Source organism: Microcaecilia unicolor, chromosome 5 (genome assembly GCF_901765095.1).
Source record: "Microcaecilia unicolor chromosome 5, aMicUni1.1, whole genome shotgun sequence".
NCBI classification, from domain to species: Eukaryota; Metazoa; Chordata; class Amphibia; order Gymnophiona; family Siphonopidae; genus Microcaecilia; species Microcaecilia unicolor.
The window spans coordinates 16,756,636-17,000,428 of record NC_044035.1 but is presented as its reverse complement, the minus strand read 5'-3'; the positions used below and the strand labels follow the sequence as shown (position 1 = coordinate 17,000,428).

The 243,793-nt window shown below is 47.2% G+C and overlaps 1 protein-coding gene across 17 annotated transcripts; it reads right to left on the bottom strand.

Annotated features, from left to right (window-relative positions):
* Positions 1 to 606: 606 nt before the first annotated feature.
* Positions 607 to 239,226, bottom strand: LOC115469908 (actin-binding LIM protein 1-like). Of its 17 annotated transcripts, XM_030202674.1 has the most exons (23): positions 239,047 to 239,226; positions 236,250 to 236,362; positions 207,779 to 207,905; positions 202,847 to 202,940; positions 114,816 to 114,903; positions 108,177 to 108,235; positions 95,749 to 95,811; positions 92,828 to 92,872; positions 82,650 to 82,727; positions 76,558 to 76,713; positions 73,279 to 73,323; positions 53,204 to 53,239; positions 52,682 to 52,811; positions 39,327 to 39,374; positions 33,079 to 33,225; positions 25,538 to 25,629; positions 20,440 to 20,548; positions 16,741 to 16,805; positions 12,473 to 12,533; positions 10,339 to 10,346; positions 9,481 to 9,555; positions 5,864 to 5,944; positions 607 to 1,184 (listed from the first exon to the last, which is right to left on the bottom strand). In XM_030202674.1, the coding sequence occupies exons 1-23, from the start codon at positions 239,151 to 239,153 to the stop codon at positions 1,071 to 1,073; spliced, it is 1,941 nt and encodes a 646-aa protein (XP_030058534.1). In that variant the 5' UTR covers positions 239,154 to 239,226; the 3' UTR covers positions 607 to 1,070. The 17 variants fall into 17 exon arrangements, with proteins under 17 accessions (XP_030058534.1, XP_030058540.1, XP_030058539.1 ...); XM_030202680.1 differs by lacking the exon at positions 73,279 to 73,323; XM_030202679.1 differs by lacking the exon at positions 73,279 to 73,323 and having other exon boundaries at positions 33,079 to 33,219.
* Positions 239,227 to 243,793: the final 4,567 nt, after the last annotated feature.

Here is a 243,793-nt window from a genome sequence, read left to right as displayed (position 1 = left end):
GAATCATTGGTGCACCCCAATCCAGCAGGTGACAGTGCCTCTTATGTCATAAGATGTACGGAGTGTGTCAGCTAATCTGGCAGCGAAGTGGAAAGAAATATGGAACTATTTCAATTTCCCAAGGTTGATGGTTAGCGCTACTGGGAGGCAGCAGCGGACAGCGGTTCTATCACAAAACGCTGGGGAAACCAGATGTCTTTCTTCACTTAAATATGTCCTACTTATACTCAAAGTTGGATTATGGTGAGCAGGGCCTCTATAACCATGTAAATTATCTTCTGTGGCAAAATCCCCACTGACAGCATTCGAGAATTAATATTCTGATAATTCAAAGGGCCCGAGAGGCTGCTGGATGTGCTGTAGCTCCTCGATCATGTCCGTTGGGCAAAGGGATATCTCAGTAGTTACAGTCAGTGACATCGCCCTGCATGTTCTCAGCCAGGAAAGAATGTTAAAAAAAATAAATAAATATCGAACAGGGAGTTGTAAGGTGCACAGTTTTCGCTCTCATTCCTAACACTTAAAAACCCCAAACCTTTGTTTAAAAATCTTCTGCAAATTAAGAAACTGATGTGCAAAAGGTTAATAAGGAATATGTTGTGTGTATTTATTTTTTTTAACTACATGATAATATCTATATATATATATATCTATATATATATCTATATGCATATATATACTGTACTTTTAATGTTCTTGGAGTGGTAGTTTCTTGGTTCTTCTAGGCATCCTAAGGGCACTTCCAGGCTCAACTAATTTCATCCAGCGTTATCAGGATCGAAAGTACCAGAGAGAAGGAACAGCAAAGACGGACGGGTACCTGGACATGTCCAAAAAAACCTGCCAGCACAAGTTTTGGAGACAGGAATGTTTGCCCATGTTTGCCCAATTGCTACGAGACCCCCCTCCCACCCATTCACCCCCCCCCCTTCCCTGGGTGTCTTCTTCTGTCGCTGTGTCTTCAGAGACAGTCGTCGGTTTCAGAAATTCTCCAAAAATGAACAAAAGCTAAAACAATCTTCCAGTACAATTTCCTGTGATCCCAGTGGTTTTAAGTTTCAGACGGAGTCTTAGAAGAGCCGGAATTTTTTCTTCATTTCGTTACGTTTCCAGAGAGGTAATTTGTCGAACTCCTGGATGGGCATGCCAAAGATCTCCTGGAACACTTCGGGGGCGAGGTGGCACTATTAAAGAGGAAAGAGACCGGTGTCAGACGCAAGGGAAATACGCTCCACTTCTGCGTAGGATTCAGTGAATATTAGATTTTCAGACTGAACTTCTTGAAGTGAGTATTCCAAAACAGTCAGCAAAGTTAGACATTCAGCCACTGAATATATACCAGCCGATGGTCAGTGTGAGTTAACTAGCCGGGAATGGCCGCCAACTGGTTAACTCATGTCTTGGTAGATAACTGGTCATTTTCAGAGGCATTTAACCAGTTAACGCCACTGAAAATACCTGGTTAACGCCAAAAATAAAGCCGGCAATTTTGGGAGTGTTCCAGGGGTGTGACCGGTTTAAAGTCACGATATTTGGAACTTAACTGGCCAGGCTTAATGGGCAAATAAGACTGAATAAATAGCAGTTCCTATCTTTACCGTTAAGCTATGGCCGGTTAAGTCTCAAAACTGACTTAAAAACCCCCCAGAAGAACAATAGTCCTCGTAATCGCAAAGACGTATCCAACACAGCGAAGGTGACAAAAAGGATGATCTCCAACATAAAGGAGTTTATTTAAAGCATCCAAAGACTCGATACGAGTCGATTTCGGCCACGCTGGCCTGCCTTAGGAATCTTCGGTTGGGTGTCCTTATCCTGTTAGAACGCATTGTTCCGAGCTAGCGATTTTACTTTAAACAAGGTGCAATAATTGGCGTTTACTTGAAGACTCCTGAGGCAGGCCAGCGTGGCCAAAACACGACTCATGTCGAGCCTTTGGATGCTTTAAATAAACTCCTTTATGTTGGACATCATCTACTAGGAAGGCAGGACAAATAGCTTGTTCTTTTGGCCGCTGTTGGTGACAGGGTGCTGGGCTTGATGGACCCTTGGTCTGTCCCAGCATGGCGATGCTTATGTACTTGTTCCTTTTTGTCACCTTCGCTGTGTTGGATACGTCAATATTGACTCAACCAGTCATGCACTGGCTGGCGTTGCAAGAACCAGGTATTTAATGCTGGTTGCTGGAAACAGCCTGGCATTGAATATCCGGCAGAGCCCCAATTCCTGTGCGCACTTTAGAAAATACGTGCAAAGACACGTGGAGGGTGTGTCTGCACCCCTAGCACGTCCTGTTTTGTCCTCCTCCTGAGATGCTTTTGCTATTGTAAACCGGACAGAAACCAGACTGGGCCCTTGCGGTATATCAGGAATATGTAAATAAATTAAAAAAGGAAAATTTTATAACTTGGCACCCACATGTATGCACAACCTGAGCACGTAAGTGTACGAATACTGTCACTTTCGTGGCTAAGTGTAAGTGCATGGGGGAGGGGCTGCCACAAGCAGCTTACAGAATACAGTAGGTTTAGGCTACTCGCCTTTGCTGTTCTTAGGTGCCCATAGGCACACCCGGTCTATGGCTGGTGGAACTGTGGGTTCATAAATAGAAAGTGTGCTCTCTTGAGCAGGGACTGTCCTTCCCCTTGTTTAAAATTGTACAGCGCTGCGTAACCCTAGCAGCGCTATAGAAATGCTAAGTAGTAGTAGTAGTAGTAGTAGTAATACTGGGTTAAGCAGGAGTAGCCTATTGGTTAGTGCAGTGGACTTTGATCCTGGGGAATTGGGTTCAATTCCCACTGCAGCTCCTTGTGACTCTGACAAGTTACTTAACCCTCCGTTGCCCCAGGTACAAATAAGTACCTGAATATATGTAAACCGCTTTGAATGTAGTTGCAAAAACCACAGAAAGGCAGTTTATCAAGTCCCATTTCCCTTTCCCTATTTGAGATTCTACACGGAATGTTGCTGTTGCTACTATTTGAAATTCTGGAATGTTGCTACTATTTGAGATTCTACATGGAATGTTAATGTTGCTATTCCACTAGCAACATTCCATGTAGAAGCCTGCCCTTGCAGATCAGCAACGTGGCCATGTGCAGGACGTCAGACTCACAGAAACAGAAGCCTGCGCGGCAAGGGCAGGCTTCTACATGGAATGTTGCTAGTGGAGGAGTAGCCTAGTGATTAGTGTAGTGGACTTTGGTCCTGGGGAACTGAGGAACTGAGTTTGATTCCCACTTCAGGCACAGGCAGCTCCTTGTGACTCTGGGCAAGTCACTTAACCCTCCATTGCCCCATGTAAGCCGCATTGAGCCTGCCATGAGTGGGAAAAGCACAGGGTACAAATGTAACAAAAATAAAATAGATACTATTGGAGATTCCACATGGAATGTTGCTATTCCACTAGCAACATTCCATGTAGAAGCCTGCGCGGCCACATTGGTGATCTACAAGGGCCGACTTCTACATGGAATGTTGCTAGTGGGACTCTGGGCAAGTCACTTAACCCTCCATTGCCCCATGTAAGCCGCATTGAGCCTGCCATGAGTGGGAAAAGCACAGGGTGCAAATGTAACAAAAAATAAAATAAAAAAATATTCTGGTTATCGTAAAAAAAAACCAGAACTGCGCTGTCACTCCGACAAACTGCTGGGATGCCCAGTTACCCAGTTGCAGGCTGGAGACCTCTTGGTTGGTCCTGGTTTTGAATTTACACCCCAAAGCACTATGGGATTTGTAGTGCCTGATCCTGCCCACTGACATCAGAGGGTCTTTTACTAAGGCAAGCTTACGTTTTTAGCACACGCTAAAAATAGGTGCACACTAAACGTTAGAGACGCCAATGCATTTCTATGGGCGTCTCTAAAGTTTAGCGCGTGCCCAATTTTAGCACGCACTAAAAACGTGAGCACACCTTAGTAAAAGTCGCCCTCAGTGCTGTAAGGTCCATAATGCACTAGGATGGAGTGGCTAGAAATCCAGGTCTGTCCCAAAATCTCCAGGCTGGAACTGGGTAACTTAGAGGGGCATAACCGAACGGGGCTAGCCATCTATATGGGTGGCCATCTCCGGGGGCGGGTCCATAAAGGGGCGGAACCAACCGTATTACTGAAAATTTCTTTTGATAATATGGTCGGGGCCGGTCAAATGTTGAGATCACCGGATTTAGATACCACCGGATTTAGAGATGGCCGGCTTTGGTTTTTGGCCATAATGGAAACCGGGCCCGGCCATCTCAAACCCAGCCAAACGCAAGCCCTTTGGTCGTGGGAGAAGCCAGCATTTGTAGTGAACTGGCCCCCCTGACATGCCAGAGCACCAACCGGGCACCCTAGGGAGCACTGCAGTGGACTTCAAAAATTGCTCCCAGGTGTATACCTCCCTAACCTTGTGTGCTGAGCCCCCCCCAAACCCACTTCCCACAACTCTACACCACTACCATAGCCCTTAGGGATGAAGGGGGGAACCTCCATGTGGGTACAGTGGGCTTTGGAGGGCTCCCATTTACTACCACAAGTGTAACAGGTAGGGGGGGATGGGCATGGGTCCACCTGCCTGAAGTGCACTGCACCCACTAAAAACTGCTCCAGGGACCTGCATACTGCTGTCATGGAGCTGGGTATGACATTTCAGGCTGGCATAGGGTGCGAGGGGGTTGGTGACCACTGGGGAAGTAAGGGGAGGTGATCCCCGACTCCCTCCGGTGGTCATCTGGTCAGGTGGGGCACCTTTTTGAGGCTTGGTCCTGAAAAAATAGGGACCAAGTGAAGTCAGTCAAATGCTCATCAAGGCCGGCTTCGTTTTTTCCATTATTGGGCGAAGCCGGCCATCTGGTAACCACGCCCCCGTCCCGCCTTCAGCACACTGCCGACACGCCCCCCTTGAACTTTGGCCGGCTCTGCAATGGAAAGCTGTTGGAGCCGGCCAAAATCGGCTTTCGATTATACCGATTTGGCCGGGTTTAGGAGATGGCTGGCCATCTCTCGATTTGTGTGGAAGATGGCCGACGATCTCCTTCGAAAATAAGCAGGTTAGTAACACTGAAACTGGAGCTGCCCCTCCCCCCCTTCTGAAGGAAACAAATATATCTTCCCTATATAAACGTTTGTCAGTCAGATCCTTGGGACAGATATTTCCATTGTAAACATCACTTAGTCTCTCCGGGTTTCTCGGCAGTACTTACTCTGGCCTTGCCTGAGCCTGCCCGTTTCATTTTAAGCTGCCCACTTCCATTTGCTCTTTTCACTTCTTCAGTACTGGATCTTCTGCCTGCTCTCCTCATGTCCGCGTGGTCTGCTCACTTTTACTGCCCTGAAGCACCGTTCTCCCTCCAGCACCGGCGATTCCCATAGCCAGCCTTCTGCCAGCGTGCGTCATCGGGGCCTCTCCTTAGGTGCGACCCACCTACTCTGCAACTTCCTGTTTTCCGCAAAGATGGGACGCGTGCCTGAGGAGAGGCCTCGATGACGCACGCTGGCAGAAGGCTGGCTATGGGAATCGCCAGTGCTGGAGGGAGAACGGTGCTTCAGGGCAGTAAAAGTGAGCAGACCACGCGGACGGGGAGAGCGGGCAGAAGACAGGGAGAAATGCAAAACTCGGGAGGGGATGGAGAAGGGAGAAAGCGCTGCCCAAGACCAGAGTGGAAGTGAAGCTATCTAGTCCACTGTAAGCAAGCCAATTTGTAATCTGTTTTCACTTTCCACCCTCCTCCTCCCCAGCGCAGCCGTCATTTCAGTTCACTCAAAACAAAGCACAGAAAATTTTGTGCCCACCTACTTTGGGCTCAGGCCCATCCAAAACTGGCTGTCTGGCTACGCCACTGACCAGCAAGTATTAAAACTGGGATTGTGCCCCGTCTTACCTCCAGTCTGGTCCTGTCTACATCCTTTAGCACTTTATTGCGCCCTCTACTGGTCACCATGAGTGCTTCATAGGGATAAATCTGCAGCAAAAGCAAAACTCCATGTAAGTCCCAGACCTGGAAGTTCTGGTTGAAGCCTTTGAAATAAGCATACAGTAGATTATGGGGAAAGTGCCATCGATGCAGGGAGTCACTGAGTGCATGGAAGAAGTGAACTGGAACATGACAACACAATTAGATAAGGTGAACCAAAGCAAAATGGACTCCTTATGATACTGAGAAAGGCAGGATTCAGCTCCTGACTTTGAGAGTTATGCTCCTAAATTGGCCTTTTTAGAAATTTAATAGACCTGGTTGCCGCATCTCAAAAAAGATACAGTAAAAATTGAAAAGGTACAGAGAAGGGTGACGAAAATGATAAAGGGGATGGGACGACTTCCCTATGAGGAAAGGCTAAAGCGGCTAGGGCTCTTCAGCTTGGAGAAAAGATGGCTGAGGGGAGATATGACAGAGGTCTATAAAATAATGATTAGAGTGGAACGGGTAGATGTGAATCGATTATTTACTCTTCCAAAAATACTAGGAATAGGGGGGACACAATGAAGCTACGAAGTAGTAAATTTAAAACGAATCGGAGAAACTTTTTCTTTAGTCAGCGAGTAATTAAACTCTGGAATTCGTTGCCAAAAAATGTGGTAAAGGCAATTAGCTTAGCGGGGTTTTAAAAAAGGTTTGGATGGCTTCCTAAAGGAAAAGTCCATAGACCATTATTAAAATGGACTTGGGGAAAATCCACTGCTTATTTCTGGGATAAGCAGCATAAAATGTATTGAGCTTTTTGGGGATCTTGCCAGATATTTGTGACCTGGATTGGTCACTGTTGGAAACACGATGCCGGGCTTGATGGACCTTTGGTCTGTCCCAGTGTGGCAATATTTGTGTACCCAAAATTTAGGAGCATAAAAAGCAGGTGCAACAGGAGCAGATTTAGGGCGGACAAAAAACATAGCAGTGGTTTTCAGCACTAGGCTCATAAATTTAGAAAGATGAATTTCAGGCTCTTGTCGGGTCCTTCATTGTTTTAATAAAGAACCATTTTAATCCTTTGAATGTAGACCACATTGTTTTTATTTTCACCCTTTGGTGTTTCTTATTCCCGCCCTGCTGTGGTGGTCAATGCTATCTAGTTAAAAGCTACTGAATATTAACGGCTGGGATGGTCTGCGTGATTGAACCAGGAGCCTCTCTTGCCTCATTGTTTTGAGTATAAATCCCATGATTTAAGAGCACCTAAAAAAAGATTAATTTTCAGCTGCTATATTTGGCTGAAAATACTGCACAAATTTAGGAGCATAAGCTCAGCTCTTTTTGACCATATGGAGGCATATTTTCAAAGCACTTTGGGAGGCTAAGTTCCATAGGTTTCTAAGGAACTTTGGGAGGCTAAGTGCTTTGAAAATATGCCTCCATCTGTCTCTTCATTTCTTGTTTGGTTTGACTAAACCCAACATGTATCAATCCAGCCATTTTCTTTCTATCTTTAATCTGGCAATTAAGGCTGTATGAAGGGATGGAAACACGGGCAGATGTTTGGGGGGGGGGGGGGGGTTTGTGTATATTTCATAAAATATTTCAGGAAAGAACTGACCTTTGAAAACGTTTTTGGAATCAGTAATGTTGAAAGGGCTGCTGTTTTTTTTTGGTTGGGTTATCAAGGCCCCACCATGGTGCCTGTGACCTCTTTGTTCTTAAAATATTGCAAACCTTGGTCATTGTTTCTCGTGGCACACGGCTCCTGGTCCTCCCTCATTTAGGGGTCCTTTAACAAAGCAGCGGTAAAAAGTGGCCTGCGGTAGTGTTACATCTTTTAGGCACGCACTGGGCCATTATTTTTACCATGGCTGGGAAAAAGGCGGGAAATAGGCCTGCACCAATATTAAAATTAGCGCACACCTATTTACAGCCTGAACCCTTACCGTCACTCATTGACCTGGCGGTAAGGGCTCACACTCTACCCACACGGTAACCATGCAGCAAATGCCAATGTGGCACGCTGCCAGTTACCTCCAGGAGCGCGGGATTTGGTGTGTGCCAAACTACCCCGGCGGTAGTGCTGATTGGGCATGCACTACCAACGCATTAGCCCTCCTGCGCCTTTGTAAAAGGGACCCTTAGGCAGGGCCGCTGAGAGACTAGGCCGGGCCCGGGGCAAGGACGCCCCGCCTCCGCTGCCGCCCCCCCCGTCACTCTCCCCGCTGCTGCAATCCACGGTCTCACCTGCCTGCCTCCACGGCTCCGGGCCCCCTTCATTCAAAGTGGCAGTCGCAGATCGCGTCTCTTCATTTCCGGTGTCCCACCCTCGTCTGATGTAACTTCCGGTTTCCGCAAGGGCGGGACACAGGGAGGGAAGGCCAGAAGAGACGCGATCTGCGACTGCCGCTTTGAACGAAGGGGCCCCGGAGCCGTGGAGGCAGGCAGGTGAGATCGGGGACTGCAGCGCCGGCGGCCTGACCCCGGCGCCGGGTCCCCCTTGGAGGCCCAGGCCCGGGGAATATTGCCCCCCTGCCCCCCCTCTTGGCGGCCCTGCCCTTAGGTAAGAGCTAGGCCAGACTCTGCCAGGCTCTCCAAGATCTAGAAGGTTCCAGGTGTTACTGGAGCTCTTTAAAGGACACCAAAAAGAAGGATTGTACACTGAGCAGAAGTTTGATTGTGACCTTCTCATGACATTCCTACTTTTATTTCAATCAGCAAATGGAGAAACTGGGTAAGTGGAAATGGAATGCCAAACCAGGGGACACAAGATGAAGCTAGAATATTGTAGATTTAAAACAAATAGGAGAACGTTTTTCTTTACTCAGCGTGTAGTTGGACTCTGGAACTCGTTGCCGGAAAATGTAGTGACAGCAGCTGGCCTTAGGGAATTTTTTTTATGTTTCAACGTTTTTATTGATGATGAAATAAATATGGTATAACAGATACCATAAAATATAAAACTTCAACAGTACAGTGGAACTTCACATATAAGTATTGAACAGACCATCATCAAGTTTTTTGTATACTTCCTCCCTCCCTTCCCCCCTCCCCTCTATTCCCCCTCCCTCCCCCCTTACTTCTGTGTGTCAAACAATATTGGGGATAATGGATTTAAACATTCAGACCATGTGTACTGCCAAGGTAACTCACAATAGATTGAGGAGCAAACTTCGCCCCTGTGGACTAAGTCCTTGTATATATCGGCCCCATATTGACATCAACTGTTTTTTTTCCTTTTCGGGGTTCCCTTCGCCTCTCTGGCTTCCCAGGTGGCCAGCTCATGTAGGCCTTAGGGAATTTAAAGGGGGTTTGGACAGATTCCTGAGGGAAAAGTCCATTGAACATTATTTTTTTTTTTTTGGGGGGGGGGGGGGGGGTTGCCGGCTTCTTGAAGCCTGGATTGGCCGCTGTCGGAGACAGGATGCTGGGCTTGATGGATCCTTGGTCTTTTCCCAGTATGGCGGTGTTTATGTATTATGTACTTATTGCCAAAATTGAAATTTACAAAATGTTAAGAAGGTTGTAAACTGGTTCTTCCCTCTTTCGCTATGTACTCCTGGGGTTTATTTATTTCTAACACTTACCCTAGGCTCTAACATGTTAGGCATCGACACACCTCGGTCCATTCTCGGTGCTGGTACGTGGCCATCGGGGAGGGACTGTGTGAAATAAACAGAAGGAAACATTCTTTTACACACAACAACAGCGGCAAGAGGTATTTCTGAGAGACCCTAGGTACCAACGTAACTCGCCGTAGCATCTCAGCATCTATACTGAGCTCTCTACTGCTTGAGTGACTGACTGGGATTGTAGCTCAGACTGAAGCAGAAGGTTCCAGAAGCCTAAAGCATCTCTGGGTTTTATTTTTGCTTTTTCTCACTATCTGTTTTGGAGCCAGTAGTTTCTTTCTGCTCTTTGAGGCTTACGGTTGCCTTCATTTGCACCTACCATGGGTTTTTGCTCCCTGTTTGCTATCCCTTTGTGCTTCTACCTGTCAATAGCAGGAATGTGATTTTCATTCATAATCACCCAGGGATCCCCCTACCCCCTTTTTATATTCCCAACCCCCAAGATACCTAATGTGGTCCAAGCAGCAATGGCCCTGGGTCAGGGGCCATTGATTAGGGCTCCCTCCAGCACCCTAAAACCACAGTCCCTGAATGTGACCACCAGGTGTCACCCTTAAACGATGGCCATGTCGCCCTTCCCACCATGTCAGCCATTGTAAGTGCTATCTTCATAGCATTCCCAGGCCAACTGGGAAGTGGAAGACCTGCCTTGAGGATCGAACCAGATTGTTTTTTAAAAAGTTATAACGGTTGATAAACCATATATAAAAAGCCCAGTATGAAATTGTCTGCAGACAGCATGTAACTCTGAATGGGAGACTGAAAGACTTCCACTCTCTAGTCTATGGGAAAACAAAATGAAATGAACCTTACCTGGAAATCTGGAAAAGTAAAAAGAAAAGAAAAGCAGGGCGTAAATATATGATAAATAGTAAATACTGCAGACAGCAAACAGCTACAATGGAGTAGATCAGGCAATCAAATTCTGCCATAAATCGAATCCCCTTTATTTAAAAAATACATTTATTTTTAATTTCCTTTCCATATTCTTCAGGGTTTTGTTACCTTGTTTTAGTTTATTTAAAAATAAAACACCTGCAAGACTACAACTCCCAGAATGCTAATTACCATCAGGTGTCCGTCCCAGTGGTGTAGCCATAGGTGGGCCTGGGTGGGCCAGGGCCCACCCACTTAGGGTTCAGGCCCACCCAACAATAGCATACGTTTAGTGGTAGCTGGTGGAGATCCCAAGCTCTATCAGCTGAAGACTTCCTTTGATGGTAAGCCAAGGGGGAAAGAAGCGTTTTCTCGCCAGCTGAAGAACACTTGGTGCCCACCCACTTCTTGCCTAGGCCCACCCAGAATCTGTTGTCTGGCTACGCCCCTGGTCCGTCCTGGTTTTACATCTCTGTCTGCGCCACTGCCTGCTACAAGAAAATGCAGACACGCTCCCAGTAAAGACAAGGCAGAAAGAGTGGGATCGCTCGGGCAAAACTGGTCTGTCCGTGTCAGCTTTTTTTTTTCTAGTGAATTTAGTGCACATGGATAGCACTAGAATTATTCACAGATCACATACATGTCCAGGCAAAAATGCAGCACCTTCCTCCAATGAGAAGGACCAGTGTGATTATAACGGACTGGCTGACAGTCACTACCCCTTTCATTGAGGCTTCAGTGGAGCTTTTTCAAGGCGTAGTGACCAGGGGCGTAGCCAGACTTCGGCGGGAGGGGGGGCCCAGAGCCTGAGGTGAGGGGACACATTTTAGGCCCCCCCCCCGGTTACCGCTGGGTTAGCGTGGGGGCCCTTACTGCCACAATGGGTGGCAGTAAATGCTCCCCCCCCCCCATATGGTCAAGCGGTAAGAGCAATCTTTATACCTGCTGTGGTAAAAAGGGCCTCAGCGCATGGAAAAAATGGCCCCCACCACTACAGCAGGGCCCTCTTTACCGCAGCCTAGTATAAGGGTCCCTTAGCACCAATGTTGTATTGAACAGATCAGGGTTCTTAACCAGACAAGGTCAAATGGGGTGCGGAGAAGGATCTTGAAAAATCTGAGGCAATTGATCGAAACTTTCTACACAGAGTGAAGGTCGGAATTAGGACACTTTTCAAAGGAATTTGCCAGGTAACTTAATCATTCGCTGGGTAAATTCCTTGGGCTGAAAACCACTTACTGTTCAAACAGGTACATTATGTACAATTTATGTAGCAAAGTAGCTCGTGTGTGATTTCTGTAGCAGTATAACTATGCAATAACGTTGTTAGTGGGTAACAGTGAGATATGTAGCTGTCACTAGTGGACATGTGGTTCAGGAAGGGGGTGTGAGGGTTTCACCATCAGTAAAAGGGGTGCAGGAACCCCCAGGGCCGCCGAGAGACTGGGCCAGGCCCGGGACAAGGCTGCCCCCGGGGTCCCCCCCACCCGAGGTCACCGGGCCCCTCTGCACTGACCTTAAGCGCCTCACCTTCGAAAGCGCAGCAAGCAGCGGCAGACCACTCCTTCCTTCAGTGTCCCGCCCTCGCGGAAGTTACGCCAGGCGAGAGCGGGACACGGAAGGAAGGAGTGGTCTGCCACTGCTTGCTGCGCTTTCGAAGGTGAGGCGCTTATGTTCAATGCCAGGGAGCAACGGAGGGCGGCGGCAGTGCAGGGCCCCCCCCCCCCCCCCCGGAGGCCGGGGAAATTTTGTCCTCCCTGTCCCCCCCTCTCGGCGGCCCTGGGAACCCCTGGAATACATGCTGTCTGATTGATTGGTTGGTGAAACAGCAATGCAAGGCCTATGTTCTAATAGTAGTAAGGATTGACTGATTGAGCGTTTCCTGTGGGCTAATGGCTTGCTGGGGTCACTTAGCTGGTCATTAACTACAGGAAATGCCTGATCTCTTGATTATTGTGGTTTAATCATAGCATTGAGGGACATAAAAGACTCCCTCTCTCTGCCTTTTATTGAGAAGGAGAAAGAAGCTGTGTGTGTGCTCAGAAAGCCGCAGACCCTGCGACATTCTTACCTTGAACCTCAGCGCTGACGTCCCCATAACTGTTATACTGAGCAAAATCTGTTGACACAGGCTGTATTGGGAGAAGGAGAAAACAGTGCACGGCTGTAATCAGAGTGACATCCGAGTAAACTTCTTCACTAAACAGAAATTTCACTTTTCTTCTCAACCCTACTGGGCTTTTAGTTGAACTGGAACTATTCCCTGTTGGGGCTAAGGCATCATAAACTTTCATTTGGGGGGGTTCCTGGCATTTGTGACCTCCCCCCCCCCCCCCCCCCCTCTCTTCTGGAGTAACTTATCCTTGATCTGTGCCCTTAGACTGCAAGTCCCTGCAAACTTTCTGTGCCTTCTGAAGCTGGTCACTAGGTGTCACTGTTTAGCTAAGCTGACTTCTGCCCCTCCCCCAATGATCCTTCCCAATTCCTCCCCACAAGCCGTGAATATTGTCCCTGTGGCACCCCTATGAGAATCAGGTGTATGCCACAGACACATGTGTGCGAAGGCACAACACATGACAATAATGTGCCCAAACCTCAGCAGATAATTCCTAAGTGTGCTGAAAGCGATTAGTGGGAACAGAATCAGGCTCTTGAAAAACAGATGGAAATAACGGGAAGGGAAAAACTTATTGAAATGAAGATGAGAAAGATCAAAGCTACTGCACAATGTTAGATTCCCGTCTGGAAAACCATAAATGATATTATACAAAAACTATTGAATAATCTCATTCCCCCTTATACTTATAAATTTATGTATAAAGATGTGCTCATACGTTTTCTTAGCACAATCACAGATGTCCAGACATTTAATCACAGAACATCTCTATTAATATAAAGTGATGCCTCCAAGTCTCACCCTTTATAGTGTTGCTTCTGCACAAAAAGGTCATACATATTGCTTTCACTTAGCTTTTGCAGTTGAGAAACGAGTCTGGACATGGGCCGTTTCGAGACCCTTGTCTCAACTACATAGTAACATAGTAGATGCCGGCAGAAAAAGACCTGCACGGTCCATCCAGTCTGCCCAACAAGACAACTCATGTGTGCTACTTTTGTGTATACCCTACTTTGATTTGTACCTGTGCTCTTCAGGGCACAGACCGTATAAGTCTGCCCAGCACTATCCCCGCCTTCCACCACCGGCTCTAGCACAGACCGTATAAGTCTGCCCAGCGCTATCCCTGCCTCCCAACCTCCAGTCCCGCCTCCCACCACTGGCTGTGGCTGCAAAAGCTAAGACGCTCAAAATGGATTACAACAGTGGCGGTCCTAGGTCGGCTGCTACCCGTGGTGGATCGCCGCTGCGCACCCCCCCCCCCCCCCAGGGTGCAGCACGACCCCCCCCCCCCCCCCCCGGGTGCATTCTTAGCTGCTGGAGGGTGCAGAGAGCAGCTCCCTGTTCCGGGGCAGAGGGAGCTGGGAACCAGCGGAGCCGACAGGCGCGTGGCTGCTCTCTGCACCCTCCAGCAGCGGACCGCCCCCACCGCCCCGCCCTTGCTACGCCACTGATTACAAATTTTAATGGAGGATGACTCAACAGGGTACCATGTGGTGTTCAGAAGCAATACTATTCGTAACACCTTTCAACGGTCTTCGGGAAGACCACAAAGACATAACAATTGAGATTGTCAGACACGTGCACCAAGACTCCTGGAGAAGGCGCTTTCGGTGCAGAAACATGGTACTGTGTTCACTCATCCTCTATTAAAATTTGTAATCCATTTTGAGCATCTTGATTCTGCTCCCACTCCTCGCGGGACATCGGTGTTCTTTCCACTTTGGTGGGGTTTTTTCTATGCTGAACCTCAAGCAGCAACATGCAGTAAATAGACACCCAGAGCAAAATGTCCCTTCATGATTTTTCTCTCCTTTCATTAACTTAAGGTTGAACAATCAACTTTAGTTCAGCAGCATAAGGCTTCTGCATCTCTTATTTGACATGGATGTTCCTCCATGATTACATTCTAATGGTCTTTTATGAGCCTTAATCTTAAATTCAGACCTCCTTTATAACACCTCCTTTTGTAATTCCCCCTCCCCTCCATTGTCCCTATTTGCATTGTAACGTTACCGTTTTCAGGTGGTGGAAATGAAAACGGTAACGGAATTCAAACATGCGTGGGATAAGCATAAAGTAATCCTGTGCAGAAGGAATGGATCCAAAGGAGCTTAGTCGAGATCGGGAGGCAGGGCTGGTGGTTGGGAGGCGGGGATAGTGCTGGGCAGACTTACACGGTCTGTGCCAGAGCCGGTGGTGGGAGGCGGGGATAGTGCTGGGCAGACTTATACGGTCTGTGCCAGAGCCGGTGGTTGGGAGGCGGGGCTGGTGGTTGGGAGGCGGGGATAGTGCTGGGCAGACTTATACGGTCTGTGCCAGAGCCGGTGGTTGGGAGGCGGGGCTGGTGGTTGGGAGGTGGGGATAGTGCTGGGCAGACTTATACGGTCTGTGCCCTGAAGAACACAGGTACAAAACAAAGTAGGGTATACACAAAAAGTAGCACATGAGTTATCTTGTTGGGCAGACTGGATGGACCGTGCAGGTCTTTTTCTGCCATCATCTACTATGTTACTATGTTACTTTCCTGTTATCTTTTCATGTCCCTGTTTGTTCTTGTTTTTATTTTAATATTATGTTGTCTTACTTGTTCATCCACCCTCTTATTTTCACTTTGTAAACCGCTTAGACTATCTGTGCTTTATATTTGCAGTATATCAAACAGTGACATAACTATGGGGGACCAAGGGGGCCTGGGCCCCCCCAAATTGGCTCTGGGGCCCCTGGCTGATCGGGGTCCCCAACCCCCGCCAGCTAAGGTACCTGTGCAGTGGCAGTGGAGGCGGAAGCGCGGCAGGAGGGCAGCGGCGGAGAGGTGGTAGCGGCTGCAGTGGAGGGCGTCGGTGGGGAGGCGGGCCAAAATGTGCCCCCCTCAGCTTGGGCTGTGCCCCCTCCCTCCCGTTGAGGTCTGCCTAATGCCCCTGAACAAACGTGAAGCATTTTCCCTACACTGACTTTCTACTCAGAACTGATCAGAGCACAGAGGAGGGGAGAGAGGACTGTCCTTCCACAGCACTGACAAGTGCTTTTCCTAAGGAGTTTGTGCTACTGTCTACAACACGGGATTAATCTGCCACAGCACCACCGAGTGTGTCTCTCACAGACAACTGTTTCATTATGGAACCTTCTGGAACTGGTCTGGCAAGGTCCATGCAGACTAGCTGTATATCAGAGAGACTCTGCCCTCTTGTGAATGGATAGTGAAAGCCCAGACAACGTTGTCCGAGTCCTGTGGTTAGTTCCCTGGGATTTTTCCAGTGAGGAAACAAGCTTATCCACCTCTGAAAGTGCGGCCAGCTGGTTGTTTACGATAGCGTAAGTTAACTGATTTACTCGTTTTGACGTTTTAACTGTTGTTATAATCTCTATAGTATATTACTGCATACCGCTGTAAACCACCTTTTGGGAGAAGTGGTTAGACAGAGAGATAAAGATAAATACATAGAGAGCTAGACGTAGAGAGAGAGAGATAAAGACAGAGAGAGAGAGAGAGAGCGTGAGCTACAGATAGACAGAGATAAAATTAGAGAAAACAGAGAGAGATAGAGGTATTGAAAGAGAGCTAGAGTTAACGATAGATAGAGGGATATAAAAATCAAACAAATAAATGGCGAGTGACCGTACTCACTCGCAAATGCGCAGTAGAGATTTCCCTCTCTGTTCCGCCCCCGCGTCAATACGTGATGACGGGGTCGGGACAGAGAGGGAAACTGCGCGAAGCCGCCGACGTCGCTACCGCTCCCCCCCCCCGAGGTCGCCGCCGCCGCCCCCCCGTCCCGAGCCCTCTCTTCGGTACTGAACTTACATCGGCGAAACGCAGCACGCAGAACAGCTGAGCTCCCGTCGCCCTTTCTTCCCTGCCTGTGTCCCGCCCTCGCCGACGTTACGTCACACGAAGGCGGGACACAGGCAGAGAAGGAAGGCCGACGGGAGCTCAGCTGATCTGCGTGCTGCCTGCGTTTCGCCGATGTAAGTTCAATACCGAAGAGAGGGCCGGGGTGGTGGCGGTGACTCCGGGGGGGGGGCAGCGGCGAGGGGAAGGGCCTTGCCAAAACCCCATACTAGCCCGTTTTAACGGGCTCAACGGCTAGTAGAGAAATGAAAAGAGAGAGAGAGAGATAAAGATAGCTAGAGAGACAGAGATCAAGAGATATAGATAGAAAAACAGAGGGGGGGGGGGGGGGTGAAAGGAAATCGCCAGGCAGCCCCAGCTGACATCTTACCCTGTGGAGTCCATTCCGTCCATAACCAGGCAGGGAGGAGGTTTTGGAAGAAGACGTGTGCCGAGCTGGAGAAGAAAAGCCCGCAGTTAAAAGCAATTCTATAATAAGTCGCTCACAAGTACACGCTGAGCTCCTATATGTATAGAAAACGGACATTTAGGAACCTAAGGGGTCCTTTTTACTAAGCAGAGGTAAGACTAACACATGCTTATCGCACGCTAAAAAGGCATTTCAGCAGACGCGCTAAGGCATCCCACGATAGATCTGGGATCGTCATGCACCAATCCTGTGCTAAGAAAGATAAAGGCAACACCTACAGAAGGTGACCTCTCCACAAGAGAAACGAAAGCCAAACAAAATGAACAGTGGATCCAAACAAATTCCTCTCTCAGATGGTGTTTCTTGATTTATTCAAATCTGTAAAAATCGACCCGACACAGCTGCTTCGTTCTTGCCCGGAGTGCGAGCTATCAGATACCTCACATAGTTTGACAAACGACTGAGAGACAATCGTTTTGTCAGATTGTTATTGTATCAAAAATCAATAGACCCCTGACGCAGGCCTTTAAGGCCGAAACACGACTCATGTCGGGTCGATTTTTTACAGATTTGAATAAAGGCTTTGTTCAAGAAACACCATCTGAGAGAGGAATTTTTTGGAAAAAAATATAAAGGAACATGAAATATTTCTTCGCGCGGGGGGGGGTGGGGGCAGGGAGTAGGCTTACCCTGTGCTACTCGTCAAACTGCCACACACCACCCATTAGCACGGGGTGAGCACATGAGCCCTTACAACTTACAAGAAAGGTGGTTATGGCTCACGCGGTAATGGACGCACTCTAATTGGGACATTAGTGCGTGGCCATTAATGGAGAAATTGTGGCCATTTTAATGCTGCACTATAAGTGGCCTCAGCACGTGGGACCACTTTTTAGACTGATTTAATAAACGGGCCCCAAAGTGCATAATTACCTGTGTCATTTCTACAAATAAGAACAGAACACATCAAAAAATACCCTCCATACATAAGTATTGCCATACTGGGACAGGCCAAAGGTCCATCAAGCCCAGAATCTTGTTTCCAACAGTGGCCAATCCAGGTCACAAGTACGTGGCAAGATCCCAAAAGAGTACAATACATTTTATGTTGCTTATCCTAGAAATAGGCGGTGTATTTTCCCCAAGTCCATTTTAATAATGGTTTATAGACTTTTCTTTTAGAAAGCTAGCCAATCCTTTTTTAAACCCCGCTAAGCTAACTGCTTTTACTACGTTCTCTGGCAATGAATTCCAGAGTTTAATTACACGTTGAGCGAAGAAAAGTTTTCTCTGATTCATATTAAATTTACTACTTTATAGCTTCATCGCATGCCCCCTAGTCCTAGTATTTTTGGAAAGAGTAAACAAATGATTCAAGTAGACCCGTTCCACTCCACTCATTATTTTATAGACCTCTATCATATCTCCCTTCAGCCTTCTTTTCTCCAAGCTAAACAGCCCTAGACGCTTCAGCCTTTCCTCATAGGGAAGTCATCCCATCCCCTTATCATGCTCATCGCCCTTCTCTGTACCTTTTCTAATTCCACTATATCTTTTTTTTGAGATGCGGTGACCAGAATTGCACACAATATTCGAGGTGCGGTCGCACCATGGGGGTGATACAAAGGCTCCATGGTGTAACTGCAAAACAAAATACTAGCAGCCATTTGTGTTACTATCATAGAAAACCACTCACTTGTTATGCACTGAATATCTGGGTTTAACGCTGGCAGTGGACAGTCAAAATGTCCAACCCGGACATTCAACAGAAATGGCTGCTAGTATTTTGCTTAACGGAGGGTATTTTTTGATGTGTTCTGTTCTTATTTTCATGGGTAAGTGGGGTGTGGGAGGCGGGAACAGAGCCTTAACCCTAATGCCAGCTCTGAAGTGGCGTAGGGTTAAGGCACTATTCCGCCCTTAAGATCAGAGCGCCGGACACCCTTTGATCATGGGTGCTGTATAAATTTATTTATTTGTTACATTTGTATCCCACATTTTCCCACCTATTTGTAGGCTCAGTGTGGCTTACATAGTACCGGAGAGGCCTTTGCAGGCTCCGGTGTGAACAAATACAGGGCGATGTTGTGCTAAGATCAAGTTCATGTGGCACAGCCACATTAGGGAATCGGAGAGCGGAAGAGTTGTGTTATGTCCATTACGTGCTTTAATTTGATTGTGTTGCAGAGATTAGGCATTTAAGTTGGATCGTTAGGGTATGCCTTTTTAAACAGGTTAGGTTTTAGTGTTTTCCGGAAGTTGAGGTGGTTGTAAGTCGTGTTCAATGCGGGTGCTAGTATCTGGTGGGCTGTGGCGGGAAGCCCTCTCTGTTATTACACTTCAAGAAACACAGCTACAGGACGGCTCTGTCCTTCACCTTCGTCTGGATGCCACACTGCTTGGTGTAGGCTTGGAAATGAGTCTAGACATGCTGGAGGCAGAGAATGAGGGTTCTGATGAGAGCCATGTATAAGGGGCAATTCTGTATTCAGGTGTCCCCTTATAGGCGGCCCCAATTCCACGTGGTGAGACTGTATCCTATAATGGCATCCAGGCCCTTATCCATTACAGAATACTAACATAAACTGGCATGGTCACGCCTGCATTTAGGCATCAAGACTTACGCCAAGTCTATGGCTATTGTAAACAGGTGTGCCTAGATGTAATACGTCCACGTATTATTACAATGTTCTGTAAACTATAGACCAGACATTCAGACCACGGCAGGCAGCACGCCTAACTGCTGTGATTGGCGCTGACCTCGGATATCCATTTTTTTGGGGGGTGGCTCATACTTAACCAGCTAAGTGAATATTCAATACTGGCCAGTTTAGTTTATACCGATCAAAGAAAGGACTGCTATTTAGGTGGTCCGATTTGGCCTTAAGCTTAGCCAGCCAGCACTTGAATATTTGCGGAAAGCCGGCAATATAGCACAATCTAACCAGTTAGCTGCTATGCGCTAACCGCGAATATGCAGCGGAGATAACCCATTACCTCCCACTGAATATTTGCGGCTAGCAGGCTAAGTGCTATTTAACCAGCTAGGAGCCATTCCTGGACAGTTAAATAGCGCTGAATACCAGCTGGCATGTGTGTAAATGTCAACCCCGCCCATGCTGCTCCCCTGTGAACGCCTCCTCGCATGTACGCGCTTGTATTATAGGACAGCACTTAGCACTGGTGGCATTTGCCCACTTACGTGTGCCCTTTATGCCTGGGATGAAACTACAGTGTAGTAAATTTAAAACAAATCGGAGAAAATATTTCTTCACCCAACACATAATAAAACTCTGGAATTCGTTGCCGGAGAACGTGGTGAAGGCGGTTAGCTTGGCAGAGTTTAAAAAGGGGTTAGACGGTTTCCTAAAGGACAAGTCCATAAACCACTACTAAATGGACTTGGGAAAAATCCACAATTCCAGGAATAACATGTATAGAATGTTTGTACGTTTGGGAAGCTCGCCAGGTGCCCTTGGCCTGGATTGGCCGCTGTCCAGGACAGGATGCTGGGCTCGATGGACCCTTGGTCTTTTCCCAGTGTGGCATTACTTATGTACTTATGCGAATGGCGCTTACATTTAGGCAACCAGTCATAGAACGAGAGGGATAGAGGACCAAGAGATTGATCTAAATCGGTAAATATCTTACTGCCCTTACATGAAGTCAGTGGAGAGCTGTATCGAGAGGTTGACAGCGTTGCTGCCCGGTCCCGCGTCTCCCTTTCCATTTCTTCTCTCAGTATCAACTGCCCCAGGCCCGAGTTGAGCTAAGGTTTCAAGAGAAAAAGGAAGATAGGTGAAGTAAAACTCTACAACTTTTAAAGCCAGGCAGCCTAACTGATTAAAAGCTTAATCATGGTCCATTCCACTGTTCCCTGTAAGCTGAGTGGGAGTCCTCCACCAACAGTCCTGCTGTTTCACTAGCACAATTTCATAGTGAGGGACAGGCAAATTCTGCAGGACTCCAGGGAACCTGCCTGTCCACAGTGACTGAAAACACACCGCCATCTACTGGTAGCAATGCAGTTGGCAGGCACCTGTTCAGCTTAAAGGGAATATTGGTCCATGCCCCACGGCAACTGTTCTAGAGGTGCACTGTTGTATATCGCATACTCCTTACAGCATGCACTTAATTTATTTTTTACTTGGATTATTTATTTATTTATTTATAGCATAATAACCACAGAGTGTCTTCAGAAACCAGTCTGCTACAGTTACCATGTCAAGGATAGTATAACTTACATAGTAACATAGTAGATGACGGCAGGAAAAGACCTGCACGGTCCATCCAGTCTGCCCAACAAGACAACTCATGTGTGCTACTCTTTGTGTATACCCTACTTTGATTTGTACCTATGCTCTTCAGGGCATAGACCATATAAGTCTGCCCAGCACTATCCCCGCCTCCCAACCACCGGCTCTGGCACAGACCGTATAAGTCTGCCCAGCACTATCCCCGCCTCCCAACCACCAGCCCCACCTCCCACCACTGGCTCTGGCACAGACCGTATAAGTCTGCCCAGCACCATCCCCGCCTCCCAACCACCGGCTCTGACACAGACCGTATAAGTCTGCCCAGCACTATCCCCGCCTCCCAACCACCGGCTCTGACACAGACCGTATAAGTCTGCCCAGCACTATCCCCGCCTCCCACCACCGGCTCTGGCACTGACCGTATAAGTCTGCCCAGCACTATCCCCTCCTCCCAACCTCCAGCCCCGCTTCCCACCACCGGCTCTGGCACAGACCGTATAAGTCTGCCCAGCACTATCCCCGCCTCCCAACCACCAGCCCCACCTCCCACCACTGGCTCTGGCACAGACCGTATAAGTCTGCCCAGCACCATCCCCGCCTCCCAACCACCGGCTCTGACACAGACCGTATAAGTCTGCCCAGCACTATCCCCGCCTCCCAACCACCGGCTCTGACACAGACCGTATAAGTCTGCCCAGCACTATCCCCGCCTCCCAACCACCGGCTCTGACACAGACCGTATAAGTCTGCCCAGCACTATCCCCGCCTCCCACCACCGGCTCTGGCACTGACCGTATAAGTCTGCCCAGCACTATCCCCTCCTCCCAACCTCCAGCCCCGCTTCCCACCACCGACTCTGGCACAGACTGTATAAGTCTGCCCAGCACTATCCCCGCCTCCCAACCACCAGCCCCACCTCCCACCACTGGCTCTGGCACAGACCGTATAAGTCTGCCCAGCACCATCCCCGCCTCCCAACCACCGGCTCTGACACAGACCGTATAAGTCTGCCCAGCACTATCCCCGCCTCCCAACCACCGGCTCTGACACAGACCGTATAAGTCTGCCCAGCACTATCCCCGCCTCCCACCACCAGCTCTGGCACTGACCGTATAAGTCTGCCCAGCACTATCCCCTCCTCCCAACCTCCAGCCCCGCTTCCCACCACCGGCTCTGGCACAGACCGTATAAGTTTGCCCAGCACTATCCCCGCCTCCCACCACCAGCTCTGGCACAGACCGTATAAGTCTGCCCAGCACTATCCCCGCCTCCCAACCACCGGCTCTGACACAGACCGTATAAGTCTGCCCAGCACTATCCCCGCCTCCCACCACCGGCTCTGGCACTGACCGTATAAGTCTGCCCAGCACTATCCCCTCCTCCCAACCTCCAGCCCCGCTTCCCACCACCGGCTCTGGCACAGACTGTATAAGTCTGCCCAGCACTATCCCCGCCTCCCAACCACCAGCCCCACCTCCCACCACTGGCTCTGGCACAGACCGTATAAGTCTGCCCAGCACCATCCCCGCCTCCCAACCACCGGCTCTGACACAGACCGTATAAGTCTGCCCAGAACTATCCCCGCCTCCCACCACCGGCTCTGGCACTGACCGTATAAGTCTGCCCAGCACTATCCCCTCCTCCCAACCTCCAGCCCCGCTTCCCACCACCGGCTCTGGCACAGACTGTATAAGTCTGCCCAGCACTATCCCCGCCTCCCAACCACCAGCCCCACCTCCCACCACTGGCTCTGGCACAGACCGTATAAGTCTGCCCAGCACCATCCCCGCCTCCCAACCACCGGCTCTGACACAGACCGTATAAGTCTGCCCAGCACCATCCCCGCCTCCCAACCACCGGCTCTGACAGAGACCGTATAAGTCTGCCCAGCACTATCCCCGCCTCCCACCACCAGCTCTGGCACTGACCGTATAAGTCTGCCCAGCACTATCCCCTCCTCCCAACCTCCAGCCCCGCTTCCCACCACCGGCTCTGGCACAGACCGTATAAGTTTGCCCAGCACTATCCCTGCCTCCCAACCTCCAGCCCCGCCTCTCACCACCGGCTCTGCTATCCAATCTTGGTTAAGCTCCTGAGCAGATCAAAGTGACATCCAAAGGATTTTATTAGAGATATCATATATAAGAAAGTTGCCCGACACAGGCCGTGTTTCGCCCACAGAGGGCTTTTAAAACATAGACATAGATTATCCACAATAAAAATTTCTTGTGAAATATTAATAAATATAATAATAAGCACAACAAACAACACAGAAAAATATAAAATATATTAATATAATGTACAAATAAATCATCACGTCTCTAGTACCACTGATAGACTAAAACAGAATATATACATATATATAATATCAGCAAAGCAGGGCACTGATGCAACCAAAATATAAAAAATATATATATACTTAAGCATAACAAGAGGTCAAATAATAATAAAGGGACACGTACCTAAAATGTATCCTCTTGAAAAGAACAACTAAAATGTTTTAAAAGCAATAGCAATATCTTATGTTTTTAAATTTTGTATATTATATAGTTTTTATGAGTTTGATATTTATAATTTGATTTGTTTGTTTGTTGTAACCCCTGACGCAGCCCTCTGTGGGCGAAACACGGCCAACTTTCTTATATACGATATCTCTAATAAAATCCTTTGGATGTCACTTTGATCTGCTCGGTTATTTTCCACGTTGGATCTTGCAGATCGCTTGCCTTGTTGTTTTTAAGGATAGTATAACTGTCATCAACCCTGCTGGTCTTGGTGCATGGTAATTCCACTCTGAGCTTCTGAACGTTTACTTGTATTCTCTCACATGATGCCAAGGGTAGGCAACAATTTGTTGATACTGACAGAACGTTTCAGCACCTGATCCAGGAATGGTTTTTTTTTTTTTACAACTGTGAACAGTAATTCCACCTAAGGTGGCCATTTATAACACGTCTGTGGTTGCATGTAAGGCGTTCTCAAACCCCAGACATAACTTAAAACAGGTTCCCAGTGGGTAAAAAAAAAAGTAATATTTACTGGTAAAACAGTGCTGTTATACGGAGGAACCATATGTCCTGCAGCACTGGTGAAAGTGTAACCACAAGACGTAACAGCAACGCCCCAAGTATAAAACCGTTGGCTGTACATCTGCTTATGCCCTGATCGATTCCACAAAAGATAAACGTAACTGCTCTGCTGAGGAAAGGCAGAACTGCAGCTTCCTGGGAGCAAGGGAGCGGCCATCTTGTCTCCCAGCCATACTCTGCTGACAAAGCTATCCAGACATCTTTGGGAATCTCCGTCTCACATAAAATAAAAGGATATCACCAAAGGCATTTCAGGTTTCCTGATAAATCTCTGGGCCTGACTACAGTAACAGAACATGAGTTTTCAAGATTATATACTGTAGTTCCCTTCTTATGTGGTATAGTCCATATTCAGTGATCTACCTGCATACCTAACTGGACAAAGACCAGTGCTTGCATAACTTCTGGGGCCGCCCCCACCCCGGACAATGCCGTGGCGGTCAAAGGGAACATTCAGCAGCACCGTCTGGTTAGCACCACTGAATATCCCCTCCTGACCGGCCCAGTGCGATTTAACAGGATTGAAGCCTCTGCTGCCCAGTTAAATCATTGTAAAGATCGGGCCCCCAGTTTTCACCTGGCTCAGTACAGCTGCTAGAAGTCTCTGTTCTATGGGCACTGCAGTTTGGGCTACAGCGGAAGCAGGGGCGTAGCTACGGGGTGCCACGGGGGCCTGGGCCCCTGCAAATTTCATCCGGGCCCCAGGTTTGGCTGGCGGGGGTCCCCAACCCCCACCAGCTGAAGCCTTCTTCAGCGCCGGTCTTTGGTGCAGCGACGTTCTCTGCCTGCCCCCTGCTCTTCTTTCTTCTTGCTCCTCCTGTGCAAGCTGACGCTCAGACCGGCGCTGAAGAAGGCTTTGGCTAGCAGGGCTTGGGGACCCCCGCCAGGAAAGGTATTTGTTTGTGAGGGAGTGAGGCGAGCGGTGGGTGGGCGAGGAGGCGAGATAAGGTGAGGCGGTGGGTGGGCAAGGAGGTGAGGCAGTGGGGAGGCGAGGGGGGTGGCGGGGCAGCACTCAAAATGTGCCCCTCAACCTCGGGCTCTGGTCCCCTCCCACCGTGAGGTCTGGCTTCGCCCCTGAGCGGAAGGTCTAGGAGATGCCCACATATGTACAGGAATGGCCATCTCTATGTTTTAGCTGCTCTACGTCACTGAAAGCACCTCAGAACAGTTACCAGGTTTTTCTGCACCATTGTCACTGCCCCAGAATTAGAGAATTTGGGGTACCGAACTGCTCTTAGTATTCTCTACCTTACTACAAACTCACCGTAGAAGACAATTTAAAATTCACAGAAGTGGAAAAAAGTTCAGTGTTAGTCCCTGTGTTCGGACTGGTTAACGATACGCATGCTACAATTTGTTCTGCGGGCAAACTCTTAGGCCTTGGATTGGCTCTCAAAAATCTCTGTTACCCACCTTCATCAGCTGCTCCTCTTGCAACTGGCGACGTTTCAGCAACTCTTCGTCTTCTTCCTCCTTGCCGCTGGATCTCCTCCTCATGTCTGCCCCTGTTTCCGGAAAACTACAGTGAGGCGAGCCCTTCAGATTAGCCCCCCCAAGAGAAAAGTCGTTGCTAAAGATCAGGTATCCTGCCCCCTTTCTTGGAACAAAGAATGGAAAGTCTTCGGATAACATCCTTGCGGTCTACAACACAACGTCAACGGGAAAAGATCTACTGGGCCATTCGCCAATAAACCAGCACACACACTGTTTCAGCAGCATTTCCCAGTCTTTTCGCATGAGAATGCATACTCAGTGCCTCTAAGGATACCTTCTACCATCTGAATATGTTGTCAGTTCTACTTGATTGTGAGTCACACTGAACCTCAACTTGCTTGGGATAATGTGGGTACAAATGTCATAAATAAACAGATTGTTATTTTTGTTCGTTTGTTTTGCTTATGTGCTCTCTGAACCCAGACTCCCCCCCCCCCCCCCCCCCCCCACACACACACATCCCCTTTCCTCCCAAGGGTCCAGTGGAGAAACTGCACTGTGACTAGTCCTGGAGGTGACAGAAAAGTGGAGAACCTCTACCCTGTACCATGATTTGCATTCTTATTTCTGAAGTAATCAGAAAATGGTAATATATCCCAGCTTCATCAAACCTTTCTCCTGCTACAATGGCCCACAGCTTTCCATTTAAGCCAAACTGAAAACTAGCCATGACCTGGAGCAGTGTTAGGTTTCTTGTCTTCTGTCCTGCATGGACAGCTCTTCGATTGATTGATTGTTTAATGTGTCCAGCGTCAGTTCTGAGCTAGACACGTTGAAGGTAATTTCAGAACAGGCAGCCTAGGTTACAAGGCAATGGAGGTGACTACTTCTGGGCTATTCTAGAAAGACAACAAAAACACCTACGTATCTTTATAAAATACCCCCAAAACATCTGCAGAACCTGTGGATAAACTGCAGCTGAACAGATTCGTACTCATTCAGGGGTAGGTATAAAGGTGTCCATGGGAAGTACATACATAAGTGTCTATTTTATAAGCTACGGGCCCAATATTCAGCTGCTGGAAATTGTATTTTGCTGACCGCCACCAGCGTTATCCCTGGAAATTGAATGTTGGGCTATGTCCAGGCTCCAGCATTGAATTTCCAGGTTTCCAGAGTTGGCGAACACACAGCCGATTAAGTGCGATATGCAGCGCTTGACTGGCTGTGGCGAACTGCACAAAGACAGGACTTTTATGTGGTCCTATTTAGACAGTTACGTTAGCTGGTTAGATGCCGAATATCGGCACTTAACATGCCCCCAAAATAGCCGATTTCACATTGGGCGCTAACGGGACATTTTCAGCGGCACAATCCAATGAAGTCCTGTTGAAAAGCGATTTAACCAGCCAGGAGCCATTTCTGGTGGTTATTTTGCTTTGAATATCGCCCCCTACATGTATACTTCAGGAGCAATTCCATAAAAGACGTGCTAATCTTTATGCGCATTGCCTGCGTACATGTTCACCATATACGTGTGAATGTGCACACTTACAGGCGTATAAGCCGGCTAAGCGCAGTTCTTCAAATACCCGCTTAACTTACATAGCACATATCTGTAAGGGGCATACGCAAGGGAGGGGCATGGGTGGGACATAGCTGGGCTCCCACTCATGCGCTTACTTTACAAAATACTGTAAGGTTTGGGGATAGAAGCTGCACCTAGTTGCCCACACTAACTCTAGCTCTATGGCTGGGATCAGTGCCGACACCTAATCTGTAAATCCAAATTTACATTAAGGAAGTTCTGGCTTGGCGACCGTCCCCGAGGCAGTCACGAAACATGTTAATCAGTCTGTTAATGTTAAATAAGTTGAAGTGTAATAAAAGAGAGGAAAAGAGGAAATGTTGCAAGCGCTGGGATTTTTGTTTGGAGGCACTTAATCTGTAAGCATGTACATACCTGGCTAAGCTACTTTTCTATAAAGGAAAGTAAGCACCCTGTTATACAGCTGCCCTTCGTGACCAGCCAAATTACACCCCCGAACAGTGCTGTTCATAGGTCGGCTGCCACCCAGGGTGGTTCGCTGCTGCGCCCCTCCCCCCCGGCGCATTACCCTCTCCCCACGAATCACAACACCCCCCCCCCCCAAGCGCATAGCTCTTACCTCCTGCCGGGTGCAGGAAGCAGCCGCTCGGCTGTCAGCTCCGCCGGTTCTCTGCCCAGGAATAGGAAGTAAAGTCAGAGGAAGCAAGGAACCGGCAGAGCCGATAGCCGCGTGGCTGCTCCCTGCACCCCCTTGCAGCATGCACCCGGGGCGGACCGTCCCGCCCTTGGTACGCCACTGCCCCTGAACACGCCTACACACAGGTCCTATAAGTGATTTCCCTACAGAAAATTTCCCTTTATAAAATTACTCCTTGAATGGAGCAGTAACCTTGTCGCTACAATAGCAGGGAAGTCAGGGCTCAAATCCTGCTTCTCCCACCAATGCTCCATGTGATCTTGGCAAGTTACTTCATCACCCTCTGTTGCCTCGGATACAATTTACAAGGGTTAAATGAAAAGTAATGCCTTCAGCTCCATAGTTCATCAACAGATGGCAGCACTGATGCGCTACATGCGTTCACTTTCTCCTCGAAATCTCTTCCTTCACGTCAGTTGGCGAGAAGCGTCTGTGTGAAGAGGCTGTTTTTGCTATCGCTTGTGAAATGGAAGAACGCATCGAGCATTCGTCAGTGTGATGTACGCGATGTGCAGCGATAGAATTTCTGACTGCTGAAGGAGTCTCTCCAACTGAAATTCACCACTGCATGTAGGTTGTTCATGGCGATGACAGTGTTGATGTGAGTTCTGTGTACTGCTGGTCCAAAAAAGTGTAAAGCTTGTGGGCTGGGAAGGTCTGATTTATGTGATCAAAAATAATGTGGATGACCCATGACAGCAACAGACGAGTCTCACATGAGAAACATTGATGAACTCAAAAAGGGCAATCGGAGATTCGCTCAAAGGAAAACTGCTGTCATTTCACAAGCAATAGCAAAACAGCCTTTTCAAAGCTACTTCTCACCAACTGAGGTGAAGGAAGAGATTTCGGAGAACAATGAACACAAGTACTGCTATCTGTTGATAAATTATAGAGATGGAAGCATCAATTTTCATTAATCCTGGTAGACCGAATAACCACTTGGACAGGGAAATAACTGCTTGTAACTCACTTTGAGTTCAGATTTGGAACCGACAAGTAAATAAATCCAAAATCCACATAATTTTAGCAAAACGCTAATGAGCTGTGGATTTGCTTATCGGCAGGATAAACACCTGGAAGAGGAAGTGATTTGCACCCAAGTCACCAGAGAGCGTTACTAGCAGAGGGGGAATCTTCAATTAATGTCCCAGATTCCTCCTGGTTCATGGGTCAATGTTCCTCCGTCCAGTTGGCAAAGGAACATGTAGGTTCAGAGACTTCTAACAAGTAGGTCTCTTTAAAGCTCTGTCTTCAAGTGGTGTAAACTTCTTTCAATCACAGGAAAATGTGCTTCAGGCTCGCAGAGTTTTATGTCTGGCTTATCCTGGAATGAAGCACTTTGAATTGTGGCTTTACAGTTGTTTTACTCTGATTAATGTACAGTAGCTTTTGCACTTCTGAAAACTGACATAAGCTAAATTGTCCTGAGGATCTCTGCCAACTTCTGCTCAGCTCCTGAAAACCCCTTAAGGAGGTAGTCAAGCATGCTAAAACATTCTGTGCACTGCCCAGAGCGGTCGCAGCGGATGCTTCTTGTTCAGTTCCCATTTCTGTATTTTAAAGATTCCACGAACAGGGCTGAACTGGCATTCCTGGAAAACCCAAGTTCTCGATTTCTTTTTCCTGCAGACTGGTTTTACTCCCTTTCATGCTGCCCTCTACACCCCATTCTGGGCGCACAAATGTGGGGATTCTATAACGTCACACCTAATTTCTGGGAATGCCCCAACCACCCATGCCCCTCCCATGGCCACGCCCCCCTTTGGAGTTGCATGCTATGTAATTTAGGATAGGCAGGCATAACTCCTAATTACTGCCCATTAAATGCTTGCTCATGTCAAGGATTGATTGCTAGCGCTTAATTGACTAATTAGTTTATCTGCAGATCTAAGAGCCCAAATTTGAGCAATCTGTACAGAATCCGGCTCCTCCGCTCTGCGGGTGCTCTCAATGTTTCAGCACCCCCAATACCGAGCAAACAAGAAACATTCACTTGTGTTTTTTTTTTTTTTTTTGTTACATTTGTACCCCGCGCTTTCCCACTCATGGCAGGCTGAATGCGGCTTACATGGGGCAATGGAGGGTTAAGTGACTTGCCCAGAGTCACAAGGAGCTGCCTGTGCCTGAAGTGGGAATTGAACTCAGTTCTCAGGACCAAAGTCCACCACCCTAACCACTAGGCCCCTCCTCCACAGTTTAGCACCCCCAATCATTTTGAAAAGCTGGCTTGTATGGCTCAGCATGCACCAGGGGCGTAGCTACATGGGCCCCCATAGATTTGGCCCTGGCCCCCCCGTTGCCAACCCCTTCGACTCCCCCCCCGCCAACCCTCCTCCGCCGCTGTACGTGCAGGACGTCAGACTCACAGAAACAGTCAGAAGCCTTGCAGATCAGCAACGCGGCCGCGCCGGAGGACTTTGGCTGGTGGGAGTTAGGGACCCCCGCCAGCAAAGGTAACCGATGGCGGCGGGGGAGGGTTGGTTGCGGAAAAGGGGGGGTCGAAAGGGCTGGCGCCGGGGGGGGGTCAAAGGTGGTGGTGGTGGTCAAAAATGACAGGGGGGGTGGTCAAAAATGGCAGGGGGGGTCGGCGGCGCCAGGGGAGGCTAAAATGTGCCCTCTCACCTTGGGCTCTGGACTCCCCTCCCGCCAAAGTCTGGCTACACCCCTGGCATGCACCAATGCAGGGCTGGCTCAAGGCAAGATGCCGCCTGAGGCGGAGCTTCAATGCCACCCCCCCCCCCCCCCTGGCATTTTACCTGGTCACGGTGACTTTCCAAACCCGGCAGCGATTCCCATACGCTGCCCTGCTGATGCCGGCACCTGCCTCTTCCCTTTACTGCAGCTGCCTGAGCGAAACAGGAAGTTACTTCAGGCAGTCGCAGTAAAGGGAAGAAGCGGGTGCCGGCAGTAGAAGGGCAGCGTATGGGAATCACTGCCGCTGCTGGGCTTCAAAAGTCACCTGACCAGGTAAAACGCTGCAAAGCTGCCCCCCCCCCCCCCCCCACCGAGATGCTGCCACCTCTGCACCAATGGGACACCAAATTTGGCACACAACTTTAGAGAATTACTCCCTATCCCCCGGATTCTATATAGCACGACTTAAGTTGCTCGTGCAAATCCGGTCGTGTTCTGGATTTACGTGTGCAACTTAATTGGTTAACAAGCCAATCAGCGCCAGTAATTGTCAATTAACAAGCAATTATTGACACTAATTAGCATTTAGAATTTACACGCGCAACTAAGCGTATCCTGTAACGTGATGCGCGTAAATTCTAAGTTAAAAAGTCAAAAAGGAGGCGTGGCCATGGGCGCAGAATGGGCAGGTTGTGAGCGTTTGTAAAATCTATGTGCATTGTTATAGAATACACCCGGTCAGTGTAACTGCCCGTGACTAAATTTAGTCGTGAGAAAAGGCGCTCAGCATATTCTATAAACTGCATGGAAATTTAAGCATCTACTATAATAATTTGCACCTCCAACGTTCTGAAGCTGATCACCAGGAAGTTGAAGCCCGGTTCATAATGTCTGAAGCCTTCTGGTGACGTTACCGTGTTGCCTGGGAAACTGCAACGCGACTCAAGCACGGGCGCTACGAGTTCACACCACCATCTTCATCCCCTCCCAGTTCAGCAGTCCAGCCCCCCCCTGTATGTCACCCCCCTCCCTCTGTCTCTGTGGCCTCCGAGTGCAAGGAGGACGCATGCGAGCGCCCCAGCCCTTCGTATGTGGCAGCTGCTGTTTAAAAGTTACTCGGCTGGCAACACTCAAGTCCACCAAGTACAGACGCCGCTTCAGACAGGCTGTGGTTCGCTGTTCCTCTGGTCCCGCCCTCATTTCCTGTTTGCGGAAGGGCGGAACCAGAGGAACAGCGAACCACAGCCTGTCTGAAGCGACGTCTGTACTTGGTGGACTTGAGTGTTGCCGGCCGAGCAGGAGGTAAAACATTTTAAACAACAGCTGCCACGTATGAAGGGCTGGGGCACTCGCATGCGTCCTCCTTGCACTCGGAGGCCACAGAGACAGAAGGAGGGAGGGACTGGGTGGCGGAAATCGGAGAGGGGGTCCTGAGACGAGGGGGGGGGGGGGGTCCTGAGACTAGAGAGGGGGGGAGGGAGGTCCTGAGACGAGAGGGGGGAGGGGGCTCCTCAGATGAGAAGGGGAGGGGGTGGGAGGGGGGTCCTGAGACGAGAGAGGGTGGGGGGTCGGATGAGGAGGGGGTGGGGGGAGGGAGAGGGGGGAGGGGGGAGGAGGAGGGGGAGGGGGCCCTGGAACCTTGTTAGCGCCCATTTCCTTTCTGTTGGAAACGGGCCTCTTTTACTAGTATTCTATAAAGTGCACCTACATTTACGAGTACTTTACAGAATATGCCTAGGCGTATTTTTTTCAGCGCCAATTTTTTAGGCATGATATGTAGAATCTAGTCCTATGTGTTTACAGCAGAAGGTTCTTAATAAAATTGGAGTCTCTGAGGCTGATACTCAGTCCATGAAAGGCAGCCCACGTTAAGTGCCATGATTTGCATTGGTCCGGATAGACAATGCCGGGCTGTTTCCGGCAACCGGCACTGAATATCCGAGTTTATTTTGACTGTTAAAAGGTTAACTGACTACGCCGGTATTCAATGCTAAACAGCGAATCTTTTAGTGGCCTATTTTGATCACTCAACATAGCTGGTTTGGCGTTGAATATCTGCGCCTAACCGGCTGTGTCGAGAAATCTAGGGGATATTCAGAAACCGTGGTTAGGAGCTTAAACGCTATTTAACCAACCAGGAGTTGTTCAGGGGGTCTGTTTACAAGCTCTAAGACCCTGGAGTTACTAAGCACAGTTTCCCAGGGGTTTCCGAGCAATTCTTTCCCAACATGGATGTTATCTAATCACCAGAAAGGGCCAATAGCCAATCACAACTGCCGTCAAACTTTCCCCATGTGTAAATCTCCTCTGTGGGGGAGAGGCAAAAGATGGAAATGGGGCCCAATGGATAAGGCCCTCACAGGTGAAGTAATTCTTTGATCTAATAAGAAAAATAGTCTTTATTTGATGACATGACACTTTGTGGAGACAAAATACCAAACCAAAACAAGAATGAAAAGCACAAGACTGGATTTCCATGGCATGAAAAACACAATGTTGGAGGTCTGGAAATCCTCCCAGGTCCTGATTGGTTATCAACTGCAGCTCGATCCCTGAGACAGGGACAGCACGCATTTCTGTCACGATGACCTCTTCACGTGTGCAATTTCATGACCATCGGGACAAGAGTTAGCATACCTATGGAAGCCGGCGAGGGAGGGCCTGGCCAGTAGTCCGTCTCAATCTTTGGGATGGTGTTGGGTTCTGGAGCTTGGGCTGCCGGGAACTTGGAGAACTTGATGATATCTTCGGAGGACTTGCTCATTGCTGCCGTGGCAGCTGCATCTAGATGGCAAGCAGGGTAGGGGGATGGCAGCTTAGTTCTCTGTTCCAGTTGGAACGTCATGCCTTCAGTGTTAGTGCTCAACCCCTTCTTCCTTCATTCCAGTGCCCACCTCAAGTCCATGCCAGGCTGTGTAAGTGCACTTAGCTCTGATTCTTCTGTGTTTTGTGCGTATAAGATACAGCCGCTAGGTGGATCACATGGAATCATGTACACCAGAGTTTTCTGAGGCAGGTTTAAAGCGGGGGGGGGGGGGGGGGGGGGGGGGGAGGGGGGAGAGGGAGGAGACAATGAATTACCTTGGCTGGAGGGCTGTAAAACTGGCCCAACACAACCTTACCATTGTGAGTCAAAACTCTAGCACAAATTTCTTGCACTGACTTCACGTAGGGAAGCGCAATGACCTAATTCCTGGCTTTTCTGCAGCCAATTGTGCACTGATTTTGGTGATGCTGATAAATGTCCATTAAAGGATAGACTACGATCAATCGAATTTCATGAGCTGGGACCAGGGCTTGGACTGGAACCCAGTAATTCAAAGATGATATTAAGACAGTACTCTAGTTCATGACTCCATTTGTGCAAAAATCATTGCTGAAATACGTTTACGAGGTGAAAGGGGTCTGGTGTACATCAAACCACGTCACCCTGACCAAGATGCCTCCCGCTCGTTACGTTCTCAGAAGCACCCCCATGCACCTCTGCACCCTGAGCTCTTAAGTGTTAGAAAGGTTAGTGAGGGTAAGAAGAGCGGAAGCAGACATCTCATGCTAGTCACTCTACAGTATGTGTCAGCTGCTGCTGAACTGCTTCATTCTTCTCGTAGTTGGTCTCAATGCTTATGCTGCTCTACCCTTGAACTTTTCCATCCATTAGTTAGACAGGAACCCTAGAAAGTACCAGCGCTCTGGGTTGCAAGTCCATGAGTGCCTTTGGATTGGGTGAAACTGGGATGCCAGCATTCTGCATTACAGGGAGAAATGTTGGTCTTAGGGCTGTTGGGGACATTTGGAGACCCATTATGAGCTTAATTTTGATGACCTATAAGCAAGTTGCGTATTTTAGATTGCAATTTCATTTTTCGTAAGGACATAAGAATTGCCAAACTGAGTCAGACCGAAGGTCCGTCTAGCTCAGTGGCTGATCCAGGTCACAAGACCTGGCAGAATCCCAAAGAGTAGCAAGCTTCTATGCTACTTGCCCCCAGGTATAAGAAGGCTTTCCCCGGGTCTGTCTTTAATGGCTTACGGGCTTTGACGCCACAAAATTGTCCAAACTTTTTTTAAACCCAGCTAGGCTAACAACAGCTTTTAACACGTCCTCTGGCAACGAGTTCCAGAGTTGAACTATAAGCTGAGTGAGAAAATGTTTTCTCCTATTTGTTTTAAATGTGCTACTATCTAACTTCATGGGGTGTTGTCCCCTAGTCTTTGTACTTTTTAAAAGAGTAAACATTTGATTTGTGTCTACCCTTCCCACTCAGGATTTTACAGAGCTCTGTTATGGCTCCCCTCAGCCGTCTCTCCAAATTAAAAAAACAAACAAACTCTCTAGCCTTCTTCATATGAGAATTGTTCCATCCCCTTCATCGTTTTTGTCGCCCTTCTCTGTACCTTTTCTAATTCCACTATATCATTTTTGAGATGCAGTGGCCTGAATTGCACACAATACTCATGGTGCAGTTCTGGTCGTTACGTGAAACTGAAATGAAAATGTCTTAATGCCGCATCACTAATGTAAATATTTTGCGTTGGACAATTTTAGAATCTTCTAAAATGTAGGGCTCTTGGCTCTCACCCAAGGCTGCCGCCATAGGGAGATCTATCTCTGGACACGGTTGCAGCAAGAGGTCACATGAGAACGTAAGTCTCCACTTACAGCTCATCTTTGTTTCAAGGTAACCCCCTCATTTTAAGGCCTTTACCCATCTCCCATGTTTCTCTCTGTGAAGGCTTTCACCAGCCTCTCACCCTTTGGCCGTTAGTTGCCACTTCAGGGATCTCCCAGTCCTGGACAGATTTAAGAAGAAGCCCCTACTGGCAAACTTAACAGCATAAACACATACCCAGCCAGAGAGTGAGCTTACCAGCCCAGGGACGCTGAGAGGGGGGCAGGAGGGGCAAGATTTCACCAGGCCCGGCTTCCATGGGGGCCCCAGGGCCCTGGCCATAACCCAGCATTAAATTCTCCCCCTTCCGCCACACGGTTCAGTATCTCTTTCGCCTTTCCCTCCTCCTCGGCAGTGTTCCTGCAGGCTACCCTGTACCCTCCCGCTGGCTTCGGACATATTCCCTCTGATTCGTCCCGCCTCCTCTGACACAACTTCCTGTGTTCGCATAGGCGGGACACACAGCAGAGGAAACACTTCGGAGGTCAGCCAAAAGTAAGCTGCTCCTTGTTTTAATGCTGCCGGCAGCCCGCAGGAACGCTGCCAAGGAGGGAAAGACTAGAGAGATATTGTACCGGGTGAGGGGGCGGCGCCATGGTGGCAGCAGAAGCAAGCGGGAAGAGGGCGGCAGCAGCAGGCAGGCGGGGGGGGGGGGGGGGGGGGCATTATTTGCCCCAGGCCCAGCTTTATCTCTCGGTGGCCCTGTATCAGCACTTTTACATTTTTATATATATCCTTCACTTATCTTATTGGCAGGGCCAGCATCTGAGCTCCCATGCTCCAGTGGGCTCCCAAGTCTACCTGAAGCTGAAGGAAGACACTCATTCGACCAAGTCTTATTGATCTTTATAATTTGTAATCACACCTCCAAATAACTCATTTTGGAATGTCCAATATAAAGTCACCCCCTGGCCCTGAAGGAACAAGATGTCTGCTCAGACTTTTCGGTAGAAAGCTTAGCGGTTTCCAGTGATTGTTAAGGAAAGGGAGTGAGACCGATTGGTTTTAGGATCCGGAATTGCAACTTCTCCTAGCGGAGAGGGAAGGAAGGGAAGAAACGGCGTGGGATTTGACACAGGCAGAGACTGAGGAAGCTGTGCTGCAGAATCAGACAAGCAGGGTTTCAGCCGGTACTTACAGGTTAGAAGTGACGCAGTCACAGCAGTTAGACATTCACAGGTTAATGGGAGAGGAGAAAAAAACACAGTGAAGCCATAAAAAACAAACAATGAAGAACGTAGTCAAAATGGAAAATTAAAATGAGCATAAATAAAAAGCTGAATTAGAAGCAATTGGCAAAAACCTAAATTGGTCCTTCTAGGAAGAAGAGGTCATTTGGGAAGATCTCCACTAGGCATGGAGCTCATTAAAGACATCAATGATAAGTGAAAGTAGGGTTACCATATTTTGTCCCTCTAAAAGGAGGACACATGCCCCGCCCCCCACCACACCCACCCTGCCCCCGTCACATTTTCCCCTCCCCTCGTCACATACCCCGCACCCCCCCCCCCCTGTCACCCCCCCCTCCCCTTACCTTACTACTGCCCTGGTGGTCTAGTGACCTCTTCTGGGCAGGAAAGAGCCCCCTCTTGTCCAGATTTCTGGACAAATAGGCAGGCTGATAGCCCGCCTGCCCGCCAGCCTGCCCGTTTGTCCAGAAATCCGAAGAAATGGGCAGATTGGCAAAACCCGCCCGGTTGCCCGGACATGCCCTCCAAAAGAGTACATGTCCGGGTAAATTCGGACATATGGTAACCCTAAGTGAAAGACACCCCCCTCCCCCATACAGCTTCTGCAGTAAAAGATAAGCTGACAACATACTAAAATTTCAAAAGGAAAAAAAAAGAATTTTGCATTTGAGGGGTTCTGATGAAGGTTCTTGGTTTATTCAGTGCACTTGTAAATGGCCCTAGCGTACAACCTGCTGGAATGGTTGCTTTAATTGAAAAAGTATCCTGTGTGCATTTAGAATTTAAATAAATATATGCCACTTGTCCCCAGTTCTGTTTATTTGGCTTTTTAGGATATGGTTCAGTCCTTCAACGTGTGAATTCCGGCCCATATCTTTGTGGTTGTAAATGGACCCTGAAGCCCAGGATGTATCCTTTCATGGGACAATATGATCAGAAAGTAGCTTAGCACCTGCCTGATAAGGCATGAACACATTCTAGTCTTGGCAATCCACTGCTACTCTGCAGGAATGAACAATATAAAAAGCGTCAGACTCAGAACGAAGCCTTGCGCCGGAAGAAGAGGACCTCGGCTGGCGGGGGTTGAGGTCCCCCGCCAGCAAAGGTAGGCAACGGCGGTGGGAGGGGGGGTCAAGAGGGTCATCGGCAGGGGGGTCCAGGGCCAAATCTACAGGGGCCCAGGCCCCCGTGGTCCCACATAGCTACGCCACTGCTTTCAGCTAATTAAAAGGGCTGCTGTTTCTTGTCTTGTTTTTTCACATAATTTTTCTTTTAATTGAAGTTTAAACAAAATTGAAATCAGCATATTCTTTCATTTTAATTTTAAGAATCTAAAAAATGCATTCCAGCTCAAGAGGCAGATGCTTATTTCAGAATGTAGCTTGAGGCTGTAAGAGATCTCATAGCCAATTTATTATATTGATGATGCCTGAACGCTGAATGTGTCATGACGTAATTTAGACAATATACTAGCTGTTGAGCCCGTTAAAACGGGCTGGTATTGGGGGTTTCCGGAGGTCGCCGCTGCCCCCCCCCCCCCCCGTGAGGTCGCCGCTACCGTTCCCCCCCCATCCCACCGGAGTCGCCGCCACCAGCCCTCCACCCGTCCCAGGCCCTCTCTCCGCTACTGAACTTACATCCATTCGCCGGAACGCAGCACGCATATCAGCTGAGCTGCTGTCGGCCTTCCTTCTCTGCCTGTGTCCTGCCCTCGTGTGACGTAATGTCAGCGAGGGCGGGACACAGGCAGGGAAGGAAGGCGGATGGCAGCTCAGCTGATGTGCGTGCTGCGTTCCGGTGAATGGATGTAAGTTCAAGGAGAGAGGGCCTGGACCGGGTGGCGGGAGCGGTAGCAGCGACCTCGGGCGGGGGGGGGGTGTGTGTGGAGCGGTAGCGACCTCGGCGGCCTTGCGCAGTTTCCCTCTCTGTCCCGCCCCCGTCATCACGTATTGACGCGGGGGCGGGACAGAGAGGGAAGTCTCTACTGCGCATCTGCGAGTGAGTCGGTCACTCGCCATTTATATGTTTGATGTTCTCTACCGTTGATGCTTATCTAACACACTTCTCTTCTTTTTTCTATGCTTGAATCCCAAATAGTAGCAAAATTGCCCACAATGAAAGTGGAAACTCCAGGCCAATCAGACCCATGAGGATACAAGAAAAGTATTCTGTACGATTTCAGCTTCATACTGGCTTTTTGGCTTGGGACAGCTGTGCACACAGCCAGCACCAGACCACAATTCTGTAATCTCACTGCAGACCTGGAAAGAGGACGGACATGAAAAGAGCCAGGACCTCATACCAAGCAGCAAGGACTTCCTCTTTAACATCAGCAAAATTCGCCCTTTCCTCTCTGAACACACCACCCGAACTCTCGTCCACGCTCTCATTACCTCCCAACTTGACTACTGCAACTTACTCCTCACCGGCCTCCCACTTAGCCACCTATCCCCCCTTCAATCTGTTCAGAACTCTGCGGCACGTCTCATATTCCGCCAGAACCGATATACTCATATCACCCCTCTCCTCAGGTCACTTCACTGGCTTCCGATCAGATACCGCATTCAGTTCAAGCTTCTCCTTCTTACCTACAAATGCACTCAGTCTGCAGCCCCTCGCTACCTCTCTACCCTCATCTCCCCTTACGTTCCCGCCCGGAACCTCCGTTCACAGGATAAATCCCTCCTCTCAGTACCCTTCTCCACCACCGCCAACTCCAGGCTCCGCTCATTCTGCCTCGCCTCACCCTATGCTTGGAACAAACTTCCTGAGCCCTTACGCCAAGCCCCCTCCCTGCCCATCTTCAAGTCTTTGCTTAAAGCCCACCTCTTCAATGCTGCGTTCGGCACCTAACTCTTTCAGGAAATCCAGACTGCCCCAATTTGACTGCCCCTATCAGACTGACTGTTCACGTGTCCTTTAGATTGTAAGCTCCTTGAGCAGGGACTGTCCTTCTATGTTAAATTGTACAGCGCTGTGTAACCCTAGTAGCCCTTTAGAAATGTTAAGTAGTAGTAGTAATTACCGTGCTGTTTGTAGATAGGTGGCTTCCTGTAAATATTGGTGCCTTGATCTGTGAATGGAAATGGAAAAAAGACAGGTCAGTTTAAAGACCAAACTCAGCTACCAGTGCCTCCAAAGGTAGCTGGACAACACATGATTAATAGATAAACACACACAACATGAGGAACAAATGAAGCAGAGAGAAATCAGGGAAGACTGGGTAGAATGGCACAGACAAGGTGAGGATGAATCCTTTAGCAAACACTGTGGAACATGGTAACGGGAAGGAGAGAGAGAATGATTGCTGTGACTTAATAATAATGGCACCCCAGCGGAACTGGAGAGGAGTCGCCATTGTGGAGAGAGGGTGGACACAGATCCCAGAGTCATTTGGGATGCACAGAGAAGTCCAAATGACCTCTGGTAGTGAAAGAGAGCTTGAGAGACAGGATCAAGTTCCTTTTCAGCCAACGAGCAGAATGAAAAGGGAGGAAAGCAGAGCAATGGGATGAACGTGCAGTCAGTGCTAAAGGCCTGAGACCGCTGCCTGACCTGACAGAGGGAGAAACGCAAGTGTGGTCAGCAGAAAAGCCCCCCCCCCCAGGTCCATCCAGTCAGATCCCTACCCAATTACTGATCCCCTTCCTTTCCTTGTTCTGGGGTCTGTCTCATAGACGCTTGTATTCTGTTACAGTTCTGGTTCTTCCCACTTCTACTGGACATCTGTTCCACCCGCCACCCCTCCCCCCCCCCCACCCCCACCCCCATACAGCCTTTCCTTAAGCTTTCTATTCTGTGGAAAATGCTTCCTGCTGGTTCTCTGCTAGATATTTCAAGATTGTATCATGTCTTCCCTTTCCCTTCTTTTTACTATATAGGACATCTTGAGCTCCTGAAATCTCTCTTTGGAATCCTAACATTACATAAATAGTGACTGTGTACTATCATGATGATCCTTCATTGAACTGCCCCACCTTATTAATGTCCTTATATAGATGTGGTCTCCAGAACCAGCCACAATATATCTTGTCACCTCCCCCCACCCCCGACACATTTACTCTGTTGCATATTTTCTAACCATCTGCAGACACATTGACCATTCTAACTAATTAAACTGTCCTTGAGTCACCACTTGACCATTAAAGAGACGCAAACCAAGCAATGCGTGGTCTGGACAGCCACCCACTGAAAACTGGGGCCTTTCAAGTTACCCCGCCAGGGTTGCAATGAACCAAGAGGCTTTCTCATTGTGAGCTAAAACATTATTCACAATAGACAAGTGTATTACCAGCAAAACTGATTTTGCAGGGTCTTTGCCTTAGTAGGACACTTAGTAAGGAGAACACCACAGTATCACATAAGTACATAACTACATAAGTGTTGTCATACTGGGACAGACCGAAGGTCCACCAAGCCCAGTATCCTGTTTCCAACAGTGGCCAATCCAGGTCACAAGTACCTGGCAGAAACCTAAATAGTAGCAACATTCTATGTAGAACCTCAAAGAGTAGCAAGATTCTAGAATTCTAAAGAATAACAAGATTTCATGCAAAATTTCAAAGTGTATAGCAACATTCCATTTAGAACCCTAAAGAGTAGCAAGATTCCATTCAGAATCCTAAGTACATAAGTGTTGCCATTCTGGGACAGACCGAAGGTCCACCAAGCCCACTATCCTGTTTCCAACAGTGGCCAAACCTGGTGACAAGTACCTGGCAAGATCCCCAAAAAGTACAATACATTTTATGCTGCTTATCCCACAAATAAGCAGTGGATTTTCCCAAGTCCAGTCTTAAAAAGGCACCGAGAAATTTCCAAATTACAACTCCACAGGCAAATAGATTTTGTCAATATTTAGCAATGGTTACGAAACTATTGGTGGCCTCAAGCAGATGTTAACGTTTCTATCAATAATACACGTCATAGGTACAACAGGAGCCACCACTCCACTTATGCTGGTCAGAGAACAGGTCCTAGAAATAAGGTGGCCTCCTGCCTCTGGGTTATACGGAACAGCCAAGCATATCATATTACGGTGGGAAAATGTGGGATACAAATGCAATAAGTAAATAAATACCCAGCCCTTCCACTACACAAGCCATTGCTATCAAATGCCAATGGAAAAAAATTGCGTTCCGTTATTGGAAGGTTGGCGTTTAAACCAGGCAATACCGATTTCTCCCAGGGGACATTGCTGCCTAGATGTTCTGTCGTCATCTTAAACTCAACGCGGCCACAACAGAACTTTGCATTTCCTCTTCCCCCAAATCCTCTTTTCTTGATCACAATGAATAACGTAACTATCTTCCTGTTCCCCTCAGCTGACAACCTTCAATCCCTTTCAACTTCCTCCATTCTTTCTCTACATATGTGAACATGGCCAAAAGCTGCTGCTCCTTCCTTTCCAAAATCCGCTCCCCTGCCCCTCTAAACATAGTACCAGCATCATTGTTCACTTCCTCATCACCTCCGGCTTAGACTACTGCAACATGCTTCTCATGGGTCTGTCACTGAATGATCTCTTTCCATTGAGGTCTGCTCAGAACTAGGCAGCATAACTCATCTTCCTCCGACATCACCAAAATCATGTAATCTCTCTTCTTAAATCGCTCCGACAGCTCCCCATCTGATTCCACATAAAATTCAAACCGCCTGTCCTTGCCTAAAATGCATTCGCTTTACGGAGCCTCCTCTCACGTGCTCAGCGAGCAGGCTGCTGTTATCCCTCCCTTCTCCTCTACTGATAAATCTCAACTCTGTGCTCTTCTTACTTGGCGCTCTAGAGTGGCAATAAGCCCAACGTGGGCTTACTGCTCGCTTTTCCGGGACTACCGCCGGCCCAACGCTCTCTGCCGCATGGCCACGCAGTAAGCTAACTCACCACGTGGCCATTTTTGGGGGAGGGGAGTGGGCTTTTACTGGCTGCAGAAAAAAATGGCCCTGGCACGCAGGAAAAATGGCCCCCACCTCTAGCTCAGGGCCCTTTTTGCCCGTAGCTCGGTAAAAAAGCCCCTCAGCCTCTAGAAGCGCCTCCCTCGACACACGAACTGAGCCCCCTCTCTTGCCACTGCCATATTCAAATCCAGTCCGTAAACGCAGCTCTATGAGGCTGCTTTTAACCTACTTGTCCTACACAGGGCCTCTTTACCTTGCCCAAGGCTTGTCTCTTAAATGAATTCTCATTCAGCCTCACTCCTTTCAGTTGATCCCACTACCTTGGCTTAAAAGCCAGATGGGTCTATGATCATCAGTCTGTCTTATTAAGACTGCAAACTTCAAGAAGCCACAACTGTCCATTATAGGTATTTGTAAAGTACCCCTGCCAGCAACTACATAAATAATAATAATCCTAAAAAATGTATTTATAGCCGAGGGCTGTAAAAATCAGCTGCTTTTAAAGGTCAAAATTTTCTGTACCTTCTGAGAATTTCTCAATACCAGAGCCCATTTTAACTAAGCTATCCTCATCGGCACTACGGACCTCTGTATAAGATCTGGTCTCTGCATCGCTACCGTCCTCTCCCGTTTCAACGTTATTTATACATCATTCTTTTGTGCTTATGAAACAAGAATCAAGATTTGAAAGTGCAGAATGGGTGCTCTTTTGTACTCAAAATATGCAATATGAAAAGCACAGCAATTCATCCCAGAGACAGATTAAAACTTATCTACCACAGTTCAGTATCTGTATGGAGAGTTCTACCGTAACTTTTGTATAAACCACACTGTAGCCCTCTGATCGTCACTGGAGTACACTAAGAGCACATGTGACCCCTCTAGCATAACTGGGGAATAGCGTGATGAAACACTTGCTTGTAAGTCACTCCGAGATGCTTTACTGTAACGCAGAAATAATTGCAAAACAGTAGCGATATTTTTCTGTTTTTAATACAAATCCAGAACTTGCATCCCTACTGGAAGAGCGTGATATAATGGAGACAAGACAGAGATCACAGTAAAGCTACATTCTACATCGTGACAGGAGATGGAGACAGACACGGCATCAGCTCCTACCTGGAATATGGAAATGTTTAGGGGCCTGAGCGTAAGTTGGAGTTAGAGGGCGGCTGTCGGGCCGGTAAGTGTGGGGGGAGTTCCGACCGCTGGACGGCTCATTGCCTCCAATGAGAAGAATGGAAGGGAGGGGAAATGAGACAGGGAAAGCAGCGTAAAAGCAAGCAGAAAGAAAACAACAAAAAGATAAATTCCAAATTATAAAAAGGGAAAAAAAGAGAAGTCAGCAGAAAATATTAAAGAACTTTGCTAGCACTGGATGAACTGTTTCACTGTATTAGGACGGAGCAGTCTGTACACCGTTTAGTTGACAGGCACGGATCTATGAAGCAATACAATCAGGGCTGTAGGGGTGAGTGTGGGGTAAGCAGTACAAGGTCTTCATGCCACAGAGCGCCCTAAGCCTAAGTTCTGCCCTGGGACCCAGCATGCTTAACAGCGGCCCTGGGTACAGTTACATATACATTATAAAATGGACTGAAAGTATCTTGCAACTGCTTCCACTATGCCCATTGTTTGCAGTAGCCAATCAGAAGGTAGATTAAACAATGCTTGATGACATCACAAAGCAGCTGAGGAACTTAGAGAAAGTGGAAGTCTGGGATCCTTTCCTAGCTCTGCCCTTCACAGGTACAAATTCTGGGCTTTGTGCTTTTTTATTCATCCATTTTATAATTGCTAGGGTGCGTTTCACAGCCACCAGTTAAATGTGCAGTTAAAGCAAAGGTGGGCCACAGTGAGAGATTGCTTTCTACTGTTGTTGCTACCCCTGGACCATGCCCAGCCTGCTCTCTAGGTAAAAAATGATGTTTTCTATGCAAAGTCAAAACGAGTCATGTACAGCAGCAAACAGGCAAAGCAGATGCCAGGAATTCCTTAGTCTGTGGAGGGTGGGGGGTGTTTTCTGGGGTGCTGAAGGGATCTAATTTTGGGGGTTGTCAGTTTCTGCTAGCAGAGAGGTCGAAATCTGTTTAGCAGCAGAAATTTTTTTTTTTAAAATCCTAAATGCATCAGATCTCACAGATTCCTGCTTTATTGGTGAGTCATGCAGGCTGTGTTCACACAAATATGTGACAGGATACCATACCTATATAAAATGAACCTGAAAAGATCAAAAGAAAAAGGTAAACCCAACAGTAAAAGAAAAAGGCTGAGAATATCAAGACGCTGAAGGAAGAGAGTCTCGAGGTGCATGCGTTTGTGTGCGTTTGTCTGTCGCATGCCATGCTAACAGGCCTCCATACTTGCTATGTAGATGCGCATACACACAGCACACAACACAAGCATCCTTCCCCAGGACACGCCAAAGCACGCTGAAGAACACACGCTGTCTGGCTCACAGCTACAGCACAGATGGCCCTGCTGGTACCAATGAAAGGGTCACTCAGGCACTTGAATCATCTCACAGCAAGCCTGTAAATACTGGCGACATGGAGGGACATCCCACAGCGGGCTGGCAGTGGCCCTCTGCTCTCTGCAAAGGATTTTCAAAGAGCTTAATGGCTCAAACCGCAGTGCAACGGGAGTTGTACCTAGTTATACGGCTTTCCTTTACATGAAAAGTACCTTATTGTTCTGTGAGTGGTGGGTGATAATAGAGTTTCTACATGTCCAATAGTTAAGCATTTGAGACCCAACGAGATTAGGCTCCATTCTGTTATTGCAAGCCATATTTTGGCAGGAATAGCTGAGAACTTTCCTCTCTAGCCGTGGTAAATAATCTGAGGTTCATCTGAATTTCAGAGGTACACTTCAGGCTGGTTTGAGCCCAATGGGAAAAACTGGATCCAGGGTATAGGAGCCGACTCTATGGGTGTTGTGGGTACTTGAGCACCTCCAATACTGAGAAAATTCCTTGGATGTGTCCAGGGAGGGGTTATTTCCACTGGGCTTAGCACCCCCAATAATTTTGAAAAGTTGGCTCCTATGATCTAGGGAAAATCCAAGAAGCAGTAAAAAAAAGATTTGCAAAGCAGATTTTCTACTGGTTCTGGAATTTTCCACAGACCAAAGCAAATTCCCTCAAACTCACCAGCTAGTAAAAAATCCATTCACACTTGCCTAGCTGGTTCACTGCTTCCTTTTACCAAACACATAGCCTGACCATACCTGCTGGCAGATCCTTCTTCCAATATCATTCCCTCTAGCCTCCCACCTCGCTTTCCCTCTTCAAATCCTGCATCTCCTGCATGCAGAGGTGGACTGACAGGGATGTAGGCCCCTGGGCAATAAAAGGATCAGGCCCCCCTGCCCCTGGGTCCCACATCTCTCCCTCCCCCTCCCCAAATCCAACATCTTTCGCCCCCTCTCCCCAGATGCAACATCTTTCCGTTATACTTTCTCCCTCCCCTCGAAGAACCATCTCTGCCGCCCTCCGAAGCTCCATCTCTGTCCCCTCCCTTCCTTCTCCAGGTCCAACATCCCTCCCAAGGCCAACAACTCCACCTCTCTCCTCTCTGCCCCTTTATCTGTCTCTCTCTCTCTCTCTTCACGTTTACCTCAAAAGCCCCTTTCTCCATACAGGACCCTAGCTGTCTGCTGCTGACCGGAACCTCCCTGCCACGGCCCACCTTTGCAGAAGCAGGAAGTTACATCAGAAAGGTTCCAGTCAGTAGCAAACAGCCGGGACCCTGTATGGAGAAAGGGGCTTTTGAGGTATGGGAGGCAGCGGGATGAGAGAGGGGGAGTGCCAGACCCAGGGGACAGAGGGGAGAGAGATGTCAGACTTGTTGGGAACAGGTACTGGGCCCCACAACTTCACTGGGCCCTCGTTTACTGCCCCTGCCTGTGCTGACAAAACCTAATCCTTCTCCCATCCTAGAAACACTTCTAGATCTGAATTTCACTCTGCAACTCTTAGGTAAACACAGTGTGGAGATAATTCTATAAGGAGTCGCCTAGTTCTGGGGGGTCAAGTCTTGGTAAATGTAGGATTTTCTAGTCATTTACATTTGCATGTGAATACATAAGCACCTAAATGAGCGACACACTATTCTGTATGTGCCATTATTTGACGGTGTGTATTTTGCAGGAGGACGTTTATATGGGTGGAATTTGTGTAGACTGTGAAATATTATAATCTACTCAGCCCACATTCAAAGCAATTTAAGCAGGCAGGAGCCTCTCCTGCCCAGCTAAATTGCTTACCGCCACCTAAGTGGTAATATTCAGCCACAGTTAACCGGACAGTGCCGCTGAATATCACCACAGACAGCCCAACCAAAAAGGAGGAGCCGGGAGTTAGGCGGGTGCTGGCAATATTCAGTGCCGGGACCCACATAGCTAAGTGGGTTAATTTAGGAGAGCTTGAAAGCTGTCCTAAATTTATCCGTTTACGCTATGCAGGTCCAGCACTGAATGCTGGCCAGGACCTGCACAAAAAAAGGTACCATTTCCCTTCAATTCCCCTCTCCCCCCCAAGGAGGTCCACAGGCCCGCTCCCAACCTCACCAATGTTGCACATAACACCCCTCACAACACCCCCAACAGGTCAACATCCTCCCTCCCATCCGCATCCCTCCACTTCCCAGTCAGGATAGGTTCCCCCCCCTTGCTTCTGCCCCTAGTGGAAGCTTCCAGAAAATGGCTGCCACGACTTCTCACAGCAGCTTCATGGTACTACAGGAAGCTGCCACTAGAGGCAGGAGCGAGTGGAGTTCGCTTCTGCCCCCATCGCGCCACTGGACCACCAGGAAGGTCAGGTAGGCCTGGGGAGGACCTATCCTGACTGGGAGGCGGGAGGAAGGTGTTGAGCAGATGGGGGCTATGCACGACATCGGGGAGAAGTAGGGAGGGAGGTCTATGGGCCTCCTTGGGGTGGGTGGGGGATTGGAGGAAAATGTTACATTTTTTTAAATGTAGGTCACAACCAATATTCAGCCAGGGCCCACCAGATTTAGCCCTCAGTTTTCAGTACCAGTGCCCGGACATGGGCCATCACTAAATATCTGGGGCTAATCTAGCTGACGACAGGATTTTTAAAAACGCTGACCACCAGCAGCTGAATGTTGGCCAGTATATGTATAATTTCACAACTAGGCAAAGTTTTTACAGCAGCTCGATGGCTTGTGTAAGTGCTCACAGCTAAAATACAGACATAAATTTGGCCTGCTATGACAGTATTCTGTAAAGAAAAGTAGGTACTTACTTTTCCTTATAGAACAGGCTTTAAATATGCACCTCCCTAGCGCCTCTCTGTGGGGAACTCTCTTATACTTTCCCCTCCAAGTGACTGCAAACCATTTCACTATGAACGGAGCTCTATAAAAGAAAATATTACCGTATTATCGAAGCTGAAAAAAGCATGACCTGAAGTGTCTTAATGCTTTGGCGTGACGGGAAGGATCTGCTGGTTTCGTTGCTGTTATTACCCACAAGGCAGAGCTTTACTTATCGCCACATGAAGATGACATCACAAATGAAGCCCTATCAGCCAGTCACATTACACAGCTGGACATCCGCTGTCCAGAAAGGCCAAGCTATACAACATTACAGTTCTCCCTGACTTCAGCTTTGGCCATCAGAACCAACATAGATCCTCTGGAGAAAGAGGACATGTCCATTCTGGAGGATCGTCCGTGGCATGCTGACAGCTACGAAGCCGGTCGCTACCTTCTAAAGACATCTTATTAGCCTTTCGAACGGCTAACAAGTCTACTCTGCTCTCCTTACCTTTTATGTGGGGGATGAAGTGGTGTCGGAATGGGGAGTTAGGACGCGAGTCACTGGGGTTGGTGATGAAGCTGCTAGCGCGTGGCTGTGGTGCGTGCTGCCCACCAGGAGACAGCAGCTCTGCAGCAGCAAGGAATCATGGGAGAACAAGGCAAGAAATGAAACAAAAAAAAAAAAGAGGAAGAGAAACCAAATAAGAGAAGAAACAGCATCAAACGAAACATAAGAGCAATCATAATTAGGAGGCTGAAAAGAAGGAGTGGAAAAAAAAAAAGTTAAGAAATCTGAGGGTACATATGATCAGAGGTAAAGATGGAAGACATTTAGAAAGGGCTGGACTTGACACACCTCCAGAGCACAGGGTAGTATATGGCCTTATCTTACAGGTAAATTGTATCATTCCGCTGTTTTTTTTTCCAGAACAGGGCTCAGCACATACATTTTATAGCTGGTTACAGAAGTGCAAACGGCTCTAACACAGCGCTTCTTAATCCAGTCCTCGGGACACACCTAGAAAGTTGGGTTTTCAGCATCGCCACAATGAATACGAATACATTGTATCCAAATCCGTCCTATGCGCATTCATTGTGAACATCCTGAAAACCTGACTGGCTAGGGGTGCCCCCAGGACTGGGTTGAGAAGCCCTGCCATACAAGGGCCCATCAGCAGCACTTTGAGATACTTAGGGGCCAACTCTATAAAGTGAGCCCTAACAGGAATGATGAGAATAACAGAACATACCTGCAGAAACGCCAAAATTCCACCTAGGAGCTATTCAGTAAACACACACGGATTTGACAGACGGCCTACACGTAGGTGGAATCTGGGCGCATCGAGGGTGGGATAGAACACTATCAGGCTGATTTTCGAAAGAGATGGACGTCCAAAAAGTGACATAAATCGGCCTTGGACGTCCATCTCTCAGAGACGTTCAAAACGGTATAATTGAAACCCGATTTTGGACGTCTTTATCTGAAGTCCGTCGGTGAGAATTTGTGCCCACTCATTGGATAAATCAAAAAACTTCTTTAATCTATATTTCTCTGCTCCTCGGAAAATAGCCTGTCGTCTATTTGAAAAGCGTGTCGGGTTGTTTTTAGAAACCCAATAAAAGTTTTTTGGCATCCTCCTTGATTTCTCCTCACTTTTTTTTGTTTCACTTCTCACGGCAGCCGTGAGGTTTTTACCTCCTTTTTTTTGTGGTATTTGCTAAAAAAAACATGAACTAACGTCTACATGCGCAGTTACACCAGCTTTGGAGAAGTAAAGACTGAGGGGTCCTTTTACTAAGCCACAGAAAAAAGTGGCCTGCGGTAGCGTGGGTGCGTGTTTTTGGTACGCGCTGGGCCATTTTTTTACCGCAGCTGCGGAAAAAGGCATTTCTTGATAGGGCAGCAAACGGCCGTGCACTAAAATTAAAAATAGCGCATGGCTATTTACTGCCTGAGCCCTCAGCGTCACTCATTGACCTAGTGGTAAGGACTCGTACGCTATTCATATGCTAATCAAGCAGCGTGCGCCAATGTGACTGCACTGCCGATTACCGCTGGGAACAACGTGGTAGGAAATAGAAAATTATTTCCTACCGCAGGAAACAGCGTGCGCCAACTTTGAAACTACCACAGGGCACCCGGGAAAAAATGCACGCCGAGCGCTATTCTATAAACAGCACTCCAAGTTCGGCACCGTTTATAGAATAGCCTGAGTTAGGCGTGATCTCGCGAATTCTATGATTGCGCTAAAAGATTTGTGCGTGCATATTTATAGTGCGCAGCAAGATGTGCGCTCAAATTCAAATAGCTGCCAATTAATGTCAATAATTGACTGTTGGTGCCTGGTTATTGCCACCAATTGGTTCATTACTCAATTAAATTTGGACGCACAATTTGGGTGCCCTATGTAGAATCCGGGGGTAAATGTGTGTGCCGGTATATGTGTACTTCAGGTGCCCATCTGCACTTCTGTCGACTGTATAAAACAGCTGCCTTTTTTCACAATTCCCACCTAGGTACCCGTTACAAAAATCGGGTCCATAACGGTTATTTCAGCCCAACACTGTCCCGGACGACACCAGGACTAGAGCCACGAGAAAGAGGAGAGAGAGGAAGAGTAGAGAATGATAGAGAGAAGAGAGAGGAGGAGGAAGAACAGAGAGAGAAAAAATGGAGACAAACAAGTAGAGAAAACTTCAATATGTGTGTGTGAAAACAAGGAGGGTAAAAGTCAATGAAACTTCATGAAAGAGAGGAGAGGAAGAGAGAGGTTACAGTGTGCAGTCAGCTCTACAGTTCCAAGGATTTATCTCAGACAGCGGCAGAACGGTAGAAGCATGAACAATGCCCAACAGCCCTTGGAGACTATACACAACATTGTAACACCTTCCAAATAAACCTCTAATTCCTGTACGTGAATCGACACACACATTATACATCACCCTGCTAAAAAGATCGGCAAATCAAACTGCTATCGCTTTAGCTTATTAAAGGGGAATGGGACTTGATATCCCGCCTTTCTGTGGTTGTTGCAACTGCATTCAAAGCGGTTTACATAGTATATACAGGTACTTATTTGTACCTGGGGCAAAATACTCTAACAAGTGAAGGACAGTCTAATGGGTACAGCCAGAGCTTCGATTTTGGTGAGGTCTTGGGATACGAGTACACAATTGTCCTCTGCCACAGACTCTCCGTGACCTGAGTTCTAGATCCTTGTGCTTAATTTCTAATCGGCAACTTTGCTACAGGCACGCTGTGTAACCCTCAGAAGTTGTATTGATAATTAATGTTGCTTTTGAAAACTAATTGTTTTGTATTTATTAATATTTGATTAAACCACCATTCAGAATACAACTTATAAGTACATAAGTATTGCCATACTGAGACAGACCAAAGGTCGATCAAGCCCAGCATCCTGTTTCCAACAGTGGCCAATCCAGGTCACAAATACCTGGCAAGATCCCCAAAAAGTACAAAACATTTTATACTGCTTATCCTAGAAATAGTGGATTTTCCCCAAGTCCATTTAATAATGGTCTATGGACTTTTCCTTTAGAAAGCCTATCAAACCTTTTTTAAACTCTGCTAAGCTAACCGCCTTTACCACATTTCCTAGCAACGAATTCCAGAGTTGAATTACACGTTGAGTGAAGAAACGTTTTCTCTGATTTGTTTTAAATGTACTACATTGTAGCTTCATCGCAGGCCCCCTAGTCCTAGTATTTTTGGAAAGCATAAACAGACGCTTCACATCTACCCGTTCCACTCCACTCATTATTTTATAGACCTCTATCTCCCCTCAGCCATCTTTTCTCCCTATGATGTGGCTGGCAGGGATCCCCAAGCCCCACTAGTCAAACTCCCAACAATTGTCTCTCCTGCATACCTTGTAAACAGCAGATCTTCACCTGCAGCGGCCCCACAGACTTCCCTGTGATGTATTTCTGCCTATGCAGAAACAGGAAGTTGCACCAGAGGGAAGGATGTGGGGTCAACATGAGCAGTGTGTATTAGCTGCTGCTCCCTGCTGGTGAAAATCTGCTATTTAAAAGGTATGCAGAGTAGGGGGGATGTTTGAGAGATCATATGGCATGCAGGCGAGACAGGAAGAGACCAAATCACTTGTGGGACAAGGCAGAGTTCTGCCCACCCATCTTGGGCCCAGGCTCACCCAAAATTGGGTGTCTGGCTTCACCCCTGCATCAATAGGTTGTTTCGATCCAACAATAAGTTTTACAGCCAAATGGAAGTTTGCAAAAGCAACATTATTTGCCCACACAGCTTCTGAGGTTTTTTCCTCCTTATGATAAAGATATATATATATAAAAAAAAAGTGTTTAAAAACTCTACTAGGTTCACATTTTGAAAAATGTCTTCTGTAGAATCTTAAGCTGGTAGGGCAATTCTATAAGTAGACACACATGGTAATGCGTCCTTTTGTGCATTAAAATCAGTGAGATGTATCACGTACACATGTAATTGCCCTCTGTGTACAGCAAGCAACTGCATGGGTGTGGGACGTGGGCGGGCCTCCCAGATACGTGTATGGTTACACACACCCTTACAGCATTAGGGCACTGGCACGTCCACCGGATCTACGGCTGATGTAACTGAACAAATGCCCGGTTTCGCTAGTATTTCTATGACGGAATCTGAGCGTCCATTTGCCATTATAGGATAGGCTTTCACCACACGGCCTATAAGGCGAACGCCCAGGTACAGAATCGCCACCTTAGAGCATGGCTAGTGGACACCAGGACCATTGGACACTGCATGCTTAAACCATCCCAAAGCTTCAACTGCAGAGAGAGCGCAAACTCAGACCACTCACCATGTCCGCTGCAGGGATAGCGCTCATTTAAATCATGCATGCTCGCAGCATGTTGCAACATTAGTTCTGGACTTTACTGATAGATACCCAAAGGTAGCAACATCTGCACAGAGCACTGCTGGATTTCTGTACAGGGGACGGCTGTAACCTCTCCACAACCATGCAGCAGCATACCAGCCTGGGTTTCCCCAGCACTTCTATTCAAAATCAAAAGAAAATGTTCTTTCACCTGCTTAAGAAAACCTAGAAATGTTTTCTAAACTATTCGGGCACTAAATTCTTATTTCTACTTGCTATCGTACTCATTGACCAGAGATGGTACCGATAACCTGGAAGGCAGAAATGCTGGCTACGGAAACTCTTACCGGGTCTGTGGAAGTGCTGGGGGGAGCGAGACAAGGTAGGCGTGTAGTTATGGCGGCTGTAGACGGGAGATCCGATAGAACCCTGACTGGTCGATCGGTGAATGGCACGGTCACGGCCATCCTGATAGCCCTAGAACAAAAACAAAGAGAAGGATGAGCAGAAGTTAGGTCGGCACCCAGAGTTGAGTCGCACAGAACAACACAGGCTTATTCAGAAGCTGAGCTCTGCATGGGCTCAGAACGGCAGGCCCTGAAGGCAGCCAGCAATAAGGTCGGTAAACCAACGCACTGCTCATCTCTAAAGGAGACAGTAACAAGGACACTTGACTGTTTACATTGCACTGGTGGCTTCTAAACAAGTGAAATGCAATCAAGTAATTGAAACGTCAGACTGAATTCCTATATATCTACATTTGTCAGAGTCCTCTTGCGTCCGCACCTCTGAAGTAGGTGCTGAAATTTTGAGACCCTACGTCTTTCCAACTAGATCAAATAATACCTCCCAGGATCCTTCACACTTACTTCTGCAGATGGTGTGGGAGACAGCGTCCTTGGAGACTGCAAAGACATTAAAAGAAAGAGACATGTTTTGAGTGGATGCGATTGTGGCTCAAGGGCTGATTTATACTCACCTCTACCAGTGAATCGGGATCAGGCTGAGCTCTTCCTGAAACAAAGCCCTTGCAGAGGGGGCTGAAGGCATTTGCTGACCCTACCTTAGTGTGAATGGTACAATCTTACCCTAGCCTGAAGGTTACAAACACCGGGATGCAATGCAAGCCTAACGTTTCTACATGGCAGAAGAGAGCACCTGGACCCCCCCCCCCCCCCCTACCGCTGCCTGTATTATTGTAAACAAACAGCGAGAAATGTAAATGTAATCAATCCTGGACATGGTGGCATGCGCCCAGGACAAGTGAGTATATGATGGCAGAAAAAGACCTGCACGGTCCATCCAGTCTGCCCAACAAGATAACTCATATGTGCCACATTTTGTGTATACCTTACCTTGATTTGTACCTGTCTTTTTCAGGGCACAGACCGTAGAAGTCTGCCCAGCACTATCCCCGCCCCCCAACCACCAGCCCTGCCTCCCACCGCTGGCTAAGGTTCTATAGGGTGCAAGGTGTGCCAAACATCCACCAAATCCAGGATTTCACTCAGCATTGGAATACCCCAGGAGTCGTGGTAGGATCCACTCACTGTCCCATGAGATCTATCTAGCCTCTGATCCTCCACTTCATTAAAGTCCCCTCCTACTAAAAAAGGAATCCCATCAAAGCTTTGAAGATGGTAAAGAATCTGCTTGTAGAAGGCTTTACTACATAGTAGATGACGGCAGATAAAGAGCTGTACGGTCCATCCAGTCTGCCCAACAAGATAAACTCGTAGGTGCTACGATTATTTCATCATCCTCAATTTAATATTCCCTTATCTCTTGTTTGTCCTGTTTGTCTGTCCTAATTAGACTGTAAGCTCTGTCGAGCAGGGACTGTCTCTTCATGTTCAAGTGTACAGCGCTGCGTACGTCTAGTAGCGCTATAGAAATGATAAGTAGTTGTAGTAGTCTTTGGGATTCCACACAGAATGTTGCTACAGTGGGATTCCAGAATCTTGCTACCTTTGGGATTCTGCACAGAATCTTGCTACTCTTTGGGATTCTGCACGGAATCTTGCTACTCTTTGGGATTCCGCCCGGAATCTTGCTACTCTTTGGGATTCCGGAATCTTGCTACTCTTTGTCCTTATCCCTTATTTGTCCTGTTTGTCTGTCCTAATTAGACTGTAAGCTCTGTTGAGCAGGGACTGTCTCTTCATGTTCAAGTGTACAGTGCTGCGTATGTCTAGTAGCGCTAGAGAAATGTTAAGTAGTAGTAGTAGTGTTTGGGATTCCAGAATCTTGCTACTGTTGGGATTCTGCGCAGAATCTTGCTACTCTTTGGGATTCCGAAATCTTGCTACTGTTGGGATTCTGCACAGAATCTTGCTACTCTTTGTCCTTATCCTTTATTTGTCTGTCTTGATTAGATTGTAAGCTCTGTCGAGCAGGGACTGTCTCTTCATATTCAAGTGTACAGCGCTGCGTACGTCTAGTAGCACTATAGAAATGATAAGTAGTAGTAGTAGCACCAGGAGGAGCAAGAAATACTAGATGGGAAGCGTGTAAGTAAATTAAAATCATTTCTCAACTATAAAAAGGTAACTTTGCAATCTGGGCTGCTTACACCGCCTCCTTCCTCTCGGTTTTCTCAGTAAAACAGTGCCACTAAATCCCTCCCCTCGTCTGCCAACATGGTGGAAAAATGCTTCCTTCTTCTGCTGTTTGTGTAAGTAAAGTCTCCCCGTGTCTTTCTGCCCAGGCCACAGTGAGTTCCGCCCTGTCCAGTTGCTGATAAATCTCTGAGGTAAGTGACTAGAACATACCCCCTTCCCTCTCCGAGCCCCTGAGACCATTCAAATCAGTACAGCTGCTACTGGGGCACCTTCCCTCCTTAGAAATACTTTTTCATGCACCAACCAAGAAAAACAAAAGCAGTTTTCTCACTTTACCCACACAGCTCCTGTGAAAGATAAAAAAATACCAGAGGAAGGATTTCAGAGTTAGCACTCCTCACTGTCCCTTCCGTAAATTTCATTATACGAAGTTAGAGGAAGGAAGGTTCAGAGAAATTGCGAGAAAATACTTCTTTACCGAGAAGGTGATGTACCTGAATGTAACTCGCCTTGAGCTACTACTGATTAAGGTGTGAGCAAAATAAATAAATAAATATATTAACATCGGAGACAAGGTTGCCAATTGGGCGGTTTTCCGCAACCTGCGGCGGGAAATTTTTGCCCGCTGCGGGTCGCAGTTTTTTGGGCTGGTTTTTGTTTTTTTTTTTCGGTGGTTTTGTGCGGTTTTTCGGGCCACTGGGTGCGGGGCTAGTGCGTTTTGGGCGGGGCCGATGACGGCGGGGGTGGGGTTGATGACGGCGGGGGTGGTGTGTGAACCTTTTGGGCGGGTTTCGGGGCCGAGTACCTGGCAACACTGATCGGAGATAGTGGGAAGCCAAAAATATGTTTGAGACAGACACAGAGCACAGTGGTCAAGGCAGGTATGGGGTAACAGGGAGAAGAAATGAGGTATGGAGCTCGAACAGTTGTTCAATCAGGGGGAGAACAATTTTCCCAGCTAAGGAGGTTGTTTACTAAAGCTTAGCTCCAGCTTTATCTGCAGCAGGGCCTATAGGAATAAAATGGGCCCTGCTACAGATAACTCGATATAACCAGTTATCCACCGATTTTTGGTGCCAGTCAAGTGGCCAAATGTGGCCACGTGAATAGCTGGTACATCTTTGGCTGGTTTTAACTTAGCTGGCCAGCTCTGAATATTGACTTGGCTGGTTACGTTGAAACCAGCCTAAAAATAAACTGGATATTCAATGCCGGTCACCGGAATTGACCTGGCATTGGATATCTGGCATCACCGTGGACTGGGCCCTTTATCTGCCATCGCCTCAGGTTCCTGTTAGACTGTAAGCTCTTTGAGGCAGGACCTGAACACTTAATTAGTACTGCATATGTCCAGTAATGCTATAAAAAGATAAGCATTATTATTGTGAGTTCCTGCACCAACCCAGGTTTCTCTCTTCCTACTGAGAAACACCCAACACTGGCAACCTCTTATCTGATCCACGCAAGGAGAGGGCCACAGCTTTAGCCTCTTCAGGTCTGTAAACCAACGCGTCTTTCTTCAGGCCTGACTGAGGCATAATCAGTATCGGGACGGGAAAGCTCCTCAGTACCTCTCCACTCTCATCTCTCCCTACATTCCTCCCCGGGAACTCCGTTCACTGGGTAAATCTCTCTTATCTGCACCCTTCTCCTCCACTGCTAACTCCAGACTCCGTTCCATATGCCTGGAATAGACTTCCTGAGCCGGTACGTCAAGCTCCATCTCTGGCCGTCTTCAAATCTAAGCTAAAAGCCCACCTTTTTGATGCTGCTTTTAACTCCTAACCCTTATTCACTTGTTCAGAACCCTTATTTTATCATCCTCACTTTAATATTCCCTTATCTCTTGTTTGTCCTGTTTGTCTGTCCTAATTAGATTGTAAGCTCTGTCGAGCAGGGACTGTCTCTTCATGTTCAAGTGTACAGCATTGCGTTTGTCTAGAAGCGCTAGAGAAATTATAAGTAGTGGTAGTAGTGTTTGGGATTCTGGAATCTTGCTACTCTTTGGGATTCCGGAATCTTGCTATTCTTTGGGATTCTGCACAGAATCTTGCTACTCTTTGTCCTTATCCCTCATTTGTCCTGTTTGTCTGTCCTAATTAGATTGTAAGCTTTGTCGAGCAGGGATTGTCTCTTCATGTTCAAGTGTACAGCGCTGCGTACGTCTACTAGCGCTATAGAAATGATAAGTAGTAGTGGTAAAAGCCAAGCACACAGCCCATTAGCACAGAGAGCAAAATACCAGATTTAGTACAAGAGAAAACCAGCGGCCTCGACTCAGCCTATGTTTAGGTTTCTGTGTATCAAATCCGTGAGCTGTACTGTAAGAGGACTGTGGTTACTGCAAGAGCAATTTGGATTTGGGAATGGGAACTGGATGGTGCTGAAATTCACAGCGGGTTAGTACCGCATAGCTGGTGACTGTCACTACTCGATGGCAGCAGAAACGGGGTATATGGAGCGAAAGGAGCTAACAGAAAAATGATGGGTGAGAATAAAACCTTGACTTAATGGACCAAAGAAGTTTTTGATTTAACACCAAATTCTCATCGGTGTATATTACACTGCAACATTTGAGATTGATCAAGACCCCTGAGGCAGGCCTTTGGGCCGAAACACGGCCGTGTCGGGTCGTTTTTTTAAATACCCAATAAAGTTTTTTGGTATCCTCCTTGGTTTCTCCTCACTTTTTTTGTTTCACTTCTCACGGCACCGTGAGGTTTTTTACCTCCTTTTTTTTGCTTATCAAATTTGATACAACACGTTTAGGCAGGACCAACTACCGTATTTTTCGGACTATAAGACGCACCGGACCATAAGACGCACCTAGGTTTTAGAGGAGGGAAATAGGAAAAAAAAAATTCGGACTATAAGACGCACTTTTTCCCTCCTCTAAAACCTAGGTGCTCCGGTGTGTCTTGTCCGAATCCCTCCCTCCGAGTTCGGGTTCGCCCTCCCTAGGGTTACCTCCCCTCCCCCCGGCCCTGTCACGACCTCTCCCCTCACGTGATCTTCCCTGGTGGTCTAGTGACGTCGGGGCAGGAAAGAGCCCCCTCTTTCCTGCCCAGCGTGCTGCTCTGCATCCTCCTGTATGCTGCCTTTGACGGTCTCGGCGAGATTCAAAATGGCCGCTGAGAATTGAAGTGGCCTCACGAGACTTCAATTCTTGGTGGCAGCATACAGGAGGATGCAGAGCAGCGCGCTGGGCAGGAAAGAGGGGGCTCTTTCCTGCCCCGACGTCACTAGACCACCAGGGAAGATTGCGTGAGTAAGGGGAGAGATCGTGACAGGGCCGGGGGGAGGGGAGGTAACCCTAGGGAGGGCGATCCCGAACTCGGAGGGAGGGCGGTCGGCCTGCTAAATCTCTACCTTCGGACTATAAGACGCACCCCCCATTTTCCTCCCAAATTTGGGGGGAAAAAGTGCGTCTTATAGTCCGAAAAATACGGTAAGTGGTTTACAAGCAACATATGCTAGGAAAAGGAAAGGAACTCCAACACAAAGAACAGTAAAGAGGAAAAAGAAAAAGCGAGAAGGGAAACGTTACAGGCAAAACAGAACTAGCCGAATCAACTAAGATCATGACACGTCCAGATCATCTCCAAATGCTCTTTGAAAGAAAAAGGTCTTAAGGCTGATTTAAATTTTGGAATGGAGGCCTCCACACGCAAGGATAGAGAAAGAATGCTCTAGGAGATGGGAAGCATAGAAGAAAGCAACACGACGTGTTGATTCAAAAGATAAGGCAAACAGTGAGCAGGACCCACACAGCAACTGCTGGAATGAGAACCAGTAAAATATGAAGTAGAAATAGCTGTCACAGCATGAAAAAGGAAAAGCTCCAGACTACCCAAAACACGGCAGCCAGACTTATTTTCGGCAGGTCAAGATTCGATAGCGCAACACCTCTTCGAGAGAAGCTTCATTGGCTCCCCATCAGAGAAAGAATTAATTTTAAAGTTCACACAATGATTTACAAGATACTACACGGAGAAGCCCCTACCTACATGAATAACCTTATCGACCTCCCAACCAGAAACAGTTTGACGTCTTCCCGTACTTACCTTAATCTACACCTTCCCAACTGCAAAGGTATTAAGTACAAATCCTTTTACGCATCCAATTTTTCCTTTTTGGGTAGCCAGCTTTGGAACGCTCTACCAAGATCCATCCGTACAATTAAAGGCCTTTTGCCCTTCAGAAAAGCATTGAAGACCCATCTCTTCAAGAAAGCCTACCCTAACGACTCAACTAAAGCCTGTCCACATGATTCTTACCGACAATTGTTATACATTGACCATGTTTCCCATTATCCTTATTGCTATCCCATATCTATTCCTCTCCATCTTCGTACGCCTACTTCCTAACGCTCTTTTCCTTCTGCACCTAATTCCTCCTTTGTTCAATTTACTTATCCATTAACCCCATTAATATTACGTTTACCACAAATTGTATATTCTTCTTATGACTTGTAATTTTTTTTATATTGTTACTATGTAAGCCGCATTGAGCCTGCCATGTGTGGGAAAGCGTGGGGTACAAATGTAATAAATAAATAAAAGGAAGAGGAGACTCTACTGATGTTTCACTCTGCTCGCAGGCAGGCCCACAAACACCACTTCCATTACATGCATTTGACCTGGGGGCAACTCTATAAACATGGTACCTCATGTTAGATGCCCCAGTGCCATGCGCTGAGCACCAGTTCAAGAGACAGCTGAGGGGTGATATGATTGAGGCCTACAAAATCCTGAGTGGTGCAGAACAGGTAAATGTAAATCAATTTTTTACTCTTTCAAAAAAGTACAAAGACTAGGGGATACTCAAAGAAGTTATGTGGAAATTTTTTAAAAATTAACAGGAGGAAATATTTTTCACTCAAAGAGTACTTAAGCTCTGGAACTCGTTGCCAGTGGGCATGGTAATAGGGCTAGCATATAGCCTCTGGGTTTAAAAAAGATTTGGAGGAATAGTCTAATGAGATAGATATAGGGGAAGCCACTGCTGTCCTTGGGATCAGTAGCAAGAATCTTGCCACTCTTTGGGATTCTGGAATCTTGCTGCTATTTGAGATTCCGGAATCTTGCCACTCTTTGGGATTCCAGAATCTTGCTGATATTTGAGAATCCGGAATCTTGCCGCTCTTTGGGATTCCTGAATCTTGCTGCTATTTGAGATTCTGGAATCATGCTGCTATTTGAGATTCCGGTATCTTGCCACTCTTTTGGGTTCTGTCAGGTACTTGTGACCTGGAGTGGTCACTGTTGGGCGGAGAATACTAGGTTAGATGGACCATCAGTCTGATCAGTATGGCAACTCTTGTTGTTATAGAATACCAGCCTCGGCATTGGTGCCTAATGTAGGGGCCAACAGTTTTGCCATGTCTATGACAGATGTAACTGTTGGTGCCTAGCGTAATTTACAGTATTCTGTAAATTACACTTGTAGCACAGGGTTCTACCCATGCTCCACCCACATGTATGCCCACCTTGCATATACACACCTAGCAATTATGTGCACGTGTGTGCATTATTCCCCTAAGTCTATAAAGGGTGCTTTGAGATGCATGCGTAAATTTGGGTGCACACACAAACAGAATGCGCATCTTAATAATCAGCCAATTAGCGCCAGTAATTGGCATTTTAACAAGTTATTATTGTGCTAATTGGAATCAATGAAGATGTACGCATCTAAATTTAGGCCCGTGATCCAGTTTAAATTTTACATGTATCCAGAAAAAAGGGGTGTGGAAATGGGAGGGCCATGGGCAGTTCGGGGCGGATTGTGAGAGTGGTTTTTCATTATGCTCGCAATTATAGAATAAGGGAGCTTTGTGCCTAAATTTAAGTGTGACATAGTAACATAGTAGATGACGGCAGAAAAAGACCAGCATGGTCCATCCAGTCTGCCCAACAAGATAAACTCATATGTGCTACTTCTTTGGTATACCTTACCTTGATTTGTATCTGCCATTTTACATAAGTACATAAGTAGTGCCATACTGGGAAAGACCAAAGGTCCATCTAGCCCAGCATCCTGTCACCGACAGTGGCCAATCCAGGTCAAGGGCACCTGGCACGCTCCCCAAACGTAAAAACATTCCAGACAAGTTATACCTAAAAATGCGGAATTTTTCCAAGTCCATTTAATAGCGGTCTATGGACTTGTCCTTTAGGAATCTATCTAACCCCTTTTTAAACTCCGTCAAGCTAACCGCCCGTACCACGTTCTCCGGCAACGAATTCCAGAGTCTAATTACACGTTGGGTGAAGAAAAATTTTCTCCGATTCGTTTTAAATTTACCACACTGTAGCTTCAACTCATGCCCTCTAGTCCTAGTATTTTTGGATAGCGTGAACAGTCGCTTCACATCCACCCGATCCATTCCACTCATTATTTTATACACTTCTATCATATCTCCCCTCAGCCGTCTCTTCTCCAAGCTGAAAAGCCCTAGCCTTCTCAGCCTCTCTTCATAGGAAAGTCGTCCCATCCCCACTATCATTTTCGTCGCCCTTCGCTGTACCTTTTCCAATTCTACTATATCTTTTTTGAGATACGGAGACCAGTACTGAACACAATACTCCAGGTGCGGTCGCACCATGGAGCGATACAACGGCATTATAACATCCGCACACCTGGACTCCATACCCTTCCTAATAACACCCAACATTCTATTCGCTTTCCTAGCCGCAGCAGCACACTGAGCAGAAGGTTTCAGCGTATCATCGACGACGACACCCAGATCCCTTTCTTGATCCGTAACTCCTAACGTGGAACCTTGCAAGACGTAGCTATAATTCGGGTTCCTCTTACCCACATGCATCACTTTGCACTTGTCAACATTGAACTTCATCTGCCACTTGCACGCCCATTCTCCCAGTCTCGCAAGGTCCTCCTGTAATCGTTCACATTCCTCCTGCGACTTGACGACCCTGAATAATTTTGTGTCATCGGCGAATTTAATTACCTCACTAGTTATTCCCATCTCTAGGTCATTTTCAGGACACAAACCGTAGAAGTCTTGCCCAGAACTAGCCCCACCACCCAGCCCCGCCTCCCAATCTCAGCTAAGCTTCTGAGGATCCATTCCTTCTGAACAGGATTCCTTTATGTTTATCCCACGCATGCTTGAATTCCGCTACCATTTTCATCTCCACCACCTCCCGTGGGAGGGCATTCCAAGTATCTACCACTCTCTCCGTGAAAAAATACTTCCTGACATTTTTCTTGAGTCTGCCCCCTTCACTCTCATATCATGTCCTCTCGTTCTACCGCCCTCCCATCTCCGGAAAAGGTTCGTTTGCGGATTAATACCTTTCAAATATTTGAACGTGACCCCTGGGACTTAAGCACTGTTCTACAAACTGTGCCTAACTTTAGGTACAGCTTACAGAATACCGTTCAGCATTTTTTTTACACCAATTTTTTTTCAGCACCATCTATTGAATATGACTGAATGCAGGTTACAGAATGATATGGACTGTTTATAGATACAAAGACTGCTTTCTATGAAGAAGCAGAAATGCAACAAGCTGGATGAGGCCTTTATCTATAGCTGCCACCTCACCTCAGCACACAGGCTGCTCAGCTCTTGCGTATGCTCCTAGCCTGCATGGAGTTGTAAAAATGTAGGTTTGCCTTGGGCTGAAAAAGGTTGGGAAACCCTGTCAGACACAGATCTATCCAATATACCAAGCAAGTTTAATCTATTAACACTAGGTGACGCCACAATCCAAGAAATCGTTCCCAGCAAAGTTTTTTTTTTGGTCACCTTTTAACACATAGGAAGAGATTTTTCCATGAGTGCCGTCATGTTTCATGAGCCGGAATTGCGCAGATATAGTGATGCAAAACCCAGTTACAGGCAATGAATGGTATAATTCTACAGGCTGACTTAACTCAAAGCTTAACTTTCAAGTCCCAAATAGACTGTTATTCATTTTGCATTCCATCGTATTCATGCCGTCCATCCTTTCCTTCCCGCTAAGCTTCTTCACCATCACCCACTCATCCTGGCCCTCGTCATATCTCACCTAGACTACTGCAACTCTCTTTACGCTGATTTTCCTCTTTCTTCCTTCAAGCGCTTACAATTGATCCAAACTAATGCAGTCAAATTACTTCACAATGCCTATCGGTTTGACCATGTCGCCCTTCTCCTTCTCTTAGAGCACTGGTTTCCTGTGAGTTCATGGGTCAAATACAAAATTCTTCGGTTTTATAAGTCTCGCCAGCCTGCAGTCCTGTCTTATCTCCACAATCTCCTTATCCCTTACACTCCCCTTCCAATCAGCTGACCAGAACCTTTTAGACTATTCCTCCGCCTTTCTCTCTACATCTCAATATCTCAGGAAACTTCGCTTTTAGATACCTGGGCCCCAAATTATAGAATGACCTTCTCTCCTCTGTATTAGAAATCAGACTACAGTTGCAGCCTTTAAAAAACTTCTTAAGACCCACCTTTTCTCTGAATTCTTGCTCACCCGTGACTAAATGAAACCATTTTGCTTTATTATTTTGATTCTTCTTTCTCCTCCTGATTTTAGCTAGATGCCTATGTGTAGGCTTTACAGGTATATTAAGTGGAATAAGTAAATAATGTGAGAAAGCGATGTGTCAGTGGACAAGTTCATCGCTGCAGGTAGTCCCATGTGACTGGTCCCATGTGAACGGTGCAGGAGGCACCCGCACTGAATGGCAAGATGAAAGTACATAAGTACATAAGTATTGCCATACTGGGAAAGACCAAAGGTCCATCGAGCCCAGCATCCTGTTTCCAACAGTGGCCAATCCAAGTCACAAATACCTGGAAAGATCCCAAAAAAATACAAAACATTTTATACTGCTTATCCCAGAAATAGTGGATTTTCCCCAAGTCCATTTAATAACAGTCTATGGACTTTTCCTTAGGAAGCCGTCCAAACCATTTTAAAACTCCGCTAAGCTAACCGCCTTTACCACATTCTCTAGCAACGAATTCCAGAGATTAATTACACGTTGAGTGAAGAAAACTTTTCTCCGATTCGTTTTAAAGGGGCATTTTGTTACAGCCGTAACGTTTGCTGGTGAAAAGGTTTTCTAACCCTGGGCCCGGAAACAGCCTTCCTCTTTCTTACACTGGTTCTGTATTCAAATCTCACCCCCACTTCACTGAACCTCCCCATTTCCCTTCTTTAAATAATCAACCTAGTTACATGGATTATTCAACATTATCCTAATTAAAAACCTTGGTGCAGATTGGTATTCCGGCTGTTCCACCCCCCCCCCCCCCCGACCTCTCTCCTGATCCTACCATCTAACATTTCCTGTACTGTTTACAGCAGTTCTGTTCCCCACAGTCACTGAAAAATCTGGGGCTCCACTTATACGAAAAGTGCAAGGTAACTGGCCTGCTTCTAAAAGGTTCATGTTAAGACAAGACTTAAATCCTTGTTTTCACAGCATGCAGCCTCGGTATTTCTGTTTTCGTTCTGTGAAAGGCCGATCACTCCCTGCATGATGTAATGCTGGGCAGAGCAGAGCTTCCACTTCTAGGGAAAAAGTTACGGCCTCTCCCCTCTGCTTTTCCTGGAGGATTTTGATGTCTCTTCACTTTCTGTCTTTTCTCAGGCGACCTCACCCCATTCTTGCACTCCTATGGTGCCGTTTCGAGTTGCCTCATTTATTTATATTATTAAAAGCGAACTGACTCCTCCCCTTTTGTAAAGATTGGGGAAGATGACACAGTGCTTGTCGGTAAGATCCTAAACTCCAGTTGGAGCCATGCTAAAGTGCATGGCCAGTAACATAGTAAATGACGGCAGATAAAGACCTGAACGGTCCTTTCAGTCTGCCCCACAAGATAAACTCATTACATGGTATGTGATACTTTATACCCGAGTTTGATTTGTCCCTGCCTTTCTCAGGGCACAGACCGTAGAAGTCTGCTCAGCACTTTCTTGTACTAAGTTCTGGTGCTAACGTCGAAGCCCCTTAAAATTTATACTCCAGTCCATCCCTATCTATTCAGTCACGATCAGGGCATAGACCGTAGAAGTCTGCCCAGCACTGTTCTTGTACTAAAAGTTCTGAAGATTCTGGAATCCTAAAGAGTTACAAGATTCCGGAATCCCAATTAGTAGCAACATTCCATGTAGAACCCCAAAGAGTAACATAGTAACACAGTAAGAGGCATATTTTCAAAGCACTTAGCCTTCCAAAGTTCCATAGGTTTCTATGGAACTTTGGAAGGCTAAGTGCTTTGAAAATATGCCTCTAAATGACATCAGATAAAGACCTGTACGGTCCATCCAGTCTGCCCAACAAGATAAACTCATTTTACATGGTATGTGATACTTTATATGTATACCCGAGTTTGATTTGTCCCTGCCTTTCTCAGGGCACGGACTGTAAAAGTCTGCCCAGTACTGTTCCTGTACTAAAAGTTCTGAAGATTCTGAAAGAGTTACAAGATTCCGGAATCCCAATTAGTAGCAACATTCCATGTAGAGCCCCAAAAAGTAACATAGTAACATAGTAAATGACGACAGATAAAGACCTGAACGGTCCATCCAGTCTGCCCAACAAGATACTTTATATGTATAACCGAGTTTGATTTGTCGCTGCCTTTCTCAGGGCACAGACCGTAGAAACAAGGGTATTGGGCACCAGATTTGCACCTCCTTCAATTAAAATTTCAGGCACCTAACTTGTCTACCTTCACACAAGATTTTGATAATTAAACATAATGATCACCATAATCCTATAAAAACACACAATTAAATGTCATACTTTGCTGCTCTTTGCTGCCCCTCCAAGGAATTGCCGCTCCAAATGATCACCTAATTTTCCCTAATGGTTAAGCCAGCCCATAATAAATCTGCAGACACCACCCTCCGTTCTCATCCATACACCAGTTACATGAAGTGCACTCACAAACCCCTGGGATTCTAGAACCTTCCATCAAAGGGCTGTAAGGACACTGGAACTGATGGGCTGCTGCCAGGGCTGGCTGGATAGAGAAGGTGAGAATCACCAAAAGATTGATCTCTTCCTTCCGGGTTTCTCAATTGCCACTGATTCAGTCATGAGTTTGTGTTTCTTTTACATGTTTTTGCCATGTTTCATTGAAAATGATATTATAATCTCGTCAGCCTCTATAAAATGGGAATCAGATTCCTGCTGGCGGAACAGTGTTGACAAAGGTATCAATGGCAATGTCTGATAATCCAGATTCTTTGGAGAGAACTTGTAGCATTATGGGTGTCTATTTTCAAAAGGATTTATACAAATACCAGTGACCCACATAAATCCATTTGCAACCCCTATATGGGATAACCCCCTCCCCCAAGACGCCTGCATTGATATGCCCTGTGTGCATGCAAATTTACAGAATACTGTATGAGGATAACTGCTTGCAGGGTGCCTGAGCATTAATCTGTAAGGGCACCCATAAGAGAGACGCAGGGATATTGGATTGGGGGAGAGGGGGAAGGGAGAGGTATAGGACAATGTGAGCAAGGGAAGAGAGACAGAGATTTTAGACAGACAGGAAACAGGCAGGGAGAGATATCGGACCCAGAAGCAAAGGAGAGGAAGAGAAGGAAGAAAGGGAGATATGTTGGATGTGAGGGCGGAGAGGAGGGTGGGAAGAGAGAAGGAGAAGTGTTGGACACGGGGTGAAGGGGAAGGAAGGAGAGATTTTGGACATGGAAGTGGAGGGGAGGAAAGGAGAGATGTTGGGTTTGGGGTGGAAGGGATGGAGGAAAAGATGCTGGATGACGGGAGGAAGGGAAGAGAGAAGGAGTGCCATGGCAGTTGTCAAGGAGATAAATCAGGAGGATAGTGAGTACAGAGGGTAGAAATGTGATAACCAAGAGCAGATGATAGAAGGGAACAGGAGGCTGGCAAAAGTAAGACTGGAAATAAGAGAGCATGGATGTGAGAAGAGGAGATGGAATTTTGATAGGTAGGTGAAAGTAAAAAGGAAATAGAGGACTGTAGACTGATAAGGATGGTAAAATTCGATTGGAGAGAAGTATGAAAGAAAGGGAGGAAAGAGCTAAAAGGGAAATATCAATATGTTAGAAAACAGATGTAGTGAGGAAAAGGAACACGTCAGCAGGAGCGTGGAGGAATGACAAATGGACAGCAGCCCCTGGAAAGAGAGAGTTAGCAGAAGACAGATTGGAAAAGGGAAACTAGCACTAGTATGGCGGGAAAAGGTAGAAAAAGGTGCTTTAATTTGAATGTATTAAATGGAATATTTTATTGTGCTGAGTACAAGAGGAAACTCCTCGATATCCTGTCCTCACTTGGATTCCAGGGCTCTGTCCTTTCCTGGTTCTCTTCCTACCTCTCCCTCTGCACCTTCAGTGTTCACTCTGGTGGATCATCTTCTACTTCTATCCCTCTGCCTGTCGGCGTACCTCAGGGTTCTGTTCTTGGTCCCCTCCTCTTTTCTATCTACACTTCTTCCCTTGGTTCATTAATCTCATCCCATGGCTTTTCCTACCATGCTGATGACTACCAAATCTACCTTTCTACCCCTGATATCTCACCTTGCATCCAAACCAAAGTTTCAGCGTGCTTGTCTGACATTGCTGTCTGGATGTCTCAACGCCACCTGAAATTAAATATGACCAAAACCGAGCTTCTCATTTTCCCCCCCAAACCCACCTCCCCGCTCCCCCCGTTTTCTATTTCTGTTGATGGCTCTCTCATTCTCCCTGTCTCCTCAGCTCGAAACCTTGGGGTCATCTTTGACTCTTCTCTCTCCTTCTCTGCTCATATCCAGCAGACCGCCAAGACCTGTCGTTTCTTTCTTTACAACATCCGTAAAATCCGTCCCTTTCTTTCTGAGCACTCTACCAAAACCCTCATCCACACCCTTGTCACCTCTCGTTTAGACTACTGCAATCTGCTTCTTGCTGGCCTCCCACTTAGTCACCTCTCCCCTCTCCAATCGGTTCAAAACTCTGCTGCCCGTCTCGTCTTCCGCCAGGGTCACTTTACTCAAACTACCCCTCTCCTCAAGTCGCTTCACTGGCTCCCTATCTGTTTTCGCATCCTGTTCAAACTTCTTCTACTAACCTATAAATGTACTCACTCTGCCGCTCCCCAGTACCTCTCCACACTCATCCTTCCCTACACCCCTTCCCGTGCACTCCGCTCCATGGATAAATCCTTCTTATCTGTTCCCTTCTCCACTACTGCCAACTCCAGACTTCGCGCCTTCTGTCTCGCTGCACCCTATGCCTGGAATAAATTTCCTGAGCCCCTACGTCTTGCCCCATCCTTGGCCACCTTTAAATCTAGACTGAAAGCCCATCTCTTTAACATTGCTTTTGACTCGTAACCACTTGTAACCACTCGCCTCCACCTACCCTCCTCTCCTCCTTCCTGTACACATTAATTGATTTGATTTGCTTACTTTATTTTTGTCTATTAGATTGTAAGCTCTTTGAGCAGGGACTGTCTTTCTTCTATGTTTGTACAGCGCTGCGTATGCCTTGTAGCGCTATAGAAATGCTAAATAGTAGTAGTAGTAGTAGAAACGTATTTCTGTTTTCATTTCTCCAGTGCTGCAGTACATACCGAGTTTAAGTTCTTGGGGTTCCCAGTTCAATTATTGTCTTCATATTTCTATTCGTAATTTGTGATCCCTTGTTCTGCATTTGGTAAAAGTCTGTCTGTGTTTTGCATGTCACTGAGGTGCGATATTCTGTTTGCATGTAGTTTCTGTGTAAAGATCTATAGCCATCCCATTTGTTCTGTTTTACCTGTGGTAGGGATATTGGTGTTGTAGGGTCCCGTGCAATATTTGCAGTGGTGCCTATTCATAGGTAGGGTTCTTTTCAATGTCCCTGGAAGTGGAAAGATTTATGCTGCTATTGCTCAGAAGACAAGAGAATCAGAATATATTTTTGTATGGCGACTTCCATGGAGAAATGTCTTAGTTCTGATCTGCACCTGTTGCGGGCAGAGGCTGGATTTTTGGGGATGCATGGAATGTTTACATTTCACCCATAAGAACCCCCTTATTCCCTGATTGTAGTTATGAGTAAGAGCTAGTCCCCTCCCCCTCCTAGTACTTTGGGGGTAGGTCCAGGGGGGGCATCTGGGTGGAGCATAGGGTAGAGCACAAGGGGCGTGGCACAGAGTGGGGCACTAAGAGGCGGGGCACTGGGCGCCACCATCTCATCCCTGGCCTGAAGCAGCAGATTGCCTTGAGCCATCCCTGTTTCTCAAACCTAGCAAGACCCCTGATACTATAATCTCCTCCTTCAGTGCCAAAAACTGTGTTCCCAACTGGATCACTGGACAACCTGTAACAATTCTAGGTCTGTGCAACTCCAGGAGATTCCTCTCTGTGCTCCAGGGGTCGAGAACACCTCCATACTACTACTACTATTATTATTAAACATTTCTATAGCGCTACTAGACTTACGCAGCGCTGTACAAATCAACATGAAAAGACAGTCCCTGCTCAACAGAGCTTACAATCTAAATTGGACAGACGAACAGGGGTGGAGAAATTGCAGTGCTAGGGGTGGTAAGTGAGGGCGTTGAGTAAGAGAGTCATGGTTAGGAGTCGAAAGCAGTAGCAAAGAGGTGGGCTTTAAGCCTAGACTTGAAGACAGCCAGAGACTGAGCCTGACGTACTGGCTCAGGGAGTCTATTCCAGGCATAGGGAGCAGCGAGATAGAAGGAACTGAGCTGGGAGTTAGCAGTGGGGGAGAAGGGGGACGACAGGAGACATTTACCCAGCGAACGGAGTTCACGGGGAGGAGTGTAGGGAGAGATGAGAGCGGAAAGGTACTGAGGAGCTGCGGTGATTTAACCAGAGCTGACATTGTGATGTCATAATGCCTCAGTCCACCAATGCCGAAGAGCCAACCTCATCAGTGATGTCACAATGGCTTGACTGTCCTATACATGGCTCATACTACTACTACTACTATTAAACATTTCTATAGCGCTACTAGACTTACGCAGCGCTGTACAAATCAACATGAAAAAGACAGTCCCTGCTCAACAGAGCTTACAATCTAAATTGGACAGACAAACAGACAGCTAGGGGTGGGGAAATTGCAGTGGTAGGGGTGATAAGTGAGGGCGTTGAGTAAGAGAGTCATGGTTAGGAGTCGAAAGCAGTAGCAAAGAGGTGGGCTTTAAGCCTAGACTTGAAGACAGCCAGAGACTGAGCCTGACGTACTGGCTCAGGGAGTCTATTCCAGGCATAGAGGGAGCAGCGAGATAGAAGGAACGGAGCCGGGAGTTAGCAGTGGGGGAGAAGAGGGACGACAGGAGACATTTACCCAGCGAACGGAGTTCACGGGGAGGAGTGTAGGGAGAGATGAGAGCGGAAAGGTACTGAGGAACTGCGGTGATTTAACCAGAGCTGACATTGTGATGTCATAATGCCTCAGTCCACCAATGCCTAAGAGCCAACCTCATCAGTGATGTCACAATGGCTTGACTGTTCTGTACTTGGCTCATACTACTACTATTAAACATTTCTATAGCGCTACTAGACTTACGCAGCGCTGTACAAATGAACATGAAAAGACAGTCCCTGCTCAACAGAGCTTACAATCTAAATTGGACAGACGGACAGACAGTTAGGGGTGGGGAAATTGCAGTGGTAGGGGTGATAAGTGAGGGTGTTGAGTAAGAGAGTCATGGTTAGGAGTCGAAAGCAGTAGCAAAGAGGTGGGCTTTAAGCCTAGACTTGAAGACAGCCAGAGACTGAGCCTGACGTACTGGCTCAGGGAGTCTACTCCAGGCATAGGGAGCAGCGAGATAGAAGGAACGGAGCCGGGAGTTAGCAGTGGGGGAGAAGGGGGACGACAGGAGACATTTACCCGGCGAACGGCATTCACGGGGAGGAGTGTATGGAGAGATGAGAGCGGAAAGGTACTGAGGAGCTGCGGAGTGGATGCACTTGTAGGTCAAAAGGAGAAGTTTGAACCGTATGCGGAAGCGGATAGGGAGCCAGTGAAGCGACTTGAGGAGAGGGCTAACGTGAGTATAGCGACTCTGGCGGAATATAAGACGCGCAGCAGAGTTTTGGACAGATTGAAGGGGAGATAGATGGCTGAGCGGGAGACCAGCGAGAAGCAAATTGCAGTAGTCTAGGCGAGAGGTGATAAGGGTGTGGGTAAGGGTTTTGGTAGCGTCCTCGGAGAAGAAAGGGCGAATTTTGTTAATATTATAGAGAAAGAAACGACAGGTTTTGGCAATCTGCTGAATATGAGCAGAGAAGGAGAGCGCGGAGTCAAAGATGACTCCAAGGTTGCGCGCAGACCGGACAGGGAGGATGAGAGTGTTATCTACCGAAATAGAGAACGGGGGGAGAGGAGAGGCAGGTTTAGGGGGAAAGAGGAGAAGCTTGGTTTTGGTCATGTTTAGTTTCAGGTGGCGGCGAGACATCCAGGCATCTTCTCTCCAGTCCTCTATGTAATGTCCTCAGCACCTCGCAAAACAAGGGAGCACTTTTGTTGGATCTAATAATCACCTCTTTTAAGAATGTTATAGCGTTCCCACTGCCTACTCCAAAGCTTTTTCCAAGCAAGCCCCTCTATCACCAGCAAGTCCTTCTAGAACTCTTTCACTTTCTTGATCCAAATATTCCAACAACTGGGCTATAGTCAGATCTCAATAGGATTCCCTGTAATTTGCCACAGTAGACCTGTAGCATCAAAGAAAAACAACAAAACAAAAAAAACCGATCTGACCAACTAACCGGTGTCACCGATGACATCAATACCTGAGACTGCACCGATTCCTCTGCTTTGAGAAAGCTAAATCTGAAACATTTGTGGGAACCTCTACTAATTATTTGAATGCATTTCCGCCAACATTCGTCTAAGTAAGCCACATTGAGCCTGCAAATAGGTGGGAAAATGCGGGATACAAATGCAACAAATAAATAAATAAATAACTGCTTATCTGTAACCACACGCCTATCTTACACAGTTCGTGGTCTGCAAGTGGGCACACAGAGAGGCGATGTCTGGGCACAGAGTGGGCAGGGCTCACAATTATGCACGTAACATACAGAATACTTAAGTTATGCACATATCATCGGGACTGAGGCATCTGGTCTGAATGCTCACGTCTAAATCATAGGGTGTATTTTTGCTGTTACGCTAGTGTTCTATAAAGGAAAATAGGTGACCACATTCCAGTACAGAACAGGCCTCTATCAGGTGCTTAGTTATAGGCGAACAGTTATAGAACTGCCTCATTTATATCAAGTAACAGTCATGCAAATTTGACTTACCAGTCTGATAAGCAAAATTACAAGCAAAGGTTTCTGTAGGGTAGAGTCTACATATAATCAGAAGTAGGGACCAGGCCATTTCCAGGCCTCCAAGAGCTGTACCTTAAAATCACACTGACTAGCCTCCTCCCCCCGTTCTAGCATCATTCCTACCCTTGCCTATAGCTGTTGCTCAGAGTTTGCCCATGGAGCTATCTTCTTGGTTTTTTTTTTTTAATAATCAGCACACCTTGCAACTGTTGGTTTCACCAGAACTGAACTATGAGCTGAGATTATGGTGGTCACAAAAGAGTCTGTTGATGATACACATTGGCCAAAGTACCATAAAAATAAACGAGACCAACAGAAAATCGAGCTCAGACTGGGTTCATTGTATACCTCCTCTCCCTTCTTCCAGTGTCATCATGTAACCTCCACTCTCAAGACAAATCCCTCCTTTCAGTACCCTTCTCCACCACCGCCAACTCCAGGCTCCGCCCTTTCTGCCTCGCCTCACCGCATGCGTGGAACAAACTCCCTGAGCCCATACGCCAGGCCCCCTCCCTGCCCATCTTCAAATCATTGCTCAAAACACACCTCTTCAATGCCGCCATCGGCATCTAACCACTATTCAGGAAATCTAGACTGCCCCAACTTGACATTTCGTCCTTTAGATTGTAAGCTCTTCCGAGCAGGGACCGTCCTTCCTTGTTAATTTGTACAGCGCTGCGTAACCTTAGTAGCGCTCTAGAAATGTTAAGCAGTAGTAGTAGTTTTAGCACTGTCCTAGCAGAGCTGCTTGGGACTAAAGGCATTCTGGGTAATTGCATGCCAACGAGCAGAGGATACGCCCCACTTAGCCTCCCAGACACGTGCTGAGTCTTCTAAGGAAGTATTTGAGGCTAGAGACAGACAGAAGATGAGTTGCTCTAACTGAGGGCTAATTAGGCAGCCAGTGTAGGGTTGAAAGGATTAGTCTTTGGAACACACACAAGGAAAAATTCCAAAGAGAAGGAAGCACCATCAGCCACTTGGAGGTATAGTTTTAGTGAGGAAAGGATGGACGAACAGACAGTGTGTCCCGGACATGGATTAGTTACCATATTTTTGCGTGAAACAAGCACGCTCAACTTACTCTGTCAATAGGAGTCAATGATCTGTCGCTTCTGGGACTGGCGGCCTGCCAAGAAAAGTTATGGTGACCATCAGACATGCAGACGTGGAGAGGTCTTTGGCCATTAAGGGGGTTTTCCCCACTCTTTCAGATAGGAGACCTAGCACAGTCATCACAGAGAACTTGACTTCCATTGGACGGTGTCAGCAAAATGCTGTTGCTAGCCAGTGGCGTAGCTACGTGGGGCTAGGGGGGCCTGTGCCCCTGTAGATTTGGCCATGGACCCCCCTGCCGATGAACCTCTCGACCCCCCTCCTGCCATCACCGTCGCCTGCCTTTGCTGGCGGGGGACCCCAATCCCCGCCAGCCGAGGTCCTCTTCTTCCCGCAAAAGGCTTCCTTCTGTTTCTGACGTCAACGTGCAGGACGTCAGACTCACAAAACAAAGCCTTGCAGATCAGCCAGCAACGGATGTCAGACTCACAGAAACAGGACAAAGCGTTCCTGGCTGATCAGCAAGGCTTCGTTCTGTTTCTGTGAGTCTGACATCCTGCACATACAACGTGCAGGACGTCAGAAACAGAAGGAAGCCTTGCACGGGAAGAAGAGGACCTCGGCTGGCGGGGGTTGGGGTCCCCCACCAGCAAAGGTAGGCGATGGTGGGTTGGCGGTGGAAGGGGGGGTCGAGAGGGTCTCAGCAGGGGGGGAGGCAAAGTTGGTGGTGGCGGCGGCAGCGGGGTCGGCGGCGCCGGGGGGGGGGGGCTAAAATGTGCCCCCTCTCCTCGGGCTCTGGACCCCCCTCCCGCCAAAGTCCCCAATCCCCGCCAGCCGAACAGTCTTCTTCAGCACCGGTTGACTCTGGTGCCTTCATTGTGGGATCATCTGTTTCTGACGCCTTACGTCCTACACGGGGCTACATGCACGGTGCAGGACGTAAGGCGTCAGAAACAGATGATCCCACAACGAAGGCACCGGAGTCGACCGGCGCTGAAGAAAACTCTTCGGCTGCCGGGGTTTGGGGACCCCCGCCAGCAAACAAGGTACCTGATGCGGCGGCGGGGCGGACAGCGGGTCAAATGTAGAGGGGGCCAGGGCGTAATCTGTGGGGGCCCATGCCCCTGTGGCCCCACGTAGCTATGCCTCTGGCTCCCGATATTCAGAGCTAAGTGGCCATGTTTACTGCATATGCAGGACTGTGTAAATAGCTGTCCAATCTTTATGCGTTAGCTTGTGGCTGCTTAAGTCTGAATACAGACTTAACCGGGAATTAGCTAGCCGGCTTTAAAAAAAACAGAAATTCAATGCCAAAGCCAGCACTGAATTTACGGTTTTAGCACTGCCGGCAGACAAAAAAAAACGCTAACTGCCCAGTAGCATAGCTAAGGGGAGGCCTTAGCCCACCCAAATTAGATCCGAGGCCCCTGGTTTGGCTGGCGGGGGCAAATTAGCCTTTCTCCAGTGCTGTTCTCTGCACATCGCCTGCTCTGCTTCCGCTCACGTCGCGTGCATGCTCGGTGTTAGTGAAACTGAGCATGTGTGACTTTGCGCATGTGAGGGGAAGCAGGGCAGGCAATGCGCAGAGAACAGCGCTAGAGAAAGGCTTCAGCTGGCGGGGGTTGGGGACCCCCACCAGCCAAGGTATGTGGGGTTGCAGCAGGTAGGCGGGTCAATATTCCTCCCCAGTTTGGGCTCCGACCCCCCAAACGCTGAGGTCTGGCTACGCCCCTGTATCTGCCACAGGCTGAAAATCAGTCGGATTGTTCCTTAATATTTTACACCCAGAAAGCACACTGCCTGCTTAACGGTGAGCCAGGCACACATGGCTCACTTTAAGAGAAAGCAGAATGAGTGCAGCAGTGGCTTAGTCACGTGGGGCCACGGGGGCCTGGGCCCCTGTAGATTTGGCCCTGGATCCCCCTCCCAACGACCCTCTCGACCCCCCCCCCCCTGCCGTGGGCTACCTTTGCTGTCGGGTACCCCAATCCCCGCCAGCCGAAGTCCTCTTCTTCCCGCGAAGGCTTCATTCTGTTTCTGACGTCCTGCACATTGTACGTGCAGGACGTCAGAAACAGAACGAAGCCTTCGCGGGAAGAAGAGGACCTCGGCTGGCGGGGATTGGGGTCCCCCGCCAGCAAAGTTCGCCCACGGCGAGGGAGCAGGAGTCGAGAGGGTCGTCGTCAGGAGGGGGGGTCAAGAGGGTCATTGGCAAGGGCGTCAAAGTTGGTGGTGGTGGCGGTTGGCAATGGTGGGGGGGGGGTCGGTGGCGCGGGAGGGGAGGGGCTAAAATGTGCCCCCTCACCTCGGGCTGTGGACCCCCCTCCCGCCGAAGTCTGGCTATGTCCCTGGAGTGCAGTAGACAACCTCCCCCACAAATTCTATAAAAGTCGCTCAAATTTGGGCATGCAGGGAAGACGTGCACACAAATTAATTAGTTAACAAGCCAATTAACACCAATTATTGGCATTGACATTAATTTGGGCTTACACACTAATCTATAACACTGCGCGCCTAAAGTGTCTCATGCGCAACCCATAAGGGGGTGTGGCCATGGGCCGGTCAGGGATGTTCCACAAATTTAGGTGCAGAGTTATAGAATTATGGGGTTGCACGCCCATCTTGTGTGCCAGACTTTACACCAGGTGCCAGTCTTTGCACCCAAAGTTGGGCGTGGGAATTGGTGCTGGGTGCAGAGCTCCCTTTATAGAACACGAGTTTCACACAGATCTTTCCAGCACCATTTACTGAATCCAGCCCACTGTCTGCTTTAACCGTGAGTCTGATGAATGCTGTAGGATATTGACTTTGGCAATAAACAGTAGTTTAAACAATGAATAAAGGGAATGGGAAGGAAAATGGGACTTGATATACCGCCTTTTTGAGGTTTTTGCGACTACATTCAAAGTGGTTTACATATATTCAGGTACTTATTTTTGTACCACGGGCAATGGAGGGTTAAGTGATTTACCCAGAGTCACAAGGAGCTGCAGTGGGAATTGAACCCAGTTCCCCAGAATCAGAGTCCGCTCGCTGCACTAACCACTAGGCTACTCCTCCACTAGCAACATTCCATGTAGAAGCCTGCCCTTGCAGATCAGCAATGCGACTGCGCAGGTTTCTGTTTCTGTGAGTCTGACGTCCTAGAAATGCTAAGTAGTAGTAGTAGTAGTAGTAGTAATCTGGGAACATCTGGGCTCTCTGTCTCTTAGAGAGTGTTGCCGGATCACCATTAGACAGTCATTCCCTGAATGGAAATGAATGACGCCCAACAATGTAGTAAGAAAACAGGTATCAATATCCTTACCTCCCCCAGGCTCTGCCGCTCCTGACGGTCTTCATGGGCAGAAGTGTAAAAGGACTCATAAGTGATGAGGTCAGGCCGCTCGATGTCATAAATAGCTTTGACCTTAGGGATGGCGGCTAGGTCTTTGTAATCGAGAATTTCATTGTCTACTTTTGCCTAAGAGACAGAGAAAGAAGAGCAAGTTACAACAGTCCTCTGTATTGCAAGACACTGATCCACAGTTTGTCTGCCCTCAACTGGAGATGGCATTTATTTATTTATTTGTTACATTTGTACCCCGCACTTTCCCACTTACAGCAGGTTCAATGCGGCTTACATAGTAGTAGGATTACATAGTACAGTGTAGAGAAAGCAGGCTAAGTTTAGCAGAGTAATGGGGATGTGTAGATAGGTAATATTATAAGGGAGAGGGGGTAAAGGAGAAAGGAGGAGGTGCTAGTTTTAGGCTAGCTTGAGATAATCAGGGGATAGGGTCAGGGTAAGCATAGGGAAAAGTTAGAGGAGGCGTGGTCTGAGTTATTGCCGTTTTCGGAGGATCAGGTGATGAATAGGTGGTTCGTAGAGTTAGGTCATGGTATTTGGATAAGCTTCCTTGAATAGATGGGTTTTCAGCGATTTTCTGAAGGGTAGGTAGTCTTTAATAGAACGAATGGATCTGGATAAGGAATTCCAGAGTTGACTGCCTTTAAAGGAGAAGTTGGAATCAAACGAGGATTTATACTTGAGTCCTTTGCAGTTAGGGTAGTGCAGGTTAAGGTAATTACAAAAGGATTTCGAAGAGTTTCTGGTGGGTAGGTCGATCAAGTTGGTCATGTAGCTCGGAGATTCTCCATGGATGATCTTGTGAATCAGATCTATCCCTCAGCTGAAGGAGTTCCACCTCCAAGACACTAGAGGAGTTCTCATGCCTGAGAGAGAGAGACATGGAGAACCCAGACTAACAGGTACACCAGGAGAGCAGGAACAGACACAGCAGTGAGTGAGGGGAAGGAAATACCCAAATGACTGCTTCTTCCACCTCAGATAGAAAGTGTGAAGGAGGAGTGGACAAGAAGGGGCCACTATGGTGACACGGGTGTGGTTCCTCATTACTGCTCTGTGGAGCTATGTGGGTGGGGGTAGGGGAGTGCAGAAAGTACAGAGGGGATGAGAGGTAGAGGAGGAACCTCAAAGATGATAGTAAAGTGGAGGTGGTGGCCCACCTCTAGGACAATGTCAGGGAAGGATTCACCACCCTACACTGGTCCTGCAGCTCTGACCCCTGACACAGAGAGGGAAGTTTCTCACCACCCCTGGAGGTAAAATAGTGGGGACAGATGGACCGGAGAGGTTCCCATGAACTAAAATGCAGTGTACACAAACATTGCGCATGCCAGTATGCGAATATATGCCCCCCTCTTTATTCAAATTTATGCAAATTGGTGGGATATAAATGCTACAAATAAATACATAAAATATATGCCCTCCTTCACACATATATTTCTGTACATTTCAGATGGGGAGGGGGACCAGGCTATTTGAAAAATTCCTAATCCCGCCCCAGCTGCTCAAGGCAGGATGTTAAGGGATCTCCAGCTGGTCTCTTCAGACACTGTGATCGGGATGGTGAGTATCTGAAAATGTCACCTACACAGCAACAGGGTTAGAACTACGTATTTCAGCCAGAACTCAAGTTCTATTATTGGGTCCCCTATAGTGAGGGAGGGAGGAAGAAGGAGGACTCCCCTCCCTCATCTTCCTCACTTTCTCCTTCTCAGTCCTTACGCTTATAGGAGGCAGAACACACTACCACTGTACTTAGCTTTTACCACTGTTCCCGCGCCGCCTCCCAACACAGTTCCTTAATGAAATACCTCATTCCTGCCTGGCAGGCAGAGAAGTGCTTAAGTGCTGCGTCTTCTGCTGTCGTGCCTTAACGAGTCTTAAACCTGGGAACCAGGGGCATAGCCAGACTTCAGCGGGGGGGGGGGGGGGGGGGGGGGATCCAGAGCCCGAGGTGAGGGGGCACATTTTAGCCCCCCCCCCGGCGCTGCCGATCCCCCCCGCCATTGCCGACACCCACCCCCCGCCCGCCATTGCCAACTTTGACCCCCCCCCCGCCGCTGACCCTCTCGACCCCCCTTCCCGCCGTCAACCTGCCATCGCCTACCTTTGCTGGCGGGGGACCCCAACCCCCGCCAGCCGAGGTCCACTTCGTCACGCAAAAGGCTTCCGTTTCTGACGTCCTGCACGTCAGAAACAGAAGCAAGCCTTTTGCGAGAAGAAGAGGACCTTGGCTGGCAGGGGTTGGGGTCCTTCGCCAGCAAAGGCAGGCGATGGCAACGGCGGGTTGGCGGCGGGAGAGGGGGGGTCGGGCGGGTCGTCGACAGGGGGGTCCAGGGCCAAATCTACGGGAGGCCAAGCCCCCCCTGGCCCCATGTAGCTACGCCACTGCTGGGAACAGATGCTTAAGCGTCTCTTGCTGTACCATCTACCAACACAATTCTTAATCAAATACCTCATTCCTGTTTGGCAGACAGAGAAGTGCTTAAGTGCCGCATCTCATCCCAGATCCAAGGGCCAGATGCACTAAACTTAATGAACCAGCAACGTGGTTTTTAAACTGGTTCTAGCCAGTTTAGCGCACAAGTAGTAAACCGGGACACGCACAAAAGGGTTCTCCGAGCCATTTTCCTGTCACGGTAGCAGCTAATGAAAACGGAATGCAAATGAGCTAATTACTATTATAATGTGAATGTGATGTGATGCACTATCGTTTCCAACCCCATGCACCGTGGAAAACCTAACGGGAGGTCTGCACCTCTCGTTGGGGCTGCTGTGAGCGGGACCCATGCAGAGGAGGATGCCCATCGCAAAAATCGGAAGAAAAAAAAAGTCCAAGTGCTCGTCAGGGACGTCCTTTCAAGTGCTAACTCTTGGACGTCCTTCACTCAAAAAAAAAAAAAAAGGACGTCCCTGACGAACACTTGAACTTTTTTTTTCTTCAGATTTTGTGATGGCCGTCCTTTTTGGCCGTGTTTTTCTTACGTGCCCAGAATGACCATCGCCGGAGAGAATCGGGGATCGGGACGTGCGAGGACTTCTAAATCAAAACTATTTGGACGTCCCTTTCGATTATGCCCCTCCAGGTCTCTCTCAGCCAATCACAGTGCGTTTAGTTTTGGACGCCCTCGCATGTCCCGATCCCCGATTCTCTCCGGCGGTGGTCATTTTGGCTACGTAAGAAAAACACATCTAAAAAGGACGCCCATCATATAATCTGAAGAAAAAAACGTCCAAGTGCTCGTCAGGGACGTCCTTTTTTTTCTTTTTGAGAGTGACGTGTATGAAGCCGTCTTTGGCATGCGCAAAACAGCCAGAATAACGATTGGCTGCTCTGCGCATGCTCGGCTGGCCGACTAGCTTCCCCTCCTTAGGAAGGAAATCACGTGCAAATGAGCTAACAGCGAGCAGCTCATTTGCATGCGATTTCCTTCATGCATGCCCATTTTTTACCAATTCGCTAAGGGATCGGTAAGGGAAGGGCTCTTTCCGTGGAGTTAGTTCATCTGGCTGCAAGTCTCTCATTAAGACACGACAGCAGGAGATGCTGCACTTCAGCACGTCTCTGTCTGCCAAGCAGAAGTGAGGTATTGATTAAGAGCTGTGTTATGAGACAGCGCAGTAGCACTGTTAAAAGCTAAATACAGTGTTCTCATATTCTCTCTCTGTCCGTGCAGTGCAGCGTTTACTGGGCTCCACAGCAAGGGCTGCTTGGGCAAAATTTATGTCACTGATTTTGGCACCTGGGCCAAGCAGCATGAAATGCATCCTCAAGCACAGCTGTGGCGATAGGCAGCGGGGGGGAAAACACCATTTCCTCCCCACCCTTCTCCTTTTCCTGTGCCTCTAGAATATGAAACCCATGGCAAAGTCCGTTCTCACTATGTAGCAGCCGTGTATAAGCAGGTGATACTTCTTCCATGCTTCCTTAAAAGGACTACTCAATTCCTAAGAAGGTCTCGGGATTAACTCTTCCTCAGGCCACTCTGGTACGGCATGCCATGAGCGCAGCTTGACTAATTGTAGCCACCCACTTAGAGTTCAGGCCCACCCAGTAGTAGCACACCTATGATGTGGCTGGCAGGGATTCCCAAGCCCCACCAACTGAAAACTCCCAACAATTGTCCCTCCTGTATATATCTTGTAAATAGCATACTGCTTTGCTTCGGTCCCACAGCCTTCCCTCTGATGTATTCCCACCTATGCGGAAACAGGAAGTTGCATCAGTGGGAAGGTTGTGGGGGGGGGGGGGCAACATGAGCAGTGCTGACAGTGAAAATCTGCTATTTAAAAGGTATGCGGGGGGGGGGGGGGGGGGGGATGGGATGTTTGAGAGACCATATGGCATGCAGGTGAGAGAAGGAGAGACCACATCACCTGTGGGATGGGGCAGGATTCTTCTGGCCACCCATTTTGATCCCAGGCCCACCCAAAATCAGGTGTCTGGCTATGCCCCTGGTAGCAGCAATCTGTACCTTCACTGAGGAAGTGGATTAACAAGATGTGCTATGTCTGTGAAATGGAGCACCAATTATTTTTATTTACTTGGATTTCGCTCACACCTTTTTCAGTAGTAGCTCAAGGTGAGTTACATTCAGGTACTCTGGATATTTCTCTGTCCCAGAAGAGCTCACAATCTAAGTTTGTACCTGAAGCAATGGAGGGTTAAGTGACTTGCCCAAGATCACAAGGGGCAGCAGTGGGATTTGAACCAGCCACCTCTGGATTGCAAGACCGGTGCTCTAACCACTAGGCTACTCCTCCACCAGCAACATTCCATGTAAATGCCTGCCCTTGCAGATCAGCAACGCGGCCACGCAGGCTTCTGTTTCTGTCAGTCTGACATCAGCCTCACAGAAACAGAAGCCTGCGCGGCTGCGTTGGAAGGGCAGGCTTCTACATGGAATGTTACTAGTGGAATAGCAACATTCCATGTAGAATCTCCAATGGTAGCAACATTCCATACATTTATTTAGAGTTTGCTCACACCTTTTTCAGTAGTAGCTCAAGGTGAGTTACATTCAGGTACACTGGATGTTTCTCTGTCCCAGGAGGGCTGACAATCTAAGTTTGTACCTGAGGCAATGGAGGATTAAGTGACTTGCCCAAGATCACAAGGAGCAGCAGCAGGATTTGAACTGGCCACCTCGGGATTGCAAGACCAGTACTCTAACTACTAGGCCACTCCTCCACTCTACTAGGCCACTCCTCCACTAGCAACATACCATCTAGAATCTCAAATAGTTGCAACATTCCAGAATCTCAAAAAGTGGCAACATTCCATGTAGAATCTTCAATAGTAGCAACATTCCATGTATTTATTTATATTTTGCTCACACCTTTTTCAGTAGTAGCTCAAGGTGAATTACATTCAGGTACTCTGGATATTTCTCTGTCCCAGGAGGGCTCACAATCTAAGTTTGTACTTGAGGCAATGGAGGGTTAAGTGACTTGCCCAACATCACAAGGAGCAGCAGTGGGATTTGAACTGCCCACCTCTGGATTGCAAGACTGTTGCTCTAACCACTAGGCCACTCCTCCACTCTTTCACAATTAGCAGAGCGTAGATACCAGAGGCACAAATGGGAAATCATTTTATTTCGCCTTGTTCTGTTTGAATAGTGTTTGATGGGACTGTGATGGATCCTATTTGGGCTGGAGTTTTGCTATACCTCCTTGCTCAGTTGACAGAAGGGGTGGGGATTGGGAGGGGGAAAGGGGGGGTCAACTTTTCTGTATTACAAAATGTTCTTTAAAGTTTTGAAGTTTCATTTAGCCAGATTTCCCAAGTTTGGGCTGGAAGGAAGGAACATTGTTCCGTATGTTTCCTCTTTTTCATTATTATACAATTGCACCGATGTCAGAGGCAAATCGTATCTTTCCTTCTGTGCTTGAACTGTTAATAAGACTTCTTACAAATCAAAAAAAAAAAAAAAAAAAGACACGAGGACTACAAGACCCATAACACATTGCGACTCGAGTTAAAATTAGGACTGGATCCAAAGTTCAGCTGGGATTTGGATTCGTTGCTAGCAGAAGCAGGTACTTACACAGATGGCATGTGCCGGAGACCCGGGTATGCTGGAGCCATGTCGGGAATAAATGCTATCAGATGAGGTTCTTGTGGGCTGGAATAAAAACAAAACAAAAAACACATGGAATAGTGAGACAGTGAATTTCAGCCGGGATTCCGAGAGCACCTAAGAAGGAAATTCTATAAATGGCATACAAAATTCAGCGCTGAATGGCACAGTAGCTTTGGGCATGAGGAGTTACGCCAACTGAAACCAGGTGTAAATCCCAGTACACAAGTTTGGCGCAGATCCCCTGAGTTCTATAACAGTGCGTGCATTTTAAGGGAACGCCCTCGACCCGCCTATGCCCCTCCCGTGACTACGCCCCCTTTTTCAGATCCGTGCCAAAACACTGAGGTGCTATTCTTTAAATGGATGTAATGAACATATCACCAAGAAGCTCCAAACAGCCAGACTCATATTTGGAAAAACGAAATACGAAAGTGCCAAACCCCTAAGAGAAAAACTACACTGGCTCCCACTAAAAGAACGGATTACATTCAAAATCTGCACTCTGGTTCATAAAATCACCTATGGAGAGGCCCCAGTCTATACATCCGACCTAACAGACTTACCACCCAGGAACGCTAAAAGATCAGCACTCACATTCCTGAATCTCCACTATCCTAGCTGCAAAGGGCTAAAATATAAATTAACACATGCATCCAGCTTCCCCTACATCAGCACGCAGCTATGGAATGCACTACCATATGCCGTGAGAAAAATCCGCGACCTAACCAACTTTCGGAGATCACTGAAGACCTACCTGTTCGAAAAGGCATACCACAACGATACAGCCCAACTACCAGACAACGAATCTCAAGCATGAACTAGGTAAAACCCAACTCTCTATACTTGACTACCAAAGTCTACTCTACCACGAATGAACTTTAAAGCAATACCACTCCATACCATCTCTAATTCCGAATATGAACTCTTTATACTTGACTGTTTAATCTACTATGCCAATCAAGTTCTTTAATGTAATACCACTTGTATCTCTCACTCCGGAAATGGCAATCGCCATAACGGAACAATGTAAGCTACATTGAGCATGCAAATAGGTGGGAAAATGTGGGATACAAATGTAACAAATAAATAAATAAGTGTGTGTGTTTTCGCGAGGATCTGCCGTTTCTGCCCTGAATCCTTTAGAACGCCTTTCCAAACTGAAAATTCAGAGCGAACGTAGTGGCTAACATTTGGCACCATATATAGCAATTTCCCCCTAAATGTTCTGCTGCCTTCCAGCCCCCCGGCAGCGCTCTGCTCCTTTCAGCCACGTGGCGGCTGAACTCCTGCACTGATGTCCTGGCCTCCAGATCTTACGGGACCAGAGTGTGAATTCAGGCACTGCAGGGCTGAAGCTCAGGGAGAGCAGTGCAGTGGCCCAATGTAACAGCTGTGGTTTTGTATTTCTTCCTTTTTGCCTGTTCCCCACCCCCAGACTTCCCCCAACCAAAACAACTGATTCATGATGTTGCCTGATACACATATACTCAAGGCCCCAGTCCAGATAGGAAATCCTCTGCAGTTAGCTGGCAGGAAGGTTAATAAAAGAGGTCCTCTGGCTTTTAGAACCTTTTGATCTGTTTATCTTAACATAGGCAGCCGAGACCCCTCGGGCATGCCGGTTTGAGATTACAACAATAACACAATAATAACATGACACATGGTATTTTCTTAAGATGGCACACTTGGCCGCAGCTTTATTTAGAATACAAACATCATACCCTGGGTATACCCAAGCCAATCACATTTCCGTCTTAGTAGCCAACCCAGTCCGCCATCTTTAGCGAGACTGACCAATCGTTAACAGAGCTCCCCGCCATCCAGCAAGGGCGCTCAACCGTAAGCGCAGCTATCCCAGCTGCCTATGCTTACGCCGCCCATCGTAAACCGAGCTCCCCGCCGTCCAGCAAGGGCGCTCAACCGTAAGCGCAGCTATCCCAGCTGTCTATGCTTACGCCGCCAATCGTAAACCGAGCTCCCCGCCGTACAGCAAGGGCGCTCAACCGTAAGCGCAGCTATCCCAGCTGCCTATGCTTACGCCGCCCATCGTAAACCGAGCTCCCCGCCGTCCAGCAAGGGCGCTCAACCGTAAGCGCAGCTATCCCAGCTGCCTATGCTTATGCCGCCCATCGTAAACCGAGCTCCCCGCCGTCCAGCAAGGGCGCTCACCGTAAGTGCAGCTATCCCAGCTGCCTATGCTTACGCCGCCCATCGTAAACCGAGCTCCCCGCCGTCCAGCAAGGGCGCTCAACCGTAAGCACAGCTATCCCAGCTGCCTATGCTTACGCCGCCCATCGTAAACCGAGCTCCCCGCCATCCAGCAAGGGCGCTCAACCGTAAGCGCAGCTATCCCAGCTGCCTATGCTTACGCCGCCAATCATAAACCGAGCTCCCCGCCGTCCAGCAAGGGCGCTCAACCCTAAGCGCAGCTGTCCCAGCTGCCTATGCTTACGCCGCCCATCGTAAACCGAGCTCCCCGCCGTCCAGCAAGGGCGCTCAACCGTAAGCGCAGCTATCCCAGCTGCCTATGCTTACGCCGCCAATCATAAACCGAGCTCCCCGCCGTCCAGCAAGGGCGCTCAACCCTAAGCGCTGCTGTCCCAGCTGCCTATGCTTACGCCGCCCATCGTAAACCGAGCTCCCCGCCGTCCAGCAAGGGCGCTCAACCGTAAGCGCAGCTATCCCAGCTGCCTATGCTTAGGCCGCCCATCGTAAACCGAGCTCCCCGCCGTCCAGCAAGGGCGCTCAACCGTAAGCGCAGCTATCCCAGCTGCCTATGCTTACGCCGCCCATCGTAAACCAAGCTCCCCGCCGTCCAGCAAGGGCGCTCAACCGTAAGCGCAGCTATCCCAGCTGCCTATGCTTACGCCGCCCATCGTAAACCGAGCTCCCCGCCGTCCAGCAAGGGCGCTCAACCCTAAGCGCAGCTGTCCCAGATGCCTATGCTTACGCCGCCCATCGTAAACCGAGCTCCCCGCCGTCCAGCAAGGGCGCTCAACCGTAAGCGCAGCTATCCCAGCTGCCTATGCTTACGCCGCCCATCGTAAACCGAGCTCCCCGCCGTCCAGCAAGGGCGCTCAACCGTAAGCGCAGCTATCCCAGCTGCCTATGCTTACGCCGCCCATCGTAAACCGAGCTCCCCGCCGTCCAGCAAGGGCGCTCAACCGTAAGCACAGCTATCCCAGCTGCCTATGCTTACGCCGCCCATCGTAAACCGAGCTCCCCGCCATCCAGCAAGGGCGCTCAACCGTAAGCGCAGCTATCCCAGCTGCCTATGCTTACGCCGCCAATCATAAACCGAGCTCCCCGCCGTCCAGCAAGGGCGCTCAACCCTAAGCGCAGCTGTCCCAGCTGCCTATGCTTACGCCGCCCATCGTAAAACCGAGCTCCCCGCCGTACAGCAAGGGCGCTCAAACCGTAAGCGCAGCTATCCCAGCTGCCTATGCTTACGCCGCCAATCATAAACCGAGCTCCCCGCCGTCCAGCAGGGGCGCTCAACCGTAAGCGCAGCTATCCCCAGCTGCCTATGCCTTACGCCGCCATCATAAACCGAGCTCCCCGCGTCCAGCCAGGGCGCTCAACCCTAAGCGCAGCTGTCCCAGCTGCCTATGCTTACGCCGCCCATCGTAAACCGAGCTCCCCGCCGTCCAGCAAGGGCGCTCAACCGTAAGCGCAGCTATCCCAGCTGCCTATGCTTACGCCGCCCATCGTAAACCGAGCTCCCCGCCGTCCAGCAAGGGCGCTCAACCGTAAGCGCAGCTATCCAGCTGCCTATGCTTACGCCGCCCATCGTAAACCTGAGCTCCCCGCCGTCCAGCAAGGGCGCTCAACCGTAAGATGCCTATGCTTACGCCGCCCATCGTACACTGAGCTCCCCGCCGTCCAGCAAGGGCGCTCAACCCTAAGCGCAGCTGTCCCAGATGCCTATGCTTACGCCGCCCATCGTAAACCGAGCTCCCCGCCGTCCAGCAAGGGCGCTCAACCGTAAGCGCAGCTATCCCAGCTGCCTATGCTTACGCCGCCCATCGTAAACCGAGCTCCCCGCCGTCCAGCAAGGGCGCTCAACCGTAAGCGCAGCTATCCCAGCTGCCTATGCTTACGCCGCCCATCGGAAACCGAGCTCCCCGCCGTCCAGCAAGGGCGCTCAACCGTAAGCGCAGCTATCCCAGCTGCCTATGCTTACGCCGCCCATCGTAAACCGAGCTCCCCGCCAGTCCAGCAAGGGCGCTCAACCGTAAGCGCAGCTATCCCAGCTGCCTATGCTTACGCCGCCCATCGTAAAACCGAGCTCCCCGCCGTCCAGCAAGGGCGCTCAACCGTAAGCGCAGCTATCCCAGCTGCCTATGCTTACGCCGCCCATCGTAAACCGAGCTCCCCGCCGTCCAGCAAGGGCGCTCAACCCTAAGCGCAGCTATCCCAGCTGCCTATGCTTACGCCGCCCATCGTAAACCGAGCTCCCCGCCGTCCAGCAAGGGCGCTCAACCGTAAGCGCAGCTATCCCAGCTGCCTATGCTTACGCCGCCCATCGTAAACCGAGCTCCCCGCCGTCCAGCAAGGGCGCTCAACCCTAAGCGCAGCTATCCCAGCTGCCTATGCTTACGCCGCCCATCGTAAACCGAGCTCCCCGCCGTCTAGCAAGGGCGCTCAACCGTAAGCGCAGCTATCCCAGCTGCCTATGCTTACACCGCCCATCGTAAACCGAGCTCCCCGCCGTCCAGCAAGGGCGCTCAACCCTAAGCGCAGCTATCCCAGCTGCCTATGCTTACGCCGCCCATCGTAAACCGAGCTCCCCGCCGTCCAGCAAGGGCGCTCAACCGTAAGCGCAGCTATCCCAGCTGCCTATGCTTACGCCGCCCATCGTAAACCGAGCTCCCCGCCGTCCAGCAAGGGCGCTCAACCGTAAGCGCAGCTATCCCAGCTGCCTATGCTTACGCCGCCCATCGTAAACCGAGCTCCCCGCCGTCCAGCAAGGGCGCTCAACCGTAAGCGCAGCTATCCCAGCTGCCTATGCTTACACCGCCCATCGTAAACCGAGCTCCCCGCCGTCCAGCAAGGGCGCTCAACCGTAAGCGCAGCTATCCCAGCTGCCTAGCTTACACCATCAGGCTTGGGTACCCCGCCAAAGCTGCGACAGAATATATACATGAACATATCCACATTAAATCGGGCGGGTGGGGCTGGGTGCATGCTGATGCCTGAACGCCAGAAGAGGACGTCCGGGCTCCGCTCTGGGGGTTTTAAGCCCCAAGGTAGACCCTCCTTTTCCAGCGGGGTGCTACTGAGGGGCGGGAACGTGCCCTCCGTGCCTCGCCCACACCTCGCTGGCATCGGCACGCAGGCCCATCGGGGCACAGCGCCATGTTATTGTCGGCTCCGTGCACCCGATGGGGCACTGCGCCTTGTCTTTACTGCCTCCATAAAACACTTGTTTTAATGAGATTCACCAGACCAGCCTGCAAAACTCTTTGCTGAAGGACTCCACTGTTCTCCCAGAACTAATAAAGACCCTGTCCAGTACCATGACCAAAGATACCAACTCCGCTGTTTTCCCGCACAATGGGGCTGCTTTAATATTTATCTTTATTTATTTTGTAGCATTTGCACCCCACATTTTCCCACCAATTTGCAGCCTCAATGTGGCTTACATTTGCCGTAATGGCGATTGCCATTTCCGGGTAACAGAGTTACAAATGGTATAGCGTTAAGGTGCATACATACATGATGACATTCACGGAACAGATCATGGTATGTTTACATACCATGTGCATAATAAGTTGTCTGTGGGTGCTTTTTGAACAGTCGTGAGTTGCATCTTTTTGGGCTGTTTCCGTCCCCATCTCCTATTGGTCAAATTTGGTGTTGGAATGAGGCTTGGTGCATCTCAAGCCTCATTCTGGCTCCACGTTTGACCAATAGGAGGGTGAGGTGGGTGATGAGGTCATCAGCTGATGACTCATCATCAGCCCTGTGAGAGGCGGCAGCACCGGAGAGCCGAGCGGTGGCCACGTGGGATTGGAGCAAGAGAAGAGCAGAGGCCGGGTTCATGAACACCCTTCCCATAAGCTGTTTTAATGTTCTACTTCACTGAGCATTAAAAACCCAGGAAACCAGAGGTTACCTATTACTTCACCTGCCCAACTGCAAAAATGTACTATACAAGCCCACCTACACAGCGGGATTTAGCTGCCTGGGCTCAAAATGGTGGAGCTAAATTCCCATAGTCATACGAAGCATCACGAACTATGTCCAGTTCGGAAAAGACCTAAAGACCTACCACTTCAGGAAATTCTATGAGTAAAATATGCACTAATCATTCTGGAACAACAATACACAACACAACCTCTAACTGTAACACATAAAATGAACTAATTTATTTGTTACATTTGTATCCCACATTTTCCCACCTATTTGTAGGCTCAATGTGGCTTACATAGTACCGGAGAGGCCTTTGCAGGCTCCGGTGTGAACAAATACAGGGCGATGTTGTGGTAAGATCAAGTTCATGTGGCACAGCCACATTAGGGAATCGGAGAGCGGAAGAGTTGTGTTATGTCCATTACGTGCTTTAGTTTGGTTGTGTTGCAGAGATCAGGCATTTAAGTTGGATGGGTAGGGTATGCCTTTTTAAACAGGTTGGTTTTTAGTGATTTCCGGAAGTTTAGGTGGTCGTACGTCGTTTTCAAGGCTTTTGGTAATGCGTTCCACAGTTGTGTGCTTATGTAGGAAAAACTAGATGCGTAAGTTGTTTTGTATTTTAGTCCTTCGCAGCTTGGGTAGTGCAGATTTAGATAAGATCGTCTTGATTCGGATGTATTTCTAATTGGTAAGTCGATTGGTAAGTAAGAGAAATCTTCTCAAGAAACCCAGGGGCCCTTTTACAGAGCGGCAGTAAGCCCAATGCAGGCTTACCGTTCTCTCTTCCGGGACTACTGCCGGACCAACGGGTGATGGTAAGGGCTCCCCATTGCATGGCCACACTGTAAGAGTGCATGCTTGGGATCTTTTTAACTACTGCAGTAAAAAGGGCTGTTAGCACAGGGCCCTTTTTCCCGCGGCTTGGTAAAAGTACCCCCCAATGACTATTCCATAAGCACTAATCGTTATCTTGCTAACCACCGATAAAGCATAGCATCATAACAACCTTGCAAATGTAATTGAATCGATGTAATCTCTAACAACTGTTAAATGGAAGCCACACTGGACCGAAACTCGTTTTGGGATAATTGTGGGATACAAGTATGAATACATAATTAAAAGAAATCATTTTAAGTAATCCAAAATAGGATGAACCCTCTACCTCCCCTTCCCCCCACCACAAAAAAGTCATACAATTGATGCTTCTCCCTAAATATCCATCTGTGACCACGATGAGCATGCGTAACTCTCCACATGCCGCGAACCCTGGACTTCTGAGCCAGTGTAGAGGTTATGGACACAGACAGCCCTGCTGAGGTTCAATTTAGGAGAGGTTTTGGTGGGGAATGTACACAGGGATATTTAACCGCAATACTTCTCTGAGCTGGTGCAGAACTGGTAGAAGTGAATCAATTTTTCACTCAGACTAGTCAACAAATGGGTACTGAATTCATGTAAAGTATTGGGGGAATAGAAGATCCAGGTGGGTAAGAGTAATTCAGGGACCCTAGCAGATCTTCTGCAATCCTACCTTGAATAAGAGTGTTCTTGAAAGGTTGGGTGCATCTATTTTGTAGCAGAAGACTTTGTCTTTGATGTAGGGAGATGTGCTAAGATCACAACCCTCCATTGCCCGCAGCATTGAGCCTGCCATGAGTGGGAGAGCACGAGGTACAAATGTAACAAAACAAACCCGAAAGGGATGGCCTTAGGGAAGTACAACCATGGCAATCACCTGAGGCCTATATGCTGGTGGGGGGGGGGGGGGGGAACGCAAGCCTCCCAAAGCTGAAGGAGGTACAGTCTGCTTACAGGCTTTGGGACCCCCCCCCCCCAATCTCTGCTTTGGCCCCAAGCATGTCTAACAGCTGCCCTGCGCTGTGACTCTGCTGAAAGGAGAAACAGATTCCCTACAGCATCGGAGACTTAACATTCAAGGCAAGACGGCTGGAGATCCATGTGGGCCTACAACCAGACGTACAGGAGATTCGTCTCCCTCCTGCTACATGAACACTGCTGCAAATGATCAAAGCCATGTGCTAAAAATGAAGACTATGAGAGCAGCACCCTGAGGTGGGAAATAGACACGACTGCAGAGCAGATGAGAAATAAGACCTAAGACCGTCAGCAGTTTCCAGTGCCAAACGGCAAAGCTCAGTTTGGTCCCTAAATCAGGTTTCCAGTTGTTTGCCCTGGCAGCAGACAGGCTAATTACTCTATCTGTATGTTCCATCTTTGCTTACATCCTTATGCTGTCTATTAAAATGTTTGATTGTGTGTTGCGTTGACATTGTAAGTAGTATACTATCCACCTTATAATTGAAAGAGAAAAACGCCTAGATTTCGACCCAAATCGGGAGATAGACGTTTATCTCACAAAAACGAATAAATCGGTATAATGGAAAGCCGATTTTGGACGTTTTCAACTGCACTCCACCGCGGAAGCTTACAAAGTTGACGGGGGCGTGTCGGAGGCGTGGCGAAGGTGGAACTGGGGCGTGGTTATCGGCCAAGGAGAGATGGACGCCTTTCGCCGATAATGGAAAAAAAGTATGCGTTTGTAGCTAGAGTTTAGGGCACTTTTCCTGGACCCTGTTTTTTCACGAATAAGGCCCCAAAAAGTGCCCTAAATGACCAGATTACCCCCAGAGGGAATCGGGGATGACCTCCCCTGACTCCCCCAGTGGTCACTAACCCCCTTCCACCACAAAACATGATGTTTCACAACTTTTTATTTTCACCCTCAAATGTCATACCCACCTCCCTGGCAGCAGTATGCAGGTCCCTGGAGCAGTTGTTAGGGGGTGCAGTGGACTTCAGGCAGGTGGACCCAGGCCCATCCTCCCCCTACCTGTTACAATTGTGCTGCTTAATGCTTAGTCGTCCAACCCCCCCCCCCCAAACCCACTGTACCCACATGTAGGTGCCCCCCTTCACCCCTTAGGGCTATAGTAATGGTGTAGACTTGTGGGCAGTGGGTTTTGAGGGGGATTTGGGGGGCTCAACACACAAGGGAAGGGTGCTATGCACCTGGGAGCTCTTTTACCTTTTTTTTGGTTTTTGTAAAAGTGCCCCCTAGGGTGCCCGATTGGTGTCCTGGCATGTGAGGGGGACCAGTGCACTACAAATCCTGGCCCCTCCCACGAACAAATGCCTTGGATTTATTCGTTTTTGAGCTGGGCGCTTTCATTTTCCATTATCACTGAAAAACAAAAACGCCCAGCTCACAAATTGTCGAATAAAACATGGACGTCTATTTTTTTCCGAAAATACGGTTCGGTCCGCCCCTTCACGGACCCGTTCTCGGAGATAAACGCCCATGGAGATAGACGTTTTCGTTCAATTATGCCCCTCCACGCCATACTTTGTATTGTTGTTTGAATATTTCTACTGCTGTAATTATCTTACGTTAGACTTATTCTTGCTGCACATCGCCGCGAGGTAATTCCTTCAAAAAGGCTGTAAATAAATCCTAACAAATAAGTGCAAAATTCCAGTTTCTGTAGGGACGGCTGGGCGAAAAACTTTTCTGACAGTTGTAATGGGACTTACAAGCATCTGGTACTGGGTAATTTATTGAATACATGTAGGAGAATACAAACAACATGAGCAGGGCCACATACAATGAATTTTCTCAATATTGGGGGTGCTCAAGCACCCACAGCACCCACAGAGTCGGCTCCTATGAGGGCCAGTGTTAGGTGGGTGCAAACAGGCGATCGCCCTGTGCCTCTGGGGGGGGGGGGGGGGGAGCAGGAGTCTGCCTGAAGCTGAAGGAGATACAGCTTGCTGTCGGGCTTTGGAGACCCCTCCGAAATTTCTGCCCGGGCCCAAGCAAGTTTTAGTTTAAATCTTCTCCTTTACAGCTAAGTTCAAACTGTAATCACAAACCCAAACTAGGTCCCTGCAAACCATGATTCCATGCTAATACGGTTAAAGAGCTTTTACAGGACATGAACGTCAAGAGAGGGGAGTTACTGTACTTTCATACGAACACATAACCGTACCTGTCTTTGCTTTGGGCAGCAGATCACCAGAGAAGGTGGTAACAGCTACGGAAAAAGGAAGAGCAGTTCAGTCAACAGACAGAAGAGGTACCACAGCAGTGCTGCTTAGTGAACTCTAACCACGCGTGACAGGTGAGGCACACAGCACATGCTACAGGTTACGGCTAAGCTGCAAAACATTAGTTACCTGTGATGGACGCACAGGAACTTAAGCAAGCTGAGACAGTCAAACCGTAATAATCAACTTCGCCAGTGGATTCATAAAATACAGTTGTTTGGCCTGAAGGGGAAAATTAAAGGATGTTCACCTGTCCTCGGTCCACACCCATGCCCCGAGGGGCAGAATCTAGGCACACCCCCTGCTTTACCAATCCAGAACGAAGAGGTTTCTCCGGCAAACGCTCACCTGGGCATAGACACCAGTCCCACTTGTCGGTCAGGTTCTGCTAGGAATACGTTTCTCACCCTAGCCTTGGCTCAATGCCTTGGCACCTGCAGTCACCAGCCTACAAACCCACTAGAATTAATATTTCCACACTAACATCTCACATCTCTCAAGTAAAGCATCCAAATAAGACAGCGAATGTAAATTCTCAAATTGGACATATTCCAAACACTAAAATGAAAATGAAATGATTTTTTTTCTACCTTTGTTGTCTGGTGACTTCGTTTTTCTGATCATGTTGGTCCCAGTCTCCAATTCTGCTGCTCTCTATCTGTTCCCTTAACTCCATTTCCAGGGCTTCCATTCTATTTATTTCTTTTCTTTCCTCCTTTCTTCATTTCTTGCTGTACATCCATAGGTAAAAGCTGGGTCCTCTGCAGACTTGACTGGAGGAGGTACAGAGTGAATCCAGTTTTTGCCTATTTTCTCCATCCATGTGCAGTTTTTCTCCTCTTTTCCCTTTCCCTCATCTCCGTCAGTATGCATCTCCTTCCTATTCTTCCCTCTCCTCCATCCATATGCATCTCCTGTCCTTCCTCTCTCTTCCCTCTTATCCATCCATGTCCAGCATTTCTCCTCTCTCCTCTCCTCCATTCATGTTCATCTCACTTCCTTTCTCTTCCCTCCCTTCCATCCATGTCCAAAATTTCTCCAGAATTTCTCATCTCCCCTAAATCCATGTGCATCTCCTACTCTGTCTTCCCACCCCTCCATCCATGTACAGCATTTCTCCTCTCCCCCTCTCCTCCATCCATGTTCATCTCACTTCCTCTCTCTTCCATCCCCTCCATCCATGTCCAGCATTTCAACTCTCCCCCCTCCCCACCATCCATGTGCATCTCCTTCCTCTGTCTTCCACTCTCCTCCATCCAAGTCCAGCATTTCTCCTCCCTCCCTTCCCATCCATCCGTGTGCATCTCCTTCCTCTGTCTGTCCTTCTCTCCAACATTTCTCTTCCCTGCCCTCCACTCCATCCATTTCCAGCATTACTCCTCGCTCCCCTCCCATCCATCCATGTGCATCTCCTTCCTGTCTTCCCTCTCCTCCATCCATGTCCAGCATTTCTCCTGCCCTCCCCTCCATCCATCCCTGTCCAGCAATTCTCCTCTCTCCCCTGCCCCTCCCCTCCCACCCATGTCCAGCAATTCTCCTTTGCACCTATTCTTCCCTCCTATCCATGTCCAGCGATTCTCCACTCTCCCCTGCCCACCCCTCCCATCCATGTCCAGCGATTCTCCTCTCCTCTCCCCTGCCCTCCCATCTCATCCATGTCCAGCATCTCTCCTCTCTTCCCTCCATCCATGTGCATCTCCTTCCTGTCTTCCCTCTCCTCCATCCATGTCCAAACATTTCTCCTGCCCTCCCCTCCATCCATCCATGCCCAGCAACTTTCTTCTCTCCCCTGCCCTTCCATCCCATCCCATGTCCAGGATTCTCCTCTGCCCTCCCCTCCCATCCATGTTCAGCGATTATCCTCTCTCCCCTGCCCTCCCCTCCATGTCTAGTGATTCTCCTTTGCCCCCATCCTTCCCTCCCATCCATGTTCACTGATTCTCTGCCCTCCCCTCCATGTCCAGCGATTCTCCTTTCCCCCTATCCTCCCCCTCCCTTCCATGTCCAGTGACTTGCCCCAGCCTCCACCTGCCCTCCCCCCCGAGATCATTCCAACCCAATCCCCACCTGCCCGCCCTCAGCTCACCAACTTTCCATTCTGCCCCCTGCAAATCTAATATTTACCAAAGTCACAGCGTGAACTGGCGGTAGTGAAACCAGCAAGCAGGCAGGCTCGCCTCCTCATCACTTCCCTGCCCTCTCTCAGCACAGCGTCCCTCCTTCGTCGCTTTCCTGCCCTCTCTCAGCACAGCGCCGCGCCTTCGTCGCTTCCCTGCCCTATCAGCACAGCGTCCCGCCTTCCTCTGATGTAATTTCCTTTCCATGAGGGCTTGAAGGAAGAAGAAATATGAGGAACTAGAGAGAGACCAGGATGCCCTGATGTCTGAGTGTCCGTGGATAGAGATGTGATCTGAGAACTGTGATTCTGATAAACAGAGTAATTCTTTGAACCTGTTTTTCCAGATCTCGAGAGTTCAGAATATCTTCCTGATGGATTTCTTTTTGGAAGAGGAGTGTGCAACTAGAGTTCTGAAGCCTGCCAGCTAGAGGCAGTCTTGGGGCTGTGCCTCCCCTCCCCCATCCATCAGGATCCCCTTTATTTTATATAGTAACTCTGCGGACTGGTTCAAGCACCCCACCCCCTGGACAGCCACAGGTTGATCAAATGCGCATCAGTGCCTTGAGATGTGAAATCACATGGAATTAAAAGTGAAGGTGTGCATCATTGTGCAGAAGTGTGATCCTCAGGTGCTTGTGAAAGTCAGCTGTGCAGGACAAGGAGGAGCAGTAATGGCCATTACACAGGGACGGGATCAGCGCTCACAAGCAGCACATTCCACATGGCCCAAACTCAATGGCAAACCTCTGGAGAACGCGGTGGGCGCAGAATCAGGCTTTTGGGGTACCGGAAACAAGGTGAAGGACGCTGTGACCAGAAAACAGATAAAGTGATGGCACCAGATACTGTATTTCCACTCCATACAGTCAGAGGAACATCCCTGAAAGTCCATAATGCAGAAGCCCTCCACATAAGCTGTCAGTCCTCAAGTAAACAGAAAAAAAAGAAAGCAAAGAAAAGAAGATAACTTTTTTATTGGACTAAATACATTTTTTGATTAGCTTTCAAAGGGACACCAGATATTACCTTCAAAAGCTAATCAAAAAAATGCATTAAATTAGTCCAATAAAAAAAAGTTATCTTATTTCCTTTACTTTGTTTTATTTCTATTTATTACCTTTAAAAGTGGACTAACACAGCTACCACACCACCCTGTTTACATATGTATGTATGTATTTAAAACTTTGGTATATGCTGTATCGCCCCAGGCACTCAGGGAATAGTACAGCATAATTCATAACAAGAGAACACAAACGTCACATAACATGTTTAAAAACAAAATCACAGACAATAATAAAATCAGCAAATATAGTAAAATAATACTAATATAAAATCTTCCAGGCTAGACGTGCTGACGCTTGCCTTGTAGCGAGCACAGGGAGTCCAGGAGGGTGAAAGTAAACCGGGTTGTCCTCATGGGAATTGTTCCATCCTCCCTGTGCTAGCAGGGAAATCGTCTGCGGCCCTCACCCTGAGATGATGATAAATAATCTCTACAAAAGATCGGTCCTGAAACCCAGACACAAACCCTGAAATGCATTTTCCTGTGGCAACAGCGATGACAGGCTTGCCAACTTGTGAAAGTGTTTCTAACTGACAGTCTGCCAGATTTTTACTGACAGCCCAACTTTTCTACAGACACACATTTTACGGTGTACATTTTCCGCACAGCTGGACTTACTTTGCTGAGATTACCCCTTTGTGCACAGTGATATAGATTCCAGCTTGGCACTGGAGACATGGGCCCCCACCGCCGTGATGATTTTACTGGCTTGAAACAAATTTTACAAATCTGTCTATTTTTTACTGTCAGTAAATTTACTGAGACAGCTGGCAAAAAAAAAAAAAAATCAAACTGCTGCCAAAACCTGGAAAATCCTCATGGATTTCTCTCTTTTATTTTGCAATTGTATGCCAGGTAAGCTTCACACGGAGACTTGGCAAAAGATGACCACCAGAATGTTCTGGCAGGACTTCACTCAGCATTTACTGCGAATCCGAAATCACGTTCTTAATCTTGATTTCTGGGGCTAGTAACAGGTGCCTCTCTTGCTGGTTAGAGATGGTGATTTACAGCCAGCCTGGTCATCAGCTCCCTGGACTGGTCAAGGCTGGGGATGCTTCATTCATAGCCACAGTGGAGAAGAGATGGAGAGGGAGGGAGGCAGCCTCAGGCCTCAGCCATCTTTAAATAATAACTCCAGGGCCGAGCAGTCATCATGGGGAAAAAGTCTGTATTATCTGTTTGGCTGTTAGCAGACCAGCCTACGCTGCAGATGTGGCGGCGCAATAGAACGGAAAGATGTGGTAGACCTGGTCTCGCAGAGAGGAGACCGCTTGTTTCAATGTTGGTCCCCCTTCTGGGATACCCTAACGCCGACAGCCCGCAGCTGGATTCTGAATGGGTAGCGTTCACAAGGGAGGGTTGGGGAAGGGAGGGTATGGGGCAGGGAGGGTTAAGAGTAGTAGGTTGAAGGATTAGGGGATGTTATAACAAAAGAAAATGTTGGAAACTGTTACAAGTGATCATTGTTCATTGTAATTCTCTCTTGTATAAATAAAGATTTAAAAAAAAAATACTAACTCCAGATATTAGGGTCCACATAAGCCAGCCCCTATGGAGAGGAGGGGAAGGGGAGAGTAGTATCAAGCCTCATTCATCATTACATAGTAACATAGTAGATGACGGCAGAAAAGACCTGCACGGTCCATCCAGTCTGCCCAACAAGACAAGTCATATGTGCTACTTTTTGTGTATACCCTACTTTGATTTGTACCTATGCTCTTCAGGGCACAGACCGTTACTACAGTAACGCAACAGGTGATAGCAGATAAAACCCCGTCTGCCCTACAAGATAAACTCATAGCATATGGTATGCGTGCATACCTGATCTTGATCTGTCCTTGCCATTTTCAGGGCACAAACAGTAGAAGTCTGCCCAGCACTGGCCTTATCCCTCAACTACTAGAGTTGCCATCAAAACCCCATAACTACTCATCCAGATCTGTCTAGCCATCATCGGGGCATTAAATTGTGACTCTTAGTATTAGGGTCCTTGTAAGTCAGGTTCTGGAGGGAGCAATGGTTCGTGGCCTCTGGCTTCAAGACTGCCACTAGTATAGGTAGACTTGGCTGAGAGGAGATATAAAATTAGGAAAGTCCCCACCTCAGGTAGCTGTGAATAAAGACTTACGCCGCTGTAGCCCAGCCTGGACCAGGTCCGATTCATATTTAGGACTCAATGTTCCAGGCAGGAGAGGAGAAGCAAACCCAGATATTCAGTAGCACTTAAATGGATACTGCCTCGGCACCATCCAGGTGGTTTACGAGCTTGTCTTCATCAAGGACGCTCTTTTTCAGTAGGGGGTACAACACAGTCCTTTTTAGTGTCAATGGCAGCTGCCCTTCGACAAGAGAGGAGTTAACTTCTGTGGCCCATTCAATGAGGCCTCAAGCTATACTGTCTTTGCTGGGCAGGGATCAAGAGGACAGGACGTTGGTTATAGGCCTTTCAAGAATTTTTTCAAGAGCCCCCTCTGTTTCATGATTGAATGAGTTCCAGATGGCTGTGGGGGGGGGGGGGGGGGGGTGAGTGTTGTCATTAGCTGGTGGGATGCTCAGTAGAACTACCTGTAGGTCATGATGGAGACCTTTAATTTTGTTAGCAATGTATGCAGTGGCATACCCACAGGTGGGCCGGGGCCCACCCACATAGGGCTCAGGCCCACCCAACAGTAGTATACATTTAGCGGTAGCTGGTGGGGATCCCAATCTCTACCAGCTGAAGACTTCCCCCTGATGGTAACAAACATGCTGCTCTCCATGATACTGGCACCTACGCATGCTCAGTTTTCAGCGCATGTCTGCTGCAGACTGCCAAGGTGGAGAGAAGCATTTTTCCACCAGCTGAGACATTTTTTTGGTGCGGTGGAGAACACTTGGTGCCCACCCACTTCTTGCCTAGGCCCACCCAAAATCTGCTGTCTGGCTACGCCCCTGAATGTATGTGGTAAAATCATTGCTGGTTGGTTGTGACTGGGAAAGCTGGTTCTGTTGTCGGGGTTGCAGTAGATGGTTTACTATTCTGAGTAGCTGACTGGTTGAGCCATGCGTTTCCTACAGTTGAGCCTGTCTTCGTCTAGGTGAAACTCCCCATCATTTTCTTTCAGATTTACATCTTTGATGCTTAAGGACCCTAGTCCTGGGGAGAACCACAGGGACTATTTGTGTCTGGTGCCTGAGACCCTTTTTGTGGGGGTGTTTTTCTAAGGCCATCACTCATAGTAACATAGTAGATGACGGCAGAAAAAGACCTGCACGGTCCATCTAGTCTGCCCACGATAAACTCATATGTGTATACCTTACCTTGATTTGTACCTGTCTTTTTCAGGGCACAGACCGTATAAGTCTGTCCAGCAGTATTTCCCGCCTCCCAACCACCAGTCCCGCCTCCCATCACCGGCTCTGGCACAGACCCCGTATAAGTCTGCCCTCCCCTATCCTAGCCTCTCAACCACCAACCCCTCTTCCCCCCGCCACCCAATTTCAGCTAAGCTTCTGTGGATCCATTCCTTCATGAGTGCATCCCAAATGTCAACATGTTCTGACACTGTAGTCGTCTTTTCATCCACATAGGAGTGCTTTTACTCAAGTTTTGAAGCGGTTCACACCGGCCTCGAGGAGCCCAGTGTAGGCCATCTTTATGCATTGAATACCTTGTTCCAAGGTGTATTACTAGTTCCTAATATAAGAATTGATCATGACCCTGATGCAGGCAGTCCAGCTGCCGAAACACGTTGGCGATGACTGAAACATCCGTTTGGTAGGACAGTACATAATACACCTTGTTTCTAAAGATTGCTTCTTCATTTTCCTTGTTTGTTTGCCACTACTTGGCTCTTCTGGTTGCTTTCTTCCTAACATTTGGACTTCTGCTGCGGCTTTTTTGTGCCTCTTTGTATTTCTGTGCCTCTATTCAAAATTTTATTGGAAAATGATCTGTCCATGATAGGGGTATTATCTTGACACCACCAGCCTTGTGTTCAAAGATGTTGACCCCTTTGTAAAACACCCTGTCTAGCACTGGGCCTTTCTCGTGGGTTGGAAATTTGATCAACTGTATCCTAGAGCTGCCATCTTATTAAGGAAAGCAGCGTAGCTGCCGAGAGGGGGGGGGCAGCACCGCAGTCCCACCTGCCCTCCGTCATCAACCGTCTGCCCCTGCATTGAAATCGCAGTCTCACCTCCGTGAAAGCAGCGCTGCAGGGACCAGAACGCCTCCCTTCGGCCCTCCTTCCCTCCCTGTGTTCCGCCCTCGTCTGACGGAACTTCCGCGAGGGCGGGGCACAAGGAGGGAAGGAGGGCCGAAGGGAGGCGTTCTGCTCCCTGCAGCGCTGCTTTCACGGAGGTGAGACTGCGATTTCAATGCAGGTGGCCCGGCCCGGTGGCGGATGGTCGGGGGGAGTGGCGGTGACCTCGGGGTGGGGTGGAGGGGGTAGCAGTGGCGGCAACCTCGGGGGGGGGGGAGAGGGGGAGCAGTGGTTGCGGCGATCTCAGGAGGGAGCAGTGGCAACCTGGGGGGGTGGAAGGGGGAGCAGCAGCAGCGACCTCAGGGGGCGGGGCAGCGAGGGCGGCAGGGGCGGGGCCCCGGGGGCGGCCTTGCCCCGGGCCCGGCCCAGTCTCTCAGCGGCCCTGGTCACCAGACTGAGGAGTTCTTGCACATTAGATGTGTTATTGCAAGGTGCTCTATAGATAGGGTTACCATATGTCCGGATTTACCCAGACATGTCCTCTTTTTGAGGACATGCTCGGGCGTCCAGACGGGTTTTGCCAGTCCGCCCATTTGTCCGGATTTCTGGACAAACGGGCGGCGGGCCTATCCTAGCCTCCCCTTACTTACTATGTACTGCCCTTGCCCTGCATTCTGTTGCTATGACAATCTCGGGATTCAAAATGGCCGCCGAGAGTTGAAGCGGCCTCGCGAGACTTCAACTCTCGGCGGCCGTTTTGAATCCCGAGACCATCACAGCAACAGGATGCAGGGCAAGAACAGAGCTCCGGGCAGGAAAGAGGGGGCTCTTTCCTGCCCCGAAGAGGTCACTAGACCACCAGGGCAGTAGATAGTAAGTAAGAGGAGGGGAGGTGACCCGGGGGAGGGGAGGTGATGGGGGGGGGGCAGGGGAGGGGAATATGTGACAGGGGGTGGGGCAAGGATGAGAAAGGGGCAGGGCAGGGGGCGGGACATATGTCCTCTTTTTGAGAGGACAAAATATGGTAACCCTATCTATAGACCATGAGTAGCCATAATGGTTCTTTATCTCCCAGCTGGATTAAGAGGCATTCTGAGAGAGGATCCTCCTGATCTGATTTCCAGTGGAGGGGAGCGTGTCTCTGCTCCGATGGTGTAAATCTTTCGCTCTGGGTCTTTCTCTTATGGACAGAGAGAGAACTCTAATCTGAGTTCCAGTGGAGTGGAGATGTCTCTGCTCTCAGAGTGTAAATCTCTCACAATGGGCCTGTTTCTTAGGGGACAGAGGATCTTAGTCAGGAGAGAACAGAGTGCTATGCAGGGATATGGAGAAGTTTGTGTCAGGTGCCTTTCCAGAGGCACCCAGCTGTGAGGAAGGTGGTAGGCAAAAAGGTAAAAACTACAGTGGGGGAAATAAGTATTTGATCCCTTGCTGATTTTGTAAGTTTGCCCACTGACAAAGACATGAGCAGCCCATAATTGAAGGGTAGGTTATTGGTAACAGTGAGAGATAGCACATCACAAATTAAATCCGGAAAATCACATTGTGGAAAGTATATGAATTTATTTGCATTCTGCAGAGGGAAATAAGTATTTGATCCCCCACCAACCAGTAAGAGATCTGGCCCCTACAGACCAGGTAGATGCTCCAAATCAACTCGTTACCTGCATGACAGACAGCTGTCGGCAATGGTCACCTGTATGAAAGACACCTGTCCACAGACTCAGTGAATCAGTCAGACTCTAACCTCTACAAAATGGCCAAGAGCAAGGAGCTGTCTAAGGATGTCAGGGACAAGATCATACACCTGCACAAGGCTGGAATGGGCTACAAAACCATCAGTAAGACGCTGGGCGAGAAGGAGACAACTGTTGGTGCCATAGTAAGAAAATGGAAGAAGTACAAAATGACTGTCAATCGACAAAGATCTGGGGCTCCACGCAAAATCTCACCTCGTGGGGTATCCTTGATCATGAGGAAGGTTAGAAATCAGCCTACAACTACAAGGGGGGAACTTGTCAATGATCTCAAGGCAGCTGGGACCACTGTCACCACGAAAACCATTGGTAACACATTACGACATAACGGATTGCAATCCTGCAGTGCCCGCAAGGTCCCCCTGCTCCGGAAGGCACATGTGACGGCCCGTCTGAAGTTTGCCAGTGAACACCTGGATGATGCCGAGAGTGATTGGGAGAAGGTGCTGTGGTCAGATGAGACAAAAATTGAGCTCTTTGGCATGAACTCAACTCGCCGTGTTTGGAGGAAGGAGAAATGCTGCCTATGACCCAAAGAACACCGTCCCCACTGTCAAGCATGGAAGTGGAAATGTTATGTTTTGGGGGTGTTTCTCTGCTAAGGGCACAGGACTACTTCACCGCATCAATGGGAGAATGGATGGGGCCATGTACCGTACAATTCTGAGTGACAACCTCCTTCCCTCCGCCAGGGCCTTAAAAATGGGTCGTGGCTGGGTCTTCCAGCACGACAATGACCCAAAACATACAGCCAAGGCAACAAAAGAGTGGCTCAGGAAGAAGCACATTAGGGTCATGGAGTGGCCTAGCCAGTCACCAGACCTTAATCCCATTGAAAACTTATGGAGGGAGCTGAAGCTGCGAGTTGCCAAGCGACAGCCCAGAACTCTTAATGATTTAGAGATGATCTGCAAAGAGGAGTGGGACCAAAATTCCTCCTGACATGTGTGCAAACCTCATCATCAACTACAGAAGACGTCTGACCGCTGTGCTTGCCAACAAGGGTTTTGCCACCAAGTATTAGGTCTTGTTTGCCAGAGGGATTAAATACTTATTTCCCTCTGCAGAATGCAAATAAATTCATATACTTTCCACAATGTGATTTTCCGGATTTAATTTGTGATGTGCTATCTCTCACTGTTACCAATAACCTACCCTTCAATTATGGGCTGCTCATGTCTTTGTCAGTGGGCAAACTTACAAAATCAGCAAGGGATCAAATACTTATTTCCCCCACTGTACCTAACCGGTGCTTTAGGAGTCCAGGGTAAAGAGGTGAAAGGAGCAAAGCTGAGCAGCAGGTACCATAAGGGTCCCTTTGGGAGTCAGGGAACCCAAGTGTGGACGCCCTAATCTGCTTTATTACCTGTTAGCTGTGACTACCACTGAACTCTTCTGCTTAGAACAAACTTACTTACTTGTCTCAGTAAAGACTTTATTTTGGATCATTGTAAAACTGTGCCTGAAGGGTCTCCTTGAACTAGTTACTCATAGATCTTGGGTGAAGAAGTGGAGAATCCCTTCCCCCCATCAGAAAACCCCATGCCAGAGTTTGCAGGTGAAACTGAATGAGCTCCCTCTCTACAGGGGGTACCAGAGACTGGGGCTACACATTTCACAGAAAATGAATTCAGTACAGGATGTTTCATTACACTGATACATGTAGAGTATAAATACAGCACAGCAGTGCTGTTCCTAGGTCAGTTTCCACCGGGGGGGGGGGGGGGGCAGATCACCACTGTGCCCCCCGGTGAATCACCCCCCCCCCCTGCCCGCGAATTACGACACCCTCCCCGGTGCATCACCCCCACCCCCCCAAGCGCATCGCTTTTACCTCCTGGGGGTGCAGGGAGCAGTCGTGCGGCTGTTGGCTCCCCCGCTTCCCTGCCCCAGAACAGGAAGTAACGTCAGAGGGAGCGGGGAACCGGCGGAGCCAACAGCCGCATGACTGCTCCCTACACCCCCTTGCAGCCCCCACTGCCCCGCCCTTGGTACACCACTGCACAGGCAACTGAAGACTGTATGGTCAGAGCATTTTGCTAATACGCATAAAGCATGAACACAGCACGAACAACTGAAGAGCAGGTGACAAACAGCCCCACTGCACCCCCCCCCCCCCAAAATATTAAACTAACAGAAAGGAAATGTGTTAGAGTGTAAAGCAAAAACCTAGAATAGCGGCAGGAGGCAAGGAAACAATAAAATAATCATGTGAATAAACTGTTCTTTTTATACTAATGTTTTTTTCTCTCAAATGCAGCCCACGATACAGACACCAGGTAGCAATTAGTGCTGTGTTCAGCTGCTTCCCAACACTGTTCCAATGACATCTTCAATGCCCAGCTATTAGTTTGCCAAAGAGTAGTTATCCCCTCCTCAGTAGCCGTCACTACCTCTAAAGGCCTTTACAGAGTCAAGCAATTCTTGCAAGTACACTGGGAAATACATTCCATATAAAGTCGCCACAGCTAAACCTTTATTAAAACAAGGTGCTCCCCTGGATTTCCTCCCTGCTTAAGAAGGCAGTGGGCAGTGCCTCCCCCTCAATCTGCTGGAACCAGGCAGGGTCTTTGAATAAAGGCCATGTGCCTGCCCACTAGATCAGGGGTAGTGCTATGTGGAAGGACCTGGGTTCAGTTCCTACACTGGCCTTCTCTGTTCAGTGTTTATAAGACTCCCATCCCAGGAACTATGGTGATTGTACAATAGTGATATCTGAGGACCATATTTAAGCCCAAAATTAACCAGGTTCTGCTGCTAAGTAGTAAGTTTAAAAGAAATCAGAGAAAATATTTCCTCACTCAACATGTAATTAAACTCTGGAATTTATTGCCAAAGAATGTGATAAAGGCAGTTAGCTTAGCAGGGTTTAAAAAAGGTGTAGGCAGGTTCCTGAAAGAAAAGTCTATAAATCAATTATTAAGATGGAAAAATCCACTGCTTATTTCTAGGATAAGCAGCATAACATCTGTTTTGCGGTTCTGGGATTTTGCCAGGTACTTGTGACTTGATGGGCCTTCAGCCTGTCCCAGTATGGCGATTCTGCAGCCACTGGTGGCTTGTAACCCTCAGATGAGGACTCTCAGTGTGATGCCTGTGTTGACTGCAGGTGAGAAATATAAAAGAGAGGGAAAACCCCAAGTGGTTATGAGTGAAGGATCCTGGCACTAGATGCCAGCCCTGTTTCTGAGTGAGCTGGAAAAATAAAGTGTGAGGAGACTACCAGCTACAATGTTTCCAAAAGCCACAGCATTTGGTGGGGGTGAAGAGAGCATTATACTGCAGTTCTGGAGACCGCACCTACGGAAAGATAGAAACAGGATGGAGTCGGTCCAGAGGGCGGCTACGAAATGAGTAAGTGGTCTTGAATGCAAAAATGATAGGGACAGGCTTATGAGCCTCAACATGTATACGCTGGAAGAGAGTAGGGAGAGAGGAGTCATGATAGAAACGTTTAAATATCTCAAGGGCATTTATATACAGGAAGAGAGCCTTTTTCAAATGAAGGAGAGCTCTGGAATGAGGGGGCATATGACAAAGATAAGAGGGAATAGGCTTAGGAGTAACCTAAGGAAGTATTATTTCACAGAAAGGGTGGTGGAGGCGTGGAATGGCCTCCCGGTGGAGGCGATAAGAGTCGAGGACTGTTTCAGAATTTTAAAAGGCACGGGATAAGCATGTGGGATCGCTTAGGAACAGGTAGAATTAGGGGTTACAGAGGATGGGCAGACTGGATGGGTCATTTGGCCTTTATCTGCAGTCATGTTTCTATTCCACCAATGCCTAAGAGCCAACCTCATCAGTGATGTCACAATGGCTCAATTGTCCTATTATTGCCTTACTTTCCCCCCTTAGTGTGTTTCAGTCTCTGGTAACCAGAGCTGAGATTGTGATGTCATAATGCCTCATTCCACCAATGCCTAAGAGCCAACCTCATCAGTGATGTCACAATGGCTCAATTGTCCTATTATTGCCTTACTTTCCCCCCTTAGTGTGTTTCAGTCTCTGGTAACCAGAGCTGAGATTGTGATGTCATAATGCCTCATTCCACCAATGCCTAAGAGCCAACCTCATCAGTGATGTCACAATGGCTCAATTGTCCTATTCTTGGCTTACTTTCCCCCCTTAGTGTGAAGAGTTTCAGTCTCTGGTAACCAGAGCTCATATTGTGATGTCATAATGGGAATAGGCTTAGGAGTAATCTAAGGAAGTATTATTTCACAGAAAGGGTGGTGGAGGCGTGGAATGGCCTGCCGGTGGAGGTGGTGGAGTCGAGGACTGTGTCATGGGATAAGCATGTGGGATCGCTTAGGAGCAGGTAGAATTGGGGGTTACAGAGGATGGGCAGACTGGATGGGTCATATGGCCTTTATCTGCCGTCATGTTTCCATGTGCCGGTGTGTGAAACATTGTTTGTGACATCACAGCCAGTGTGAGCCAATCAGATTCTGCATGGTAATTTTATTGATAACAGGACTCCTGCAGAAAGGCTCAGAGAAATTCAGTGGAAGAGGCATATTTTCAAGTAATAGAGAGGGAATATTACTATATATGGCCTTTATCTGCTGTCATGTATCTATGTTTCTAAGTTCTATGGTAAGAGCATACATGCAATAGCAGCATAGAGCTATCACAAATGAACATTCAAACGGGCCTTGATTTTGTGCAGCTAGAAATACCAATACAGTTTCAGACAGTTAAATATCTATTCACCCAGATATGACTGCCTTAGAGAGGTCATCTCTTAACCCCATCTGTTTAACAGGCAGCCAAGACACCGAGACACTCCCTCACTACTTCTCTGAAACCACGTATTAGGGACAGGCAGCTGGAAAATCATCTTTTCATGTCGTTTCCAGGAATTTTCATTTTCTTCGGGTTTTCTTGGCCATTTTTTCTTGTGGAAGTGACGTTTATGATTATTATTATGGGTTTTTAACTTATATTACGGCTATTATGTTATCTTAATCTCCACTATCCTAACTGCAGGAATCTCAGATACAAATTGCTTTGTGAGCCCTGGTTTCTGGAATGCTCTACCATCATCATTAAAAGAGACTGCCGACCACACTCTGTTCAAGAAATTCCTCAAGACTTATCTCTCTGTGACAGAGCCTACTCCACTGTTACTTAACTGCCTGTCCTCCCTCATTTGTTTCCCCTGTTGTTCCCCCCCCCCCCCCCCCCCCACCATGTTGATCCCTATTCTCTGTTCCGCCCTGAATTAGTATGTTGCTATTTCTTTAACTGCTGTTAGCCACATAGAGCCTGCTGTGTTGGGAATATGTGATATATAAATGTTCTAAAGAAATAAATAAATATTCTGTATAAATTTAATGTCATGAAGACTGCACAATTATTGCCAAAATTGTGTGCTGTTATTGTCAAACGAGAAAACACAAAATATTGATAATTTTGTTTCTGCTCATTTCATTTGGTAACGACGTGCAGTAATGTGAGCTATGTCATTGACTGTTCCCCATGCAAACAAACTAGTCTTTCACATATCAGCAATGCCCGAGGCTCTGCACACATTAAGATTTATAAGAATGACACTCAGCAGTGGCGTTCCTAGGGTGGCTGACACCCGGGCCGGATAGCCGATGTGCCCCCCCCGGGTGCAGCGCGACCCCCCCCCCACCCCCGGTGAAAGGACACACCTTCCCCCCCAGGTGCATTTTTACCTGCTGGGGGGGGGGGGGGGGGGGTGCCGCGCGCCTGTCGGCTTCACTCGTTCCATGCTCCCTCTGCCCGGGAACAGGAACCTGTTCCGGGGCAGAGGGAGCACGGAACGAGCGGAGTCGATAGGCGCGCGGCACCCCCCCCCCCCCCCCCGCGGCGTGCACCCGGGGCAGACCGCCCCAACCGCCTTGGTACGCCACTGATGCCCAGGGTTCTGCATGTGCTGTTCTCACTGTTCCCTTTAAGTCCTCCAACTGCACTGCTACCAGTAGGGGGTGCTGCTTCAATGTTGTGTTTTCAGTCTCTAGGGACAAGCAGGTTCCCTGGAGTCTGCAGAACTTGTCTGTCCATCACTACGGAAAACATGATAGCGCCACCCACTGGCAGGGCTATAGATGGAGGACTCCCGCTCAGCTTAGAGGGAACAGCGGTTGTTGTCTCAGGCAATTCATACTCATTATTCAGGAACATTAAGCTACATACCCGCAGCTTCTCCTCAGCCTTGGCGGTCTGCTTACAGTCGGGATGCCAGACGGTGGACCCTAGAAAGAGACAATCCCTCTCTCAGTAATACAGCAGGACAGAGATTGAAGTGTATAAATCAGGGTTGGGCAACCACGATCCTGGAGGGCCACAACCCGGTTGGGTTTTCAGGACTTGCACGATGACTTTGCATGAGATCTGTTCGCATACAATGGAAGCAGTCCATGCAAATCAATCTCACACCTATTCACCGTGGAAATCTTGAAATCCTAACTGGTTTATGGCCCTGAAGGACTATAGTTGCCCACCCCGGTATAAACAGTAGTCAGTCACCTCTGTGCAGCACTGCCCTAATGATAACTCAGATGTGTGTGGCTGAGTTTGTAAGCCAGCAGTTCTACAGTGTTATCAGTGCTGTATGCACTCAAGAACAGGTCCTTTTGCAAGAAGGCTTACAATCTAACAGGCCATGTTAAAACCCCTCCTGTCAGGAGTGGAGGAGTGGCCTAGTGGTTAGGGTGGTGGACTTTGGTCCTGGGGAACTGAGTTCGATTCCCACTTCAGGCACAGGCAGCTCCTTGTGACTCTGGGCAAGTCACGTAACCCTCCATTGCCCCATGTAAGCCGCATTGAGCCTGCCATGAGTGGGAAAGCGCAGGGTACAAATGTAACAAAAATAAAAGAGATACTATTGGAGATTCTACATGGAATGTTGCTATTCCACTAGCAACATTCCATGCAGAAGGCTGCGCAGGCTTCTGTTTCTGTGAGTCTGACGTCCTGCACGTCAGACTCACAGAAGCAGAAGCCTGCGCGGCCACATTGGTGATCTGCAAGGGCCAACTTCTACATGGAATGTTGCTAGTGGAATAGCAACATTCCATGTAGAATCTCAAATAGTAGCAACAGTGGAGGAGTGGCCTAGTGGTTAGGGTGGTGGACTTTGGTCCTGGGGAACTGAGTCAGATTCCCACTTCAGGCACAGGCAGCTCCTTGTGACTCTGGGCAAGTCACTTAACCCTCCATTGCCCGCCGCATTGAGCCTGCCATGAGTGGGAAAGTGCGGGATATAAAATTATTATTATTATTATATGTGGGTTTATTGTCTGGCTTTTGTCTGCTCTCCATTATGAAAACCCTCGATTTTTCAGCTTCGGAAACACCTTGGGAGACTTTTCAGCTGTAAAACTGCTGACGGGAAAATATCTGAATAGGGCTGGAAGTGACGAGGCCTGACTGTGCAAAAAAGCTTTTAACTGGGGTCTCGGGTCGAACACATTCCTGCACCACTTAAATTCCTTTGAATGCTCGGAAAAACAAGTTGGAGCAATGACAGCTCTTAATCCCTGGTAACGAAAGGAGAGCAGGCCACAGAGTACAGGAAATCCTGTCCAACATAAGCAAAGGAGGGGAAGGTGAACGCAGTGGTCAGCTGTAAGTCAGCGCACCGGAGGACATCCTCACTGTGTGCACCCCCATCTGGCAGGCAGTGAAAGCAAGGGACAACACGAGAACCACTGCCAGCCAGCATAAACAGGATTGCAGCCAAGGCTGGACGAAGGTTCCCACGTGGTCCTCCGTCATCATGCATAAAGCCCCTCAGCTGAAGAAAGGGAAATGGGACTTGATATACCACCGTTCTGTGGTTTTTGCAACTACATTCAAAGCAGTTTACATAGTATATGCAGGTACTTACTTGTACCTGGGGCAATGGAGGGTTAAGTGACTTGTTCAGAATCACAAGGAATCAAGCTCAGTTCTCCAGGATCAAAGTCCACTGCACTAACCACTAGGCTACTCCTCCACTAGCAACATTCCATGTAGAAGCCTGCCCTTGCAGATCAGCAATGTGGCCGCGCAGGCTTCTGTTTCTCTGAGTCTGACGTCCTGCACGTACAGAAGCCTGCGCGGCCGCGTTGCTAATCTGCAAGGGCAGGCTTCTACATGGAATGTTGCTAGTAGAATAGCAACATTAACATTCTATGTTGAATTTCAAATAGCAGCAACATTCCAGAATCTCAAATAGTAGCAACAGCAACATTCTATGTAGAATTTAGAATCTCAAATAGGGAAAGGGAAATGGGACTTGATATACCACGGTTCTGTGGTTTTTGCAACTACATTCAAAGCGTCTGAGGACGTCAGACTCACAGAAACAGAAGCCTGCGCGGCCACATTGCTGATCTGCAAGGGCAGGCTTCTACATGGAATGTTGCTAGTGGAATAGCAACATTAACATTCCATGTAGAATCTCAAATAGTAACACTCCATCTAGAATCTCAAATAGTAGCAACATACCAGAATCTCAAATAGTAGCAACAGCAACATTCCATGTAGAATCTCAAATAGGGAAACGGAAATTTGACTTGATATACCACCTTTCTGTGGTTTTTGCAACTACATTCAAAGCGGTTTACATATATTCAGGTACTTATTTTGTACCAGGGGCAATGGAGGGTTAAGTGACTGGCCCAGAGTCACAGGGAGCTGCAGTGGGAATTGAACCCAGCTCCCCAGGATCAAAGTCCACTGCACTAACCACTAGGCTACTCCTCCACTAGCAGCATTCCATGTAGAAGCCTGCCCTTGCAGATCAGCAATGCGGCCACGCAGGCTTCTGTTTCTGTGAGTCTGACGTCCTGCACGTATGTGCAGGACATCAGACTCACAGAAACAGAAGCCTGCGCGGCCGCGTTGCTAATCTGCAAGGGCAGGCTTCTACATGGAATGTTGCTAGTAGAATAGCAACATTAACATTCCATGTAGAATTTCAAATAGCAGCAACATTCCAGAATCTCAAATAGTAGCAACAGCAACATTCTATGTAGGGAATCTCAAATAGGGAAAGGGAAATGGGACTTGATATACTGCCTTTCTGAGGTTTTTGCAAACTACATTCAAAGCAGTGTACATATATTCAGGTACTTATTTTGTACCAGGGGCAATGGAGGGTTAAGTGACTGGTCCAGAGTCACAAGGAGCTACAGTGGGAATCAAAACCAGTTTCCCTGGATCAAAGTCCTGTGCACTAACCACTGAGTAGGATATAAACATGGAATATTATATAATGTAAAGGCTGGTTCATCAACAGGCAGAGGCAGATCGACTGTGATCTGGGTCCCTGAGCTCATGGGCCCCTAACTGTATTTCAAAATTGATTAAACTAGATGCAGGCTAGGAGAGAGTGAGCCTCTTACTGTTGTGGGCTCTTGAGCATTGCCCTACTGTCCCAACAGGAAACGTTATGGCCAAAGTGCCGAAAAAGATGTTGAAACTGCACTGCCCAAGCAAGAATTCTTTCCCTTTTGGGTTAGGCTCAGTGATGGCCTGTGAACAACTGGCTTCTTTTCCCCACCCTCTCAGACAGTGGCAGGGCACCATGGGATTAAGGTAAAACCAGTGGCGATCCTAGCCGGCATGACACCCGGGGCGGAGCGCCCCCCCCCTGGGCGAAATGACCCCCCCCCCCCGGGTGCACGCCGCTGGGGGGGGGGGGGTGCCGCGGTGCGCGCCTGTCAGCTGACCTGTTCCGGGGCAGAGGGAGCTGCAGCGAAGTCAGCGAACTCAGCTGACAGGCGCGCGCCGCGGCACCCCCCCCAGCGGCGTGCACCCGGGGCGGACCGCCCCCACCGCCCCCCCCCCCTTGGTACGCCACTGGGTAAAACAAGCAACTCACACCACAGGGTGTTCCCCAACTGCTTCCACAACCTATTACCAGATCTGCCCCAGTTATGCTTCTTTATTTACTGACATTTTAAGCGTCTTAAGGTATGTTTGGAAGTGATTTTTATTACTGTGGAAGGTGCCAGACTGAAGACTCTGCAGCCTGTGAGGTCTGCAGAGAATAAATGGCAGGGGAAGCCAGAAGTTCTCCGGGCTGTCTCTGCTGTTGTAAATCACTCTGAGTCTTGTTTGAGCGGGATACAAACATGAAATATTATCTAACAAGCCGTTGAGTCCATTAAAACGGGCAAGAAAGCGGTCGGAGCAATGCCGGGTGCAGCCGAGCCCCTGCCCAGGAAAGCCGCCCCAGGGGATGGTGGCAGAGGAAAGCGCCCGGGTCACAGCAGCGGCGGCAGCAGCTCATCATACCTGTCGGAGACGGAGCATGCCTCGGAGCTGCTGTCGGATCCCCGCCCACCCGGTGCTCGCCGGTCAACGTGACGTGCGCGGCACGTCGGTCACTCTTCATTTATGTAGTAAGATGTAATGACACTACTTAGAGGGACAAAATCGAACGGGTGCCCAAGTTTTCCTGAGGGCGTCCTTGCAGGACGTCCTCGCGAGGGGGCGGGGAAACCAGTATTATTGAAACAAGATGAGCGTCCATCTTTCGTTTCGATAATAATGTCAGGGACGCCCAAATCGCAACATTTAGGTCGACCTTAGAGATGGTCGACCCTAGAGATGGTCGTCCCCGATTTTCTGCGATAATGGAAACCAAGGACACCCATCTCAGAAACAACCAAATCCAAGCCATTTGGTCGTGGGAGGAGCCATTATTCATAGTGCACTGGTTCCCCTGACATGCCAGGACACCAACCGGGCACCCTAGGCGGCACTGCAGTGGATTTCAGAAATTGCTCCCAGGTGCATAGCTTCCTTACCTTGTGTGCTGAGCCCCCCCTCCCCAAATCCACTCCCCACAACTGTACACCACTACCATAGCTCTTAGGGATGAAGGGGGGCATCTACATATGGGTACAGTGGGTTTGTGGTGGGTTTTGAAGGGCTCACATTTACCACCACAAGTGTAACAGGTGAGGGGGGGGGTGTGGGCCTGGGTCCATCTGCCTGAAGTGCACTGCACCCACTAAAACTGCTCCAGGGACCTGCATACTGCTGTCAGGGAGCTGAGTATGAGGGGTGGGAGGGGGTTAGTGACCACTGGGGGAGTAAGAGGATGTCATCCCCGATTCCCTCCGGTGGTCATCTGGTCAGTTCGGGCACCTTTTTGAGGCTTGGTCGCAAAAAAAAAATGGACCAAGTAAAGTCGGCCAAGTGCTCGTCAGGGCCGCCCTTCTTTTTTCCATTATCGGCCGAGGACGCCCATGTGTTAAGCACGCCCCAGTCCCACCTTCGCTATGCTTCTGACACGCCCCCGGGAACTTTGGTCATCCCCGTGACGGAAAGCAGTTGAGGACGCCCAAAATTGGCTTTCGATTATGCCGATTTGGGCAACCCTGGGAGGACGCCCATCTTCCGATTTGTGTCGAAAGATGGGCGCCCTTCTCTTTCGAAAATAAGCCTGATAGTGGAGCAAAACCAGAATATTCCAGAGCTGTTACAGTGCCTGAGTTTTGGAGAGCCTGTAGGTCCTTTTCTCAGGGTCTCAGGAGCTGATGTACAACCACTGCTGGTTTATTGAGAAGGAATTGCAGCCTGCACAGAATTCATATTTCTAAATGCCCAACACACTTTCAGAATCTCCATTCCAGTGGCGTAACCAGACGGTCAATCTTAGGTAGGCCTGAGCCCAAAGTGGGTGGGCATGAAATTTCTCTCCATTCCCCCCCTACCCCCGGACAAGCCAGCATCTCCCACAATCTCTTAACCCATCGTCCCCTCTCCCACTAGTGTACCTTTGAAAACCTCTTTTTATTTCTGAAGGTCACCAGTAGTGATCCAAACACCCTGCTCGTGACCAGCCCCAGAGACTTCCCCCTGATGCAATCTCACCTCTACAGAAAGGAGAATGACACGGGAAGGGAGACCCGCGGTAACCACGGGGGATGGGGTCAGGGATAGAGTCCGAGGAGACAGATCCCACGGGAACAGGGACAAACCTTGTCCCCGTGTCACTTTCTACTTTGAAGCCTCTTAATGAACTGGACTGTTATTTATGTTTGATTGATGCAGACAATAGTTTATTTTTTGAAAAAACAAGCAAACATGCTGGCCATAGCTAGCAAAATTTGCATTAGGGATCCTGTACATCCTGCTACCAGCACATCTTCTAAGAAGACATCTTCTATTGTAGGAGGGACTGTGGAAGACAGGAGAACTAGACTGAATCCTGAGATTGTTGACGACTTCTTATTCATCCACAGATTAAAAAATCATTACAGAACCCAAAGGGGCAGGGGCAAATTTTACCCCTGTGTCATTCTCTAGTTCTGGGTCCATCCATAAGTCCATTCACTGCCAGCAACATACAGCAGTTAAAGTTTAAAAGGTACACTGGGGTAGGGGTGGGGGAGGACTCAGACTGAGAGAGACGGATCATTGGCAAGGGTCGGGAGGAAAGAGATGCCAAACCATGGGCGGGGAAGAGTGAAAGAGAAACAGACAGATGTCGGACTAGGGTTGGGAGTTAGCTGGGTGGTGTGCCCCCTAAAAAGCCCTGCAGAGAACACCGTCTCCAGCTGGCAGGGGCTCAGAGAACCCCACCGGCCACAGCAAGGGTGTACTGCTACTGGATGGATGTGAGCCAAAAGTAGATGGTTCCCGGCCCAACCATGGCTATACCAATGCCTCACTCTACTGTATACCGGAGGGCCGCAAATGCTGGGGGATTCTCCTATTTCACGGTTACAAAAGAAGGAATAGGAAGGGTAAAAGAGGGGCGTCTCTATTCTCTCCACGCTGCTGCTGCTGCACAATGTCAGCATTTGGGGGTCTCTTCTCCAGGGGGCTTACCTTGCAGGTACATTTCTTCGCCTTCCGTGAACATCTGGTTGCACCTGCTGCATTGTGCACAGCTGGGATGGTAATGTTTGTCTCCAGCCTAGGGGAAAGGAGAAGGTGGGGAGAGACAGTAAGCCACCTTTCTTTCATATCAACTACTTCCCCCAGCAGAAAAATGACTCCACAGAAACCAGGCATAATCAATTGACAAATAAAAAAACAAAATGCCTATCTCCACCCCTCCCCCCAATACATACACTTCCATACAAAAACATAAACACACACAGGTACACTCACAAAAAACAGAAACACATGCATAAACTCACATACACACACAAACACATACACACTTCCACCCACAAACAAACAAACAAACAAACACATAAACACACACACACTCACAAAAATAACACAAACACTTCCCCACCTACAAACACACACTCTCAAAAACAAAAATACACTCAAACACACACACATACTCACAAACACATACACACCTCTACCCACCCACCCACACACACTCACAAAAAACAAAAACACATACACATATATATATAAACTCACATACACACACAAACACATGCACACCTCTACCAACAAACACATATACACACACACATACACTCACAAAAATAGCACAAACACACCTCCATCCTCAAATATAAACACACACACAAACACAAAATGAAAGCAGAGAACAGACTTTCATTAAATACAACATTTATGCAGAGAATAACACAAGGACATCACCTCTGCAAAAAAGAGAGGAATGCACTCCTGTTAGCAAGTGCTGCAAGGAACATTCTCTTAGGGGACGATGCTCAAAGCCTAACGCCAGTGTTAAATGCAATTAGCGCCAGATTTGCACGTATGTTAACACGTGCAGGATGTTCAGAGGGCTCTAGCATGGGTATGACCGTGCACCAAAGTGACCGCAAATTGTACTGAAATGCATTTAAATGGATGCAAATGAGGTCGGGTAGTATTCCTTCCCAATGCTCAAATGGAAGTGCTGTAATGCGCAGAAGTAGGGTTACCATATGTCCGGATTTACCCGGACATGTCCTCTTTTTGAGGATATGTCCGGGCAACTGGGCGGGTTTTGTCAATCTGCCCATTTGTCCGGATTTCTGGACAAACGGGCAGGCTGGTGGGCGGGGCCGTCCTATAGAAATCCGGACAAACGGGCAGATTGCTAGCCTCCCCTCACCTTACTTACTACTGCCCTGGTGGTCTAGTGACCTCTTCCGCCTTTGGGGCAGGAAAGAGCTCCCTTTTTCCTGCCCGAAGCGCTGCCCTGCATGCATCCTTCCTGTTCGTGATCTCTGTGCCGATTCAAAATGGCTGCCGAGAGTTGAAGTGACCTCGCGAGACTTCAACTCTCGGTGGCCATTTTGAATCGGCGCCGAGATCACCAACAGGAAGGATGCATGCAGGGCAGCACTCCGAGTAGGAAATGCCCCAAAGAGGTCACTAGACCACCAGGGCAGTAGTAAGGTAAGGGGAGGGGGGTGACGGGGAGGGGGAGTGACGAGGTGTGTGACAGGGGGGAGGGGAAATGTGACAGTGGGCGGATCAAGGGCGTGAAAGGGGGCGTGGCAGGGTTAGGGCATGTATCCTCCTTTTGGGGGGGACAAAATTTGGTAACCCTACGCAGAAGCAAATGCTGAAAACTTAATGCCAGCTCAGAGGTGGCATTGAAGGTTTTCAGGAGAAGATTTCTTGTCAGTCTCTGGCACATTAAACTCGGGTTTGTCCTGTTTTGCAAAGGGAAAGAAGCCCCTGCAAATTTTAAGACCTGTAGTGAGGAACAAACGTGTGTGAGTCCAAGCAAAAACGAAAAGTGAAAGTACATCTCAGCGCCTGTTGTCCTGCGCTTAAATAGGAGCCTTTCAAAAATTTAAGAACAGTTTTGAAAGGCTCATATTTACTGGCGCAGAAGAACAGCACCGCTGTGTGCTTGCATTTCCGGGGTTTTTTTGCCTGACATGCCACAAGAGCCACGCTTACCACAAACCCTTTGTGCATACGTGTCAGGAATGTTCCTCCCCCGACCTTTGGTTTACTAGTGTAAATTAAGCATACAATTTCTTCCGAGCATTGCTTTGCTGGGTTTCTGCGTTCATACTGTGTTATGGGCTTTTGCGCCGGATTTTGAGCAGCTGCCTCTTAGAGCACAAGAGAAGTTATCCCACGCTGGTGGGGGAGATGGTACAGTGATCTGTGAAAAAAGGCTTGTTACAGTATAAGAATTTCTCACATCAGCTGCTATAACAGAGCACTGATCAGTCTCGTGATCAGGGCTGAAACAGCTCTCAGGGTACAGAGAGGCACAGCACTGATCCCTGGAGGAATGGAACCTAGCATGTAGTGGGTACAAAGAGACTTGGGTCAGACATTGACGGTCTCACTAACTATATCTTCCTGTGTACTGCTTTCCCCTGCCGCCTGTCTCTGAGGTATGCATTTTCCTTGCAGCTTCTTTCCTCTATGGTATGCCATTTCCTTCCTTTCCAGGCTGCTCCCTTCTTCTGTTGTACTGGTACATCCTTTCTGTTCTACCCTCTGCCTGTGTGGTACACCCTCTCCTTACTACTAGTACTAATTTCTATAGCACTACTAGATGTATGCAGCACTGTACACATTATATGCAGGTACTTTCTCTGTCCCTAGAAGGCTCACAATCTAAGTTTTGGTATATGGGACAATGGAGGGTTAAGTGACTTGCCCAGAGTCACAAGGAGCTGCAGCGGGAATTGAACCCAGTTCCACCAGGATCAAAGTCCACTGCACTAACCACTAGGCTACTCCTCCACTAACAACATTCCATGGAGAATCTCAAATAGTAGCAACATTCCAGAATCTCAAATAGTAGCAATAGCAACATTCCATGTAGAATCTCAAATAGTAGCAACATTCCAGAATCTCAAATAGTAGCAACAGCAACATTCCATGTAGAATCTTAAATAGTAGCAACAGAACCTCAAATAGTAGCAACATTCAATGTAGAATCTCAAATAGGAAAAGGGAAATTCAACTTGATATACTGGCTTTCTGTGGTTTTTGCAACTGCATTCAGTGGTTTACATAGTATATATAGGTACTTATTTGTACCTGGGGCAATGGAGGGTTAAGTGACTTGCCCAGAGTCACAGGTAGCTGCAGTGGGAACTGAACCCAGTTCCCCAGGACCAAGGTCCGCTGCACTAACCACTAGGCTTACTCCTTACAGCTGCTTTCTTCTGTAGTAAATCCTACCCCCTCCCTCTGTGGCACAGCCTTTGCTTGCAGACCCTCCCCTCCCCCCCCCCCCCCACACACACACACTGTACACCCTTTCCTTGTGGCCACCATCTCTGTGTTATGGTCTTTCCCTGCCACCCTTCCAACTACGGTATGTCCTTGTCCCGTCATTGCTCTCATTGTTACATCCTTGTCTTGCTGCCACCTCCCTCTATGGTACATCCTTTTCTGATGCCAAGATAAAAAGCTTTTCATACAGTGAGAGCCACCTCCAATTGCAGCCGAGCATAAAGGAAGCGTGAAACGGCAGTGGGAATGAAAAAGCATCCAGAAACTTCAGTGTACACTGCACCGTTCATGATAATTCACCTGGTTACAAAATGCCCCCTCCACAAAGAGCTTACAGTTGTAAGGCAGGCCTGAGAGGGCAGAACAACACTGCTAAGGATCTTAACCCCTGACTGCCTGGATTGCTCAAGGTTTTTCACTTCTCAGTTGTGGGTTCAAATCCCGTTCTTATTGACAGGGACTTTAAAAGGAGGCCTATGAAATGGCCTACAGAGTTTGAGCGGTAGGATGTAACCCACACGCGTCCGTCCGTATTGGTCAGGTTCTCAGTTTTAGCCAAAAGTCCAAGAAAGTACCATCCTCAGCTCATGGCTCAGACCCTGAGCTTAGCTCCCAGCCAGAGAGTTACTACCGTTGGCTTGATCTGAACAGAAGTCGAGCAGAACCGTTCACATCACTGCTCCTGTCTTATGCTGACAAATAGGACAGGAGCGGTGATAACTGCATGAGCCGTACTGGAAGTATCTAGATGGATCATGGCTGCTATGTATCCGTCAATTACATGCTCTGCAGCAGCTCCCGTGTTTAAAACTGCTATGGTGTTTCATAATTTGATGAACATGAAACCTAATCATCTGACAAGGAAAGCTAATTGGTACATGGCTAACCAATGGTCCCTCCCAGATCCACTGAAATTGCTTCATCCCCTTCCCCAACGCCGGCTGGGATTAAGACACGCTGCTGTGGCTGGCATCGGAGCCTTCTCTCTGCTTGTCCCGCCTTGGCACTTTCCGGTCGCGGTAACTTCCTGTTTCCGCACGGGCAGGACCAAGGCAGGACCGGCAGAGGGAAGGCCCCAATGCCAGCCACAGTAACATGTGGAGTGGAGGAATAGCTTAGTGGTTAGCGCAGCGGACTTTGATCCTGAGGAACTGGGTTCGATTCCCACTGCAGCTCCTTGTGACTGTGGGCAAGTCATTTAACCCTCCATTGCCCCAGGTACAAAATAAGCACCTGTATATATGTAAACCGCTTTGAATGTAGTTGCAAAATACCACAGAAAGGTGGTATATCAAGTCCCATTTCTCTTAATTGCAGCCGCCAGCGTCGGAGAAGGGAATGAAGCAACTTTAGCGGATCTGGGAGTGAAAGAGAGAAGCTGGATTTCAGGCGGGACAAAAAAAAAGAGGGACATGCATGGGGCCCAAGGGAGCACAAGGCCTTGTGCGATCGCCTCTGCCTAAGACCAACCCTGACAATACTGAACCCTGCTACAGGTATCATGACCATTTCCTGCTCCTCCTCCACCAGCATTACTGCATCTTGTCCAATGTCATTTCTCAGGTCCAACTCCAACCTTCTACATCAAGATGCTAGGTGTTAGGTGGCATACAGCCAGCCATTCTGATTGTTGAAGGGCACAGTAATGAGAGGTAACAGTGTTGGATCCGCTGAGCAACAGTGATCATAACATAATCAAGTTTGAGGTAATATCTGGAGTGAAGCCACAAAGAAAATCTACTGTAGCAGCATTTAACTTTCAAAAAGGCTACTATGATAAAATGAGGAAAATGGTTAAAAAGAAGTTAAAAGGATAGGCTGCAAAGGTTTGGACTTTATATCAGGCATGGATGTTGTTTAAAAAAAAAAACATCTTGGAAGCCCAGATCAGATGCATTCCAGGTATTTACAAAGGTGTGAAGAAGAAAAAAATGGAAGCCAGCAAGCCTAAAAGGTGAAGTGAAAGAGACTATTAGAGCCAAAAGAATGTTCTTGAAAGAATGGAAAAAGGACCTAAATGAAGAAAATAAAAAGCAACATAAGCATTGGCAAGTTAGATGCAAAGCATTGATAAAGAAACCTAACAGAGAATATGAAGAGAAACTTGCCGCAGAGGCAAAAAAATCACAGTAACAACTTTTTAAGGTACATCAGGAGCAGAAAGCCTGTGAGGGAATTCACAGGACCGTTAGATCATGAAGGAGCAAAAGAGGCACTCAGGAAGGACAAGGCTATAGCGGAGAGGCTGAACGCATTTTTTGCTTTGGTCTTTAAGGAAGAAGATATAAAAGATCTACCTGTACCAGAAATGGTTTTCAAGGATGATGATGCGAAGGAACTGAAAGAAATCTCGATGAACCTGGAAGATGTACTGAGTCAAATCGAAAAATTAAAGAGTAGTAAGTCAACTGGACCAGATGTGAAAGAACTCAAAACATGAAATTGCTGATCTGCTCTTAGTGACCTGTAACCCATCGTTAAAATCGTCCATAGTACCTGAAGACTAGAGGGTGGACAATGTAACGCCAATTTTTAAAAAAGGTTCCAGGGGTGATCCGGGAAATTACAGACTGGTAAGCCTGATGTCAGTGCCAGGTAAAATAGTGGAAACTATTACAAAGAATAACATTACAGAAAACATAAGTAAACATGGTTTAATGGGACAAAGTCAGCATGGTTTCAGCCAAGGGGAAGTCTTGTCTCACCAATTTGATTCATTTCTTTGAAGACATGAATAAACATGTGGATAAAGGTGAGCCGGTTGATGTAATGTATCTAGATTTTCAGAAAGCTTTTGACAAGAGTTCCTCATGAGAAACTCCTGAGAAAATTAAAGCGTCATGGGAAAGGAGGCAATGTTCTGCTGTGGTTTAGGAATTGGTTATTGGACAGAAAGCAGAAGGAAGGGTTAAGTGGCCATTTCTCTCAGTGGAGGAGAGTAAATAGTGGAGTGCCACAAGGATCTGTACTGGGACCAGTGGCGTACTAAGGGGAGGGGGGCGGTGGGGGCAGTCCGTCCCGGGTGCACGCCGCTGGGGGGTGCCGCGGTGCGCGCCTGTCGGCTCCGAGTTCGCTAACCTCTGCCCCGGAACAGGGAGCTGCAGCGAACGAGCGAAGTTAGCGAACTCGGAGCTGACAGGCGCACGCCGCAGCACCCCCCCCCCAGCAGCGTGCACCCGGGGGGGGTGTCATTTCGCCGGGGGGGGGGGGGGGGCGCATCGACGATCTGACTGGGACCGGTGCTATTTAACATATTTATAAATGATCTGCAAATTGGAATGACGAGGGAGGTGATTAAATTTGCAGATGACACAAAACTATTCAAGGTTGTTAAAACACATGTGGACTGTGAAAAAATACAGGAAGACCTTAGGAAGCTGCAAGACTGGGCATCCAAATGGCAGACGAAATTTAATGTGGACAAATGCAAAGAAATGCACACTGGGAAGAATCTGAATTATAGGTAGCTGATGCTAGGGTCCACCTTGGTAGGGGGGGAGGGTCAGCACCCAACACAAAGATTGAGGTGTTGTTGTAGACAATACGCTTAAACCTTCTGCCCAGTGTGCGGTGGCCAAAAAAGCAAACAGGATACTAGGAATTATTAGGAAAGGGATGGTAAATAAGACCAAGAATACTATAATGCCTCTGTATCACTCCGTGGTGCAACCTCGCCTTGAGTATTGTGTTAATTCTGGTTAACCTATCTCAAAAAAGATATAGTGGAATTAGAAAAGGTTCAAAGAAGCGTGAGCAAAACGATAAAGGGAATGGAATTAGGTTAGGGCTCTTCAGCTTGGAAAAGAGATGGCTGAGGTCTACAAAACACTGTGTAGTAGAACAAGTAGAAGTGAATCGATTTTTTACTCTTCGAAAAAGTGCAAAGACTAGTGGACACTGAATGAAGTTACATGGAAATACTTTTATAACAAATAGGAGGAAGGATTTTTTTCACTCAATGAATAGTTAAGCTCTGGAACTCTGCCAAACGATGTAGTAATAGCAGTTAGCATATCTGGGTTTAGAAAAAGATTTGGACAAGTTCCTGGAGAAAAAGTCCATAGTCTGCTATTGAGACAGACAAGGGGAAGCCACTGCTTTCCCTGGGATTTGTAGCATGGAATGTTGCTACTATTTGTGTTTCCGCCAGGTACTTGAGACCTGGATTGGCCACTGTTTGAAACAGGATACTGGGCTAGATGGACCAATGGTCTGCCCCAGTGTGGCTATTCTTATGTTCTAATGTAATATTTCCTCCCCATTTTTTTTTTAAGTATTTCCATGTAACTTCACTGAGTGTCCCCTAGGTCTTTGTATTTTTTAGTTTTAGTGTTTGCATCATGAATCGCTTTTTACAAGTGCTTCCTAATTTCACCACTCTGGGGCCCCGATGCTCAAAAATCTCACGGTAAGCCAACAGCGCAGAAACCATGCTGCGGGAACAGCACGGAAGCCTAGCTTGCCAATACTTAAAGGAAAAGATATCCAAATTATATGCACACTATAAAAGTGAAAGCAAGGAGAGGGACGGTGCTTGGTACAGCGCAGAATAGTTTCGCGGAAAGCTCAGCTCCTGTGCACGTGCCCCTGGCAAACCCAAACGTGCCTTTAAATATAAGCGTTTCAATTTTTTTTAAAAACTTGGAACACTTATATTTAAACGCAGGAAACAGATGCCAATGTGTGTCCTTTACTTTAGGGTTTGTTCTGACTCGCACACATTTATCTCTCACTACCAGCACTTAGGGGCTTGCACGGGCTTCCTTTTGCTTCCAAATTATATAAAAACGGGCAGATTTTAAAGAAAAAAACCATGAGAAATCCTCTCTTCAAACACCCTAATGCCTGCTCTGAGCTGGCATTAGTTTTTTCAGCGGTAAGGTGGCTTTGTTTTGTGCGCTGTTCTCTGAGCATTGGGAGGGAACAGGAAATAACCTCATTAACATCTGTTTGACTCAGTGGCGTAGCTACGTGGGGGCCACGGGAGCCTGGGCCCCCGTAGATTTGGCCCTGGATCCCCCTGGCGACGACCCTCTCGACCCCCCTCCCGCCACCAACCCTCCCCTGCCGTCGCCGTGGGCTACCTTTGCTGGCGGAGGACCCCAATCCCCGCCAGCCGAGGTCCTCTTCTTCCGGCGCAAGGCTTCGTTCTGTTTCTGTGAGTCTGACGTCCATTGCTGGCTGATCTGCAAGGCTTCGTTCTGTTTTGAGTGATGTCCTGCACATACAACGTGCAGTACATCAGAAACAGAACGAAGCCTTGCGCGGAAAAAGAAGAGGACCTCGGCTGGCGGGGATTGGGGTCCCCCGCCAGCAAAGGTAGCCGATGGCGGGGGAGGGTTGGCGGCAGGAGGGGGGTCAAGAGGGTCGTCGGCAGGGGGGGGTCAAAGTTGTTGTTGGTGGTGGCGGCGGTCGGCAATGGCAGGGGGGGTCGGCGGCGCCAGGGGGGGGGCTAAAACGTCTCCCCTCACCTCAGGCTCTGGACCCCCCTCCCGCCGAAGTCTGGCTACGCCCCTGGTTTGACTGCATTAGCATGCTATTTGCACTAATCTTTGGGATGTTGTCTCCTGTGCTACAGCCTCTGAGCATTCTGTGTTACTAATGCGGGCACCAATTCGTCCCTAATCAGCTCTAGCACCTGCGTTTGGTTCTGAGCATCGGGGCCTGAGTAAAGAATTTTTTCCTCAAATGGGGCTGAAGTCCCTTTCCTTTGATGCTTCCTCCTTTTTTAGTCTTGGGATAAAAAAGCATCCCGTATATTCTTTACACAAACAATTGATATGTCTCTACAGGTTCATTAAATCCCCTCTTAAGGCCCTTTCTTCTCAGGAAAATGACGCTAGGCAAGTTGATTTTTCTGCATATCTCAGCACTTCCCTAGCTAAGTGGCTGTTTTTTTGTTTTGTTTTTAAGTCCTGTTAGAAGTGGAAATTTTTTTTTTGTTAGGATGGGAGCTTAAAATTAAAACTCATATTCCAAATGTGACTTCACTTTGCATAGAAAGCGCCATTCCCCGCCCTCGGTCCACTTTCTGCAGCTGTTTTATCTTACGGCACTCTTGAGTCCAGCTACGTTCGTTCACGGTGCTTTTAACAGATTCAGGGACTACAGCTAAGGTCTTTCAACAGCAGTAGCTGAAAAAGTAAGGGAAAAGAGGTCAGCCAACATAAACGACAAGAGATCACGGAAAGAGGAAGACAGGCACCAATATCTGGAAAAGCTAAGAGCAGGGGGGGGGGGGCATAGCCAGACTTCGGCGGGAGGGAGGTCCAGAGCCTGAGGTGAGGGGGCACATTTTAGCCCCCCCCCGCCATTGCCGAACCCCGCCACCACTAATTTTGACCCCCCCCCCGCCAATAACCCTCCCCCGCCGCCGCCTACCTTTGCTGGCGGGTGACCCCAACCCCCGCCAGCTGAGGTCCTCTTCTTCCGGCGCAAGGCTTAGTTCTAATTCTGGGTTGGTGTTCCCCGCCAGCAAAAGGTAGGCGACGGTGGGTTGGCAGCGGGGGAGGGGTGTCAAGAGGGTCGTCGGCAGGGGGGGTCCAGGGCCAAATCTACAGGGGCCCAGGCCCCCGTGGCCCCACGCAGCTACGCCACTGGCTAAGAGAAGCTGCCAAAGTGGTTGGAGAGCAAAGACGCAAACGGAAGAAAAAATAGCCAATCCAGTAAAATGGGGGATTAGGTATGTTAGTGCAAAACTGGCATCATGAGGCCTACGGGTGAAGGGGAGCAATTTGTAGAAGCTAAGAAGGAAAACGTGGAATTGCTGAACAAATATTTCTGTTCTGTGTTCACAGATGAAGGGCTGGGAGTCGGACTCCAGAAAACCAATGCTAATAGGAATGGAGGGGTGGTAGACCTTGCCCAGTTTTCAGAAGATTATATTAAGGAGCTAGCTCAACTAAAGGTGGTCAATGCAGTGGGGCCGGATGGAATACATTTCAGGGTGCTGAAGGGCGTTCTGGTGGCTCTACTGTCCAACCTTTTCAATGCTTCTTTAGAGTCTGGAGTGGCCCCAGAGGGTTGGAGAAGGGCGGATGTGGGTCCTCTCCACAAGAGCGGAAGAAAAAGGTTGGGAACCATAAGCCAGTTAGTCTCACCTCTGTAGTGACTAAATGAATGCAAACATTTCTAAAACAGAGGATAGTGAGATTTCTGGAATCCAATGGATTGCAGGACCCAAGGCAACTCGGTTTTACTAGAGATAGGTCTTGTCAGACAAATCTAATTCATTTCTTCACCAAGCTGACGAAACAGTTGCACCAAGATCTATCCCCCCTTCAGTCCATTCAGAACTCTGCTGCACGTCTCATATTCCGCCAGAACCGATATACTCATATCACCCCTCTCCTCAAATCACTTCACTGGCTTCCGATCAGATACCGCATCCAATTCAAGCTTCTCCTCCTTACTTACAAATGCACTCAGTCTGCTGCTCCACCCTACCTCTCTACCCTCATCTCCCCCTACGTTCCTGCCCGTAACCTCCGCTCACATGACAAATCCCTCCTCTCAGTACCCTTCTCCACCATTGCCAATTCCAGGCTTCGCTCATTTTCCCTTGCCTCACCCTATGCCTGGAACAGTCTTCCTGAATCCCTACGCCAAGCCCCCTCCCTACCCATCTTCAAATCCTTGCTTAAAGCTCACCTCTTCAATGCTGCATTCGGAACCTAACCTTTCGAACATATAGGTTGCCCCAATCTGTCTGACCTATATGATTAACTGTCCATTTGTCTTTTTAGATTGTAAGCTCTTCGAGCAGGGACCGTCCTTCCATGTTAAACTGTACAGCGCTGCGTAACCCTAGTAGCACTTTAGAAATGTTAAGTAGTAGTAGTAGTAGTAGTAGAAAATCTTTGACACAGTTCTGCATAGGTGACATAAATAAAATTTTACTAAGCTGCGGGGAAAAGGGCCCTATGGTAGCGGCAGGGGCCATTTTTCCCTCGCACCAGGGTCCTTTTTACCACACAGAGGGTAAAATGCCCCCCCCCCCAAAATGACCATGCGGTAAGATAACCCTTACCATATGGCCATGTGGCAAGGAGCACTTAACGCAGCCCACAGAGGTGGCCGTAACCCGGCAGTGAACATATAGACGGCAATTCTATAAAGAGCACTAAAACTTAGGCGCCTAAAATTCGGACGCTCAGCAAGTATTCTATAAGGATACATTTGTGTACTAAACCTGTTACAGAACATTAGCGTATGAGGCCCGTTCCACGGCCAACTTTGGGCACGAGCATTTACACGTCAACGGCTAGTGTAAACGGTTGATCCTAAATGCGATATTCTACAAAATGGGAACAAAAATAGAACGCCCAGTCCCCTCCCATGGGAAATCCCCCTTTGCAGTTATGCATAAGAACAGGCACCCAGTTACAGAATAGCATCCAAGGGCAGTGACACACATACCCTACTGTTTTAATCCCATTGTGGTACTTGACTACCATTACCGTCCGTTTCTGCACCTAGAGTTGGACGTCTAGTAGGTACCTAACTTATGGGGCTTTATACAGAATTACCCTCATAATGTGCCTTCAATTTAATCCCCATGTATTTCTCCAAATCAGGGGCATAGCCAGACCGGCGGGAGGGGGGTCTAGGGCCCGAGGTGAGGGGGCACATTTTAGCCCCCCCCCCCCCGCACCACCGCCCCCTATTGCCGCCCCCCGCCACCACCAACTTTGAACCCCCCCTGCCGACGACCCTCTCGACCCCCCTCCCGCTGCCAACCCTCCCCCGCCGCCGCCTACCTTTGCTGGCAGGGGACCCCAACCCCCGCCAGCTGAGGTCCTCTTCTTCCCGTGCAAGGCTTTGTTCAGTTTCTGATGTCCTGCACGTTGTACGTGCAGGATGTCAGACTCAGAAACTGAACGAAGCCTTGCGTGGGAAGAAGAGGACCTTGGCTGGCGGGGGTTGGGGTACCCCGCCAGCAAAGGTAGACAGCGGGTTGACGGCGGGTTGGTGGCAGGAGGGGGGGGTCGAGAGGGTCGTCGGCAGGGGGGTCCAGGGCCAAATCTACGGGGGCCAAGGCCCCTGTGGCCCCACTTAGCTACACCCCTGCTCCAAATACCTCCAGTCCTATCCATCTTGTTTGTCCATATTTCTCGACCACACTTCCCCCCCCCCCCCCAGCCACCTATTAAGTAATATCATTGTATTAAGCTGGCGTTGTGAGTACGATATCTATTCTACTGAGCTGTTTTACAATGCTTAATACTGATACGTATCATGCCAAATTGCTATTACTAGGATTTTATTTGCCTACCTCCAAGTTTACCTCATTGATTATATTTTTATGCTTACATTTTGCCATTTTACTATTGTAATGACACAATTTAGTTGAATATGTCAAGTATACATACACCTGTTTTACACCGTCTTGGGTGAATCTCTTCATAAAGACAATTATTATTATTTTATTTATTAAGTTTTTCAACAAATTTCACAAGTACAAACACTTGTTCAAAGAAATACAGCCTAGAAAATCGTCACAAATAAGAGAAGCAAAATATTACACTATTATTTCAGAATTTAAATTGGCTTTCTTAGACCACTACTCGTGGGAGGCGTCAAACAGGAAATTATAGGAGTACGTATAAAGCATATATTACAATTTAAAGGCTACGTGATAATCCATTTATCTTCATATTCTAACACTAGTAAAAAAGCCCCGTTTCTGATGCAAATGAAACGGGGGCTAGCAGTGTTTTCTTCTGTGTGCATGTGGGAGTGTGTGTGTCCCTGCCCTCTGGCCTCTCTCCCCTCCCCCCTCTGAGTCCTTCAGTGTTACAGAGCCAGCGATTTGATTTCGTGCTCTAAAAAGCCCCGTTTCTGATGCAAATGAAACGGGGGCTAGCAATGTTTTCTTCTGTGTGCATGTGGGAGTGTGTGTGTCCCTGCCCTCTCTCCCCTCCCCCCCTCTGAGTCCTTCAGTGTTACAGAGCCAGCGATTTGATTTCGTGCTCTAAAAAGCCCCGTTTCTGATGCAAATGAAACGGGGGCTAGCAATGTTTTCTTCTGTGTGCATGTGGGAGTGTGTGTGTCCCTGCCCTCTGGCCTCTCTCCCCTCCCCCCTCTGAGTCCTTCAGTGTTACAGAGCCAGCGATTTGATTTTGTGCTCTAAAAAGCCCCGTTTCTGATGCAAATAAAACGGGGGCTAGCAATGTTTTCTTCTGTGTGCATGTGGGAGTGTGTGTGTCCCTGCCCTCTGGCCTCTCTCCCCTCCATCCCTCTGAGTCCTTCACTGTTACAGAGCCAGCGATTTGATTTCCTGCTCTGCTGTTTTCCTTCACTGACTGTGTTACAGAGAGGGCGGGGCAGACCCTCATAGGGAAACCGGATATCTCGCCCCCTTCACACTTCCGGCTGGAGGCTTCATAGAACATTGGTGTTGCTTTTTATATAGAGAGAATTATTTAAGCCTCTTCAAATCTAGAAAAGATTTTAATTGTTCAGGTGTGTAGAATATGTATTTAGTTTCACCAAATCGAATCAAACATTTGCATGGATAGGCTAAAAAGAATATACCCCTAAGTTCCACCACATCTTTTTTCAAATTCAGAAAAACGTTTCTCCTTTCTTGTGTCATTTTTGTGACATCTGGATAAATCCAGATTTTTTTCAGATCCAAAAAATTACTTAGAGTGTTTGAAATATAGTCTCATGATAGCATTTAAGTCCTGCTCAAAGACAAAGGAGACCAATAATGTAGCTCTCTCAGATACATTTTCTATGGATTGCTCCAAAACAGCTGATATATTGTTCAAGTCGATATCAATTTTTCAATTTTTCCTTCTCTTCCTTCGATTTCCCCAACTTGTTTCCCAGGTCTTTTAGGTAAATAATAAATCTTGTTGATAGAAGGAATAGCGTCCTGAGGAATTTTTAAAATTTCTTGCAAGTATCTTTTAAATAAGTCCAGAGGTAACTGGCCCGGTACTTTTCGGAAATTCAGAAGACGGAGATTTAATTTTCTATTATAATTTTCAATCTGTTCTATTCTTCTATGTAAATTTGTTTTGCCTTTAACCGTTGCTGAATTAAATTCTTGCAATTGTTTTATTTCTACTTGAATCAAATTAAACATAGTGGGAAAATCTTCTTTCACACCTTCAACATTTTTTACCAACTCTTCAAATTTAATGGCTAGAGCGGAAACCTCACCTGAGGATTTTTGTAATGTTGCATCCATTTGATTTAGCTTTAACCAGATTTTCTCAAGGCTCACCTCCGCTGTTGTTTCTGAGATACCGCTTAACTCACGGGCCTCTTCCAGAATTTTCTGACGCATCGGTAGGCCCTCGCCAGTGAGTCCACTCGCCACACCTTCGGTGGGGGTGGATACTCGCTCCTATCGATGCCGTTAATGCTGGGCAAGGAGGAATGTTAGAGTCTGAGGGAGGCGATAATGATGTTTCCAATCCCGGCTGAGGTTCCGCTCCTCCGGATGCCTCTGCTATGGGATTCACTCAAGGAACTCCCGGTGAGGAAACGGTCCAGACTCTGCTGGGTTGACAAAGGGGTCGAGGTAGGCGGGGGTACAGACCTCACCAAACCTTTTCTTTTAGAATGAGACATAGTACTTTTAATTTTACAGGTTTCCTCCAGCAAAGACGCCTCGCTTCTCTCACCAGCTCACCGCCGCCATCTTCACACGCCCCCTAAAGACAATTATTAAATCCCAATAAATAAATACCCCAAAATTCCATATGTTGAGGGCCATTTTGTACCTGTGCTATCAGTTGGGTTTATTGGTTGGCTGCGGGTCTGCCAACAGCTATTTAGTCAATGGTAAAAAAAACCTTTGACAGCTTTATAGTCAACATGAATACGTGTGGGAAAGACCCTTTCGGCTTCTAGCAGAGGTCTCGCCTGGTTTTCTTTTAATATATTCCTCCTTCCATCATGCTCGGCCTGTACAATATGCCTCCATGGCAACCCCACCTACCGGCTCTCGGAGCAGAGCCGACTGAGAAAACACTGGCAAATCTGTGTTTGTCCACTGGCACAGAGCAAGGAAAAACTCATTTGCTGTTTACAGCTGAACACAGTAACATATTTCTGGTTCAATTCTACAGGACAAAAGGCTTAATTCACCCTCATCTTATATGTGAAAAGGTTTCCAGCTGTAAGATATTTACCAGCTTTAGCAAAAGTCTGATGTTAGCATCGGATTAGATCAACAGTAGCTGGTGGGCAGTGAAAGAGGTGCTGTGACACTTGTGGTCTTTATGCCTGAGGGGGTCAATGAAGGAAGGTAGTGAGGGATGCTGGATTTGTGGAAAGCAGAGATGTGCTGGTGTGAGAGGAGGGGGCTGAAGGGAAAGGGAGACCCATGTGGCCGGGGGAAGGGGGAATCACTGGGTGCCTGGAGGGGGGGCAGGGGAGAGAGGAGAATCGCTGGGTGGCTGGAGGGGGAGCAGGGGACAGAGGAGAATCGCTGAGTGGCTGGAGGGGGAGCAGGGGAGAGAGGAGAATCGCTGGGTGGCTGGAGGGGGAGCAGGGGACATGAAAGGCTACAGAGGAAATTGGAGGGTCATGGGATAGGAGGAAATGTCCTATTGTGCATTAAAAACTGGTTGAAGGATAGGAAACAGAGAGTGGGGTTAAATGGGCAGTATTCACAATGGAGAAGGGTAGTTAGTGGGGTTCCTCAGGGGTCTGTGCTAGGACCGCTGCTTTTTAATATATTTATAAATGATTTAGAGATGGGAGTAACTAGCGAGGTAATTAAATTTGCTGATGACACAAAGTTATTCAAAGTCGTTAAATCGCGACAGGATTGTGAAAAATTACAAGAGGATCTTACGAGACTGGGCGGCTAAATGGCAGATGACGTTTAATGTGAGCAAGTGCAAGGTGATGCATGTGGGAAAAAAGAACCCGAATTATAGCTACGTCATGCAAGGTTCCACGTTAGGAGTTACGGACCAAGAAAGGGATCTGGGTGTCGTCGTCGATAACACACTGAAACCTTCTGCTCAGTGTGCTGCTGCGGCTAAGAAAGCGAATAGAATGTTGGGTATTATTAGGAAAGGTATGGAAAACAGGTGTGAGGATGTTATAATGCCGTTGTATCGCTCCATGGTGCGACCGCACCTTGAGTATTGTGTTCAATTCTGGTCGCCGCATCTCAAGAAAGATATAGTAGAATTGGAAAAGGTGCAGCGAAGGGCGACTAAAATGATAGCGGGGATGGGACGACTTCCCTATGAAGAAAGACTAAGGAGGCTAGAGCTATACAGCTTGGAGAAGAGACGGCTAAGGGGAGACATGATAGAGGTATATAAAATAATGAGTGGAGTGGAACAGGTGGATGTGAAGTGTCTGTTCACGCTTTCCAAAAATACTAGGACTAGGGGGCATGCGATGAAACTACAGTGTAGTAAATTTAAAACAAATCGGAGAAAATATTTCTTCACCCAACGTGTAATTAAACTCTGGAATTCGTTGCCGGAGAAAGTGGTGAAGGTGGTTAGCTTAGCAGAGTTTAAAAAGGGGTTGGACGGTTTCCTAAAGGACAAGTCCATAAACCGCTACTAAACGGACTTGGAAAACTCCAAAATTCCAGAAATAACATGTATAGAATGTTTGTACGTTTGGGAAGCTTGCCAGGTGCCCTTGGCCTGGATTGGCCGCTGTCGTGGACAGGATGCTGGGCTCGATGGACCCTTGGTCTTTTCCCAGTATGGCATTACTTATGTACTTATGTACTTATGAGAATCGCTGGGTGGCTGGAGGGGGAGCAGGGGACAGAGGAGAATCGCTGGGTGGCTGGAGGGGGAGCAGGGGACAGAGGAGAATTGCTGGATGGCTGGAGGGGGAGCAGGGGAGACAGGAGAATCGCTGGGTGGCTGGAGGGGGGGCAAGGGAGAGAGGAAAATCACACACACTCTCTCTCTCACAGACACACTCGCACCCAGTCTCACTCTCTCTCTCACACACACACACACTCGCACATTCACTCTCTGTCTCTCACACAGTCACTCTCACACACACTCTCTCAAACATACGCACTCTGAGAAAAACCTTGCTAGCGCCCATTTCATTTGTGTCAGAAAGGGGCCTTTTTTACTAGTATTTTAATAAACATAGACATAGGTGGAGTCTGGGCACAGCATGGACGGGTCTCACACTTACACATATACCCCGGGATTCTATATATCACACCTTAATTTCCGTGCGGAAATCGAAGTGTATTCTATAACAGTGCATGTAACTTAATTGGTTAATTAGCTAATTAAGCAATTATCTGCACTAACTGGCATTAAGATTTACAGGCACAACTCGCTAAGTGCATTCTGTAACGTGGTGCGCTTAAATTCTAAGTCACATAGTTGAAAAGGGGGCGTGGCCATGGGGCCATAGGTTTCTCTAAAGCCAATGATCTGCCACAATGTGGCATGAATTTGCATGCTCATTAGTTTGAGCATGCTACGGGAATTCTTCTGCGCTAGCTTCATGGCAGAGCTTCTGTCTACAGCGAACCTTTTAACATTGGCCTCCCAGTCAGTTATTCTCCTACTTTAAGTCTACTACTACTATTTAACATTTCTAAAGCGCTACTAGGGTTACGCAGCGCTGTACAATCAAACATATAAATTGCGAGTGACCTTACTCACCTGCAAATGCACAGTAGAGACTTCCCTCTCTGTCCCGCCCCCGCGTCAATATGTGATGACAGGGGCAGGACAGAGAGGGAAACTGTGCAAAGGGGAGGGAACCTCCAAGGTCGCTACTGCTCCCCACCGAGGTCGCCGCCACTGGTACCCCCCCCCCCCCCGGAGTCGCCGCCGCCACCCCTCCACCCGGCCTGGGCCCTCTCTTCGTTATTCAACTTACATCGCCACAGCACACAGATCAGCTGAGCTCCCATCGGCCTTCCTTCCCTGCCTGTGTCCCGCTCTCGCTGACGTTATGTCACACAAGGGCGGGACACAGGCAGAGAAGGAAGGCCGACAGGAGCTCAGCTGATCTGCATGCTATGGTGATGTAAGTTGAATAGTGAAGAGAGGGCCCGGGCCGGGTGGAGGGGTGGCGGCGGCGGCGACTCTGGGGGGGGGGGGCACCGGTGGCGGCGACCTCGGTGGGGGGGAGGGGGCAGCGGCGACCTCAGGGGGGGGCCTTGGAAAACCCCCATTCCAATACTAGCCCGTTTTAACGGGCTCAACGGCTAGTTTAACATAGAAGGACAGTCCCTGCTTAAAGAGCTTACAATCTAAAGGACAAATGTAGATTTGGCCCTGGACCCCCCTGCCGATGACCCTCTCGACCCCCCCCTCCCGTCGCCAACCCGCCGTCGCCGTCACCTGCCTTTGTTGGCAGGGGACCCCAACCCCCGCCAGCCGAGGTCCTCTTCTTCTCGCAAAAGGCTTTCTGTTTCTGGCCCCTCACATACAACATGTAGGACGTCAGACTCACAGAATGAAGCCTTGCAGATCAGCTGATCTGCAAGGCTTCGTTCTGCGAGTCTGACGTCCTGCACGTACAACGTGCACGACGTAAGAAACAGAAGGAAGCCTTTTGTTAGAAGAAGAGGACCTCGGCTGGCGGGGGTTGGGGTCCCCCGCCAGAAAAGGTAGGTGACGGCGGGTTGGCGGCAGGAGGGGGGTCGAGAGGGTCGGCGGCAGGGGGGGCAAAGTTAGGGGGGTGTCAGCGGCAATGGCTGGCTGGCGGGCGGGGGAGGGGGGTGTCGGCTGCAATGGTGGGGGGGCAGTGGCACCGGACCCCCCTCCCGCCGGTCTGGCTACGCCCCTGATTTGAACTAATGATACCAGAGGATTCCATGACATCAGTGTTACTCATTCACAAAGCAGTGTCATCTCAGTGCCCCTCATCTCCAGGTCTGTCCTGCCACCTCCTATTCAATTCTCTCCATCACCCCAAAGGGAAGAGCGAAGGTGAGAGAGACCTCGAGCTGCACTGCAGAGCCGTCTTTTCTGACTAGAAGTCGACCGGTTATTTTTGGGTGATGCAGTCACACCCTCACACATTAACACCACCACTACTGATGTTTTTAATACCAAGCTTGATAATTTGATGAAAGGATTTGGAAGCTAGCTAAAAAGGCTGTCTGTATGACAGGATATCTCCAACATACGTTTCTTAATTAATGAAGTGAAAAGACACTCATTATTTAAAATATCTCTCCCCTGAATCCTAGTGGTAAATATTTACGCAAATGTTTGGCATGTCTTATAAGAAGCCTTCTGTTCCTGTTTCTAGGAAAAAGATTCACGTCTACCCGAGTGGCGTGGAACGGGTAGACGTGAATCGTTTGTTTAGTCTTTCCAAAAATACTAGGACAAGGGGGCATGCGATGAAGCTACAAAGTAGTAAATTTAAAACAAATAAGAGAAAATTTTTCTTCACGCAACGTCTAATTAAACTCTGGAATTCGTTGCCAGAGAAGGTGGCAAAAGCTGTTAGCTTAGCGGGGTTTAAAATAGGTTTGGACGGCTTCCTAAAGGAAAAGTCCATAGACCATTCTTAAAATGACTTGGGGAAAATCCACTGCTTATTTCTGGGATAAGCAGCATAAAATGAACTGAACTTTTTGGGGATCTTGCCAGGTATTTGTGACTTGGGTTGGCCACTGTTGGAAACAGGATGCTGGGCTTGATGGACCTTTGGTCTGTCCCAGTGTGGCAATACTTCTGTACTTACGTAAGGGGAGGTGCTGCCTTTTCTCTGGGAGGACCGTGTCAGTGTTTAGTAAGGAGGGGGGTAGATGGTTGCCAGAGATTCCTGTTCCTGTGTGCTCTGTACTACAGAGGTATTGCAAGAGTAGTGGGCATCCTTGGTGAATCTTCAGCCTTATACCCCCTCCCCCTAAATAACTTTTACAATCTTAGCTCACATCCCCCCTCCCTCCAGATTTTGCTAATTGAACTCATCACACAAACATCCTATCACATGCAGGTTACAGTAAGTACTGATGGATCTTGAAATTTTGGCCGCTGTGAGGACCTATTATTTTGCTTTGACTGCAGTGGCTCTTTGCTGCTCCCAAGAAGCTGCTGCCCTAGGCGATTTCCTAGTCTTGCCTATAGGCTGGATCAGCTCTTTCTCTGTTCCTTTCATCCCAACACACCACGGACAATCCCACAACTATCAACACCCCAGACCACACCCTCCCCGTCTCAGACAGCCTGAAAATCCTCGGCGTTAACACTGGACCACAACATTTACACTAGAAAGCCAAGTAAAATCCACAACAAAGAAAATGTTCTACTCAATGTGGAAACTCAAACGCGTCAAACAATACTTCCCGAGGGAAACATTTCGCAACCTGATACAATCGATGGTACTGAGCCATGCTGACTACTGCAATGGAATCTACGCAGGATGCAAAGAACAAATCCGAAAGAAACTTCAGACCGCACAAAACACAGCTGCAAGACTCATCTTCGGAAAAACATGATTTGAAAGCGCAAAACCCCTTCGCGAAAAACTACATTGGCTCCCAATCAAAGAACAGATTGCTTTCAAAATCTGTACTATGGTTCACAAAATTATATATGGTGAAGCACCGGATTACATAACAGGCTTAAATCGACCTACCAGCCAGAAACTCATCCATATCTACACGAACGTACCTAAATCTACACTACCCAAGCTGCAAAGGACTCAAATACAAATCAACTTACGTATCCAGTTTTTCCTACATCAGCACACAACTGTGGAACGCACTACCAAAAGACTTGAAAACCATATACGACTATCTACACTTCAGAAAGACACTCAAGACCCACCTGTTTAAAAAGGCATACCCTACAGATCCAATGTAATTGCCTGATCTCTGCGACACAACAACACAAAAGTTCGTAATGGCCATCACCGAACTCTCCCGTTGAACGATTCCTCTATGTGGTCCTACCACATGAACATAACATAGTAACATAGTAGATGACGGCAGAAAAAGACCTGCACGGTCCATCCAGTCTGCCCAACAAGACAACTCATGTGTGCTACTTTTGTGTATGAACCTTACCCTATCACAACTTCACCTTTGTATTTGTGAACACCGGAGTCTGCAACTGCTCTCCGGCACTATGTAAGCCACGTTGAACCTACAAAGAGGTGGGAAAACGTGGGATACAAATGTAACAAACAAATAAATAAATAAATAAATCAACAGGACCCTTGAACACTTATCCAGCTGGCCACACAATCAACTGGGCCACCACCTTGTTATGCAACACAACACTTGGCTCTAAACAGCAACAGTATAACAGACAACAACAGACTATATTTTGCTTTACAAATCTAGCCAAGCAAACCATGCAACACGGAGAAAGGCTGACATACAAATGTGTCATCTGAAAGCACATCTGTTCAATCCATCTCCTTGCTCGTTAAAAGCCAGGTCATACCATCTAGGAATCTTCTCCAATAAATTAGAGTAACACCGTCTACCATGCTAGGTTATTCTCTCAATAGCTGGATGTTTTGGGGCTATTTTTTTCTTTTCAGCTTTGGACATTTGAAGCCTGAGTTCTTGGAAATCATACAGAAAGTCCTTCTCCAAAAGTGTTATTTACAAATCTCAGGAAGAAGGGTGGGAGGAGGCTGCTTACCAGTTAAAGGTCCCCAAGCAACTCTCTTTTGGCTGAGTTAGTGATAGTTCTTCAGTTTTGATAAAAATATAGTTTTATTTCTTCTTAAAATTTCTCTTATTCAGACACCCTACATATTTCAGGCAGATAAATCCATGAGAATTACATACTTAACTGTCTTATCGCTTGTTTACTCTTTCCAAAAATACTAGGACTAAGGGGCACGCAATGAAGCTACAAAGTAGTAAAATTTAAAACGAATTGGAGAAAATATTTCTTCACTCAACGTGTAATTAAACTCTGGATTTCATTGCCAGAGACTGTGATAAAAGCAGTTAGCTTAGCAGGGTTTAAAAAGGTTTGGATAGCTTCCTAAAAGAAAAGGCTCATAGGCCATTATTACAATGGACTTGGGGAAATCCACGCTTATTTCTGGGATAAGCAGCACAAAATGCATGGTAGTGTTTTGGGATCTTGCCAGGTATTTGTGACCTGGATTGGCCACTGTTGGAAACAGGATACTGACTTGATGGACCTTCGGTCTGTCCCAGTATGACAACACTTATGTACTTATGTATGTACCTATAAACCTTATCACCTTCCTTTGGAAATAAGGAAACTGTTCCCCAAAACCCTAGTGCTTCTAAAAAGGAAAGAAGCACGGACTGGGTGGGCCATTTTGGTTTTCATCCACTGTCATCTATAAGGCTGAATGAGTAATATAGAGCAGACTACAATCTCTTGGGGCCCTTATGGATTGCCCTACTGTGACTGCACAACTTTAAGAAATACGCCCACTTCTCCAATCACATTCTCCAAAATATTCCTCTTTAGATCTTTCAATGGCTGCCCTGAGAAAGAGAAATTGAAATTATGGGCAAAAAGTACAGTTAATAGCTGTGAAAGTCATTCTACATAATGGAGTCTCTGTTATGTGATTCCAGCATCCCAGTATACCTCTGGAATCTCAGTGAGCAGTCCAGGACTAGATGGATACCCAGCACCCCCCCCCCCCCCCCCCCCCTCAATGCTACATAATTACACAACTGGTTACACAGAAAGATCAGACATCTATCAAGCCCAATCTCTTCAGGTTGCCTACCAGCTCTTTCTTCCTGAGCTCAAATATGGTGAACAGTCTGACTAGCGTTTTTCCTGATTACGTAACTATCATCATGACCACCACTGTGTTTTTTTGCTCTAGAAGTCTGTCCAATTACTATTGCAATGATAGACAGACAGTTATAGCTATAAATAACTAATTTCACAGGCAAAATTATTCTAATCAAAAAAACAAAAAACAAACTCCCTGGAGGCGAAAATTATTCCCTTGCTGTTTGGTGTTAAGTGTCGTTCCTTTAACACAATGGCCGCAATGGTTTTGGGGTACCTATTCCAGTTGTCCTAACCAGGATTTGCTTGTGCTCCCTGCCAGCAATTTTATTTACACTCCACCCCAGGTTTTACAGATAGCGCCTCCTAGCTGCCAGGGTTCAGGGTTTATGAGGCTCATCATGGGTGGACCGTAGGCTTAATTTCTGAAGCACCGGGAACACTACCGTCACTTGAAACATCCTTCCAGGGGCTCGGTAGGGTTGCCAACTAGACCTAGATTCGCCGACAGGGTTGATCCAGTCCTGGGTTTATGTCATTCCGTGCAGGGACTTGTAGTTCTGATTTCCCCATTGGATTCCCTAAGAAACGCCAGGCCACAAATCCCTGCATGCATTGGGGAAAGCCCAGGTCTGGATCATTCTAGTTGGCGACCCTACTGAGTTAAATATTCCCTAAATTATGATTTTTTTTTTAAACAAGACAGGCAATTGTTTTCAGAAAATATCTCTCTTGAGATATTTTCCCCTTCTGCAAATGACTACTACTACTACTTATCATTTCTATAGCACTACCGGACGTACGCAGCACTTCACACTTGAACATGGAGAGATAGTCCCTGCTCAATAGAGCTTTACAATCTAATTATGACAGACAGACAGGACAAGTAAGGGATAAGGGTTAGGACCGACCGGACATATCAGGGATAGGGACAGTTGAAGGTTTAGGAATTAAAAGCAGCATCGAAGAGGTGGGTTTTTAGCCTAGATTTGATGATGGCCAGAGATGAGGCTTGGCGTACCGGCTCAGGAAGTTTTATTCCAGGCATACGGTTGCAGCAAGATAGAAGGGACGGAGTCTGGAGTTAGCGGTGGCGGGAGAAGGGTGCAGATAAGAGAGATTTGCCCAGTGAGCGGAGTTTACCGGGGAGGAGTGTAGGGAGAGATGAGAGTGGAGAGGTATTGAGGAGCTGCAGAGATGAACGCATTTGTAAGTCAGTAAGAGGAGTTTGAACTTAATGCGGAAACGGATAGGGAGCCAATGAAATGACAGCATTACTCTACAGTGCATTTCAAAGTGGAATGCAATGCCGTGCAAACTCTTTTACTGTATCCATTTTTGGGAGCTGGTTGGCAGAAGTGAACAGTAATTTTGGTTATAGTGTCCAAGAGGAAAGGAGGTAAAAATCTAAATTCCCCCTTCTCTACCCTCACTTTAAACACTGCTTTGGAGTTGTCAGAGTGCAAGGCCCTTTCTGAAAACACACAAGAATATTCCTTCCTGAGAACAGAGAGGAATCAGAATTTGGGGGTGGGAGCTAACTTTGTTATCATTTAAGGCAGACAGTGCATGTTTCCTAACTTCTCTGTCAGTGTTCCTTCCCCACTATTGGAGGGGGGGGGGGAGAATAATGTAGTTTGGTCCCAGAGACCTTGCTGTTTGGATTTGGATTAAAATTAGAATAAAACTCTTTGTCAAATTACACACGCTTCCACATGCTTCACTAATCTTCAGCAAATCATCACCAGTCATGAGCTTGCCCCTCACTACCAAACCTCCCAAACACAAAAATATTTCTTCACTCAGCGTGTAATTAAACTGGAATTTCATTGCCAGAGAATGTGGTACAAGCATTAGCTTAGCAGGGTTTTAAAAAAGGTTTGGATAGCTTCCTAAAAGAAAAAAAAAGTTCATAAGCTATTATTAAAATGGCCTTGGGGAAAATCCAATGCCTATTTCTGGGATAATGAAAAATGTAAATAGACACAGTTAGTCCAAACACGTCTCAATTGAGGGGGGGGGGGGGGTGAAGCAAAAGTCTCATAATACCACTCAGGGTTAAAGTCAATAAGTACACAGCAAGATGACTACCCTTTTTGTGTGTTTGTAATCATAGGCAACCCCTCCCCCCTCTAGATGAAATTCTTTTTTAAACGTTTTCATTAAATAAGTTTTAGTTCTGTTATATGCTTATCAATAAATAAATGGGGAACCAAATTCGACACTTAGCTTTAGTATTGGCGTTCTCGTTTTGGCGGCTTACTCAGACCTGGATAAGCAGCACAAAATGTATTGTACTGTTTTGGGATCTTGCCAGGTATTGGTGACCTGGATTGGCCCTGAGTGTGTTAAGATGATTCCAATATTGTTTATCTGGGTGTCTCCAATCAGTGATACAAGCATTTGCAGACCACTCAGAATTGGGGCACTTCGCTTGATTTATTCTCTGAAAAAAGCTGATAGAAGTATCTCATTCTAGATTAAGAGTCACTGGTTACCGATCTTCACGAGAGTACAATTCAAATTTATCGTATCATTTATAGAATTGTTATACAGTCTAGCACCAGTATATTTACTAGATCACTTTATTTTACTAGGAAAACTAGAATTACAAGATCATTAACCTTATTTACTTTTCCTGTTCTAAAAATATGAAAAGAATTTAGATTGCTTTGACACTTTATTCCCATTTCAACAGCTCGTCTTGAAGAAAGAAGTTTTAACCTTACTGCTCTCTGCAACAAATTCTTTACAATTCCGAAAAACTATAAAAACCTACTTGTTTCAAAAATGTTGTTATTCAATCTCATACTTAATGTGTGTGTAATTATCTTTTTTTTTTTTTAATGGTAAATTCCAGGATATGATCAACTTCTTTTATTGTGATCCACCTTGAACCGCGAGACGTAGGCGAAATATAAGTTATTATTTGTTATGTTATTGTTATGTTGGGACAAATTGCCCTGGAGAAAAGTCCATAGTCTGCTATTGAGGCAGACATGGGAAATGCACTGCTTGCCCGGGAGGTGTAAGCAATGGAGTGTTGCCATGATTTGGGTTTGCTGGCAGGCTACTTGTGAGCTGGGTTGGGCCACTGTTTGGAAAACAGGATACTGGTCTAGATGGACCATTGGTGTGATCCAGTATGGCTATCTTACGTTCTTAGTGTTATGTTATATTGTTAATCAACGGTACGATCCGGTTAAGCGTCGCTGAATATCCCTTGATAGCCCCGCAAAAGTGATTTCACAAGGAAGAAGTTTCTTCTACTCATTTAAATTGCTTTGAATATTGACCCTCTACAATGACTGAAAAACTCTGGTGCCTGTGAAGGGGGATTCCATTGTACAAGCTTAGATAGGAAATCTTTGAAATACAGGAAGGCAGGAAAGGAAGGGAAACTTATGACCAAAGTCATAGGCTGATTCTTCCTTGATAGAGGTCTATAAAAATAATGAGTGATTGAAACGGGTAGATGTGAAGCGTCTGTTCACGCTTTCCAAAAATACTTGGACTAGGGGGCATGCGATGAGCTACAATGTAGTAAATTTAAAACGAATCGGAGAAAATGTTTTCTTCACTCAACGTGTAATTAAACTCTGGAATGCGTTGCCAGAGAAGGTGGTAAAGGCGATTAGCTTAGCGAGTTTTAAAAAGGTTTGGACGGCTTCCTAAAGGAAAAGTCCATAGACCGTTATGAAATGGACTTGGGAGAACAATCACTATTACTGGGATTAAGCAGTATAAATGTTTTGTACAGTTTTGGGACCTTGCCAAGGTATTTGTGAACCTGGATTGGCCCTGTTGGAAACAGGATGCTGGGCCCGATGGGACCTTTGGTCTTTCCCGTATGGCAATACTTAAGTACTTATGTAGACCACCAACTAAGACGTTCACATGCAGAGCTCACCAGATTTTACTCAAAACGAATACTGAAGAGATGAAAAGAAACAGCGTGTCCCTGGGCAGGAACACGAAAGCAGCAGTATTAGCTGCGTGCATTCTGACACTCTGCCACTGCGCTCTGTACAACTGGAAAATTCTGGAAGCTGGACAGAGGACCTTTATTAATAAAGGAGTTTTCGGCAGACAACGACTGGAATAAATCTTGTTTTGAATAGGACATAGAACATAGCCACAAAGGAAACAACAGCAGACGAAGACCTGCACAGTTCATCCAGTCTGCACACACGGAGGCCAGAGACACACTCGCCAGTCTGTGCAGGTTATAGTCACTCATGATTAAACACTATTCGGAAATTTGCCATCATGCCATCCACAGATAGGAAGTTAAATATGATGCAGTCTTGGAAACAATATATGTTAAAATCAAAAGTATTGCTAACTAACTTGCTAATTTCAAAATCAATATGTCTCTTCCCCTCACTTGTAGCATATAATAAAGTGATATGAAATATGCAGACTTGCTCTTCATCCGATTTTTGCCATTTACAGGACAGAAACCACAGAAGTCTGGCTGGGCACAGGCTTTTGTTCCCAAATCTGATAACACTAAGAACCTTTAAGGGAAAGGGACGATATATACTGCCTTTCTATAGTTTTTGCAACTACATTCAAAGCGGTTTTACATGGTATATACAAGTACTTATTGTACCTGGGGCAATGGAGGGTTAAGTGACTTACCCAGAGTCACAAGGAGCTGCAGTGGGAACTGAATCCAGTTCCCCAGGATCAAAGTCCACTGCACTAACCACTAGGCTACTCCTCCACTAGCAGCATTCCATGTAGAACCTCAAATAGGGAAAGGGAAATTGCACTTGATATACCGCCTTTCTGTGGTTTCTGCAACAACATTCAAAGCAGTTTACATAGGAGTGGCCTAGTGGTTAGAGCACTGGTTTTGCAATCCAGGGGTGGCCAGTTCAAATCCCACTGCTGCTCCTTGTGATCTTGGGCAAGTCACTTAACCCTCCATTGCCTCAGGTACAAACTTAGATTATGAGCCCTCCTGGGACAGAGAAATACCCAGTGTACCTGAATGTAACTCACCTTGAGCTACTACTGAAAAAGGTGTGAGCAAATCTAAATAAATAAATATTGAGATTCTACATGGAGCGTTGCTCTTGTTGGTGATTCTACATGGAATGTTGATATTATCTGAGATTCTACCTGGAATGTTGCTACTATTGAAATTCTGTTGCTACTATTTGAGATTCTACAGCAGAATGTTGCTAGTGGAGGAGTGGCCTAGTGGTTAGAGCACCAGTCCTTGCAATCCAGAGGTGGCTGGTTCAAATCCCACCACTGCTCCTTTTGATGTTGGGCAAGTCACTTAACCCTCCATTGCCTCAGGTACAAACTTAGATTGTGAGCCCTCCTGGGACAGAGAAATATCCAGTGTACCTGAATGTAACTCACCTTGAGCTACTACTGAAAAAGGTGTGAGCAAAACACCCAAATAAATAAAAAATATGGGAATGTTGCTATTATTGGTGATTCTACATGGAATGTTGCTGAGTGGAGGAGTGGCCTGGTGATTAGAGCACCGGTCTTGCAATCCAGAGGTGGCCAGTTCAAATCCCGCTGCTGCTCCTTGTGATCTTGGGCAAGTCACTTAACCCTCCATTGCCTCAGGTACAAACTTAGATTGTGAGCCCTTCTGGGACAGAGAAATATCCAGAGTACCTGAATGTAACTCACCTTGAGCTACTACTGAAAAAGGTGTCAGCAAAATCTAAATAAATAAATATACAGGTACTTATTTTGTACCAGGGGCAATGGAGGGTTAAGTGACTTACCCAAGATCACAAGGAGCTGTAGTGGGAATCAAACCCAGTTTCCCAAGCTCAAAGTCCACTGCACTAACCACTAGGCTACTCCTCCATGCAGTTAACCCATTAGTGCCCAATGTTCCCATATTTGGGAACACTGGGCACTAATGGGTTAAGGTCCATCTAGCCAGGAGATGTGAAGTAGGATAGAGATCCTGGGATTTTTTGGATTCTGTTCCTGTTTTTATCTTTATCGCTTCCCCTGAAGACTGTTCCATGCACTCATCAGCCTTTCCATGAATAAATACATTTGGATATTACGGGTGACTCTATTCCCCCTTGGAGTCTCTTATCAGCTGTTTGCAAATTGACAGCTCAATCTGACTCACATTGCTAAAATAAACTGGATTAAATCAGGAGGATATAAAAGCTGAGAATGGAAGACACAGTGGAAAGAGGAAAAAGGTAAAATAAAATAACAGAAATGTGTGTTATGCCAGATAGTGCGTATTGTTATTTGAATATTTTTTTGACTATTTTAATCACTTATTGCCTGTGTGGAGGTCATCCTTGTTGTACACTACCTTGGTTGAATTTGGGGTAAATAAATTGCAATGTTAAATTTAATCATCTTAAGAATGTTATCAAGTTTATAATTTCCAGGTCATAAAGCTGCTGTACTCATGTCTGAACTTCAGGCTCCTCTGTACAATGCAAACCACAGCTCTCAGGAAACAGGCAGAAAACGCACAGCAGAAAGCGAGCAGTTCAAGGAGTAAATGGCAAGTAAAAAGCCCTTCCTCGTGCCTTCCAAGCCCCGAAAGTCCTTAATTCTAACACATTACAGGGGTAACTTCCCTCCCCTGGGTGTAGCACCAGACCTGGGGGGGGGGGGGCAGCACTTAATACCAGAACTTGGTCCTGACTCACTTCTGTAAATCCTGGTATAGTTCTTCCCATGGTTCTGGGGATCAAAGGTTCACCTTCAGGGCCCAGAGTGCCAGACTGATTAGGGAGTCATAAAAAGGGCATTTCCCTGTGCCCTCCAGTCCTAGAAGTGAGACTCTGTAACTCTCTACCCATCCCCTGACCCCTCCTGTCCTTGAGGTAGGCTCTGTACCCCTGTGTCCATCCACTGACCCCTCCTGTCCTAGAGGTGAAATGCTCTGTATCCCTGTCCATCCACTGACCCCTCCTGTCCTTGAGATAGGCTCTGTACCCCTGTGTCCATCCACTGACCCCTCCTCTCCTAGAGGTGAAAGGCTCTGTATCCCTGTGCCTATCGTCTGAGCCATCCAGTCCAAGAGGTGCACTGGGAAATCCAGTCCTGAAGGTGGAAGGCTGTGTTCCACAATACCAATTCCCTCTACAGTGCATTCCACTTGTTTGCATGGGATAAAAGGTATTTTCCATCTTATAATGCTGTACTGAAATGTCTTTTCTGGCTCAGGATAATGTTATATTGTCTCTATACTTGGCACATCAGTAAGCTTAAGTTATGTTTTATTTCTGTGTTGTTTCCATTTCAGAACAGGAGACTTACATAAATCTAAGCAGCAGTGTTCTGGGACCAGTTTCAGAACCGATAAACATTTTTCCCTTTTGCTAAAACGCAAAGAAAGTAAAGCTTTCCTTGTCCTTATGATCTCATTTGAGTTCTCCTTCCAAAACAGCAAACCTCAGCCAAGAATGTTGAACAACACGAGTCCACCAGGATTTAATCCCTGCCAAGATCTCTGACTAGGGAAGAGGTAATTACTAACCAATGTCTTTCACTGGCCAAAAGGCACAAATACATGGATTTTAGGGGTGAATGAGCACCTCCGAGCCCTTAGGGGCATCTCTGCTTGTATTTAGAAGAACTTTGCAAATCACTTGCACTCACCATGAGAACAGGTGTCCTTTTCTGTCCTCTGCAAGAACTGACTCTGAAAAATGAATCTAATCGCGGGACTGAGCCTGCTTCTGCCGAAAGACCTTGATGGAAAATTGACGCATTTCTCAGAAGATCATGTACTATACCTTTTGATCTCCCTTAGGATAAGGTCTCCACACAAGTTTGTTCTATGCACGTACTCGTGGGCAGATGATCAAAAGCCCCACGCTGTTCCAAACAGCGCTCTAAAATTAGCGCTGGAACAGTGCAAGTCTTTACTGCACCTACGATCAGAGATATGGTGTGAAGCCCTGCCCAGCACATCCCAGGAGACACTGGGCAGGGTTGGGTGCTGCCATTTTGCAGGTGGCACCAATGGAAGAGGAAGGAGACCACCTCCCTCCTCCAACTTAAGGTACGGGGTGGGGAAGGGCCGCTAGACCACCAGGTGAGGGGGGGATTGACTGTGGCCCACTGGGCCACCAGGGATATCTCAGGGATGCTTGGGGGGGGGGGGTGGTTAGCAGGGGCTGCAGACCCACCGGATTTCCACCCCCCCCCCCCCGAAGCTTTGACGGGGGGGGGGGGGACCGGAGGTCCGCTGGACCTCCCGCCCCCTGTGGCTGTGGGGGGAAGGTCATGTTGGGTCAAAGTTCCTGTGGGGGTCTGCTGCATTGGTGGGAATGGGGGCCTGCTAGCATGCAAATGGACAGGGCTCACATCCCTCCCCAATGGACTGCAAACCCTAACACCACTTCAGAGCTAGCGTAGGGTTTGCGGCAGTCAGCGAGCCAGTCTTTGGCACGCTGGTTGCTGATCATTGGGGACGAATAGGTTTAGCATGCATTTGCATGCTACTTGTGCCGAGAGCCCTGTTTTGCATGCTTTGCATGCTAGTTGCGTTCCGAGCCCGAGAGTACATTGTTTCACGCACTCGGGGGCTCTGATCATGGGGCGGTAGCAAATGCAGGTGCTAGTATGGCGCTAACAGCCTCTAGCGCCTGCGTTTCCTTCTGATCATCAGCCCACAAGAGAGGTGTGGACATCGTTCTTAAGGTAAGGCATCTTGAGAACAATCTCAATCTCTCAGGTTTACTTAATTTAATTGTGATATTTATAATCTGTTTAACCATCAAGTTCAAGACACAGTACACGAAAGTGAAACCATTTTAAAATATCAATACATTGTCCAAGAAAAAACGCATTACACATTTAAAGTGTACAAACCCCCAAACAGAAAAAATTAGTATAGAAGTCAACTAATTAAAATATTTTTGGAGCAACCAAGTTTTACCAGGCATTGGAATCTCATATAATCCATCATCTATCTGATCCACACAGGGAAAGAATTCCAACGTTCTGCACCTTTTCCTAGTTGTATGAAAAGTCTTTTCCAGGTAACTTACCGAGCGAGCAGGGATCGCCGCTCTGATATTGTCGAGGGATCTGAGCACCCTCTTTGGCTGATAAAGTTGAACATAACCTTGTTATGGGGAACATTTCGCAACCCAATACAATCAATGGTACTAAGCCATGTAGACTACTGCAATGGAATTTATGCGGGATGCAAAGAACAAACCTTAAAGAAACTTCAGACCGCTCAAAACACGGCAGCTAGGCTTATCTTCGGAAAAACACGATTTGAAAGTGCAAAACCCCTTTGCGAAAAACTACACTGGCTCCCAATCGAAGAACGCATTGTTTTCAAAATCTGCACTCTGGTTCCTAAAATCATCTACGGTGATGCTCCGGGATACATGACAGACCTGATCGAGCTACCAACTAGAAACACATCCGAATCAACACCAACGTACCTAAATCTACACTACCCAAGCTGCAAAGGACTCAAATACAAATCAACTTATGCGTCCAGTTTTTCCTACATAAGCACACAACTGTGGAACGCATTACCAAAAACCTTGAAAACTACGTACGATCACCTAAACTTCCAGAAAACATTAAAAACTAACTTGTTTAAAAAGGCATACCCTACCAATCCAACATAAATGCCTGATCTCTGCAACACAACAAAACTAAAGTACGTAATGGACATAACACAACTCTTCCATTGTACGATTCCCTAGTGTGGCTGTGCCGTATGAACTTTATCTTACCACAACATCACTTTGTATTTGTTCACACCGGAGTCTGTAACGCCTCTCCGGTACTATGTAAGCCACATTGAGCCTACAAATAGCTGGGAAAATGTGGGATATAAAAGTAACAAATAAATAAAATAAATAAATAAGCAGGGGACAAGTCATATAGAATTTTGAAGAGCAGAGTCAATAATTTAATGTAAATTTCTCAAAAATGGGGTGGCATATTCAGACCAGCGACCTCCCCCTATTCATTTGACCACTGCATTTTCTACAATTTGCAGTCCTCTCAGCTGTTTATCTGGGAGACCCAGATAAATAATATTCAATGATCCAAAACTGTTAGTACCATCGCTTGCATAATAATCTGAAAAAATGTAGGTTCCAAAAGATATTTAACAAGATGCATCAGCTTCAATTTGAAAAAAAACATTTATGAACCGTTTATTTACACAGTAACGCAGTTAATGACAGCAGCTAAATACCCGCACGGTCCATCCAGTCTGCTGAACAAGGTGGCCAGAGCCATGCCCGCCACTCTGCGGCTCCAGTCACCCATGTTTAAACGCTGATTACATAAGTACATAAGTAATGCCATACCGGGAAAAGACCAAAGGTCCATCGAGCCCAGCATCCTGTCCCCGACAGCGGCCAATCCAGCTCAAGGACACCTGGCAAGCTACCCAAACGTACAAACATTTTATACAAGTTATTCCCGAAATTGTGGATTTTTCCCAAGTCCATTTAGTAGCAGTCTATGGTCTTGTCCTTTAGGAAACCGTCCAACCGCCTTTTAAACTCTGCCAAGCTAACCGCCTTCACCACGTTCTCCGGCAACGAATTCCAGAGTTTAATTACGTGTTGGGTGAAGAAAACTTTTCTCTTATTCGCTTTAAATTTACTACACTGTAGTTTCATCACATGCCCCTAGTCCTAGTATTTTTGGAAAGCGTGAACAGACGCTTCACATCCACCTGTTCCACTCCACTCATTATTTTATATACCTCTATCATGTCTCCCCTCAGCCGTCTCTTCTCCAAGCTGAAAAGCCCTAGCCTCCTTAGTCTTTCTTCATAGGTCCCACTACTATTGCATAACATAACGGCTCAACAGCATATCCTCTTTCTATTTAAGCATCTCCTGTGTCTATCCCATGCATTTTTGAATTCAGTTACCATTTTCAGCTCCACCCTCTCTCCTGGATGGGTGTTCTAGGCTCTACCACTACCCTCTCTATGAAAAAGTATTTCCCAACATTACTCCTAAGTCTATCTCCCTACAACCTTCGTTCATGTCCTCTAGTTTTACCGCCCCTACGTCTCGGGAAAAGGTTTGTTTGTATATTAATACCTTTCAAGTACTTAAATGTCTGTATCATATCACCTCTCTCTCTCCTTTTCTCTAGCATATACATATTCAAGTCCTCCAGTCTCTTCTCATATGCCTTATGGCACAAATCCTGTACCATTTTTGTCGCCTTCCTCTGAACCTTCTCAAGTCTTTTTAAGTCCTTGGAAAAGATGCGGACTTCAAAACTGAACACAATACTCCAAGTGGGGCCTCACCAATGACTTGTACAGGGGCATCGACACCTCCTTTCTTCTGCTGGTTATGCCTCTCTCTATGCAGCTTAACGTTCTTCAGGCAACAGCCACCGCCTTGTCACATTGTTTCATCTTGATATCCTTAGACACTACATAGTAACATACATAGTAGATGACGGCAGAAAAAGACCTGCATGGTCCATCTAGTCTGCCCAAGATAAACTCATATCTTGAATTTGTACCTGTCTTTTTCAGGGCACAGACCGTATAAGTCTGCCCAGCAGTATTTCCCGCCTCCCAACCATCAGTCCCGTCTCCCATCACCGGCTCTGGTACAGACCGTATAAGTCTGCCCTCCCCTATCCAAGCCTCCCAACCACCAACCCCTCTTCCCCCCACCTGCTCCGCCACCCAATTTCAGCTAAGCTTCTTAGGATCCATTCCTACTGCACAGGATTCCTTTATGCACATCCTACGCATGTTTGAATTCCGTTACCGTTTTCATCTCCACCACCTCCCGCGGGAGGGCATTCCAAGCGTCCACCACCCTCTCCGTGAAAAAATACTTCCTGACATCTTTCCTGAGTCTGCCCCCCTTCAATCTCATTTCATGTCCTCTCGTTCTACTGCCTTCCCATCCCGCCCTTGCAGAAACAGGAAATGAGGTAAGGACCAGAGCTGAGAGAGAGAGAAGGGAAAACTGAACTAAGGGCCGAGCCTGCACGCTTTTTACCGCTACTGCCGGCAGTCGTAACCCCGACGAGGCGAAACAAGGCCCCCGTTGAGAATCCGATACTGTACAATTTTGAGCACATTGAAGACGCCGAAGATTTTGACCTTTTCTGCCTATTTGCCTTTATTATTGGATGGTTTCTGCTTGACTGGGCAACCATGAATGCCTTCCTTTTGAAAAGCAAAGTAGCTTTCTTGTTTTTCCCTCTTTAAAATTTAAGCATTTAAGGATTTTTTTTTTTTTAGCATTTCTATGACATTATTGGGGAATTGAAAACAACCTCGAATATTGTGTTCAATTCTGGTCACCGCATCTCAAAAAAGATATAGTGGAATTAGAAAAGGTGCAGAGAAGGACGACGAAAATGTCCATAGACCATTATTAAATGGACTTGGGGAAAATCCACTATTTCTGGGGTAAGCAGTATAAAATGTTTTGTACTTTTTTGGGATCTTGCCAGGTATCTGTGACCTGGATTGGCCACTGTTGGAAACAGGATGCTGGGCTTGATGGACCTTTGGTCTTTCCCAGTATGGCAACACTTATGTACTTAGGATTCTGACTGGAATCTTGCTACTCTTTAGGGTTCTAAATGGAATGTTGCTATACACTTTGAAATTCTGCATGGAATCTTGTTATTCTTTAGAATTCTAGAATCTTGCTACTCTTTGGGGTTCTACATAGTTGCTACTATTTAGGTTTCTGCCAGGTATCTGTGACCTGGATTGGCCACTGTTGGAAACAGGATGATGGGCTTGATGGACCTTTGGTCTTTCCCAGTATGGCAATACTTATGTACTTATGTATCAGCACGTGTGGTGACAATGGAATTTTTCTGACCAGTGATGTTTTTCCTTGGGCTATGTCACTTCCCTATTAGGAAAGGCCAAAGCACCTAGGGCTTTTCAGCTTGGAGAATAGATGGCTGGGGAGAGATAGGATAGAGGTCTATAAAATACTGAGTGGGTTTAGGGTACAAGTGAATTGCTTGTTTACCCTTTTCAAAATTACTAGGACTAGGGGACAGGCAATGAATCTTCTACGAAGTAAATTTAAAACAAACCTGAGAAAATATTTCTTCACTCAACATGTAATTAAATTCTGGAATTCATTGCCAGAGAATGTGCTAAAAGCAGTTAGCTTAGTAGGGTTTTAAAAAGGTTTGGATACTTTCCTAAAAGAAAATGTGGAATGTTGCTAATTGGGTTTCTTGCCAGGTACTTGCGACCTGGATTGGCCACTGTTGGAAGCAGGATACTGGACTAGATGGACCACTGGTTTGACCCAGTATGGCTATTCTTATGTTCTAATGATACTATTGTGAAAGGCATTATTATCAAGGTCTCACTGAGGTCTTTTCTCCATTTTCTCAGTACTCCTGTTCCCGTATTTTTGTAATTTTCTGAATGTTTTTTGGTGGTATGAATTATTTTGCGTTCAGTTCCTGTTAACATGTCATTTTCTTTCCAAAGCAGTAAATGGAGGTTAAACTTTAACTTTACCTCCAGGGCTGTAGTAAATATTCAGCATTAAAGGGGGAGGGTGTTAATTTAGCATATTCTCATGCACGGAAAATCATTCCAAAGCCACACTGTGTATTTACAGTAACATGGGAATATGTGCTCAAATTAATGCACTGTTTCGGTGCACTAAAACTCTTCAAACACTCCCCCAAACTGAAATCATATGTTATGGTGGTAGAAATGAGGTGGGCTCATTTTGGTACACCTTACTGTATCGCCTTCCAGGTTAGGAATGGATTGGGGGGGGGGGGAAGGGAGCGACCAGGAACACACACAAATCCTTGATCACAGTCAGTGAAGCCTTTCTGGGGAGGCAGAGCTCATCCTCCTGTATAATAATTCTCACCTCCAACGTTCGAATGTGCCTGGGACAGTGCCTCCCTGGGAGGTGGTCTGCTAGGCAGGCACGCACTGACCTCAGTGACAGCTGATACCAAAGCAAGGGGAGGAGTAGCCACGCAGACGCACGCAGAGGAACTTGAACATAAAATCATTGAAGAAGCAACGCCAAGAGGGCCAGCACAGGACCGGCAGATGGGGGTTGGGGTCCCCCATCAGCACATGTACTGGACGGCGGTGGGGGATGGTTTTCGCCGAGAAGGGGGGGTCAACAGTGTCGTGGAAGGGAGGGGGTGAAAACGGAGGGAGGGCAGAGTCTGGAACAGAGAGGGAGGGTGGGGGATGGCCTTGCTAGCGCCCGTTTCCTTCCCTTTTGAAACGGACATTTTTCACTAGTCTATAATAAAACTGAAACGTCATATGGCAACAGCTGTACCTGTAGTCCCTTCTCCTGGACTGTAAGCCACCCATGGAACTGAAAAAGATGGAAGGTTCTATCCCAGAGTCAAAGCTGACAAGCAGTGGAAAGACTACGTGTGAGGGGGTCCGCGATCCAGCGTGCACTCACAGCTCCTGCGGTCACTCGCCCCTTGCATGGGTTTCCTTAGGAACAGGATGCTCTTATGGAAAGAGAGGGTTGGATCGTCCCAAGATCTGTGGGTGTGCACTGCCTCACAGGCCCTCTGCTCATCACCTTTGCATTGCTGCTGGAAATTAGGTGAAATATGGGAAGAAGCCTCAGTGGAGGGTATAAAATAGGTATCTATCCTCCCTTCTACCTTCACCTTCCTTGTGACTCTGGGCAAATCACTTACCCTCCATTGCCCCTGGTACAAAATAAGTACCTGAATATGTGTAAACCGCTTTGAATGTAGTTGCAAAATACCACAGAAAGGCAGTATATCAAATCCTATTTCCCTTTCCCTATTTGAGATTCTACATGGAATGTTGCTATTCCACTCCTCCACTAGCAACATTCCATGTAGAAGCCTGCCCTTGCAGATCAGCAACGCAGCCGCGCAGGCTTCTGTTTCTGTGAGTCTGACGTCCTGCACGTACATGCAGGACGTCAGACTCACAGAAACAGCCTGCGCGGCCGCATTGCTGAACTGCAAGGGCAGGCTTCTACAGGGAATGTTGCTAGTGGAGGAGTAGCCTAGTGGTTAGTGCAGTGGACTCCGATTCTGGGAAACTGAGTTTGATTCCCACTGCAGCTTCTTGTGACTCTGGGCAAGTCACTTAACCCTCCATTGCCCCCATACCTGTTACACGTGCTGGCAAATGTGAGCCCTTCAAAACCCACCAGAAACCCACTGTTCCCACATGTAGGTGCCCCCCTTCACCCCTTAGGGCTATGGTAGTGGTGTACAGTTGTGGAGTGGGTTTTGGGGGGCTCAGCACCCAAGGTAAGGGAGCTATGCACCTGGGAGCAATTTGTGAAGTCCACTGCAGTGCCCCCTAGGGTGCCTGGTTGGTGTCCTGGGATGTGAGGGGGACCAGTGCACTACGAATTCTGGCTCCTCCCACGACCAAATACCTTGGATTTGGTCATTTTTGAGATGGGCGCCCTCAGTTTCCATTATCACCGAAAACCGGGGACGACCATCTCTAAGGTCGACCACCTCAACCTTTAGATCGACCATCTCTAAGGTCGACCTAAATGTTGAGATTTGGGCGTCCCCGACCGTATTATCGAAACGAAAGATGGACGCCCATCTTGATTCAAAAATACAGGTTTCCCCACCCCTTTGCCGGGACGTCCTTAGAGATGGTCATCCCCGTTCGATTATGCCCCTCCACAGTTCCCTTTCTCAGGCTGTCACTGAAGGCTTACATCCTTAAAAATTCATTAGCCTTATAAAGGTATCATCTCCATCCAAATGCTTTATAGATTTCTCTATTTATTTTTGATAGCTCAGCTTACAATCTGAAATTTAATTGTAAACTAAATGCATGACTCTCATGATTATTCTTCATCTAGGAAGAAAGGGATCTGCACAGTAAAATTTTGGGGTTGGTTTTCAGGTCATCTTGGGATTTTGCCCAATTTTTAGATTTTTTTTTTCAGTTCATTTCACACATTCATTTTAATAAAAAAATGCAATGTTTATTAGAACTTTTTAATGCATATTACAATCAATTTAGTATACACTACATGTTTAAGGCATGCTAATGAAACAAAAGCTCTACTGCTTAAGGCAGTGATGGGCAACCTTTTGAGCTTGGTGTGTCAAAATTCGCGAAAAAACCGAGCATAACTCGGGTGGTGTGTCACTTCGAGAAAAATCTACTAGGACCGCCCACGGGCCCCCCCTACCCGAGATCGCTGCCCACCCGAGGTCGCTGGGCCCCCCCCCCTCCACCTGCTACCGGGCCCAGAACTAACCTTAAAGCCTCCTTTCACGTCGCAGCAAGCAGCAGCAGGGCAGACCTCTCCTCCTTCCTTCTGTGCTCTGCCCTCGCGGACGTTACGTCAGGCGAGGGCGGGACACGGAAGGAAGGAGTGGCCTGCCCTGCTGCTGCTTGCTGCGATGTGAAAGGAGGCTTTAAGGTTAGTTTCCGGGAGCGAGGAGGGAGGGCGGACCACACTGCGGCGGCGCCGCGTGTCATCAAAAATGGCTACGCGTGTCAGTGCTGACACGCGTGTCATAGGTTCGCCATCAGGGGCTTAAGGGGTCCTTTTACTAAGGTGCGCTGAAAAATGGCCTGAAGTGCAGACGCGTGTTTTGGGTGCGCGCAGAATCATTTTCAGCGCACCTGTAAAAAATGCCTTTTTAAAATTTTTGCCAAAAATGGACATGTGGCAAAACAAAAATTGCTGCGCATCCATTTTGGGTTCCAGACCTTACCACCAGCCATTGATCTAGCAGTAAAGTCTCACGCAGTAACCAGGTGGTAATGAGCTATGCCTGTCAAATGCCACTTGGCGCGTGCCCAATACGCACGTCTGAAAATAAAAATGAATTGTCAGATGCGTGTATCAGATGCACGCCAAAAATGAAATTACCGCAAGAGCCACGCAGTAGCTGGACGGTAACTCTATTTTGGCACTCATTGGGTGTGCGCAGACATTTACGCGGCTTAGTAAAAGGGCCCCTAAATTTATGTTTCTATTAAGAGATACCCTCCTCCCCCCCCCCCCCCCCCAACAAAAGGAAACAGACTTTACATTAGTACATAAGTGCATAAGTATTGCCATACTGGGAAGGACCAAAGGTCCATCGAGCCCAGCATCCTGTTTCCAACAGTGGCCAATCCAGGTCACAAATACCCGGCAAGATCCCAAAAATATACAAAACACTTTATACTGCTTATCCCAGAAATAGTGGATTTCCCCCAAGTCCATTTAATAATGGTCTATAGACTTTTCCTTTAAGAAAAGTCTTTTTTAAACTTTTTTAAACTCCGCTAAGCTAACCGCCTTTACCACATTCTCTGGCAACGAATTCCAGAGTTTAATTAAGAGGGCCAAGAACACTTAAGAACACCCGTACATCAGCATTTCGTAGAGAATGCCCTATTCCATCATGTTGTTTCATGTGTTACATCTCATGCTCATTTTACACGTAATCCTCAGGACAATGGTACAGAGGGGTTGTGCAACCCTTTTGTTTGAATCTCTGCTGCTATGGTAAACACTTCTGCTTACAGGGAGCACTTCCAGTGTCAGATTCTCTAATTAGCAAACACTAACCTAGTAATTTCTCCCAGTCTTACCGATTCATGTGTACTGCTTGACACAAACAATAGTTTCCGCACCACTATTTTCTTGACACCCTGTCAGGTGGTTCCCCCTCCTTAAACAACAAACAAGCCAAGATGAAGCTTTAATTTTATTGTTTCGAGCCAAATAATTTAGAAATCTGACTACACTCCAAAAAAAAAAAAAAATGGATGGTAGATTAACAAGCGTAGTGGCAGGCTCTCTGCATCTCCCACAATTCTTTTCCTTCATTTTCTTCTCAACCCTGAAAGGCACAGCAGCTAATTACAGCAGAGGAGAAACGCCCACAGCCACCTGCAAAATACAGGCCCTGAGGAGCACTGCCAACTCTGCTTTTAGCAAAAGGAAATCAAAAGTATAGCCTGGTGTTTCCTGCCCTCCTGTTGTGATCAGAGACTTAGATCAGCAGACCCTGGCTGTGAAGGGCCTGCTGGACCAAGTCTGGCTGACATCAAATGCTAGCCTCCGGGTGCTCCAGAGCAGAAAGGAAGAAAAAGGCCATCCATTAGGATGCCCTGGTTTGGATCAACAGGAAAAAGTAGAGGCTGAACAAGGGACGAATCCACCACTGGAGATGTTATGCCCGCAACCTCGGAGTCATCTTTGACTCCTCTCTCTCCTTCTCTGCGCATATCCAGCAGATAGCCAAGACCTGTTGCTTCTTCCTCTTTAACATCAGCAAAACTCGCCCTTTCCTCTCTGAACACACCACCCGAACTCTCGTCCACGCTCTCATTACCTCTCGCCTGGACTACTGCAACTTACTCCTCACCGGCCTCCCACTTAGCCATCTATCCCCCCTTCAATCTGTTCAGAACTCTGCTGCACGTCTCATATTCCGCCAGAACCGATATACTCATATCACCCCTCTCCTCAGGTCACTTCACTGGCTTCCGATCAGATACAGTACCCTTCTCCACCACCGCCAACTCCAGGCTCCGCTCATTCTGCCTCGCCTCACCCTATGCTTGGAACAACCTTCCTGAGCCCTTACGCTAAGCCCCCTCCCTGCCCTGTCTTTGCTTAAAGCCCACCTCTTCAATGCTGCGTTCGGCACCTAACCCTTACCGTTCAGTGAATCCAGACTGCCCCAATTTGACTGCCCCTATCGGACCGACTGTTCACTTGTCTATTAGATTGTAAGCTCTTTGAGCAGGGACTGTCTCTCTTTGTTAAATTGTACAGCGCTGCGTAACCCTAGTAGCGCTCTAGAAATGTTGAGTAGTAGTAGTTATGGAGAAACACTTTATTGAAGCAAATATTAAGGGACCACACACGGTCCGTGTTTCGGCATATCGCCTACATCAGGGGTCACATGGATAATTCATCCAAAGGAATTTAAATCGCATTGAGCAATGGTCAAAACGAAAGTCTATGATACAGCCGGACTGATTGGAGGTGAAACGCGAATGAACCGCCACTGACACACTCGGTGGGGTCTGCTCTACTTTTCCCTGTTGGTCTTTCTAACGCAGAGGTTTTTCCCTGCTTGTGTTGTGGGCCCTGGTTTGTATCACACTCATGGGCAGGTGATCAAAAGTAAACACGAGCGCCAGGCCATTAGAGCCGTTCTAGAGCACGCACTCACCAACGTGGGATGATCAGTGGGGTTACTGCTGAAAACAGTGGACAGGCCAGGGACTTGAGCAAATAGCATGTAAATGTAGTCAAAATCTAACGTAAATAAGGCTACTTCCTATTCCTCCTATATGATCAAAAAATAGCGCATGAACAGAGGTGTCGAATGGCGTTAGACAGAAAAACAATGCCGCAAAATAATGCCGGGTCATGGCTGGCGTTACTGTCGAACAGGTCCCATCAGAGCTAAAATGAAAAAAAGTCATATATGTGTAAATTATCTCATTTCTCTCCACACAAACGATGGGTTTACTCAAATGCACCTGGAGTATTGTGTTCAGTACTGGTCTCCGTATCTCAAAAAAGATATAGTAGAATTGGAAAAGGTACAGCGAAGGGCGACGAAAATGATAGTGGGGATGGGACGACTTTCCTATGAAGAAAGGCTGAGAAGGCTAGGGCTTTTCAGCTTGGAGAAGAGACGGCTGAGGGGAGATATGATAGAAGTGTATAAAATAATGAGTGGAATGGATCGGGTGGATGTGAAGCGACTGTTCACGCTATCCAAAAATAATAGGACTAGAGGGCATGAGTTGAAGCTACAGTGTGGTAAATTTAAAACGAATCGGAGAAAATTTTTCTTCACCCAACGTGTAATTAGACTCTGGAATTCGTTGCCGGAGAACGTGGTACGGGCGGTTAGCTTGACGGAGTTTAAAAAGGGGTTAGATAGATTCCTAAAGGACAAGTCCATAGACCGCTATTAAATGGACTTGGAAAAATTCCGCATTTTTAGGTATAACTTGTCTGGAATGTTTTTACGTTTGGGGAGCGTGCCAGGTGCCCTTGACCTGGATTGGCCACTGTCGGTGACAGGATGCTGGGCTAGATGGACCTTTGGTCTTTCCCAGTATGGCACTACTTATGTACTTATGTACTTATTCACTTACCTCAAACTGATCTGTGATATGACAAAAAAGCCAGAAGGAAAGCCCTACAAGCACAAATGAGGTACACAGCCAATGCAAAGAACGCAAAGACTAGGGTCACTTATAGAACTACAGGGCAAGCTATGTTTTCACAGCATTTTCAGACCATCTTTTGTCACACTTTACAACACACCGACAAGCTGTCCTATGCAAGGATGTGCACAATGGCACCCCCCCACCTATTTTTATTTATTTGTACCCCATGCTTTCCCACTCACGGCAGGCTCAATGCGGCTTACATAGGGCAATGGAGGGTTAAGTGACTTGCCCAGAGTCACAAGGAGCTGCCTGTGCCTGAAGTGGGAATTGAACTCAGCTCCCCAGGACCAGAGTCCACCACCCTATCCACTAGGCCACTCCTCCACTGTTGCTATTATTTGAGATTCTACATGGAATATTGCTATTCCACTAGCAACATTCCATGTAGAAGTCGGCCCTTGCAGATCACCAATGTGGCCACGCAGGCTTCTGCTTCTGTGAGTCTGACGTCAGACTCACAGAAACAGAAGCCTGCGCAGCCTTCTACATGGAATGTTGCTAGTGGAATAGCAACATTCCATATAGAATCTCCAATAGCAGCAACATTCCATGTAGAATCTCCAATAGTATCTATTTTATTTTTGTTACATTTGTACCCTGCGCTGCCTGTGCCTGAAGTGGGAATCGAGCTCAGTTCCTCAGGACCAAAGTCCACCACCCTAACCACTAGGCCACTCCTCCACCTATACACATGCGCGTTGTTCCTGGCTTCTTTTACGCGCATATGCGCTCCCTGGCTGCTTAGCATATTTTAGCACGCTGTTTAGAGGGGGTTAGCGCTACTACAATGCTGCTTATATCTGCATATATTAACTCTGATCATGACCGCATTGCTGTTCCGGGCTAGTACAACGGTGGAACAGCGGTATTTTCAGCGTACTATCCTGAACAGAGCCAGGTTTTGATCATCGGCCCATCAGTACCGGAGCTTTCTGTACACAGATGCTGGTGTTACCCATGTTACTAGTAGACCTGTAGTTCCAATTTGACATATTAATTGCGCTTGATCCAAATTATTCTTGGCTGTTGGAAGACTGCCACAACTCTGACTAATATCTCTTGATGGCATACAATTTGTCTTGTCTATAAACACAAACTTAAGACTGCGGAAAAAAACGAGAGATAACGGTATGGGATTTGCGTTACAAGACGTATGAGGAGAGACTGGCTGACCTGAACATGTATACCCTGGAAGAAAGGAGAAACAGGGGTGATACGATACAGACGTTCAAGTATTTGAAAGGTATTAGTCCGCAAACGAACCTTTTCCAGAGATGGGAAGGCGGTAGAATGAGAGGTCATGAAATGAGATTGAAGGGGGGCAGACTCAAGAAAAATGTCAGGCAGGATTTTTTCACGGAGAAAGTGGTGGATACTTGGAACGCTCTCGCGCGAGAGATGGTGGAGATGAAAACAGTAACGGAATTCAAACATGCGTGGGATAAACATAAAGGAATCCTGTTCAGAAGGAATGGATCCTCAGAAGCTTAGCGGAGATTGGGTGGCAGAGCCGGTGGGGGGAGGCGCGGCAAGACTCCTACTGTCTGTGTCCTGAAAGTGGCAGAGACAAATCAAAGTAAGGTATACACAAAAAGTAGCACATATGAGTTTATCTTGTTGGGCAGACTGGTTGGACCGTGCAGGTCTTCTTCTGCCGTCATCTACTATGTTTACTATGTATAACCATAAAGGGGCCCTTTTTCAAAGCCGCAGTAGGGTACTCTGGCAATGGCGTGCGGCAAATCGGCCCTACCGCCAGGCTACCGAAAGCCCAGTGGCAGTTCTGGTGTGTGTCATGCATTATTTTGCGGTGCTTGAAATTTTCTTTTCAGCGCCAGGGGCTTACCCAGTGGTAATCGGGCAGCGCGTACGCTAGGTTAGCTCAGGTGCCTTTACCGCCTTCCTAAACAGAAGGCAGTAAAAGCTTCCCCAGGAAAGGGCCACGTGGCAAGTGCTTAACTTACCGCACAGCCATTTCTGGCTTTTTAAAAACTCCTTTTACCCGCTGCAGTAAAAGGGGGGCCTCGGCATGTGGCAAACCCACGCACTGACACCACCGCAGGCGTCCTTTTACCAGAGCTTGGTAAAAGGACCCCCAAATTTGTAAGATTTGGAAACCTCTTGAAACTTACCTTTCATGGACTTAATAAACGCTCTCATCAGTAGGTAATATGATTTTTTTTTCAGTTAATTATAAACTGACTAGTAAAATATGCCCGTTTCTTGCGCAAATGAAACGGGCACTAGCACAGTTTCCTTCCGAACCTCCCCCCCTCCCTACTCACCCCTTGGGCGTTCTGAAGGCACTGACCGGCATTGTTGCGGACCTCGGCACGCCACCTTCAATCTGCTTTGTCGTTGGTTGTGAATCCAGTGACGCCATTGCTCCGCCCTCGATGTCATCAGGTTTGACGCGAGGGCAGGGCCCCAACACAGTGTTTTCGGTGGCTTCACCACCACGAAGGCTTCGAACCGGAAGGAAGTGCCCGGAGGACCTGACAGTGACGTCAGTGTCCTCAGAACTTTTAGGGTGAGTTTTATTATATAGGATTATGATTGTAGCATTTCTTCCCTTCTGACAATGACCTAATTATGTCTTATTTATATTTTATAATTATTATAAAGTTCTGCTCAGTTGTATTTTGTTTGTTATAAAAATTCAATAAAATGTTTGAGCTTAAAAAAAAAAAAAGACTTGTAGTTCCAATTTCTCTTTAACCCATCAATCTGTTCCCATACGGCTTATTACGGGAACATTGGCCACTAAAGGCTTAAAGAGGTCTATAGGGTAAAAGCCTGTCCAGACAGTGCATACAAGACGGGAGGGGGATGGAGGGCGTTAAAAGAATTCCATAAGGAGCTGCAGGACTCCAGTCCTGTATTCATATATGTGAACCATATGCACATTTTCCATGTAACCATGTGCCAAGATGGGGTGGCACGGACAGAGCTTGGATGGATCAGTGTTTCTCAACCCTCTCTTGGAAGCCCACCTGGCCAGTCAATTTTTAGGATTCCCACAATGAATATGCAGGAGATTAATCTGCATAAGCACCGCCACACTGGGAAAAGACAAAGGGTCCATCAAGCCCAGCATCCTGTCTCCGACAGCGGCCAATCCAGGCTTCAAGAACCCGGCAAAACCCCTCCCCCCCAAAAATGTAATAATGTTCAATGGACTTTTCCCTCAGGAATCTGTCCAAACCCCCTTTAAACTCCGTAAGGCCAGCTGCAGTCACTACATTTTCCGGCCACTAGTTCCAGAGTCCAACTACACGCTGAGTAAAGAAAAACTTTCTCCTGTTTGTTTTAAATCTACCATATTCTAGCTTCATCTTGTGTCCCCTGGTTCTATTGTTGTTTGAAAGTGTAAACAAACGCTTCACATCTGTCGGATCTACTCCGCTGGAGACATATCGTATACACATTTCTATCATGCGTATTCATTGTGGCAATCCCAAAAAATCCAACTGGCTAGGTGGGCCTCCAAGAGAGGGTTGAGAAACACCGCCCCAGATCCTTTGGAGAATGCCATCATTAGAAAACAGTCTCGGTGCTGGCCGTCCCCTTCCCCGGCATCTCTGTCAGCCTTATTCCATGTTAAGAATCAAAGGTGGAAAGTTATCTACCTAACATGGTCTTATGTTACCTTAAATGTAAAAAAAAAAAATAAATGCATTAAAAAATCCACAAGACTCCAGTAGGCACCCGGATTTCATGACACAGCTAAATGCAAGAATTGACGTTCTCTACCTTGGGAAGGTCTCCCAGAAATAAATACTGCTTCAGAAGTCAACTCCGCTTAATCCCTAAATAGTTATAAAGTGCTACAGTATTTACGGAGGATTAAAAATAAATCAGACAATGCTACGTTTAAATCAGAAGGCTGTTCTATCATTGAGGCGTTGCAGGTCACGTACCGAGAAATCTCGTTAAAACCAGTTACACATTCACCAGGCCTGACTGAATTCTGGAATTATAGGCCAGACAGCATTTATTATAATACTTCAAAATTATGTTCAGCCTACACTGTGAACTGCTAAAATGAATGTTCCCAGAATTATTACAGCACGTATTATCAAGCTTTGTGCCTGTAAGGACTGCAGAAAGCAGAGGTAGATAAACTGAACAAGGATCCCACTAACGCCAACCTTAATTTGCAACTAACACGTCTGGGAGGGATGACACTTCTCCCCACCCCCACAAGCCATAAGGAGGAGCAGCAGCACCACCACCACCACCACCACCACCGCATTTGAGCCTGCCATGAGTGGGAAAGCGCGGGGTACAAATGTAACAAAAAATAAAAAAATTAAAATAATTAAAACCAAGATTCACTCCCCTTACTCCATTGGATGAAGCACATCTGAGCACAGAGCCAAGTTGGTTATAACCAGGGCTTCTTTGAGGGGGTACTTGGGGGTACTGAGTACCGGCACCTTTTCCATTGTCTGCTAAAACTGACCCATGGACCCCAAGTTTTAATGAAAGAGCTCAGGCTCTACACACCAATTCTGCCTTGTCATAGATTCTGTGACTGGCTACAGGGGTCCTGGCTATTGTAGGGTGAGTCCCTCAGTGATCACCCCACCCCTGAAGGGTCGCCTGGCATTTGACTACTGGCACCTTTTTTGCTGGAAAAAAAGACACTGCTCTTTAGGATTCCAGAACCTTGCTATTCTTTGGGGTTCTACATGGAATGTTGCTACTCTTTGAGATTCTGAATGGAATCTTGTCACTCTTTAGGATTCCAGAACCTTGCTATTCTTTGGGGTTCTACATGGAATCTTGTCACTCTTTAGGATTCCAGAATCTTGCTGCTAGTTGGGATTCTACATGGAATGTTGCTACTCTTTGAAATTCTGCATGGAATCTTGTCGCCCTTTAGCAGGGCTTTTTTGAGGGGGTTCTTGGGGGTACTGAGTTCCGGCACCTTTTCCATTGTCTGCTAAAACTGACCCATGGACCCCAAGTTTTAATGAAAGAGCTCAGGCTCTATACACCAATTCTGCCTTGTCATAGATTCTGTGACTGGTTTCAGGGGGCTTGGCTATTGTGGGGTGGATCCCCTGAAGGGTGGCCTAGCATTTGAGTACCAGCACCTTTTTGCTAGAAAACAACGCACTGGTTATAACTTGTATTCAAATGGATTCATATGACAGGGACAAAATGCCTCAGACCTGGATTCTACCAAAGAGCTAAGTGGAGCCAAAACTAAGATTTGGCAGCTCTGGACTGTGAACTTGCAAATCCCGATTTCCTCCTCCCAACTCACATACTGGGAAGTCCAATGGTGCAGAAAACTGAAGCACATGACCCAGGCTCTATTTAACAGTGTAGAAAAGTCAATGACATGAAACATTACAGAGGGAAATGAAGTGTGGTCCTAGGGCACATGTAGCCGGGACCATACACATGCACATCTCTACCTCTGCTGAAACTGGGCACAAGCAAATTCATCTCACATCTGAAAATAAGGGATTCCACATACCAATTTCTGGCTAATCTACTACTACTTGATACCAAAATTACTAATCAGGGGATAACTCTTTTAATTCCAGAGTCACTTTTAATATCGACTACACAAAGACTCCAGTATTTTTTCTTTATCACAAAAACATTTTATTGTATTGCAATGCCCGCTAACCTCACTAGCACTGCTGCCTACTATTAAAACCTCACACATTCACTCCTCCGCTAACCTTGCACACCTGTATTTAATTTAAGTACAAAACAGTTGATTTTACATTTTAAACTGCATACTTATACTGTTTCATATTTTGCATATGTTTTGCCATGCTTATACATTTATATCATACATATCGGGCATTGCAATACAATAAAATGTTTTTGTGATAAAGAAAAAATACTGGAGTTAATCTACTACTACTACATAAGTACTGCCACACTGGGACAGACCAAAGGTCCATCGAGCCCAGCATCCCGTTTCCAACAGTGGACAATCCAGGTCACATCTACCCGGCAACATCCCAAAAAATGCTGCTTATCCCAGAAATAAGCAGTGGACTTTCCCCAAGTCATTTTAATAAAGGTCTATGGACTTTTCCTTTAGGAAGTCGTCCAAACCTTTTTTTTAAACCCAGCTGAGCTAACCACCTTTACCACATTCTCTGGCAACGAATTCCAGAGTTTAATTGCACTTTGAGTGAAAAAAACATTTTCTCTGATTCGTATTAAATTTACTACTTTGTTGCTTCATCGCATGCCCCCCCTAATCCTAGTATTTTTGGAAACAGTAAACAAACGATTCACGTCTACCTGTTCCACTCCATTCACTAATTTATAGACTTCTATCATATCTCCCTTCAACCGTCTTTTCTCCAAGCTGAAGAGCCCTAGCCGCTTCAGCCTTTCCTCATAGGGAAGTCGTCCCATCCCCTTTATCGTTTCTACAGCTCTACTAGATGTACACAGCACTGTACACATCATACGCAGGTACCTTCTCTGTCGCTAAAGTGCTCACAATCTAAGTTTTTGTACCTGATGTAATGAGGGTTAAGACTTGCCCAAGGTCACAAGGAGCTGCAGTGGGAATCAAACCCAGATCGCAAGGATCAAAGCCCACTGCTACTATTAACTTTGGAAACTGAAGTTTTGTCTTACTGATGTGCTCTTAAGGGAAAGGACTATGCCCTGATGTCCTCACCTTTAATGGTTACACAGCGCAATCCAGTCTTTGTTCTCTCTAAGTACTATGATTGGTACAGTCACACTCTGCCCAAAAGTACCGGCTGATGCTACGGGTGTGGTTGGAGAATGCAGGGCAGCCTGTCAGATCTTTTAACATCCCAAAAAACAGGTAATTCTTCCTCCTCTTCCACCCCCATCCCCATAAATCAACACTATTTTTTTTTTTTAACATCAGGGGGCAATTTTATTATTATTATTACATTTGTATCCCACATTATCCCACCTCTTTGCAGGCTCAATGTGGCTTACAATTCATCATGGATACTGGAAATAGAAGAGAATATGAAGCCAAAAAGTGAGGAGAATGAATGAGGATACCAAATAATATGTTTATTCACATAAAAAAATGACGTAATTCTCATAAAAAATGACCCGACTTGGCCGTGTTTCGGCCCAAAGGCCTGCCTCAGGGGTCTTTAAAACCTAAGTAAAATAATAAAACAAATAAAGCAATTTGTTACAAATATATCATGGTAACAAACAATAGCTAAGTCTACATCATAAATAAACAAACAAACAAGAAAAAATTATCGACAACTAATCTGAAAACATGACTTTAAGTTGTAAAAGTAAAGCATATGTGAGAAATATTCATTTATTTAGATTTTTCAATTACAAATATATATATTTTTTAATTATACATAATTTCAATTACAGATATATTACACACTTTTTTAATTCTTTTTCATCTTTGGTTTTAATTTGTATATAGACACAATGTTCATTTTCAATACAGACTGATGTATTATTCAATGTACAATCCATGCGTTTCAATAATTCATATTTGGCAAAATATTTGGTAAAATATATTTTTTTTATATATTTCTCACATATGCTTTACTTTTACAACTTAAAGTCATGTTTTCAGATTAGTTGTCGATAATTTTTTCTTGTTTGTTTGTTTATTTATGATGTAGACTAAGCTATTGTTTGTTACCATGATATATTTGTAACAAATTGCTTTATTTGTTTTATTATTTTACTTAGGTTTTAAAGACCCCTGAGGCAGGCCTTTGGGCCGAAACACGGCCGTGTCGGGTCATTTTTTATGAGAATTACGTCATTTTTTATGTGAATAAACATATTATTTGGTATCCTCATTCATTCTCCTCACTTTTTTGCTTCATATCTCACGGTTTCGTGAAGGTTTTTACCTCCTTTTTGTTTTATAATAGAAGAGAATATACATTTGGTTTTACAGCAAGATTTGGGTATATGATGGTGAAATACATAGCAATGGAAATAGAAAAGATTTTGCATTTGATTTGCGGAAGTTTTGGTTACATGTTGGTGGAATACATGATGGTATTAAAGCCATAGATATAGGTACATGATAGTATAGAGGCAAAAGATGTAAGGAACATTCTTAGATATCTTAAAGAAAGTGGAGTTACACGTGTTGTTCCTTATGATATATTTTGTCGAAGAGATACGTTTTCAGGAGTTTGCGGAATTTGGTCATTTCGTAAACCGATTTCAAGTTACGTGGCAGTGAATTCCAGAGCTGTGTGCTTGTATAGGAAAAGGTTGATGCATGCATTGATTTGTATTTCAAGCCTTTACATTTGGGAGGATGAAGATTGAGGAATGTGCGGGAGGATTATTTTGCATTTCTGGGTGGAAGTTCTATTAGGTCCAACATGTAGGCTGGGGAGTCTCCATAGATGATTTTATGGACCAAGGTGCAGAGTTTGAACGTGATGCGCTCTTTGAGTGGGAGCCAGTGTAGTTTTTCGCGGAGGGGTGTAGCGCTTTCGTATTTTGGTTTGCCGAATATAAGTCTGGCTGCCGTGTTCTGGGCTGTTTGGAGTTTTATAACTGGGCACCCCCTTTTAAGTGCCCCAATGCCAGTCGGAGAGAGCCTATCCCATGATGGCTTTCCAGGTACTCAAACTGGTCTACACATTCCAATATGTCACCTTCTATGAACACCAGTGCCTTGAAGTGTCCAATGATCCTATATAATAATTCTCACCTCCAACGCTTAAATGTGCCTGGGACCGTGCCTCCCTCGGAGGTGGTCTGCTAGGCAGGCATGCACTGACGTCAGTGACAGCTGATTCCGCGGCAAGGGGAGGAGTAGGGAAAACACGCACAGCGTGTTTCACTACTCCTCACCCTGCCTCAGAATCAGCTGTCACCACCAAATTACGGCCCCTCTGGACCCCCTTTCCGCGACCCTGTCGACCCCCCCTTCCCGCCAAAAACCACCCCCCGCCGCCGTTGTCAACTACCTGTGCTGACGGGGGAACCAAACCCCTGACAGCCGAAGTCCTGTTCTGCCCTTCGCGGCGTTGGTTCCTCAATGATCTTCTCTTCAAGTTTCTGCACGTGCGACAGAACGTCTGATGTCAGACGCACGCACAGAAACTTGAAGAGAAGATCCGCGAAGGGCAGAACAGCACTTCGGCTGTTGGGGGTTTGGGTCCCCCGTCAGCACAGGTAGTCGACAACGGCGGCGGGGGGGGGGCGGTTTTTGGCGGGAAGGGGGGGTCGACACAGTCACGGAAGGGGGGTCCACGGGGCTGTAACGCGGGGCGGGGGGGGTTTGAAAACGGAGGGAGGGCAGACTGTGGAACACCGAGGGACGGTGGGGGATTGCCTGCCTAGCGCCCGTTTCATTGGTTACAGAAACGGGCCTTTTTCCTAGTAATAAAATAAAACTCATAAGCACAGCAACACAAGTAAAACTGAGGGATATGACCCAATGAAGAAGCCGTGACAATTAATACTGCTACTGCCTTAAACAGCTTTGAGGAGCAATTCCTCCTTCCTATATACACAGAAGAAAGCAATCAGTTCCTGCAACATGTTATGAAATTAATAATGGCCTTCCACTGGCCAAAAGCAACCACTAGTCTCAAGGATGCAGCTTGGAGAAGAGACGGCTGAGGGGAGACATGATAGAGGTATATAAAATATTGAGTGGAGTGGAACAGGTGGATGTGAAGCGTCTGTTCACGCTTTCCAAAAATACTAGGTCTAGGGGGCATGCGATGAAACTACAGTGTAGTAAATTTAAAACGAATCGGAGAAAATGTTTCTTCACCCAACGCATAATTAAACTCTGGAATTCGTTGCCGGAGAACATGGTGAAGGCGGTTAGCTTAGCGGGGTTTAAAAAGGGGCTAGACGGTTTCCTAAAGGACAAGTCCATAAACCGCTACTAAATGGACTTGGGAAAAATCCACAATTCCAGGAATGACATGTATAGAATGTTTGTACGTTTGGGAAGCTTGCCAGGTGCCCTTGACCTGGATTGGCCGCTGTCGTGGACAGGATGCTGGGCTTGATGGACCTTTGGTCTTTTCCCAGTGTGGCATTACTTATGTACCTAGTCACACAAGCTTTCAGATCTAGATCAGAGTCCTTGATGTAATAATACAAACTGCAAATTAATCTTTACTGTATATGCACACTTATGGGGGGGTGAGGGGGGACCAGCAGAGGATTGAGGCCATCAGCGGAAATTCCCTCCCCAGCTTTGCCATGCCAGAGCTCAGCTACCGGTTAGCTTTTAAGACAGGAAACACAATATGTTATATCAGCAGCTTTGCCACAGGCCAAAGCGCTCTGTGAGACCCATGAAAGTACAAGATAAGATGTGATCAAGGAGCCAAGGTCATGCAATGACAGAGATCAGCCAAGCCACGTTATGTGACAGCCAAACATTATGGTTTGGAAGGATTTCTTTTATTCCTGCAAGTGTTTATCCTTCCTTTCATTTTAGGAGGAATAAATTCAAAAACTGATGAGCTATGCTTTAGTAACTCCATAACTCATCCACAATTTGAATAGCATTACAGAGAACTATGTGCTGTGTATCAGAGCTACAGAACATCTCCTTCCCCCAGCAGCATGACATCATGTTGAAATAGCGTCCAACTAACTCGAGTGTGACATCATCCCACATCCTACTTCAAAACAGTATAATGCAATTAACACTTGCATGGCACTTTTCTCAAAAGACTCTAAGAACATAAGAGTAGCCATACTGGATCAGACCAATGGTCCATCTAGCCTAGTATCCTGTTTTCCAAACAGTGGCCAAGTACCTGGCAGAAACCCAAATCCTGGCAACATTCCATGTAGAACCTCAATGAATAGCAAGATTCTGGAATTCTAAAGAGTAACAAGATTCCATTCAGAATCTCAAAGAGTAGCAACATTCCATGTAGAACCCCAAAGAATAGCAAGATTCCAGAATCCTAAAGAGTGATAAGATTCCATGTAGAATCTCAGAGTAGCAGCATTCCATACTACAAATCCCAGGGCAAACAGTTGCTTCCCATGTGTGTCTCAATAGCAGACTATGAACTTTTCCTCCAAGAATTTGTCCAAACCTTTTTTAAACCCACATACACTAACCACTGTTACCACATCCTCTAGCAAAGAGTTCCAGAGCTTAACTATTCATTGAATGAAAAAATATTTCCTCCTATTTTTTTAAAGTATTTCCATGTAACTTCCTCGAGTGTCCCCTAGTCTTTGTAATTCTGGAACGAAAAAAAAATTGATTTACTTCTACTTGTTCTACACCACTCAGGATTTTGTAGACCTCAATAATATCTCCCCTCATCCATCTCTTTTCCAAGCTGAAGAGCCCTAACCTCTTTAGCGTTTCCTCATAGGAGAGGAGCTCCATCCCCTTTATCATTAAATTAAAGCATAGCTTTGGGTGAATCTCTTCACAAAGGCAGCTAATAAATCTTAATAAAGAATGCATTATAAAAATACAATTCTGTCTCAGGTTTTTATCCTGAGGCCAGTTCTGTTCAATACTTTCACGCATAATATTGCAGATGGGTCCATAGGGAAAGTCTGTATTTTTGCAGATGACACTAATACTTTACATATCATTTCTATAGTGCTACTAGACATACATAGTGCCGTACACATTATATGCAGGTACGTTCTCTGTTCCTAGTGGGCTCGCAATCTAAGTTTTGTACCTGGGGCAATGGAGTGTAGTAGGGGCGTCGTCAGACCTCACGGTGGGAGGGGGCCAGAGCCCGAGGTTGGGGGCACATTTTGAGTGCCGCCCCGCTGCCCCCCACCTCCTCGCCGCTTCCCCTCACAAACAAATACCTTTGCTGCCGGGGGTCCCCAACCCCCGCTAGCTGAAGCCTTCTTCAGCATCGGTCTCTGGCGCAGCCACGTTCGCTGCCTGCCCCCTGCTCTTCTTTCTCTTTGCTCCTCCTGTGCACACTGACGCTGAGGAGGAGCAAGAAGAAAGAACAGCAGGGGGCAAGCAGCGAATGTAGCTGCGCCAGAGACCGGAAGGCTTCAGCTGGAGAGGGTTGGGGACCCCCGCCAACCAAACCAGGGGCCCGGACGAAATTTACGGGGACCCAGGCCCCCATGGCCCCCCCCGTAGCTACACCCCTGGAGTGTAGTGACTTGCCCAGGGTCACTAGGTGCTTTAATAGGAACTGATCCCAGTTCACCAGGATCAAAGCCCACTGCACTAACCATTAGGCTACACCAGGGAAAGATCAGACAGAATAAAAAGTGACCCAAGCAAGTTAGAGGGGCTGGCCCAGTGGCAGTGCTGTACATTGCCATGTGGAAGGTCCCCAGCTTGAACCCCAAGTCAGATCTTCAGTGGGGGATGCTGCAGAGGTAGGGTTCACAAACCCTAGGGTAGGATGAGAGTCATATCATTATTAAGGGTGTCACCTGGTGGCAGGACTTAGGGGACCTTTTACAAAGGCATGCTGAAAAGTGGCCTGCGGTAGTGTAGATGCGTGTTTTGGGCGTGTGTAGAATCATTTTTCAGCGCACATGTAAAAAATGCTTTTTGTTTTGCTGAAAACAGACGTACGGCAAAATGAAAATTGCTGCGCATCCATTTTGGGTCTGAGATCTTACCGCCAGACATTGACCTAGCGGTAAAGTCTCATGCGGTAACTGTGCGGTAACGACCTGCTTACTTGAAATGCCACTTGGGGCACGTCCAATATGCATGTCCAAAAATAAAAATTATTTTTTGGGACATGCTCCAAAAATGAAATTACAGCAAGAGCCACATGGTAGCCGGGCGGTAACTCCATTTTGGCACCAAGAAAAAAAAAATCTCATGGAGTGGTGGTCTGTTTGCATGTAGTTTCTGGGTAGAACTTAGCAGGTGTATTTGTGCTCTAGGGCTCTGCTTAATATTTGTAGCCTATTCATAGGTAGGGTGCATACTGTGTAAATCATAGGAATTAGTGCTTCTGTTGTATGGTACATTTGCTACATGTATGCTGAGTTTAGATTTTTTTTTTTCAGGTTTTGGATTATTTCACAATGTGCCTGGTAGTGGAGAGGTTGATGTTGCTGTTACTCAAATGACAAGAGAATCAGACATTTCTGTATGGTAACTTCCAGGTAGAAATGTTCTAGTTCTGATCTGTATCTGTTGTCGGAGAAGACTAGATTTTTTTGGTGGCTGCAGTTAATGTTTACATTTAACTCACACTAACTGCGAGTGGATTAGTGGTTAAAGCACTGGTCTTGCAATCCAGAGGTGGCCGGTTCAAATCCCACTGCCGCTCCTTGTGATCTCGGGCAAGTCACTTAACCCTCCATTGCCTCAGGTACAAACTTAGATTGTGAGCCCTCCTGGGACAGAGAAATATCCAGAGTACCTGAATGTAACTCACCTTGAGCTACTACTGGAAAACTTGTGAGCAAAATCTAAATGAATAAATATATGGAATGTTGCTACTATTTAAGATTCTAGATGGAATGATGCTAGTGGAGGAGTGGCCTAGTGGTTAGAACACTGGTCTTGCAATCCAGAGGTGGCCGGTTCAAATCCCACTGCCGCTCCTTGTGATCTTGGGCAAGTCACTTAACCCTCCATTGCCTCAGGTACAAACTTAGATTGTGAGCCCTCCTGGGACTGAGAAATATGCAGAGTACCTGAATGTAACTCACCTTGAGCTACTACAAAAAAAGGTGTGAGCAAAATCTAAATAAATGTATGGAATGTTGCTACTATTGAAGATTCTACATGGAATGTTGCTATTCCACTAGTAACATTCCATGTAGAAGCCTGCCCTTCCAACGCAGCCGCGCAGGCTTCTGTTTCTGTGATTCTGACATCCTGCACGTACTCACAGAAACAGAAGCCTGCGCGGACGCGTTGCTGATCTGCAAGGGCAGGCTTCTACAGGGAATGTTGCTAGTGGAGGAGTAGCCTAGTGGTTAGTGCAGTGGACTTTGATCCTGTAGAACTGAGCTTGATTCCTTATGACTCTGGGCAAGTCACGTAACCCTCTATTGCTCCAGGTACAAATAAGCACCTTTATATACTATGTAAAGTGCTTTGAATGCAGTTGAAAAACCACAGAAAGGCAGCATATCAAGTCCCATTTCCCTTTCCCTATTTGAGATTCTAGATGGAATGTTGCTAGTGGAGGAGTGGCCTAGTGGTTAGAGCACCGGTCTTGCAATCCAGAGGTGGTGGGTTCAAATCCCACTGCTGCTCCTTGTGATCTTGGGCAAGTCACTTAACCCTCCATTGCCTCAGGTACAAACTTAGATTGTGAGCCCTCCTGGGACTGAGAAATATGCAGAGTACCTGAATGTAACCCACCTTGAGCTACTACTGAAAAAGATGTGAGCAAAACATAAATAAAATAAAAATACTGTGCCAAACCAAAGGTCTGTGAGGGTCATGAATGCAGTGCATCCCAAACGCAAGCATCACCTGTCAGGTATGAGAAAAGGTTACAAATCACTGCATTAGACCAAAGCCAGCCTAGTTTTACTTCAAAGCCCAATTGTTTTTTTTTTCTACAGAAAAGCAGTCCCCTAAATTCTATATATGGCACCCAAATTTGGGAGTGAATCCAAGGTGTGCGCTAAGAAAAATTGATTAATGAGCCATTAGCTATCAATTATTGAAGTTAATTGGCAATAATATGGATTTACACACACGTGGCCTAATTGTTATTCTACAACATCAGCACCTGAATTCCATAGCACGCAACTCAAAAGGGGGAGTGGTCATGGGAGGGGCATGGGCAGGTCAGAAGTATTCCCAGGAACTAGGTACAATGTTATAGCATACTTGGATTCCCAACTGCCCTCAGTGGGACATCAGGATTTACACTAGGTTTCAGCAGGCGAAAGTCATCGCAAACACAGTTGGATGCAGGAATCCACTCTTAAGTGCTATTGTGCTTGGCATGGGGCACCCGATATACAATACCAGTTTAGTGTGAATCTTTTCAGTGCCTATCTTTGGGCACCTTTTACTGAATCTGGCCCAATGTGCTCAGAAATCAATTTATCTGTTTAGGGGATATGAGCTGAGAAGGAAGGAAAGGGGGACTTGATATACCACCTTTCTGTGGTTTTTGTAACTACATTCAAAGCAGTTTACATAGTATATACAGGTACTTATTTGCACCTGGGGCAATGGAGGGTTAAGTGACTTGCCCAGAGTCCCAAGGAGCTGCAGTGGGACTTGAACCCAATTCCCCAGGATCAGAGTCCGCTGCACTAACCACTAGGCTACTCCTCCACATAAGAATAGCCATACTTGGTCAGACCAATGGTCCATCTAGGCCTGTATCCTGTTTCCAACATTGGCCAATCCAGGTCACAAGAACCTGGCTTCTCCCATGTCTTTCTCAATAACAGACTATGGACTTTTCCTCCAGGAACTTGTCCAAACCTCTTTTTTTTTTTAAAGCCAGATACGATAACCGTCTTTACCACATCCTCTGGCAATGAGTTCCAGAGCTTAGCTATTCTTTCAGTGAAAAAAATATTTGTTTTAAAAGTATTTCCATGCAATTTCATTGAGTGTCCCCTGGTCTTTGTAAATTTTGAATGAGTGAAAAATCGATTTACCACCACCCGCTCCACACCACTCAGGATTTTGTAGACCTCGGTCATATCCCCCCTCAGCCGTCTCTTTTACAAGCTGATAAGTGAAATGCCCTCCCGCGGGAGGTGGTGGAAATGAAAACGGTAACGGAATTCAAACATGCGTGGGATAAACATAAAGGAATCCTGTTCAGAAGGATCCTAAGGAGCTTAGCCGAGATTGGGTGGCAGAGCCGGTGGCGGGAGGCGGGGATAGTGCTGGGCAGACTTATACGGTCTGTGCCAAAACCGGTGATGGGAGGCGGGGCTGGTGGTTGGGAGGCGGGGATAGTGCTGGGCAGACTTATACGGTCTGTGCCAGAACCGGTGATGGGAGGCGGGGCTGGTGGTTGGGAGGCGGGGATAGTGCTGGGCAGACTTATACGGTCTGTGCCAGAACCGGTGATGGGAGGCGGGGCTGGTGGTTGGGAGGCGGGGATAGTGCTGGGCAGACTTACACGGTCTGTGCTAGAACTGGTGGTGGGAGGCGGGGCTGGTGGTTGGGAGGTGGGGATAGTGCTGGGCAGACTTATACAGTCTGTGCCAGAGCCGGTGGTGGAAGGCGGGGCTGGTGGTTGGGAGGTGGGGATAGTGCTGGGCAGACTTATACAGTCTGTGCCAGAGCCGGTGGTTGGGAGGCAGAGATAGTGCTGGGCAGACTTATACGGTCTGTGCCCTGAAGAGGACAGGTACAAATCAAGGTAAGGTATACACAAAAACTAGCACATATGAGTTTATCTTGTTGGGGAGACTGGATGGACCGTGCAGGTGTTTTTCTGCCGTTATCTACTTAGCCTTTCCTCAAATGGGCGCAGTTTCATCCCCTCTATCATTAGAGGCTAGAGTGTGTTTGAGATGATGAGATGTGGGAGGATGGGGACAAAAAGTAGTGGTAGAGGAAGAAGCTGGGGAAGGAAGTAGAAAGTGTATGGAGTTAATAGCGAGACTTTGGAAGCAAACCATGGCACCATCATTGGAACAAGTGTTTGCTAAAGTGGACTTCTGTTGTATAATGGACAAAATGACAGCTGTGAAAAGAGGTCGAGTGGTGAAGTTCTTTAAAAATTGGTCCTCATATATGACATGGAGAGGGATATCTGTTTAATTGCTGTTGAGCCTCTAGAGAGGAGAATAAATGATTAGTCTGAAGTTACTCCTGGCAAGGGGGAGGGGGGAGGGAGAGGGAAGTTGGGGAACATGTTTATGGCAATAGATTTTGAAAATTTTCTCTGTGTTATGAGGCATTATTGGCTGATGTTCTGTAGATGGCTTTATGGAAAATAATAAAAATATGTTTTTTTAAAAATAAATAAATAGTAAGTTAGATTGTTAAAATAAAAAAATTAAAAAAAAAAGAAAGTGTATGGAGTTGGTTTCCTGCTGTATGGGTGAGGTTTCTGGTTTTCAGCAATTTTCCTTCAGCCATAGGCAGAGTCCTAGAGGTGATTTCAACTGCTGAGATTTGCAGAGCGGAACCACTCGTGGGCACCACTTTGCTGTTGCAAGTACTGGCACCAGAAAGAAGTCAGCACTGTCCGCGGCTCAGAATTCTCCCAGGACTCCAAGGATTGCTGAAGTAAAATAAGTGAAACCCAGACGCTTTACTGTGCCGGGGAGGGTGGGGGGGGGGGGGGGGGGGGGGTAGGATTCCGCACCGATAAATCTGAAAATTGTGCATCTTTCAGTAAGAACTTATTTCGGTTTTGAAGATTAAATTATTATTCAGGAACAATGATTACATTTTATTATTTTGCAACATACAGTAGGCAACCTTTGCAGCTTTTTAAAAAATGTTCTTGTGCAGAATTCCCCCGGGACAGGGCCGGTCAAACCCGGTAAGCGAGGTAAGCACCGCAGGGGGGGCGCCTGCCTTCAAGGGCGCCGCTGCGGTGCTGCGCCACCATACCGTGCCGCCCTTGGGGCTTTAAATCTTTAATTTACCTCTGTCCTAGCAGCCACGTCATTTGAAAGCCCTGCCCCATCTCTAGCCTTCCCTCCCTTCGTGAATTCGTTCCGCAGAGTCCCGCCTTCTGATGTCATTTCCTCGAGGGCGGGACTCTGAGGGAACAAACTTACGAAGGGAGGGAAGGCTAGAGACGGGGCAGGGCTTTCAAATGACGCAGCTGCTGGGACGGAGGTAAATTAAAAAAGACTTAGACCACGCAGGGAAGAAAAAGGGGGATGTTGGGGGGGGGAGAAGAGGGCGGGCAGGTGGCCATAAATGGGAGGGAGATGGGGGCAAAGGGTGGGAGATGAGAGAAAGGAGATGTGGGGGGAGGGGGGCCGCCGCGTGCGCACCAACTCATAGTCTACAGGGGGGGCGCCAGAGACCCTAGGACCGGCCCTGCCCCGGGAGTAACATTTCTTCTAACATAGCTTTCATTTCTTCAAATGAAGCCAACTATTAGTGTTTCTCGAGCAGGTCCTGGAGTGCCCTGGTTTTCAGAAACAGTGAGATAGGTTTGCATGGAATGGGGGGGCCGGTCTGTGCACGTTAGGGTACTGAATTCTCGGAGCACCCTCCCGCCGCCAGAAATTACCAGAGCAACCATATGCCTGGAAAGAAAACTGCAAGACCGCATACGTTTTTCATCAAAAGCACTCAGGTCCCGCCTGGCTCTCTTTCATGTGCTTGTCCTGGCCAGAGTCGCTCTTGCATCACTGCCTGCCCTGTCAGGATGGAGTTATGCCCCAGTGACCAATGAGCGATAGTCGCCTGCTGGTCCAAAGGTTGCCATGGAGACCCCTCACTCATTTCACTGAAACTCTGCCAAGCTTTCAGCCTTTAGTGGGGGTGTTTGGCTTACATAATGTCAAGTTTTTATCTTGATAATTGTTCCAAAGCATACTGAGACCAGCTCACAGCTGAACAGGAATTTGCCTAAAGAGAGCTTTGTTCAGCAGGATTGCTAGGGAATGCATGATTTTACCCTGGGAGTAAATTCTATATAAGGGGAAAGGGAAAATGCACTTGATATACAGCCTTTCTGTGGTATTTTGCAACTACATTCAAAGAGGTTTACATATATTCAGATACTTATTTTGTACCAGGGGCAATGGAGGGTTAAGTGACTTGCCCAGAGTCACAAGGAGCTGCAGTGCAAATCGAACTGTGTCCCAGGATCAAAGTCCACTGCACTAACCACTGGGCTACTCCTCCACTAGCAACATTCCATGTAGAAGCCTGCGTGCAGGACATCAGACTCACAGAAACAGAAGCCTGCGCGGCCGCGTTGCTGATCTGCAAGGGCAGGCTTCTATATAGAATGTTGCTGGTGGAATAACAACATTAACATTCCATGTAGAATCTCAAATAGTAGCAACATTCCAGAATCTCAAATAGTAGCAACTGAAACATTCCATGTAGAATCTCAAATAGGGAAAGGGAAATTCAACTTGATATACTGCCTTTCTGAGGTTTTTGCAACTACATTCAAAGCGGTTTACATATATTCAGGTACTTATTTTGTACCAGGGGCAATGGAGGGTTAAGTGACTTGCCCAGAGTCACAAGGAGCTGCACTGGGAATCGAAAACAGAATCCGCTGCACTAACCACTAGGCTACTCCTCCACCATCAGCACAGTGAATATAAAGATTCACTGTGCTGATAGTTAAAACTGTTTATGCAGTCAGCAGTGAGTTGCCCCCTGTACAAGTGTGGCCAGCAGGAAATGCTTAAATCCTGCTTGTTCAAGTCACTATACATCCAGGATTTGGAGGTGAGTTTAAAGGGGTTAAGCAACATTTAAACAGAAGCTAAGCCGAGATTGGGAGGCGGGGCTGGTGTTTGGGGCTAGTGCTGGGCAAGACTTCTAAGGTCTGTGCCCTGAAAATAGCAGATAGAAATCAAGGTAAGGTATACACAAGAAGTAGCACATATGAGTTTATCTTGTTGGACAGACTAGATGGACCGTGCAGGTCTTTTTCTGTCGTCATCTACTATGTTACTATGTATAACTAGCAATGCGCTGAGTATACATGAAAGTAGCAGCATGCAGAACTATTCAGAGCATGCTCTGGATGTGGTTTTGGCAGTCATTCAAAGTCTGCGTGTCTTCTGTATTTTACAAGGGCATTACCCAAATACCACGCACAATCTTCACAGTGACTTTGCACCCGCACTGTGCCACGCAGAACCCCTGGCAAACTGCTTGTTCAGACCTGGAGTTTGGAGTGGGAAGAGCGAGCGCCAGCAGTTCATAATGCCAAACAGGTGAATTTCAGAACTCGGGTCCCTTTGGACGTGGAATTTAACAAAAGCCACCATTTCCACGTGCGAGGAGCAAAATCACTGCTTTGATGTGTAAGTAGTGCAACTCACACGTACAAAGCCCTGGGCTTTGCAAACTGGCTTCTTCTGATGTGTATGCCACTAAACATTTTTTTCCCTTTGTCAGAGCTACACATTTTACAAAAAGCTCCACACTAAAGCTGCACCTATACTGTTTTCCGATCTAGCCGCCCTCTGCAAAGTTTTCCTCTGGAAGAGGGCAGGCCGGGGGCAGGGTTTAAACTTCTACAGAGAATGGCAAAATTCAGCTGCTCTCCACACAATTTATGCAACCAAATGATAGCAGCTATAACTTTGCATATGTATATTCATCAGTGGCATTGTGTGTTTACCACCACTGAAAAACTCGACCACGGAAACGTATCTCCTTGTATTGTAAGCTTACATTTCTTCTACTAGAAATTCATTCAACTGGAGGGATAGGCAATGGTATGCTTGGCCTATACAGGATGAACTGGACCACAGGCACTGTAAGGGCACAGGTTAGTGCTGAAGAGTTATTATCTTGGCAATTCCTCCTGGGAGGGAATCTCTGTGGAACTTGGGTATGTGGTAAAGAGGGGGCAAAGAAAACTGTCAAAATTAATTAGAATCTAGCATGTCACACTGGGTGAGGCCAGAGGTCCATTAAGCCCAGTGTCCTATCTCAATGGTTTGTTTTATTTGACATGCCACCAATCTAGAGGGTTTACAATTTTAAAATCTGCAAAAGATGTCAATGTAGGTCACAAGCACCCAGCAGGATCCCATAGAACCATTCCTTCGAGTACACTCCCCAGGATAAGAACGGGCTTTCCCGACTCAATATGGCCAGTAATGATTTATGGACTTTTCCTCCAGGAAAAAGATTGACCATTTAGACAATCTTTTTTTAACACCAATACCAGTACCAATACAATGCTTATAACCCACATATACCTTAATTAAGGGCTTGACAAAGTTTCTTAGGATCTAAGAGCCAGCCCAAAAATCCAGGTGCCGGAATGACTAGATTTTTCATTCATTTTATGCACATTTATAAGTGATGCACAGCAAGTTATTTAAAACAGTAGTGGGAAAAAGAGAAGGCCGGAGGCAATTGCTCTCCCCTTTGCCTGCCCACCTACAGCCCATCACAAATTTTCCCTCCTGGACAAAGTGAAGACATTTGCTCAATATTAGGGGTGCTCAAGCATCCACAGAGCTGGCACCTATGTGTGCACACACTCGCCCATAGCTCTCTCTGCCTCCCCCCAATACATGTGCACAATCCTCCCCCCCCCCCCCTACACACAGCTCTCCCTCACTCTGAGCTCTCCCTCTCTCTGCTTCCTCCCAAAACACCTCCCTCAGATCTCTGTCAATCACCACCCATATACCTTCCTGCAGCACACACTCCCCACCCCAGTAGCTCTCTCCCAATGATCAACTCCCCCCCCCCCCCCCCCCAAAAAAACCTGAATTCCCAATACTGCTGTCCGGCATTTTATCTTCTCCACCTGCACATGTTTTTTTTTTTTACTGTGTTTGCATCCATAGTAACATAGTAGATGACGGCAGAAAAAGACCTGCATGGTCCATCCAGTCTGCCTAACAAAATAAACTTATATGTGCTACTTTTTGTGTATACCCTACTTTGATTTGTACCTGTCCTCTTCAGGGCACAGACCGTATAAGTCTGTCCAGCACTATCCCCGCCTCCCAACCACCAGCCCCGCCTCCCACCACCGGCTCTGGCACAGACCGTATAAGTCTGCCCAGCACTATCCCCGCCTCCCAACCACCAGCCCCGCCTCCCACCACCGGCTCTGGCACAGACCGTATAAGTCTGCCCAGCACTATCCCCGCCTCCCAACCACCAGCCCCGCCTCCCACCACCACTGTCCTGTCCCCGTATTCATGGAGGCAGGGTATATTGTGATGTATATTTAATGTGAGTATTATCTGTATTTAATTGCATTGTCTGCGTAATAGATAGCACTATGTTTTAGGACTGCTCTTCCTATAGTTTGCAGTATCCTGTGATTAAGCTTTCCCTATTGGCTCATAGGTCTAAGCTAGGGCCAGCCCTCTCTCTCTCTCTCTGCCCCGGTGCTGTGTGGGAGAGCCCAGTCTTGCTAGCATGCTTTTGTGATCAGCAGCTGTTCAAGGGGCTGATCCCTTCTTAATCTACTGTAATTCAATCAAGATTTTTCACCATTTCCCCAATTCATTACTCATTTATTTTCACTGAGTTTCTCCCCCTTATTCTCCTTTGAGTGTTACAGCTTTTCCTCTCAGCTGGGCTGAGGTTCTGGTCATCTCCTTGCTTCTGAGGTGGCTACATACGGACTCTATGTGTTGAAGGCAACAATTCTCTACTAAGCAACTGAACATTAAATTGGATTTTATTTATTCTGAGTACTACAATAAAGACAATTTGTATACAAATTGAGAGTCTAGTGCTAAAGCTTCTACTTGGGGATGGTTTAAACTGGCTATTTAGCTACACCATACTTTGCCTAGAACAGTATAGCCACAGAGTCAATACTCCAAACATAGTAACATAGTAAATGACGGCAGAAAAAGACCTGTACGGTCCATCTAGTCTGCCCAACAAGATAAACTCATATGTGCTACTTTTTGTGTATACCTTACCTTGATTTGTATCTGCCATTTTCAAGGCACAGACTGTAGAAGTCTTGCCCAGCACTATCCCTGCCTCCCAACCACCAGCCCCACCTCCCACCACCGGCTCTGCCACCCAATCTCCGCTAAGCTTCTGAGGATCCATTCATTCTGAACAGGATTCCTTTATGCTTATCCCACGCATGTTTGAATTCCGTTACCGTTTTCCTCTCCACCACCTCCCGCGGGAGGGCATTCCAATTTTCCACCACTCTCTCCATGAAAAAATACTTCCTGACATTTTCCTTGAGTCTGCCCCCCCTTCAATCTCATTTCATGTCCTCTAGTTCTACTGCCTTCCCATCTCGAAAAGAAGAAAACTTTACTCCATTGTAAATCTTTCACTTAGATTCTTCTTAGTGACTTACAACCTCTCAAAAGCACCCAAAAATGTTGTTTTTAAAATTTTATCTGGAGGGAAAAGGCCTCAGCAGTCAAAAGTTCTTCAGCTGTGCTAGTACCTTACTGTGTATTTTATCCGCAGCACCTTATGACTCAGACCAGTCACTGGCCAAAAAACCTCCACATTTTTAATCACTTTTTACCACTTGCATTGCAAGAACACTTTTCAAAATAACACTTTGTTCAATCACTGCTATTTCAAAGAAATTTCTCTTTTTTAGTTTAAAGCAAATTCATGCAGCAGGAAAAATAGAAGCATTTAGCTTTCTCTTAGGAATCCCGACGGGGACCTATTTCACCACAGGCTTCATCAGGGGAATTCATCAATTTTATCATTATTGCGCTTCGTGTAATCCATTGACAGCACGATTTAGTATTACACAATGTTTAGTATGCTGCTGTGAAAGTGGGAGAAATGGCAAAAGGCATATGATGCGTAAAAACACAGAAGAAACCAGTCTTTGCAAAAAAACAAGCAATGGACAAAACAGCGAAGATGACTAAAAAGTAAAAAAGTGAGAAGAAGAAAAGAGGAGAACAGAAAAAATTGTAGAAAAAAATAAAAAATATAAAAAATGAAAATAATAAAACTAGATGACACTAACAATATAAATGCTAAAAAATATATTTATTATAAAAATATAAAGGGGGGGGGGTGCTCGAGACTCGACACAGCTGTGTTTCGGCCGGTCAGGCCTGCATCAGGAGTCTCTTCGCCATATGAAGTTTCTTTCTCTATTTCAACATTGGATGGCTTATTATTTGTATATGGAAAAGCCTATTGAAAAACTGTAACGAAGCATCTTTGAAAACGACTCTTTGATTTTCTTTTCAAAAACCTTTTATAGCGTTAAGACCAAGCTCAAAACAGTGTAGACTATAGAAGCGCCGATTAGGCTTTTCCATATACAGATACGTAAACCATTCAATGTTGAAATAGAGAAAGAAACTTCATATGGTGAAGAGACTCCTGATGCAGGCCTGACCAGCCGAAACACAGCTGTGTCGAGTCTCGAGCACCCCCCCCCCTTTGAATTTTTATAATAAATATATTTTTTAGCATTTATATTATTAGTGTTAGATTGTAAGCTCTTCTGAGCAGGGACTGTCTCTTTGTAGCAGGTGTTCAGCGCTGCGTGCGTCTGGTATTTATTTATTTATTGTATTTGTACCCCACATTTTCCCACCTTTTTGCAGGCTCAATGTGGCTTACAGAGTATGGAAAATGAAAACGTCGTTACATGATTTGAAAGAACAAAAACAGTCAATCATAAGCTGAGGTGAAAGAGGAATTCAGATGGAAAGGTGTTAGGTATGGTCGTGTGAGAGGTGTTGTAGGTGCCTTATGTAGTTTGCGGAATGATATGTTTCATTGAGCACTATACAAATGCTAATAATAATAATAGTGTTATCTAGTTTTATTATTTTCATTTTTTATTTATTTTTATTTTTTTCTACATTTTTTTTCTATTCTCCTCTTTTCTTCTTCTCACTTTTTACTTTTTAGTCATCTTCGCTGTTTTGTCCAAACGCATATGCTGTACATTATCACATGCTCTTATATCCACTTTAAAGCTTGTACCCAGTATAACCCTAAACATTGTGTAATACTAAACTGAACTATACCAAATCAGTACTGTAACAACATGCACTCAGTAACCCTTGCATGAATACAAAATATAACCATCTCACAGCAATGCACAGTCACAGTGCAACCCTCTAACACTAAGAACAAAACAGTGCAAGCTATGTGGTTTAAGGACAGGAAGTTATCAATGTGGGCAACCATTAAGACACATTATTTTACTGTTAACCCCAGTTATTAGTAACTAGGTATCACTGCATAAAACGGGACCTCTGCTACAGTATCATGAATTAGTGGTAAATAACATGTCTTAACAGTAGCTCACGCTGATAACTTCCCCTCTTTAGTGTGAAGATTTTCAGTATCTGGTAACCAGAGCTGCTATTGTGATGTCATAATGCCTCATTCCACCAATGCCAAGAGCCAACCTCATCAGTGATGTCACAATGGTTTCACTGAGCCAAATAAAGGACACTTATTACACATAGCAGTGATTTTGATTTCTAGAGATATTTCTTTGTTATTGAGTTAAGGGGGGGAGTTATCAATGTGGGCTACAGTTAAGGCATGTTATTTTACTATTAACCCCAGGTATTAGCAACGAGTGAGCAGATTCTCAAAACTTACTGCCAGTGATTAAGGCCAGTTAGCAGGGGAAAAGTGCACATACAAATCTGCATGGAATGCTCAGAGTGCTTTAGCGCGGGAAACAATGTGCATTAAATTGTATTTAAATGTAGTCAAACATAATGATGTCATTTGCTATGACTTCCCAATGCTCAGTGAACAGCACACAAACAAACCCTGTTCTTACCACTAGAAAAATAATGCCAGCTCGGAACTGGAGAAAGGAATTCTTTTGAATTCTTAGTTAAAATCTACAAGTTTTGATTTCTTTTGGAAGTGGAAGAAAACCTGTGCAAGCCTGTAAGCGCCAGTACTGAGAAACAAACATGCACGAGTATGAGCAAACCTGAAAGAGAAAGCACACCACGGTGCCTGTTTTCTGTGCTTAAATATAAGTCTTCCAATTTTTTAAAAAAAGTTGAAAAGCTTATATTTAGAGGAGCCAATGTGTGCTTCACGGTTGGGTTTGCCTGGCACATGCTCACAAGAGCTGCGCTTACCATGAAACTCATTGTGTAATTAAACTCTGGAATTCATTGTCAGAGAATGTGATAAAGGCGGTTAGCTTAGCGGGGTTTAAAAAAGGTTTGGACGCCTTCCTAAAGGAAAAGTCCATAGACCGTTATTAAATTGGACTTGGGGAAAATCCACTATTTCTGGGATAAGCAGTATAAAACGTTTTGTACTTTTGGGGGATCTTGCCAGGTATTTGTGACCTGGATTGGCCACTGTTGGAAACAGGATGCTGGGCTCGATGGATCTTTGGTCTTTCCCAGTATGGCAATACTTATGTACTTATATGTACTTATGCACCAAGCATGTCCATCAATTTGCTTTCGCTTTTATAGTGCGCATATAATTAGAATCTCATTTCCTTTGAGCATTGGAAAGCTATTTTTCTGCGCTGATCTGGTGGTACAGGTTCTGCGCTGCTGGCTTTACCGTGAGAGTTCTGAGAATCGTCCCATAGGCCTCATTGCATAAAATTGGGCCCGAGTAAAATTAGCATGAGCTAGTAGTAAAATAACCAAAATCCATGATAGCTACGCCCATAAGGGTTTTAAAGTTTTAGGTATATGTTTGTTTTTATTTTGGGGGGACTTTGACGGAATATTGTAACACACTTTGGACTGAGCTTCTGAGAAGGAATGCAATCATCTTATACAACAAACATCAATATACAGTGTAGCCCTGTAACCTTAGAGAACAAGCATATACTATAACATTGTAACATCAAAACAGTGTAACATAGGCGGGGCTAGGGCAGACTTCTACGGTCTGTGCCCTGAAAATGGCAGAAACAAATCAAGGTCAGGTATACACAAGATAGAGGTATATAAAATAATGAGTGGAATGGAACAGGTGGACGTGAAGCGTCTGTTCACGCTTTCTAAAAATACTAGGACTAGGGGGCATGCGATGAAACTACAGTGTAGTAAATTTAAAACAAATCGGAGAAAAGTTTTGTTCACCCAACGCGTAATTAAACTCTGGAGTTTGTTGCCGGAGAACGTGGTGAAGGCGGTTAGCTTAGCAGAGTTTAAAAAAGGGTTAGACGGTTTCCTAAAGGACAAGTCCATAAACCACTACTAAATGGACGTGGGGAAAATCCACAATTCCAGGAATAACATGTATAGAATGTTTGTACGTTTGGGAAGCTCGCCAGGTGCCCTTGGCCTGGATTGGCCACTGTCGTGGACAGGATGCTGGGCTCGATGGACCCTTGGTCTTTTCCCAGTGTGGCATTACTTATGTACTTAAACAAAAAGTAGCACATATGAGTTTATCTTGTTAGGCAGACTGGATGGACCGTGCAGGTCTTTTTCTGCCGTCATCTACTATGTTACTATGTATGTTACTATGTAACATCAATACCTACTGTTATGCTAATATAAATATACAGTACAACCCTGTAATAGCAATACATTATATAATGCTGGTGAACAGATATATACTGTAACCCTGGAGCAGGTACATACTAATACCAATACACAGAGTAACCCTGTAACACTAACACCAATATAAAATGCAACCCTGAAAAAAAAGATACATACCATAACACTGTAACAATAATACACAGTCTAATCTTGGAGCCCAGGTAAATTCTGTAATACTAACACCAAAACACAGTGCAACCCCATAACACTAACACCAATATACAGTGTAACCCCGGAGCACAGATACATACTGTAACATTAATATCAATACACCAGTAAACCTGTAATACCAATATATACTGTAACACTGCAATACTGTTACCTCTTTGACACTCTGAATGCACTAAAATGAACTAGATAGCAGCGCCTCCTACCTGTTCCTTTTGAAATATCCAAACTTTTGCCATACATTACAAGTTTTACCAAAATTCACGATTACGTGCAGTTGAAGGAGCCTTGGTGCTAAACATATGCATCCTGATATTCAAAGCTACCCAGATTTTCAGTGATGTTAACTGGATGCTGCTGAAAATCTCTGCAAACCACCCCCGTGCTATCTGGACAGCACCGGGGTGATCGGGGCACAGCCTGGGGGTTACCCAAAGACCGGTAACATTTCGGTATCGGGATAACTTAGCAGAGTTCATTTTGGGGGGGGGGGAGGGGCAGCTATCTCGGTGACAGTACTGAATATCGCCATTGCCCGAACACGCCCAGATCTGCCCCTTATACCTGGATGTTCCGTACCCACGGATAGCTGGATACTGGCCCTGAGTATTTTGGTATAACTTTACCTCAGGGGCCAGTGTTTAAAAAAAAAACATGAACCACTACAGCTGAATATCGGGTATTTCACTTGCACGCTCAGGAAGCTTTTCAGTCAGTTCTGACTTACGCGCGTAAAGCTCCCACAATGAGACTGTACACACGGCCCCCACATCCGCGCAGGACTGGAAGTCGCACCTGGAATCTGATCTTCCACACACACCTTCACCCCCCCATTCCCAGTCTGCACACAAGAGAGGTCGATAGGACGAGTGTGGGCACAAGTTAACCCCCGCATTACCTTCTGCTGAAGCTGATTCCACAGTCCCGCTCCTCGTTTGTTCAAGAGCCCACCACAGACCTTTCCTTCTCCAACAAAACCAAATCGGTTCAGTCCCCTCCCCGTTCTTCTGAAGCTCTTAATACAAGGGGTGGGGGGCTGCACACTGCACGAGGAGCAAAATGAGCTGCTATACAGTTGCCTCACAATTAAACAGCCCCGAGGTTTCTGTCTGCTCACAAAACTCGTTCTGGGCTGGGACTCGGGAGTCCTAGGTGGGGAAAAGGCACAGACAGTGCTGGACTAATTTCCCAGGCTGACTCTTCTCTGACAGCAGGGCCCCGGGGGAGGGACGGAGGTGGTTTGTATGAAGGATCCTCCCCACCCTTCAAACGCTTCTCAGACCGTGCAGCAGCAGCATCCGTAGGAATCCCTCTGAAGAGAATTCTCCCCATGCATACCTCCTACCCACCCCCATCCTGCTAGACTTAATAAAATGCTTTGAAGCTTCACTTATATATACTATCAACTAACACATTTGCTTATTTCCAATCTGAGGAAGAAGGGCAACCTTCGAAAGCTAATCAAGAAATGTATTAAGTTATGTCCAATAAAAAAGGTATCATCTTATTTTCTTTTCCATGTTTTATTTTGTTTGATTTCTATAGATTCTACATGGAATGTTGCTATTCCACTAGCAACATTCCATGTAGAAGTCGGCCCTTGTAGATCACCAATGTGGCCGCGCAGGCTTCTGCTTCTGTGAGTCTGACGTCCTGCAGGACGTCAGACTCACAGAAACAGAAGCCTGCGCAGCCTTCTACATGGAATGTTGCTAGTGGAATAGCAACATTCCATGTAGAATCTCCAATAGTAGCAACATTCCATGTAGAATCTCCAATAGTATCTATTTTATTTTTGTTACATTTGTACCCCACGCTTTCCCACTCATGGCAGGCTCAATGCAGCTTACATGGGGCAATGGAGGGTTAAGTGACTTGCCCAGAGTCACAAGGAGCTGCCTGTGCCTGAAGTGGGAATCGAACTCAGTTCCTCAGGACCAAAGTCCACCACCCTAACCACTAGGCCACTCCTCCACTGTTGCTACTGTTTGAGATTCTACATGGAATGTTGCTATTCCACTAGCAACATTCCATGTAGAAGTCGGCCCTTGCAGATCACCAATGTGGCCGCGCAGGCTTCTGCTTCTGTGAGTCTGACGTCCTGCACGTACGTGCAGGACGTCAGACTCACAGAAACAGAAGCCTGCGCAGCCTTCTACATGGAATGTTGCTAGTGGAATAGCAACATTCCATGTAGAATCTCCAATAGTAGCAACATTCCATGTAGAATCTCCAATGGTATCTATTTTACTGTCATAGTAATGCTTGAATGTTTTCACTTATATACACTGTCAGCTAGCACATTTGCTTATTTCCGATCTGAGGAAGAAGGGCAACCTTCAAAAGCTAATCAAGAAATGTATTAAGCTATGTCCAATTAAAAAAAAAGGTATCATCTTATTTTCTTTTCCAGGTTTTATTTTGTTTGATTTCTATTGATCCCCTAAACACCAAATCCTGCCAGTCAGGGGACTCTCTTAACTCTTTCACAGACCCTTTGCAGGAGTTGGTCACAGTGCTGCTGTTCCTACTTCCAGGGACGATCCGATGCCCATTAACCCTTTAGCGTTCAGTGAGAGTAAAAATGTGAGACAGGGGGCACGTTTGGGGATATGGCATGGGGCAGGGAGACTTTAGCCTTGATTTTCTTAGGAAATACAAGGAAGAAAAAAATCAGAACTGCCTGCATACAATGCACAAACCCAGATATGGATCAATCTGTTGGGTAAATCTGGAGCCAGTTGGAAATTCTACCCTTGCGGAGGGATGCACAAGGGATCTGTGCTACAGGGAACTCTACTGTGAATCCAACGCACCGAGAACCCGGCGCAGGAAAAATAGCGCGGTATACTCATGTAATAAGCATGCAAATTCATGCTGTGTTAAAATTGGAGCAGTAATTGGCTGCTCATTACTTTCCTGTCGGCTCAGGCACTGACAGGAAAGACAAACACAACAACAAAATGAAGCATGCCCTGCAGCCTGCAATGGCCCCTTCCTCCCAACCCCTTCCCTGAGCCCAAGCCTGAACCTCCACCCAAACCTAAAAAAATCCTGGTGGTCTGGTGGACCCCTCCTGAAACCTAACAGAATCCCTGGTGGTCTGGTAGTGCCCCCCGCAGCGGGGCCCCAGCCGACCAAAGAGACCCCAGGCCAGGCTGAGCTGATCCCGACTCCCTAGTTACTACTGGCCCTAGTGGTCTAATGAAACCCCACCCCCTCAAACCCCTCCACATACCTTGCCATAGGAGACAGGAGGGGTCCACTGGAGACTTGTTTAGGTCAGGGAAAGGGGAGGGGTCCACTGGACCACCATTTTTTTTAACCCGGGGGAGGCTCGGGTGCGCCTTTGTGGAAACCTGTCCGGGGCAGGGTGGTCAGGTTGGTGGGAGAGCAAGGGTACTGCTAGATAGGCAGCTGAGGGGAGATATGATAGAGGTCTATAAGATAATGAGTGGAATGGAACGGGTCGATGTGGAGCGTCTGTTTATGTTAGGTATTATTAGGAAAGGAATAGAAAACAAAAATGAGGATGTTATAATGCCTTTGTATCGCTCCATGGTGCGACCGCACCTCGAATATTGTGTTCAATTCTGGTCGCCGCATCTCAAAAAAGATATAGTGGAATTAGAAAAGGTACAGAGAAGGGCGACGAAAATGATAAAGGGGATGGGACAACTTCCCTATGAGGAAAGGCTGAAGCGGCTAGGGCTCTTCAGCTTGGAGAAAAGGCGGCTGAGGGGAGATATGATAGAGGTCTATAAAATAATGAGTGGAGTTGAACGGGTAGATCTGAAGCGTCTGTTCACGCTTTCCAAAAATACTAGGACTAGGGGGCATGCGATGAAGCTACAATGTAGTAAATTTAAAACGAATCAGAGAAAAGTTTTCTTCACTCAACGTGTAATTAAACTCTGGAATTCGTTGCCAGAGAATGTGGTAAAGGCAGTTAGCGTAGCGGAGTTTTAAAAATGTTTGGACAGCTTCCTAAAGAAAAAGTCCATAGACCGTTATTAAATGGACTTGGGGAAAATCCACTATTTCTGGGATAAGCAGTATAAAATGTTTTGTACTTTTTTGGGATCTTGCCAGGTATTTGTGAACTGGATTGGCCACTGTTGGAAACAGGATGCTGGGCTCGATGGACCTTTGGTCTTTCCCAGTATGGCAATACTTGTGTACTGTCTTTCTTCTGTGTTTGTACAGCGCTGCGTACACTTTGTAGCGCTCTAGAAATGTTAAATAGTAGTAGTAGTAGTACTTATGTATGTACTTATTCCACGTTGTTACCAAGCGCTGCAGGGTTAGAAATGATAGCTTTGCTAATTGAATGATCTACAGTTCTCCGCTTCACTCCCTGCTCTCAGATAAAGAAAATATTACATCACACCACCTACTGCACTCTGCAAACACAAGGAATAATGCCAGAATGGGATGATACCAAGAACAAGATAGATTCAATGCAAACACACAATGAAATGAAAAGCACGAACTAGAGAAAGGATGGAAGTGGTTCAGAGGAGGATGACACGAAAATCTACCCAGAGAGGCTTAGGACTTCAGAACGAGCTCTCCAGAAGAAAGGTGGAAACTCAAGGAAAGGAAGAATGAAATGGAGAAGGCAGAAGCACAGCTCCAAGGAAGTACCTCTTTAGGGAGAGGGGGCAGCAAAATTTAGCGGTCCTATTACAAAGGCGCACTGGAAAGTGGCTTGCGGTAGTGTAGGCGAGGGTTCGGGCGCATGCAGAATCCTTTTTCAGCGCGCCTGGAAAAAAGGCCTCTTTTTTTTCCCGAATATAGATGTGCAACAAAATCAAAATTACCGCACGTCCATTTTGGGTCTCTGACCTTACCGCCAGCCATAGACCTAGCGGTAAAGACTTTGGGCAGTAAGGACCTACACGCGTGAGATGCCACTTGGCGCACGTCCACTAAAACTTCTTTTACAGATGTGCGTAGCGGACGCACACCAAAGATTAAATTACCGTAAGAGCGACACGGTAAGTCTATTTTGGCGCATGTTGGGCACATGTAGGCGCCTAGGTGGCTTAGTAAAAGGGGTCCTTAGTCAATTATTAGAGCTCCTTAAATTGTTTATGGATTGTATTTTGCTTTGGAGCTCTTACTTCTGTGTTTGGGCTGGTCACTTGGACTTGGTTCTCTTCCACCCTGTGTTTGTTTTGCTTGCATTATTGTGGAAGGAGTGGGGACCCCCTTTTCTCCCTAGTTTTAATAGTGGCATAAGTACATAAGTATTGCTACACTGGGACAGACCAAAGATCCATCAAGCCCAGCATCCTGTTTCCAACAGTGGCCAATCCAGGTCATAAGTACCTGGCAGAAACCCAAATAGTAGCAACATTCCACTAGAACCCCAAAGAGTAGCAAGATTCTAGAATTCTAAAGAATAACAAGATTCCAAGCAGAGTTTCAAAGTGTAGCAACATTCCATTCAGAATCCCAAGTACATAAGTACATAAGCATTGCCATACTGGGAGAGACCAAAAGTCCATCAAGCCCAGCATCCTGTTTCCAACAGTGGCCAATCCAGGACACAGATACCTGGCAAGATCCCAAAACAGTACATTTTATGCTGCTTATTCTAGAAAGAAGCAGTGGATTTTCTCCCAAGTCCGTTTTAATAATGGTCTATGGACTTTTCCTTTAGGAAGCCGTCCAGACCTTTTTTTAAACCCCGCTAAGCTAACCGCCTTTACCACTTTCTCTGGCAATGAATTCCAGCGTTTAATTACACGTTGAGTGAAGAAATATTTTTGGAGAGAGTAAACAAATGATTCACGTCTACCTGTTCCACTCCACTCATTATTTTATAGATCTCTATCATATCTCCCCCCAGCCGTCTTTTCTCTGAGCTGAAGAGCCCTAGCCACTTTAGCCTTTCCTCATAGGGAAGTCGTCCCATCCTCTTTATCATTTTCGTCATCCTTCTCTGTACCTTTTCTAATTCCACTATATCTTTTTTGAGATGCGGCGACCAGAATTGAACACAATATTTGAGGTGCGATCTGATACAAAGGCTTTATAACATCATCACTTTTGTTGTCCAGTAAGGGAAGGTGGAGGAAAAGTGAGTTAAATAAAGGGGGGAGGAGACTGGGTATTGGGTTAGGCATGGAAATACAGATGCCCATCTGGGAGGCATGTTATTGGGCCATAAGGGAGAGTGAACAAACACTGGAAAAGCTGTGTCATGCAGTGGCGTTCCTAGGGGGGCTGACACCCGGGGCGGATCGCTGATGCGCCCCGCCCCCCAGGTGCAGTGCCCCCACGGAACAGCACGATGCCCCCCCCCCAGCGAAAGAACCCCCGATCCCCTGGCGAAAGAACCCCCCCCCCGGGTGCACACTGCTGGGGGAGGGGGGGTGCCGCGCCTGCCGGCTCTTCGTTTTCATGCTCCCTCTGCCCCGGAACAGGAAGTAACCTGTTCTGGGGCAAAGGGAGCATGAAAACGAAGAGCCGACAGGTGCGCGGCACCCCCCCAGCGGCGTGCCCCCCCCTTGGTACGCCAAGACACCAGCATGAAGCAGCAGTAGGCACTGGTATGTCCTCAGCACAGCATCGGCAGCAGGGTGTCCCCGGTTTAGGACAAAAAGAATAAGAATCAATTTTCTGCAGGAGGGCAAGTTGGTACAGCTGACAGCTGGGAGAGCTCCTGAGGGTGATACCAAGAAGGAAGGAGGGGCTGTAACCAGAGCTAGTGTAGATACACCACCGGCGTACCAAGGGCGACGCGGTGGGGGCGGTCCACCCCGGGTGCACGCTGCTGGAGAGGTGCAGAGAGCAGCCGTGCACCTGTTGGCTTCGCTGGTTCCCTGCTCCCTCTGCCCCGGAACAGGTTACTTCCTGTCCCGGGGCAGAGGGAGCAGGGAGCCAGCGGAGCCGAGAGCCGCGCGGCTGCTCCAAGCAGCCAAGAATGCACCCGGGGGGTGGGGGGGGTGCGCATCTGCGATCCGCCCCGGGTGGCAGCCGACCTAGGATCGTCACTGAGATACACCAGGACATCTTAAGAGGCTAACTGGTCCTTAGATGTCACTTTATCATGGAATACATTTTTGAAATTGTCTATCCAGCTAACCTCAGGAATTTGACAGCTAGACCCAGGATTTTAAATGATCCAGCCCCACAGCGTGATTAATGTAAAGGCCTAATTTCTAGGAGATTCTATTTAGCCACTCAAAAATCTGTTGTCCGAGGCACATGGTAGGGTCAGAAAAGCAGAAATAGGACTTAGGGGCTCTTTAATCAAGAGTGCTAAGCAGTCAACATGCAAATTAGTCCATGCTATTAGCACACAAGCACAGTAACTGTTACCATACTCAGGGCCGCCGAGAGTGGGGGGGGGGGGGGCCAAGATTCCCCAGGCCCGGCCTCCAGGGTCTGTCTCTCTACCTCTCCTGTGTTTCGGGACATGGGTGATTGCGTTAATGCGATGGCCCGGGTCCCGGCACACAGGAGCAGGAGAGTGACAGACCGAGGGAGAAGCAGATGCAGGAAGGTAAGGGGGCAGGTGCGGTGGCTGCAGCCCAAGTGGGGGGCAGGGGGGGCCTGAGTGGAGGGAGTGGGGCGAAGCGGCGGTGAAGACGGCTGCGGTGGCCCTGTCCTGGCTCTGTCTCTTGGAGGCCCTGACCATGCTGGGAGGACAGTGTGTGCCAACTGCATGCGGGAACTGGGCGGTTATGGGTGCAGAATAGGCTTGGACTGCACCTTGCAGTTTGTGTATATTTGTCGTGTACTGTCACTTCTGCAGTTAGCACATATATCCATGCTAATTGAGAATAAACTCAATGTGCAATAAAGACCTTTTCTATTCAGTAATTACAAGGAGCATACTGGCCATACACCCAAGAGTTAGCCACAGCCTTTGCACTTACTGCGTGTCAGCGCCGTAGCCAGACCTCGGCGGGGGGGGGGCAGAGGTGGGGGGGGCACTGTTTAGCCGGCGACCTCCCCCCCCCCCCCCGCCACCAGAACCGCAAAACTCACCACCACTGCAGCAAACCCCCGCCCCCTGCCCTGCTGTCGCATCAGGTCCCTTTTTTGCTGGCGGGGGTCCCCAAACCCCAGCAGTCGAAGAGTCTTCTTCAACGCCGGTCGACTCTGGCGCCTTCGTTGTGTGATCATCTGTTTCTGATGCCTTACATCCTGCACCGTGCATGTAGCCCCATGCAGGACGTAAGGCGTCAGAAACAGATGATCCCACAATGAAGGCGCCAGAGTTGACCGGCGCTGAAGAAGACTCTTTGGCTGGTAGGGATTGGGGACTTTGGCAGGAGGGGGGTCCAGAGCCCAAGGTGAGGGGGCACTGTTTAGCCACCTCCCCCTGCCGGCGCCCCCCCCCCCCCCCCCGCCACCACAACCGCAAACCCCACCACCACCGCCGCAAACCCCCGCCCCCTGCCCTGCTGTCACATCAGGTACCTTGTTTGCTGGCGGGGGTCCCCAAACCCCGGCAGTCGAAGAGTCTTCTTCAGCGCCGGTTGACTCCGGCGCCTTCGTTGTGTGATCATCTGTTTCTGATGCCTTACGTCCTGCACAGTGCATGTAGCCCCTATAGGACGGCCCGCCCACCAGCCTGCCCGTTTGTCCAGAAATCCGGACAAACGGGCAGATTGGCAAAACCCGCCTAGTTGCCCGGACATGTCCTCAAAAAGAGGACATGTCCGGGTAAATCCGGACATATGGTAACCCTAAGCATGCGCAGAACAGCCAATCGCTATGCGTGGCTGCTCTGCACATGCTACAGATGTCTCGCAGACACGCTGCGTGTATGAAAGCAGTAAATGTAGAAAACGCAAAAGCATCTTTTTTTTTTCTCCAGCCACCTCCCTGTCTTCCTTCCAATCCTCACCACTCCCACTGCCCTAAAGTTTGCCTCCTTACCCTTCTCAACAGAGAATCCTAGAGACAAGCCTGTCTGAACTGCCCCACATGGGTGTTATGTGCTGTGAAATGAACACAAACCTCTCCTAGCCAGACCACACCCTCCCTGGCAACAACATATGGTGACCTGCTGTGACAAAAATATAATTCCTCTTTCAGAAACCATGGCTTTTTTTATTTACTTGGATAAGATTCGTATCAAAAGAAATCAAGTTTTCAGAGAACAAACTTTGTAAGCAATCAGTTAACCAGATAACCTGAAGGATCAAACATTACAGCTCCTACAGATCCCAAAAAACACAGTGTGAGTTGAATCAGCTTTAGTAGAACCAAGCAGGGCCTGCAGCAAACGCAGGGGACACTGCCGTGGACAATCTATTTTACAATGCAGTCTCGGGCTTCCCTTCTCTAAGACTGGCCTTCCCGCTTAGGCCAGTAACTTTATTTCCTAGAAGAGGCCAAGGCCTCACGGTGCAACTAAAGGTAAGTAGAAAGACTAGGGGACACTCAATGAAATTACACAGAAATACTTTTAATACAAATAGGAGGAGGTATTTTTTCACTCAAAGAATAGTTAAGCTCTGGAACTCATTGCTGGAAGATGCAGTAACAATGGTTAGCGTATCTGCTATTGAGATAGACATGGGGGAAGCCACTGCTTGCCCCAGGGGCGTAGCCAGACTTCGGCGGGAGGGGGGTCCAGAGCCCGAGGTGAGGGGGCACATTTTAGGCCCCACCACCACCAGTTTTGATCCCCCCCCCCCTCGCCACCACCACCAACAACAACTTTGACCCCCCCCCACCCATGCCGATGACCCTCTCGACCCCCCTCCCGCCGCAAACCCTCCCCCGCCGTCGCCGCCAGCTACTTTTGCTGGTGGGGGACCCCAACCCCCCCCCCCCAGCCGAGGTCCTCTTCTTCCGGTGCAAGGCTTCGTTCTGTTTCTGTGAGTCTGACGTCCTACATGTACAGAAACAGAACGAAGCCATGCAGATCAGCCAACAACGCCGCTCACAGAAACAGAGCGAAGCCTTGCAAATCAGCCAGCAACACCGCTCACAGAAACAGAGCGAAGCCTTGCAAATCAGCCAGCAACGCCGCTCACAGAAACAGTGCGAAGCCTTGCAGATCAGCCAGCAACACCGCTCACAGAAACAGAACGAAGCCTTGCAGATCAGCCAGCAACGCCACTCACAGAAACAGAACGAAGCCTTGCAGATCAGCCAGCAACGCCGCTGGCTGATCTGCAAGCTGATCTGCAAGGCTTCGTTCTGTTTCTGTGAGTCTGACGTCCTGCACATTGTACGTGCAGGACGTCAGACTCACAGAAACAGAACGAAGCCTTGATCCGGAAGAAGAGGACCTCGGCTGGCGGAGGTTGGGGTTCCCACGCCAGCAAAGGTAGCCGACGGCAGGGGAGCGTTGGTGGCGGTAGGGGGGGGTCAAGAGGGTCATCGGCAGGGAGGTCCAGGGCCAAATCTACGGTGGCCCAGGCCCCTGTGGCCCCATATAGCTACGCCACTGGCTTGCCCTGGGATTGGTAGAATGGAATGTTGCTCTCTTTGGGATTCCAGAATCTTGCTACTCATTGGGATTCCGGAATGTTGCTACTATTTGGGATTCTGCCAGGTCTGCCTTGGCCACTGTTGGAAACAGGATACTGGGCTAGATGGACCATTGGTCTGAACCAGTATGGCTACTCTTATGTTCTTATATATTTTCTTGGTTATCTTTATTTAGATATTTATCCACGCCTATACTTACACCTATGCTAAAAAGTGTGTGAGTAGATTTAAGATAGGTATTTGTGCTGACGGAGGCGTCTACACAAATTAAACCAAATGACACTGAATATGATACCACTGGACTGGATATAGAAAGCATTTTTGAGGAATGCCTCGACCTCTCTTCCATTGTTTTTCACCCAGTTACATCTTATTCTATAACGTGACACCTACATTTACGTTCTGAGTGCACACATATGATATTGAATACTTGCAATAGTGACAGTTACATGCATAATCCTGAATTATATATAGCATGCCTAGAGATGCAGACCAAAATCAGTGTGGATTCTATAACAATGCACATAACTTATCAAGCTTAAGCTAATGAGCGCTGATAACAGCACTTAACAAGCAATAATGAGCACTAATTGGCACTGATTAGAATTTAGGCGCACAACTTGCTCAGCGTATTCTGCAACAATGCGCACTGAACTTCTAACGCGTGCAGGCAAAAGGGGGCATGGTTATGGGTGGGGAAAATGGGTGTTTCATGGGTGTCCCAAAATTTACACGCCTAGTTATAGAATATGGCCCAGTGCGCCTGCAAATGTGTGGGAAAATGTGGGATACAAATGCAATAAATAAATAAATGACCTCTTTAGCCTTTCCTCATACGAGTGGAGTTCCATCCCTTTTATCATTTTGGTCGCTCTTCTTTGAACCTTTTCTAATTCTGCTATATCTTTTTTGAGATACGGCAACTAGAACTGAACACAATACTGAAGGTGCGGTCGTACCATGGAGCGATACAGAGGCATTATACTATTTCCGGTCTTATTTAACATCCCTTTCCTAATAATTCCTAGCATCCTGTTTGCTTTTTTGGCCGCCACTGCACACAAGATTTCAGCGTATTATCTACAATGACACCTAGATCATTTTCTTGGGTGCTGACCTCGAAGGCGAACCCTAGCATCAGGTAACTACGATTTGGATTATTCTTTCCAATGTGCATCACCTTGCATTTGTCCACATTAAATTTCATCTGCCATTTGGATGCCCAGTCTTCCAATTTCCTAATGTCTTCCTGCAATATTTCAGAGTCCGCATGTGTATTAACAACCTTTAGTTGTTTTGTAAATTTAATCACTTCAGTCGTTTTTCCAATTTCCATATCATTTATAAATATGTTAAGTAACACTGGCCCAGTACAGATCCCTGCGGCACTCCACTGTTCACCCTCCTCCATTGAGAGAAATGTATTTATTTATTTGTAGCATTTGTATCCCACATTTTCCCACCAATTTGCAGGCTCAATGTGGCTTACATTTGCCGTAATGGCGGTTGCCATTTCCAGATAACAGAATTACAAATGGTATTGTGTTAAGGTGCATACATACATGGTAACATACATGGAACGTAACATACATGGAATAGATCATGGTATGTATATATACCATGTGCATACATACATGGTAAAAAAGGATACATTATAAGGTTCCTGAATAATAACTTGGATTGTACCATACATTAGGTCATCGACTAAAGAGATCAAATTCGAAATAAGGATTAAAGTTTTAGTGGTTGTTCATCTCTAGTAAGGAGGTTGATCAGTCAAGTGTTAAGATTTCGGTTTTGTCTATGACCATTTAACCCTACCCTCTGTTTTCTGTCCGCCGGGAGCAAGAGGTCTGCAGCTGCACCAGGCAGGAAAGAGGGGCTCCTTCCTGCCCCGGAGGCCACTAGACCACCAGGGCACAATAATAAGGTAAAGGAGGGGAGGGGAGGATAGGACACCCCGAGTCCCACCTGCTTGTCTGCCCGCCAGCCTGCCCATCCGTCCGTCTGCAAACCCAGAGAAATGGGCAGGCTGGCAAAACCCACCCAGATGTCCCACAGTGTCCTCAAAAAGAGGACACGTCCGGGTAAAACCGGACATATGGTAACCCTAGCCTTAGCGTGTGGGAATGACCCACGTAAGGACACGCTAAGGACACGTTTTACCACAGTTTGGTAAAAGATCCCCTTTTTCCCTTGGTTCACACGCTCACGATGCTTTCATTCTGTTTTTGCAGAGCTGCATTCGAGTCCTCATTTGCATGCATTTCCAATTTGCAAATGCAGTTTAATTGAATAATTGAGCCAATTAGTGCCAATAATTGGCTTTTCAACCAGCAATTATTGGCACCGATTAGATTTAATTGGAACTTATATGTGTAAATTTAGGTGCAGGATCTGGGTCTACATTTTATAAGTGAGTAAAAATAGGGGGGCACAGAAATGGGAGGGCCAATGGCCACGCCTAAAGTTAGACGCAAGTCCCGGGTGTAAACTCCATTCTATATACCGGGCCTAACTTTAAGTGCAGCTTACAGAATAGCACTTTTTTCAGCGCCATATATAAAAATCATCCCTCAGAGTGCTCTAATGTTGGTTAACATGCACTATGCTTTAGCAAAAGGGCCCCTGTGTTTGTTCAACAAAAGGGGTTTGTCTCTTTAATTAAATAGGGTCTATGTTTTGGATACCCCTTGCTTGATGTGAGCTTGTGATCAATAAAGCTTGTTTTTCCATGATGGACCTACTAAAGTGCCTCCTTGTATCCCCCACTTGGCCATCTCCGCTCTTTCTTCGAGTGTACTCAACCAATAGTAACATAACATAGTAACATAGTAGATGACGGCAGAAAAAGACCTGCACGGTCCATCCAGTCTGCCCAACAAGATAAACTCACATGTGCTACTTTTTGTGTAAAACTGACCTTGATTTGTTTCTGCCATTTTCAGGGCACAGAGCGTATAAGTCTGCCCAGCACTAGCCCTGCCTCCCACCACCGGCTCTGCCACCCAATCTCGGCTAAGCTTCCCCTACAGTGTTAGTATAACATGAAGAAAGAAATCCCTAAAACATTCAAAGTAATGAATAGAAGAAAGAATGAAGAAGAAATGAAGTGTGGCAGCCTGCAAAGATTCTAGTATTCCCCGGTCCCAGGACACCTATAGGAGCTCTGCATCTGACCGAAATGCTGCTCCAGGTTTTCTCTCTTGCACGCAGGGTGCAGCCCTGGGCTCTACTCTGTAGCCGGAGCTGTTCACTGCTGCTCTCTGCTGGTGACCAGGCAGATAAAAGTTTCACACATTACATTTTGCTTTGGTGGCTTCAGGCTTTGATTGCCAGCACTGGTGAATCGGGGGACAGCACACAGCGACAGCACTAAAGACCAGATGCTTTAATGGGAAAGGAGAACCCAGCAAGGTCCACTGGGAGACTAAATGGATGTTGGCAGCCTGCAAGAAAGAAGCTGTAGAGTGCAGGCTTTCTTTTTCCATCCATAGTGGAAAGGAAGAGGACTTTGAAGGGACACATGACAAAGAAAGCTAGGTGCGTCAGAAGCATAACCAAAGGCTTGCCATGTACAGCGGAGCCATAATAAACAGCTTTTTCTTTCAGACTGCCAACAAACACCTAAAGAGTCAATCATGAGCCCTCAGGACTGGTGGTTTTTAAAAACACTGTCAGCTATGAGCTTTTCTAAACCTGGATAGTCAGCTCTGGGCCATAACTAAATACCAGCACGTAACATCCGGCTATTAGGTGGCTGCCTGGGTACTACTGATATTCAGCAGCAGAACTCAGATAGCTACCCGATTAATTTAGGACAGACTTATGTCTGACCCAAATTATCCAGTTAGCTACAATGTTACCGCCGCTATCAATGTTCCCAGACTCCACCTCCAGACCACCCTGGCACTGCCCGGATAGTGTGCTAAGGTAGTCTTATCCAGGTAAGAGCTGATGAAAATCTAGGTTACAGTCACTTGCCCTTGACCGTTGTCCTCTGGTTCTGCTCCTCCAGCCACCAGTCGATCCCAATCTGCTAGCGTAATCCGGTAATTGGGTGATCCCCAATATTCCACAGTAATCCTCAGCGATCCAGCAATAGGTCCATCCACAATAATAATCCACAATAGGTTAATCCACGATAATCCAGCAATAGGTCCAACCACGATAATAATCCACAATACGTTAGTCCAAAATAGTCCTCAGTAATCCAGCAATAAGGTCCATCCATGATAAGAGGAGAAGTTAACCCGTCATAATAGTAGCCCACGTTGATATCTTATATAAATTGTGCTATAGAACAGGGTCCCATTTTATGAAATGAGACCCTCTGCTAAAATAGCATAATTTGTGGTAAAATAACCCATCTTAACTGTAAATCACATTGAGGGGCATAATCGAGCGGGGCGCCCAAGATTTCCTGAGGGCGTCCTCGCAGGACGTCCCTGCGAAGGGGCGGGGAAACCCATATTATCGAAACAAGATGGGTGTCCATCTTTCGTTTCGCTAATACGGTCTGGGACACCCAAAGCTTGACATTTAGGTCGTCCCTAGAGATGGTCATCCTTAGACTTGGTCGTTTCTGATTTTCGGCGATAATGGAAACCGAGGACGCCCGTCTCAGAAACGACCAAATGCAAGCCCTTTGGTCGTCGAAGGAGCCAGCATTCGTAGTGCACTGGTCCCCCTGACATGCCAGGACACCAACCGGGCACCCTAGGGGGCACTGCAGTGGACTAACTGATGCACTAACTGAACGGAAAAAGCCCTTCCCTTACCGATCCCTTAGCGATTCGGAAAGGAACGGGCCTGCATGAAGGAAATCGCATGCAAATGAGCTGCTCGCTGTTAGCTCATTTGCACACGATTTCCTTCCTAAGGAGGCGAAGCCAGTGCAGAGCAGCCAAGCATTATATTGTACTGACAGGGGATAATTCCAGAAAGAAGGTGCCAAGATTCTGTTATAGAATACAGATGCAAATCAGCATTGGCAAATACGTTCGTACACATGCACGTCAATGTGACCACACATGGCACACAGGTACACGCAACCCAGAGGAGCTTCTTGGGGCCTTTTCTCTACCTTTTATTTTTCTGTTTCAGTTATCAGGCCACAAACATGGCCTCCAGGGACTTGTGTTGGAGACCACTGGACTACATGCTGCTCTATAACACAGTGCTTAAATGTGATGCCGGATAGTTTGAAAGTGGGTGTACACATGGGGTGAAGGTAAGGGAAACGGTTACATGCATAAATTGTAGAATGAGGGACATTCTAGAACAGTGTGCCCAAGAGGTTACACTAGAGTGGAGGAGTAGCCTAGTGGTTAGTGCAGTGGACTTTGATCCTGGGGAACCAAGTTCGATTCACACTGCAGCTCCTTGTGACTCTGGGCAAGTCACTTAACCCTCCATTGCCCTGGTACAAATAACTACCTGAATATATGTAAACCGCTTTGAATGTGGTTGCAAAAACCTCAGAAAGTTGGTATATCAAGTCCCATTTCCCTTTCCCTACTGCAGATTCTAGATGGAATGTTGCTACTATTTGAGGTTCTGTTGCTACTATTGGAGATTCTACATGGAATGTTAATGCTGCTATTCCACTAGCAACATTCCATGTAGAAGCCTGCCCTTGCAGATCAGCAACACGGCTGCGCAGGCTTCTGTTTCTGTGAGTCTGACGTCCTGCACGTACGTGCAGGACGTCAGACTCACAGAAACAGAAGCCTGCGTGGTTGCATTGCTGATCTGCAAGGGCAGGCTTCTACATGGACTGTTGCTAGTGGAGGAGTAGCCTAGTGGCTAGTGCAGCAGACTTTGATCCTGGGGAATTGAGTTCAATTCCCACTGCAGCTCCTTGTGTCTCTGGGCAAGTCACTTAACCCTCCATTGCCCCTGGTACAAAACAAGTACCTGAATATATGTAAACCGCTTTTAATGTAGTTGCAAAAACCTCAGAAAGGCGGTATATCAAGTCCCATTTCCCTTCCCTTTCAACAGAACCTGCGCATCCAGCGCAAAGCGTTTTCTGATGTACTCCCGTTTACCCAGCATTCGGAAGAGCTGCAAACTTTCACACAGTAAGGAAGGATGTGACCTCATTTCCAATCTTTTTGTGATACACGCATGCTTGGGAACGACCCAGAGAGTGAGAAGTCTGCAGCATATACTCCTGCAGAAATCTAGACTGTCAGCATGCGTACCAGAGTCAGGAGATGGATGATATCTGCAATCCTTCATATTCTGTGCAAAATCCTGGGGAGTGTGTGTACATCCTCAGCCAATTTTTTTCCAAAGAATTAGCTGGAATTTAAGCGCTAGAGGTGCTGTATGCATTAAAAGTTAATCAGGTCTCTAAGCAAATGACTCTTAAAGAAAAAGAGGTATCCCTTGGTTTGTGGTCATCCCCCCCCCCCCCCCCCAGTGCTCTCAGGGTGACGTCAGTGTCCTTCCTGTGTCTCTTTATACAAGTGCTGCTCCAGAGATATTGTAACGGTATTCTATATATTCTACGCTGAAAACCCACCTTTTCACCACTGCTTTTGGCTCCTAACCACTACTCAATTACCTCCCCTTGTTCCTTCTCACCCAGTACTTCCCTCGCCCTTAATTGTCTTGTCTGTCTGAATTTTTAGATTGTAAGCTCTATTGAGCAGGGACTGTCTCTCTGTGTCAGGTGTTCAGCGCTGCGTGCGTCTGGTAGCGCTATACAAATGTTAATAATAATAACATTCCATGTAGAAGCTTGCCCTTGCAGATCAGCAACGCGGCCACGCAGGCTTCTGTTTCTGTGAGAAACAGAAGCCTGCGCGGCCGCGTTGCTCATCTGTAAGGGGAGGCTTCTACATGGAATGTTGCCAGTGGAGGAGTGGCCTAGTGGTTAGTGCAGTGGAACATGGAATGTTGCTACTATTGGAGATTCTACACGGAATGTTGCTACTATTGGAGATTCCAGATGGAATGTTTTGGCTCCTAGCCACTACTCAAGTGCCCTCCCATTGTTCCTTCTCACCCAGTACTTCCCTCGCCCTTAATTGTCTTGTCTGTCTGTATTTTTAGATTGTAAGCTCTATTGAGCAGGGACTGTCTCTCTCTATGTCAGGTGTTCAGCGCTGCGTGCGTCTGGTAGCGCTATACAAATGTTAATAATAATAATAACAGATGCTACCTACCTCCAGGACTTTGCCAGTAATGAACTGGTGACAGGACTCACACTTTACGCCGAACAGGACTTGGTAATCCTTTTCACAGTATGGGGCTCCATCCCTGAAGAGAAACCAAAAGCACAATCACTTTCCACACACCAGTGGTCACCTTTGAAACATGCACCACACTGAAGGTGAAATTGGGCTACTGGAGGAAAAGCCCAGCTGATCTGTGACTGCTGAAGATATGCCCATAAGCCTGGAGGAGTTCAGCAAAGTCAGAGACGGTCTAATTGAAGTGTTACAGATGAGACAGGTTGTATCTGTGTACACTTAATACTGGGTGCAGCTAAACTTTAGCAGGAAGCCATCGTGTCCTAATATTACACCAGGAAACCTGGTACATGGGGACTTTAGCATCTGATTACCGGGTAGCTTATTATCAGTGGTGTGCTGGAGCCGGCTCGCACCAGCTCGCAAGAGCCAGTTGTTAAATTTTTTACCATCTTGCGAGGTGGTTCTTCAGGGCGAGTCGGCTCTCCTCCCTCCCTCCCCCGAGCTACAGGGTCCCAGGCTCCGAGTCCAGTGTACATACCTGAATAAGGCAACCACCCTGGTTGTCCAGTGGATTCTTCGGGGCAGGCAGGAAAGATCCCCAGTCTTGCCTGCCCGCTGCCGGCGCTGACCCTCCCCCCGCTGCCGGATCACTCTTTACAAATGACCACCAAGACTTCCAGCGGCGACCTCGCGAGACTTCTGCTGAAGTCTTGGAGCCCACCCTTGTAAGTCTTGGTGGCCATTTTGAAGAGTGATGCAGTAGCGCCGCGGGAGAGTCAGCGCCGGCAGTGGGCAGGAAAGACTGGGGATCTTTCCTGCCTGCCCTGAAGAATCCACTGGACAACCAGGTTGCCTTCTTCAGGTACGTACTGGACTCAGAGACTGGGACCCTGTAGCTCGGGCGGGGTGGGGGCAGAGCAGAAGAGCAGAGCCGGCTTGCCTTGCACCACAGGGGCGGGGCGGGGAGAGAGTACCCAGGCTCTCTCCCTGGCTATAGCCAGCTCTGCAATTTGGGGGGGGCGCAGAGGTGGACTGGGAAGAGAGCCTGTTGTGGGGGGGGGGGGCGCAAAGGTGGACCTGGGAGAGAGCCTGTTGTGGGGGGGGCGCGCAGAGGTGGACCTGGGAGAGAGCCTGTTGTGGGGGGTGGGGGGGCACAGAGGTGGACCGGGGAGAGAGCCTGTTGTGGGGGGGGGCACGCAGAGGTGGGCCGGGGAGAGAGCCTGTTGTGGGGGGGGGCACGCAGAGGTGGACCGGGGAGAGAGCCTGTTGTGGGGGGGGGCACAAAGGTGGACCGGGGAGAGAGCCTGTTGTGGGGGGGGGCACAAAGGTGGACCGGGGAGAGAGCCTGTTGTGGGGGGGGGGGCGCACAGAGGTGGACCGGGGAGAGAGCCTGTTGTGGGGGGGGGGGGGGCGCAAAGGTGGACCTGGGAGAGAGCTTGTTGTGGGGGGGCGCGCAGAGGTGGACCGGGGAGAGAGCCTGTTGTGGGGGGGGGGGCACAAAGGGGGACCTGGGAGAGAGCCTGTTGTGGGGGGGGGGGGGCACAGAGGTGGACCGGGGAGAGAGCCTGTTGTGGGGGGGGGACGCAGAGGTGGACCGGGGAGAGAGCCTGTTGTGGGGGGGGGCACAAAGGTGGACCGGGGAGAGAGCCTGTTGTGGGGGGGGGCGCACAGAGGTGGACCGGGGAGAGAGCCTGTTGTGGCAGGGGGGCGCGCAGAGGTGGACCGGGGAGAGAGCCTGTTGTGGGGGGGGGGGCACAAAGGTGGACCGGGGAGAGAGCCTGTTGTGGGGGGGGGGGGGGCACAGAGGTGGACCGGGGAGAGAGCCTGTTGTGGGGGGGGGGCACAAAGGTGGACCGGGGAGAGAGCCTGTTGTGGGGGGGGGGGGGCGCACAGAGGTGGACCGGGGAGAGAGCCTGTTGTGGCAGGGGGGCGCGCAGAGGTGGACCGGGGAGAGAGCCTGTTGTGGGGGGGGGCACAAAGGTGGACCGGGGAGAGAGCCTGTTGTGGGGGGGGGGCGCAAAGGTGGACCTGGGAGAGAGCCTGTTGTGGGGGGTGGGGGGGCACAGAGGTGGACCGGGGAGAGAGCCTGTTGTGGGGGGGGCACGCAGAGGTGGACCGGGGAGAGAGCCTGTTGTGGGGGGGGGCACAAAGGTGGACCGGGGAGAGAGCCTGTTGTGGGGGGGGGGCGCGCAGAGGTGGACTGGGGAGAGAGCCTGTTAAAAATTTACCAGCACACCACTGCTTATTATCATCACAAAAGGCCGGCCCAACCATTAGGCAAGACTTGGCAGCCGCCTAGAGCAGCAGCTTCCGGGGGATGGACAACAGCAGCTGCAGTTAAAGCAAAACAATAGGTCCTGACAGCTACACAAACTCAAACAACCCACAACGTGTGCTATATATATATATATATATGTACAGACACACACACACATGGTGTCTGGGAAAACAGGACCCCTTACATAGTTTCAAAATATTTTACTATTGTTTAAACATTTAGTACCACCTCCATTAGGAAACGCCCTTAGCAAATGCTTTGTGCCATGTGCCATGTGCCTTATTTTGTCACAAAAATTTAATTGCAACTTTATCTTCTTTGCTAAAACGGATCTTAATGGTCAGTTCCTGAATGGCATTATTTTGAAAAGAAGGACCATTAATTTTTTACTGCATCTTGCAGCAATACCTGTTAATTTTGGGGTTATTCGGAAAAATGTTAGGGGTCCCATTTTTTCTACACACACACACACAGATATAGATAGATAGATAGATAGATAGACATACACATACAGAGAGAGAGAGAGAGAACAAACCAACCAGAAAGCAAAAGCCATAGATATATTTTGCCCATTAACTCTTCCAAGCCAGAAACCAACATCTAACCCCCTGATCCCTACCCCACCTTCCCTTCCCTCTCTCCCCCAAGAACGGTTCTGTTAATAACAAATAAGATGGATGATGAGCAAATATTAAAGAGAAAAAAAAAATTTAAGAGTAATTCAACAATTAAGTAACCGACTTCTGGCCCTGAGGTGTAAAGGTCTGCAAAAAGGGCTCCCAAACATGACAAAAACGTTTGCCCAGCGCATCGGAAAAGTCGTGCACTTGGAGCCTATCTATTCGCATTTGATAAGTCATGTAGGAGCGCCAACGCTATCTCGGCTGAATATTAGCGTACAGCAGGGCCGGCGAGACACTGAGCCGGGACCAGGGCAGGGCCCCCCTCCCCCCCCAAGATCTTCGCCGCTGCCTCCCTCTCCCCCCAGGATCACCACTGCCAACCTTGGGGCTGGCAGGGATTCCGAAGCCCCGCCAGCGGAAGACCCCAGTGCTGCTCTTCACTCCATGCCTGTCCAACTCCTGCTTCTTTTCTTCTCTTGTTGCACATGCTCTGTTTCAACCGAGCACGTGCCTGAGGGGAAAAGCAGCCGCTCGGCAGCACGGCGGTAGATAGAGGTGAGAGAAGAGCAGCGCTGGAGGGGGGCCCAGCGTCGGAGTTTTCTCTCTCCCGCTCCTGTCAGGATGCAATCAGGAGCAGGAGAGAGAGAGAGACCCTTCGCCAGTCCCCCCTTGGAGGGTGGGAACAGGGAATTTTGCCCCCCCCCGCCCCCCCTCTCGGCAGCCCTGGCACTCAGCAGCTAGCTGGTCAGCGCTGATATTCAGCATCTGGCCGGCTAAGTTCGGTGGCCAAATCGGGCCGCCCAAATAGCAGGCCTATTTTTGGCCACTATGAACTTAGCCGGCCAGCAGCACTGAATATTACGAAGTTAATTTGATGAGTTCAGAACTTAGTCCCATGAAGAAGATTTTATAAAAGTGAAACAGAGAGCCCCACTGGGTACAAGAATTTAGAGCTAAGTGCTTCCTATATCTGTCTAACGTTTGGACGTATTGAAAAATCCCAGTAAGGATTTGAATTATTTAAAGAAGTTTGAGTGCACAGTATACAAAAGTTGAAATAAAACGTTTTGAAGGGAGGTTTTTTTTAGATCGATGAGAAGAATGGAGTCCGATATACGTTGGCACTAAGATTTCCTTGCCTGCTGCCAAGTTGCGACATTTCAGGTCTGTTTCCTGCTTTTTAAGATTTTTAAATAGGATATTTTTGGTCCTGTTTACTAAGGTGCGTTAGTGTTTTTAGCGAGCCTACACTTAGCGCACACACTAACCATGTAGGCACCTATAGGGATACTGTAGGCACGTACACGGTTAACGTGCGCTAAAAATGTTAACGCACCTATAACGCTGCTGAAGTTTTGCTATGTTGTTGTAATGAAACCTTTGTTAGGCCAGAGGAGGCAGGGCCGCCGAGAGGGGGGGGCAAAATTCCCCAGGCCCGGCAGCGGGGACAGGCCGCCGGCGCTGCAGTCCTCGGTCTCACCTGCTCCGGGCCCCCTTCATTCAAAGCGGCAGTCGCAGATTGCCTCTCTTCTGTCCTTCCCTCTCTGTGTCCCGCCCTCACGGAAACCAGAAGTTACATCAGATGAGGGCGGGACACGGGGAGGGAAGCCCAGAAGAGACGCGATCCACGACTGCCGCTTTGAATGAAGGGGGCCCGGAGCTGTGGAGGCAGGCAGGTGAGACCGCGGACTGCAGCGGTGAGGAGAGCGGCGGGGGGGGGGGGGGGGGGGGGGCAGTGGCGGGGGGCCGAGGCGGGGCGGCCTTGTCTCGGGCCCGGCCCAGTCTCTCGGCAGCCCTGAGAGGAGGCACTGAGACATGCCAGCAGTCTTTGCTGGCTCCGCAAGGCCCAGTGCAACACGCAGTGCTCGGATCTCACACTGTCAGGTCCAGCACACGTTTCTGTTGCTGCAGGCTCCCAGTGCACAGTTCTAACATTACAGGCACCTACATGAGCTTTTCATGTGCTCGGCAGGGTGCAGAGCTGTAAGAGGAGGTGCTTACTTGCTGATGTATTCCCCAGTGAGAAGCTTGCCACAGGCTTTGCATTTAAAGCACCCCAAGTGCCACTGTCTGTCCAGAGCGAGTAAGGCTTGTCCAGTTTTAATGTCTCTTCCACAGCCAGCACAGCCTGAAACAAAACACATTGACAACATACACTTTTAAAATCATTTGTAAAGTGCCTGACTTAAGACAAAAAGCCTGCTTTACGCTACAAAATGAGAAAAATCCCTTCAAATCTGACACCCAAGTGGTTGCACAAGTAGTTCCCAAACCGGGTCCTGGAGGCGCCCCAGCCAGCCAGGTTTTCAGGATACCCACAGTGAATATTCATGAGAGAGCTTTGCATGCAGTGGAGGCAGTGTATGCAAATCTCTCTCAGGAATATTCATGGTGGATATTGTGAAAACCTGACTGGCTGGGGTGCCTCCAGGACCAGGTTTGGGAACCACTGGATTACACAATAAAACCCTAAAAAAACAAAGAAGACGACGCCCAGCATGGTGCAGTACTGAGGGATGTGCTGGGTGTCACAGCAGAATAATGATGGATGCAGAATTTATTTACCGCCTTTTTGAAGGAATTCACTCAAGGCAATGTACAGTAAGAATAAATCAAACATGAGCAATAGGCAATTACAGCAGTAAAAATATTAAAATAATAACACAAAGTATTGGCATAGTATAATACTTGCAATGTCAACACAATACATAATACAACATTATAATTGATAGTGAAGGGTAAAGCAAAGATGTAGCATATAGATAGGTAAGAGAGTAGGAGGAGTTAGAGAGTAAGGTGACTGATTTAAAGAAAGTTGCACATGAGGTCAGAGAGATGGTTAAATATTATCTCAGCTAGGGTAGGAGTGGATAAACATGTCCTGCTGCAGTATGTATGGCAGTGTGTATAGCGCTAAAGCAGGGTGTCAGTGTGTGGAGTGCAGAAGGCTAAGCTAAAAGCCCACCTTTTTGATGCTGCTTTTAACGCCTAACCCTTGTTCCCTTGTTCAGAACCCTTATTTTACCATCCTCACTTTAATATTCCCTTATCTCTTGTTTGTCCTGTTTGTCTGTCCTAATTAGATTGTAAGCTCTGTCGAGCAGGGACTGTCTCTTCACGTTCAAGTGTACAGCGCTGTGTACGTCTAGTAGCGCTTCAGAAATGATAAGTAGTAGTAGTCTTTGGGATTTCGGAATCTTGCTTCTCTTTGGGATTCCGGAATCTTGCTACTCTTTGGGATTCCGAAATCTTGCTACTCTTTGTCCTTATCTCTTACTTGTCCTGTTTGTCTGTCCTAATTAGATTGTAAGCTCTGTCAAGCAGGGACTGTCTCTTCATGTTCAGGTGTACAGCGCTGCGTACATCTAGTAGCGCTTTAGAAATGATAAGTAGTAGTAGTGTTTGGGATTTCAGAATCTTGCTACTTTTGGGATTCTGCATGGAATCTTGCTACACTTTGGGATTCCGGAATCTTGCTACTCTTTGTGCTTATACCTTATTTGTCCTGTTTGTCTGACTTGATTAGATTGTAAGCTCTGTCGAGCAGGAACTGTCTCTTCTTGTTCAAGTTACAGCGATGCGTACGTCTAGTAGTGCTATAGAAATGATAAGTAGTAAGTAGTCTTTGGGATTCCGGAATCTTGCTACTCTTTGGGATTCCGGAATCTTGCTACTCTTTGTCCTTATGCCTTATTTGTCCTGTTTGTCCTAATTAGATTGTAAGCTCTGTGGAGCAGGGACTGTCTCTTCATGTTCAGGTGTACAGCGCTGCGTACGTCTAGTAGTGCTATAGAAATGATAAGTAGTAAGTAGTCTTTGGGATTCCGGAATCTTGCTACTCTTTGGGATTCCGGAATCTTGCTACTCTTTGTCCTTATCTCTTATTTGTCCTATTTGTCTGTCCTAATTAGATTGTAAGCTCTGTGGAGCAGGGACTGTCTCTTCATGTTCAGGTGTACAGCACTGCGTACGTCTAGTAGCGCTATAGAAATGATGAGTAGTAGAGTAGTAATGCTGCCAGTAGGTGCAGCACTGAAAGAAACGTAGTGTGTCAGAGCAGTGTCTTAGCAAGAAGGCAGGGCATTATGGCTGAGACCCAACCAATGCTAAATGTAGAAAGAGCCAAAGAAACACTGAGGCCCTGATGCTCAGAGGCAAACGCTGGAACCAGAGACCATTAGTGCTGGACTAGCGCCCCTGTTTGCCGGTGCACCACGGTCAAAGGCCCCCCACCGCAGGGAATAACGAGCATGCTGAGGGAATGCAAGTCGCATTCAAATCACATTTAAATGAGGTCATTCCCCATTCCCCCCTCATGCTTGAAAAACAACACAGTAAAACTAGGGCACTCTTACCGCAGGAAACCCTAAGCCAGCTCGGAGCTGGCGTTAGGGTTTCTGCCGAAGCAAGGAAGCCTCAGCAGCGGGAAAGAGGGTGACCGTCTTTAAATCCCCACCATGCCCGTTGGATACATACAATGAAGGTGGCTCTGGTTTTGTGCAGTTCGGGATCCTTCGGGTCACGGCTCAGATAGGGACTTGCTTCTCGCTTGGGATGCCTCTCATTTGAAATAGGTTGGAATTGGGACTCCTAGGATTAGGAGGGGTATTTTTTCCTTTCCGATTGGAATGAAGTTCTTGTTTTATATGTATGATCTGTAGAAACCCATAACTACTACTACTACAAATCATTTCTATAGCGCTACCAGTCGTACGCAGCGCTTCACAATTGAACATGAAGAAAACAGTCCCTGCTCAGAAGAGCTTACAATCTGAATCAAGACAGACAGACAGGACAAAAAAGGGATAAGGGTAGGACAGACAGATAGGACACAAAGGAAAAAGGGACTATTGAAGAGAGGAAGACAAGATAAAGGTTACGAGCAGGTGACGTTAGGAATTAAAAGCAGCATCAAACAGGAAGGCCTTTAGCCTAACAAGAAGGGAAATAGAAATTTTGGCAGTAACAACAGACTCACCAAACTCTGGGGGAAGGAGCTGTTCAGAAGCAGTACAAGAAGGGTGCACGTGTGCTAGGCACATCCCCCCCCCCCCCCCTTTTACTTCCCAATGCTCAGTGCTTACAGCACACATAAAATTTGCATGCCATTAGTACTGAGCATTGCAGTGGCGTTCCTAGGGGGGCTGACACCCGGGGGGGAACACCGATGCACCCAGCCCCATGTGCAGCGCCCCCCCCCGAGTGCACGCCGCTGGGGGGGTGCCGCGCGCGCCTGTCCTTCGTTCGTTCCATGCTCCCTCTGCCCCGGAACAGGAAGTAACCTGTTCCGGGGCAGAGGGAGCATGGAACGAAGGAAGGACAGGGGCGCGCAGCACCCCCCCCCCCCCCAGCAGCGTGCACCTGGGGCGGACCGCCCCCACCACGACCCCCCCCCCCCTTGGTACGCCACTGGAGCATTGGAAAGTTTGGGTGGTATTCTGGAGTTTTGCTTTCAGAGTTGCTAACTCCAGACACCGTTCCTTTTACCTTGCTGCACACCATATGCCTGGGATAGACTTCCTGAGCCGGTACGTCAAGCTCCATCTCTGGCCGTCTTCAAATCTAGGCTGCTTTTAATTCCTAACCCATGTTTTATCATTCCCACCTTACTAATTCCCTTATCTCTTATTTGTCCTGTTTGTCTGTCTTGATTAGCTTGTAAGCTCTGTCGAACAGGGACTGTCTCTTTATATCCAGTGTACCGCGCTGCGTACGTCTAGTAGCGCTTTAGAAATGAAAAGTAGTAGTAAGTGGAGACTGCTCAGAGTTGGTGGATTGACTCAGGGCAGCAAAAAGTTTCACAGACACCAATTACAGTGCAATAAATGACGTTTTCCTTGCACAAAGACTATCTGAATTTAAGAAAGCGTGGGGCAAGCACGTGGGATCTCTTACAGAAAGAGAGAGTAAATGGTATGGATGGGAAGACTGCATAAGCTGTATGGCCTTTATCTGCCGTCTTGTTTCTATATGGAAGAGCAAAATGATAAGGAGGATGGAAAGCTTCTCATTTCGGGAAAGGCTAAAGAGGTTAAGGCTCTTCAGCATGGAAAAGAGACGGCTAAGGGGGATATGATTGACGTCTACAAAATCTTGAGTGGTATAGAACGGGTAAAAGTGATTTTTCACTCATTTAAAAAGTACAAAGACCAGGGGACACACAATGAGATTACATGGAAATTCTTTTAAAACAAATAGGAGGAAATATTTTTTTTCACGCTTAGAATAGTTAAGCTCTGGAACTCGTTGCCGGAGGATCTGGTAACAGAGGTTAGCGTATCTGGGTTTAATAAAGGTTTGACAAGTTCCTGGAGGAAAAGTCCATAGTCTGCTACTGAGATAGACATGGGGGAGACCACTGCTTGCCCTGGGAATGGTAGCACGGAATGTTGCTACTCCTTGGGATTCCGGAATCTTGATACTCTTTGGGATTCTGTCAGGTACTTGTGACCTGGATTGGCCACTGCTGGAAGCAGGATACTGGGCTAGATGGACCATCGGTCTGACCCAGTATGGCTATTCTTATGTTCAATCATTGTAATAGGACTAGAAAACAGGTGGGTAACATGCATCATCACTGCTAGAAACATACATGAGATTCCCATGAAAGATGTGTTGTATGTGCCAGATTATCAGGGAAAGCTCTCCACAGAGTGGATGAACACAAAATCCCATGGGGTAAAGATACAGAAAAACAAAGTGGGAAGTGGACCAATGACTTCAGGACCCTGAGACTATGATGGTATATAAAGGAGTAAACTTTATTGCAGACTCGACACAGTACTGTGTTTCGGCCACAGGCCTGCCTCAGGAGTCTAGAGCGATGCAAAAAAATATATCCAATACTGGTTGGTCTGACATGGCCGTGTTTCACCCAAAGGTTGTGTCAGGGGTAAAACTAAGAGGGGTTTAATCACACTATACCTCTTTTACTACTTATAATGAAACCACCTAAAAGCCCTACAAATTTGTCAGTTTCGTGAAACAAACGGCTTTCAACTCGCAACTAATTGCTGGGACTCGGAGGGAAAGAAGTTAGTGAAAGGATTGTAACAGCACTGCCACACTTTCTCTTCTACCCCCTAAAACGAGTTGGTTTCCAAGTAGGACGTAAATTAGTTGTAATTTTTTAATCTTATTATATATCTGTTGTATTATGTTAAATACTGTTTTGTTCTTAATTTATTGTTTGTGTTTGATGTAGACCCCTGACGCAGGCACTGTGCGCAGAAACACGGCTCGTGTCGGGTCTTGAAGACTATTCTTTAAAAGTGTACGATTAAAGAATTATGTCCCCTTTTTTTGAGGCCCCTGGTGCTGTTTTTTTGATGAATGAATTGAGGCAGACTACCACACACTGGAAAAATACACAAACCAGAAGGCAGAAAGTTACATTGAATGGCAAACAGTGCTGTTTGTTGGCAAAGCGAAATATGAAAACGCCAGACCCTTAAGAGAAAAACTACACTGGCTTCCACTAAGAGAGCGCATTACGTTCAAGGTCTGCACTCTGCTTCATACGATCATACACGGTGAAGTTCCGGGATATATGTCAGACCTTATAGCCTTGTAGCGCTATAGAAGCGATAAGTAGTAGTAGTAGTAGTAAATCATCACGCACGTTCCTGAACCTTCACTACCCCAGCTGCAAAGGAGTGAAATATAAATTAACATATGCATCCAGTTTCTCCTATATAAGCACGCAAATGTGGAATGAATTACCTAAATCAATACAAACAACACACGGCATAAATAATTTCCGTAAATTATTGAAAACTAACCTATTCAAAAAACTATACTACAATAATCCATCCTAAATACCAGTTAACAAAATTTACACCGAATCTTCACTAAACGTAATTCTGTACTTCCCGATTGTCCATACTAATTTAACAAGATTGAAGTTTAATATTCCTGATTGTTCATGTTAATCACGATTGAAGTTAATCCAACACCTTTATTTCTGATTATGAAAATGCACTTTCTGTAACTGTATACCTAATCCTCTCTGTCTCCTTCACCTTAAATATGTATTTCTCTTCCAGAATTGGTGATCACCATTACAGAAAAATGTAAGCCACATTGAGCCTGCAAATAGGTGGGAAAATGTGGGATACAAATGCTACAAATAAATAAATAAACCCTCTACAAATTAAAAATGCAGAGCAGCTTTGAAAAACTTATACAAAGGATATGCAGAAAATATGAAACAATATACACAAATGTGATGTTCGGGAAACGGCGTACTATCCCAGTGTTACAATGTTTACAAAATAGAGTTTAGCGCATATTTTTTTCGGTGCTCCATGTGGGCCAATCATGGGAATGGATACTTTGCAACCCTCACTGAGGATTACTCCAGGTACAGAAAGGCTTGAATCACAACATGAAACATCAGACGAACTCAAGGAGTTTGTGGCTGCACCAAACATGTTCCTACAAAAACCTGAAATCAGCCACACTGACAAGGCGAATCGAGCATCAGCCCACTGGATTCTACATTCCTAAGCAAAACGGCATTGGAGAAACGGAAAACCACACACTGGTATAATGGGAACGAGCGTGTTGCTAGATACCAGCCTTCTGTGCGTCAGCTGGCATTTTGCAACTTCGGACCTACAATACGGAATTCAGGACCTCAGGAATTTTGAACTGAGCCAAACTATTCCACTTTCCATACAGCGATTAAGGCTTAGTGTCAGGCTCCAGTTCAGGCATGCTGATTGTGAAGGATATTCACTTAGAGGAAACAGTGAGCCCAAACAGAACTGTAACTGATCTTGCAATTATTGGGGCTGAGGGTGATCTCTGAAGCAGATATAAAGTTATTTTGTGTGAGATTTTTGCTAGAGACACCATCTCCTCTGCCGTCTCCCATACATACAGAGCAAAAACAAAGGGTCCCCAGCATTTGAGTGAAACTCCCTTACATGGTAGATAGGCCCTGCCCAGTGCATCTCAGGATGCACTGCACAGGGCTAGGCACTGCCATTTTGAAGATTTCAGTGCCCAGAGGCATGAGCAAATGGGGTTTGCTCTTGTCTTGTATGAGGTATGGAGGTAGGGAGTTGGCTTCTGTTAGACCAACCGGGTATTTTTTTGTGAAGGAGGACGGGGGACCACTTGATTACCAGAGCAATTTTTTTAGCTTGAGGAGAGGGGAGGGGGGCTGTAGGGGGCCATCAGGGTATTTTTTTTTATTTGGGGAAGGGGGTTGGGTCAGGAGGGGGGGGGTCAGTTATGTGGGGGTAGGGTGGGTGGCACCAAAGATATGTTTTTTTGTTGAGAGGGGTCTGGAAGAAGTGTCGGGTTGGGAGGTAAGGGGTAAGGGGCCAATGGGTACTACGGCATGCCTATGTTAAATGTCAACCCTTCTGTCAGTGCCTGAGCCAATCATCGCTCGGACACTAATTAGAAAGTTGATATTTTGCGCTAAGCTGCAGATTACTGCTGCTATTTTAACATGGCAGTAATTGGCATGCTCATTAATTTGAGCATGTTGTGGCTATTTTTTAGGACTTTACAGTGAACCTTTGAGCATTGGCCCCCATGTCTCTGTTTAGACCAGCTAGTTTGGAACCTATGGCCTAGAAGTGGTATGAAATAAATTGCAGTACTGCCTAGAGCCACTAGATGGAAGCATCATCTTGCCAAACCCTCATACACTTTTATAAAGACACAAGATCCTTATCTTATTATTGAAATACTAGACAATTCTGAGATGGAAAAAAAAAACCCTGAATATACGAAGAAAAAAAAACATCTGAAATTGAGAAGACTATAGATAACAATTCATTCTGGAACTTGAACATAGCCAGATAAAGGCACAGGCAAACTTTAGGGGGGGGGCACTGTTAGATGTGCCTATTCAGGGGATCACGACTGATATGCTCAGGAGGAGTGCCAGCAGATATCTCTCTGTGGTAACACAGCTGCAGCCCAACAGAAAGAGGAGAGAGGGCGGGTCAGAGATGCTGCCAAGGCCTACCACATTCTTTCTGTCTCTCCTTCCCCTGCCACCATCCACTGTCCTTCAGCTGGAACAAGGTTTTGATGGAAAGACACACCTAGCCACTCAGGTTTTCAGGATACCCTCAATGAATATTGCATAGAATGGAGGTAGCACATGCAAACGTATCTTGTGCATATTTATTGTGGGTATCCTGAAAACCTGGATGGTTAGGTGTGTCCTGAGGACTGGGTTGACAGATTTCTTTTCAATCCAGTTCTCAGGGACCCACCTGGCAGGTCAGGTTTTCAGGATATCCACAATGAATATGCATGAGTGATAGAATGCACATCTGTAGCCTTTTGCCTATTCTATTGCCCACCAGGTAAAATAACCGCTGACCAGTGGCGTTCCTAGGTCGGCTTCCACCCGGGGCAGATCACCGCTGCGCACCCCCCCCCCCCCCCCGGGTGCAACGGTGTCCGTCCCGCAGGGTGCAGCACGACACCCCCCCCTGGTGCCATGACACCCCCCGGCACGATGACACCCCCCCAGCGCGATGACACCCCCTGGCGCATCAACCCCCCCCCCCCCCCCGAGTGCATTCTTAGCTGCAGAGAGCAGCCGCGTGGCTGTCGGCTCCGCTGGCTCCCTCTGCCCCAGAACAGGAAGTAACCTGTTCCAGGGCAGAGGGAGCAGGGAACCAGCGGAGCCGACAGGCGCGCGGCTGCTCTCTGCACCCCTCCAGCAGCACGCACCCGGGGCGGACAGCCCCCACCGCCCCGCCCTTGCTACACCACTGCCGTTGACTGTTCACCATTCTTAGAATTTCTATCAACTTTACCAACTGATCTCCAGAAAGTATGCATATTAGGTGACTTTAATGTGCCAGGTGAACTACCTATCGATGAATTATCGCTACAACAAAGATCATTGAAACTAATATTAGAGCAACTTCAAATTAGATAAATTGTGAAAGACTCTACACACACAGTAGGTCGCATATTAGACCTAGTCAGGGCTTTTTTTGTGCCGGTACGCACCAGTACGGCGTACCGGCACCTTTTTTCCCCCGGCGAGTCCTGCACCAGATCACTCCCCTACTTACTGTTTTTTCAAAGACTCGGCAGCGCGAATGTTGCTGGCAGCGAGCGATTGAGAGAGGCTGGCAGCATCAGAGCTTCCCTTTGCAAGTCCCGCCTATGTGGAAACAGGAAGTTGAAACAAAGTAGGCAGGACTCGCAGAGGGAAGCTCCGACGCTGCCAGCCTCTCTCAATCGCTGCCTGCACCGTTCGCGCTGCCGAATCCAATGCTGGCAGCCTTTCTTTATTCCTTCGTAGCAGGCAGGCAGTGGAGAAGGAGGACAGGCTGGGGAAAGAAGAATCGATAGAAGGGGAGGGCAGGGGAGAGAAGAGAGTTGCTGGACATCGATGTAAGGGGAGGGCAGGGGAGAGAGGAGAATCGCTGGACATGGATGGGAGGGGAGGGCAGGGCAGGGGAGAGAGGAGAAATCGCTAGACATGGATGGGAGGGGAGGGCAGGGGGAAAGAGGAGATTCGCTGGACATGGTTGGGAGGGGAGAGAGGAGACATACTGGACATGAATGGAAGGGGGGGTCAGGGAAGAGAAATTCGCTGGACATGGAGGGGAGGGCAGGGGAGAGAGGAGAATCGCTAGACATGGATGGGAGGGGAGGGCAGGGGAGAGAGGAGATTCGCTGGACATGGATGGGAGGGCAGGGCAGGGGAGAGAGGAGAAATCGCTAGACATGGATGGGAGGGGAGAGAGGAGACATACTGGACATGAATGGAAGGGGGGTCAGGGAAGAGAAATTCGCTGGACATGGAGGGGAGGGCAGGGGAGAGAGGAGAATCGCTAGACATGGATGGGAGGGGAGGGCAGGGGGAGAGAGGAGATTCGCTGGACATGGATGGGAGGGGAGGGCAGGGGAGAGAGGAGAATCGCTAGACATGGATGGGAGGGGAGGGCAGGGGAAAGAGGAGAAATCGCTAGACATGGATGGGAGGGGAGAGAGGAGACATACTGGACATGAATGGAAGGGGGGTCAGGGAAGAGAAATTCGCTGGACATGGAGGGGAGGGCAGGGGAGAGAGGAGAATCGCTAGACATGGATGGGAGGGGAGGGCAGGGGGAGAGAGGAGATTCGCTGGACATGGATGGGAGGGGAGGGCAGGGAAGAGAGGAGAATCGCTAGACATGGATGGGAGGGGAGGGCAGGGCAGGGGAGAGAGGAGAAATCGCTAGACATGGATGGGAGGGGAGAGAGGAGACATACTGGACATGAATGGAAGGGGGGGTCAGGGAAGAGAAAATCGCTGGACATGGATGGGAGGGGAGGGCAGGGGAGAGGAGAATAGTTGGACATGGATGGGAGGGGAGGGCAGGGGAGAGAGGAGATTCGCTGGACATGGATGGGAGGGGAGGGCAGGGAAGAGAGAATTGCTGGACATGGACGGTTCTGGCCAGCTGTTGCGCCGCCGTCAAAATAGATCGCCGGCGATCTATTTCGCTGGCGATGTTCGATTATGCCCCTCCACGTTTCTCTTAGTAACATTTACAGAGGATTTTGTTTGGTTCCGTGTCCAGCACTGCTCCTCTTGTTTAGCATTTATATTCTTGCAATGGTCTTTTTATATTCTTTGGATATCAGGTTTCCTTCTGTTCTGTCGTACGTGGAAATGAATAGACTGTTGTCTAATATTTTCCAGCCAAATTCGTAAATTGTAGAAATAAAAAGTTACAAAAAAAAAAAGAACTCTGAGTTGTCTGAATGGAAGGCACTATTTAACCCAACCTGTTTTGGTCCCACCTGTCGAGTCAGAACATGATGATTTGGGTCAGTTAGAGGAAATCTGAACGCAACATTCAAACCACGAAGACATAGGCAAGCTGCAGCTTGAGAATTTCAGTGCAAAAAGAGATTTCCAATTACAACTTGATTCGAAATCCAGACCTAAGTCAGAATCTGAACAGGTCTACCTAAGCAGGTCTACGTAAGCCACATCGAGCCTCCAAATAGGTGGGAAAATGTAGGACACAAACGTAACAAATAAATAAATAAATAAAAAACACAGTGTTGTCTGAATGAGGTACCCGTCTCCCCTATATTAGGGCTGAGCCCCTGCCCCAGCCTGTCTCAGCACTGAGAATTCACTGCAGAATCAGCACACTCTCTGCAGGTCTGGCAGACACTCCCCTGTGCCCTGAGATCTCATGTGTTGGCTTTTCATCTCTCCTGTCAGCACTGTGCATCACTCTGGAGAAACAAAGTTATGGCTCTCAGACAAATGGCTTTATAGGCAACAAGCCAAACATTACACAATCCCAGACGGATGGAAAGAGAGAGAGACAGATCGAACGTAGGCAAGAGGATGAAGGGATCTGTAGGAAAGGAGAAATGGGCCGCAGGATTTCGAGAGAAGTTGAAAAAGTGAGCATAGAGCGAAAGATGATCGGCACAGGAACAGAGAAAGGGACAGAAAGTGGAGGAAACTACAGAGAGGCCTAGATGTTGAAACCGCCTCCACTGCTAAATTTTCAGAGCTGCTGCAGTACTGTTCAGGGGCGTAGCTGGGTGGGGCCACGGGGGCATGGGCCCCCGCAGATTTAGCCCTGGCCCTCCTGCTTTCACCCCCGCCCCTCCCCGCCACATTCAACCCCCCCCCTCCCACCACTGCCAATCCCGCCAGCCAAAGTCCTCTTCAGCGCCAGTCTCCGGTGTGTTGCTGATCTGGATTCTGTTTCTGTGAGTCCTGATGTCCGACGTCAGGACTCACAGAAACAGAATCCAGATCAGCGAACGCGCTGGACTCAGAGACCGGCGCTGAAGGGGACTTCGGCTGGCGGGGATTGGGGACCCCTGCCAGCATAGGTACCTGACGGTGGCGGGGGGGGGGGGTATTGGCGGGGGGGGGGGGTCAAACGTGGTGGGTAGGTCGGTGGCGCCAGGGGGAGGGCTAAAATGTGCTCCTTCACCTTGGGTTCTGGACCCCCCCTCCCGCCGAAGTCTGGCTACGCCCCGGTACTGCTGCTGTTTCCTATCTCTTACCTGTCTTGCGCAGTAGGACTGCCCCGCAATAGCGCCAGTTCCTGGATAGACATTCAGTACAGGTCAGTGAGCCTCTGAGCCCCACCCCTGGCTAGGGTTGCCAACTTCTTGAAAGAGAAAAACCTAACACCTGTCACTTCCCTGCCCCATTCCTTGCCTCACCCATGTCCAACCTCCTGGCCCACGCCCAACAAATAACAGCAGCGAGAGCAGAGTGCAGGATTCGCCACACCGAGGACAGGGTAGCGGTAGTAGAAGAGGTTGTACTCTTCAGGCCCCATTGAGCCATATCTCCCCCTCTGCAATCCCTCAACATACATATGCTTCCCCCCATTACAGTATTGAATCCAAAAATATATTACTGCATCCACAGAACCACTCAGTCCCTCCCCAACAACTGGTGCAGGACATAGCTAGGGCATTTTCCAATAAAATTTGCCATGCTGAGATTATAGTACAAACAAATATTTTTAAACAGCAACATAAACCCTCTCAGTATCAGGAGCCTATCCTGCCCAGTTACCCCACTTTGAATGTCTACCCCACTGGTCTCAGGCACTCAGTAAGACATAATGTCCTCTCAGGGTGCCAAGACGTAGGTGCTGCATGCAGAAATTCATTAGCCTCCCTGTGTGCCTGTGCGTACAGATGTTTCCAAGGACACTGGGCAGGTTTGTACAAACTCTCTTCTGTTCTGGTATTCCGGCAGCAACAGGAGTGCTCAGAGCAGGGTCCTAAGAGCCAGCAGAGGGGCTGGGGTGAGGGGAAAGAGGTCGCTGGGCTCTGCCACTAGCATACCTCTCATTTTTTCCATGCTCAGGTCACTGTTGCTCTCTCACGTCTAATCACTGGCTTCAAGAGAAGAGAATAAACAATCTCTCCTAACGAGACGGATTAGAGAGAATAATTATTCCAGCTCAGATACTGGAGAACAAGTGCCCAGGCACTCAGCAGCTCAGCTCCGGCTCTGATAGCAACGGAAAAACTGAAGGTGCTGAACGATGCAGCTGGAGCTCTCCCAGTCCTGACTGGCAGCTTGGCCTTCTTCCCAATAAGGAGCGGAAAGGCTTCAAAGCATCAAGGGTGGACTTGGAGGTGATGTTTCTATATTTCTAGCAGGAGGGCTTAGTTAACCCAAAGGTACATAAAACCAAAAGAAAAGTGGACTTCAGAATAAGACCAAAGCAGACTACAACAAAGTTGATGAACAGATATGAAAGGTATTAATCCGCAAACGAACCTTTTCCGGAGGTGCGAAGGCGGTAGAACGAGAGGACATGAAATGAGATTGAAGGGGGGGGCAGACTCAAGAAAAATGTCAGGAAGTATTTCTTCACGGAGAGAGTGGTGGATGCTTGGAATGCGCTCCCGCGGAAGGTGGTGGAAATGAAAATGATAACGGAATTCAAACATGCGTGGGATAAACAAAGGAATCCTGTTCAGAAGGAATGGATCCTCAGGAGCTTAGCCGAGATTGGGTGGCAGAGCTGGTGGAGGGAGGGGGGGATAGTGCTGAGCAGACTTATACGGTCTGTGCCAGAGCCGGTGGTGGGAAGTGGGGCTGGTGGTTGGGAGGCGGGGATAGTGCTGGGCAGACTTATACGGTCTGTGCCAGAGCCGGAGGTGGGACTGGTGGTTGGGAGGCGGGGATAGTGCTGGGCAGACTTATACGGTCTGTGCCAGAGCTGGTGGTTGGAGGCGGGGCTGGTGGTTGGGAGGCGGGGATAGTGCTGGGCAGACTTGTACGGTCTGTGCCCTGAAGAGGACAGGTACAAATCAAGGTAGGTTCTATACACAAAAAGCAGCACATATGAGTTTATCTTGTTGGGTCTTTTTCTGCCGTCATCTACTATGTTACTTTGTTTATACTTGTGCTAGTATTTTGTCCCATTGCTAATTTAAGTGTATTATCTTTTCTCTTTTCTTCTATTTATTTTATTGTTCCTATATACAGTAGAATCTGGCACTGGGAACTGGAACCTTAGTTTTGGGATTTTTTTTCTCCACGTCACTTCTTTTTCCTTTTATAATCACACCTTAAGTTAGTGGTGGGTGGGCAATCAGGGTTGTCCAACCTCAGTCCTCACGGGCCACTATCCAATCAGGACATACGAACAAGAGTAGCCATACTGGGTCAGACCAATGGTCCATCTGGCCCAGTATCTTGTTTCCAACAGTGGCCAAACCAGAAACCCCAAACTGTGGAAACATTCCATGCTACAAACGGGTTTTCAGGATTTCCCCAGTGAATATTGCATGAGATCTATTTGCATGCAAAGCCTCCACTGTATGCAAATAGATCTCATTCATATTCATTGGGGAAATCCTGAAAGCCTGACCTGGCGAGGGCCGAGGTTGGACACCTCTGATTGTAAGGTTTCTCAGTGGCATACATTGATACCTGTGGATACTTTCTCCGTGCTCTGTTAAGGGGAATTAGCATAATTAAACTCTGGAATTCGTTGCCGGAGAACGTGGTGAAGTCGGTTAGCTTGGCAGAGTTTAAAAAGGGGTTAGACGGTTTCCTAAAGGACAAGTCCATAAACCACTACTAAATGGACTTGGGAAAAATCCAGAATTCCAGGAATAACATGTATAGAATGTTTGTAAGTTTGGGAAGCTCGCCAGGTGCCCTTGGCCTGGATTGGCCGCTGTCGTGGACAGGATGCTGGGCTCGATGGACCTTTTTTCCCAGTGTGGCATTACTTATGTACTTATGTAGAACTGTACTAACATTTTGGGTTAACAGTATGGAAATTTTCAATCTTTTTCTGAGCTACAATCAATCAATCAATAAAAAATATGCAGACAGGAGCCCAGGAGCAAGATGGAATCCATCAAGTCTTTTTTGCAGTAAGGCCCACATGTCTTCCTATCAAAGAGAGATTGTGTGGGTGCACCTGGTGCAAAAAGCTCCTGACACTCAGACAATGAGAACACTTTTTGGAAGCTACACATATACCTTCTCATTCTATAACTTTAGTGCCTAAATGTACATGCCATTTGCATGCTAAAATGATAGAATATTAGCACTCAGGTGGGTGAATGTACATTTTCGTGTTTTAAGTGGTAATCGAGTACTCAGTGCTAATCTACAATTTAGGCACACATTTTACTTAGCATGTAAATGAAAGGGGGACTTACACATGGGCGGAGTGTGGTTGGGGCTCCCACCTGTGCGGGTATCTTCCAGAATATTGTTAGGATTTAGGTATGCATATTTACACCTGCTATCAATAAAGTTAAGCAGGCATGCCTAATTGGAGGCAAGTAGATGCCAATTTGTATTAGTTTTCTTTAATGGAATCTTTGTGCCCAGAATTCATTCATGCACAGTGCTGAATCTAGGTGCCTAACTTTGATGGACAGTCATAGTGGTCAAAAGGAGGCTCTGAATTTGCATTTACAAGCATCCTGAAAACTCTGATTACCCATCCTCTAATGTGACTCCTATAAGTACATAAGTAATGCCACACTGGGAAAAGACCAAAGGTCCATCGAGCCCAGCATCCTATCCACGGCAGCGGCCAATCCAGGCCAAGGGCACCTGGCGAGCTTCCCAAACGTACAAACATTCTATACATGTTATTCCTGGAATTGTGGATTTTTCCCCAGTCCATTTAGTAGCGGTTTACGGACTTGTCCTTTAGGAAACAGTCTAACCCCTTTTTAAACTCTGCCAAGCTAACCGCCTTCACCATGTTCTCCGGCAACGAATTCCAGAGTTTAATTATGCGTTGGGTGAAGAAAAATTTTCTCCGATTTGTTTTACATTTATATAGTTATTTATACGTTTAATTAGCAGATAACTATATAAGAGGGGCATTTTCGACATGATGTCTAAATCAAGTGGCAAAGATGGCCACTTTCAAAACAGAAAAACGTCTATCTGGGGTTTTGAAGGGCTCACACTTTCCACGAGTGTAACAGTTAGAGTGGGATATGGGCCTGGGTCCCCTTCTCTACAGAGCACTGTAACGACCACTAGGCTACTCCAGGGACCTGCTTGCTGCTCTTAATAGAACTGGCCATATCATCTGAAGCTGTCATAGAACCTGGTATGTACTTTTCTTTCACATCTTTGGGGGACTGGGAGGGTGGTCAGTGACCACTGGGGAGTAAGGTGGGGGAGTCATGCCTTAATCCTTCCAGTGGTCATCTGGTCATTTAGGGTCCAGACCAAAACATCTAAATTGTAGCCCTGGGCGTTTTTGTTGTGTTCCATTATGGCAGAAAAATGTCTACGTTTTAGGAAAATGATTAATTAAATTGGCGGTCTGCTAATTTGGCTGTTCCAGTCACATCCATAGGCTGGCACTGTAATATTAATAGTTTAGATTTAGTTTAGTTTATTCATTTATGTTCTGCATAAAACTATGCGGATCACAGGGAATCATACACAATCTCAAACAAATTAATACATAAATGTAAAAATCACAATTAAATATCTTCCATCTTCTGTAAAGTAAATTATTCTCATAGACTGCTAACAAACATACCTTCAACTCTCAATTCTGAAATGCCGAACAGAATAAATGCGTTTTAAGTAATTTTTAAACATTTTTAGGATCTGTCGCCAGCCTAATCTGCCTTGGCAAAGAATTCCACAACCGTGGACCAGCAAGAGAGAAAGTTTTTTTGCCTTGTTTCTTCAACATGAATTTTTCACAAAGATGGAATGAATAATAGGCCGGCATCCATCAATCTACTACTACTACTACTATTTAGCATTTCTATAGCGCTACAAGGCGTACGCAGCGCTGCACAAACATAGAAGAAAGACAGTCCCTGCTCAAAGAGCTATGTAATAAAAGTGAGCCAAGTATAGGACAATCAAGCCATTGTGACATCACTGATGAGGTTGGCTCTTATTGGTGGCCTGAGGCATTATGACATCACAACATTAGCTCTGGTTACAAGAGACTACTACTACTACTACTATTTAGCATTTCTATAGCGCTACAAGGCATACGCAGCGCTGCACAAACATAGAAGAAAGACAGTCCCTGCTCAAAGAGCTATGTAATAAAAGTGAGCCAAGTATAGGACAATCAAGCCATTGTGACATCACTGATGAGGTTGGCTCTTATTGGTGGCCTGAGGCATTATGACATCACAACATTAGCTCTGGTTACAAGAGACTACTACTACTACTACTATTTAGCATTTCTATAGCGCTACAAGGCATACGCAGCGCTGCACAAACATAGAAGAAAGACAGTCCCTGCTCAAAGAGCTATGTAATAAAAGTGAGCCAAGTATAGGACAATCAAGCCATTGTGACATCACTGATGAGGTTGGCTCTTATTGGTGGCCTGAGGCATTATGACATCACAATATTAGCTCTGGTTACAAGAGACTACTACTACTACTATTTAGCATTTCTATAGCGCTACAAGGCGTACGCAGCGCTGCACAAACATAGAAGAAAGACAGTCCCTGCTCAAAGAGCTTACAATCTAATAGACAAAAAATAAATAAAGTAAGCAAATCAAATCCAGATCCAGCTGGTTGATAAATCTTACTGTTCTCAGAGAGTAATCAGATTCCAACTTCAATACCATATCAATTTAACAACAGTACTTTAAAATTAATTCTCTTTTCCACTGGTAACCAGCGGAAATCCCTCAAAATTGGGCAAATATGTTGAAAACGTGGCTGACCCAATATCAACCTAGCCTCTGTATTCTGGACAACCTGCAATGCCCTAATACTGGACTTTTCCATAGACCATTATTAAATTGACTTGGGGAAAATCCACTGCTTATTTCTGGGATAAGCAGCATAAAATGTATTGAACTTTTTCGGGATCTTGCCAGGTTTTTGTGACCTGGATTGGCTATTGTTGGAAACAGGATGCTGGGATTGATGGACCTTTGGTCTGTCCCAGTGTGGCAATATTTATGTACTTATGTAAATATAGAGCATCAAAGTAGTCCAGACTACTCATCCCCAAACTCTGGACAGTCAACCTAAATTCTTCAACTGGAATATAGTCCTTCAACCCGCTTTAACATCCTAAGCTTTCTAACATGTGGTTTAAAATTCAAGACGACATCCAAGACTCCTCCTAGATTATGAGCCTCTGATGTCAAATGCATCTCATTTTCAAACAATTTAATCAAATCAGGAACCTGCTCTTCACCACAATTACCAAAAAAACATCAATTCAGTTTTATCAACATTTAAAGCCAGTTTGTTCTTTTTTTTAGCCACTTTGCAATTCTGATAAAAATCAATTGTTACCTAAACACTACATCTTCAATTCATGCGTCAAAAGGAAAGAAAAACTGGATTTCATCTGAGTAAACTCATAGTGAATGTTAAGGGAGCTCAGCAAATGACAAAGCGGAATCAAATAGATGTTAAACAGGACAGAGGAGAGAGACGAACCTTGTGGAACCCATCACTAAATTGTGTTTTTGTGAAAATTGATTCCCCATTCTTACCTCTAACTTTTGATTACTCAAAAAGGACAAAAACCAATTAACAACATTAGCTGCAATACCACATGCCCTCATTCTCTGTAACAAGATGTCATAATTCACTGTATTGAAGGCGGTGGATAAATCTAACATGACCAGGAAGAATGGTCAAGACCCTGTCTCAAAACTTCCAAAGTGAAAATCAGCAAGGATTCCGTACTATGAACCCTACAGAATCCCTACCGATAAGAGTCCAGAATCTTTGCAGTCTCTAGATACCTTTCCAACTGTTTTAAAACCACCTTCTCCAAAATTCATACCATCATAAGGAGAGAAAAGACACTGCTCTGAAATTCTTCAAACTAGATGGATCTAACAAATCTTTTTTTCAGAAGTGGTGTTAACAGTGGCAACTTTCAGGTCTGGTACTTCCCCGGTAATTAATGACACATTTCATAGGTTGGAAATAAATCTTCCCAAGTTACTATCTATGGCCTTGATCACCACCAGAGAGCATTTATCCCCCCCCCCCCCCCCCCCCAAGGAATTAGTTGGCCTAAGATCTTTAACAATGGACCAATCCTCCGATTCTGTAGAGGTTTCAAAACTTGACCAACTACAATCCTTTGTGGTTAAATGACATCCCTCAGGTAAATCAGAATGGAGCAGTGGCCTAATGGTTAGTGTAGCAGGTTACAGGCCTGGGGGACTGGGATCGATTCCTGCTACTGCCTGATGGTCGGCAGTGGGTTCTTTTTTTTGTTATATTTGTACCCCATGCTTTCCCACTCATGGCAGGCTCAATGAGGCTTACATGGGGCAATGGAGGGTTAAGTGACTTGCCCAGCGTCTCAAGGAGCTGCCTGTGCCTGAAGTGGGAATTGAACTCAGTTCCTCAGTCCACCACCCTAACCACTAGGCCACTCCTCCAGGTTGAGATCCTGGGAAACTTATCAATTCCTTCTGCAGATCCGTGTGACCCTGGGCAAGTCACTTAACCCTCCATTGCCCCAGGTACAACAGTAGTACACTGTACCACCTAGACTGTGAGCCCAATAGGGACAGACCCAGTACCTGCAAAATGAAGCTATAAACTGCTTAGGACTACGCGGTATATAAATACTCAAATGAAATGAATAAATGTTGAAGCTAACTTCTCAACTTTCCGCGCAATAAAAGCTTACAAAACAATCGGGGGTAATAGAATCAACACTAACATTCACATTCGTTTCTCGGGTCAATGTTCTAGTAGTTCTTTAGGTGTATTTAGTCCCCCCCCCCCCCTAATCTTCTCCTGATAGTATAAATCCCAAGTTTGGATCATATTCATCCAACTTCTTCTGGAACAACTGTTTAATATCCTCACTTCTGGATTTTCTCCATGTTCTTTCCACCCTTCTAATCTCTCTTCTCTTCTCATATTCCCACAGCCTAACAACCATAGGCTGCCGGCAACACCGTCATTATTAAATGTTAACAATGTTCCCTCTAAGTTGTATGATTCTGTTTTAGAAAGTCCTGATGTGAGGGGTTTTCTGGGGGAAGGGGTGGTCTTACAGCTACACGGTTCTCAATTAACTTTCCATCACGAGTATATATGTGATATATATGTGGTATATATTATTCAGTGTAAAAAATGTAACGAAGGATGCTATATTGGAGAAACAGGCCAGATGCTTAAGACAAGATTCAATTTACATAGACACAACATGAAGAAAGCTGGTGCCAGTCAGATTCCCACCCCTGTGGGCCAACACTTTACAGTGATTTCACAGTAAGAATCCTGAAAGGTAACTTTCAAACAATACAGGAACGTAAGACCTTTGAAGTCAGAATGATTGAATATTTTGACACCCAACAGACAGGACTTAACAAGGATCTGGGTTTTCTAGCCCATTATAAACCATAAAGTTGTATTTCTCTGTTTATCACTCTCCTCTCACTTACCCACACCCATCCTGTTAGACTATCAATGAAATGAAATGCTTTGATGTACCCATGCATACCTCCTACCCACCCCCACCTTGCCAGACTGTCATTGAAATGCTTTGATGCTTCACTTATATATACTATCAAATAACACATTTGCTTATTTCCAATCTAACGAAGAAGGGCAACCTTCGAAAGCTAATCAAGAAATGTATTAAGTTATGTCCAATAAAAAAAGGTATCATCTTATTTTCTTTTCCATGCTTTATTTTGTTTGATTTCTATTGATAACCATCACGAGTATGAAACACCATTCTTTTTTGTAATATTAATTTAGGTTAAGTAATATATTAATAAAATTGTTACTATTTAGGTATAATAAAAATGTAACATTTCCCCACATTTTGCACCTTATTATGAATAGATGTTCTGTTACACAAAATTGCTCACAGATTTGGACAGTGGAAAGTTTTGCATATGAAGTGAAAATGTTGCAAACATGCATGGGATAAACAAAAAGGAATCCTGTTCAGAAGGAATAGATCCACGGAATCTTAGCGGAGATAGGATGGCGACGCTGGTAATTGGGAAGCAAAACCAGTGCTGGGCAGACTTCTACGGCTTACGCCCTCATGACTGAATAGATATGGATGGGCTTGAGTGTAAATTTTAAGGGGCTTCGACGTTAGCTTCAGAACTTTTAGTACAAGAACAGTGCTGGGCAGACTTCTACGGTCTGTGCCCTGAGAAAGGCAAGGACAAATCAAACTCGGGTAGGATTACCATCTGTCCGGATTTACCCGGACATGTCCTCTTTTTGAGGGCATGTCCGGGCAACCGGATGGGTTTTGCCAATCTGCCCGTTTGTCCAGAAATCCGAACAAACGGGCAGATTGCTAGCCTCCCCTCCCCTTACTTACTAGTGCCCTGGTGGTCTAGTGACCTCTTCCGCCTTCGGGGCAGGAAAGAGCCCCCTCTTTCCTGCCCGGAGCGCTGCCCTGCATGCATCCTTGCTGTTGCTGATCCTCGGAGCCAATTAAAAATGGCCACCGAGAGTTGAAGTGACCTCGCGAGACTTCAACTCTCGGCGGCCATTTTGACTCAGCGCCGAGGATCCGCAACAGGAAGGATGCATGCAGGGCAGCGCTCCGGGCAGGAAAGAGGGGGCTCTTTCTTGTCCCGAAGACGTCACTAGACCACCAGGGCAGTAGTAAGGTAAGGGGAGGGGGGGCGACGGGGTATGTGACAGGGGGAGGGGGAAATGTGACAGGGGGGCGGAGCGAGGGTGTGACACAGGGCGGGGTGGGGGTGTGGTGGGGACAAAATATGGTAACCCTAAACTCGGGTATACATATAAAGTATCACATATCATGTAAAGTGAGTTTATCTTGTTGGGAAGACTGGATGGACCCTACAGGTCTTTATCTGCCGTCACTTACTATGTTACTATGTTACAAGCTATCAGTCCTCACAGGGAACATTGACAATTACTTTCACCATAGGCAGAAACATTACTGCAGGGCTTCACTTTCTGAAAAAGATATGGGAATAGGAAATCAGCTTCACCCCTGTTATGGACGGGCATATCCTGGCCTGCAGTTTCTGCACAGAGGCCAGGGGCATGGGAACCAACATCGATGTAGCCCCTCCAGAACAGTATTGCGGCACCTTGGAGTGGGAGACAGAGGAGAAATGGAACTACTGCTGAGAAGGCCGTTTCACACGGGCCTGTGATATGGTCATGTAAAAAGCTTCGGTCTCCAGTGATTTCAAGTCTCAGCAAGACAAGGAACAAAGATATAAAAAAAATAAGCAAGTACATAAGTACATAAGTACATAAGTAATGCCATACTGGGAAAAGACCAAGGGTCCATTGAGCCCAGCATCCTGTCCATGACAGCGGCCAATCCAGGCCAAGGGCACCTGGCAAGCTTCCCAAACGTACAAACATTCTATACAATCAAGCCATTGTGACATCACTAATGAGGTTGGCTCTTATTGGTGGAATGAGCCACTATGACATCACAATAGGTTAAATCACTGCTCTATGTAATAAAAGTGAGCCAAGTAGAGGACATAAGTACATAAGTAATGCCACACTGGGAAAAGACCAAGGGTCCATCGAGCCCAGCATCCTGTCCACGACAGCGGCCAATCCAGGCCAAGGGCACCTGGTGAGCTTCCCAAACGTACAAACATTCTATACAATCAAGCCATTGTGACATCACTAATGAGGTTGGCTCTTATTGGTGGAATGAGCCACTATGACATCACAATAGGTTAAATCACTGCTCTATGTAATAAAAGTGAGCCAAGTAGAGGACATAAGTACATAAGTAATGCCACACTGGGAAAAGACCAAGGGTCCATCGAGCCCATCATCCTGTCCACGACAGTGGCCAATCCAGGCCAAGGGCACCTGGCGAGCTTCCCAAACATACAAACATTCTATACATGTTATTCCTGGAATTGTGGATTTTTCCCAAGTCCATTTAGTAGCGGTTTATGGACTTGTCCTTTAGGAAACCGTCTAACCCCCTTTTAAACTCTGCCAAGCTAACCGCCTTCACCACGTTCTCTGGCAATGAATTCCAGAGTTTAATTACGCGTTGGGTGAAGAAAACTTTTCTCCGATTTGTTTTAAATTTACTACACTGTAGTTTCATCGCATGCCCCCTAGTCCTAGTATTTTTGGAAAGCGTGAACAGACGCTTCACATCCACCTGTTCCACTCCACTCATTATTTTATATACCTCTATCATGTCTCCCCTCAGCCGTCTCTTCTCCAAGCTGAATAGCCCTAGCCTCCTTAGTCTTTCTTCATAGGGAAGTCGTCCCATCCCCGCTATCATTTTAGTCGCCCTTCGCTGCACCTTTTCCGATTCTACTATATCTTTCTTGAGATGAGGCGACCAGAATTGAACACAATACTCAAGGTGCAGTCGCACCATGGAACGATACATCATAAAACGCTTTCTACAAAAAAAGAATAAGCGTCTGCCAAAATGACTAAATAGTGCTGTGAAAGAGACTATTAAAGCCAAAAGGCATCCTTAAAACAAATAGAAAGAAGGGCCAGATGAGAAAAATAAGATGATGCAGAAGTACTGAGCATTAGCAAATCAGAGTCAAGAGAGAATCTGGGGAAAGACTTGCCATAGAGGCAAAAGCTAATAATAAAAGCTTTTCAAATATATTAAGATCAAGAAATCTGCAAGGAAAGCAGCTGGTCCATTAACGAACCAGGGGATAAAAGGGCACTTGGAGAGGATAACTAAAGTAACAGAAAGGCAAAATTAATCCTTTGCTTCAGTCTTCACTGTGGAAAATGTTGGGAAGATACTCCGTGCTGGAACTGTTCTTATAGAAGACGCTTCAAAAGAACGCCAAGCCCCCTCCCTGCCCATCTTCAAGTCTTTGCTTAAAACCCACCTCTTCAACGCTGCGTTCGGCACCTAACTCTTACCGTTCAGTAAATCCAGACTGCCCCAATTTGACCGCCCCTATCGGACTGACCGTTCACTTGTCTCTTAGATTGTAAGCTCTTTGAGCAGGGACCGTCCCTCTATGTTAAATTGTACAGCGCTGCGTAACCCTAGTAGCGCTTTAGAAATGTTAAGTAGTAGTAGTAGAACTGAAACAAATCAGTGTGAATCTAGAAGATGTGCTATATCAAGCTGCCAAACTGAATAGCAAATCTTCAAAACCTGATGGCATTTACCCCAGAATTTATTTATTATATTTGTACCCCGTGCTTTCCCACACATGGCAGGCTCAATGCGGCTTACATAGTAACAATATAAAAAAATTACAAGTCATGAGAAGAATATACAATTTGTGGTCAACGTAATATTAATGGGGTTAATGGATAAGTAAATTGAACAAAGGAGGAATTAGGTGCAGAAGGAAAAGAGCGTTAGGAAGTAGGCGTACGAAGATGGAGAGGAATAGATATGGGATAGCAATAAGGATAATGGGAAACATGGTCAATGTATAACAATTGTCGGTAAGAATCATGTGGACAGGCTTTAGTTGAGTCGTTAGGGTAGGCTTTCTTGAAGAGATGGGTCTTCAATGCTTTTCTGAAGGGCAAAAGGCCTTTAATTGTACGGATGGATCTTGGTAGAGCGTTCCAAAGCTGGCTACCCAAAAAGGAGAAATTGGATGCGTAAAAGGATTTGTACTTAATACCTTTGCAGTTGGGAAGGTGTAGATTAAGGTAAGTACGGGAAGACGTCAAACTGTTTCTGGTTGGGAGGTCGATAAGGTTATTCATGTAGGTGGGGGCTTCTCCGTGTAGTATCTTGTAAATCATTGTGTTAACTTTAAAATTAAAATTTAAATGTTAAATTTAAAATTTAGAATCATAAAAGGAACTGAAATATAAGATTGCTGAGATCCATTGTTTGTAACCTACCATTTCAATTTGCCTATGTACCTGAGGACTTGAGGGTAGCCAAATATAATGCCCAATTCTCAAAAAAGGCTCCTGGGGTGACCCACTGTTGAGCCTTACTAGAGCACTTTTGCATTATTGCGATGTGTCAGTTCAAATTGAGTTCACTCACTGTCAATCCAACTTTGAAAGGAAGTTATTTGGTGCATTCTGTATATGTGATAGCTGTCTTTTCTAACCAACTATTTATGTCATCAGACCCCTGATGCTGGCCATCTTTCTGCTGAAACATGGCCGTGGCAAGTCATCAGCATTTTACTGTGTCTGCTGGGTGGAATAAAGATTGCTGGCTCTATTAAGTGTCTCCATCTCCTCACTGTGGGGCCCTTTTACAAAGTCGCAGGAGGGCTTATACACGGGTAGCACGCGCGCCCAGCACTAATTCCGAGTTTTGTGCGTGCTGAATCCCACAGCAGAAAATATTTTTCTATTTTCTACCGCGGTAGGTGTTCCTGGCGGTAACTGGCAGCGAGGCCATGTTGGCACACTGCACCGCGCGGGTAGCGTGTGAGCCCTTACAACTAAGTGAATGGCTTTGCTTCCATGCACCTGGGTCTGCTCTCTCTCTCTTCCTGGCTTCCAGGCTCCTTGATTGCTTTGCTTCCATGCACCTGTGTCTGCTCTCTCTCTCTGCCTGGCTTCCCTTGCTTCTCTCCTATTGGTCTTCAAGGTTCCTCCTTCCCCTGCTCTTGTCCTATGCTGTGCTCCTTCTCCCTGCCGGTCCCTGCTGATGTAAGACACCAGCACTTTACCAGCTGAGCTCTTCCTGGACCCCATGCTTCGGCTTCTACTTTGTTACTTGCTCAGTAGTTTGCTTCTTCTCTACTTTGTCCCTCGTTGCTGACTTTACCTGTGCCTGGATTACTCTCTTGCCTGCTGCCTTTGCCTGTACCTGGATTACTCTCTTGACCTGCTGCCTGCCTGGCCGATACGTTCACCACCCCGCTTCCAGTTCCGTCTCGTAAGTCCTGCAGGCCACCCGCACCTAAGGGTTCAACCTCTGGGGAACGTCGGTCAGCGCAGGTGAAACCTGGGGTTGTCCGGCTGCCAAGCAGAACCTGGTCCGAGTACTGGGCTCAGCAGCGCTCTACTTGGTACAAGCACTCACAAGTCTGACAACATTTTATACTGCTTATCCCAGAAATAGTGGATTTTCCCCTACTCCATTTAATAATGGTCTATGGACTTTTCCTTTAGGAAGCCAGTCAAACCTTTTTAAAACTCCGGTAAGCTAACCGCCTTTTCCACATTCTCTGGCAACAAATTCCAGAGTTTAATTACACATTGAGTAAAGAAATATTTTCTCTGATTCGTTTTAAATTTACTACATTGTAGCTTCATCGCATGCCCCCTAGTCCTAGTATTGTTGGAATGCGTAAGCAGATGCTTCACATCTACCCATTCAACTCCACTCATTATTTTATAGACCTCTATCATATCTTCACTCAGCTGCATTTTCTCCAAGCTGAAGAGCCCTAGACACTTCATCCTTTCCTCATAGGGAAGTCGTCCCAATCCCTTTATCAATTTCATCGCCCTTCTCTGCACCTTTTCTAATTCCACTATATCTTTTTTGAGATGCGGCGACCAGAATTGAACACAATATTCGAGGTGCGGTCGCACCATGGAGCAATACAAAGGCATTATAACATCCTCATTTTTGTTTTCCATTCCTTTCCTAATAATACCTAACCTTCTATTTGCTTTCTTAGCCACAGCAGCACACTGAGCAGAAGGTTTCAATGTATCATCAACAACGACACCTAGATCCTTTTCTTGGTCCGTGACACCTAACGTGGAACCTTGCATGACGAAACTATAATTCTGGTTCCTCTTTCCCACATGCATCACTTTGCACTTGCTCACATTAAACGTCACCTGCCATTTAGACGCCCAGTCTCCCAGCCTCGTAAGGTCCTCTTGTAATTTTTCACAATCCTCCCGCGATTTAACGATTTTGAATAACTTTGTGTCATCAGCAAATTTAATTACCTCACTAGTTACTCCCATCTCTAGGTCATTTATATATGTTAAAAAGCAGCGGTCCCAGCACAGACCCCTGGGGAACCCCACTAACTACCCTTCTCCATTGAGAATACTGACCGTTTAACCCTACTCTCTGTTTTCTATCTTTTAACCAGTTTTTAATCCACAATAGAACACTACCTCCTATCCCATGACTCTCCAATTTCCTCTGGAGTCTTTCATGAGATACTTTGTCAAACGCCTTCTGAAAATCCAGATACACAATATCAACCGGCTGCCCTTTATCCACATGTTTGTTCACCCCTTCAAAAAAATGTAGTAGATTGGTGAGAAAAGATTTCCCTTCACTAAATCCATGTTGACTTTGTCTCATTAATCCATACTTTTGAATATGCTCTGTAATTTTGTTCTTAATAATAGTCTCTACCATTTTGACCGGCACCAACATCAGACTGACCGGTCTATAATTTCCCGGATCTCCTCTGGAACCTTTTTTAAAAATCGGCGTTACATTCGCCACCCTCCAATCTGCCGGTAGCATACTCGATTTTAAGTCTAAATTACATATTACTAACAATAGCTCCGCAAGCTAATTTTTCAGTTCTATCAGTACTCTGGGATGAATACCATCCGGTCCAGGAGATTTGCTCTCTTCAGTTTGTAGAACTGCCCCATTACATCCTCCAGGTTTACAGAGAATTCATTAAGTTTCTCCGACTCATCAGCTTCGAATACCATTTCTGGCACCGGTATCCCACCCAAATCTTCCTCGGTGAAGACTGAAGCAAAGAATTCATTTAATCTCTCCGCAACACACCTATGACGTGGCTGGCAGGGATGCCCAAGCCCCACCAGCCGAAAACTCCCAACAACTGTCCCTCCTGCATACCTTGTAAACAGCAGATCTTTGCCTGCAGCGAGCAGCGACTGATAGATATCGTTCACACCGGCCCCACAGCCTTCCCTCTGAAGTATTCCCGCCTTTGCAGAAACAGGATGTTTCATCACAGGGATGGCTGTGGGGCCAACATGAGCAGTGTGTATTAGTTGCTGCTCGCTGCCGGTGAAAATCTACTATTTTAAAGGTATGCGGGGGAGGGGGGATGTTTGAGAGACCACACGGCATGCAGGTGAGAGAGGGAGAGACCACATCGCTTGTGGGACAGGGCGGAGTTCTTCTGCCCACCTATCTTGGACCCAGACCCACTCAAAATTGTGTCTGGCTATGCCCGATTCCAAAGCAGGTGTTTTTGGCTGTTTAAACTGACAGTGTATTGGGATTTTAAACACTTCTCTTCAAGTTTGAGTGCTAGGACTGCCAGGAGCAAGGCTTTTTTTTGAGGGGGTACTTGGGGGTACTGAGTACTGGCACCTATTCCATTGCCTGCTAAAATTGACCCACGGTCCCCACGTTTTAATGAAAGAGTTCAGGCTCTGCACACCAATTCTGCCTTGTCATAGATTCTGTGACTGGTTGCAGGGGGCCTGGCTATTGTAGGGTGGGTCCCTCAGTGATCACCCCACCCCTGAAGGGTGGCCTAGCATTTGAGTACCGGCACCTTTTTTGCTAGAAATAACACACTGGCCAGGAGTGAAGTACAACAGCAACCCTAGACCACACAGAAGACATGTGGAGAGCTGGTCGGGGTCTACTTACTGCTTGAGTTGGCCAGTTCCTTTGGACCAGGTGACATCGGTTGAACAGCACAGGACTGGCAGAGGCAGTCTCTCCCATTAAACGTTACACGATCTCCTGGTGGAAATGGGCGTCTGGAAAGAAAAACAACGCACATAGTTTCTAAAGGTCATTCTAGTAATATCAGTATTGTTATCTGTTCATTCTGTCTGTGCTGCAATCAATATCTTCAAGAAACTCCAGCCAAAAATGTCAGAAATGTGATCCTGGCAAAGGCTGAGAACTGGCCAGCATTCAGAACGCAAGTGCATCTAATTTCAGAGGAACCAAGTTTAGCACCATTCATCTTTCCTTCCTAGAACATCTTGGAACTAGAAGAGACAGGACCGGACTCGGCCACACCCACAGGACCACCACCACCCTCCTTCTGTATGTATCACTGGTTACCAACACTGACCCTCACAGCTGCCAAGTAAGCCTGGTTTTAGAGTAACTAAAGGATGTAATTCAGCCAAGTTCTTGAACTAAATGTATTCACATTTCTCTCCTGCATATTCAGAGAATATCTTAAAACACCTGACTAACTGAGGATTGGATATTAAAACCAGAGCTCTATGGCCACCCTAAATCTAGGCTGCTAGGGGGCACGCAATGAAGCTACTAAGTAGTAAATTTAAAACAAATTGGAGAAAACATTTCTTCACTCAATGTCAGAGAATGTGGTAAATGGAGTGGCCTAGTGGTTAGAGTGGTGGACTTTGGTCCTAGGGAAATGGGTTCAATTCCCACTGCAGGCACAGGCAGCTCCTTGTGACTCTGGGCAAGTCACTTAACCCTCCATTGCCTCAGATACAAATAAGTACCTGAATATAATATGTAAGCCGCATTGAACCTGCTATGAGTGGGAAAGTGTGGGGTACAAATGTAATAAAAAATTAAAAATGCAGTTAGTTTAGCAGAGTTTAAAAAAGGGTTGGCTAAGTCCATAAGCCATCCACATAGACTTGGGAAATTCACTGCCTATTTCTAGGATAAGCAGCAAAAAAAAAAAAATCTGTTTTACTCTTTTGGGATCTTACTAGGTACTTGTGACCTGGATTGGCTACTGTTGGAAACAGGATACTGGGCTTGATGGCAACACTTATGATCTTCTTAATTAATATTTCCGATCACACGATAATAGTTTCCAGCCTTTGCTGTCTCTGGCATCGTTTTTTTTTTCTCATTCTGTTTCTTGTGTCTATTTATATTTATGTTTATTATTCAAACTTGATATAGTGCCCTATCGGGCAATCAGGTCAAGTCGGCTTACATTGAGATAAATCAAGTCTAATCAAAAGGAAGAAAGGAATGCCAATAAAAATAATGCAGAAGGCAATCACTCAGATAAAGATAGAAGGGCAGAGCGTAACAGCCTGCGTACAAGTGCTGAGACTAATGGCCCAGAGCTGAAAGCAACTGCCCAAAGCTGCTTCAAACAGAATGTTTTAACCATGGTCCTAAATTTAGGAAAGGACGTTCAGAGCAAAGGTAGCGGGGGAAGATCAGTCCATAATTTTGGGGCCAGGAAGAAACATGCAGTCTACCCAACGTTCAACCACTCACAGCCTCAACCAGAACTGACCCCAGATAGTTAATGCCAGGGCATGGGCTGGCTCCTGGCATTGAACATTTGGGATTCAGCAGTCATTTCGAAGTTAACCGGGTTCTGGCCGATATTCAGTTCAGCACCCGGTTAACTTCACCGCATCAGCCTTTGTGCCAGGGGCGTAGCTACGGGTGGGCCTGGATGGGCCCAGGCCCACCCAGTTTCGTCTCAGGCCCATCCTCACCTTCTCCCACCCCCGCCGTAGCGCTGCCTCCTCTCCTGCACTTCACGGTGTCTGTCTCCCACCCTCACGGCAGCGCTTTCAATTTGCTATCAGCGCTGCCTGCCTGACAGCTGACAGACGCGACGCGATGTCCTCCTGCTCCGGGGCCTTCCCTCTGCCGCGTTGATTCAACTTCCTGTTTACGCAGGGTGGATTGCATGCGGCAGAGGGAAGGTCCCGGAGCAGGACGTTGTCGCACCGCGTCTGTCAGCTGTCAGGCAGGCAGCGCCGATAGAGCGCTGCCGCGGCAGTGGGAGACGGAGACCATGAAGTGCAGGAGACGAGTCAGCGCCACGGTGGGAGAAGGTGAGTGGAGGCAGCATCGATAACTTTAAAGGTGCTGTGCGCTGCGTGTGTGTGTGGGGGGGGGGGGGGGGGGGGTTGGGGTTGTAGTGCCCACCCATCCAACCCGCTGGCCCACCCAAAAATTGTCTTCTGGCTACGCCACTGCTTTGTGCTATCCTAACTTTATGGATCTATATTACGATAGTGCCATCAAACTACAATTTTATATATAAAAATGGATCCTCAGACGGCCCATTAGTGAATAACTTCATTCAAGCTAAACTCTGGCCAATATTCTCATGAATCCAGCCTTCTTTCATTTTTGTATATTTTTGAATTTTTCAAAATCGTTTCTCAATCGATATCTTTTTCAATCAAATGTGTACCACTTATCTTATGTACAAATTCAAACCTCTCCCGACAATGAATTCATGTTTCGGCAATCTGCATCAGGGTCAAGGTACCAAAGAATTTAGATGTTGAGCTTAAGTTAAGTTAAGTGGACTCTAAATTACATTAATGTGGTATTTCTACATTTAATTACCATATATACTTATGTTAGGGTCAAGGGGAGGGGGTCAACACTCAGCTGTCGTAAACCTCTGCAGAGTGCTTTGCTGATTTTTGAGGGGTTCTGGGTAGTAAGAACCGAAAGGATTTACTTGCAAATGGTGCAGGCGAAACAGTTCGGATGGTAGGTTTTCCCCAGGGCTGTCACCACCTCTCCTTCTACGAATTCTCCACAGCCATTACAGCGAGTCCCATACATGCGCTGGTAATCCAGGGTGCAGAGGTAGTCCCCGTTTTTAATGAAGAAGCCTCCCTGGGCCAGGTCACAGCCACAAACTGAAAAAAACAAACAACAAATCCCATTAGAAGAATATCTACAGCCTTTGGAAAGTTGGGAAAGGGTCAAGTGAAGTGGGATCGTTCAGGGTCAGAGAACTGATAGTCCAGAAGGTTTTTATTTATTCATTCATTCATACTTGTATCCCGCAATTATCCAAAAACGGTTTTAGTTCAACGTGTTAGTGAAAGTTAAGCCAAAATAGAGATATTTACAGCTCCTGAGTCCAAGGTATAGCGAAGGCAAATCCTGAGGACCAGTGAGGGAAAGGGAAGGGGATGGGATCTGATGTTCTACCTTGCTGTGGTTACAATCAAAGCAGTTTACATATTATAATACAGGTTCTTATTTTATACCTGGAGCAACAGAGGGTTAAGTGACTTGCCCAGAGTCACAAGGAGATGCAGTGGGAATTGAACCTGGTTCCCCAGGATCAAAGTCTGTTGTACTAACCACTAGGCTACTCCTCCACTAGCAACATTCCACGTAGAATCTCAGATAGGAAAAGGAAAATGGGACTTGACATATTGCCTTTCTGTGGTTTTTGCAACTACATTGAAAGAGTACATTTACTACATAGTAAATGGAGGGTTAAGTGACTTGCCCAGAGTCACAAGGAGCTGCAGAGGGAATTGAACCCCAGTTCCCCTGGATCAAAGTCCACTGCACAAACCAGTAGGCTACTCCTCCACTAGCAACATTCCATGTAGAAGCCTGCACTTGCAGATCAGCAATGCGGCCACGCTGGCTTCTGTTTCTGTGCAGGACGTCAGACTCACAGAAACCGAAGCCTGCGCGGCCGCGTTGCTGATCTGCAAGGGCAGGCTTCTAGATGGAATGTTGCTAGTGGAATAGCAACATTAACATTCCATGTAGAATCTCAAATAATAGCAACTTCAACATTCCATGTAGAATCTCAAATAGGGAAAGGGAAATGGGACTTGATATACTGCCTTTCTGAGGTTTTTGCAACTACATTCAAAGTGGTTTACATATATTCAGGTACTTATTTTGTACCAGGGGCAATGGAGGGTTAAGTGATTTGCCCAGAGTCACAAGGAGCTGTAGTGGGAATTGAACCCAGTTCCCCAGGATCAAAGTCCACTGCACTAACCACTAGGCTACTCCTCCACTACTAGTACAATGTCTAGAGAACAGAAAGGGGGAAATTAGAAACCAGAAGGGAAAACAAATACTAAAAAAGGGGAGTAGTTATCAAGCTGCATTACAGTGACAATATGTACATTATTTGCCTCTGAACATGTTGCGCTACCATAACACAGCATTATTTAGGTTACCACGGATACAATGCATGCAAAACACCTCATTTCTAGACGGTTTCTACAACACAACTTGTGGTGAATACTGAAAGCCGCGTTCTAGCTGGAAAAATAACCTTTACCAAAGCTGGAGTTCTTTTACAGTCCGAAGAGGACTGGACCACCAAGCTGCGGCCTGATACTCCCAGGTCACATCTTAAAAGGACTGTATATAGCGTGTGCAAAGTGCCCCCACACCCAAGCATATCCCCTTCCAGAGTCCCCTCTCCAAAATCAAGCCCCTGCCACCAGGGCCGCCAAGAGACAGGGCCGGGCCCGGGGCAAGGCCGCCCCCAGGGCTCTGCCGCCACCGCCCCCCCCCCCCCACCTGGGGTCATCGTCATCGCCCTCCTCCATCCACCACCGGGCCGGGCCCCCCTGAATTCAAATCATAGCGCCTCACCTTGACCTCGCTCCGTGTGAAAAAAGCGCAGCAGCGGCAGTCTGCAGATTGCCTCCCTTTGGGCCTTCCCTCCCTGTGTCCCGCCCTTGTGCAAGTTACATCAGAAGAGGGCGGGACACAGGGAGGGAAGGCCCGAAGGGAGGTGAGGCGCTATGATTTGAATTCAGGGGGGCCCGGCCCGGTGGTAGATGGAGGGGGGCGGGTGGAGGGGAATGCAGTGCCGGGCCCCCCTTGGAGGCCCGGGCCCGGGGAATTTTGTCCCCCCTGCCCCCCTCTCGGCAGCCCTGCGTGCCACTGGAAGGCTTCCTCCTAAGTATTGAACCCCCCCCCACCCAATAGGCTCCTCCTAGTGGGTTTGGGCAGAAGCAAACCCCAGTTGCTCCTGCCCTTCCACTGCCAGGTTAAAAATGGTGCTGGTGACCTCTGGCAGTAGATTTGTGGTACAACCACTAGGGATCATGTTTCCATATAAGGCTGGGGGAGGGGCCTATTATCTAGGGTTTCAATACTTGAAGGAGATCTTATGGTGAGAGGGGGGGACTTCCAGAGGGGGGAGGGCCTTGATTTGAGGAAGGCTTCAGGTTGGAGGCTCCTTACTGGGGGGCTTTATTTGGGAGGGAGAACTCTGGAAGGGGTTTATGCTTGGGGGGATGTTGGGCCATCTCATGGGTGCTATGCACAGCCCATTTTAAGATGTGGTAGCCCAATACTCCCGGGATGGTGGCATAATATGGCCTGTGAGGTTGATTGCAAGCAGTATTATGCATATACCTTGGGAGTCAGGAACCCGCAGAACTGAGATAATCGCGGGTTGGTGACTCCTCTAGTAAATCAAGGTGAGGTAAAAGCTTGACTTAACCACACCTTGATAACTTCCCCCCTCAGTGCCTTCCAGAAATTCTTTCAGGTCAGATAAAGATTTAGAGGTAGTAAATGCTTTGCTGTGGAGCACAGAACACTTTTGCCTTAGGTACCAGGATGTCTACAATGCTGGACTTATGACCTTATATACAGACACGATACTTCCTCAGGAGTGCTACAAAATTAAATCAGAGGTCACTGTTTTTATAATGTGATAAGACTACAGCATTCAAGGCCTGGGGCTGAGGCAATGCACTATTTCTGTCTGATCATTTTCTGTCTAGTAGGTGCTGCCCCAGCCGTTATTAAACAAATAGCCCAGTCCTCTCTCCCCCTCCTTAAATTCTGGGAAACTTGCTGTATAACAATATTATTTCTGTGCACAGCCCATGGGCTCACTCTCTTCCTGGAAGAGAGTTTGTACCAGTAAAGCCCTGACCTGTACGCAATCAGATCTATCACCAGCTACTTCATTCCATTAGGACACTGCGATACAAACGCCATGCCAGCAATGGAAAACCTGCATCTCTTCCCTCCCAAAAAGCAATGAGGAATAGGGGTAGGCCAAGATAAGACGCCTACCTTGGACTGCCTTCCGGAACAAAGCTGAAAGGCAATTCTCAGCCAGGCTGTCACTGTCTAAATTGGATTACAAAGAGCCCCCCGGAGGACCAAGGACCATGCCCCACGGACATCTGGCTTCAAGGTTCAGCCCTGCCAAGGAAGCTGTGTGTAACCTTGGACAAGTTACTCTGTACTTCACGGTCTTCAAGTGTAAGAAGAGCTGCCCAAGTTACCCAGTTCCAGGTAGGAGACATTTGGCCTGTCCTAGTTTTGAACTTGTATCAGAAAGCGGTGTGGGATTTGTAGTTCCTGATTCTACACATTGAAATCAGTGCTGCAGGTCCCATAATGCACCAGGATGCGTCAGAATTCCAGAATTGACCCAGAAAATCTACCCCCACAAGCTCGGTAACCTGGCAGCTCTGTGTAAGTATCACAGTGATACTGAGGTTGGTCCTTCTTGCCTTTGGCTGTGTAGCTTGTATAGACTGAAAGAGCATCCTGTGGCACCCTACCATTAGGCCACCTGAGGCGGGGGCCTCAGGCAGCACTTTCCTGGAGTGACATCTCCCCCCTTTTTTTTTGTTGGTTACATTTGTTCCCCGCGCTTTCCCACTCATGGCAGGCTCAATGCGGCTTACATGGGGCAATGGAGGGTTAAGTGACTTGCCCAGAGTCACAAGGAGCTGCCTGTGCCTGAAGTGGGAATCGAACTCAGTTCCCCAGGACCCAAGTCCACCACCCTAACCACTAGGCCACTCCTCCACTGTTGCTACTATTGGAGATTCTACATGGAATGTTGCTATTCCACTAGCAACATTCCATGTAGAAGTCGGCCCTTGCAGATCACCAATGTGGCCGCGCAGGCTTCTGCTTCTGTGAGTCTGACGTACTGCACGTAGGTGCAGGACGTCAGACTCACAGAAACAGAAGCCTGCGCAGCCTTCTACGTGGAATGTTGCTAGTGGAATAGCAACATTCCATGTAGAATCTCCAATAGTAGCAACATTCCATGTAGAATCTCCAATAGTATCTATTTTATTTTTGTTACATTTGTACCCTGCGCTTTCCCACTCATGGCAGGCTCAATGCGGCTTACATGGGGCAATGGAGGGTTAAGTGACTTGCCCAAAGTCACAAGGAGCTGCCTGTGCCGGGAATTGAACTCAGTTCCTCAGTTCCCCAGGACCAAAGTCCACCACCCTAACCACTAGACCACTTCCTTTCTCCACCCCTTTCCCCCGAGTTTACCTTTTCCTATTTTCCAAAAGGCAGCGGTGGCAGCGATTCCCATACATTGCCTTGCCGTCGGCACCGGCCTCTGCTCTTTACTGTGGCCCGCCTCTCTGATGTAACTTCCTGTTTCCTCAAAGGTGGGCCACAGTAGAGAAGAGGCTGGTGCTGGTGGCAGGGCA

Coding starts and splice junctions, on each gene's coding strand:
- LOC115469908 (XM_030202674.1), bottom strand. CDS start 239,153: ATGTATGGGACTCGCTGTAATGGCTGTGGAGAATTCGTAGAAGGAGAG. Junction 207,906..236,249: donor GGAACTGGCCAACTCAAGCA/GTAAGTAGACCC, acceptor GTTTTGTTTCAG/GCTGTGCTGGCTGTGGAAGA. Junction 52,812..53,203: donor CTCCCACACCATCTGCAGAA/GTAAGTGTGAAG, acceptor TTTTTGTTCTAG/GGCTATCAGGATGGCCGTGA.